At 44.2% G+C, this 280,698-nt stretch overlaps 2 protein-coding genes, 4 long non-coding RNA genes and 4 pseudogenes across 18 annotated transcripts; 6 read left to right on the top strand and 4 right to left on the bottom strand.

Annotated features, from left to right (window-relative positions):
- Window positions 1-25,120: 25,120 nt before the first annotated feature.
- On the top strand, window positions 25,121-41,390 carry LOC144283964 (uncharacterized). Of its 2 annotated transcripts, none has more exons than XR_013352442.1 (4): window positions 25,121-25,178; window positions 26,767-26,860; window positions 30,548-30,727; window positions 40,918-41,390. It is a non-coding gene; the product is annotated as an uncharacterized LOC144283964 (long non-coding RNA). The 2 variants fall into 2 exon arrangements; XR_013352441.1 differs by lacking the exons at window positions 30,548-30,727; window positions 40,918-41,390 and adding exons at window positions 29,456-29,562; window positions 29,803-30,214.
- Window positions 41,391-58,256: 16,866 nt separating this feature from the next.
- LOC144284326 (uncharacterized) lies at window positions 58,257-73,532 on the bottom strand. Its single transcript, XR_013352675.1, has 4 exons — window positions 73,395-73,532; window positions 73,068-73,275; window positions 60,529-60,615; window positions 58,257-59,901 (listed from the first exon to the last, which is right to left on the bottom strand). It is a non-coding gene; the product is annotated as an uncharacterized LOC144284326 (long non-coding RNA).
- Window positions 73,533-88,212: 14,680 nt separating this feature from the next.
- On the bottom strand, window positions 88,213-89,169 carry LOC144283963 (small ubiquitin-related modifier 2 pseudogene; annotated as a pseudogene).
- A 10,816-nt stretch (window positions 89,170-99,985) lies between these two features.
- LOC144284325 (uncharacterized) lies at window positions 99,986-138,422 on the top strand. 5 transcript variants are annotated; one of them, XR_013352673.1, is made up of 6 exons: window positions 99,986-100,108; window positions 118,452-118,591; window positions 126,263-126,328; window positions 127,631-127,810; window positions 134,327-134,467; window positions 136,714-138,422. It is a non-coding gene; the product is annotated as an uncharacterized LOC144284325 (long non-coding RNA). The 5 variants fall into 5 exon arrangements; XR_013352671.1 differs by having other exon boundaries at window positions 118,452-118,595; XR_013352674.1 differs by lacking the exon at window positions 127,631-127,810.
- On the top strand, window positions 110,898-112,005 carry LOC144285097 (non-selective voltage-gated ion channel VDAC3-like; annotated as a pseudogene).
- An 18,440-nt stretch (window positions 138,423-156,862) lies between the features above and the next one.
- ACSL1 (acyl-CoA synthetase long chain family member 1) lies at window positions 156,863-227,303 on the top strand. 8 transcript variants are annotated; one of them, XM_077848705.1, is made up of 22 exons: window positions 156,863-157,022; window positions 179,343-179,569; window positions 194,568-194,682; window positions 198,959-199,023; window positions 201,563-201,664; window positions 204,374-204,473; window positions 205,133-205,311; window positions 208,783-208,815; window positions 208,966-209,017; window positions 209,651-209,724; window positions 212,364-212,441; window positions 212,515-212,592; window positions 215,330-215,464; window positions 216,854-216,988; window positions 218,025-218,120; window positions 218,775-218,847; window positions 220,574-220,662; window positions 221,831-221,947; window positions 223,477-223,620; window positions 225,039-225,140; window positions 225,246-225,317; window positions 225,631-227,303. In XM_077848705.1, exons 2-22 carry the CDS (start codon window positions 179,375-179,377, stop codon window positions 225,769-225,771), a joined length of 2,175 nt encoding a protein of 724 aa, XP_077704831.1. In that variant the 5' UTR covers window positions 156,863-157,022; window positions 179,343-179,374; the 3' UTR covers window positions 225,772-227,303. The 8 variants fall into 8 exon arrangements, with proteins under 8 accessions (XP_077704831.1, XP_077704833.1, XP_077704834.1 ...); XM_077848707.1 differs by lacking the exon at window positions 156,863-157,022 and adding an exon at window positions 174,267-174,441; XM_077848708.1 differs by lacking the exon at window positions 156,863-157,022 and adding an exon at window positions 177,384-177,408.
- On the top strand, window positions 212,599-215,323 carry LOC144284324 (eukaryotic translation initiation factor 4E type 2 pseudogene; annotated as a pseudogene).
- Window positions 227,304-241,794: 14,491 nt separating the features above from the next.
- CENPU (centromere protein U) lies at window positions 241,795-278,771 on the top strand. Its single transcript, XM_077848703.1, has 13 exons — window positions 241,795-241,895; window positions 245,570-245,618; window positions 248,457-248,574; window positions 252,252-252,357; window positions 259,141-259,201; window positions 259,718-259,954; window positions 266,565-266,631; window positions 267,694-267,802; window positions 273,459-273,537; window positions 273,765-273,812; window positions 274,857-274,918; window positions 276,691-276,847; window positions 278,554-278,771. The coding sequence occupies exons 1-13, from the start codon at window positions 241,855-241,857 to the stop codon at window positions 278,686-278,688; spliced, it is 1,269 nt and encodes a 422-aa protein (XP_077704829.1). The 5' UTR covers window positions 241,795-241,854; the 3' UTR covers window positions 278,689-278,771.
- Window positions 261,936-262,945, bottom strand: LOC144284320 (dynein regulatory complex protein 8 pseudogene; annotated as a pseudogene).
- Window positions 274,059-279,091, bottom strand: LOC144284321 (uncharacterized). The gene is made up of 2 exons (XR_013352669.1): window positions 276,059-279,091; window positions 274,059-275,448 (listed from the first exon to the last, which is right to left on the bottom strand). It is a non-coding gene; the product is annotated as an uncharacterized LOC144284321 (long non-coding RNA).
- Between the last annotated feature and the right edge of the window lie 1,607 nt (window positions 279,092-280,698).

Below are 280,698 nucleotides of genomic sequence, written 5' to 3'. Positions count from 1 at the left end.
GTGTGTGTTCACCTCTTCACCTCTGGTTCGCGGTCCCTACTCTACTTTGGCCACTCTGCCTTGGGTCCAGTTATCCCTGGGGAATATTCACCTGGGAGATTGTCCAAATGCCTTTCTAACCATAATCCAGTCTCTCCCAGAGCTTCTGGCTCTGTCATTACACATCCCACAAAGATTTCGTTAGCACCTGCTATGCCCTAGGGACCACGCAAGGCACTGAGATGCGGTCGTGGGCCAGAGACACGGTCCCTTCTTGCTCAGAACCTGTTCCAACTGGAGAACAATAATCAAATAAGGACCTCATTGTTAACTGAGGCAAATGCCGGGAAGAAAAGCCCTGCTACCCATCCTGTTCTGATCACTGTTGCGGTCTCCTCTACATTCTTCAGGCGCCAGGAGGCCCTGCTCACCCCCACTTGTTTTCCACACTACATCATTGAGTCCTCTCTCCCCGCTCTCCCAGCTCCCTCTCCCCTTTCCTTTGGCAGACCCACAAGCACAGAGTCAACTCTGCTTTACCTCTTCCTTCCGTGAAACTGGGCTCCTGAGTTATGCTGATGTCACAAAGCAGCATGAATGGGTGTCCACCCCCCACTTTGAAAACATCCAGCCCTAAATGCACCCTCAGGGCTGCTTAGCAATGCTCACACACACGTCCTGGTCTCCTCAGTTATCATTCCAGACTCGCTCACCTTTGCCCCTGCATGATCTTACACCCTCTTCTCTGGAGATGTCTTGGTGTCTTCACAAAGAGAGTGGTTACTGCTAAGGAGAGCTCTCTGCCCCCCCACTCTCTCCCCACACACCCACCTGGGTTATATTCCTTCTTACCCCTTCCCCAACCCCCCCCCCCCCCCCGCAATAAAGAGCCCCTTCTCTCAGGGGCTCATTTCTCCTCCCCTGCCTCTCACCTGGCCCCTGTTTTCTGAATCCCATTAACTTCCTACCTCTAAGAACTTGCTCCATGGGGTCACCCCTTCTTTTCCCACATGATTCAGCTTTCTCCATTCCCTAGCTCCTTCCCCTTAACACATAAACCTATTCAAAATGTCCACGTCCTGAAACAAACAACAGTAAAAATTCTCTTACCTCTGATTTGCTTTCTAGCTCTCCTTTTTTCCAGTTTTTAGCCAAGCATCTAGCAAGAATGGGCTCCACTCATGGTCTCTTTTTCCTTTTCACTTGTAAACCCCGCCCACTGAAATCCAGCTTCCGTGTTCGCTGCCCCAGTAAAATTGTCTCATGCATCTTTGTGCTCAAATCCAATGGACATTTGACTTCTATTGGCATTTGGTGTAGGTGACACCATCCTTCTCAAAGCTTCTTCCTCACTTGGTTTTTATGACACTGCTTTCCTGGTCTTCCTGTTATTTCTGAACTCTTCTCAATCTGGATTTTTTTTTTTTTTAAATCTCTGCGAGTCCTTTATTTTTTTATTTATTTTTTTATTTTTTTAAAAGATTTTATTTATTCATGAGAGACCAAGAGGAAGAGACACAGGCAGAGGGAGAAGCAGGCCCCATGCAGGGAGCCTGATGTGGGACTCAATTCCGGGGCTCCAGAATCACACCCTGGGCAGAAGGTAGTGCTAAACCATGAGCCACCCAGGCTGCCCTCTATGAGTTCTTTAAATATCCAGTTCCAGTTCCCTGGATTCTGTCCCCTGCTATGTGCATTTTTTCTCTTACTCTTCCTACTCTATTTGAGTGATTTCACTCACAATCATGTTTTCAAATGTACCCACAGTTTCATTAAGCTAAAAATCTCTTTTTCTTTCTCTAGAGACTTTTCTCCTGACCCCCAGATGTGTATCTCCACCTAGATGTCCCTTAGATTAGTTACACACAGCATTTCAGGACTGGAGCCATCATCTTTCTCAACATGCGTGGATGCATTCCAGTATTCCTGTCCTCTGCTTCATGTGCCAGGGAATTGTAAACACATGCAGCTGTCCAAACAATTAAGAATATCATTGAAGAGCTTCCTTTCCCCACTTCCCAAGCACTGTTCATGATTTTTCTTAAATATATTCACCCCTGCCCTTTAACCACCCCTTGCCACCCCACCCCTGGCATCCCACTGCCAAAACTTTGTTTTAGATGCAATGGCCTTATTTTAAGCATTTCTGCTTCTATTGTCTCTCCCTCTAAAAAGGATCTAGAGAGATCTTTTTAGAAAAATTATTCTTGGGCAGCCCGGGTGGCTCAGTGGTTTAGCACCGCCTTCAGCCCAGGACGTGATCCTGGAGTCCTGGGATCGAGTCCCATGTCGGGCTCCCTGCATGGAGCCTGCTTCTCCCTCTGCCTGTGTCTCTGCCTCTCTCTCTCTAATGAATAAATAAATAAAATCTTAAAGAAAAGACAAATTCTTAAAAATTACTCTTGAAATAATTGACATAAAATGGGTCACTACTTTTAGGGGTACAACATAGTGATTTGGCAATTATATACATAACTCGGTGCTCACCATGGTAAGCGTAGTCACCATACAATGTTATTACAGTATTATTAACTATATTCCCTATGCTCACTTCTTGTCTCTGTGATTTTCTTTCTTTCTTCTTTCTTTCTTTCTTTCTTTCTTTCTTTCTTTCTTTCTTTCTTTCTTTCATTTATTTATTTTTTCTGTGATTTTATTTTATAACTGGAAGTTTGTACCTCTTAATCCCCTTCACCTATTTTACCCATCCTCCTACCTACTTCCCCTCTGGCAACCGCCAGTTTATTCTCTGATTTTGAGTCTGTTTATTTTTGGGGTGCCTATGGCTCAGTGGTTGAGCATCTACCTTTGTTTGGCTCAGGTCATGATCCCGGGGTCCTGGGATTGAGTCCTGCATCAGGCTCCCTATAGGGAGCCTATTTCTACCTCTCTCTGTGTGTCTCTCATAAATAAATAAATAAAATCTTAGAAAAACAAAAGTCAATTTATTTTTGTTTTTCAGATTCCGCCATGTTCCAAAACATGATACTTATCTCTCTCTCTGTCTTATTTCATTTAGCATAATACCCTCCGGGTTCATCCATGTTGTTGCAAATGGCAAGATTTCATTTTTTGTATGACTGATATTCCATTGTGTGTCTGCGCGAGTGTGCGCGCATATATATACCGCCAACAGTGTGTGAGGGCTCCTTTCTCTCTACATCCTCACAAATACTGGTTTCTTCTCTTTTTGATACTAGCCATTCTGAATAAAGTAAAGTGATAGCTCACGTGGTTTTGATTTGCATTTCTCTGATGATTAGTAATGTTGAGTATCTTTTCATGTATCCGTTGGCTCTCTCTATGTCTTCTTTGCAAAAATGCCTATTTGGGTTCTCTGCTCAGTTTTAAATTGGATTGTTATGTTTCTTTGGTGTTGGATTGTATGAGTTCTTTACATATTTTGAATATTAACCTCTTATCAGATCTGTTATTTGTAAATATCTTCTCCCATTCAGTGAGTTGCCTTTTAGTTTTGCAGATAGTTTTCTTTGCTATGCAAAAGCTTTTTATTTTGGTATAGTCCCAATAGTTTATTTTTGTTTTTGTTTCCCTTGCATAAGGAGACCTACCCATAAATCTGTTGCTAAGGCCAGTGTTCAAGAGATTATACTGCCTATGTTTTCTTTTAGTAATTTTTGGTTTCATGTCTCACGTTTAGGTTGCTAATCCATTTTGAGTTTATTTTTGTGTGTGGTGTGAGAAAGTGGTCATTCTTTTGCATGTAGCTGTTCAGTTTTTCCAGCACCATTCACTGAACAGACTGTGTTTTTCCCATTTTATGTTCTTGCCTCCTTTATCATAGATTAATTGACATATATGCATAGGTTTATTTCTGGGCTCCCTATCCTGATTCCTTGAGCTATATGTCTGTTTTTACCTCAGTACCATATTGTTTTGATTATACATTGTTGTTGTCTTGAAATTTGGGATTGTGATTCCTCCAGCTTTGTTCTACTCTCTCAAGAACATCATAGTGAATTGGCAATTCTACACATGACCATGATGAATGTAGTCACCACCTATCACCATACAGTTTTGGCTCTTTAGGGTCTTTTGTGGTTCCATACAAATTTTAGTATTATTTTTCCAGTTCTGTGAAAAATGCTATTGGTATCAGTATTTTTATGGGAACTGCATTGAATCTATAGATTGCTTTGGGTATTTTGGACATTTTTACAATATGAATTCTTCCAATCCATGAATTTCTTTCCTCCATGGTATATCTTTTTATTTGTATCATCTTCAGTTTCTTTCATCAATGTCTTATAATTTTCAGAGCATAGATCTTTCATATCCTCTTTAAACTTACTCCTAGGTATTTTTTAATTTTTGGTCCAATTGTAAGTGGGGTTATTTTCCTAGTTTCTCTTTATGCTACTTCATTATTAGTGTATAGAAATGCTACCAATTTCTAATTTTGTATCCTGCAACTCTACTGAGTTCATTAATCAGTTCTAATAGTTTTTTTATGGAGCCTTTAGGATTTTTGATATATAATATCATGTCCTCAGCAAATAGAGACAGTTCTACTTTTTCCTTACCAATTGGATGCCTTTTATTTCTATTTCTTGTCTAATTATTATGGCTAGGACATCAATACTGTGTTGAATAAAAGTGGTGATAGTGGACATCCTTGTCTTGTTCCTGATTTTAGAGGAAAAGCCTTTTCACCATTATGATGTTAACTGTGGGTTTTTCATATATGGCCTTTTTGTTATGTTGAGGTATGTTCCCTCTAAATCTACATTGTTGAGAGTTTACCATGAATTGATGTTGTATTTCATCAAATGCTTTTTCTGAATCTTTTGAGATGATCATATAATTTTTACTTGCTAATGTGATATATCATATTGACCAGTTTGCAAATATTGAACCATCCTTGTGTCCTTGGAATAAATCCCTCTTGATTCATGGTGAATGATCCTTTAAAAAAGTTTTTATTTTTTATTTTTGAGAGAGAGAGAGAGAACAAGTTGGGAGGAGGTGAGGGGCAAAGGGACAGGGAGAGAGAGAATCTTAAGCAGGCTCCATGTCCAGTGTGAAGCCTAACACAGAGCTTGATTCATGACCCTGAGATCATGGCCTGAGCCAAAATCAAGAGTTGGACACTTAGGGCAGCCTGGGTGGCTCACTGGTTTAGCACCGCCTTCAGCCCAGGGCGTGATCCTGGAGACCCAGGGTTGAGTCCCGCATCAGGCTCCTTGTGTGGAGCCTGCTTCTCCCTCTGCCTGTGTCTCTGCCTCTCTCTCTCTCTCTGTGTGTCTCATGAATAAATAAATCTTAAAAGAGTTGGACACTTAACTGACTGAGTCACCCAGGTGCCAAGTGAATGATTCTTTTAATGTATTGCTAGATTTGGTTTGTTAATAATTTGTTGAGGATTTTTGCATCTGTGTTCATCAGCAATGTTAACCTATAGTTTTCTGTTTTTGTGGTATCTTTGTCTGGTTTTGGTATGAGAGTAGTACTGCCCTTGGAGAATGAATTTGGAGGTTTTCCCAGAAAGATTTTTCTGTCCCATAAATCAGGTAATGTTTTTCTCACCAGAATTTACCAGTGGCTCCCAACTGGCTCCAGGACAAAGCCTAAAATCCCTCCCATGGTGTCCAAGGCCTTCACAGAGGCCCTGCCCTGCTGAGCTGCTCTCAATCTCATAGTCTATGTTCCAGCAACACTGACCTGATTGCCATCTACTGAGAACACCCCTCCCTTCTCTTTCCCTTTAGCAGATGCTTTTTATTCCATAAAAACTGCTCAGACATGCCTTCTGAGAGGCACCAAGGAGATACGTAGCATACTTCTCCCACTTCCTTTCATCATACCTCCAATATAGTAATTATAGTATCACCACTTGTAAGTCTGATAAGCTCCAGATACTACACCTGCTTCTATTCATATCCTGAGTTTCTAACACAGTTCTTGGTATCTTGCTAGTGCTCAGTAGATATTTGCTTGGATTATCTTGACCTCAAACTCCTTGGTAGCTGTTCCTTCTTTTTCTGTTACAAATATAGGGACCCAAAATGGCTGTTTCACATCATTGATCTAGTTTTCTCCCTCGTCCTTCCTTTGCCACTTAGATTTCTTTCCTCCAATCTTTCTTTTGAGAGAAAACTCTCTTCTCTCATGGCATAATGGCATATCTTGAATTTTTCTTCATTCTGTATCCTCTTGAGACCTAGCTTGTCCTGTGAAAATAGATTCTGAAACACTCTGGCCAGGCCCCAGCTTTTGTGGTGGATCAGAAGACTAACCTGCCACTAGGATTGTGCACAATTTCTGGCCTGGCTTTGTCCTTCTTACTGGCTTCTTCTCAGCTGATAGGCCTTTTGTTTGCCAGTGTTAACTCTTGTGGTATTTGCTTTTCTAGTCTTTGTTTCAACTTCTTTCTTCGGACAATTAACTACCAGGAAGAAAAGGAGGAGGGACATTTTCCACTAAGAACTAAATTATAAAATCATGGTGTCCTTCCTGTCAGTGGTATGGCACCTGCAGGGAGAGAAATTAGATGTTCCATGGGCCCACCCTGGCTTTCACCCTCATGTCCTGAACTTTTCTCCAGAAGTCAGTGCTCTTATACATACCCTCCTGCCCTAGTTGTACTTTTTTTTAAATTAGCGACTCCTGGGTGGCTCAGTGGTTGAGCATCTGCCTTTGGCTCAGGACTTAATCCTGGAGTTCTGGGAACGAGTCTCACATTGGGCTCCCTGCGGGGAGCCTGCTTCTCCCTCTGCCTGTGTCTTTGCCTTCTTTCTGTGTTTCTCATGAGCAAGTAAATAAAAATCTTTTAAAAAATAAATAATAAATTTAGTTAATTAATTAATTCATTAATTTTAGAGAAAGAGAGCATGTGAGTGGGGGGAGTAGCAGAGCAAAAGGAAGGGGGAGAGAATCCCAATCAGATGCCACGCTGAGCTCAGAGCCTGATGCAAACCTCAGTCTCACCACCCTGAGATCACAACCTAAGCAGTAACCAAAATCAGATGCTTGACTTACTCTGTCACCCAGGTGCCCCAGACTCTTACTTTTTAACCTTCAACAGTTGGTGAGAAATTTTCTGATCTTCAAATTGGGACTTTAGATTTTTTTTGGTGAATTTATTTGCTCAATAAGCCTTAAGAAACATGACCATTATGTTGCATTTAAGTGATCATTATGCCAATTTTACTAAAAAAGACTAAAATGACACCAAATTGGAATTGTTCTGATAAAGGGCGTGAGAGAGATTTCTTGCAACAATGGTCATTGGCCATCAGTGTTTAGGAAGTGAGGGCAAAGGTGGTGTTAGAGGTTGAATTGTGTCCTCCAAAAAGATTTGTTGAAGTCCTAACCCTTCATTCCTAATGTTAATTGGAAATAGGGTCATTGCAGATGTGATTAGTTAAGATGGAGCCCTTAACCCAATATGACTGTTGTCTTATAAGATGATGGGAACATCTAGGGGGCTCAGTCAGTTAAGTGGCCAACTCTTGATTTTGGTTCAGGTCATGATCTCAGGGTTCTAAGATTGAGTCCTTTGTCCGGCTCCCGGCTCAGTGGGGAGTCTGCTTGCAGATTCTTTCTCCCTCTCCTTCTGCCCTTCCCCCTGCTCATGTGCTCTCTTTCTCTCTCTCTCTCTGAAATAAATATATACATACATATACATACGTATTTATAAAGAAGATGACATAAGGATACAGAGAGGACATCATCTAACACAGAGATTAGAGTTATGCAGCCTCGAGCCAAGGAAGGCCAAGGACTGCCAGCAGGATTAGAAGCCAAGAGAAAGGCGTGGGATAGATTAGAGCCCAGCCCTGCTGGCTGGCAGCTTGACCTTGGACTTCTAGCCTCTAGAACCGTGAAAGAATACATTTCTATTGTCTTACCCAGGTTATGGTAATTCATTACACCAGTCCTAGGAAGCTAATAAAGGCAGGTAGTATTCGAGGCTACATGCGTCTTCTAATAAGAGTGACACATGGGTTCATTTTTGGCCTCATTGGCAGTAGTGTCATGTTCACATTTCTGCAGATTCAGCTACAGCCCCCATTCCTTTGAAGGAGGCATTTATAATAACTAGTGCAGGAGAACTCAAGGCTGCAAGAGGAACAAATTAATTGTTTGTAAATTATGGTCGGTTCATATAAAACATGACTGGTCTTTTGCCAAGTGCCCCACAGTGACCAGGTACCTTTCCTTTGTGAAAGGATGGAGTGGATGTTGGTGGATTTTAGGTAAATGCATTGAAAGCTGATTTGCCAAAATTTGATTTTGTGGAAATAAAACTTGCCTAATGATGAATTCATTGGATTTACCACATTTGCTGATTTAGTAAATTTGTCATTCGTACTGAATGACTTTAATAGCCAATAGTGTTCTGGAAAGATTTAGATAACTGGTTTTCAGTTTTGTCAGGTCTGTCCAGCAGTATTGAAGTAAGATTCAATTTCCAGAAAGCTAACAATCCTAGATCAGTATAGCCTCGTTATGAATAAATATACTTGGGATCTGATAAAGCATGTTTTATGACTAGGAACCCCAATTTCAGGGTTTTATACGGAAACTTTTCTGTTAGATTTTAGTTTGACTGACTTTATTCACACAGTTTTAGGACCGTTCTACAAATTTCTTAAATACTCTGTAAATTTCTTTGGTAATTTCTAGCCAGTAGGAGCCAAATTTTAGTATATGATATAGTTTTTCCTATTGTTTCCTGCTTTATTTTATATTCTACCCATATTTCAACTTTTAAAAAATTATTTTGCTATTTTATTTCTTCATTCATATTTTAGTACTCATGGTGTGAATATATCCATTTTTAGACCTTCATCAAACAGACCTTCTTTTGTAGTAATATCTTTGGGCATCACCACTCTGAAAGGTGTTCCCCATTCACAGTGAAGCTTTCTGCGGAAACCACGACCAAATCTGTATATATCCCTATTGCTCCCTGATAGAAACCAGAAGGTAGCATTTTAAAAAATTTAAGCATTTGTAAAGATACAATAAATCTAATGGTTTATAAAGTCAAGAAAAAGTTGTGTTTTTGCTGGTTTCACCAGTTTTTCAGTCTCTTTGATAGTGTTGGTGATAATTAAGAACTTTTGTTGTAATTTAAGAAGTAGATGTTTTACACCAGCTACTTTGTAGCCTGCTCACTGGATGCCAATTTCTTGCATGTTTCACATTTTAGATTCTGAGCATCTTTTTCTTTGGCATAAAATAGAAGCCAGCTATTCATTTGATGACATACTTTAACAAATCCTTGAATCTGGTGATATCAAAAGGTGATAGATTAAACTGAAAATATGTTCTTGCAAGAGAGAAAACCTACCTTGTCATTTATAAAATCCTAGACCCTTGAGAAAGCGTCAATGTTTGTAATTTGAAATATATAGGGGCTTCTCCTTACCCAGAGCATATCCTGTACCCAGAAATCCCTGGAATATATTGAGCTTTGAGTGGGCCATGGGTAGGGAGAAACTAAAACTCAACTAGAAACCAAAACCAAATTCAGATGTAGTGGGGGAGGGCGTGGGACTTTTTGAAGGCAATGTAATCCTGTCCTATAAATCTGATGAAGGGTGGTAGGAAGTGCTAGCTGTTAACTTGCCAGCTCCCCTTGCAGGAGGGTATATAGGCTGAGTTCTGGTCAAAGGACTGTGGTCACTTGAGAGGTCCCACCTGTAGGCCTGGCCCCATGAAACTTCCCCTGCCACTCTTTCCATGGCCCCCTTTGACTGGTGCAGTGGAGACAAGGCCCAGCTCAACCTTAGAGCCACGTGTGGAGGATGCGGGGTCACTCAATGGAAGGAAGCTCGGTCCCGGAGGGTGCCCCTTGGAGAGCTGCCTGTGGAGCAAGGATACATGCTTCAGATTTGCCCAGAGCAGGAAGTAAGGTTCAGCTGTGTTAAATCAACAAAATTTGGCTATTGTCTGTTACAATAGCTAGCCTTTTTTATCGTAATATAAAGATTATAGAAACTATCAATTTTGAAACTTGGTCATTCAGGAAATGACCTTTTATGCAACTGCTTTGCTCATCATCAAGAATACAGTAATAGCCACCTTTATTGCATATCTTTTCCAGGAGCTGTTGGGACATTGACACATACTCACCTGTCTCATGGTCACCACAGCCCTGTGAGGTAGGTAGTGTTTTGTTTTTTTTTCACCATTTTTTCACAGAAGTGGAAACTGAGGCAGAGATGTTTAAGTATTTATGGTCACACAGCTAGTAAATGGTGGAGCTGGAATTCAAACCCAGGCAGCCTGGCTCTGTAATGTTCTCTGTTCATTGCCCTCGAGGGACTAAAAATGTCACATGAGACTCCAGCAGATCTGTTTGACAGGAAGATCACTCTAGTGCTTCAGAAACCAGGTCTCAGGCTCTTGAGTTAAAGACGTCCTTAAGTAAACGTTATCCAAATCCCTGTCCTCCATGAACAAAATAACAGCTGAGTCAGAGACGCTTCCTTTAGCTGCCTTGATCTGTAAGAAGTTCGTTCTGGGGGATCCCTGGGTGGCTCAGCGGTTTAGCGCCTGCCTTTGGCCCAGGGCATGATCCGAGAGACCGGGGATCGAGTCCCACGTGGGGCCCCCTGCATGGAGCCTGCTTCTCCCTCCGCCTGTGTCTCTGCCTCTCTCTCTCTCTCTGTCTCTCATGAATAAATAAATAAAATCTTAAAAAAAAAAATGAAGTTCATTCCGACCCACGTGGTGTTTTGATGGTTGCAGCTGAAACAGACTTCCTAGGCCTCAGATGTGATTTGGGGGCTGCTCCATGATGAAGCACCAGTGCCTGCTCTGCAGGAGTGATAATGACATCAAAAAGTATTCCAGAGCATGTGGGAGCAAATACACCCTGGAAATGTTGAAATGCTTTGTAAGCAAGTGTATCCCGTTCCAGGCAGACCTAACTTGCTAAACTTGCATTTTGCCCGACGGCTAAACTGTGATCCTGCCAAGAAAAACCACCACTGAAGGCCGCACAGGGAAGGCGTGGTGTCACAGATCCATCACTATCTCCTTCTTGCAAGAGGGACAAATTACCAACTCCATGGGAGGCCACGGATGTTCTTATCTCCGCACAGGGAAACTCCTCGCCTTCCACCTTCCACATGAAGCTGTGTCAGGGGGCAATGCTCGGAGGAGAACTCTGGGTGGCTGCCAGCAGCGTGGGGTGACTGAACTGCGCACCTGACTTGTCACACCCCCGGAGGGCAGCCACCAGCGCTCATCTGGGCGGTGCCACCTTCCCACAGGGAGCCAGGACGCTCTCATCCAGCTGGATGGGTTCATTTTCTCTTGCCGCTCTAGTAAGCCACACAAACGTAGTTTCTTAAAACAACACAGCTTTGTTTTCTTGTAGTTCTAGGGACCAGAAGTCTAAAATCAGTTTTGCTGGCCTATGTGAGACGTGGACAGGTCTGCTTCCTTCCGGATGCTCCAGGGGAGGAATCCTTGCCTCTTCCAGCTTCTAGAGGCCGCTTGCACCCCTTGACTTTGGGGCTTCCTCCTCTATCTTTACCATTAGCACAGAGCCTTTCCCCCTCTGGAGCCGATTCCCTCTGTCTTCCTCTGGTCGGGACCCTTGTGATCGCATACCCGGCTAATCCAGGATGATCTCCGCAAATCAAAACCACAACGAGATCCCACCTCACACCAGTGAGAATGGGGACAAGTAACGAGACGGGAAACAACAAATGTTGGAGAGGAATGTGGAGAAAGGGGAACCCTCCTGCACTGTTGGTGGGAACGTGAACTGGTGCAGCCACTCTGGAAAACTGTGGAGGTTCCTCAAAGAGTTAAAAATAGACCTGCCCTACGACCCAGCAATTGCACTGTTGGGGATTTACCCCAAAGATACAGATGCAGTGAAATGCCGGGACACCTGCACCCCGATGTTTCTAGCACCAATGTCCACAATAGCCACACTGTGGAAGGAGCCTCCGTGTCCTTCGAAAGATGAATGGATAAAGAAGATGTGGTCTAGGTATACAATGGGATATTACTCAGCCATTAGAAATGACAAATACCCACTATTTGCTTCGACATGGAGGGTATTATGCTGAGTGAAATAAGTCAATCAGAGAAGGACAAACATTATATGGTCTCATTCATTTGAGGAATATAAAAAATAGTGATGGATTAAAAGGGGAAAGGAGAAAAAATGAGTGGGAAATATCAGAAAGGGAGACAGAACATGAGAGACTCCTAACTCTGGGAAACAAACTAGGGGTGGTAGAAGGGGAGGTGGTGGGGGGTGGGGGTGACTGGGTGATGGGCAGTTGGATAACCCTTAAACCCAGTGTTTTATGAATTATGTTGAGATCACAGAGCACCCCCCCCCCTTTTTTTTAAATACCAAAAAGCACACTTAGGGAAATACTCCATTGGTCTCTAATGAAATCATGAGTCATGCCCCTTTAAAATGCCCTTTGAAACAGGTACTTTGCTAATGAACTGGCCCCTGAGAACAATGGAATATGCCCCATGTTGCCTCACCTAACCTCCTGGAGGCTTTGCTCATTTTCATCTTCAATTTTAGTGGAGACATCAGGCTAGGGAGCTAGAACCCATGAGTCAGCCCTGGCAGTGAGGTGGAGGGTTGCAGGGTTCCCTGCCACCACCCCTTCATGTATTTATTTTAAAGACTTTGTTTATTTGAGAGAGAGAGAGTGTGCAAGTAAGTATGAGTGGAGGGGAGGGTCAGAGGGAGAAGCAGGCTCCCTTCGGAGCAAGGAGCCTGACGCTGATGCCTCAGAGCTCAATCCCAGGACCCCGGGATCATGACCTGAGCTGAAGGCAGATGCTTAGCAGACTAAGCTACCCAGATGCCTCTCACCTCCCCTTTAGATTTGCTTTACCTCCCTATTTCTTCAGTGTCTGCTAGGAGCTTAGCCCTGGAGATGGAGGCAACACAGGAGACTTTGAGAAATGTAATTTTTTGAAATTACTTGTCCTCAGAAGCCAGCAAAAGGGAAAGAAACAACCAGGCAGTAGTCTCACACTATGGGAGGGTCCGTGCTCCCCCATCTTGGTTAATCTTTTGGAACATCCTGTAAGGCAGATAGTCCCCTTGAGGAATGAGAAGCCCAAGACAGAGAGACACGGGGCTATGGGAAGAGCCCTGGGCTGGGAGTCCACAAAAGATCCAAGTTCAAGTCCTGGCTCTGTGACTTGGGACAATTCATGCAACCTTTCTACTTCCTCAGACAAAAAGCAGGCAACTGGAGACTATCCTGTTTGCTTGACCGATGAACCTCTTCCAGTTGGGAGTGGGCCCTGAGCAGGTCTGGGAGACAGGTTACACTTCGAAGGTGGGAGAAAGCAGAGACAAAAACCAGGAGGCAGGTGAAAGCTTGCACGACCTCAAAGTATTTACGAGACGAGCACTTACTATGTGCCAGACCCCGTCCTAGGCCCCGGGCCTCCAGAGAGAACACGACAGATCAAAGCCCTTGCCCTTGGACAGCCTGCACGCTAGAGGGGAGACAGCGACAGTATGGGTATTGGAGGTGGTGTGAGTTCTACCAAAAAGTCGAGCAAGTGAGGGAGCCAGGAGCGGGACTGCCCCCTGATTAGAGGGTGCTCAGGGAAGGCCTCCTGCAAAGATGACATTTGAGCAAACTTGAAGAAGGTGGGGAGTGAGTCAGGTGGATCCGGGGAGCAGCCTGTGCACGGGTGCTGAGGCAGGAAGGCCAAGGCCCGGCTCAGCGACCAGCAAGGGGGGCCAGCAGTGAGGTTGCAGAGGGGGGCGTCAGGGAGCAGGGCCGTAAAAAGACACGAGGCCGGGAAAGTTGACCTTTCTTCAGTGTGCCAAAACTCCGGGAGAAAATCCAATGGTGTTGTGATTCTTTGTGTTCAATAGCACCATTTGAAAAATCTTAAATGGAACGTTTTGTCATTTGGCCCAGATTCAGGAAGACAGGGCCTCCATCCTCGGTCAGGCTCTGTATGGGGGACATAAATAGCCTCCCCAGGGTTGTCTTTCCCCTTGCCTGGGCACCGGCTCTCTCTTCTCTCTCGAGGACATCTGAGGTCTGCTTGTGACTAATGTGTGCACAGAGCAATGACTTTTAACATTTGTCACAGTTTTGTGTTGTCTTCTCTGCCTTTTGTGAACACCGACATGGAAGGCCGTCTCCTACCACTGGATGGGGTGGGTCATGAATACCATGACTTTCTTTGCTCTCCGTGTGATGTTCTGATTCTGCAACAAGCTGGCTGTGTGACCTGGATCCCGCCCCTGAAATCAACCTTCATGTTGTTTTCTTTGTCTGGAAATGGATGGGCGAAGACTAGATAATCTGTAAAGTCCCTTTTCATCTGAAAAGCCCACGTTCTCCGCTCTCTGGCAAACAACATTCCTTCCCTGAGCTTATCTCCTCTCAGAGGTCAAACCAGCAATTACCCCTGTCCCCTTCTATGCTGTGTGTAAGGCATGAATAATTCATAAATGGGCTTGCAAAATGGGAATGGAGGACCCTTTGGCCAATTCCCCTGTGCCCCACATAACTAGTGCTCACATACCAGGAAGGTTACCAGGATAGATTCCAATTTTCTTCCACCCTTAGCCTCATAAGCCCCCAAGAGGTCTAAATGATAGCCCATTGTATCTTGTATATTTGTACAGTTTTACAGCTGGAAAGAATCTTCAAGATCCTGTAGTTCATCATCTTCGTTGGTTACCTCAGAGGTGACTTGCTTGATGGCGTGTGTTCAGTGGGGCAGAGCAGGGACCAGAATCTCATCCCGCACCTGCTGGCAGAGGCTCTCCCCCACCCACACTCTTGTTGCCTCTATTTTGCCCTAAATGCTAACCCTGCCCCTCCAATTCAGAGATGCTTGAAAATCCTTTTGGGGATGATGATAAGGAACTTTGAAAGTAAGAGCTTTGTTTTTAGATACAGACTCATGGACCCAATGCAATCGAAAGGGGGAGCGAGGCCAATTTCCCTAGAAATCCCAGATTAAAAAAATGTAGGGCAGCTCCCATGTACAGCATCCTACCTTAAATGATCCGATTTGCAAACCCCCGAAAATAAATGAAGACGAACAAGAGACTCCAAAGGACATTCCCAACCTCAGAGGGTGCAGAGCTTTCCTTTCGCGAGATGAGTAAGTTCTGGAGATCTAGTGTACAGCAAGGGGACGATAGGTAACAGTGCCGTTTTGTATACTTGAGATTTGCTAAGAGAGCAGATCCTGCATTAAGTCTTCTCACCACACACACACAGACACACACACACAAAGAAAAATTAGCTATATGGAGACAGTGGGTATATTAATCAGCTTGATTTCAGTGATCATCTCACAGTGTGTACATATCAAAATATCAGGTTGTAAACCTTAAACGTATACAGTGGTTGTATGTCCGTCCTACTTCCATAAAGCTGCTAAAAAAAAAAAAAGAAATTTCTCAACCTTTTGTTGTTGTATTTCACCCCTCTCACCACTAGGTGTCCCCCGGGGAGCCAACAGCCGCCAGCGTGGGGCTTCCTTGCACATCTTTGTGGAGTGACAGTGGGGGAAAGGCAGGAGTCAGCAACAAATCCCATGATTTCCTGCAAAAAAAGAGGGTGAGGGAGGGGCTTCTCAAGGGGCCTTGCGTCCTGGCAAAACCATCCGTTTAATTCAGGAAGAGTCCTCACCGAGCTCAAGAGCCTGGCTGTAATTAGAATGAACAGATTAAATGTGAAAGGAACACTGTCAAAACCTAATTTCCACCACGGGAAATGAGCGTGGCCCAGAATAGATCCGGAGCATGATTAAACTGCAGGAGGGGCCTCTGGAGAGAGGGCGGGTTGGCACATACCCAGCTAGGAGCTGCCCGGCGCCCACGTTCGGGTCCCTCGTTGGGCCAGATGGATGGAGGGTCCTTTGCGGATGATGGAGAGTAGCAGCAGGGCATGTATTTGGGAGGTGGGTCCCACCTAAACCATCCAAAGCCATTTTTGTCACTTAATACCGAGTGTCTAGGGAAGCTTCTGGCAGCCACAGCCCAGGGCACCCCCACTGTCAACCCCAACTTCATGATTGGTCAATTGGCTGGATCACTAGGGCCCTGGATAGACTCTGTGGGCACTTACAAGGCATCTGGTCACCAGGAGATGAAACCTCAGATGGAAAGAAACCAGGTTCAACCAATCAGAATGCCATTTCAAGTGAAAGCCACCCTCGGAGTGTTCTTGCCCAGCCAGCGTGCTTCTCCGTCTCCTCCCCACTCCTGCTCCCCTTAAACTGTGACAAGTTCCCCAAGGGCACTTAGCCTTGAGCCTAGTCCACACCACCCCTGTTGGATATAAAAGGATGCATTCTAGAACCCTTGCTTTGCCAGCACAATAGCTAAGAGTCCAGGCTTTGGGCCTTGGGCAGGGAATTTGGCTTCTCCGAGGCTCTGTATGCTGTAGGACCTGATTTCCTATCAAATGTGATGTAGTACTACTGTCTTCACAGAGTTGTAGGGAGGATCCAGTGAGATGATGGAGGAAGTGTCTGGCACAGAGTCTGACCCCTGGCACAAAAGCTTCATAAGTGGTATCTTATATTCAGGGGCTCCCTTCTCAGCCACTGTCTCAACCCAGTGGAAGTGGTCAAGTCTGCATGGACAGAACTGATTTATTAGGCCAGGCCACAGGTATGGTTTCCACTCTGTGCTAGATGGCATGCCCGGGCATGAGTTCCCTGCCCACCCTCCAGGGGCTCAGAGTCTGGCGGAGGTCATACATACCCACACACTTGAAAACAAAACATTATATAAGGGCTCTGAGAGGTGTGGCTGTTGGGGGGAGTTGGGAGAGCTTTATAGGAGGGCCTCATGGGATGAGTGAGTTTACCAGGTGGCTGTGGGGGGGGCAGGGGTATGTGCCAGGTGTGAAGCATGCACGTGACCAGGGCCTGAAGCACAGCTCATTAGGGCTGGCTCATTGAAGGGCATGAGGCCTGGTGGGGGAGGGGATGCCAAGTTAGCATGGAGGTCAGATGCTCAAGGATATTGTCTATTCCTCTGGAGAGCTTGAATTCCATCTTTTTTTTTTTAAAAAGATTTTATTTTCTTTATTTGACACAGAGAATGTGCGTGCACGCACAAGCAGAGGAGCAGCAGAGGCAGAGGGAGAAGCAGACTCCCCACTGAGTAAGGATCTCAGGCCCCTGGGATCTTGACCTGAGCCACCCAGGCATCCCTTGAGTCCCGTCTTTTGAAAACCTTTCAACAGATGGTCTCACGGAGGACTCTCAGGCAGAGCGGAGGGTGGAAAGGTGGAGTCTGGAGGCAGGGGGCCCAGCTGGTAGGTTGTTGCAGGAACCTGGGTGAGTAGGAGGAAGCCTGGAATAGTCAGGGGTAGCACCTGACTGGTGTTTCTGATCCAGGGGCCCATGGGGCTCTGAGGATTAGTGGCCTAGGGACGAAGGAGAACAAATAGGAGTGACTCTGAGCTTCCCAGCTCGAGGGATGGTACAGAGGCCTCTGATGGAGATCAGAGGCCCGCGGGCAGGTATAGAGCTGGAGATGCACGGGGACACCTCGGGGCGGGCGGAGCTCAGCCTGGCTCTGCAGGAAACTAGCCGAAGCTCTCGTGATGCGCTGAATCAGTTCAATCTCTCAGACCTTTGGAAAGATATGTGAGCTATTTCAAGTGTGAACTGCTCATCAGAGACACCTCTGTGCAAGGTGTGACAAAGTGCAATTGAACGATCGCAAGCTCAGTGTTGAGCCATTTGCTTCATGGGGCTGATGACATCCCATGCAACGCTCTCTAAAATTTCAACTAAAATCCAAACTTTTCAGCTCGTGGAACCAAATATTGGGCACCAAACATGCCCCTCTTATACGGAATGGAGACCAATGCGTGTGGTTTCTAGAGTCCGTCCGCAGGGAGTCTGCGCCATCGCCCGGGTCTTCTGCAGCCTGGGGTTGGCACACTTCGGGGGTCCCCACGGCTCCCCCGGGAAGTCACAGGCCTGACTCAGCAGAGGAAGGCCGAACAACACCCAGGAAAGGTTGACGTTAGCCATCATCTCTTGCCTTCCAGCTTGTGGCAGAGTCATAACCTTTTCTGAGAATCCTCCCAGGCTTTGGTTTTCCCAGATCACAGCCTGCGTGTGATGACCACCGTGGGTCCTCGGCTCGGTGGGTGCCCTCTGTTCTCGGGCCGGGTTTTAGGACCTGTTACGTGCCTAAATAGAAGATGCCGCATTTCACTGGCAAAAGAAATATGGTTTGCTTATTAAACATCTTCAGATGGCAACGGGACTCCGGAGAGTATGTAATTGAATATCATATATATTTAAACACATCTCAGCTCATCATTCTACCTCCGGAGCTCCGATACTAAATGCTGCGTTGCTAAGGGACAAGGTGGTAGTAGATGACAGACGCACAGCATACTTTCGTGGCTGCAATTTAGAAACCCATTTTAAGGGAGCACTAGATTTGCCAGACCGTGGTCCCCCCACCGCCCAGTATTCTCTCCACAGCAGGAGAGGCCCAGCTGGTGCCAGGGGAGGGGGCGTCCTGAGGACAGGGGCTGCTGCACGCTGGTTGGCGGGGCGGCGAATGTGTGCGGAAGCATCCCTCCAGCTGACTTTGCTGTGTGTCCCCTGGCCACTTGTGTTCCAAATACATACTTCAGACACGTTGCTTCCTCTAACAACTGTTTGCCATCTTCACCATATTAGCAATGAAATACATTAACCCTGTGCTCATTGGCATTTTTGGAGCCTGTGTTCATGTGGAACAAATGCCTCATCTCCTTTCCTGCCCTTCGGAGGACTTACGTGCCCTGGACACAGAGGAACAAGAGGCCTCCTGCCTCAATGCTTGCCGGCCCCCGGCTCAGGTGATGATCCAAAAGCCAAAACAGAGATGCCACAGTCCAGAGGGACAGGACGGGAGACTCGAGGCAGTGTGAGCGAGCGGTCTCTGCTCACACCCACCCCCGGGGAATGCCGTGTGTGTCCTTGTTTTCCGAGAAGACTCAGATCCCCTGTGGGGAAGCTGTGGTATTGACTTTGGATAGGCAAGAAGGGAACCTCTGCCAACCTCTCCTTAGGATGATGGTTGTGTCCCCAGGAGTTGGGGAACGGTGGCCCTGCTGTGTGCAGGCAGGCTGGGAGGTGGGCGCGCAGGTGCTTGCGGGGACTTTGAGCTGGACGTGAGTCAGGTCTACCTTTTAAACCAGACCATCGGGAGCATCTGCCGTTATTTCCCTTTGCTCAGTCCTAGCACTCAGCAAAGCCTGGCTTCAGTTGGGATGGAGAAGGTTGTATCTATAGCTGCTCTTTCTTCACATGCGTCCTCTCTGTGCACTCAGCCCTCCAACACACCTGGCGTAGGTGGTATTGAGGAGGAGTCCCAAGGGGTGAGGTCAGTTCTCACAGATAAGGGTTGAGGCTTGGAATAAAAGATTCAAGGGGAGAGAGGGTGGATGGGAGGGGTGTGCTGATGCCAGGTGGGTGGAATGTGGTGTCTGGAGCACTGGGGCCAACCTGTGAGGGGGCCAAGGACAGTATTGGTCCCCAGAGGGCTATGTGGGGCCAGATGAGTGCATGGGAGCAAGGACAGAGAACCAGGTGGGGAACTTGGGCAGGTACTGCTGCAGGAAGGGCAAAATAGGAGCTGTGTCCTGATACTGGAGTCCAGAGCCTGGCCTGCAGAGTCAGAGTGTGCCCCACAGTTGAGCTGAGTGGACACTGGTTGACAAATTACCAACCTTTCTGTTTCTCCTGTATTCAGGGACCAGATTCGTTCTAGAGCTGTGCTGTCCTGTATGCTAGACACTGGCCTCGGGTGGATATTTAATTTATTTTGGGGGGGCACCTGGGTGACTCAGTCAGTTAGGCATCTGCCTTCGGCTCAGGTCATGATCTTAGGGTCCTGGGATCGAGTCCATGTCAGGCTCCCTGCTCAGTGGAGAGTCTGCTTCTCCCTCTCCCCCTCCCACTGTATGGTGTCTTTCTCTCTCTCTCTCTCTCTCAAATAAATAAAATCTTTTTAAAAAATAAATTTAATTTGTAAGCAACTAGACTGAACATTTACAGAAAAGTTTGAAATTTGGTCCCTCACTTGCACTAAAGCCACATTTCAAGAACTCAGCGCAGCGTGGCTGGTGGAGGGGACCCTCAGATACAGCACAGTTCCCACAATCACAGGGAGTCCAACGTGACGATGCTGGGGTGGGTGCTGTGTTCTGGCTTCAGGGATGGAAGTTGGCGAGCCAAGATTCTCCTGACACTTTAGATGAAGAGCAGTGGAGTGGTTCTGTGGTTACCTGAGCTGTGTGTATGTGTGTGTGTGTGGGGGGGGGGGCATAAAAGGCAGCAACGGTACTGCTCCCCCGACTTCTGTGAAATACTTACATGTGCTGCCTCCTGGCTCCCATCGGGTGGCTTCGTGTGCCAGGCACTGTTTATCTCCAGGTTGGATGCAGACATGGTCCCTTCCCCCTTCTCCTACCCAGCTGAACCCTGTCTCCACCCCCCGATTCTCCTCTGTGTCTCCTATTTGTGAGCGATTCCTGCATCATACAGCTTTTGCTTCTTTCCTTTGTACTGTATGTCCTTAGGCTGATAGCCCTCCTTCTCCACTTTTCACCCCTGCGTGCCTCATTTATGTGCCTCCAGAGAGACGATCTGCTCATTGGCTCAGTGAGTTATAGAGGCATCAGGTTACCCTGACTTTCTCAAGAGACCACCTCAAAGATGATGGCCAGCTCACGGTTGGCTGCCCCTGTGGCAGGTGGACACCTTGGTCCAGCCAGCCTTGGCAGGCACCATGCACACTGCAGGTGAGAATCACCCCAGGAATGGCTGTGATTGTGGCAGGCCCCCCATGACCTAACAGATTGCTGTGCACTGTAATTTCCAAAATTGAGAAATTCTTTATGACGGGCACCCGTTACTTTTAAGATTGGAGGACCGAGGAGCAGAAAATAATAATTTTATTTTATTTTTAAAGATTTTATTTATTTATTCATGAGAGACACAGAGAGAGAGGGGGGCAGAGACACAGGCAGAGGGAGAAGCAGGCTCCCTGCAGGGAGCCCGATGTGGGACTCGATCCTGGACCCCGGGGTCAGGGCCTGAGCCAAAAGTAGATGCTCAACTGCTGAGCCACCCAGGCATCCCAGAAAACAATATAAGAAAGAAAAATAAGTGCCAAGAAACAAACACTGGTAACAAACACTGGTAGGTCCCAGATGATTCTATAAGCAGAAGTTAATTCATCCCCATTGGCTAACCACCAGGGAGCAGAGGACAAGTTCATAGAGAATGGGTCTGCTGGACTCGTTCTGTGGAAAGATAAGAGAGAGACTGACTGACGGACCGGCTGACCTGGAGCCCTGAGATTCTAGGAAGGGCCGAGCTAGGCAGGAAGGTTGTAGAAGGAACTTACTTCTTATGTTTTTTGGCACAAGACAGCCCTGAAGATTTGAACTTGGAAGGGAAAACAGGGCCACATGGTCCCGAAGAGAGGCCACAGCAACCAGATTTGCTATTTTTAAAAGCCATTTTCGGTGGAGACTTATAGCTCACACCACTCATACGCACAAAGAACCCTTTCACTTGAAAATGCCAACTGTTTGCCTAACTCTATTATTTTTCCCTCTTATCATTGTCTAAACGTGATTTTCCATGGCAGCAATCAATGAATGTGTGTGTCTTTATTCTTTCTATTCATAGACACTTTCCATGTGTTGACACAGTCCACATGTTTATTATTTTCCCGACTCTAAAGTCCTTCGAATGAATGTACATCAATACCCTAAAGGTTGGGCCTTTGGATGGTTTAAAATTTTTTGCTACTATGAGAGGTATAACTGGAAATAATTGAAAATTTGGGCTTGTTCTCTTTTTGTCAATAGTAACTGTTTATTCCTAAAAAATTTTTTTTTGTTTCTTATGAAAGCTAAAACGTGTTCATTGTAGAAGTTTTAGAAAGTATAAGCTACTTGGCATGTTTACGACCTACCTACAGGCTCACTTTTTATCTTTTCAGCTAATTGTCTGAGTCCTTGCTCACAGCAATTGGGTGACCTTTATCCTCAGTTGCCTATGACCTTGTTTTCTTCTTCGCTGTAGAATCATCGTAGAAAAATGGTTTGAATCTTAGAGCACCAGATTCCCAAACAAGTAACAGTGATGCCTACAATCGAAACTTCCAAGGCTACTATTTTTTGTTTTTGTTTTTGTTTCCAATTTAAGCTTATACTCTTAAACTTAGCCTTGCTTCCAAAAAAGTGTGCTAAGTCTGGAAGGGGAACTGCCTGAGCCACACCCCTGGTGTCAGCCATTCCCCATAGAACTATTGGATTCACTTGCTGAGCCCACATAACTAGTCCCGACTCCTTCCCAGGTGAATTGGAGCAGTCCTGATCCATCCAGAATGTTCTAATAATGTTAATCTTTAAAATAGAGCCTCAGTGAGCCCTATACAGATTTTCCTTCTCTCCCACCTGGTACCTTAGAGCTTTATACACCCTCAAACTCACCCTGAAGTTCTCAACTTCCCAGTTGTTCAGCTGGAGCTGGGTTAGGGACCCAGTTCCAATCCATGAGACATTAGAGAAAGTGTTCTGTGGAGATTTTTGGAAAACTCTTTCTTTCCTTATAAAGGGAGGCAGAAAATGCAATCCTTCTTTCTGTCTCCTTCTTCCTACCTAAATAAAGAGATGATGTCTGGACCTGCAGTAGCTATTATGTGATCATGAGGGGATGGGCATGAGAGAACAGCAAGAAATTTCCAGAGAGCCAATGACCCAACTAGTAATCACCTACACCCAAACTCCTGGCTAGCATTAAGTGACTTGAAGTTAGGTTTCCTGTTCATTGCTGCTGAACTCATTCCTAAAGGATATTTTTGTTATTAGAAGCAAAGTTCTTTTTTTTTTTTTTTCAGAAGCAAAGTTCTAAACAATAAACAACTAATGGCGAAATCTTTGCACACATTCTTAACTGCTTTTATAGGATAAGTTCACATAAGCAAAGTTGGGAGATGTTTTGGGCTGAGCTATGTACCCCCCGCCCCCCATTTAAATGTTGAAGTTTTAATCTCAGTACCTCAAATGTAAACGTGATTGGAGATAAATTCTTTCAAGAGGAAATGAAGTTAAAACAAGGTGTTTAGGGTGAACCCTTTACTAATATGACTGGTAATCTTTATTTTTTTTAAATTTTATTTATTTATTTGAGAGAGAGAGTACAAGCAGGGGGAGGAGCAGAGGCATTGGGAAAAGCAAACTCCCCACTGGGCAGGGTGCCTGATGCGGGGCTTGATCCCAGGACCCCAAGGTCATGACCTGAGCTGAAGGCAGACGCTTAACCGACTGAGCCACCCAGGTGCCCTGGTGTCCTTATAAGAGGAAGAAATTGGGACCAAGATATGTACACACAGAGGAAAGAACATGTGAAGATACAGAAAAAGACAACTATCTCCTAGCAAAGGAGACAGGCCTCAGAAGAAATGAATCCTGCTAACACCTTGATTTCAGACTTCAGCCTCCAGTGCTGTGAGAAATAAATTTCAGTGGTTTAAGCCTCCTGGTCTGCGGTGCTTTGTTATGGCAACTCTAGCTAACTAGTACAGGGAGCCAAAAATACTTTTCTCATCTGTAAAATAAGAATAGTTCTGTTTGTTTATAAAGTGGTTAAGAGGATGAGATGAAATGACACACATAAAACATTTGGATTGACGTCTGATATTCAGTAAACATGCAGTAACTGATGGCTGTTATTACCATGAAGCCCAGCAACAGAATTTTTGGGGCAAATATCTCCTGTAGACTCTGCAGAGAATTAGCCAAAGACCTTTCTGATCTCAGAGTGTCACTGAGCTTAAGGTATGTGTGATGATACTGTGGCAGAGGCAATGCTGTGTGATTTTTCTCCTCCTCCTGGACGCTCAGGAAGGGTGTATTTGCCCTTTACATCTCGGTGGTGTCACGCGACTCTAAGCAGAATTGAAATGTCACTTTCAGTCTGAGATTGTTCAGATAGGGGTGGCTTCTTTGCTTTCTCTATCCCTCCCCCTCAGGAGGAGAGGCGTCTGGTGTAGTGAAATCCAAGAAGGAAGGTGACTGACTCTGAGTCACTTTGTGGAGGCACACCATGCAGGAGAACTACCCCACCTACTAGGGCAAAAGACAAACCTTAATTGTATCAAGTCACTGAGATTTCAGGATTTATCCTTAAGGCAGTTACCTTTGCTTACTCTGACCAATATGACCAAATGTTATCTTCCATTAACACATGACAGCAGCAACGCTATTACTAGTCAACGAGGTATTCCGAGTGAGGGAATGGTGCAAACTGATGATTGGATTTCAGTCAGCTAGCTGGAAATTGCTGTGATTTGGGGCCAGTGGGAAGAACAGACCATCCAATTGTTTCTATTGTCACATGTAGAAAGCTTGATGTTTTAAATCCTCTCTTTGGGGCAAAGAACAAGTTTATGATTACATGAAGAAGATGGACAAGATGTTGAAGCAGTGGTTATCTTTCTGTATGAATCCATGGAAGGCCTGATATGTGATCTAGTTTTTGATGCTGGCGTTATTGTATTTATTTATATTTTTAGGTAGGCTCCATGCCTGGCATAGAGCACAATGTAGGACTTGAACTCATGACCCTGAGATCAAGACCTGTGCTGAGATCAAGAGTCAGATGCTTAACCAACTGAACCACCCAGGTGCCCCATGCTGATGTCATTTATGTCTGTGAATGGATGTTAGCAAACACAAAACAAAGGCACCCACCTGCTCCATACTGACCGAGGCAGGAGAGTGGGCTGGAGGCTGATCTTGGTGACATCTTACTTTGTGTGAGCTGCTATAACAAACCTCCATAGACTGTGGAGCTCATATACAATAGGAATTTGTTGTGCATGGTCCTGAAGGCTAGAAGTCTGAGACCAGGGTGCCAGCACAGTCAGGTTCTGGGGAGGGCCCTCTTCTGGGTTGCAAATGATGGGTCTCTCATTGTATCTTCACATAGCAGAGAAGGCAAGACAGTTTCCTGGTGTCCCTTTTATAAGGGTACTAATACCTTTCATAAGGGCCCCGCCTCATGACCCTATCACCTCCGAGAGGCCCTGCCTCCTGGGACCATCTCCTTGGGGGTTAGGTTAGAAGAACATAAACATTCTGTACATAACGGTTAACTCTGAACCAAGTGGTCTTGAGCAGGGAGCAGTTGATGAACCCAAGAACTAGGTCTGGCATATTTCCACCCATGATCTCCTTAGAGTTTCCCAGTGACACCTGTGGTCTTCCTAGGAAGTTTAAAAAAACAGGTTTTCTTTGGTGGTATATACACACCACACAAGACTGTCCAACCTTAAAAAGGAAAGACATTCTGACACGTGCCACACCATGAATGAATCTCAAAGACATGCCAAGGGAAAAAAGCTAGTCACAAAAGACAAATATTGTATGATTGCACTTACAAGAGGATGATTGCACTTACATGAGGTCCCTAGAGCAGTGAAATCATAGAAATAGAAAGCAGAATGGTGGTTGCCAGGGGCTGGGCGGGGGGGTGGGGGGGGCGGGCAGTGGTGGGGATAGGGATTTCATGGTTAATGGAACAGAGTTTCAGTTTGGGAAGATGACAAATTCTGGAGATGGATGGTGGTGATGGTCACACAACAGTGTGAATGGGCTTAATGCCACAGAACCGTGCACTTAAAAATGGTTAAAATGGTAAATTTCACGTTGTGTATATTTTACCACAATTTAAAAACCATTTGCGAAGCCTCTCTTAAGTGGACGAAAGTGATCTGGAGAGTGGGAGGAACACGATAAGTGCTGGAGTCATTTCCATTTTGGTTGGGGGCAGGTGGGTTCAGTGATTCAATGACATTGATTGACAAAACACAAATCCAGAAGGAGAGAAAGAGGGACCGAGTATGAGTTGGGCGGGGATTACTGTCAGGGCAGGGAGAGGCCGGCTGAGAGGGGCACTGCAGAGGAGGGCTTGGTCACTGGCAGGTGCAGGCACAGGGGAGGGGCAGGTGGCACTTGTCCAGGACGGCGGAGGGAACATTAGCCTCAGTGGCAGAAATCCAGACCTCCGCAGGGGAAGCTGGTTGGAAGAGAGATGCTGACGTGGAACGTGGGATGGAGCCCTGGCAGGGTCTGCTGCAGATTGGGGGGCACGGAAGGAGCCCCAAGCATATGAGCTTTCTATGTGACAAGCAGGGGAAAGGATAGAGCATTGAGAAGAGCCCCTTTTAGGTGGGGAGGTGAGGAAAGAGGCAGTGAGAGGACCCAGTGGCGGCTCACCTCTCCCTCAAACGGAACCACACTACCCCAAGGTTTAGCTGGTAGGGTGAACCCCACCACTAGTGGAGAAAGAGCAGGTGGGAGCGCTCAGTGGTCTTGGAAAACATTCACAGGGACAAGGAATGTTTTCCCAAGTCCCATAAGGTGACCCCAGGTGCCTTCAAAGGTTTCAAGCCCCGGAGGGTGGGTCTGGCTTTGTACTGTCCTGGGGCAGATGCAGGGGAACAGGACAGGTAGCTAAGGAGGGGATTCTTAGCAAGGTGATCCCCCCACCCCTGCAGCTTCTCTGCTTTGGATTCCGAATGAGCTTCTTGCCTTAGCACTTGAATAGAAAGTCAAGTCGCAGCCTGAGTCATGGCAGCCGTGAGGTACTCATGACCTGGAGGCCAAGGTTCTTGGCTCTAGAAATCATCTCCTTCAGCTTGCACATACCCTCCTGCTAGGACCTGGCTGGTGCCAGGACTTGTTTAGCACTGGCCTCCTCACTGCCCTGAGGTAACCTTTACCCTGTTTCCAGGACTTGCTCTGTCCCCTGGGGCAGGGCTGTTCCTTGCTTGCGGAACAAGGGAGTCACCTCCTCCAGCCCATGGTTCTAGAAGGAGCCAACCTGGGTAAGTCCCTGTGGTCTTTGCTTCTGGCAACCTCTGTCATTACAGAAGAGACAAAAGGCCCAACCCCAAAATTTCATCACCTTTCGCTGTAAACTAGGCCAGTTGTAGAATTATTTTAACAGTTTAACAATCCGGTAAAGGGGTTTCAGAAAAAGCTAGAAAGGGTTGTGGGTTGATTGTACCCACTGTGCAAGTTCCAAATGGTTACTGTCAACACCTTGATTTGGTTTTTGTATGAATTTCAAGCCATTAGACGTGAAGGCACGGAACAGCAGAAAGCTGGTTGTTGACAAGGAGGGAGTATTTATTTATTTTTTGACACTTGTCGTTAAGCAGAGACCAGTGCCCTGGCACTTCATTTTGCATATTCAACCAGTAAACTTTGATGTGAGAGCCTGCTCCGTGCCAAGCATATGGTGCAGGGTGTACAATAATAAACCTGATCCTGGATCTCTTAGTATTTTCCGCCCAGAGGAGTGATAGCTATTATTCAAATAATCACACAAATAATTATATGTAATTATATCCCACCGCAGATTGAGATAAGTACTCTGAATAAAAGGGACAGTTTTATGAAAAACAAAGCTAGTCTAGTGTACAAGTCAGGAAGAGTTTGGATCTTCTTATATGTTGAATTTGGAAACTGGGATACTTAGGCAAAAACAAGAAACTAAGTAACGGGGCTTTAAAAAAATAAGTAGGGATTCATATTTTAAGTATAGTGATATTTAAATATTAGCATAAATTAAGATGCCCGTCACTTCTCCATCCCCAGTAGGCCCTTACATGGTAAATGGAAATAAGCACGATAAGAAATGCACGAATGGAGACTTTGAAATAACCTGCTGTTCTCCAGGCACGAACTCATCTGCTTAGAGCCCTGCCAGTTGAAGTCACCCCCCAACTATCTCTGAAATGAAGTCAGGTGACACCCAGCTCTGGCAGTGCGGCAGGCCGGGAAGGCTCGCAAGACTTAGTGCAAATGCTGACTGCTATCTGGGTAAAAGGTTAGGGTAATGTCCTTTGTTTAAGGTTTTCTGAAAGAACGTAGGTAGCTAGCTGAAGTCTGCGTTAACTCTTCACCAATGGCGAAAGGCGGGTGTACAGTCTTCGCCATAACCCATTTATAAGACACAGTAGGGAGTAAAACCAGGATAGCAGTTAAATTCAACCAATGGGGGGCACCTGGGTGGCTCAGATGGTTAAGTATCTGCCTGGTTGAGCATCTGCCTTTGGTGCAGATCATGATCCCAGGGTCTGGGATCAAGCCCTGAGTGGGGCTCCCTGGTCAGGGGTGAGTCTGCTTCTCCCTCTCTCTCTCTCCCTCTACCTGTCCCCCTACCCTGCCCCTGCTGTCGCTCTCTCTCTCTCAAATAAATAAATGAAATCTTTAAAAAAATAAATTAAGACAAATGAATGGATAAAGAAGATGTGTTTTATATATATACAATGGAATAGTGCTCAGCCATCAGAAAGGACAAATACCCACCATTTGCTTCAACATGGATGGAACTGGAGGGTATACTACTGAGTGAAATTAAGGCCATCAGAGAAGGACAATCATCATATGGTCTCACTCATACGGGGAATATAAGAAATAGTAGAAGGGATTATAAGGGAAAGGAGGGGAACTGAGTGGGAAAAATTAGAGAGGGAGACAAACCATGAGAGACTCCCAACTCTGGGAAATGAACAAAGGGTTGCAGAAGGGGAGGTGGGTTGGGGGTTGGGGAGACTGGTTGACGGGCACTGAGGAGGACACTTGATGGGATGAGCATTGGGTGTTGTATGTCGGCAAATTGAACTTCAATAAAAACAGATGAGAAAAAAATTCAACCAATTCTATGAGAATATATTACTGCCTAAGTATTATGCACAGTTTTTAATGTTAAATCAAAATCTGACTCTCAACTGTTTAAATACTCTCCAGGTACTTCTAGTGGGTCCAATCTATAGACACAAAGAGGTTTAGTATACACCTAGGGAACTTGGAGTTTAATTAATCCAACAATTTCCAGATTTTTGGATTTCACAGACTGATAAAATTTCACAAAATGATACAGAAGACCAACATAGAATTGCCAACTTGTTATTCACTCAAATAAAGTAATTAAAGCACCTGTTACTATCACCCCCCACGACATTATATCTAAAGTGAATTATAGCAAAATATAACAGCATTTTAACAGAAATAAATTCTCTTTATGAAAAACTTGTTTCATTTGGGGGAGGGGGTTTGCTCATTTCTACGTGGACCTGTGAAAAACAAAAACTTCCTTCTTCCAGTCCAGTACCAGCTGTTGCACTAGGATTTCAGAACCACTGATTTAATTGACACCTCTAACCTATTTTACCAGTAGGGGAAATGGGATCCAAGAGACCCTAAGCATGGCCCGATCTCAGGCGCCAGCTCCCCGTTGGGGAAGCACCCTGTGCAGGGAGAGCCAAGTCCAGTGTGCGTGCTGTCTGCCCCGTGTCTGTCCTTCCACTGATGGTTACTATAGTCCTGGGAATGACACAAGGAAACTGAATGGATTGCATTACAAAGTTGACTTTTTTTCCTTCGCTCCTTTTCCTGGTGTCTATCTCTGCTAGGGCGTGCACCCCGGCCCACTCTACATGGGCCTTGGAAGGCAGCTGGCATATGTCCTCCTCGTAAGGGACAAAGATCCTGGTACCTTTGGAGTCTTCCAGCACAATAGGTAACAACTAAGGAATGACCGGGTGGGATGGTCATGATGTGCCCCAAGACCACTGACTCCAAACACCTTGACGCCCAGACCCCTGAGCTCAGGGAATGAGTGACTTAGGAAGGACACCTGACCCCTGTCCTTGTTCTACCCATTCCCGAATGCCTAAGGGGACTCGTCCAACAGACCACAATCGCCAGTAAAAACCCCAGGCCCCAAGCAAAGACGAGACTCGTGCTCCTTTCCTTTCAGAGTCTCCTGGACGCTCCATCCATCTCTATACATACATCTTCAGAAAACTCTGCTTTTGCCTCCTGCTGGCTCACATCTGATTCCCATCCTTCATCCTTCAAGCCAAGGACCCTCTTGCTGTTCCTGTGCAACCCTTCTGGGTCCTGGGACCCAGCCCGAGCCTGCCTCCAGGAGGAACCGTGAGGGAGGGATGGATGAAGGAGGAAGGTGGGGCTCCAGCCTGTCCTCGGGGTCCCGTGTGCCCTGGTCTGGACTCTTCCTCAAATCTGGCACTCCCTGAATTTCACATAACCGGTAGCTGGGTATGCGGATCAGCCCATTGGGAAACGTTTGGTGTCCTGCAAATTCTTTCCAGTGTCCACTCCTCTCCATGAAGATGGGGCTTCAGGAAGCATAAACTTACTGCTGATGTTTTTAGAGAATTAAAACTTACTTTGAAGCAACCTGGTATGCTTATTATTATTATTATTTTTTTTTTTTTTGCAATGTTAAGGTCGATTCTAAAATAGATAAAAATTCTCTAATCCATGGTGCTGGTATGATGCAAGTAGAAGACTTCATTTGGAAATTTTAGTTTTGAGCAACAGAAACCAACTCTGGTTTATGTAAAGAGAAAGAGGCTATAGTAGAAAGGATACTGGCCAGTTGACGGAACTGCCAGAAGGACTAAACAATTAGGCTTGGGAACTGTATGGCCAGGAACAGCTGCCAAAAGCATTGTCTACAACGTCTCATGTCCCGACAGGCACCAGAGGCTGCCTAGTGCCGGCTGGAGGTGTTTCTGGAGCTTGTACGGCTGCCGCCACCCAGCACCGAAATGGATCTTGCCTTGTCCCTGCACCCCCACGTTGGTAACGTCCAGTGGGTTGGGACCCCGATGGGCAGAGCCTGCATCCCTGCCTGAGCTGCAAGAGAGTCTGAGAAGGTGAGCCTCTGGCATTTTCTTCCATTGCAGGGTAAGGCAAGCTTTGTCTCAAAAGGTGAGGGCGTTCCTGAAATGTAGGCATTTAGATGTGGGGCAGCCAAAAAGAATAACAAAAAGAATAATTTCTGCTCAGATTAACTTCTCAGGAAGTTGGGGAAGCAGAAAACATGTTTAATAGCAGTAAACGAAAACGATTGATTTGGGTCCAGGTTTGATATTTTCTTCCTGCTTTAGAAAAATCCCATCCTAACAGATGCTCAGATGCTGTTCGTGACCGTCTTTTTCTTTTTTTTTTTTTAATTGGAGTTCAATTTGCCAACATATAACATATCACCCAGGGCTCATCTGGTCAATTGCCCCCCCCTCAGTGCCCATCACTTAGTCCCCCAACCCTCCGCCCACCTCCCCTTCCACTACCCCTTGGAAGTTGGTTTCCCAGAGTTAGGAGTCTCTCATGTTCTGTCTCCCTCACTGATATTTTCACTCATTTTCTCTCCTTTCCACTTTATTCCCTTTCACTATTTTTTATATTCCCCAAATAAATGAGACCATATGATGATTGTCCTTCTCTGATTGACTTACTTCACTCTGGTCCATCCACATCGAAGTGAATGGTGGGTATTTGTCGTTTCTAATGGCTGAGGAATACTCCATGGTGTATATAGACCACATCTTCTTTATCCATTCATCTCCCAATGGGCACCGAGGCTCCTTCCACAGCTTGGCTATTGTGGACATTGCTGCTATAAACATCAGGGTGCAGGTGTCCCGGCGTTTCATTGCATCTGTATCTTTGGGGAAATCCCCAGCAGTGCAATTGCTGGGTCGTAGGGCAGGTCTATTTTTAACTCTTTGAGGAAGCTCCACACAGTTTTCCAGAGTGGCTGCACCAGTTCACGTTCCCACCAACAGTGCAGGAGGGTTCCCCTTTCTCCACATCCTCTCCAACAGTTGTTTCCCGTCTTGTTCATTTTCCCCATTCCCACTGGTGTGAGGTGGTATCTCATTGTGATTTGGATTTGCATTTCCCTGATGGCCAGTGCTGTGGAGCATTTTCTCATGTGCCTGTTGGCCATGTCTATGTCTTCTTTGGTGAAATTTCTGTTCATGTCTTTTGCCCATTTCATGATTGGATTGTTTGTTTCTTTGCTATTGAGTTTAATAAGTTCTTTATAGATCTTGGAAACTAGCCCTTTATCTGATACGTCATTTGCAAATACCTCTCCCATTCTGTAGCTTGTCTTTTAGTTTTGTTGACTGTTTCTTTTGCTGTGCAGAAGCTTTTTATCTTGATTAAGTCCCAATAATTCATTTTTGCTTTTGTTTCCGCCGCCTTCATAGATATGTGTTGCAAGAAGTTGCTGTGGCCAAGTTCAAAAAGGGTGTTGCCTGTGTTCTCCTCTAGGATTTTGATGGAATCTTGTCTCCCATTTAGATGTTTCATCAATTTTGAGTTTATCGTTGTGAAATGACCATCTTAGGACAATCCATAGTGACTTCTTGGAATTCTTTTTTCTTCAGGGAGTGTGTTGAAGCCCAGAGCCCCACGGGGGCCTGCTGGGGGGTGGAGAGGTGGGGGGAGAGGCAGGGAAAATAGGGGGTTTGGGGGGCAGAAGGGAGAGGGGCAGGGGGGGAGAAGGGGGTCTGGCACTCCCAGGCCCTGCAGGCATGTGTGGAGGGGCTGCCCAGGGTTGGTGAACCATAGTGGGGGTTCCTCCTTCTGGGGTTTCCCTGCTGCCCGTCATGTGGTTCTGTTTCCTTCTCCTGCTCAAACCCCCTTTCCAGTCACTGTGTTCAAAGTGTGCACGAGTGGAGAAGTGTGATCTGGTCAACCGTGAGCATTTCCCAGGGCCGGAGCGGGGCCCTAGGCAGGAGAGACAGAACCCTAGTCTTTCCCAACATGGGATTTCAGCAGCCGTTGACACTGGACCAGGCTTCCAAACCTTTCCACTGAAATGCTCCCTAAGGCTGAGAGTGAGAGAGCAATCCCCAGGGACGGGGATGGGGATGGGAGGAGGTGTCGACCCAGGAAAGACTAAACAGTTCCTTGGACTCTAGTTTGACCTTTCACGTCCATGCCGATGGCAAGGTGCCCATGACCTACCTGCGCACAACCTGTTGCTCGCACAGCCCTTGCCACTGAGAAGTAGCCAGTACTTTCCGCATGGGTGAGGTGGAGGTTCTGAATGCCCCGGAGAGACCTCTTGTTTGGAACAGAGTGGTCAGGAAGGGGCTTGAGGTCAGAGAGGTGAGCTCAGAGAGGCCAGCTCTGCTCCATCCTGATCCCCTGAGGGCAGTTATGTGTACCCACGGAGTGCACCCCTGCAGAGTTAGTTATATAAAATATATATATATATATATATTTTTTTCTCCCCAATGTGGATCTAGCCTCAGCAGAAAAATGTGTTGCTCTGGTGTTTGCATGCCCTTTGGTGCAAATGTGCTCACAGGGGTGCAGCGAGCTGCAACAGGATCTGCCCGGACTGGCACAGTGTGACCCAGGCTCACCCTTCCTTGATCCTTCTCTTCTCTTCTCTTCTCTTCTCTCTCTTCTCTTCTCTTCTCTTCTCTTCTCTTCTCTTCTCTTCTCTTCTCTTTCCTTCTCTTCTCTTCTCTTCTCTTCTCTTCTCTTCTCTTCTCTTTTCTCTCTCTTCTCTTCTCTTCTCTTCTCTTCTCTTCTCTTCTCTTCTCTTTTTTTTTTTTTTTTTTTTTTTTTTAATTTATTTTTTATTGGTGTTCAATTTACTAACATACAGAATAACACCCAGTGCCCGTCACCCATTCACTCCCACCCCCCGCCCTCCTCCCCTTCTACCACCCCTAGTTAGTTTCCCAGAGTTAGCAGTCTTTACGTTCTGTCTCCCTTTCTGATATTGCCCACACATTTCTTCTCCCTTCTCTTATATTCCCTTTGACTATTATTTATATTCCCCAAATGAATGAGAACATATAATGTTTGTCCTTCTCCGACTGACTTACTTCACTCAGCATAATACCCTCCAGTTCCATCCACGTTGAAGCAAATGGTGGGTATTTGTCGTTTCTAATGGCTGAGTAATATTCCATTGTATACATAAACCACATCTTCTTTATCCATTCATCTTTCGTTGGACACCGAGGCTCCTTCCACAGTTTGGCTATCGTGGCCATTGCTGCTATAAACATCGGGGTGCAGGTGTCCCGGCGTTTCATTGCATTTGTATCTGTGGGGTAAATCCCCAACAGTGCAATTGCTGGGTCGTGGGGCAGGTCTATTTTTAACTGTTTGAGGAACCTCCACACAGTTTTCCAGAGTGGCTGCACCAGTTCACATTCCCACCAACAGTGTAAGAGGGTTCCCTTTTCTCCGCATCCTCTCCAACATTTGTTGTTTCCTGCCTTGTTAATTTTCCCCATTCTCACTGGTGTGAGGTGGTATCTCATTGTGGTTTTGATTTGTATTTCCCTGATGGCAAGTGATGCAGAACATTTTCTCATATGCATGTTGGCCATGTCTATGTCTTCCTCTGTGAGATTTCTGTTCATGTCTTTTGCCCATTTCATGATTGGATTGTTTGTTTCTTTGGTGTTGAGTTTAATAAGTTCTTTATAGATCTTGGAAACTAGCCCTTTATCTGATATGTCATTTGCAAATATCTTCTCCCATTCTGTAGGTTGTCTTTGAGTTTTGTTGACTGTATCCTTTGCTGTGCAGAAGCTTCTTATCTTGATGAAGTCCCAATAGTTCATTTTTGCTTTTGTTTCTTTTGCCTTTGTGGATGTATCTTGCAAGAAGTTACTATGGCCGAGTTCAAAAAGGGTGTTGCCTGTGTTCTTCTCTAGGATTTTGATGGAATCTTGTCTCACATTTAGATCTTTCATCCATTTTGAGTTTATCTTTGTGTATGGTGCAAGAGAGTGGTCTAGTTTCATTCTTCTGCATGTGGATGTCCAATTTTCCCAGCACCATTTATTGAAGAGACTGTCTTTCTTCCAATGGATAGTCTTTCCTCCTTTATCGAATATTAGTTGCCCATAAAGTTCAGGGTCCACTTCTGGATTCTCTATTCTGTTCCACTGATCTATGTGTCTGTTTTTGTGCCAGTACCACACTGTCTTGATGACCACAGCTTTGTAGTACAACCTGAAATCTGGCATTGTGATGCCCCCAGATATGGTTTTCTTTTTTAAAATTCCCCTGGCTATTCGGGGTCTTTTCTGATTCCACACAAATCTTAAAATAATTTGTTCTAACTCTCTGAAGAAAGTCCATGGTATTTTGATAGGGATTGCATTAAACGTGTATATTGCCCTGGGTAACATTGACATTTTCACAATATTAATTCTGCCAATCCATGAGCATGGAATATTTTTCCATCTCTTTGTGTCTTCCTCAATTTCTTTCAGAAGTGTTCTATAGTTTTGAGGGTATAGATCCTTTACATCTTTGGTTAGGTTTATTCCTAGGTATCTTATGCTTTTGGGTGCAATTGTAAATGGGATTGACTCCTTAATTTCTCTTTCTTCAGTCTCATTGTTAGTGTATAGAAATGCCACTGACTTCTGGGCATTGATTTTGTATCCTGCCACGCTACCGAATTGTTGTATGAGTTCTAGCAATCTTGGGGTGGAGACTTTTGGGTTTTCTATGTAGAGTATCATGTCATCGGCGAAGAGGGAGAGTTTGACTTCTTCTTTGCCAATTTGAATGCCTTTAATGTCTTTTTGTTGTCTGATTGCTGAGGCTAGGACTTCCAGTACTATGTTGAACAGCAGTGGTGAGAGTGGACATCCCTGTCTTGTTCCTGATCTTAGGGGAAAGGCTCCTAGTGCTTCCCCATTGAGAATGATATTTGCTGTGGGCTTTTCATAGATGGCTTTTAAGATGTCGAGGAATGTTCCCTCTATCCCTACACTCTGAAGAGTTTTGATCAGGAACGGATGCTGTATTTTGTCAAATGCTTTCTCTGCATCCAATGAGAGGATCATATGGTTCTTGGTTTTTCTCTTGCTGATATGATGAATCACATTGATTGTTTTACGGGTGTTGAACCAGCCTTGTGTCCCAGGGATAAATCCTACTTGGTCATGGTGAATAATTTTCTTAATGTACTGTTGGATCCTATTGGCCAGTATCTTGTTGAGAATTTTTGCATCCATGTTCATCAGGGATATTGGTCTGTAATTCTCCTTTTTGGTGGGATCTTTGTCTGGTTTTGGAATTAAGGTGATGCTGGCCTCATAGAATGAATTTGGAAGTACTCCATCTCTTTCTATCTTTCCAAACAGCTTTAGGAGAATAGGTATGATTTCTTCTTTAAACGTTTGATAAAATTCCCCTGGGAAGCCATCTGGCCCTGGACTCTTGTGTCTTGGGAGGTTTTTGATGACTGCTTCAATTTCCTCCCTGGTTATTGGCCTGTTCAGGTTTTCTATTTCTTCCTGTTCCAGTTTTGGTAGTTTGTGGCTTTCCAGGAATGCGTCCATTTCTTCTAGATTGCCTAATTTATTGGCGTATAGCTGTTCATAATATGTTTTTAAAATCGTTTGTATTTCCTTGGTGTTGGTAGTGATCTCTCCTTTCTCATTCATGATTTTATTAATTTGAGTCTTCTCTCTCTTCTTTTTAATAAGGCTGGCTAATGGTTTATCTATCTTATTAATTCTTTCAAAGAACCAACTCCTGGTTCTGTTGATCTGTTCCACAGTTCTTCTGATCTCGATTTCGTTGAGTTCTGCTCGAATCTTTATTAACTCCCTTCTTCTCTTGGGTGTAGGATCTATTTGCTGTTTTTTCTCTAGCTCCTTTATGTGTAAGGTTAGCTTTTGTATTTGAGTTCTTTCCAGTTTTTGAATGGATGCTTGTATTGCGATGTATTTCCCCCTTAGGACTGCTTTTGCTGCATCCCAAAGATTTTGAATGGTTGTATCTTCATTTTCATTAGTTTCCATGAATCTTTTTAATTCTTCCTTAATTTCCTGGTTGACCCTTTTATCTTTTAGCAGGATGGTCCTTAACCTCCACGTGTTTGAGGTCCTTCCAAACTTTTTGTTGTGATTTAGTTCTAATTTCAAGGCATTATGGTCCGAGAATATGCAGGGGACAATCCCAATCTTTTGGTATCGGTTCAGACCCGATTTGTGTCCCAATATGTGGTCTATTCTGGAGAAAGTTCCATGTGCACTTGAGAAGAATGTGTATTCAGTTGAGTTTGGATGTAAAGTTCTGTAGATATCTGTGAAATCCATCTGGTCCAGTGTATCATTTAAAGCTCTCGTTTCTTTGGAGATGTTGTGCTTAGAAGACCTATCGAGTATAGAAAGAGCTAGATTGAAGTCACCAAGTATAAGTGTATTATTATCTAAGTATTTCTTCACTTTGGTTAATAATTGATTTATATATTTGGCAGCTCCCACATTCGGAGCATATATATTGAGGATTGTTAAGTCCTCTTGTTGAATAGATCCTTTAAGTATGATATAGTGTCCCTCTTCATCTCTCACTACAGTCTTTGGGGTAAATTTTAGTTTATCTGATATAAGGATGGCTACCCCTGCTTTCTTTTGAGGACCATTCGAATGGTAAATGGTTCTCCAACCTTTTATTTTCAGGCTGTAGGTGTCCTTCTGTCTAAAATGAGTCTCTTGTAGACAGCAAATAGATGGGTCCTGCTTTTTTATCCAGTCTGAAACCCTGCGCCTTTTGATGGGGTCATTAAGCCCGTTCACATTCAGAGTTACTATTGAGAGATAGGAGTTTAGTGTCATCATGATATCTATTCAGTCTTTGTTTTTGTGGACTGTTCCACTGAACTTCTTCTTAAAGGGGAATTTTAAGAGTCCCCCTTAAAATTTCTTGCAGAGCTGGTTTGGAGGTCACATATTCTTTTAGTTGCTGCCTGTCTTGGAAGCTCTTTATCTCTCCTTCCATTTTGAATGAGAGCCTTGCTGGATAAAGTATTCTTGGTTGCATGTTCTTCTCCTTTAGGACCCTGAATATATCCTGCCAGCCCTTTCTGGCCTGCCAGGTCTCTGTGGAGAGGTCTGCTGTTACCCTAATACTCCTCCCCATAAAAGTCAGGGATTTCTTGTCTCTTGCTGCTTTAAGGATGTTCTCCTTATCTTTGGAATTTGCAAGCTTCACAATTAAATGTCGAGGTGTTGAACGGTTTTTATTGATTTTAGGGGGGGATCTCTCTATTTCCTGGGTCTGAATGCCTGTTTCCCTTCCCAGATTAGGAAAGTTTTCAGCTAGAATTTGTTCAAATACATATTCTGGCCCTCTGTCCCTTTCGGCACCCTCGGGAACCCCAATTAAACGTAGGTTTTTCTTCCTCAGGCTGTCGTTTATTTCCCTTAATCTATCCTCATGGTCTTTTAATTGTCTGTCTCTTTTTTCCTCAGTTTCCCTCTTTGCTATCAACTTGTCTTCTATGTCACTCACTCGTTCTTCCACCTCGTTAACCCTCGTCGTTAGGACTTCTAGTTTGGATTGCATCTCATTCAATTGATTTTTAATTTCTGCCTGATTAGCTCTAAATTCTGCAGTCATGAAGTCTCTTGAGTCCTTTATACTTTTTTCTAGAGCCACCAGTAGCTGTATAATAGTGCTTCTGAATTGGCTTTCTGACATTGAATTGTAATCCAGATTTTGTAACTCTGTGGGAGAGAGGACTGTTTCTGATTCTTTCTTTTGAGGTGAGGTTTTCCTTCTAGTCATTTTGCTCAGTGCAGAGTGGCCAAAAGCAAGTTGTATTGGGAAAAAGAGAAAAAGAGAGGAGAGAAAGAAGGAAAGAAAAGAGAAAGAGAAAAAAAAGGGAAGAGAAAAAAAAACGAAAGAAAAAAAAAGAAGAAAAAGAGAAAGAAAAAGAAAGGAGAAAAAAAAGGGGGGGTGGGGGAAGGAAACAAATCAAAAAGCAAAACAAAACAAACAAAAAAAAAGAACCACGGGGGAGTATCTTCTGATTCTGTGTTCTTTAAGTCCCTTGGCTTCTCCTGGAAGTTGTCCGTCTAGCTGGTGTTCTGGGGGAGGGGCCTGCTGTGCTGATTTTCAGGTGTTAGCAGTTGGGGGAGCTGCTGTGCCCCTGCCTGGTGCAGGGCTCGGTGGGGGTTGTTTACCCGTGAGGCCGCAGGAGGAACAGCCCCAGTGGCGGGGCAGCTCTGGAAACCTGGATTCAGCTCCGGCAGGAACTCCGTCTGCAGGGCCTGGAGGCTCCGGGGCGGGGCCGCTGATCTGCTCAGCTGGGGCAGGAGCGTCCTCGCTGTCCTGGGCCCTCCCGGCCTCTGCCTGTCCCGGGGGAGGCGGGATCCTGGGCTGTGTCCCGGCGCCCTGTGCTCCGGAGCCTGCGCTGGTGGATTCGCGCTCCCGGGCCGCGCAGCCCCCTCCGCGGAGCCGCCGTCCGAGCCCCCGCGAGCTGCTCCTGGAACCGCGCAGCCCCCTCCGCACGGAGCCTCTTCCTCTGCCCGAGCCCGGCCGAGCTGTTCCCGGGGCCGCGCAGCCCCCTCCGCGGAGCCGCCCCCGAGCCCCCCCCGAGCTGCTCCGGGTCCCGCCGGGTCCTGCCGTGCGCGCTGCAGCCCTTAGGGAGCTCGGTGCACTCTCCCGGCGCGCAGGTGTCTGTTAGTGTCCCCGGGAGCCCGAGGGCATCCCCGCCCTCCTGGGTCCTGCTCCACCTCCCCACGAGCCCCTTTCCCCCGGGAAGGTCGGTGCAGCTCCTGCTCCTCCGGGACGGGGCTCTCCTGTCCTGGGGACACTCGCCCCGGCCTCAGCCCGGCTCCTCGCGGGCCCCTCCCCCTTGGAGGCCTTTGTTTCTTTATTTCTTTTTCCCCGTCTTCCTACCTTGATAGAAGCGCGAGCTCTTCTCACTGTTGCATTCCAGCTGGTCTCTCTTTAAATCTCAGGCCGAATTCATAGATTTTCAGGATAATTGGAAGGTTTTCTAGGTAGTTTGGTGGAGACAGGTGATTTGGGGACCCTACTCTTCCGCCATCTTGCTCCTCCTCCCTCTTCTCTTCTCTTCTCTTCTCTTCTCTTCTCTTCTCTTCTTTTCTCTCCCCCCCCCCTTTTTTTTATTGTAAAACATGCCTAACATAAAATTCAACACAGTAACCTTTTAAGCCTGGCACTGAAATGCGTTCCCATTGTTGTGCATCGGTCAGCACCATCCATCTCCAAACATTTCTCAAGCTCTCCAACTGCAATTTTGTCCTCATTAAATCTTACCTCTTCACCTCCCCCCACCCCCCCACCCCCGCACCCCTCCACTCCCCACCCCCGTCACCTCTGCCTGGGGCAACCCCATTCTACTCCCTGTCTCTGTGAAGCTGACTACTCTGGGTACCTCACACGAGGGGAATTACCCAGGATTTGTCCTCCTGGGCTGATTACCGGCTGGCCCCTGAGTCCGAGTGGGCTGGACTTTGCAGAAGGCATCCTCAGTTGTCCTACTGGCTGGTACTGGCTGACGGTGACCAGCCCCTGTGGGTGGGAGTGGATGTTTTTCCTCTGAGAAAAATGGATATTTGTCTTCCTGAAGAGAGTTTAATCCCAGAGTAGGAAAGAGGGCGACAGGAATGAAGAGAAGTAAGAGTTTTCTCTCTGGGGTTCATGTGGCCTTAATGACAGGGTGCATGCAGAGCCACCTGGGGAGTCTCACTGCTGGGGTGTGGGTGCTCCCTGGAAGCCCACTGACAGCTGTGTGGGTGACCGCGAGGGTGGCTGAATCTGGCTATGGAGCCCTGCAGTGCACAATGTCACCCTCTGGGTAATGCTTCAGTTGTCCCCAATCTCCAGTGACACTCAATTGACAGGCAGCGCACCATCTTATTTGAGCTGTGGGGAATGAGAGAGGCCTGGCTGTCCCTCCCATGAGGCTGACTGCGGGTGGCATTGGTGGCCACCAGCCAGGGGCAGTGGGGCCCAGTGGAGCAGGTATCTCATGAGACTGTAGAGATCAAAGATCATCATGGCAGCACCTCAGGAAAAGAAAAAAAGGGCAGCAGAAGCAAAATGATGTGTTCTAGAAGATGGTGAGGCAGCGCTCTTGGGAATTCTTAGAAATTCCAGCAATCAGCCTGCTGTGAGCTCATAACATCCAAATTTTGGTGTGAGAGGAGAATTAGAATTTTCTCTTTAGACAGGCTTGTGAGATCAGAGACACCCAATGAAGCATGTTTGACTCAATATGATGACAAAATGTAACATTCATTTCCAGGAACTCAAGCTGGTGCCCAAGGAAGATGTGCCGTGTAAGCATCTCCATCACCCCCGGCCCTTGTGCTTGAGGAAATGCAGGGCCCTGGGCTAATTACAGAGTGACATTCAGATGGAATCTTGTGCCCAAAATATGAGAAAGCTTGATTGTACAGTGTGTCGTCTGTTCCATTTTTGTGTGGCTGAAGTCAGAACACACGTTCTAGGGGCCCTAGACTCCTGCAGGCCTGAGCGAGCCTGAGCATAAGTCAGCAGCTTGGAAGGAGATACGGGGATTTAAGCATGTAGTGAATATGCAAGCTATAGAGTGGACAATAAAACCATGGAAACTGGATTTTAGTATCTACAAAACCTGACGGGTTTGAAGGTCAAGTGTCCACAGAGAATTCGTAGCTCCAAGACACTTCATGGCACAGGGATGCGGAGAGATTGCTAATTGTGTGCTGCAAAATCATAAAGGTAATATTAATGAGAGCCTCTTCCCATGATTCCTTATTATCCAAACTATTATCCCAGCTATTAGCTCCCTTTTCTCCTTACCCTAGGCCTGCAGGAGAGGTTGGCATAAATTATTACCCGTCTTTTATGAGTGAAGAAATTAAAGCCCAGAGAGATGAGATGATCTGCCCAGACTCTAAAATTAGTCTGCGACTAAGGCAAGGTGAGAGCTCGTGCGCCTGCTTTTCCTCCAAGGTCATGCTTCTCACCTGGATAGCTGTTGGTACCAAACCTCTCTAGGTTTGTACAACTTTGCCAACCTCATAAACAACCTCAAAATCTTTGTAAAGCCTGCTGGTCTGCAAATGGGCCTGTTTCCATCTCACAAATCAACACATGTTTTGAATGGTGTCTCAGAACCACGTCTTCCGAGAAGCTTCTTTAACCACATGACCCCAGGCTGCACCCAGAATGGGTACCACACCACTGAGCACGTAATTATACTTTTTCTGGAATCATTGGCCACTTGCTTGCCAGTTATAGGGTGAGTCTGCTGAGGAATGGACACCCAGTTACACCCCACACTCCTTTGGAATTCCCTCGAAGGAGGTCAGGCTGGGATGGGTGATGCTATGTCTCAGGTCCCACGTCCAGAGATTCTGGTTTGGTGGTTCGGATGAGGCCAAGAGCCTGCTCTTTTAACAGACATCCTAAATGATCATAATGCGTGTGGGCTGGTGCCCACACCATAGAGAGTGTTGGTTCAGACCTTCATTCATTAATTCAGCAAGCATTTACTGAGCACCTACTATATGTTCAAGGAGCTGGAGAAGGAAGATCATTGCTCTCCCAGAGTTTACGCTCTAGAGGGGGAGGCCGCCATAAACATGAAAAGAAACAAATAAATAGCATACTACAGTAGTAGCAATAAGTACTATGCAGAAAATGAAATGCAGCAAGGAACAGAGAGGGTTTGGAACAAGCAATGGGGGCTGCTAGTGTAAATACGATCACTCTGGCCCAGGACTTGTATCCCATAGTATCCACATCACTCGATGGAGTGGGACTTTGGCTCAGCTCTTGTAGAGAGAAATGCCTGCTCTTGCCATGGCAACTGCCCTGCCTTTCAGTGATGTCACATCTAGTTTCTAAAGATGAAAGATAATATAAAAAATAGCTTAGGTAAGTAAGTTGTATAATGTTTAGACTTTGGGTGAGCAAAGAAATAAATGTTTTCAGTTGGGTGCATCTTAAATGTATGTAACTATGTAAGAAAAAAAAATATATGTAGTTAAAAAGATTGTAGGATATTTTTCTTCAGTTACCTGCCAGTTATTTCAAGGGAATCCCCTTCATTTGGGGGAAAAAAAAAAAAAGGATGAGGGCAGAAAGGATAGGGTCCCTTCATGGTACCAGGAAATATGTGTTAGTCAAGCTTTGAGCGAAGAAGAGCTAGGTGACGCCGAGCGGCGGCTGTCAGGTCTCTGGCAATCTGTGGGAATGGCCTGGGACCTGTTGGTGAACTCACACAAATGCTCTCTGCCCTCCTCCCTCCACACACACATGTCATTTGTGTGTCTGAGCATCTTTGTAAAGCCTTTTTCTAAGAATGCTTAAAGAGGGAGCTAGAGAGCATGCCCTAAACCTGTGCCCTGGGTCTGTCATTACCTCCTGGGCACTTTTGCACCAGCAGGACAGCTGACTGGTACTTTTCCTGAGGGTCATGGAGGGAAAAAAATCTAGCCTGGGCCAAACCAAGGAAGCTCCTGTTCCAGGAGCCTAGGATGTGCCAGGTGTTGGGGAGCACAGGTTCCCCACTTGGCAGAAACCCCACGCAGAAGGCGCTCTATCAAGGTGCCATTCCTGACCTCTCCAGCAGCTCATACTCTCCTCCCCAGGCAGGCACACACCGCCAATGGGGGTAGGCACGGCCTCTGACCTAGTGGATGAGTCAGCCAAACCCTGGGATTCCCTACTATGAAGGCCGCTCACTTATCAATATGAATCGTGTTCTACAGAGTCAACGTGCCATGAGAGAAGTGTCATTTTGATCACTAGCTGCCTGTGCAGTATGTTTGTCTCTCTTAATTGCTTCTAAAGGTGGGAGCAGGTGTCATCTGTTTAACTCCCCAAGCCCCAGCAGTGGGCCCTGGGTATATAGTAGTGACCCAGGTGGGCAACTCCATGTCTAGCTCAGTATATCTCAAGCTCAGCTGTGGAGGACCAGGCCTGTATCTTCACAAAGTTGTGCACCATCACCAGTGTCCAATTCCAAAACATTTTCTTTACCTAAGAATGAAACTCCACACCCATTAAATGGTCACTCCCCACTCCCCACTGGCCCCTGGCAGCCACTCATCTCCCATCTGTCTCTACACAGTTGGATGACTGGATGGATCTGGATGACTCATATAAGGGGGTCATATGATACTTGGCCTTTTGGGTCTGGTTTCTTTCACTCAGCATGTTTTTAAGGTCTATCCATGTGGTAGCATGAATCAACACTTCATTCCTCTTTATGGCAAATAATAGTCCATTGATATACTACATTTTGTTTATCCTTGGACATTTGGGTCGTTTTTAGTTATTATGAATGATGCTTCCAAGAACATTTGTGTACACGTTTTTATGTGGACATATGTCTTCAGTGTTCTTAGGTGTATACTAGGAAGGGAGGGGCTGGGTCATATGGTTACTCTGTGTTCAACTTCTTGATGAATCACCATCAGCTTTCCAAAGTAGTTGCACCATTTTACATTCCTTCCACCAATGTGTGAGGCTTTCGATTTCTCCAGCTCCTCTCCAACACTTGTTATTGTACATCTTTTAAAAAAAAAAGATTTATTTATTTATTTGAGAGAGAGAGTGCATACATGAGTTGGGGGAAGGGATAGAGGGAAAGGATGAGACTCTCAACTAGACTTCATGCTGAGTGCAGAGCCTGATGCAGGGCTCGATCCCAGGACCCAGATGTCACGACCTGAGGAAAAATTAAGAGATTAACCAACTGAGCCACCCAGGTGTCCTGTACATCTTTTTTATTACATCCATCCTAGTGGGTGGGCTTGGTTCTGCTCCTATACACAGTGTGGTAGACACTCCTGATGTAGCATTTTGGTCTTAACCTTAAGCTGCTTCTCCAAAAACATCTCCCCTCAGTGTTTTAAGACTAGCTCAAATCTTCTCCCTTCCAGACGGCTCTCCTCAGCCACTCCAGCCCTCCTGAATTTTTTCTTCATTTCTTCCTAAAGAACTTGAAAGGACACATACACCATGCATTTGTGTTAAGGATTTGATTATGTTGCTGCTATTCTCACTTTCTGGAATAAACCTCCACTTCCTGTGCTTGCCACTTCACTGGCCAAATACTGCTTCTCACATCCCCAGCTTCTCCCACACCTCAGACACTCGAATCCTCTCAGTCCAGGTGGGTAACCACATGACGAGGGGGCCCCCGCAGAGCCTGGCTGCGTCCCAGATCATTTGGACCAATTCTGTATTTCAAATGGAAAATTAACGAATTAACCCAATAAAATGCCTACTGTTGAGGAATGCACATGAAAGGTGAACAAAGATCCAGCAAACCACCTGAACCTGAAATTTCAATCCCAAATGATACTGAATTAGTAAACAAACAAAAAAAAAAATTAGCAATCAACACAGTGTGCTACTTTGCTAAGCACTTTATATTTGTCATGATATGTCCTCATGCTTCTCATTGAAGGGACAGATATAAGGGAGGCTGAAAATCTAGCCCACAGAGTCCTGAATTCTTTGCCACACTGGAGCTCTGGGAGTTTTGGTACATGTTCTGTGCTTAGATGGGCAGCTTGCCTCGTAGTCCTAAACATCCTGGCCATAAGCCTTCATCCCCTAAAGGGGTCCATGGTCCATGAACCTGCCCAATCTGATGCTCTGCCCAGGAACAGACTAATGTGTGGGTGGACCAGGCAGTTACTCACCATGTCCCAGTACAAGGGCCATTGGGGGTGTGGGGGTGCCTGCAAAATATTTCTCCACCAGCCTGTCACACATGCCTGCTTTTGCTATTAAGATTTTATTTCTTTGATTTAAGGTTGTAGAAGCACAAAGCACAACACTTTGGGGGCATCTTAGAGTTTTGGCCCCATAAAACTTCACTCCCTCTCCTTTTCTACCTCCTCTTTAAGGCAGGGATCTCCCCTCAAATGCTCTCTCCTCCTCATTCCATGGTCCATTTCCTTATATTTGGGTCTTCGAATAGAGAAAATAATTTTCTGTTGTGTAGTGCAATTTGATTTGGGAATCCCAATCTAATCCAGAAGTCCACCAAATGTGCGAAAACTGCTTCTAATAGCTGAGATCTTCCATCTCTGTTCTAACATCACAAGAGATGAAAAGAGCACGCGTTTCAGTGATCTCCACTAACTGCAGACACCCCTGGGGGGTGGGTAGCACGTGAAAATGCTGTCATTCAAGTACAAATGTGTTCATCAGGCCCTTTCTAGCAGATGCTCACCCAAGAGTATGAACTGGGGGTAAGAGACACAGTAGGCAAGTTAGTGGTTGGGGACACCCTAAAATCATGCACCGTTCAGTATGGTTGTGATACGATGATTGAGCCTGGGTCCTACCCTGTGGGGCCTGTGGAAAGCCATGGTGGAAGAAAGAGAAGTGTGGCAGAGGAGTGGAGGGGGAGTTAGAAGGCTCAGGATCCTGGGAGGAGATAAAGGAGTTGCTTAGAACCAGGGCCAGGTGCGAAGGGCTATTCTAACAGAGCTCCTCTGGAGATCTGTGGCCTCTTCCCTTTCCATGCACTGGCTCATCTTCATTTCTGTGGTAGGAAGCACAGATGAGTAGGAAGACACGAAGGAAATAATCAAGACCAGCAACACCCACAGTAGCAAAACAAGCTTTAACTTATAAATTGCCTTTCAATGGCTGGAGGAGTGCTTCCAGGGAGATGTAAATCATTGTAGAGCTGCTGACAGGCCACAGACAAACCATTTTTCAAATACATCTGGGGCTCATCTATCTGTTATTACCTTCTGAGTGATACTTGGGGTAATCCTGGTGGAGGTTGTGTATACGTGAAAAACTGATGCCAGTTGGGATGAAATTGAATTGAAGCAAGGGCTCTGCCAAGTTGGCGACTGAAACAGCCTCCCTTGCTCCCTCCTTCCTTCTTTGAGAAGATCAATAACATTTAAGAATCTCTACACAGATTGATCAGGGTAAAAAAGAGACACAAATCACCAATATCAGGATTGAGAATCCATCCTTACAGATTCTACAGATATTGAAAACAATGGTTCTCTACTGGGGGTTAGTCCCCCAACCCTGAGGATATTGGGTAATGTCCATCACAATTGCGGAGCTTGGGATCCAAGTGGGTAGAGACCCACTTGGCATCCAGTGGGTAGAGACCAGGGATGCTGCTAAACATCCCACGGTGCATAGAACATGCACTGACTTATCCACTCCAAAATATCAATATTTTCTTAGTGAGAAGCCCTACATTAAAAGGATAATGGAGTATTGTTTATAAATTCAACAACTAGTTGCAATGGACAAATTATTTGAAAGACACAAACCACAAAAGTTCACTCAATGAGAGATCAATAACCTGGATAGCCTGATATTTACTAAACAATTGCACTTGTAGTTGAAAATCTTCCCACAAAGAGGAGCACCTGGCTGGCTCAGTTGGTTAAGTGTCTGCCTTTGGCTCAGGTCATGATTGTAGGGTCCTGGGATGGAGCTCCCTGCTCAGTGGGGAGTGTCCTTCTTCCTCTCCCTCTGCCCTCCTCCCTACTTGTGCATGTTCTCCCTCTCTCAAATAAGTGAAATCTTTCCACAGAGGAAAGTCCAAGCCAAATGGCTTCACTGATTAATTTTATGACACATTTATGGAAGGAATTACTTCAATTCTATCTCAACTCTTCCAGAAAATTGGAAAGATGGAAAACTTCTCAACTCTTTCCTTGAGTCTAGCTAGCATTGCCTTGATAACAAGGTAAGCCAAAGATGATACATGAAAACCACAAGCCAGTCAAATCTAACAATATATATAAAAAACATAATACATTATGAGCAAGTGGAGTTTATCCCAGGAATTCAGTTTAATGTTTGAAAATTAATGAATTAGAAAAAAAAAGAAAATTAATGAATATAATTCATCATGTTAATAAGCTACAAAAGAAAAATCACATGATCATCTTAATAGATATAGAGAAAAGATTTGACAAAATCCATTATCCTGATAGAAACTCTCAGCAAACTAGAAAAAGAAGGGATCTTCCTTAACCTGATAAATGGAATCTATGAAAACCCTATAGCTAACATCATAATGTCAGAAGATTGAATGCTTTCCTTCTGAGACCACGAATAAGTCATGGAAGTCTGTTTTCACCACTTCTATTCTAATATCATTATACTTGAGCTTCCTAATTAGTGCAATAAGGCAAGAAAAAAAAAAGGAAAAGGAGGCAGATTGGAATGGAAGAAGTAAATATGCCTTTATTCTCAGACAGCATGGTCATCCATGTAGAAAACCTGATGGAATCCACAAAAAGCCACTGGAACTAACAGATGAGTTTTGCAGGATGTGGGATCAATATACAGAAGTCATCTGAATTTTTACATAGCAGCAATGAATAACTGGAAATTTAAATAAAAATATAGTAGTGATAGCATCAAAAATATGAAATACTTAGGAATAAATCTGAAGAGATGTGGGAGACCTGTATACTGAAAACTACAAAACAATGCTGAGTAGAATTAGAGAAGATTTAAATAAATAAAATGATATACTATGTTCCTGGGTCCAGAGACCCATTTAGGATGTCAGTTCTCCAAATTGATCTGTAGGTTCAACATAATTCTAATAAAATTATAGCAGACTTTTGGTACAAATTTAAAAAGGGGTTCTAAATTTCATAGAGAAATGAAAAGGACTAATGTAGCAAGAATAACTTTGAAAAAGAACAAGAGTTGAAGTACTAACACTACCTGATTTCAAGACTTATTATAAAGCTACATGGTCATATTGGCGTAGAGAGACGAAAGATCAGTGGAACAGAGTAGAAAGACAAGAAACAGACCCTCACAAAAACTGATGTTTTTTGACAGAGGTTCAAAGGCAATTCAGTGAAGAATTGATAATTTTTTTCAGTAAATCATGCTCAGACAATTGGATATCTTCATGTGAAAGAATAAATTTGGCCCCTTCCTTACCTCATACCATATACAAAAATTAACTCAAAAGGGATGATAGCTGTAAATTTAAAACCTAAGAACTATAAAACTTCTAGAAGTGAATATGAGATAAAACATTTGTGACTTTGGGCTACGTAAAGATTTTTGAGATATTATAGCAAAAGCACAATCCATAAAACTAGTTGATAAATTGAAATTCATCAAAATTTAAAACTTCTGGTCTTCCAAAGACACTGTTAAAAGAGTGAATAGGTCAGCTACACACTGGGAAAAATATTTGCCAATCATTTATCTAACAGAGGGATTATATCCCAAATACATATTTTTAAACCCTCAAAACTCAATAATAAAAGAAACAACCCAGTTTAAAAAAAATTGGCAAAGGAGCTAAAAAGATACTTGAAGATACATGGATGGCAGTCCCATGATGAAAAAATGCTCACTGTCAATAGTCACCAACAGGAATGCCAATTAAAGTTGCAATGAGATAGCACTGCACATGTCACAATGGCTAAAATTAAAAAGACTGATCACATGAGGTGTTGGCAAGGATGTGGAGCAGTGGGGACTCGCACGTGCTGCCAGTGGGAATATATAATATTACAGCCACTTTGTTAGATAGTCCAGCAGTTTCTTAAAAAGCTAGGCATAACCTACTATCTCATTCAGTCATTCTATCTCTAGGTATATACCCAAGAGAAATAAAAGCATATGTCCACCCAAAGTCTTATATGGACCAGGGCTTCAGTGTTCCCAGTAGCGTTATTTGGAATAGCCCCAAACTGGAAATCCAAATACCCATCAACATGTGAATGGATAAACTGAGGTACATCCGTACAGTGAAATAATACTCAGCTCTGAAAAGAAATGAGCTATTGATACTTGCAACAACACGGGTGAATCTCGGAATAATTATTCTGGGTGAAAGAAATCAGTCAGAAAAGTATATGTACTGTGTGGTTCCATTTATATAAAATTCTAGGAGGTGAAAACTAATGTACAGTGATAGAAAACAGATGAGCAGTTGCCTGGGGATGAGAGTGACTGGGGAGAGAAAGGACCACAAAGATGGAGGAGGAAACTCTTGAGGATGATGGATATGTTTATTATCTTGATTTTGGTGATGGTTTCATAGGAATATGCATATGTCCCAAAGTTATAAGGTTATACAGTTTAAATATGTATGGTTGATGGCATGATAATTCTATCTCAATGCTGTTTTTAAAAATGCTTGTCCTGACCCACATGACAATAATCTGTAGGGTCATGACTGTTGGGACGCTTTGTCCTACTGTGTGCAGGGCTGTGGTAGGGAGTGGCACTGTCACCCAGCTTCCCTCCATCTACCTGCTCCACTCCCTGGCTCCCCCAAAGCTGTCTTTCAGTCCTGCTAACCCCACACAAAAGCCTCTTCATTTCATTCTCCTCTTTACCTGGAGCTTCTCAACAGAATATTCTCTATCTCCTGCCAATGCTCTCAGATCTTTAACCTCTCACTGAATCAGTTTACAGTTACTGGTAATCTCCTCACCGTCAAACCCAAAGCCTTTCCTGCAGCCCCATTGCTATATGTGTATGTATATACTGTGGGTGAAATTCATACTGTCCATGAAATCGCAGATTGTGTCCTGTGTTCAGGTTTTTCCCAGGGACTGGTCTTGGGGCTGCATGATGCTTTCTGCCTCATGTCATTCTATGGTGTGGTTCATAAGAATATTGGCAGACTGTGCTGCTCTTTGTTCCACAGGAGGTTGATTATTGCTATAAATACAGATCTTAATTACCGTCAAATCTTGGCCTCTGAGGATTTAATGTTTGTGTTTCTCACTGTTTAAGAACAACACCAAAGGTTTATGAATGTAGTAATTAGCTGATAAATTTTTATTGGGGGCATAATGAGACCAATGTACAGGGAGTGAGTCATGTGACAGATGGATGAGCTCCCATATTCCAGCACCACTGTGTGTAGACTCCTCCTTGTACATTTCTTAAAGGTAATTGTGTTCTGTGCTAGTGTTTGCAACTTGGGGAATGTGGAAAGTTCTCAGGATGTGTTTCAAGAAAAGGTAACTATTATAGGGTATTTATTTCTATGGAAGGTTGACCTTTTTTTTTTTTAAGATTTTATTTATTTGTTTGACAGAGAGCACAAGCAGGGGGAGCAGCAGAGGGAGAGGGAGAAGCCGATTCCCTACAGGGCAGGGAGCCCAATGTGGGGCTCCAACCCAGGACCCTGGGTTCATGACCTGAGCCGAAGGCAGATGCCTAACCAACTGAGCCACCCAGGCACCCCAAGGTTGACCCTTTTGATAGAGTAGGTGACGTATCCAAGGAATGTCTTCTTTTTCTAATGTAAGGTCTCTCCAGCATCTGTGTTCTTTACTCTCTACTGAGTTGCTCTAGAGGGGGTGTTGATTTATACTCCTTTTACCTGAAAGAGCAAGAGCTCTTGGATAACTTCCTGCTTGAGCCCTTTAGAGCATCTCCTGGATGGTAGCCACTGACAGGAGGGTATATTTCTGATTAATTGACTAGTGACTAATAATTCTGACCCCACGGAGACTTTGCTCTCTGCAATGAGCTGTGGATTTCTTGTTAGAATGTTTAACCACTTCGTGTTGTGATGGTAATCAGATGAAAGGACATATGGAAAAGGACTCTAGATATTTCCGGTAGGAGCATAAATGCAAATGCAAGACTCTGCCGTGGTAGCCAGGATGCCTCTAGCCTAACCCCAAACCTCAGAAAGCAGGCCTTCCATTGTGAATTCAGGACTAAACAGAGTCGTCAGGATATCCAGTAGAACTTCTGTACTATGGAATGGATGGAATCTTTAGTGAAGAAGGAAGAAAAGGAACAAAGTTCTCCTCCTCCACTTCCAAGGTATTTTCCTCCTCTACCCTGATCCCGCTCTTCTCCTGGGTGCATGTATGTGGGCAGGGGATTAGGTGAATTGCTTTTGTAGCTGTCAGGCTTGAGAAACTGTGGCTGATGCTTTGACAGGTGACCAGGAGATCCTTCTTCATGGGAACTCACATGCTGTGATTGATCCCAAGCTGCACCTTGATGATCTAAGTGCTTGAAGGAAACAGGAGGTGCAAGCTATTTCATTTCCTCATTCTACTCTCAGGATTCCATGTTCGCAGGGGGTGTCCTTGTGGGCATTCCTTCTTTTCTTAACTCTTTCTCCCCTAAACTCCATCTTTCTCCTCCAGGTTGTCTTCTTTAGGCCTTCCTCAAACCAGCATGCATACCTCTCCCTCCCTGGAAAGTTCCACCCCTCTGCACAAATTAAAGGAGCATACTACCCACTATTACCTTGTGACTTGCACTCTCTGCCAGTACAGGCTTTGGCTAGATCTTAGTGAGAATTTTCCTCTGTACTGTTTCTGCTGAGTGAAAGCATATGGGTGCCCCAGTCCCATACGTGGGGAAAATAGAAAATTTGTCTCTAATTTGTCTTCTTTCCATCTACAATTGCTGAGGCTGATTTCCTTTTTAATTTACCTAGTAGAAAACACATTTTACCAACATATGTAATTTTCCTCCAAACATCAACACACTAGTCTTACATGAAACATTTCATGTTCTTCCTATGAATATAGCTTTGACTCTACTTCTTGCAGAAATAAAATTCCTGACGTTATGTTGCCAAAGGAGTGCTTGCCTCCTTCCTGGGATTAATTTCACTGCAAATGCTGAGCCATCCAGGTTGAGTGGGTGGTGAGGGAGGCCTCTGATAATTCCATGATACTTGTAAGACTTGGTATTCCTTATGTTTGCAAGATCCTTGGTTCTAGAATGTAACTGGGCCCAAAGAAGAGGGAACTAAGGAGTGGCAATTAAGGACTGGCTCTGGACTAAGTTTAAGGAAAGGTATCCTTGAACATCCTACATTGCCTACCTCAAGATATTTAGAGTGACACACAGATATGGTTTTTAGGGAGCAACCAGGAAGCGAAAGTGACAGATAGCATCAGGGAGAGTTAATTATAAGGAAGAGCCTCAACATTTGGGAACTGCCGAACAAATACCTTAAGGGTAATAAACTACATGCCAGGATGCCTTAAACATTTACTTTAATTGCTGGATTTACTCCCTCGGTGCTGAGAAAGTTTCACTAGTTCAAGATCAGAAGGTTTATCTTTACTGCTTTTAAAGTTTTTAATAGGATTCAGTTTATATTCCAATATCAACAGAACATTTTTTCCTACATCAGGGCTCTATATTCTTGTTGTTTCTGTGTTTTGCTTTTTTCAAGCAACTAACATTAGTTACATGGTGACTTCCATGGAAGGGTAGCAGGTTGAATGCACCTCTTGCATCCCTTTCTTCTGATAGCTCCCTGAAACCACAATAGAAGAGACTTTTCCTGGAAAGGGGAAAATGGGAAAGGAAAAAATCAAAGCAAATGTTTGGAATCTGGAAAGCAAATAAACAAGTGCTGATTTCCTATACCTAGCAGGTATAGGAAGCTGAATCCTGAATCAGCAGTGAAGAAAGTGGATTGACACAGAAATTCTCTAAAAAGGCTGTGACCCGGTAACACTGAGCACCTCTGGAAATGGGAGTCAAGGGAGAGGTCTAAAGAAGGAGGATTTGTTGAAAGCTTTTTAAGGAGCAATTTGATCCCCAGACCAACTTCTCCAATTTATGCAGTCAGACACTTGGCCTCCCCCACACTCAAATTAGAGGATTATTCTCTGCAGTCGAAAACAGAAGATCTCTGGGTTGGAAGAGAGTAGGCAGGAATGGAGGTGGGAGACAGACTAACTACAGTTTTATTGGCTTCTGATACCCAAGTCCTCCCCATCTCCTTGGCTCCCAGAATACTGGCAGCCAGGCCATTGTCTTTCAAGTAGGAGACTGGAAAGTCCTCTGGAGAATCTGATGAGCCCAAGAAGAAAATCTTACATATATTGTTTATGATTTCCCCAGTGAAACAGCTCAGCGAGGTGACCTTTGAGTGAGGTTCGCTCTTGAAAAGCCCCAGCCACAAACTTATTCTTATGAGCATGACCAAGATTCACACATGAGGAAACCCTAACGTTAGATCCAGACTAAGACAAATCGACATTAAAAATCGACATTAAAAAGGCAACATGAGAAAAACAGAGACAGTCAAAGAAAAGAAGCTCGAAAAGAAATAAAAATCTATTGGTAGTATCTTTGGTGAGACAAGAAGAAATATTTCAACCTTGAAACAGCGACAGAGTGGTAGATAAACAGAACTTTAAGAGAATGGAGTTTTAAGCATTCAGAAACAAAAGAGAAATTTTGAAAAACTTAATAAATTGGAGGATAAAATTGAACTCTCCCTGTTAATAGAGTGAATGACATAAAAGAGAAAAAAAGTAAAAAGTTAGAGGATGAATCCACAAGGTTTAGTATCTAAATAACAGGAGTTTTGGAAAGAGAGAAAAGAAAAAATGGAGTGCAAAAAAAGCCCACAAAGGTTCAAATTAAAATGTCATCAGTTTTCTCAACAGTAGTATGAGGGGCTGGAAGGTGAGAAAGCACTGTCTTCAACACTTGGGAGGAAAAACCACTCCTGCCTTAGAATCACAGAACAGCGATTACATGAGAATTGACTAAAGACATTTTAGAAAGGCAGTGTTTCAAAAATTGTATTTCCCTTGTGCCTTTACCAGGAATCTACCAAAGGGTATTGCTTCACCAAAACAAGGGAGAAAACCAAGCACCAAAACCAAGCACCAAAACAAGAGAGAAAAACCAAGAAACCAGTCTGTTTCCCAAGATCAGGAAACAGGAGATCCAAACAAGGGAAGTGAAAGGAATCCTTAGGAAAATAGTGAAAGGCAATCCCAGGATGACAGTTCCACCCCAGTTGTTGAGAACAAACAATCCAGACGGAATCGTGGCAGAGAATCTGGGAAGCATTTCTTGAAGATCAGATTGATAAAATATGGGATGCTCTAAATGTCTTCAGAGGATGTTTACATAATTGAATGAGAGTTTGTGTTTCAATTCGTGGTAAATGCTATGACTACTACTATACTAAATCTCCAGGGAAATTAAAAAAAAAAAAGTTGTTCAGGTTAGTCAAAGTCATTGTAGTTTACTACACTTAGTTCAGAGTAGCATTTACATGGTCATAATGATATGAATTATAGTTACTGAAAAGATCTAACAAAAAGTGATGACATAACTGTATTGGAAGGATAAGGGGATAGGAAGAGCGAGATGAAAGATAAGCAGGAGAAAAACAGAAGTTGATTCATATGCACACCACATGGACACATGGGAGACACCCAAAGACAAATGAGTAACTCCCACAGTGGCTTAAGAATTCCAACTTAAGGGGTGCCCAGGTGGCTCAGTCGGTTAAGTGTCTGCCTTCAGCTCAGGTCATGATCTCAGGGTCCTGGGATTGAGCCCCATATCAGGCTCCCTGCTCAGCGAGGAGTCTACTTCTCTCTCTCCCTCTGTCCCCCACCCCCCCAAATAAATAAATAAATAAAATCTTAAAAGAATTCCAACTTAAATGCCATTTTCATCGGGAAAGGGGAGGAGAACATAGACCTCTTAGGAAAGGGGAGAGGAAATTATTTTTAGGAAAGATGAATGGGCCCTTGGAAGAATAGATAGGAGGTGTGATAGTTCATGACAAAGTTTGTCAGAGTGTGGGGTTGACTTCTAGGCTCCTCTCCTGTGACAAAAGTCAGTTCTCGCTGGTTAATGACACTCCTGTGAGGGGATTCATGACAATTGAGTTTCTTTTGGAGGATCTGTCTTTAGGCAGATGAGGGGAGTTCAGAGAAAGCCTCTCTCTGTATTTGCCTACAGCTCAAAATCACCATTATACCAAAGCATCAGCCTTGGGGTGGCGTGTCCCAGGCTCCTATAGTCCCATCTGCAGTGACATATCCTGCTACCCTTCAAAAGCCACCTAACCATGTTATTTAGAGGTGGAGAGGTCAGTACAAAAAGTATCAGCTCAGAAGCTTAAAAGTGGTTCTTCTAGAGAAGAGGTAGTAGAGGAACTATTATCCTAACAAATGTTATAGAACTGTTTGGCTTTTTAAAATTCACGCTGTATTACTTTAATAAAAAGTAAGGTGAAAAATACAAACAAAAAGACGAAAAGAAAAGAAAAAGAAAAATGAAAATCAAAGGCCCACGGGATAGGCCTCTCTGAACTAGTCAAAAAAACCAAGTGATAAATATTTTATAGCGTGATTCCAGTCGACACTGTTCGAGGCACTTTGAACTCAGAGCTAGAAAGTTCCACCTTTAAGTGAGAAAGGAGTCTCAGCACTAGCTCTGTGCTAGACCCAGACGGAGAGGGAGCAGCACCCCCCACCCCGCAGAGGTGGGAGACGGCACATGCCTCCGGATCCCAGATTCCATCTTTATCGATGATTAAACACCAGCTGGCACCTGGAATTTCAGTTTTTTAATGTTTATATACAGGGATGCTGAGAGAGAAATTTTGAGAACTGCGAAAAGTTGATTGAACGATTAAGCAGACATGAAAAGATGAGCTGATTTTGAAACCCATATGTTTACAACTTCAGAGTTGAAACTTTCAGATGTGGAACCAAGCCCAAAATAACGTAAAGCAAATATTGAGTAAGAGAACATAACTTGAGAACTTCAAAGTGGTTTATCTGGCAGTTACCTACCCCCATGGATTTTAGTTTATGGTTGCATTAATTCTGGTCTTCTCCTATTGTTAGTATATATTCCCAGGTGTGAAAGCATTGAACAGAAGCTGAAGAGTTTAAAAAAAAAAATTAAAAAAAAAAAAAAGAAGCTGAAGAGTTAATAAGTAAACCTGTTAAAAGAGGCTCTCAGGGAAGGGGTGGGTGGAGTGGAGTGGAGGACAAACATATCACATTCCCAAACTCCAAACAAGTCCAAGAATTCACAGCTAGATATGGAGCATACACCTGAGCTGCTGTGAGAGCTGATTGAGAACATTTTCAAGAGAACAGGGAATGAATTGATTCCTGAGCTTTTTCTTTCTCTTTCTTTCTGTTTTTGCCAAAGCCCTATTTTGGTTTCATGTAGGCTTTCCCATAATCTGTTCAGACTTTAATTTCATGGTATAATTAATCTTTCCAGCTTTGGTAACCGCCCAGCTGCATTTTGAGCTGGCTGGTCAATAAACCAAATGCCGTCCAAGCTTCTCATTTGTCCTGCCATAATCTAAAACCCTGAAGAGATTAAGTGTAAAATTAATCCTGTACTCAGTCACATGATCTCGGGGGATGCTTTCCCCCTTTGAATAGTGTTGCAATCGGCATTTCAGTTATGAAAACCAAATGTGTAATTTGTGCAAACGTAATCACAATAGTTTTTGGAATGTAAGTGAGATTGGGGTCTGGGTGGCTCTGTTGGTGGAGCGTCTGACTCTTGACTTCAGCTCCAGTAGTGATCTCGACATTCTGATCTCGGAGTCGTGGGATCAAGCCCTGCATCAGGCTCTGCACTCAGAGCACTAAGTCTGCTTATCCCTCTTCATCTGCTCCTCCCTCCTTACTCTCTCTCTCTGTCTCTTTCTCTTCCCTCCCTCTCAGATAAATAAATAAAATATATTTTAAAAAAGACGTGAAATTTTCTAGTTGACAGGAAACCCATTTTCTAAGGTTTCTTTTTAAACGTACATATGGTAAAATTCACTCTTTTTTGATTGTACAGTGCCATGAGTTTTAACACACGCGCCCCCACAACACACAGGACATGGACCGGTTCTGACATCCCAAGCTCCCTCGTGAGGCCTCACCGTATAATCCCCAGAAACCACCAAGTCTATTCTCCATCCCTCAGTTTCATTTTTTCTGGAATGCCATGTAAATGAAATCCAGAATGCAACCTTTTGTGCCTATCTTCTTTCACTTAGCATGACGTATTTGAGACTCATCCATGTTATCATGTGGATCACATATGGGTGTGCATGCATGTGTGTGTATAAATACGTGTGTGAATAGACTTTGCATTTTGAAATAATGATAGTCCAAAAAAAAAAAAAAAGAAGAAAGAAAAGAAAGAATGATAGTCACAGGGATTTGCAAAGATAGTGGACCAAGTAGTTCTTTGTACTGGTTCCCAAACCAGTTTCCTCCAATAGTTACGGCTTACATAATGATAGCACAAGATCAGGAGCTGGAGACTGACACTGATGCCACGGTGGCCAATTTATCACATACACAGATTCCTGTAACCCCCACCACAGCCAGTATATAGAACTAGTTCACCCCCACGAAGATGTCCCTTGTGCTTCTTTATGGCCCCTACTCCTGCTCCCTTCCCCTATCCCTTGCCCGTGGCAACCACCAACCTGTTCTCTGTCACTATAATTTTGTCATTTTGAGAATGCTATCAAAATTGAATCATTAAGTATGTGACCCTCTGAGATTAATTGTTTTCACTTAGCATAATGCCCTTGAGAAGTTCCGTGTGCAGAAATTACGGAGACCATTACCTGCTGTTTTAAGTGATGGATACCCGCTGTCGTCAACTAGTTCCTATGCTGGATTTTAAAAAGTTGATCTAGTCCCCATTAATTACCTTAAATAAAAAAAGTCAGTTTTCTTCTCACTTCCCTGCAGAATGTATATTCCAGAAGCACAATGTGAACACAGCTGTGTTCCTTGCATTTCAAGAGCACTGAGAATACTCATTGTTTTAAGGAATTCCCAGAGGAATCCATTTATTTAAAAAAAGAAAGAAATGACAGGATTTAGTGGAAAGACCACTGGAATGGGAATTTGGAAGTCTTATTCTGGAAACAGCTCTAGCTCGTACTAACCGTGTGACCTTAAGCAAGCCTCTGGAACCTCATTCTCCATCTTTTCCTCTGCAAAAGGGGGGTTTGAACTTACTTGAGCCACATTTCCTGGCATGGATTCTGCAGAACACTACCTGTACCGGAGTAATACACATTGAAGAAGAGAAGCGTTCTTTGTTATAATTAACTTGGGAAATGTTGAGTTGAACAAAGCTCAAGAGGTTTCTCAGAAGGAGGACTTGCCCAAACCTTGAATTTGCTAACATATGTTTTTAATCCTCATGAACGGGCTATCATATGTAGTGTTTTCCAGATTCATTTGACCACGGAAATCTGTTTCTTTGAATAATACCTGGAATAGATGCAAATATATGTCCCCCTTTATTTTCCCTTAGAACTCACTTTGGGAAGTGCTGAACTGAAGCATTTTTAATGTCGCTTCCAAATCTAACTTTTTAATATTTTCCAGTCTTTTTGGTAAAACAAAACAAAACAAAAAAACCCAACAGACCTCAAACGCTCCCTAGCGACCTTGTTTGGAAAGTCTGCAGTGCACATGTCAGGCTTTGCGTAAAGTGTCTCCACAGTACTGTAAAGTGACATGATTGTAGCCAAAATAACAGCAGGCTTGTTCTTGTGTGTCTGAGGTCAGGCTGGTTCAAACCCGCATAGAGATCAACTAGGTGTCAGGAACTTGGCAGGGCAGGCGTTGCTGTGATAGATGGAGGCACAGGTGAGGAGCCAGCCTGGAGAAGGGCCCAGAAGCCGGCAGTATGAGTTTCCGGAGTGGGCCAGAGACATACAGCAAATCAGAGGGGTCAGCAGGTCAAAGGTGCTATCTGTTGGGCCATCAGGACTCTAGAAAACACATGGCCAGGTAAATGAAAGGTCATCGTCACATGTCAGACAAGGAATAAGGAACTAAAAACTTTGTAGAAACCCAAAGACATGAGATATCACCGAAGAATTCTTTCCACTGAGGTCATTTTTTCACCCAGCTATGAAGCCCACCTCCCTCTGGGACAGTAGAACAGGCTCCCATCTCTGCGGGTCAGGGTGTTGGGTGTGAGGTGCTGTGTGGGCTGAGGCCAGGCTCGGGGATGGTGGCTCTGCAAGACAAGCTGTTGATTGTCCACCCTGGTCAGGAAGAAATCCATCTTGCCTCTTTCCTGGCCCTTCCCATTTTGGAGCACCACTTGGACACTTCGCTCCCTCTTACAGTTTTGGGGTACCCTGTGAGCCAGAAGAGTTTAGAATGAAGAGATGAACTGAGTATCAATGAAAAGCTGGAGACAGTCTAATGCAGTGGAAAGAGTATAGATGAAGAGTCAAGAGGCCAAGTTGAGGCCTTTGACCTGAACCGTGGGCTTTGGTCTCCTCATTCTGTGAAAGTCGGAGGTCTCTTCTAGCTCAAAGGTACCAAGATTCTAGTCCCTTCTCCTGCGTGTGGGAGGGGCATAACCACATTCCTTTCAAGATGGGCAGATGAGAGGGGACCTCCTCTCCTCTCTAATCCAAGGTGGTTGTGGCCTTCTCTCAACTTTGTCCATGTCAAGGAATGGCAGGCACATTGCTGGCTTGTTCTGGAGGCTTGTTCTGAAAGAGACGGACAGCGTTATGTGGGAGAAACCTCGGGATGGAGCCAGACCCAGGAGGGCAGTCTGACCTCATCAGAAGCCAGGCAGCTACACGTCCTATGGGTCAGCCCAGGACACGGGAAACCGGGGAGCTGTCAGGAAGCACCAGACACAAACGGAAAGTCCTGCGTGGTGGGAGAAGCCGAGGCCACATGCGCTCACCCTCAGCTCACTCTCAGGGGACAGAGGAACTCTATAGTAATTGGAAGGAAGGGAGTGTTTTGAAATTCAAATGGACATAGTAGGTACAAATCACATTGATTAGAGGAATGGACAGTCCTCACAGTTTGGCTCAGAAGAAGGTAGCGCTTTTGGTAATGAGGTGAGTTCCAGAGGATGCCAGCTGCTTGCTTGCTGGTTGTTGGTTTGGAAATGAGCACTCCACAGGCTCCACCCTCTTCCTTCTCCTCTCCCAGAACGTGACTGGTTTCCCTGCCCGCTCACAGCCAGCAGAAGCCAGACCAACAGGTGGCCGCAGCCCCACACTGTAGAATTTACCAGATCCCATAGGCACAGGAGACTGGGATTCCCATGGGAAGGAAGGAAGGGGCTGGATATTGCTATTGTTTTTAATGGCAGTACTTACCAGGACACGATTCATCTTCTCCCATAGGAAAGGGGCTGCTGCATTCTTCCAGAGAAGGTTCTGGCACCTGGCCTGGATGAGATGTCCCTGTGGGGACACAGGAGCAGGGTCCTGCTGCAGGTAGAGGTACTTTCAGGAGAGACCAGAGTTCCTGAAAACATATTCCTATTGAGCACTACTATGGTGGTCTCCTCTGGGGGGGAGGGGGTAGTGACCTTCCCAGGAGGAGGGAGGCTTCCCCACAGAGGGCACAGGCTATGTCATCAGTCCTGCCTGTGGCATAGAAGGTGATGGGTTACATTCAAGTAGTCATGACCCTAGTTTTCCTGTCCAAATTCAATGTAACTTTATACATGAGTATTTTTCCTGAGGTCAAGGTAACTGGCATTTCAACACCTTCTTTAAAAATAGAGTATCTGTGTGTCCCTGAGAACATTCCTTTGTGGTGTCTTCTACTTCCTCCCTGGAAGGGCTCGGTGGCCTACTCTGTAAAGGTTATTAACTCCATTACTTAACACATGTTAAATCCAAGCTTTCAAAAGTTAATTTTGCTGTGTATCAGTCAATAGATTATTGTGAATTCTTACTATCTCACAGAGGAGACTTGAAAGGGGGTTAGATCAGAGCCTCCATGATTATTCTCTTCTTGACTTTCAGATAATACATCAAAGAAAGGTCATCCGTTGAGTTGTTTCCCCTACTCCTCTCCTTTCATCCAAGCTAAGGAAAAGAGACATCCACCTAGCAAAGGTGCCTCTGAAATGTTCTGCTGAAACTTCTCTTGTTCTCAACATTCCTGTTAGCAGATGCACAGCCTCCTGGTAAGTACTGCTATTAATAATAATAGTAACATCCACCTCGAGAAGCCCCATCTTGATTTGTACCCTGGCAAGGGGTAAACTCCAGGGCAACACATGGGGTACCTGGGACTAGAGATCTACCCTAGCCCTCTGCTTCTTTTTCCTCCTTGATTTTCCTTTTCCTTTAGTCATTCCTGGAAACATGGAGTCAGAAGGAAGTTCAGAGATTTCTACAACCCAGCTGTCTGGACTGGGGTAAGATTATAAACCAAAGTTCTAGCAGAACCCTCCTGGGCTTAACATTCTCCAAAAAATTAAGGATTCCATAGCCAACCAGAGAGACCTGAACTGAGAAATAAGTTGCTGTGGTTGTGATTCAAGGTTTGTCTTTCTTCTCTGGTATGCAGACACTTTTGAATGTTCCTCAAATCAGTTTCTATTCTGGCTTCTTCAGTGGCTGCCAGGTGGAATTTATCCCTAAATTAAGGTCCTTGCCTTGCACTGAAGTCTATATGGGCTTGTTTTCTTTTACAAAGTGATGGTTGGGTACCATCTGTTGGGGACCATTTGACTGGTGAATGCTTTGTAGCCTTCTCTTCATCACATTAGAGAATTTTATTTCCTTCTCCTTGAGGGAGGAGCCCATGGGGGATGTAACCAGAGGGAGAGTTTGGCCTGAGAACTGGAGAAGTGGAAATATTTTCCCCCCAGTAACTAGAGCAAAGATGGCAGAGTTCCACATTTCATGGGTTCAGGGTCACCAGGTACTCAAGAGGTTGATCTTATTCCAGCCAGTACCAGAGGCATAAATCTAGACTGCATGGCTCTCAGTTGGCTCCATTATACAGAGTCCTTCCAATTCCAAGAAATCCCTAGGGAGGCTGGGATTTGAGACAGGTCCAAGGCAAGTCCCAGCCCTAAGTCATCCTGTGTGCCATGACAACATTCTCAGGAAGCCCTCCAGCCAGGGCCTGCTTGCCCACTATAGACAAGGAAGCGGTCTCACAGTCCATCCCTCACTTCTTTCAAGCTTGGGTTTTTAGCATCCTGCAGAAGACCTGCTGAACATCCTCCCTCCCCCTGAGCTCACCCATGGTGCCAGTCAGTGTTCTGAGAAGCCCTGTCTACAAGATAGATGACAGCTGATTCTATTTTAAGGAACTGGAATGAGTCATTTGGTCACAGAATATTATATAAATGACCCTTCTGTGGTAACATGATAAAGAATAGGCAGTTAGGGGAAATTTTTCAACTCTTGAGAGATTAATTGATGTAGATGTAAAAAATAGAGCTAACTTCCTTCATCTTCTCAATGGTGATGTGTATGAGCAGACATGGCAATTTTTTGCTGCCTCCATGGACAGAATCCTGTGCGTGGGATAGAGTATCTCTAGACTAACTCTTCCTCCAGAGTAGGTTGTCGCATCTTTGCATGGTACCAAGGGACTGGCTCATCTGCCCAGATCTGAGTGTGTTTCATCCTTTGGGTTCAGTGGCTGGAGTTTTGCAGAGCAACAGGGACTAGCTGAGTTCTTTCTTTCTGAATTCTAGATCAAGGATCAACAAAATTTCCCCACAAAGAACAAGATAGTAACTATTTTAGGATTCGTGCACCAAACATTTTCTAAAGCAACTACTCAACTCCTCTGGTATCACGTGTATGGGAAAGCAGCCACAGACTGCATGCAAAAAATGTCTTTGGCCACGGTTAAAATGAAACTTTATTTGCAAAAACAAGTAGTGGGTTTGATCTGGGTCAACAGGGCATAGTTTACCCACCCCTATTCTGGAGTCAAAGAGATGAAATAGTTCACCTTCCTTCACTCTTTTCAGGGGATGCCTGGTAATTCTGTGGTCATTCATTCAACAGTTATTTATCACAGAATCTACTATTGTGCCAGGCTTTGTTATGTATTTGGGATACAACAGAGAACAAAGCATGCAGAGATCTTTAGAACTTACATTGTAGTAAGGAGGGGCATGTTCTAGGGACAGTAAGACCAGTGTGACTGGACAGAAGGGTGTGAAGAGCATATTGATGGGAGGGGACAAAGTCAGGGAGTTAATGGAAACTGAACACATAGGGTGATCAGGCTATCATTTAAGGACTTATAGGCTATCATTTAAGGACTTTAGCTTCTTCTTTGCATGAGATGGGGAGTCACTGGAGAATTGTGAACAAAGAAGTGACATGATCTACCCCAGGTTGAAAATAAATATAAATTGGATTTGAGTGGATTAAAGGGTAGATGCAGAGACCGTGTTAGGAGGATATAGCAGTAATCCAGGAGACAGATGGTGGTGGCATGAACTAGAGTAGCAACAAGAAAGATAGTGAGAAGTGTTTAGATTCTGGGTATATATTGAGGGTAGAATCGATATGAATTCCTAATAGGTGTGTAATGTGTGTGAGATAAAGAAATCAGGAATGTTTTGGGCCTAGCTGTTGGCATATGGAATTGCCACCAACTGAGACGAGGAATACTAAAGGTAGAAGCAGTGTTAAATATGTTAACTTTGGACATTTCTCTTAGATATCTGAGTGGATATATTCATACTTGGCATTTAGGAGAGAGGTCTGAACTTGAGATATAAATGTGTTTGTTGTCAGCATGGGATAAATACATGATATTTAAGACCACGGGATTATATGAGATCACCAAGGAAATTAGAGTATATAGAGGAAAAAGGAGAGCCAAGATTCTTGGATACTCTAGTATTAAGAAAATTGGAGAGAGAAGGAGGATCCTGCAAAGATATTAAAAAGGAGTGATGAGTGAGGTGGGGAAAAACAAAAAACAAAAAACAAAAAAACAAACAAAAAAAACCCCAAGAGAGTGCAGGTCCAGGGAGTTTTTCTACAAAGAGAAGCAGCTTAATGACTGATAGCTGTCGGGGGAAGTTGGGGTAAAAGAAGGCTTTTGTTCGTTTTTGTTATTGCTTATATGCAGAAAGTTACTGCATAAACATTTATATGTGGGAATGATCCAGGAGAACAAAAATTTGATAACTTGGCAGATACAGGGAAGAACTGCCAAAAAGACATCTTCCAATAGGTGAAAAATATGGGATCTGATACACAAAAGGAGGTTTTAGCTTTAGATAGTTACATAGAAGGCTTCAATTTCTGGTCATGAAGGAGGAATTGGTACTGGAATTTCCATAAAGAACTAGAACACTAGGAAGGAATATAATGTTTGAGAGAAGGGAAGTAAATGAGTGAACCCTGTAATTACCTAGACTGCCTGCTGGCACTTTCTGGTATGCAGGACAAAGGGAAGAACTCAGGCAGGGTAAGATAGTCATGCTCAGTTGAGGAGATAGAGTTCAGAGTTGGAAGAATTCAAGACATCTAGAGCAATTTGCAGGATGGAGTACCAGAGAGGAGGACACCATGAAGGTAAAGGGCTTTATAAATCTGCATAGGGATTATGGTGAATCTTTGGCTGAATACTGGACTGTGGATGCCCAGTGTGAACCTCTAATATATTGGACAAAGAATAACTATGAGGGAACAATGAATAGGAGAATTCTCAGAGTTCATACAGGGCTGGGAGATGTTTGAATCCTGACCAGTTAGAGTGGAAAGCCCTGGCTGAACACTCGGAGCATTCAACAGAGGCCTCAGAAGAGTCATACCTTAATAGTTAGGGTCAACTATCAAGCCTCAGTCACTAACTGGCCTAGATGAAAGTAACTCTAGCCTTATTCTAGCATTTCTTAAATGCGTGACATAAAAGAATTAAACAAGTAACTTAACTGTCAAAATAAACTCTAATACTATTTTTTAAAAGATGACAAAATCTATACATACACTCAACACAAACAAAATCCAATAAAAAATTACTAGGCATGTGAAGAAGTGGAATATTGTGTCCCATAACTATGAGAAAAATAAATTGATATAACCAGGAGTGAGAAATGACAGAAATGATGGAATTAGCAGACAAGAATATTAAATAGCTACTATAACAGACCAAGAATTAAAGAAAAATATGAAGATGGGGAGAGAAATAGAAGATATATTTTTAAAAAGAAATAACTATAGCTTCTAGAGGTAAAAAAAATACAATATTTTGAATGAAAAATTCACTGGATGGGCTTCATAGCAAATTAGGCTATGAAAAAGGAAAGATTAATGAACTGGAAGATATAGCAATAGAAACTATCCAAACAGGAGCAGAGATGATAGATAGATAGATAGATAGATAGATAGATAGATAGATACCAGAAAAAAAAGAAATGAACAGAGCCTCGATGACTGTGTGACAATATCAAGCAGTCTAACATATTTGTAACAGGAGTCCCAGAAAAAAGAGGTGTGCAAAAATATTTGAAGGAATAGTGACTCAAATATTTCTGAATTTAATAAAAACTATAAGCCCACAGACTTAAAGAGCTCTTTTAACCCCAAGAAGGATAAATAAAAAAGAAAATCAGGCCAAATCACATCATAATTAAATATTGAAAATATCTGATGAAGAGAAAAGTATAAAAATAGAGAAAAAGACATGTTGCACACAGAAGAACAGACATAAGAACTCAACAGATTTCTTATCAGGAACAACTTAAGTCAGACAGAGATCAGAGTTTGAAGAGGCCAAGGCATTTAGAACAATTTGCAAGATGGAGAACCAGAGAGGAGGACACTATGAAGGTAAAGGGCTTTATAAATCTGCATAGGGATTCTGGTGAATCTTTGTCAGAGGACAATGGAATGACATCTTTAAGATGCTGAAAGAAAAAAAAAAAAAAAAACTTGTTGATCTTGAATTCTATATCCAGAGAAAATATCATTCAAAGACAAGGCAAAAATAAAACACATACAGACAAGGAAACGCTAAGAGGATTTGTTAACAGAATGCTTATACTGCAATCAATATTAAAAGATGTCCTTTGGGACAGCCAGGTGGCTCAGCAGTTTACGCCTGCCTTCGGCCCAGGGACTGATCCTGGGGACCCGGGATGGAGTCCCACATCCGGCTCCCTTCATGGAGCCTGCTTCTCCCTCTGCCTGTGTCTCTGCCTCTTCCTTTCTTTCTTTCTTTCTTTCTTTCTTTCTTTCTTTCTTTCTTTCTTTCTTTCTTCTTTCTCTGTGTCTCTCATGAATAAATTTTTTAAAATCTTTAAAAAAAAAAAGATGTCTTTTGGGCTAAAGGGAAGGAGTAACAGGTGGAAATTTGGTGCTATAGAAAGGAAAAGGGTAAAAAAAAAAGAAAAAGAAAAAGAAAAAGAAAAAGAAAGAAAGGAGAAGAGTGCCAGAAATGATAAACATGTAAGAAGTTATTTGAAGACTTTCTTCTAGTTTTAAAATTTTTATTAAAAGACAATTGTTTATTTTTTTTAAATAAATTTTAAAACCCAGGTGCCCCTATATATTTTTTCATTACATATGCAATGGTATAATACTATTGTAAACTAGAACAAACACTAAAAGAACCCAAGTAAGTATAAGTAATTGCCAATAAAGAAGATAAAGTACTAAAAAATACACTAATCTGGAAGAAGGAAAACAAAGATCAGATAGAACAAATAGAAAACAAATATCAAGATTATAGATCCAAACTCAATCATACGGCTAATTACATTAAATGTAAATGGCCTGAGCACTCCAATAAAAAGACAGAGCTAAGAGCAAGGTCCAGCTATCTGCTATCTATAAGAAATGCATTTTATTTTTAAAAAAATTTTTAAGAAATGCATTTTAAATATACAGATACAAACAGGTTAAAAGTAAAAGGGTACAAAAGGATATAGTAAGAAAGTACTAATTAGAGAAGAGCTCAAGTGGCTATATAAATATCCTATAAAGTAATCTTCAGGAAAAGGAATATTGCCAAAGATAAGAGAAATATCTCTTAATGATAAGTAAAGCCAGTATATCAGGAAAACAATACTTAATCCTAAATGCGAAGTCATCTAATAACAGAGTTTCAAAATACATGTAACAAACCCTGATGGAACTGAAAAGATAAAGAAACAAATCCTCACTGATGGCCAGAAACTTCAACACTCCTCTCTTGATGACCTTAGGACCGATATCTCTGGGACAAAGAATATTGCCAAAAACAAGAGAAATATCTCCTAATGATAGATAAGCCATTTATCAAGAACACAATGCATAATCCTAAATGCCTAGACATCTAATAACAGAGTTTCAAAACACATGACCAAACACGATGTAACTGAAAAGATAAATAAACAAATCCTCGGTTACAGTCAGAGACTTCAAAACATCTTTCTTGATAACCTTATTACAATTAGACATAAAACCAGTGAGGACATAGATTTGAAAAATGCTATCAACAAATTTATCTTAGTTGACATTTGTAGACTAATATTCCCAGTAACAGCAGAAAATATATTACCTTCAAGTGTATATGGAATATTTGGAATATTTGCTAGGTAGACCATATTCTGGGCCATAAAACAAGTCTCAAAAAATTTAAAAGGATTGAAATTGTACAGAATGTATTCTCTGACCAAATCTCTGGATTTAAATTAGAAATTTGCAATGAAAAGATATATGGGGCATCCCTAAATATTTGGAAATCTAACAACTCCTTCCTAAATAACCTAAGGACCAAAAAAAAAAAAAAAAAAAAAAGATTCACAAGGAAAATTTTTTTTAATATTTTGAGCTGAGTGATAATAAAAGCATTAGGTATTTAAATTTGCAAGATGTAGATAAAGTAGCATTTAGAAGGAAATGTATAGTTTCGTGCTTATATTAGAAAAGAAGAAAGGTCTAAAAGCGATGTAAGCTTTTACCTTATGAAGCCAGATAAACCCACACTAAGTAGAAAGAAGCAATATTTCAAATTAGAGCAGAAATTAAAATAGAAAATGGACGAAGAGTTTGGGCGGAGGGGAGTCAATGAAGCCAGAACAGGGCACGTGGGTGCAGATGCTACAGGGGCAGCTCTGGGGCAGAAGTTACTTTCTGACCACCTCAATATTCTCAGTGAACTAGGAGGCAAGGCGGGGCAGCTGGGAGTGAGGATGGGATAGAGGTGCTGAGGAAGAGGAGGAGGGCAGGTGTGGCCTGAGCCTCTGAGACTGTGGGAGAGCAAGGGGTCCCCGGTTGTACACTAGCCTGGCAGTGTTAGGGCTCCTGGGAGCATCAGAACACGTCTACTACTTGGTCTCCTATTTAATTGTATTAACTGACATCCTTGTACAATATGGATAGTATAGGTGCTATTATCCCATTTTACAGATTGAGAAACTAAAATATCAAAAGGTTAAGCTGCTGACCTAAAGGTCCTGAAAGGTGTTATAGCGGTAAAGTGATGTCTAGAGTCCTTAAAATTACAGCCTCAGGTAACCACAATTAAAGTTATTTTATAGGAATAAGAAGATCAAAGCTCTGAAGAGTTAAGTAATTTGCCTAAGTACACATAACTGATTCTTCTGGGAGCCAACACTTGAACTCAGGTTAAATGACCGATTTGCCTCACCTTACCTCCCCTGTCAGGAAAAATGTACATGAGAACCTTGTATAATAAGTAAACTTAATTAAACAAAAAAATTTTTTTGAAGTAGGCTCCATCCCCAGCATGGAGCTCAATGTGGACCTTGAACTCACAACCCTGAGCTCGAGACCTGAGCTGAAATCAAGAGTAGGACACAACTAGGGCAGCCTGAGTGGCTCAGTGGTTTAGCGCCGCCTTCAGCCCAGGGTGTGATCCTGGAGACCCTGGATTGAGTCCCACGTCGGGCTCCCTGCATGGAGCCTGCTTCTCCCTCTGCCTGTGTCTCTGCCTCTCTCTCTCTCTCTCTCTCTCTCATGAATAAATAAAATCTTTAAAAAAAAAAAAAAGAGTAAGACACAACTGACTGAGCCACCTAGGCACCCCAATTAAAGTTTTATTTATTTATTTTAAAGATTTTATTTATTTGAGAGAGAGAGAGAGCGCGCACAAGTTGGGGGAGGGAACAGGACAAGAAAGATTCCCCGCTGAGCAGGGAACCCAACTCGGGGGCTCAATCCTGGGACCCTGGGATCATGACCCAAGCCGAAGGCAAATTCTTACCCAACTGAGCCACCCAGGTGCCCCATAAAATGTTTTTGATTTAATTTTTTATTCTCTAGTCATGGAACAGATACGATTCTTTTGACTTAAGGAAGTATTTGTAATTTTCAGGTGGATTTAAGTAGGCTAGATTTGTCTTGTTACATAGGGCTTTTTTTTTTTTTAAATAAAGAAACTAATTTGCTTGAGATCTTTTAGACTAAGTTATAGATTCAACTGACTCAAACAGACTAACCAGTCTGCTTTGCACAAATGCCTTGCCTCTGTTTGTGCCCTGTGTCCAATATCTAAAGTTATATGTAACCGGGTTTACTTATTCCAGGATAATTCTAAGCTAATTCATGGGTTGCTCATATAATAAATAAACCTCAGATACCATTCATTCATATGAATCAGTCTGTGTATTTAATTTTCTGATTCTCATATTTAGAGGACAGTAGGTTGTTCAAGATCTACAACAGTCAAAACTATTTATATTTATTTTTTCATTTATAGTTATTTTATAGGCTTATATGGTAAATATAATTTTTGTTTTTTACTTGAAACATTTGGTTAATACTGTCCTTAAAATGAATCATCTTAAAAGATTTTATTTTATTTTAAGTCCAGTATGGTTAACATAAGTATAAGGTATAACATAACATAAGTTAACATAAGTTATAGGTATAAAATATAGTGATTCAACACTTCCATACAACACCAGGTGCTCATCATAGCAGGTACATTGCTTAATTCCCATCCTGTATTTCACCCATCCCTTACCCTTAAAAGTTTTTAAAAATACCTGTAGGATGCATCAAATATTATAATAGGCTTTTTTTTATTTATTTATTTGAGGTAGAGGGCACAAGAGCAGGAGAGGGGCAGAGAGAGAAGGAGAAGCATACTTCCTACTAAGTGAAGAGCCCCACTTGGGGCTCGATCCCAGGACCCTGGGATCATGACCTGAACAGAAGGCAGATGCTTAACCAACTGAGCACCCAGAACCCCTATAAAAGACTTTTAAAGCAATCTTGTGCAGTCGGTGTTATGACCCCCATCTTTGTTTTATGACCCCCATCTTATTGATGGTGTGCCTTAAGGTTCAGATGAGAATGCCATGCCGTAAGGGAAGGCCAGTACTCTAATTCTTAGCCCAGTGCTCTTATCACAGAGATATACCTTTTTCTAGAAGAATCATGACAGGTCAAAACCTCAGGCTAACATGCTGACCAGATCACTATCTTAGAAGAGCATGCATCTGACTCTTCCACCCATTTCCACTTATTTTGGTGACCCCTATTTTATTTAGGACTGATACCCAGAACACTAGAAGGGCCACTCTATAACCTTTAAGAGAGAGAAAGAGATAGGGGTCCTAGTGGGTGTAGTTGAAGAGACACCCAAATTAAAAAGTTCTTTCAGAGGTGGGTCTTTGGGCAAGTCAGATACAAAATATGAGAGAGTTTGGGCTCTTGGAAAATACACGAGTATTGCAATCACTGTTGTAGGGGGAGGTGTGGGATTTACCATCCCTCTGTGCTCAGCCTATTGAGCTGGCCTCTGAGCAATCACTTAGTTTGTGAGGCAGAAATCACCTTGTTCAACCTGAGCACCACTAAATTACTACTCGAGGCTTATGTGAAAAGTCAGATCAGAAGCTACAGACACAAATTGTCTATGTATTCACGGGAAAGGCTGGGAACATTTCACAGAGGACTGCTGGTTGCCTTGGCAACCCAACATCCCTGCAGGACAAGGCTCCAGACAGGAGGCAAGGCCAGCACAGCCAAGGTCTGTAGATATCCTGCTTTCTGTGCTTAAGCCTTCGCTGACAACATTCATATTTAAACATGAAAGCCCAGGGACACCTGAGTGGCTCAGTGGTTGAGCCTCTGCCTTTGGCTTGGGGTGTGATTCTGGTTCGGAGGATTGAGTTCCACCCCACACTGGGCTGCCTGCAGGGAGCCTGCTTCTCCCTCTGCCTGTGTCTCTGCCTCTCTGTGTCTCTCAAGAATAAATAAAATCTAAAAAAAAAAAAGAAAAAAAAGAAAAAAAAGAAAGAAAGAAAGAAAGAAGGAAGGAAGGAAGGAAGGAAGGAAGGAAGGAAGGAAGGAAGGAAGGAAGGAAGGAAGAAGAAAGAAAGAAAGAAAACCCAAGGCCATGTTCAGTAAGCCCATGTAACAGTCCACATAAGACTAAAACTGATCTGGCGCGATTTGCCTGAGTAGAGCATGTATTCCTTCTTTCCCTGACACAGCTCCACCACTTGGGTGGATTTAGAAGAAAACACACGGAGTCATGGTTCCTGTCCAACTAACTTGCTACCTCCTTGAAAAATGATTTTAAAAATCGTGGGAGATGATGGTATTTTTAACAAACATGCCGGAATTTACCTATCCATATAATGGCTTTCCTTTGAGGATGTAGGGAATGGGGGGAGCTGTTGCCCTAAATATAAATAGTGCCTAATATGTTCCTTTTGGACCTTCATAGGGAATAGCTAGACATAAAAGAGAGTCAATCTGATTAGGGCTTTTTAGTCACACTTCAAGTTTGCTTTTAACTAAAAATTAAACTCTATATTGATATGTCTCTCCCTAACGCCCAGTGCATCCTTACCAGTCCACTAAAATGTTTGATAAATGTTCGGTTATCCATCTACCTCTACCCCTGGATTTCTCCCAAACTGAATCTACCTTTAAAGATTCACTACCACCAGGAAGTCACAGGGATATTCAATAGAGTCTAGATGGCTTTCCAAAAAGGCATCCTAGAAAGCCATAAGCAGGGATGGCAGGATTCAGATAGGTACATGATATCCCAATGGGACCCACTTTGAAGAAGATAGCATTGAGTCAGTGTCCACTTTGAAGGGGGCAATATTCACTGGGTGCCGTGGCTTTAAATCACAGCCACACATTCCTTGACACTCTCCCCATGTAAGCTGGGATTTGTGCCTCTTCCTTGAAAGGGGGCAGGCTTTACTTCTTTGACCAACAAAATACAGTGAAAGTGATATGGGACTGCCAAGGCTGGCTCATAAGAAGTCATGCTGTTTCGGCCTTGTTGACTGGTTTACTCATTTGTAGAGCCTTGAACCACCATGTAAGAAGTACGATCGTCCTGGTTCCACCATGCGGAAACCGGGAACCATGCCCAGGTTCCTCCATGGCGCAATACCCATGGATAGGTCGGGTATAGATGCACTTAATCAATCGTCTAAACTGAGCCAGCCTTTGAGGCAATCCAGCCCAGGCATCAGGCATATGAGTAGACATCTCCGGATGATTCCAGCGGCCAGCTGTGCAAGCTGCTCCCAGCGAGCTGAATCTCTCCAGCTGAGGGGCAAGTCATCATGGAACAGAGACAGGCAATCCCCATTCCCAGAGAATTTGCGAGCCTAACAAAACAGTGTGCTGCTAAATTTAGGGTAGTTTCTTATGAAACAATAGATAACTGGACCACTTGGTTTAACAAGTACTGGATGTCTAGCAAAGTAAGTCATATTTTAAAATTGTACTCCCCTGGGACGCCTGGGTGGCTCAGCGGTTGAGCGTCTGCCTTTGGCTCAGGGCGTGATCTTGGGTTCCAGGATCGAGTCCCACATCAGGCTGACTCTATGGAGCCTGCTTCTCTCTCTGCCTATATCTCTGCCTCTCTTTGTGTGTCTATCATGAATAAATAAATAAAATATATTTTTAAAAAATTGTACTCCCCTTACCTGCCACAAATGAACAAAGACTGTAGGAAGTGGTGTACTCATTTTACCATGACTCTGCCAAGGAAGGAACTCAAGTTTTCGGTTTTGTGGTATTTGCACCTCCTTTGTTGAGGCTGCCATGAGTGAGGGTTGGTCTTTCTGGGCCGTTGTTTCTTCATCTCTACCATGATCTCCAATGATGTCGCGATTCTAAGGTTTTGGGCATGAACTGGGTACAAAAAGTATTATTCCCACAGCAGCAACATTTACACCAAACAAAATAAATAAAATATTGCTATAAACATACAATGGGATGGTATTCAGCTCCAAAAGGAAGGAACTACTTACACAGGCAGCAAATTGGGTGGACCTTGAAAACAGTATCCTAAATGAAATGAGCCAGGCACCAAAGTACAAATATTTCGATTCCACTTAGAGCAAGTCCCTAAATCAGGTAAATTTGTGGAGACAGGAAGTAGAACAGAGGTTAACCGAGGGCTGGGGCTAGGAGGGCAGGGGAGGTCAATGTTTAATGGGTGCAGAGTTCCACTACGGACTGATGAAACTGTTCTGGACATAGATCATAGTGAAGGTTGAGCAACACTGTGAGTGTGCTTCTTTCACTGGATGGCACACTTAAAAATGGTTAAAATGCTAACTTATATGCTAGGCATTTTGTACCATGATTAAAATATATATTAATATATTAATATATTATTATATATTAATATATATTTTTTAAGTTGAATTCCCAAAAAGCTTTGACTCTGGAGCCCTAGCCTCTTAATACTCTGAGGAATGAGGATGTATTTTCTAGCTCACCATCACGGGGTCACGGAAAGTGCCTTCAGCCTTCTCAGGGGTCCCAAGAGAAAGCAGTCATCTCATCAGCAGAGATATTTCTGGATGCCCTTGAGGGATATCTGAAAGGAGCTTTCAGGATTTTGTGGTCTAACACCCTCCCTTTGCAAATAAGGAAAGAGGAAAAACAACTCAAAGAAGTGTCTTCTGGGGAAATAAAGAAATCCAGCTAGATACCTTAAAGCTCTAAATAAACTGAGTGTGGCATTTTCTCTTCTAGGATAATAATCTACTCTTCTCTATAAATCTCATCTTTAATTTGCTTGTCATTTTTGAGTTTGCTTCTAGGTCAAAGACGCTATAGAACCCAGAATAGATCTCCAGGAAGATTATTTTACTGAGGCTCTAAAACTTCCTGCACAACATAATCATTTTGGCAGTTATGACCAGTTTGTTAGAGTTGGCGTGAAAGATGGAATCTATTTGCCATGGCTGTTACAATGCGCTTTATTGTGATACGGTGCCAGAGGCACTGGACCTGAAGTCCAGTGACCTGAATTTAGATCTAGGCTCATGCCATGACCTAGGGCGGTCATTAAACTTCTCTGTTCTTCAATTTGCTTCCTCTATAGATAGCGCGATTGGAGGAGATAAACCCTAAAATGCCTCCCAGTTTCTGTGATTCTGTATTCTCTGATTCTGTGTTTATTTTTGTCTGTGCTTTGGAAGTAAGGAAGTGACCCAAATACTTGAAATTATCACTCATTGATCACTTCTATTATGTTTTCCATGCTTATGTAAAATTAGCCTTGGTGGGTGGATCGTGGTAGATGCTCTGTGGTCCTGTCCAGTTCTCCATTCCAGAGTGAAGGACTTACTCCTCCCACTGCTGGGTGTTTGCCTGCAGACTGCTGCCGTTGTCAGCCCTCTCAGGGAGTTGCTGTTGGCCCAAGAAAGCCACTTTGCCTGAGGCATACCGCCTTCCCAGAGGCAGCCCATATCCAGCAATGACCCACCTCAGGGCATAAAGACCTGGGCCCTCTACCCCAAACTCTGGATGACTCTGAAAGGTTCTATCAGCTTCAGAGCTCCCCATGGGTTGGCTGAGACTTTTGATGAGACTCAATTATAATCCAATTTCTCCCTCCTTCTAAAACATACAAACATGCTACTTTGTCTTCTCTCACCAGAGCTGATTGTGAGAGCAACCCCAGTAGAAGTCCTGCATGCTGACCCCCCCTCCCCATCTCATTCAGAGTCCATGTCCCAGGTAACAGCTCATCATTCTTTGAGCTCTCCCACTGACATGATGAGGTAGATATAATTATTAAGAAGCTTCTGGAAGTAAGTTTCCATAAGCACCCTATTAGAAAATGATAGAGCCAGGGCTTAAACCCAGCACCCCAGCTCTGGCCTTCCTGTTCTAAGCTACTATATCCCTCCACCCCTTGATTTCTCATTCATTTTTCAGAGTTCATTCAAGTCTTATTCAAGTGTACATTTAAAAATCATTGCTTAAGTGCATGTGTGTTTTCCAAGTATCTTCTATGTTTTCATGTTAGTCTACAGAGATGAATGTGAACTTTGAAGTAGATCCAAATAAAATGACTTTCAAAATTTAGGAAACTAAGATATAATCTGGCAATCCTAAATCCAGCCCTTCCCAAATTCTTATGAAGGTAGCAATGAAGAAAAGGAATCCTGTTTGTCATTCTGCTGGTTAAGAGGACTGAGAAAAGTAAATCCTCCAACGCTAGCCCTGTGGGATTATGCAAACAAAAGAGGTTGCTCTTTGAACACGCAGATGATCCTCTGTGGTTTCTACCTCTGTTGGGGCAATGGTCAAGTATGGACTGTGAGCATTCCCAGGCTAGTCCCAGGACCCCATGAACCCTCTCTCTCACCAAGCCTGCCACTTGCAGAGACCATCAGATGTAGAGACTTTCTGTCCTAGGGAGGGATGAACCAGGTTATTCCCAACAAGCAGGGACACCCATCAGAGGTGGATGTGTAGACTGTGTAGTGACAGTAGACAAGGGTTTTTAGGGAAATAACAGGCCTCACCCTGCCTCACTTGTCTTATCGGTCAAACGAGGGTAGTATTTGTTCTTTCAGCACATAAAGCAATTGTGAAAAACAAATGTGATAAGAGCAATAGCATTGCTTGGAGGTTACATGTAGTTTCCAAAACACAACATTACTGTCCTCTGGAAACAGAGTGGAAAATCAGGATTACTGTTTGTTAATTCTGAATTTAAAAAAAAAATCCATACCCTTTTCTTTCACAGATGATTCACATCTTACCTGTATCACTCTAAATGGCTTCACATTTTTCTTTCCTGTATGAGGTCTAGCTGTGGATATAGATGGGCTTGGTAGTTAAGCCTCAGATTGGAGGTCAGTGGAACACATTCAGCTTGCAAACAAAATGGAATTGGATTCTGGGAGCATTGCAGTTATTTATAAATTTTGAATTAGCTGACAATAAAAATGCAGATTTGCAGTTTTGTCCAAAAAAAGTAGAAGTTCTGGCTTCATTCTCATTGTGACATTAGGCTGGTGCAGAGCAACAGCCGCCCCCTTAGACGGGGCATAGAAACTCTCATTTGCCACAGTCCACACCACACCCTATCGCCACCCTCTCTCAGAGGCCAAGTATCCATTGCAGTTTAGCATCACACTGGCAAGTCTATTCTCCTCCCTGAAATCACCGGCCCTCCCAAAGTCTTTTTAATCTGTCATCGCTTATTCAATGCCAGATTAAAGTCCTGGTCAGTAGACTCAAAAGCATCCTTTCTTTGGCAATGGAAAGAAATAGATTAGTGGTAATTCCCGGTGTTCTTCACTGTTGGGGTTCATATGGGAATGGGGATTTATGAGCCTAAAGGATTGATAGGCTATTTGCAGGTTTTACAACTTGGCTTTGAGACATCCTCAAATATACTTGAGCTCACTGGTTTTTCTGTTGATAGTACTCTAGAGCATTCGTTAGAGCCTCCCACTGAATGTCTTTGAGTCCAATGCTGTCTTAGAATAGTCTCTGGGGTCTTGCTCTGTTTCTTCATTCCCGCTACTGCTGATAATCTCCTCATCCTATCCATGGAACATTACTCATTGGTCTTTTTGTCTCATCTGTCTTTTCTCTAGTTTATCTGCTTTACTGGAAACCAAGTTAACCTTCTAAAAAACCCAAATATAATCCGTTCTCTCCTCAACTTATATACCCCTGCTGGTTCCTGTTTTCTCAAGGATAAATTTTGAGCTCCTTATGAAAGATCCTTCCCCATCTAACCCTAAACCACTACTTTCTCCCCTTCCTCACCACCCATGGGGATCCTCCATGTTCTCCACATACTGCCTGTCCTGTCCCAGCGGGATAGTCTTTGTATCCTCTGCTCCCTCAGACTAAAATGTACTTGCCCACACACAAGCCTTGGGATTTCAAAGACCAGTACTTTTTTTTTTTTTAATATGGAAATGTGTGTGTTGCTTGTATTGAGCCAAATAGGAGAGACTACAATTCATAATAATAGCATCTATTAGCACCTTGATTTTGTAAGAGAAAGAAAAATGGCAGCACTCCCAAAGTAGAAAGGACATCATCTCAAACCAAAGTTCCTTTGAATTGAATAAATCTGGCTTTTTGAAAGATGTACTGCCTTGCCCTTACTTTTCTCATTTCCCCTCAGACCAGTGAAAAATGAATCACCAGCATTTGTCCTGGGCTTGCTTTTGAGACCCACTTCCCTACCCATCCTTCAAGATAAAATTTGAATGCTGCTTCTTGAGTAAGGTCTTTTCTGACACCCCATGTTAGAGATGGTTTGTAGCCCTTTGTTCCTGTCCTGTTCCAGTGTAATACACATGGACTTTCCATGGATGTTTCTGGGCATCCATGGTACCACAAATCATGAAAGCCCCTCAAAAGTCTTCTTAAATCTACTCTCTTCTCCCACCTTTCCATTCTCCATGGCAGTGGTGCTCAGTCTCTTTCTCTACAATTTCTCCTTCTGCCATTCTAGGTATACTCCTATGTCTCCAGTACCCAAGACCTTGCTGGAAGAGAGTTCACCAAACACTGAATCTGTCTCCAGCTCAAACGACAAGCAGCTCCTTAGCCCAGCTGCCACCTCCCCAACCACTTAAAGTTTTATGACCCCGAGAAGACTGGTAAACTGAGATACTAGGGTAGAAAGAAGTCATCCTTGCATGCTGTGCCTTATACACATGCATGTGTGTGTATGCACACACACATGCACACGCATATACACAATTTTAAAAAATGAAATTATGAGTGGATAAAAATGAAGTTTTATAGCCAGTATGGACACAGCCTATTAGATGCCACTGTTCTGTTCTCAGGGATACCCCTGGTGCGTCTCCCATTGGATACATTTCTTGTTCCTCTAAACACAGTCTTCATCTTCTCTACAGAATGGGGAAGAAAACCTATTTAAGACATTAGGGCAACTTTGCTGGGACACCAGTCTGGGAACCCAGTCATTATGAAAGATATGATGCTGAAATGTCTCTTTCAAGCTCAAATTGAAGGCAGGGGTTTTAGTGGTGGAATGGAATGGACCCTGATGTACTTGCCAAATGGGCTCAGTGTGGATGGGCTTCTATTCCCTGCATTCGTTGCTTATTCCTGTGACCCCTCTGGCCAGCCTCCTGGCCCTGGCTGTCAGTCTAGTTTCAGAAGCCAGAGAGGAGAGACTTCGTGTTGGCATTGGCCTGGAAATGTGAGAAATTAGCAGAATGACTGTCCCTTGGAATTCCTAGAAATTGTCTACCAGTTAGCCTACTATGGGCCGCATCTTGTGCCAATTATACCCACCACAGAAGCCACAGCTCAGCTAATGAGTAATGAAATTCTTGGAAGAATTCTCTTCACTCTTACCTGTTGCCAAGGATGAGCACTGTTGGTTCCCTGAGGACTCCTTAACAATTAACCTGTTGGAGGGACAAGGCATGCTTTGCGACACTATATGAATAAGACTAGAGGGGAGCAGAACATGTGTGGCATGTTTGAAGGCATCTGTCCACTTGATCGTTCCTTGTGTGTCTCACTACTTCTTGGGAATTCTTATAGGTTGTCTAGAGAAGGCAGTCTGTCTTTGAGGTGCTTGAGAGCAGAAGTACAGGTTTCCCCCTTTAAGAATACTCTTTCTCCCCTTGGGCTGTTTGTTCAAACCCACAGAGGAAGGGAAACATCACTTCATTTTCCCAAAGAAATGACATGATAACCCAATGATGAAAATGTAAAGGACAAATTGTGTCAGGCTGAGCCTATGAAGGCAGAGTTCAGGTGGCATTGATTTGGGGAATAGAGGGTCGAGGGTTGGGCAGCCCCGGTGGCTCAGCACTTTAGCGTGGCCTCCACCCCGGGGCCAGATCCTGGAGACCTGGGATCGAGTCCCACGTCGGGCTCCCTGCATGGAGCCTGCTTCTCCCTCTGCCTGTGTCTCTGCCTCTCTCTCTCTGTCTGTCATAAATAAATAAAATCTTAAAAAAAAAAAAAAAGAAATGGTCGAGGGTTGATGGAGACCTTCCTTCTTGTAGGTGAGTCTGTCATATGCTTTATTGCTGTTAGCATCTTCTGTTTTTGTTTGTTTGGATGGATAAAGGGCAGAGAGCAGAAGAATTAATTTTTATCAAAATCGTGTGGCTCAAAGTTTAGTTACTGCAAGAAGCAATATCCTTTGAACAGTTTATCTGAGGATAAGTGCAGTGATGGTAGACATGAGCCTCGTTTGAAGGGGTAGGCAGTGTCCCTGGGTAGATGAGGTTAGGAGGGGCCATGAGAAAGACTATTTTTAGTTAGAACCTTAGCATTCACTGTCTTCCATTGTAATTCTTCTTTTTTGGGGGGAGGGGGTTTAAAAATATTTTATTTATTTATTCATGAGAGACACACGGAGAGAGGCAGAGACACAGGCAGAGGGAGAAGCAGGCTCCATGCAGGGAGCCTGTTGTGGGACACGATCTCAGGACCCTGGGATCATGTCCTGAGCTAAAGACAGAGGCTCAACCACTGAACCAGCCAGGCATCCCCTTTATTAGATGTTTTTATAGGGAAATATATATAACATAAGGTGTACCATTTTACTCTTTAAATGTAGAATTTAGTTGCATTAAGTACATTAACAATGTTGTACCACCAACACCACTATCCACTTCCAGAACTGTTTCAGCATCCCAAGCAGAAACTCTGTATTCATTAAACAGTAACTCCCCATTCTCCCTTCCCCCACCCCCAGGAACCTCTATTCTATTGTCTGTCTTTATGAATTTGCCAATTTTAGGTACCCCATATAAATGAAATCATATAGTATTTGTCCTCTTGGGTCTGGATTCTTTCACTTAGCATAATGTCTTTCAGGTTCACCCCTGGTGTAGCATGTGTCAGAGCTTCCTCCCTTTTTAAGGCTCAGTAATATTCCCATTACTACCCATTCTGGGTAGACCGCATTCTGTTTGTCCATTTATCTGTTGTTGGACACCTGGGCTAAATTTCCACCTTTTGACTATTCTAAATAATGCTGCTGTGAACAGTGGTGGGCAAGTCATTGTAGTTCCTTTTTACAGTTTCCCACATCTTGTGTGCTACACTGGTGGAGGTAGAAAAGGTCATGTGGCACAGGGTGAAGAAGGCTTGTCCTAATACCTTTTCCCAGGCTCCGGCTGGAGGACACCACAGCTCAGACTCCCACACAGCAACATGGGCATAGGTGGAGGCCCATGATTGCAGACGAACATCCTTCAGGGACATTTGCAGGAGGGAACCTGTGGTCAGATGTCCAGCTACTTCTCTACATAAGAGAATGCTGTTCCCGAGGTGAGAAAGGGGTGTCTATCTCACATCTGTTTGATAACTGCATTTATAGTATATAGTCTGGAAAGATATGAACCAAAATGCTTACAGTGCTTATTTGGGAGGATGGAGTTATTGGTGATATTTACTTTCATATTAGATAAAAATGGAATTATTTCTATTTTTAAGGAAATGAATGCCATGTTGATTACTCAGATAAAAAATAACAAAGTAATCTATTTTAATGCTTGCATTCAGAATGCAGCTATTGTCAGCGATCCAGTTCAACACTACCTTCTTTTAGCTCTGTCTAGCAGGAACATTTTTGGCCTCAGAACTGTCACAAATTTTATTCAGGTTTTTCTATATCAATCTTAAAGACAGTGAATCCACACCGTTAATCTAATAGCCATTGTGCATGCAATGCTGTATAGGAAACCACAAGCAAAATAGCTATATATTTATACTCTTGAGTTAATAGAATTTAAAAAATGGATTAACTCCATGCAATATATAAAAAATATAAGATCCAAAAATCAGTTTCCATCAATTTTAATAAAAATGCTTCTATCACATGGTGTTTGGAAGATGGAAACTCTTACGTGCCTCATGGACATCATGTCCTTGGTGTGCAGTTTTAGGGAGACCCAGAATGCCCTTCTGCTCTTCCTAATCTCTTCAGGCCCTGGAAACCACTGCCTCACAATGGACAGGGGCACACAGTTGCCTCACATGTCTCCATGGCAGGAAGTTAGATAATCAAAGCAGGAAGGATGTCAGATGGTGGCAGAATCATTCATTTTCCAAATGCAAACACTTTTAAGGGTGTGAAGTGGGGCACTATTACCTTTTGCACAGGGATAACTGGCATAGACTGGGATCATTCAGGTAAATCAAAATATATGCTCTTCCTAGACAAGGCATGTGGGAGAAGGGAGCCTTCTGCTTCAACCAGACAGCGTATCCCTATCTAGAGGCGATGAGATACAACATTCTTTAAAACAGGTTCAAACACACAGCCACTGATTTGCAATATTTGAAAGCAGATCCATCCCTAGCAGTTCCCCTAAGGGGATTAGAGCAGGGCATCCAGGCACATGCTTTCTTTTAGGTATGCTGCAGAAACCTAGCAACTGACACATAAGAAACAGGACTCTCCCTTGTGCTATATCTGAAACTGGAAACAACTGAAATGCTCAATAATAGGAAGTGACTGGGAAAACCATGGTCCATTCATATCAGCTTTTACTGATAATGTCCTTAAAGATTTTGCAGTGGGATAGACAGAAATCTCATCATATAAGGTTGAATCCAAAAAGCTGGCTATAAACCAGGATATAAAATGTACACCCAATTACGTGAGATATGTATCACACACATATACACATACATGAAAAAGATGTATAAAAATGTGGTTTGCCTCTGGGCAGTGGAGGTGAGCAATGGTGTTTTTTTTTCTTCTTTTCTAAAGTTTTCATGAATTTTTAAGTTTAGAGTAAGCGCATAAACTGCAGAATCAGGAAAAAACATCTCCCATGTATGTATGAAAGCTGATATAGATACACACATTTAAGTACGTAGTACATACATCTGTTTTCTCATATGATCTGTCCAGCACTAACTCACCTGGCCAGAGAGAGTATCCAGGGTCACATTCTTACACTTGGCCTCGAGTGGTAGTTCATATCAGGATTGTGGGGTCCATGGAAGAGCCAAAAAGAACATTCCTATGTGTCTACTTTCTCAATTATCCCATCTCTGTACCTCCCCATCCCACAAAAAACTAAGATTTGTGTTGTTGCTGTTGTTTGTGTTAGAAGCAATTCCATTGGTAAGACTGGATCCTGCTACCTGGCCACAAAGGAGAGCCCTTCGAAGATCTCGGTCCTCTCTGGTTCTATGGGCTACAGAAATGGGGAGGAGGGTATCACCACACATTCTGTGTTGAGCTACTGATACCGTTGGATGAAAAGCCATCACATAGCAATGAGGCCAGCAAAGCTCCTGTGTCCTTCTCTTTGTATTCAATAGCAGTAATTGTCTTCTTTTTAAAAAAATTTTAATTCTAATATAGTCAACATACAGTGTTAGATTAGTTTCAGGTGTACAGTACAGTGGTTCAGCAATTCTGTACAGTACTCAGTGTTTGTTACAGTAAGTGCACTTGTAATCATCCCCTTCACCTATTCCACCCATCTGCCCACCTCCCTCCCCTCTGGTAGTAACAAATTTGTTCTCTATAGTTAAGGGTCTGAGTTTTTTTGTTTGTCTCATTTCTTAAACACTGTATATGGGTGAAATCGTAGGTATTTGTCTTTCTCTGATTTATGTCACTTAGCATTATACCTTCTAGCTCCATCCATGTTGCAAATGGCAAGATTTTGTTCTTTTTTATGGCTGGGTAATATTCCATCAAACACACACACCCAATATTTTCTTTATCCATTCGTTTATTGATAGACTCTTGGGCTGCTTCCATAATTTGGCTATTATAAGTAATGCTGCAATAAACATAGTGCTGCATATATCTTTTTGAATTAGTGTTTTCATATTCTTTGGGCAAATACCCAGTAGTGGAATTCCTGGATCATATGGTAATTCTATTTTTAGGTTTTTTAGGAACCTCCATACTGTTTTCCATAGTGACTGCACAAGTTTGCATTTCCACCAATAGTGTGAGAGAGTTCCTTTTTCTTTTTTTTTTTAAGATTTTATTTAGTTATTCATGAGAAACATGGGGGTGGGGGGCAGAGACACAGGCAGAGGGAGAAGCAGGCTCCATGCAGGGAGCCCGACGCGGGACTCGATCCCGGGACCCCAGGATCGCACCCTGGGCTGAAGGCAGGCACCAAACCGCTGAGCAATGCAGGGTTCCCCAAGTTCCTTTTTCTCTACAACCTCAACAACTCTTGTTTCTTGTGTTTTTGGTTTCAGCTGTTTTGACAGGTAGGAGGTGGTATCTCATTGTGGTTTTGATTTGCATTTCCCTGATGATGAGTGATGTTGAGCATCTTCTCATGTGTCTGTTGCCCACCTGCATGCCTTCTTTGGAGAAATGTCTGTTCATATCTTCTGCCCATTTTTAAAATTTTTGGGAGGGGGCAGAGGTGGTGCTAAGTCATATAAATTCTTCATATTTTGGATACTAACCCTTATTGGCTCTGTGAATTGTAAATATTTCCTCCTATTCAGTAAGTTGCCTTTTATTTTGTTGGTAGTTTATTTTGCTGTGCACAAGCTTTTAATTTTTGATGTGGTCCCAATAGTTTATTTTTGCTTTTGTTTCCCTTGCCTCAGGAGACATATCAAGAAAAAAGTTGCTATAGCCGATGTCAAAGAAGGTACTCCCTAAGCTCTCTTCTAGGATTTTTATGATTTCAGGTCTCATATTTAGGCTTTTAATCCATTTTGAGTTTATTTTTGTGTATGGTATAAGTGGTCCAGTTTCATTATTTTGCATGTAGTTGTCCAGTTTTCCCAACACCATTTGCTGAAGAGACTTTTCCCCCATTGCATATTCTTGCCTTTTTGTCATAGATTAATAGACCATATAATTGTGGCTTTATTTCTGGGGTTTCTATTCTCTTCTATTGACCTATGAGTCTATTTTTGATTACTGTTTTGATTACTACAGCTTTTTAGTGTTTCTTGAGATCTGGGAATGTGATACCTCCAGTTTTATTCTTTCTCAAGATTGCTTTGGCTATTTGGGGTCTTTTGGAGTTCCATGCAAATTTTAGTATTATTTGTCATAGTTCTGTGAAAAATGCTGTTGGTATTTTTTTTTAAGAGTTTTTTTTTTAAATTTATTTATGATAGTCACACAGAGAGAGAGAGAGAGGCAGAGACATAGGCAGAGGGAGAAGCAGGCTCCATGCACCGGGAGCCTGACATGGGATTCGATCCCAGGTCTCCAGGATCGCGCCCTGGGCCAAAGGCAGGCGCTAAACCGCTGCGCCACCCAGGGATCCCCTGTTGGTATTTTGATAGGGATTGTATTAAATGTGTAGATTGCTTTGGGTTGTATGGACATTATAATATTTGTTCTCCCAATCAATGAGCATAGAAAAATCTTTCATTTCTTTGTGCTGTTTTCAATTTCTTTCATCAATGTTTTATAGTTTTCAGAGTATAAATCTTCCACCTTTTGGGTTAAGTTTATTCCTTGACATTTTATTCTTTTTGGCGCAATTGTAAATGGTATTTTTTTAAACATTTATTTGTTTATTTTAGAAAGGGAGAGCATGAGCAGAGGGGAGGGACAGAGAGAGAGAATCTCAAGTAGGCTGAGAGCTCCTGCTGAGCATGGAGCCTGAATAGGACTCAGTCCCACAAACCTGAGATCATGACCTGAGCCAAAATCAAGAGTTGGATGCTTAATCAACTGAGCTACCCATGTGCCCCAGGGATTCTTTTCTTAATTTCACTTACTGCTGCTTCATTATTAGTGTCTTGGAATGCAGTAGATTTCTGTACATTGATTTTGTATCCTGTGACACTGCTGAATTCATTTATCGATTCTATTAAGGTTTGGTGGAGTGATTAGGGTTTTCTATATAAAGTATCATGTCATCTATAAATGTGAAAGTTTTACCTCTTCCTTGCCAATTTGGATGTCTTTTATTTCTTTTTCTTGTCTAATGGCAGTACATTTTACTTTCACATTTGTACTTCATTAGAAAAGGCTTTGAAGTGACATAATGGCATTTATATTTTTTTGGTTTTGGTTTCACATATTAAATTTATAAGTTTTGCCTTTTGAAAATTTATATATGAGTAAGATTTTTTAAAAAGAATAAGAAGAAGGAAGGAGATAAATCAGAGAAAAGGGAAAGTAAAAGTAGAAGATGAGAAGACCAAGGAAAAAGTTCATTGTCCTCACCCAGGACACCTGTGGTGAGGTCCTGCCCAGTTACTAAGGTTGGACGGGACACTTAGCCTGGAGTTCCCAATGCTTGAAGAGAATCCCAAGCAGGAGACTCACCTTATAAGTGATTCAGTAAGAGGACCATGAGGCAGTCTTCTTTATGATTCTAACCATTTTATTTTTATTTATTTATTTATTTTAAATATTTTATTTATTTATTTGAGAAGGGAGAGTGAGCAAGAGACAGAGCTAGTGTAGCTGGGGAAGAGGCAGAAGGAGAGAGAGAAGCAGGGCCCTCACTGAGCAAGGAACCCATGATGTGGGGCTCAATCCCAGGACCCTGAGATCATGACCTGAGCCAAAGATAGGTGCTTCACTGACTGAGCCACCCAAGTGCCCTGATCCTAACCCTTTTAAAGCACTTAAACCAATAGCTCATACTATGTGCTTGAATCAGTGCTGAAGGAAAGCTGCCCAGGTACCAGAAATTTATATTAAACACGTGGAGCTTTCATGTGTCCTAGCAGCTAACACACCTTAACAGACCCTAGAGGAGAACTGATTGCACAAATTGGGTTACCTTTCTGTATGTTTGAGTGCCTTCTCTTCAATTAGACTGCAAGTTTCTTTGGAATACTTTCCTTCCTTCCTTCCTTCCTTCCTTCCTTCCTTCCTTCCTTCCTTCCTTCCTTCCTTCTTTCTTTCTTCTTTCTTTCTTTCTTTCTTTCTTTCTTTCTTTCTTTCTTTCTTTCTTCCTTCCTTCCTTCCTTCCTTCCTTCCTTCCTTCCTTCCTTTCTTTCTTTCTTTCTTTTTTTTTATATATATTTTCTATCCCCAGAGAGCCTAGCATAGAACCATGTACCTAGTGAGCCTTTAATAAATGCTGTATGATTGATTTGATCTAATAGGATGACATGGAGAATTTTGGTTTGTTTTCAATAGCACCTAGTATACAATTATGTGATATTAGTCACTTTTAATAAAGGTCCTTGCCCTTAAGGAACTCAAGAGCCCACATATTCCTAGAGAGTGGGGATCTAAGGGAAAGAAATAAAATTGGTATGTCCAAAAATGCATTTAGGATTTCACTGAGAGATACGTATTTCTTTAATCCTGGAGGTTATTGAATGAATGGGAGCTTAGGCAGATCTGAAACAGGGCTGTGAGCTGGGAGGAAGCTGGGGGGTGGGGGGGGCGGTGGACTGTAGTGGCCCAGCCCAGCTCTGCCGCAAAGCATGTGCCTTCCGTGTCCTTGCCTTAAAATGACATCAGTAGTTCCCAACTGAAATTCTATGGATTAAGGCGCATTGACTACTATTTGATTACATATCTATCTGTCCCCCATGTACTTTTTATGTGCAACCAGATTTGGGAACTAGGACATTAGGTGGGTAGGTGACCTTTCCTTTCTTGACTGAAGAGGGTAAATTTAGAACTGGAAGGAGACATAGGATTGAATACTCTGATCTGTATGGGGGGAAAAAGCAAAAATGCATGACAACAACCACAAAACACCGTTAGCTAGTCCAAAGATGAAAGGGAAAAATAAACGTTGGCTGGCTAGAGGAAATATCTTCTTTGACAGGATATGAAAGAATTCATCGAGTGTTATTAAACAGGGAAGTCAAAGTTCCAATCGCAGGAACTTAATAAATATTTGTTGATTGACTGATTAATGAGCTAATTCAAGCAAAGAAGGAATTTTGTTACTGTTTTAAAGTAAGGATTTCTAATTGCCCATTCGGGATAAAAATATTTCTTGTGTTTCCCTAAGCAACCCAAACTATCTATTCCATTATTCGAACAAACACCTAAAAGGATTTAATGTATCCTTTGGCAACCAAAGATAAAACTCCACTTAAGCTTCTTTCAAGCAGATATTAGTGGTTATTTAGTTATTTTAGTTATTGAGAAATATTAGGTGATCCATGCCCTGTGTTTGACAAAGTAAGTTTGAATTCTGTCCCCACTCCCCACCCCAGGAATTTCAAGCAGAACTTCTCCTTTGAAGGTGGCTTCTTTCCCTACCCCTGGGTGTTTGTCCTGCTGCTAAGTGAAACCCAAAGGATTTGCAAAATAAAAAGGATCCCAGGTTCCCTCATAAGTGCAGCCATCAGAAGAACTATTGATTCTGAAATTGAGCAATTTCCAGTAGTACAAAGAATTGGTATATTATAGTCATTAGCCTATGTCTTTTATTCAACACATTCCAAATTATTTTCTATTCAAACATATTCGAAATGCATTTTTATTCAGTGTATTCAAAATGTTCGTTCTTCAAAAAGTATTCCCCAATTAGCCAGTAGTCCCCCTCTCACTCAGTTGTTCCCACCTTTATTCTCAGGGCTGAGAGGCCACTTGAATGTTATTAGCTCTAAGTTGTCCTCATTGGAACCATGCACTCACATTTCATGTATATCAGAATTATGTAAATTTTAAATACTATTATGTATAAGAGTAATAAAATCTTACTGAATAGGCAGTGTTTATTTATTTATTTTAAAGATTTTATTTATTTATTCATGAGAGATACAGAGAGAGAGGCAGAGACTCAGGCAGAGGGAGAAGCAGGCTCCACACAGGGAGCCCGATGTGGGACTCGATCCCAGGTCTCCAGGATCACTCCCTGAGCGGAAGGGGGCGCTAAACTGCTGAGCCACCCAGGCTGCCCTGGATAGGGAGCATTTATTTTTATTTTTATTTTTATTTTTTTCATTTTAAACAAGAAGTTTATTTAAACAACAAGACGCTTGACTTGAAGGGAAAACTATCTAGGATTCATTTCTTTTAGAGTAAGTTATCCCTACTTGAAGACAGATTGCCCTACATGTAACAGCTACATACAAAAAGGTATAAAATTGTCCTTGGTTTTACAATGATAAATGAAAAACATTAAAATTCTCCAATCGAACAAGGTATGCAAGGATTTTTATGTTGTTCTTTTTCTGTTAAACAGTGAGAGCAAAAGAACTTACCAGAATATAAAGATAAGAGCTGACTGAACATGCCACTAATGGAGAGACAGTGTGTTTTCACAGAAGCAGTATTTTCCCCCATCCCATCTCCATTTGATGTCGATCAAAACATACCACTGGCCATTTAGTTTTAAAAAATGCAATATGCTTGTGCACATACACAGTTACTTCATGTACAATAAAGGAATGGGGAAGGGGAAAATGAAAGAATAGAGAAAACTATACTGTAGTAGTCAGGATGTGGTGGAACTAAATTATGGCTTTCTATTTGAGGCTGTCTTCTTGGTCTGGAGGAACAGAGTTCTGGAGTAAAGTAGCAGGTTCCCTTTTTAGTAGACACCTCCTGTCTGCTGCTGGAACACATCAATTGTATCTTCATCCTCCATTTCCAACTGTGCAGATGTGTCTGTTTCATTGATCGGCTGCCCATCAAATCAGAATCTGATCTGCCTCATTGACAAACCCTGTCGTTCACAATAGGTTTTCATTAGTTTACTAAGTGGTGTATGCCTCTTAATCTTAAACTGCACCACAGAACCATCCTGCCCTGCCACCTTCAAATTAATATGATCGTTGTTCTCAGTCTTCACTCCTTCCTTGGGCTTTTGGTCGGCCATGGCGAGTGCCGGAGTCTCCTCAGCTGCTGCTTCACAAAAGAGGTACCAGGTCCGCCGAACAAGCACACCGGGAGCATTTAATATAGTGCAAATTCCTCCAAATTTATATGATTTCTCCAGAATGCCATAACAGAGCCAGAGCACCAATGTAGTGAAATTTAAGCCACTTTTAATCCCTTGTCTGGTGGCCACTTACATTAGCGGTAAACAGAAACCCCCACAGGGCTTGGTCACCATCATGGTGAACCATGGTGGGAATATGGGGCACAGACTTTTGTGAGTGATTTTGGTGACAATAATGCTGTTATTTTATCATGCATCTTTTCTGTGCTATGATCATACCATCTAAACTTTTATAAAGTAGGGGTGCTAAAAATGTGCCGTAAGTTACTATGAAATGAAGCCAGATGCAGTAGATAAAGAAGGCCTGGCAGTGGCCATGATTCTCAGTGCTGTTAATTTCGGGAAAGACAGCAAAAGGAATATTGTTAGGACTTTTTTGGGGGGGAAGGCGGGGTAAAGATTTTATCCATTTGAGAGAGAGAGAGAGAGAGGGAGAAGCAGACTTCCTGCTGAGTAGGGAGCCTGACTTAGGGCTTGATCCCAGGACTCCAATTTCTTGACCAGAACTGAAGGCAGTTGCCCAACCACTGAGTCACCCAGGAGCCCCTATTGCTAGGTCTTTTTTTTAAAAAAAAAAAGGCAGCATTAAAACAAAATTATGCCACTATTATTACGGATTTATACACTCTGACAACACATCTCCTGGCCCAATTGTGATTATAAGAAGGATATACTTGAATTAGTTTTACATGATGTAGTTCTTCAGGAACCCAGCTGTCTTGTGAATATAGTGTATACTCCCCCTAGATTGCAATCTCTTGAAGAGGAAGCAGAAACCATCTGTTATTTCTATATTCCACACTCCAACCACCTAATAACAATCACAATGGTCACATTGTTGTAGAAGGTGTTTACAAAACAGTTGTCTCAACTCACCCTCCTGATGACCTTGTGAGGTGAGTTTTCTTATTTTCCCCATTTTACAGACCCCCAGAGGTGTAGAAAGAGTCATTGATTTGCTCATGTCAGTCAGCAAGGAGTGGCATTAAGAAAACTTCCAGCTGGATCATGGAACCGGGAACCTATGACCATCCAAATGGACTTGCAACATTTGCCTCAACTCTGAAGTGCTAGGTCAGATTCCTCCTTCTGTGTATAGGCATGTTCTAGAGACAGGGAGGATGGAAACCTCTGTTAGTTCACAGGGTAAGGAAGGACCAGAGAAAGAGGCAAAACACCCCAGATTGGTAGGTGATTGTTTATATAAGCAAGAGAACTTATTTACAAGGACCATTTTGGGTGGCTACAGGAAGAATAGATCTCCATACTTGGCTACCGGATCTTAAAAGTTTATAGAGAGGCCTTAACTGGATTCAGTCAAAAATACCATCCTGATGGTCTCAACATCACATCAAGGCTCTATGTTCTTGGGGAAATTTCTAGCATGGGGAAGGCAAGCAGAACATGCCAGAGGAGGGGGTGAGGAGTTCACAAACTCTGATTGCCTGAGTTCAGTTTATAGGTCAACCAGTGGTCACATCCTCTCTGTGACCTCCTCCAACACTATCCTTATGTCCCTATGCCCCTCCTACATTATCTGTGACTCTGGCCCTTTATCTGTTTTCTTAGAAAATTATTTAGTTAAGAAAGCAGTTTCATTTGGGGCTGGTTAGTGATCAAGAAGTTTCCCTAGTGTGCCTTGAAGTCTTCAGTGCATGGAAATGTCTCTCAGGGGAGATGGTAAGGAGAGAGGGGTCACAAGCCACATCAGAGCAGAACTGTTGTAGCTAAGGGTTCCAGCGAGAATGGCAGAGAAAGTCAGGGGATAGCACTCTGTTTCTCATCCTAACCAACCATGAGATCTTGGACAGGCCCTTTCACCTCCCTGAGCCTTAATTTCCTCATTTACACATTACAGAATAAGAATAACATTTGTCTAAACTTCCTTACAAGATTGTTGTGAATGGTGGGAATATTTTCTTTCTAGTACATGCCACCTAAGGCAGGACAGACTCAAGGACTTGATGTGAACAGGCCGGCAAGAAGCCTCCCCCACTATGCCAACACCGCCCCCATCCACACACTCTCTGGTGGGCATGGGAAGGATTTGGTTATTAATTTTGAAAAAACAAACTCACCTTTTTGCATTTAGAGGACAAATAACAAAAATGATAACTGGTTAAAGAAACTGAAATACATACTTTATTAGTTTTTACAGGTAGGATGTCTCCTCCCAATACATAAAATCTATACAATTATCCAGGTATAAGGACTGAAATCAATTCAAAAGAATTTATTTCAGAAATGTCCAGAATAGGTAATTTAGATGCACTTATGAGAAATTGCCTCTCCTTGCCCTGAAATGTGCCTAGGGTAGAGTTTTGTTAAAACAAATTTGGATAGACTTGTCCTTGCCATCCAGAAAACAGTATGTGGCTGTGCAAGTAACAGAAGGGCATGTCAGTCAGGCCTGAAAAGGCTCAAAGCTCCTACAAGCACAAAGCCCTGGGGAAGGAAGTGGACAAAAGGCAATAGCACCTTTTGTCCTTTGCCCACGTCACTGCCAGACAGTACCTTGTCCCTTGGTGCCAATCCCCTCTTCCACAATGTCTGTAGCATGCTTGGAACTTTATGAGTTATATATTTGGGTAATGGTTATACGCAGTGGGATTTGCTCCAGGGAAGGAGAGCAGTAAGTTTTATCTTGTCATCAACTGATTTCAGGCTGCCTGCAGTGTCATGTTGAAAATGAGTCTCATGAAAGATCTGAGGGGGCAAAGAGTAATGAATACCCACTCCACATAGCTTCATCCCTTCTCTCGGGCCTCATGCTCCCTTGAGATTGTCTTTGCTGGCAGTCTCTGGCAACCAAGCTTCTCTGTTTTGTTCTAGACACACCAGAACTGCAAGCATATATAGAGCACTCTCAGAGAGAAAGAAGAGAGATTTGTTATAGGAATTGACCTATGTGGTTATGGAAACTGAAAAGTTGGTCTGAGAATTGGGGGCCATTTGTGTAAATCTTAGTCTGAGTCCAAAGGCCCAAGAACCAGGAGTACCAGTGTCTGACGGCAGAAGATGGATGTCCCAGCTCAATGAGAGAAAGAGTCTATTTGCCCTTCGTCCACCTTCTTTTTCTATTAGAGCCCTCAACAGATTAGATGATGCCCATTATTGAAGGCAATCTTCTTTACTCAGTCTACTTAGTCAAATGCTAATATCCTCTGGAGTTACACTTATAGAAACACCCAGAAGCCTGCCATCTGGGCATTCCTAAGCTCAGTCAAGTTGACATATAAAGTTAACCATCACTGGTGTGTGAGTCTGTGTATTGAAAACAATGGCCTTCCACTTTATTCATTGTATAAGTTAATTGTGTAAGTGTGGCAGTCACAAAATCCTCAAGTTCTAGACACCACTCCCCCCACTACACACATTTAGCACCTTTAGTATTCACCATTCTGAGTTTAAGAGAAGAGGCTCAGGGAGGTCACTTGACTTGTCTGGGGCCACCAAGCTAATTAGTAGAAGAACCAAGACTAGAACCATTTCTCTGCACCCCTCTTAGGATGTGGCTCACATGACCTGGTTACTTCTCAAGTGGGACAGACCACAAGGATCAGAACTGGGGACTAAGTATACTTAGCAGAATGGGACAGACACCTGGAGAACACACCGGGAGATCTTCGCTAAGAGCGGGTACGGCCTGCTAACAATGAGGTCTCTGAAGGTTGTGGCTACAGAAAGAGGTGGTATAACCAACAGCTATTGGAACCCAAGGACAAGCTCGGAGCGGGTGGTGTTCAGTGCCCTGGTGGTAGGGAGCAGGTCCCAGGCACTGGGCCATTTTCAGGAATAGATGTCTTGCCTCTGGGAGGGATAGTGGCAACTCAGGGAAACTCAGAAACTCAGTCCCACAGGGACTGAAGTGGTTGGCAAGTGACAACCATGGGCATTTAAGCTTAAGAAATAGGGCAGGAACCCAACGATCAGGTGAACGATGGGATTCATTTTGGGGAATAAAGGAAGAGCATACAAGGCAGGGGCCAGAAAAGAATGTCAGTGTTGGGCTAAACTCACTGGGTTGTGACAGGACCGGCCCCAGAGGCCAGATGGAGGTTGAGCCTGCAGATTTGGGGTGTTCAATGAGGATGGTACAGGGACAAAGGTGAGGGCTGCTGACCCAGCAGAATGTGGCCCTGACTTTGAGCCCAGTGCTCTTTTCTATTAAATATTTATCTGTTAGCAGTTCTGCAGAGCTGGAGACTTTTCACCCTTGTACCTAAAAACCACAAATGAAAGAAAGGGTAAAGAGATGAGCTTCAGATCTGCTCCTGCTAGTTTGGGGAAAGCAGTTGTCTTACCCAGATTTGGGCATTGCGTATTAGATAACTCAAGCAAAGGAAGGCCATAGGCCTCAAATAGATTCTTCCAGGGTCAAGCTTCAACTTCTGCACAGATCATAGGAAAATGGGCACTTAAAAAATGTAGCATGTCACCCTTTTTAAAGGTCAAGCAGGGCATAACATGTGGGGATTTAATCAGATGATTGTCATGTGTGCTCATTGCTCAAGAAGAGGGGAATTGAGACCCATATCTGAGGCAGGACAGAGGAGGGAGAAGAAAACTGGTCTTGGGGTCAGAAGATCCGGGTTCTGAGCAAGACTCTGTCCTTGCAGTTGCTCCAAGCAATGTCCTCGTCTATGACCTGGGGACTAAACCCCTGAGAGGGATAAGGATTAAATGGAATCATGCCTTTGCAAGTGCACTGAAGGAAGTTGCAGAGAATTGGCCCCCTATAATTTAAGTCCACAATCCCTTCCTTCTTTTTTCAGCTATTCAGATATTCTTGACGGAGTCGAGGAGAGAATACTCCACTTGGTTGAGTGTAGATTGAACCTTGTGGCTTATTTTCCACAATGTTCCAAGAACATTTCAGCCATGTCCAATCCCACTCACTCTCTTAAAGTGGTAGAGAAAGGCTAAAACTCCTCTCACTATGTATGTACCTAAAATTATTGGGATCAAGTCATATCAAACTAGGAGTGAGGGAAGTTGTCGAGATCCAAGAGAAGAGAATGAATGAAGTTCACATGGAATCCCCATAACTCCTTTGTGACTCCCCCATGTGGACTCTCTCTTATCCCTCATTCTCCTGCAGACACATCAACTGTCCGCCCTTGTGGGGCAGGTGGCTCAAGCTGTACTCAGTTCTGAGAGTTGTCAGGACATTGCCCTTTAGAATTGGCCAAAGCCCACAGGCCGGAAGGAATTGACTGTACTAGACCTGGCATGGTCCAGCCCAGGGATCAGAGAAGGTCCCAGTGGGCCCTTTTGGGGAAGATAACATTTATTTCCCGGGCAGTTCTATTTATCTGGCACTGTGCAATCTGTTTTACATATATGTCAATTCTCACAAAAACCTTGACGGAAGGGTTTGTTATTATAGAAGATGAGACTGGTAGAAGCTAAGTGGCTTGCTGAATGTTGCCAGCTAGGAGATAGCAGAGGAGAATTCAAGCTCAAGTCATCTTGAGAGCAAAGCTCATGCTGTTTATATGACACTACGAAATGCTAATGACCCTGGCTGGGAGAAGGGGGGGTGGGTGGCTATGTGCTAGAGCAGAAGAATGAAAGCCCATTAGATGAAAGCCAAGAGTCCAAAACTGATGACTCTGATCCCCCCCTTCCCTCTTCTCATTTTGCTCCTCCTCCTTGTCCCCTTACCAATCTGGGAGACCCCTAGGTAAGGGGAGCTTGGGCTGGGTCTGGAGGTGCCTCCAGAGAGTGAGGCTCTGTAGACCAAACAAATGAACCAGAGCTGTGAATACAATCCAACCAGGAGTCACTGAGTGTGCACCAAGGACCCAGGGCAGACAGCTTGGCTCTTCCTTAGGGAGCAAGATATTCACCCCGAATTGTGAAATGACAATCAGGACTGTGTATGACCAGAGGTCAGAAGGAGGGCTTCTGGCCACAAGGGCTCCATCTGTGGTTGAGATCAGAGGAGGCAAGGTGGTTGAAGGAAAGGGCTCCCAGGAGGTGTAGGGACCCCATCCAACTTAGTCCTGTGCCCTGTCTGGCTCAGAGTAAATGTTTGTTGAATGAAAACTGAGAGCTGAAGGGTGGTTTGAATTCAGATAGGAAGAAGTGAGTTGAGATGACACTCTGGGGAAGAAGAAAAATACCAAAGAACTCTTAGAAGCAGGAGTGTAAGTGGGAAGAGAGGAGGCAAACAGCATGGTTCATTTGGGGAAGGAGCCGGGACACCGTTGGTAGCTGTGCCATATTGATCTATCCCAGGCTGTGGGCACCAACGAAGTGTATTCTATCCCTATAGGCATGTCCTACAAGTCAGCACTCTGGCATCTCCACTTGGGTATAGATTTAATAAGCATCTAGCTGAACTTGTTTCAAGCTGAGCTCTTGATCTTCACCCAAATCCCACTTTTTCACCTTGTAGTTTACAGGAAATTCATCCTTCCCCCTAGTCTTGGAGGCATTCTTGACCATTCCATTTCTCTCACCAAATACACCCAACACAGTAGGAAAGAAGATTGGCCCTACTTCCACACTCGGTCTAGATTCTAGAACACAAGCACTTTTACCACTCATGTTCCACTGTTCAGTGGCATTCTCAGGTATCTCTGTAGACATCCATGGAAGGCAAGAGGGGAGAACATGGGATTCAATGGTGACCATAAAAATGCTTTCAAAAGAGCTATTCATTTTCAGAGCCCAATAAACAACTTTGTATGTTCCCCTTAGCCGGCTTTTCTTCAGCATTTATTTCTAGCCTGGGCTGATGTCACTGACAAAATGAATGGAGAGATGAGTCAGTGGTTGAGTAGGGTGATAGGCCCTCAGTGGTAGCTACAAAATTAAGCTAGCTGTAGCCTCATAAGTTCAATGTAAAAGCAGAAATGGAGAAAAAAATATCATGGAAAGGAAGAGACCCAGAGGAAGATAATTTTTGGTGTCTTAGAGAACAAACTTGTGCTGAGGGGCCCAACATAATACATAATTGACAGGCTTCCTGTCAACTCTGTTACTTTAATCCCAGCAGAATTACATGTCAGTTGTGTAAACTGCTATAAATAATTATTGGTTTTGCAAAAATTGTATCCAGACAAACTGCTGGAGTCCTGTGGGAGACCGGTCTCTGAGATAGCCAGATTTGGCAACAGGAATAACAGCCTCCAAAACCTGCACCACAGTCTGCAATCACTTAAGTGTTGCAAGAGTACAAATGCAGGCACCCCCGCCCCCTTTCCCTCCCAAAATGTGTGTGGTAGGGGAGCCACATGAGTCTAGACAAGACACATGTGAAAATGGCAATCTTATGAAGAAATCTATGCCACCTCCCACTCAACTCAAGAAATTAGAATATGACCCAATGAAAGAATTTATTTTTTTATTTTTTTTTTTGCCAATTCATTCAACATACCCTGTGAGAACATACTACTATTCAGGGGCTAGACCCTAGGGACACAAGGCAGACACTGTTCCTGCTTTATAAAACTTAGTTTCAGATAAAATACTTGGAAAGTATGGTAAGAACTGTGAAGGAAATGGAAAATAACAAGAGCATTGAACTGTGAGAGAAAGAGAAAGAGAGAGAGAGGGAGGGGTGAGAAAGGAAAGACCCTTTGAAAGGGGAAAAATGAGGCCTAACAAATGAGGAGGAGCTGGCCATCTGAAGAGTAAGAGCAAGGCCATTCCAAGCAGAGGGAAAAGCATGTGCAAAGGTCCTGAGAGGGAAAATGAAATGCCTGCTATTGAAGCAGAGGGAAATATGGAGATACAGATCTGCAAGTTAGGCAGAGCATTATGAATCCACAGACAGCAATTTGCCAAACACCATTATTTTATCTTTTCTAAACTTTATTTTTTTTTAATTTTTATTTGTTTATGATAGTCACTGAGAGAGAAAGAGAGAGAGGCAGAGACATAGGCAGAGGGAGAAGCAGGCTCCATGCACCGGGAGCCCGATGTGGGATTCGATCCCGGGTCTCCAGGATCGTGCCCTGGGCCAAAGGCAGGCTCCAAACCGCTGCGCCACCCAGGGATCCCCTTTTCTAAACTTTAAACAGTCTTACTAGTTTCTTTAGAGTCTCACAGCAAGCCAGTGCAAGAACTAGAACCTAGAACTCTGGACTATCCTATATTACCAAACCCTGTCGACAATGAAACAGAACAATCTGAGTTTGCTCAATTTTGTTCTTCCAAGATATTAGGAGTTCTGTGTGTCATACAACAAGCAACTTGCAGATTTGGAAGAGATAGAAGAGGTCATTTTATGTTATTGCCTTCATTCATTCATTCATTCTTTCACTTACTTATTCAGCTGGCCAAGTGATGTCCTCAGGGAAGCTCATGTGCCCACAGCTTTGCTATTTCACTGGCCACTTTGCCCTTTGTTATGCTGTCCTTACGTCCTGTGTGCTATCTGTAGCTTCCTCGGACCCAGAACTTCATGAAGAGGTCAGAATCTATCCTGCCTCAGTGCTTAGCCCAGCACATAAAAGGTGCCCAATTCATATCGATGGAAAGTTGAATGCATGCCTGAATGGATGGCTGAATAAACAAAGGCTGAATATCTTCCGCTCTTAGTTGGAAAATTCATTTGTGAGAATGTAGTTGCATTCATGCATGCCTCAGTCTTGTTTTCAAACACCACCAATAGGGAGTTGGTATATCATTAAATGTTTATCTGCCATAAAGATCTTAAAATCCAGTAGTTGATTTTACAGTGATTGTGGTATTCACAAATATTTTCTAAATTAGATTTCTCATTGTTTCCAATAGGTGATTTATATATATATATATATATGATTCCAAAGTCAAAGAAATATAACAAGCAGTACTTTGTGAGGTCTTACTTCTACCTGTCTCCAGGTACTCTGCTCCCCATGACCCATTCCCACCTACTCAGTAGATATGGTGGGGAGGGTGACCCTACAGACTGGTTTGTCTAGGACAGTCCCAAGCTGTACCTACTGTCTTGGTATAAATATTAATGGTGATCCCTTTCCCTCTCAAAAATATTCCATTTAGACAAAAAATAATATGGTTACCCTATCTATAATTAATTATTTTCACTACTTCCTTCAAACTCTTCTTTATATAGAATCAAGCAAATGCAAATATATATTCCTAATTCCCCCTCTTTATGTTCTTTTCAGCATCTTGCTTTTCTATGTTCTGTAACAGGACATAGAAGCAGTCCCCTCCCTCCCTCCCTCCCTCCCTCCCTCCCTCCCTCCCTTCCTTCTTCCCTCCCTCCCTCCCTCCCTCCCTCCCTTCTTCCCTCCCTCCCTCCCTTCTTCACTCCCTTCCTCCCTCTCTCCTTTCCTCTCTCTCTTATTTATTTATTTAGCAGCTGCATGGCCTCCATTGTGTGGATGACTATGACTTATTTAATCACTCTGCTACTGGTGGGCAATTGGGTTATTCCAGTTGTTTGCTATTATAATAAACGCAGCAAGGCTGTATCATTTAAGTGTGTGGAGTTGTATCTATAGGATTCCTGAGTCAAATGGCACATGCATCTATAATTTTGATAGATATGCTTAATTTCCCTCTACTGAGGTTGTGGCATTCTGCAATCCTAAAACAGGGTATGAAAGATCCTGTTTTCCTACAACCCTGCTCTTAAATAACTCACATATTATACAACTTGATCCAATATTAGTGACTGTGATCTAGAGGAGAATACTGTTGATTTATCTCTTCCGTAGAACTTGACCTGGCTCCCTAGAGCTGCCAAAGAAATGCTAGCATATTAATATTTTGTTCTAATAAATGATAAGTTTTAAAAACTCTTTTAACTCATATACCTTCAGAAATACTAAGAACTTTCAGTATTTTCCATTTTTTCTCAATAATTAACAGTTTTTCTACTAAGTCTCCTATTAAAGTGGTTGCTGGCCAGGGGTGTTTCTTTAGTCTGATACACAAAGATTTTTAAGAACTGTGGAAAGTTGTTCTGTCAATAAATATGTTAGGGGTAATTAGGTATGTAGTATTTAGTAAGTACTTAACTGTCATCACATTTTTTAGATCCTTTGAGCCATTAAGATAAATCGAGGTAACTGCCCACTTCCTACTGTTAGAGTGGCCTTTCTAGAATAAAGGGAATTATCCCAATTGAAAGCTAGAAATCAGACCAGGTTCTGTAACTCAAGAGTGAAGGATTTTTCAAACCGTAATTCTTGGGCCACCTAGTTTGAATCAACTGAAGCATATGTTAGAGGGTAGAGTCTCGAACTGACTTCGTATCTATGGTTTCTCTGTACCAGTCTTTTCACATGTCATTGTTCTGATCATTATCACTGTCATCCATAGTTACTGACCAAAAACCATGTATGGGATACCAGACCAACATTCTGTAGGAAACTCCCAGCTCCTCTCACTCTGAATTTTAGAGATTTCTTTTTTCCTTTCTTATGATTTTTTTACTGTCTCATGATTTTTAAAAAGTATTTTATTATGAAAGTTTTCAAACATAGGTGAAAGTAGAGAGAATAGTAATAACCTCCACATATCCATGATCAGCTTGAACAATGACCAACTCATAGCCAGCTTGGTTTCATCTATGTCCCCACCAAGGTCTCGCCATCCTTGGAAATCCCAGACATCCTCTATTTCATCTACAAATATATTTTAGCACGTATGAAGAATTCTTCCCACCCCCACAGAGGAGCAGCTGATAGAGGGACTTGAGAGGCACGTGGTATCCGCCGAGGGCGGGGGGGCAGCTAGATGTCCAGTGATTTCCTCTGGCTGGCTATTAACCTACAAGGAATTTGTACTTGGCACATCCTGAGGTCCCTCCTGGCTAGAAGACACAGATTTTGTCCTGTCTCCCGGGGAGCTGTCCCTCCTGAGTTGTTGGAGGGCCAGACATAAGGGTGTTCACTGAGGTGAGTGCTGGGCTGGGAGAAGACATCCTGATGGGACACTATTGAACACTGGTGGCTGAAGGGCATTTTTGTTACAAGTCAGGTGCTTCATTATAGCTTGAATGCTTTGCCAGAATTTCCTCACCCTTCAGTAGGTTTGTTTCTCAATGTCATCAGCATTTTGCTGGCATTCGCACAAGCAATTAATTCCAGAAAGCATTCACTCCTCTGCAATACTCCATACCTGCTTGAATTGGAAGTAGCTCTTTTTCTCCCCTTTTAAAAGAAAAGGTGACTATATGCAATATAACAATTTGTTTTTACAGAGAAAACCCAAGCACTTCACTGACTGTGTGGTAAAATGGCACTTTGTGATTTTGTAGCCACAATAGGCTATCATTTTGCAACTGACCCAAGCAAGCCTGGGTGCCTAGCAGTGGGAAAACCAAAGCTCCTACCACTTCACATCAGTAACAGAGATAGGGAGAATAAACCACCAACTAGAACTGCAGGCACTACAGAAGAAACTTTTTAATCATCTTAGAGTTATAAAGTTTCCTACTAAATTGTTAGGAGGGATGAATGAAGAGTAGGCTCTTGATTAATCTTTGGCCTAGAAAGCAAAGGGCTTCTTGCTGTTGGAATTGCTTTTCATGAAGTTGTGAAGTTAGCAATTTCATATTCTCATTTCTCTGGTTTCTGCAGGGTTTTTTTCCTCCCACCATTCCCCAACAGCAAAAGTCTTTCATCATTACGTGAACTCTGTTTAAAAGAGGTATGTTTCCTCAGCCTTAAGACATTATTCTGCTGTCTTGTGAAAGACCATGGGTTCAGAGCAAGAAGCAAAGGGTCAGGACACAGGCTTAGATTTCTCAGCCTACTTTGTGCCCCCCCCCTTTCTTTAACATTTTATTTAAATTCAATTTGCCAACATATAGTATAACATCCAGTGCTCATCCCATCATACTCTGTGTCTTGTTGTGTGACCACCCAGTTGTTTGGGTTCTAAGATACTTGTAGAAGCCTGTTGGATAAAATCTGCCACCATACAAGTCACCCTGGGCAAAGAAGCAGCACTAGGTTGCATTTTTCTTGTTGCATCTTTAACAGCTTAGTAAATTGGACTTGAATAAAACTGTGAAAGACACAAGCAAAGAAATGTAAATTTTAACCACAATAAGCTACCCTTTTTACCCAAATAATTGACAAAGATTTCAAAGAATGACAATGCCCTAAGTTAGTAATGGTGTAGGAAAAGAGGTCGTTGATAAAGGGAGTATATGTTGGTAGGATATTTCTGAAGAGCACTTTGGCAGCACACATCAAAAATCCTTTAAAAGCATATCCTATAATCTACCAGCCTCTCTTCTAAGAATTTATCTCAAGGAATAACCACACTGGAGTTCAAAACTGTTTACAACAGATGTATATGATAGGAAAAAATCCAGTGTCCAAGAATGCAGATTGGGTTCAATGAGTTGTTAAAATTTATAAAATGGAAATCTCTGAAGTCGTAATTTTTTATGTAGAGCTATATTTATTGACATGGAAATAGTTCACATTTTTTTTTCTTGTGCATATATTTCTTGTCTATTTCTCTCCTCTTCTTTGCAATAATGGGTGCTCCTATCAACTAGAGCTAATAGTTGGGTACTCTACTCCATTGTGATCTAAATAGACACTAGAATTCCAAGAGGATGTGAGTATTGTTACAGAACAAGGAAATCTGCTGGTTCCTTTAATGAAATCACACTCAGAGGTTATCATGGAGGTCAAATCTCTATTTGGGAAAAGGTAGCTGGACCATGTGATCATGGACGGCTTTTATCCTCAGGTACTCTTCTTCTGCTACTATCCTTGGAGGGGTCTCGGGAGGGAACATTTCCTTATCTGATATTTTTCACAAAAAGGTCTTGATGGAAAAATGAAATAATACAGCTGAAAACTAGAAATAAAATGACAAAATGCTAATTGAATATTAAAGTAGGTAAAAAAAAAAAAAAAGAATAGCTCTTTTTATTTTAAAATCTTTGGGGGTGCCTGGTTGCCAACTTTGGTTGGCAGAGTTGGTTAAGTTTCCAACTCGGGTCAGGCTCAGGTCATGATCTCAAGGCCATGGAGGAGTCTCTTAAGAGACTCAGGCTCCTGCCTGAGTCAGGCTCCCTGCCTGACCCTGCCTCAGGCTCCATGCTCAGTGAGGAGTCTGCTTAAGACTTTCTCTCCCTCTGCCCCCCCCAAATAAATAAATAAATCTAAATAAATAAATAAATAAATAGATAGATAGATAGATAGATAGATAAACTTTGAACCTAAAAGGTGTGTTTCTAGACACTACCTGCAAAGGGAGAAAAATGAAGAGGAAGCATGTGAGGTGGGAGGAGAAAATGCTTAACAAAAATGAGAAATTTGGTCTAAATTCTCCCCAAACAATGGGAAGTTTATTTATAAGTGTACAAATTTGTTCCTTAAACAGACATGTATCAATCACTTGTAAGGCAACAAGATGAGTAATGCAGGCTCCCCTCAAAGAGTTCCCAGTCAACCAGGACTGTCCTGGATTTGGTAGGGGGACTAGAATGCATCTCAGTTGTGTTCTAGGTGGGTAAGCCCCCTTCCACATAACCCTCAGTGGCCCCTCTTCAGTTAATTTGTTCACAAATATAAACAAATTTCACTCACTAGTTGTTTCAGTGTCACATGCATAAAACCTGTTACCTACATGTTGGGGTGTCCTGGGGCTCAGTCCTGGGACCCCTTCTCTTCTTTCTGTGCATTCTTTCCCTAGTAATCTCATATGGTGTCGTGGCTTCACATATTATCCATGTAGGATGACTTCCAAGTTCATCTCAGCAGCCCCTACTTTTCCCTTGAGTTCCACAGTCAAATTTACAACTGCCTATTTGACAACCCCTCTTGCACATCTCAGGCACTTCTCAGATCTCTCTGGAGGTAGTGGCCCAGGTTCTCTGCTCCGCCTGACTAGCCCGGGGTCACCGGGGTTAACCTCTGTTGATGCCACTGCTCCATACAAGAAGGGGAAGAATGTGAAGTCCACCTTCCTCAGCTGCTCATTTACCAAGTTGTGTATTGACTCAGTTACTTCTGCTCTTTGTTCCCTTGACCCTGAGCTTGTGGTTCTCCCGGAAGGTCTCCTGGACACTAGAGCTACCTTCCCATACATGTGTTTTGGGTTAGGGTTTCCTCCATTAATAGGATCCCATCTGCTTTTCATCATTCGTGAATTTTCTCAAAGTTTGAAGCTTTCTGATTGTGTTCATTTTTTTTTATCTCTCTTTTTAATTCATCCTTTTAATGATTTAAGGTATTTTTTTCTGGACGCTTTGGATGGGAGGCAGAAACAAACATACGCTCAGTTTTCTGTCTCAATTCAGTATCTGTTCTTTCTCATAGCTTCAGAGTTGTACTGAATATAAGTCAATTAATAATTCAGTTATTTTCTTAATTATCAATATGTGCTCTGGGACTATAATACTTTCCGGGGCTGGGATGTACAACACTACTTCACCCAATCACTGTGACCCCCAATCTATTATTGAAGAAGTAGAAAGCAATCAGAGGTCTCAGGGTTATTGTTTCTTTTAGCTATGAAGTGTCACTTCTCACTTCTTTCAATGTTTCCTTCTATTATAATTGGTAGTCTATGTTTTTATACAGTTGCTTTTCTTTTAGACAAAAAAAAAGAAAGAAGAAGAAAAAAAAAAGCATGCGTGTTACGGAAGTTTTTGCTTCTTAACTCTCCCTTAAGGGGAGACAATTATTTCTGTTTTTTGGAATTACATTCTGTAAGAAAAGTTTCTCAGATTATTTCTTTTAAAATATGTGATGTTTTACTATAATTCTACTTAAAAAAAAAAACAACCTTGGAACAATGGAACAAAATAAATTTGGTTTGTTTAAGCTGGACCCTGTATTTGAAGAGTGTACTACATAATGTAGTTCTCAAATTGTTGTCTTATCTTCAGGATATGGGAGGAAATAAAAACCCACAGCAAGGCTATGTAATATCCTGTCCTCTTAAAATATAGTATATTCTTCTACCTCTCTAGCTAGGCAAGAGGGTTGTGATGATTAATCTTATGTGTTAACTTGGCTGGCCCATAGTGTCCAGATATTTGATCAAACATTAATCTGGATGTTTTTATGAGGGTGTTTATGGATGAGATTTGGATCTGAATCTTTAGACTTTGAGTAAAGCAGATTGACCTCCATAAGGTGAGTAGGCCTTATCCAATCAGTTGAGGGTCTTAATAGAATTAAGACTCATCTCCCCAGAGTAGGTCTGCCAGCAGATAGTCTTTGGACTTGAATTGCAGCATCAGCTCTTCCTGAGTCTCAAGGCTGCAGCCTCATCCTGCAGATTTTGGACTTGCCAGCCTCCATAATTACATGCTCCCATTCCTTAAAGTAAATCTCTTTATAAATATAAACATAATATTAAGTAAAAATACATAAAACATAAATTTATGGAAATATGTATAAATATAATATTAAATATATATATTTTAATATATGTACCTAACTCTAAATTGACTTGGAGCCCTTGGATCTTTTCACACTGAGGGGTAGATGTTACAGAAATCAGAGTAAAAACTATACATATTCATGTATCTGCTTGGAGAATAGAGATTAAATTCCTTCTCAAGAGACCATTTTGTGGATCTACTTGCTCACTACTGCTTTTGTAGACACCCCTGGACTATGAATTCTATTCGTCTACTACAAACCATGACAGTAGCCTTGCTTCTAGTCCACTGGGAACTTCCTGAATATTGGATTCAGTTCAACTACCCGAAGCACTATGTCCAGCTATGTCTTCATTCCTTTGCTGCATTCCTAGAGTTTGCACTGGTGGTCTTCCAGTCTTCCTGGACTTTTTGGCTACTGGATTATACCTTCATGTCCAATTAAGCAAGATTCACTCATTTCCTCATTAACCAGACCCCTGGTCTCATCCAGTCCAGCTGTTCTTCTGTGCTTCCCACACAACGACCATAATGAGTGCCACAGATCTTACACTGAGTTTTTCCTAATTTTCACAGCAAGCTGACAAACTGGCAAATGTCTTGTTTTAATTTCCAATGTAATTCATATGTTTTAATATTATATTTTATAATGTAAAGTTAGCCTCAATAGGAAGGACACAATTTTACAAATAGGATTATTTTTAAAACATTCAATACTAAGTATATCATCATAAGCTAAAGTTAACCTTGGAGAGTATAATTGAGACTTGATCATTCAAATAAAATAAATAATAAAATAACTGAGTTTAACAGACAGAATTTAATATAAAGTATTATTAACTAGGTAATGGTAGTAGGTTTCTATTACTACTATGACAAATTACCTCACATTTAGTGGATTGGGATAACACAAATTTGTTACCCTACAGTTCCAGAGATCAGAAGTCCAAAATAATTTTCACTGGGCTAAAATCAAGGTGTCAGCAGAATTGTGTTCCTTTTGGAGGTTCCAGATTATCTATGCTTGTTTGCCTATTCCTGCTCCCAGAGGCCACCTACATTTCTTGTCTCAGGGGCCCGCCAATCTCTTCAACCTCTGCTTTCATCGTCACACCCACTTTTCTGACTCAGACCCTCTGCCTCCCTCTCGTAAGGACCCATGTGGATAATTCAGGATGATCTTCCCACCTCAAGATCCTTAACTGTTCAATTTCTTTTGCCATGTGAAGTAACATATTCACATGTTTTGGGGATTACATATGGATGTCTTTAGGAAGACTATTATTCTATCCATCAAAACAACGGACAAGGCAAAAATGAAACTAAGGTATCACATTTTATAGACTGAATTAGCAACTGCAGAAAGCAGCGACTCCCCTAGGGTTCCAACAAAGGGAAGATGTTGGAATGTTAAAATTTTAGAAGCTTAAAGAAAAGGCCCACAGAGCAGAAACCTATACCTCTGAGGGCAAGACAATAGCTGCTAGTGGTGGAATCTCTGAGGGGACAATGAGGCAGGTGCTCCCAAGGTTAGGAGGACTGCAAACTGCTCCCTCTGGAACAAAGTGCAGCTCCAGTGGGGAGGAAGCAGGGCCGACCAGAAGAGTAAGCTACAAAAAGGAATGGGTCCCTTTCCTTCCTCCTGCCTACTAGTCTTCCTCTAGCTCCTTACTGGCACTCCAAGAAGGAGCCAGCTGGCTCAAGAAAACTATAAGTAGAGTCCCAGCCTCAGCATTACAAAACTGAGCACAGGAGACAATTGTTTTACAGGTGGCACATGACTCAACGTGATGAAAAGCAAAAAATCTAAATCCACCAATTGTTTTGATTATGTATCTTTGAAGCAAGACTTTTATGCTCAATTCATTGTTTTTTTTAAATATGTTGTAGCTTCAGATCACTTTAAGACACGTGTATGGAAATTATATAGTGTTTCCAGATATACTCTAGATAATGCAATGATTACTACACTTTTTAGAAAAGATGTACTCTTGGGTTATTTTGTTTTAAAACACCCCATGTGATCTTCTAGTATATATTTAATTTGTAATTAAAGCAAATTAAATCAATTAATTCATTTGGGGCCCCTGGGTGGTTCAATGGGTTAAGCATCTGCCTTCAGCACAGGTCATGATCTCAGGGTCCTGGAATCCAGCCTGTTGGAGTGGGGGGGGTCCCTGCTCAGTGGGGGTCTGCTTTCCCCTCTGCCTCTGCCCCACTCCCCTGCTTATACTCTCTCTCTCTAAATAAATAAAACCTTTTAAAAATAGCTATTAATTCATTTGGGGATTTCATATCATTCTTTGGAACAACTAAAGACAACTTAGGAGAACTCAAAATAAAAGAATTTCTGGGGCAGTACAGTGGATGGTTGCATCAAACCTGTTCATAACAATAAGTAAAAAGAAACCCATTGAAGAAACATCCTGAGTCAGAAGTTCAGGTTAAGAAAAATATATCCTAATTTGCAATCTTTGCAAAAGTGCAAAGTGCAATCTTTGCATTTTCATTCATATTCTAACCTCATATTTTGCTGGATTGTGTGAAATCTTTCTGGACCTAGTTTTTAGTTTACAAACACCAGATTTGTGTTCTATGTTACTATAAATGTTCTCTAATAGACTCTCCATATTATCAAGCTGTTCTTCAATTACAAAAGCAAGACTAAAAGAGCTAAAGATTCTCATGTCTATCTAGCATTATATGCTCATGCTGAGTTCTAGGATGTACCAGGTTTGAGCACCTGCAGTTCTGTTCTCAGTGCCATCTTTCATTCTCAACTAAACTAATCGTGAAACTCTTAGGTCCTACCCTTGGTTGGCCAGGTTGGCTTTCAACCTCATTCAGTACACTTTCTTGTCCTAATAACCAAGAAATAACTTCAAGCTAAAATATTTGTTTAACTGCTTTTCATCCTCCTTCTTCCTCAATAATTGTTTCCTTTCCCCTCCAACATTTATTTATAAATGCATCGTTTGACTTGGTAAGGTGGCACTAAATTGCTCCAACTCTAGAGTTGTACTTCATTTCAAGTCATTGATTAGCCACTTCACTGGAATCCTTTTGTAAGCATATTTTTTTAAAAAAAGAAACCAATGCAAGGAAAACAAAAAAATAGACTTACAGATATCTGGACACAGACCTTAAAATAACTATACCTAATATATTTACAGAAATAAAAGACATAATTGAGAATTCTTGCAGAAAACAGGAAATTATTTTTAAAATGAAACTTCTAGAACAGAAAAATTTGATAATGAGCTTAACAGCTGGAGAGAGAATTAGGGAACTGAAAGGTCAGTAATAAATATCCAAAATAAAAGCACGAGAAACAAAAGAATAGTACTGCTATACATAGTAGTGAACTAGTGATATCTGTAAGAGAATGAATAAATAGCAAAACATGATGGTCTTAAAGAATTCAAACACAAAAGACTATAAAAACAAACCTATAATAACAAAAATCGGGTCAATAGTTGCCTGAGAACGAGGTAACTTTTTAGGGTGAAGTAAATATTCTATATTATGATGGTTACATGGGTGCATACATTTGTCAGAACTCATCAAACCATATGCTTAAAACAGGAACATTTTGTGGAGTGTCAACTCCGTCTTAATAAAGTTACTTAAATTGACAAAAATATGGAAAAAACAGCATCTAAGTTGGGTAAGAAGGCATATACAATTAAAATGCTACAAGGCCCTAGTATTGTCTAGGAAGAGATATAAGTATTTGTACTTGATGTAAATTTTTTCAAAAAGGGGGTATGTAGGGTAACTATTAAAAGAATAGTAAAATAATATATTAATACCGAAATAAGTGAGAAAATGAAATAACAGAAACAATCGATTTGAAAGGAAGAAAAGAAATATAGGATCGATGGGACAACTAGAAAGTGAATGGTAAGACGGTAGACCTGGATTAAGAAAACAACTATATACTGCTTACAAGAAACACATCACAAAAATAAGGACACAAATATTGAAAGTAAGGGAATAAAAAAGAGATGTACCATGTAAACATCAGACAAAGTGGACCTTAAGGAAAAAATAACTAGTAGAGACAGACTATTTTATAATAAATTGCTTAATTTACCAGAAATATATAGTGATCCTAAAACTCTATGAACATAATAAAGTAATCTCAAAATGTATCAGGCAAAAAAATCTCAAGCCTTACTCATTAAGGAGACAAAAGAATATAGATTTGAATTTCACAGGTAACAAATCTGGGGGCACGTAGGTGGCTCAGTAGTTGAGCTTCTGCCTTTGGCTCCAGATGTGATCCTGGGATCCAGGATCGAGTCCCACATTGGGCTCTCTGCATGGGCCTGCTTCTCTCTCTGCCTGTCTCTGCTTCTCTCTCTATGTGTCTCTCATGAATAAAGAAATAAAATCTTTAAAAAAAAAAAAAGAACAAATCTGACCTAATTGATATATAAAGAATATTTGACCTAATACTGTAGATTTCGTTCAAAATTACACTTGAAATATTTATAAAAATTACCACATGCTAGGTTTAAATCAAATCTCAACAAAAAACAAAGCATTGAAATCATACAGTTTGTTGTCAGGCAGTGGTGGAAACACATTAGAAATAAATTATAAGGGCAGCCGGGGTGGTTCAGTGGTTTAGCGCCTACCTTCAGCCCAGGGCATGCTCCTGGAGACCCGGGATCGAGTCCCACGTCGGGGTCCCTGAATGGAGCCTGCTTCTCCCTCTGCCTGTGTCTCTGCCTCTCTCCCTCTGTCTCTCATGAGTAAATAAATAAAATCTTAAAAAAAAATAAATTATAATATCATTTGAACAGATTTCCAGGTATGGAAATTAAGGATTATCCCTTCCAGGGCGCCTGGGTGGTTCAGTTAGTTAAGTGACCAACTCTTGATTTTATTTTAGGTCATGATATCAGGGTCAGGAGTTCAAGCTTTGCATTGGGCTCTGCACTGGACATGGAGCCCGCTTGAGACTCTCTCTTTCCCTCTCCCTCTGCCTCTAGCCCCCATGCTTGCTCACACTCTCTAACTAAAAGGAAAAATAAAGAAAGAATTATCCTTTAATAACTCATAAATCAATGAAAAAATAACAAAGGAAATTAGAAAATAGTTTACTGGAATAATAATGAAGATATTGCAAAGCGTGTTGGTACAGCTAAAGCCATACTTAGAGGAAAATTTATATCCTTATAACACAGGGCAGCCCCGGTGGCGCAGCGGTTTAGGGCCGCCTGCAGCCCAGGGCGTGATCCTGGAGACCCGGGATCGAGTCCTACATCAGGCTCTCTGTATGGTGCCTGTGTCTCTGCCTCTCTCTCTCTCTCTCTCTGTCTCTATGAATAAATAAAATTTAAAAATCTTAAAAAAATAAATAAAAATAAAATATCCTTATAACACATACACTAGAAAAGAAGAATAGATGAAAAGGCAGTGATCTGGGCAGCCCGGGTGGCTCAGCGGTTTAGCGCCGCCTTTGGCCCAGAGCATGATCCTGGGGTCCTGGGATCGAGTCCCACGTCGGGCTCCTGCATGGAGCCTGCTTCTCCCTCTGCCTGTGTCTCTGCCTCTCTCTCTCTCTCTTTCTGTCTCTCACGAATAAATAGAATCTTAAAAAAAAAAAAAAAAAAAGCCAAAAAGGAAAGGAAGTCTTTTCTGTAAAAAAAAAGAAAGAAAGAAGAAAGAAAGAAAGAAAGAAAGAAAGAAAGAAAGAAAGAAAGAAAAAGAAAAGGCAGTGATCTAAGCATCTATCTCAAAAAGTTGGAAAAATATCAAACTCAGAGTGGAAGAGAGGAAATCATAAAGACAAGGGGAGAAAGAACTAAGTGGAAATATAAAATAAATACAGACTAGAGAGGCTTAACAAAACTAGATGTTGGTTCTTTGGAAAGACGAATAAGAGTTCTTTCTTTGGAAAGAACTAGACGTTGGTTCTTTGGAAAGTCCAAATTCCCTAGTGAGATCAAGGGGAAAAAGGCAAAAATAATCCACATCAATAATGAAAGAGGAGACACTGTTATAGATCTTACAAATATTTAAAATATTGTAAGAAGATATTATAATCAATGTTGTGTGAATAACTAAAAAATTTTTACCAATGGACAATTTTCCAGAAAAGCAGTTTACCTCTAAATGGACACAAAAATCCTCTACAGTCCTATAACAATGAAGAAAATGGAATACATATTTTTAAACTTTCCATTTAAAACCCCAAATCCAAAAAAAAAAACAAAAAACAAAAAACAAAACAAAACAAAAAAACACCAACCCCAAACCTCAAGTCCAGATGACTTCACTGGTGAATTTTTACCAAATATTTGAGAAAGGAAAAAATGCCAGTTGTAGATAAACTTTTCCAGAGAATAGAAAAAGTGAGACACTTTCCATTTTGTCCTCTGAGGCTGGTGTTACCTTGATACCAAAACCTGACAAGAACATTATAAAAGGAGTAGAACAGGTCAGTATAACATGATGTTTTACATAAATCTAAAAAAAAAATTAAACCAACTATTAGCAAAACAAATCCAGCAGTGCCTGGTGAATACACTGGGCTATTCCAGGAAGGCAAGAATGGTTTAATATTTGGGTCGCCCTAGCAGCATGGAGACAGGCCCTCTGGCTGAAGATGTATGTAACACGCAGACTTACTGAGAGCTAGGAATGGCTGCCAAGGAGGTCTTCAACAGAGGATTTGGGTTTGGTATAGTCAGTATAGCACAAGAATTGGAGAACCAATTCTACTATATTAGTAGAATTCTCTACTTCTGGTTGTGCTTACACAGACAGGGAAAGCTTCAGACAACCTAGAGACCAAATATAAGATCTGTAACTGGGACTTATTTTCAACCTAAAATGAAAGAGATAGCCCTCTCAGGGCAGAAATTTCTTTGTAGAATAAGTTGCTTGAAGGCTTGAAGGTGACTCTTGATGCCCTGCTTGTGCTGACCACAGGAAAAAAGAGTGGGAAATTGAAGTCCCCTATAAATAAGATTGTCTCCGCCTTGACAGTAATGTTGATATAGATTTTTCTGGACCAACCATTTACACCTGGGCTGTGTTAGCCTTTGAAGGTTGGCTTGCCGGCTGGCTCCCCGATGAGTTTTGGCAGAGCCAAATCCAAACAGTCACAAAATAATTTTGCCCTGGGTTTCAAGGTGGCAGACCTCCAGCTGTACACTCAAGAAAATGATGAAACTGAGTTTGGAGGCTATATCGACCAGGCGGTTCAAGTGAGAAGATTGAAACACAAGATTTGCATAGCCTTGCAACCACCTGTTTTGACGCTGGTGCTAACTACACACTGGCTTGTAGAACTTCTTTATCTGCTAAAGCAATAATCCCAGCTTGATTGGACTGGGTTATCCTCAAACCCTTCCACCAGGAAGGGGACCCTATAAGTCCCCTTCAGCTCGGGTCATGATCCTGGGGTCCTGGGATTGAGCCCCACATCGGGCTCCCTGCTCATCGGGAAGTCTCCTTCTTCCCCATCCTCTGCCCCTTCCATGCTTGTGCTCCCTCTCCCTCTCTCTCTCAAATAAAGAAATAAAATCTTAAAAAAAATAAATCCATCATGCTTGGAACAAAAAAAGAGAGAATGGTTTAACATTTGAAAAAAGATGATATTTGTCACATCAACAGAATGAAGGAGTAAGCATCATATTACCATCTAGATAAATGCTGAAAAAGAACTTGCCAAAATTCAATATATATTCATGATTAGAACTTCTAGCAAATATAAATAAAACTGCTTGAATCTAATAAAATGCACCTATAAATAATCTTACACAAGCATGATTAAACGTGAAAAGCTTTCCCTCTGGAATGGAGAATGAGACAAAAATGTCCTAGCCAATTTAATAAACAAGATAAAGAAAAAGAGTATAAGAATATGAACACGAGGATAAAAACTGCTCCTATTAAAAAAAAAACTGCTCCTATTCACAATCTGGTGTTGTACATAGACTATCCAAAAGGATCTACAACAAATTATTAAATTTAATTAGTGACTTTAGTTAGCCAAGTTATTGGATACCAATATATAAAAATTAATTGTTTCCTTCCATCATAACAAGCGAAAAATTAAGTTTTTAAATTTTTTACTTATAATTGATTGTTTTCTTATTGAGGTATAATTAACATGTTAGTTTCAAGTGTGCAACATGATTTCATATTTGTATATACACTGCAAAAAGATCACTACAATAAATCTAGTTACCATCAGTCACCATACATGGTTACAACATTTTTTTTCTTGTGTTGAGAACTTTTAAGCTTTACTCTCTTAGCAACTTTCAGTTGTGCAATGTGTTATTAATTATAGTCACTATTCTGTACATTATATGTGACTTACTTATTGTATAACTGGAAGTGTGTACCTTTTGACCCCCTTCACCCATTTTGCCTACTCAACTCCCCTCTCTGCTGGCAACCACCATCTGCTCTCTGTATTTATGAGCTTGGTTTTTTTGTTTGCTTTATTTTGTTTTGTTTTGATTTGTTTGTCTTGGATTCCACATGTAAGTGAAATTATATGGTATTTGTCTTTATCTGACTTATTGCACTTAGCATAATGCCTTCATGTCTTGTTTACGCTGAGTAATATTCCATTCTGTATATATATATATATATATATATATATATATATATATATATACACGCCACATCTGTCTTCTTTATTCATCCATCAATAAGCACTTAAGTTATCTGCATCTCTTGGCTATTGTAAATAATGCTGCGATGAATGTGGGGACGCAGACATCTTTTAGAGTTAATGTTCCCCTGAGAAGTGAAATTTTTGGATCATATGGTAGATCTGTTCTTGATTTCTTCAGGAACCTTCATACTGTGTTCTGTAGTGGCTGCACCAACTGATGTTCCCACCACCGGTGCACGAGGGCTTCCCCTTTCCTCCACATGTTCACCAACACCTGTTATTTCATGTCTTTTTGGTGATAGCCATTCTAAAAAGTGTGAGGTGATATCTCAGTGTGGTTTTGATTGGCGTTTCCCCAATGGTTAGGGATGTTGAACACCTTTTCATGTATCTGTTGGCCATCTGGATATCTTCTTGGGAAGAATGTCTATTCAGTTCTTCTGCCCATTTTTAATCAGATTGTTGTTTTGCTATTGAGTTTTAAGAGTACTTTATATATTTGGGATAGTAACCCCTTATCAGATATGATTTGCAAATATCTTCTCCTTCAGTAAGTTGCCTTTGCATTTTGTTGATGATTTCCTTTGCCGTGCAGAGGCTTTTTAGTTTGATGTAGTCTCACTTGTTGATTTTTGCTTTTGGAAATTAAAAAAAATAATAATCACCAAGACAGATGTCAAAGAGCTTACTGCCTACATTTTCTTTAAGGAGTTTTATGGTTTCAGTCTTACGTTCAAGTCTTTCAACCATTTTGCAGTTATTTTTGTAGATAGTCTAAGATGGGAGTCCGGTTTCATTCTTTTGCATGTAGCTGTCCGGTTTTCCCAACACCATTTATTGAAGAAACTCTTTTTTTCCTGTTATATATTCTCTTCCTCTTTATCATAGATTAATTGACAGGCAGTCCTAAACAAGACACAAAGTATTACTGTAAGGGAAAATATTGACAATTATGGCTACATTAAGAATTTGTTACTCAAAAGACTCAACTTTATATAAATGATATCCTTCCCTGATTGGCTCTTTTTTTTTGTTCCCTCACTGAAAATTATGCTCGTGAGAGTCAGACTACTTTTTTAGATGCTTTAGGTCTTGTATATGGTCTGAAATTGGGACCAAGTTTCATTTATAGGAGATGGACAGAACTCTGCCCATTGGTTTAAACATCCAGCAAGTGGTTACCACTGGGGAGGACTGAGGGGAAAGTGATCAAACCAAGAGGGCTCTGCATGGCTGGTGATTTTCCATTTCCTGTCCTGGAGATGATTAAATGAGTATGATTACTTGGGGTAATTCATTGAACCATATGACGATTTGCTCACTTTTCTGTATTTGTATTATACTTCAATAAAAAATTAAAGGATATGTGTCTTCCTCTCCCTTGCAGATCTGGACTAGCAATAAATGCATTGGTTCCTTTTCTCCTGAATTGTCCTCAATTTGTTCCTTTTGCCAATTGCCATCTCACCATGACCTTTAAAATTTTTTATTGGCCACCTAATGCATGCCACCTACCTTGCTAGATTCAGTTACAAATATCGTCACATTGAATCTTCACGACAGTTCCGTGAATTGGAAGTCATTACAGCTGAGGCTTGGAGAGATTAAGTGATCTGTCGAAGTCAAGCAGCTAGCAAACAGCAAGCAGCAGAGCCAGGATTACAGTCTGGTGCGTTTGCTGCATTCTACTGTGCTTTTAAAACCCAAAGATCAAAAATAGAAAATTCTAACACTTAGCAATTCATTCGGGACCTCATTGATCTATATAAAAAAGCTATGAAAAAGGTACATTTAAGTGAAATGAAAAATAAATATTCTTTTCTGTGTACCTGGTATACATTGAGAGTACTTTTCAAGTTTGTGAAGCTTTTTAAAAGTGGCTGTAGGGGAAAAGGCATGGATTTATAGTCAGGGAGCTCAAATCCCAGATTGGCTACTTCTCACTTGTGTTTTCTTGAAAAGCTCCTTAAGCTATTTGAGGCTGGATTTTTCTAATTTTGCAAAAAAAAAAAAAAAAAGCAAATAATAAAATCTATTGGTGGTAAGCCAAAGGAATTGTGTAGAAATCATTTGATACCGTGGATAAACTGCAGCCAGCCTGCAAGCCTGAGAAACTGAGAGGATTAAGTTTGTAATGACCCAGGTTGCAGCAGAGAGCTGAGCTTAGTTGAGTCCTCAGTACATTATAAATGCCAGTAGAGTCTAACTTATCAGAGCCCCACATCATCATGCATGCAGTCCCCACTCCCCACCCTGCACCTGTTCCCTCACCCTTCACCCTGCGTGCCCCCACCCCCATTGCTAAGGACTCCTCCACTGCCAGTGCCATGAGAGCTACTGTGAGGGACATGGACATCTTAGAGACTGAGTGAGGTCTAGTAACCCACCAAATGGAGCTTTGGTCAACAAGATACCATTTTCGTCCATCAAATTAGCAAAGACATTTCATACGATAACATTTAGAGTCAAAAGGGTAAGATAGGGATCCCTGGGTGGCTCAGTGGTTTAGGGCCTGCCTTTAGCTCAGGGCATGATCCTGGAGTCCCAGGATCAAGTCCCACATCAAGCTCCCTGGGAGGAGCCTCCTTCTTCCTCTGCCTGTGTCTCTGCCTCTCTGTGTGTGTGGGTGTGTGTGTGTCTCTCATGAGCAAATAAATAAAATCTTAAAAAAAAAAAAAAAGCAGAATAATTCTATTTTTTTTTAAAAGGGTAAGATAAATTTCCTCTTGGACAACTGGAAGAGCCATGTGCCTTTCTGGAAAACCATTTGACAAGCAAACTGGAAAGAAAATATCGAGAGAAGTTTAGAGAACATGATTGTCACTGTAATTCCCCTTCCAGGAATCTATTGCTGGGAAACAGTAATATCAATCTACACTCAGACAGAACTTTGTGTCCAAGGATGTTGCAGCCTTACTTACCATGGCAAAAGTCCAAGGTAACCTAAATGTGCAAACATAGGAGAATGATTAGGTCATCTCTTGTACACTCAGGGAAATTGTCACTCAATCGCATAGAATGTGTCCCTTCAAAGTAAAATAATAAAATGGACAACTATGTATGATAATAAGCTATATGTATTATATAATTATAATATTTACAAATATATATAGTATATATAAGAAACATATAACACAATAGAGCATGCTCATGAGTGAGATATTATAAAGTGAAATAAAAAAAAGGAGTTGCGAAACTATAAATACTGGAAAAACCCAAATGTCCATCAATAGATGAATGGATAGGGGATCCCTGGGTGGCTCAGTGGTTTGGTGCCTGCCTTCAGCCCAGGGCGTGATCCTGGGGACCTGGGATCAAGTCCCACATCGGGCTCCCTGCATGGAGCCTGCTTCTCCCTCTGCCTGTGTCTCTGCCTCTCTCTCTCTCTCTGTGTCTCTCATGAATGAATAAATAAAATCTTTTTAAAAAATAGATGAATGGATAAAGAAAACGTGGAATACACATACAATGAAATAGGATTCAGCCTTAGCACTCTCCAGTGTGGACAAACATTGAAAATATTGTGCTAAATGAAATGAACTGGAAGCAAAAGGACAAATACCATTAAGATTCCATTTATATGAGGCATCTAGAATGTGTAAATGCAGAGAAACAGAAAACAAAAAAGAGGTTATCAGGGACAGGAGGAGCAAGGATTGGAGAGTTAGTGTTTAATGGGAACAGAGTTTCATTTTGTGATGACGAAAAAGTTCTGGAAATGGACAGTGTTGATGGTTGTACAAATTGCCAATGTCCTTCCTGCCACTGAAATGCATACTTGAAAATGCCTAAAATGATAAGTTTTATATGTGTATTTTACCACAATAAGAACTCACAGAAGAAAATTATATACACGGATTTACCAAAAAATGTATGCTTTGAAATATTGAGTAAAATCTAAGTAAATACTGAGCTATGATCTTAAATAGTTTTGTTGGTTTTTTTTTTTTTAAATGTTTATTTATTTATAAGAGACACACAGAGAGGCAGAGACATAGGCAGAGGGAGAAGCAGGCTCCATGCAGGAAGCCCAATGCGGGACTCGATCTCGGGACTCCAGGATCATACCCTGGGCTGAAGGCAGGCATTCAACCACTGAGCCACCCAGGTGCCTCTATATGTAATCTCTGTATATGGATTGATTCATTTTAAAAAACATGGATTGATTCATACAAAAAAAAAGTGTTGTATTGAATACTTACCATGTGCCACTTAGCTTTCTAGGATCTGGGAGATAGAGCTTGGCAACCAAGACAAATGACTCCTTACATTTAGTGCAAAGGATAACAGATACTGAGATTATAAGGAATTTTCTTTATTGGCTCTTTCTGTATTTTCTGAATCCTTTTCAATGAGTATGCTATTTTTCTAAAGATTTTATTTATTTATTTATTTATTTATTTGAGAGAGAGAGAGCATGAGCAGGGGGAGGGGCAGTGGGAGAGAGAGAAGCAGGCTCCCCATTGAGCAGGGAAACTCACTGGGGCTAGATCCCAGGACACTGGGATCATGACCTGAGGTGAAGGCAGAGGCTTAACCGACTGAGCCACCCAGGTGCCCCAAGTGTGCTATTTTTATATTTGGGAAAAAACATAAGTGGAAGAAAGGAAGCATTTATGATACTGGCTCAGGATGTGCTTTCTCCCTTAGTGTAAACTCATCCGCTGTCATCACGGAGAGGAGCAGGTCAGGTGATGATGGGTGAGGAGGCAGGGTGGGGTGCGGAACTTAAGGAATGAGACCTGTAGTTCCGGCTCAACCATCCTGCGCTTCTCCTTGTTAGGTGTTGGGCTTTCTGGCTTCCAGAAGCACCCAGACTGCAGTTACCCTGGCTAGTCCTGCTCACTCTCTTCCATCACAATAATAGCTTCCATCAGTGTCCAGAAGACTAAGAGCTCTGCTTTTCTGGTATCAGGATTTTTCTTCCTTTAAAAACAGTCCTGCAGTAACTTTCAAATAATGATTTTGCCCTTCTGTCTACTTCCAATAGGACATGACACATCTTCTAGAGACTCACAAAGCCGATCTGAAAATATCGGGCAGAGGTTAGTAGACTCACTGGCTCTGCACCTCTGCACGGAGAAATGGTTGCTAATTTTTGGCTCCTCTTTCAACAGAGCAAAACAGAGTAATTTCAGGGCTTTGCAATGTAAAGAGTCCCCAGGGGCCTCATTTCTACATGCACTCTCTGTCCCCAAAGCACTCACTCTAAGTTTTTGTTCCTTCTTGTCAGATCTTGGCCGGAATTAGGGGAAGGAGCCTGACCTGGATGAATGGAGTCTGAGTTTCTTCATCTTGGTGCACAAGCCCCCTCCACCCCTGCTCTGCGGAGACAGGAACCATGGGCTTCCCTCTGTGAGAGACAAGAGGCCTGTAGGTGGGACCCCCGTGTCTTGGCTGAAGCCCTCCTGTAATTCTTCTGTGACCTTGGGCCAAGAATCTATTTTAGGCAGTGATTTCCACACTCTGTCAGAAGCCTCTCATCATCAAACTAGACTTGAGAGGTGTGCGAGCAGCTGGTTTTAGCCTGTGAGTCTCCCGAAGCCGGAGAGCATGCTTACCTCCAGCTATTCGGTGAAGGTTTAGTTTTCCAGTATATGACGATGCATGAATAAAACCAGCTTTGATGGCTTCATTTTAATCCTATTCCCAAGGCACATTTTACTCTCTCTGTCCCCCCACCCCCCCAATAAACTGATATTTTTCTTCTTCATTTCTACTCTTTTTTTTTTTTTTTAAGATTTTATTTATTTATTCATGAGAGAGAGAGAGAGAGGCAGAGACACAGGCAGAGGGAGAAGCAGGCTCCATGCAGGGGGCCCGACCTGGGACTCCATCCCAGGTCTCCAGGATCACGCCCTGGGCCCAAGGCAGGCACTAACCGCTGAGCCACCCAGGTGCCCCTCCATGGGGACTCCCTCCCCCGCCCCCCAAATCTCCAGCTATCAGTTCTTTCCATGGAAAATACCTTCCCTACTCTCTCTTGCTACTTGTTCGTGATCTAGCAGCTTAATCTAGGAAAGAGAGACTATGATTTGGTGGTTGCAAAGCACAGGCTGCCTGAGTTCAAATTCTGATCCCACCACTTTTGGTAACTTCTGTGTGCACCTAAGTGACTTCATAGAAATTATGTGACAACGGGGGGATGGGGTGACTGGGTGACCGGCACTGAGGGGGGCACTTGACGGGATGAGCACTGGGTGTTATGCTATATGTTGACAAATCGAACTCCAATAAAAAAATATACAAAAAAAAAAAGAAAGAAACTATGTGATAGGGTTGTTAGGGGTGGCATTGCAAGTAAAGTATCCCACTTGGAACTTGGCAGTTGAAGGATTTAATACATGTTCATTGTTAGTGATGTTACCCAAAGGGGTACAGGTTGTAACATTATTTAGGTAGGCAGTTCTGTTTTCATGACCTTTGTCCAACCCAGACTTGATCTGAATGGGAGAAAATGGATAATTGGCCTGTAAGGGAAAATCTGGGAGAATGGGTTTTTGCCCCAGGGGAAAGGTGACTGGGAAAGGTAGCATCTCCACCCGCCCAGCAGCTACCAGCTGAGAGCACTTCCATGAGAGCCTCAGCCCCTCCAGCAGCTGGGCCACCTGCGCAGAGGGAACTTTGGACAACCCCCGACTTGCTGAGATTCAGTGTCCCTATTTATCAGCTTTGTTATTTCTCCCTTTAAAAGGAAGGAGCCAGGGGCACCCGGGTGGCTCAGTGGTAAGCGTCTCCCTTCGGCTCAGGGCATGATCACGGGGTCCTGGGTTTGAGTCTCACATCAGGTTCCCCCCAGGGAAGCCTGGCTCCTCCCTCTGCCTCTCTCTGGGTGTCTCTCATGAACAAATAAAATTTTTAAATCTTTAAAAAATAAAAAATAAAAATAAAAGGAAGAAACTACAACCTAGAGAGTACAGGAAATTTCCCCGGGGGCCAAGCAAACTAATAAGTGACGACACTGAGTTGCGATTCTGGGTCTTTAGAGGACCAATCTAGGACCTTTGGGAGACACAGAGCTGGCTGGGTCTGTTCTTCATTTCTGCTTATTTTTCCCTGCTCCCGGGGCCCTGGCTTCCTAATCCACTCCCAGCTTCCTAACCCTCTCATACCCCCAGCCCCAGAGCCCACGCTAAATGCCACAGACATAAAACATAAAGGTCTCCCCACTTCTCACAGACCTATGGGGGCTTGAGAATAAGCCACCAGCCCAGACCCAGTCCTGTGGTCTTGCCACAATATCTGGGCTTGGGTGAATCCTAAGGGACCTCACTGTCTGTGAGACCTGGCAGCTTCCAAAGCACTTCCCGATGTCCCCAGCCCCCTTTCTCCTTGCACTCATCTCTAGCTGGGCACTCCCGCCTTGGGCCTGATGTATTGCCCTCTCTAGTTGCTAGGCCATGGGGAGGCCAGCCTTAGTCTGAATTCCACTGCAGATGTTGGTGGCCTTGACACCCAGCCTGTCTCCATCTCTGGAGCTTGAACTGACCCATAGTGTCATTTCCTACCATAAACAGGCAGATTCCAGGGAGCAGTTCTTTGGCCTCTTCCTCTTCGGAAGTGTTCTTCCGAGCACTTGAAGGCTGCTTGCATCCCCCAGCTCCAGGCCTCACCCACCTGATTACAGACTCTTTCTTTACCCACTACTTCATAAACTAGGGTCCTCCTTCTTTCTTACTTCCCATCACCCATTTTGTCAAAAGGACCTCTGATATTTTGCATCCAAATAGCCTCAATTTGAACACAACTGTGGGTTTGCTCCTGTGTCCTATTGGAATGGGATTAGACTATCCACTCCATCTGTGGCATTGGGCAAATCATTTTCCTGATCTGAGGAAATTTCCTTCTAGTTAAAATGGGCATTGAATTTGATGACCTCTTTCTGCTGTAAAACTCGGAATTTAGAGCTGAAACTTCTTTTCTGTTATGTGAGGTCTCTGGGAGGAGAAAGCATGGATCATGGACTAACTCTTTAGGCAGATCCATCTGTCTTCCAGGAGGAGAGTCTGAAAATTTTCTCCATCATAAAGAGCTCTAGTCTATTTCCCACCCCAATCCCTCATGCTATTTCATCAGAATGACCTTTCGTATCTCTATAAGCTAGATCATATGGGTCAGGTGTTTTTACCTTCAGATCTACCTTTGACACTTCTGTAAAATACCCTGAGTCTTGTACATTAAGTTACTTGCATGAAAATCATGATAATTTCCATCAGTCTGAAAGTCGTTTAGAGACCTAAAACAAGAAAAATAACCTTTAAAATGAAATGTCACTCTGATGCCATTATGCAACATTAAATCACTGGATTTCAACTATTTCAGCACTATATACTTTTTGTCTCTTGATACATACTCAAATTGTTGGCCAACTGATTAATTTTCACGGTTCCCATCTCATTTCTGCTTCTTAGAGTTTAACATTTTTCTTTGTTCCTTGGTGGGGCAAAATTAGCTTCCACCGTATCACAATCAGAGCCTCATTAATTTAATAACACACGCATTTAACAAACTCTTGAAATCCCCATTTACTCAAATGCTTTTACGATAAAGCATATGAGACCCATATGCTTTTTGGGTTTTCACAACGCAGAACATCTGTTTGAAATGGAAAGTTAAATCATCCCACGTTTATAGGTATGTTGATTGGCAGAAAAATATGAATCATCGCCCGGATTATTTTTTTAACCCAATTTACTACTATATTTTTCTCTAAAGAGATTGACTCACTAAGACTATTTCATCCTCTGAGGAACACAGTGAACTTAATTTCCCAATCACTAGAGCGTCTGCATGAGGCCATATAACCAGCATTCACAAATGGAATATAGTGGAAGTGACATGGGTCCCGAGGGGCTAAGGAAGTGCTGCCCCACATCCCCCATCGGCTGACTGGATGACACTGGGATGATCTCAAAATCCTGTGTTGACAGTGGAGAGGCAGGAAAGATGCCATGTCCCTGAATTATTATGGAGAAAGCCACATGCTTACTCCCTGATTAAACGTGAGGTGAACCACTAGAGTTCTGGGACTGTCTGATATGGTTAGCAGACCTGGCTGACACATTTCTCTTCTCCTTCATGTTGAAGAGCTTATACACTGCAGAGTCTTTGGAGTAAACAGCCCAGCTACATACCACAAAGATGGTGCTTTACAAGTGACTTACGACACTCCTACTGCTTACTCTGCCTTCACTTTAAGTCATATAAGTTACATCTCCTCAGCAGAATTAGAAGGGGGCTCAAGGTCATGGACACCTTCTCTCCCTTCCACTTATCTCTGCTGCTCATCCACGGTGGCCAGTCCACCTGCTGAACTTGGGAAGCTTGTCAACATGGCTGCCTACTTAGCCAATTTCACAAAAACGGCAAAATGGTTCTCTGGTGTGACTCAGCCTCAGAAACCAAAACAAACCATCCATATCTAGCCCTTTCACTGCTTTCAGATCACTCAATAAACATAATCTGGTTTCTTTCAAAATAATATGGTTATCTAATTTCCTTCATTAGTAGCTAGTTAAGCAGAGCTTCTGGCTTCCCACGACCCAATTTGCTGGGTCCCTGAGCTCATTTAAGGCTTCTCCTCTTACTCTTGAGGTCAGTCACAATCTTACTTCTGTAATGTAACCTCTGGCTTGAAATATATTTCCTGTTTTTTTCTGTTATTTAAGAAAAATAAATGTCTTGGATCCCCCTTCACTATTTCTAGCCTACTGATCCTCAACACTCATCTCTGTCTCTTTCAGTACTATCCCTTGAAAATGTACCTCAAATAATTTCTTCAAAGTAAGAGCTCAATGATATAGAGATCTACTGTTTCTCTTTCCCAAGACCATAGTTGTTATCAGCTGTTTTTCTGAACCTCCTCTCCTGCTCCAGGCCTTATCTTACAGGAATAAATTAAACACAGACCATTGATTGCTAAATCAAATCAAACAAGATAATACCCAACTTGCTCTTTTGTCTCCAATGCATCTCCTAATGTTTAAATTTCTCCATTAATCAATTAACAAATCCTCTGGTACACTTTTCCAGAACCTTTGAGATGGGAATAAAAAGGTGAGAACAGAAGACATAACAAGCTTGTGTACAAGTCATGTGTGAGTCTCGCTCGTTTACATGAAACCATTGGAGAATAAGACAGTATACAACACTAGTCATCTTGTGTATGTAAAAAGTGTACACAGAATTGTAGAGGGGAGAGATCTGTGTTTGCTGGAGTAAAGCAGAGTTTCATAAAGGTGGGATTTGGCCTTTAAGGACTGTTAGGTTATACTAATAGGAAGAACTAGCATTTCATATGTGGGGAATACCATGAGCAAAGGCACAGAGGCAGGAATAACACTACCCATCACAGTGGGTTCTATTTATTATGCACCTGTTACGTGCCTTGCACCATGCCACACGCTGTACATTCATGATATCTAATCTTCACAGCAATCTGGGATTATGAGATGCATATTTTACAAATAAGAGAACTCAGATTTAGAGAAGCACGAAACATCAGGATCATGATTCAATGGCTGTGCTCCACCCACTACATAGGAAGGTAGGGGCAGTTAAGAAGAAGAGTACCACTCTGGAGAGCAGAACACAGTAAACTAGACAAGTTGGTGAGGCTCGATTATGGAGACAGTGGATATTGATGGATATTGGATATTGAACAAGGGTGCTGGACTTGACCCCATCAGTAACAGGAGACCTCCGTAGATATCTCAGCACATGCATTGCATGGAAGACTTTGGAATTAGACAACATTCAGATCTTGTTCAAGGCCATACTCCATGTTAGCTGAAGGACTCTGGGAGACAGCTGAACATGCTAAGGTTCAGTCTTCTCACTTGTAAAATGTGTTTGACAGTAGCACCCATTCATAGAGAACTTAAGTGAGGCAATGTGTTTAAAGCTTCTGCTAAAGTACTTGACATACAGTAGGCGTTTAACATGTAGTACTCCTGCTACTACCACTGCTGCCAAAACAGCATTTCTAGATGATAATTTAGAGAAAAATAGCTATCGGGCTGTACCCTGGTGACATGTGATGAGGGGGCATGGAATTCTGGGAGAAGGAGAGACAGGTGAGGATGAATTTCAAACATGGCAAAGATGAGTCCATGAGACATGGTGGCTGATGTAAGGGACAAAGGAAGAGATAAGCCCAAAGACACAAATTTGGAAGAATTGGAGAAGTGTGGTAACACAGCCAGAAATTAGGCAGCGAGGGAGGAACTTAGTTTTAGGAGCGGGATGATGAGTTAAGTTTGGATATTTTGAGTTTGAAATCTTGGTAATACATTGAGGACTATATACTAGAAACTTTAACAAAAAGGTTGACTCTGGAAACGTAGATTTGGGGATTGCTATAACAATTGTATTTATTTGTAAAACAAAAATGAACTAGAGCCCGATATAAAGAGAGAAGACCAGAGGCCTCGGACTGATACCTGGAGGTGCCTGCAGTTGGGGAACATGAAATGGGAGAGGAGCCATTGAAAGACCAAAGGAGCAGAGGGAGAGATAAGACAATCATGCAAAAGAAAAATGACAATAGTGCAGATCACAGAAGTCACAAAACACGGAGGGGATTTTCCAAAGGAGAGAGAGAGAGATCTACTGTGCCCAGAGCTGCTGAGGAGAGAAAAGACTGAGGGGACTGGACAGAAATTCTGCAGTTGGTGTGGTGACAGCTGGAACCAGGACTGGGAGGAAGCAGGTGGCAGTAAAAGCCAGGGGGCACTGCCCATTCATCCATTCCTTGGAGATGCTAAGTGTACAGGGAACCAGGCTGTGGCTAGAAGTTGTAGCATAAGAGACACAGGAGATTATTTTTTGTTGTTGTTTTTTGGGAGAGGCTGATACCTCTAATAATCCTCAGAGTGAGTTTCAGTTCCTCTCCACCCCTTCCCAGGGCACATCTCTTCATGGACATGCCCCCTTTTCCCATCGCTAGGCCCACAGTCTTAGTGGAACCTCCAGGAACAATCTTGCCTCCTTCAGTTCTCACGTACGGCTCATCAACCTGACCCATTTGACCCCAACCCCACCATTTCTGATAATATCCTGGATCCTAGGACCTTGAACAAACACATCAAAGATTGTTTCTCCTTCAAAGGTATCATCGGGATTGAAGATTATTTTACTTAATTTATTTTTTTTTTCTGGTTTGACACAGGTATCTAAAAAAGTGATAGCAATTATTATCACTGTGTGCTTTAGATCACTCCTCTCACACACACGCCAAGTTCCTTCACCTCTTACACTGTAATTCCATCATGAGCTGTACCCCCTAACTGTTATTTGGGGCATGGCCTGGGAAAAAAACTCCCTGCCCTAGCCCACTTTGTAAGTGATTCTTAGGTTCATATTTCCTCCACAAAGCCTCTCCATTTGAAGTCCTGCCCTGGTTAATCATGGGACTTCAGTGATTATTTTCCATCTTTTCCCTTCCTGAATATGACACCAGCTCAAGTGACAAACATTATGTGCCAGTGAATAATGTAGACACAGTTGCCACATTGTATAGGTAATGTTTACTCTTCCTTCTGTTGGTGGCTTCACCCAGTAAGCTAGCTTCTTTTGACATTATATCATACAGGCCAGAAACTGTGTCTAATTCAGGGTGTCTAACCTTCTGTACTCTAGTATCCTCACCCAATGTCATATAAAGAATGGTACTTGATAAGTGCTTCTTGTTGTTGGTTTATAATGATGGTGACCCCACTCCTATTCCCTGCAGGTGCCCTTTTATGGTGACGACCAGGTAGCCTTATTTCTCTTCCGCCTCCTGCAAACCCACTGCAGGTGTCACTTCTTACTTGTCAGCAGCTCTGAAATCCAGTCTTCCTTTCAGACTTTCAGGACAAACCCTCTTTCTTTAATACTTGTATCATAATATTCTCTCCTTTCCTTACATTTTTTTTCTGCCTTTGGGGAGGTACAGCATTTATGTTCTGATCTGAAACATTCTCCACGGGCAAGCCTCTGGTTATGTACATTTTAACTTTGCTTTTCCTCCCTGCTACCCATATATTTTCATTCTAATTCCAGATACTGCAAGGCACAGTCGTATCACAGTATAACCTTGCATCCTGGACTTAAGTACCGCAGTGCTGGGTGAGTCAGCCAATAAGCTCTAGGAGTATTCCTGGAAGTCATTCTACTTTGGGATTCCCAGTAACACTTTAACTATATGTTGAAGTTACCGAAAAACACGTCAATCTGTCCTACTCCACAAAAATAAATGTATCTATAATTTAATTTCTCCTTAACTACATCTCCAAAATGCCCATGTCCAGTCTAATGACACCTGATGGGAGGAACAATGTGACGGTGGGGAGTTTGAAGTGTACAGTATGATGGACTTAAACCAATTGCTGTTGATATATTTTACCTTTGACCATTTACAAAACCTGTGACTACGTGTACACAATTCTGGGCCCCTCCTAGGGTTTTGGGAGAGTGTGTCCGTGCTAGTGAGGGGCTCCGAACCTAAAGCTTCATTAAATTCATGGCAAATCCACCTTTCCGTGCCACCTCTCTGAGTTTCTTTTTTCATCTGCAAAAAAAGAATACTATTTGCTTTGCCTATTTGGGAGGTTGTTGTGGTATATATGATGAAACCACCTATGTTTTTTAAAAGCACTTTATATTACTATTTAATGCATTATTGGAGTTTCTTCTCACATATCTTTTCTGATATTGGCTATGACAATATCTCCCCTCTTGCACTCTCTTCTTACAAAGACCTTGACACTCACCATTGAGAGTTGCAGCCTCTGTTCTTACTCTTTGAATTTGGATGAGTTTCTGACCACAGCAGAACCAATACTATGACTCCCAAAGCCAGGTCATAAAAGGTGAAAAATCTTCCACCTGGCTCTCTTGGTATGTTTACTTTTACAATCCAACAGCTGTGAGGAAGCCCAAGCTATAGAGAAGCCCACATAAAGGAGAACGAATAGCCACCTTCAACTTTCTGGCCATGTGAGGAAGCTGTCTTGAAAGTGGGTCCTCCAGCCCCAGTTAAGCTGACATTGATGGAACAAGGACATCTTGTAGAATCCTGAGCAAGATATGCGATTGTTATTGTTTTAAGACTTTAGGTTTTGGAGTGGTAAGTCTTGCAGCACTAGATAATTGATATACCCTCTAGGTTTCCAATTAAACCCCTCTCCGCACACTGCAGACTGGGTTTTGTGATCACACCTTACAATTCTCTACACTGATGCCTTTTCTCATACCATTTCTTCCATTGGAATGTCCTCTTCCCATTGAAATCATATCTATCCTTGAAAGTCCTCTATGGCACTTCCTCTATGGAGCTCTCCCCTCATTGCCCCAGCTAGTTGTAATATCTTCCTCCTTTCAAATCTTGAAGAACTTTGTATTTACCATTTATATGGTATTTATTGCCAGGATGGATATTCAGAATATTTATCAAGTGGCATGGCCAACTACTGACCAATCAGAAGGGGGGCCTCCTGAATTATCGGTCCTGGGATTGCCCTCAGCCATGCAGCAAAGTTGGTTCCACATGATCTCAGCTCCTCTTCTGACCTGTATGCACCTTCAGGACAGGGCCCCTCATATATTTTTGTAAGTATCCCACCCCCATGCAAAACATAGAACCTTGCACCCGATGTGCTATGTACATTATTTTAAAATAATTTGCTAAGACTTAAAAAATAGATCTCTGACTAATAAAAGAGAAGGTATAGAGAAAATACCCAAAGGGAAAAGGAGCTTAAAAAGGGACTCCAGGATCCCAACTTGAGCCAAAGGCAGATAGATGCTCAACCCCTGAGCCACCCAGGTACCCCTTTAAAACTGTAAATAACTGAAAAACAAGATAAAGTTTCTCAAACCAGGATCATGAAGCCACAGGATTTTTTGATCTGAGGGCTTAGACATCATCTAATTGGTACTCATGCTTGTGTGCGCAAAGAATCGCTTGGGGAAAAATAGTGTATGTGTGGAGACAATACAGATTCTGCATTCTGTATCCAGGCATTCTGAAAAAGTAGGTCTGAATGGGACTGATGAAGCCTCCTTCTTCTTTCTTTTTCTTTTTTTTTTTTTTTTTCTCATTGTGGCTTTTTCTTTTAATTGAAGTATAATTAACAAAAAATATGATATTAGTTTCAGGTGTACAATATATTGATTCAGCAATTCTATACGTTACTCAATGGTAAGTGTAGTCACCATCTGTCACCATACAGCACATACAGCACGATATTATTGACTATTTTCCCTATCTTGTACTTGTCATCTCCGTGACTGTGACTTACTTATTTTTTAATGGGAAGTTTTTACTTAATCTCCTTCACCTATTTTTTTTTTTAAGATTTTATTTATTTTTTCATGGGAGACACAGAGAGAGAGAGAGAGAGACAGAGACACCGGCAGAGGGAGAAACAGGCTCCCTGCAAGGGGCCCAAAGCGGGACTGATCCTTGACCCATGGGATTATGCCCTGAGGCAAAGGCAGGCACTCAACCACTGTGCCACCCAGCCATCCCCTCCTTCACCTATTTTGCCCATTCCCCCACTACCCTCTCCTCTGGCAATCTCCAATTTGTTCTCTGTATTTAAGAGTCAGATTTGCATTTTTCTGATGATTAGTGGTATTGAACAACTTTTCATGTGCCTGTTGGTCATCTGTATGTCTTCTTTGGAAAAATGTCTGTTCAGATCCTCTGCCCAATTTTGATCGATTGTTGTTTTGCTGATGAATTGTATGAATTCTCCATATATTTTGGATATTAGCCCCATATCAGATATATTAATTCTTTTAAACAATTTTATTGGTTTTTTTTTTTGACAGAAAGAGAGAGAGAGAGAGAGAGCACAAGCAAGGGGAGCAGCAAGCAGAGGGAAAGGGAGAAACAGACCCCCTGCTGAGCAGGGAGCCTGATGGGGGACTCGTCAATCCCAGGACCCTGGGATCATAACCTGAGCCGAAGACAGGTGCTTAATCGACTGAGTACCCAGGCGCCCAGATATATGATTTGCAAATATTGTCTTTTTCTTTTATTTTTAATGATAATAGTAGTAACTTTTTAAATTTTTACTATTGTTAGCTAATGACTTTGAGCTGGTTGATTGCCATTTTATTTAATTTTGCTTCTGAATTGCAACTCTTATGAAATTTTCTTTGTTTTTTCTCCAAATTTTTATTTAAATTCTCGTTAGTTAACATGTAGTATAATACTGGTTTCAGGAGTAGAATTTAGTGATTCATCACTTACATACAATACCCAGTGTGATAAAGCCTCCTTCTTTTTAAAAAAAAAATTTTTTTAAGATTTTATTTATTTATTCATGAGAGACACAGAGAGAGAGGCAGAGACATAGGCAGAGGGAGAAGCAGGCTCTCTGCCAGATGCCTGATACAGGACTCGATCCTGGGACTCCAGGATCCCAACCTGAGCCAAAGGCAGATAGATGCTCAACCCCTGAGCCACCCAGGTACCCCTGAAGCCTCCTTCTTAATGAGCTCTCCAGGTGACTCTGATGCAGGGTGTCGGTGGACCTCACTTTCAGAAACCCTGGCTTACTTAGACCTCCTCCGTCAGGGTCTACTTTATTCTCTCTTGCTGTAGTCATGTGCCCTTTGAAGTGGCCATGGATGCAGGACTATACCATAAAGTGGAAGAGGTAGCATAGCCAGAAGGAAGGAGAAGTTGGGAAAGCCATAACTGTAGGGCTGCCTTTGAAGGAGAAATCACTGCCTTTAATCTTTGGGTGGTGGCAAAATGAAACAAAGCACTTCACTGAGATCAGCAGGAAGACAAATAGCCTGGTTGGGGAGTCTTCTGTCTGGGGGTGTCCTTGGGTGGAGTGACCTGTTTCTTCACAGTCGAGTAAATTGTTGCTGGGCTGAATCACTTGGTGTAGTTCAGCCTCCACCCTTGGCTACCCGGTTCCTACCAGTCCAACATCTCATTTCATTTACCCACAACCCCAGAGCTAGCATGAGAACCCTAGAGTCTAACATCAGATTATTTACTTCAACTCCCTACCCCCTCTTTTTTTTTTTTTTCCTGAATAAAATCTACATAGTTCTGAATCCTTCAACTATTTGGAAATAAATCCATGGAGTCTTTACACCTTGTTCTCCCAGCTTTCCATGCTCCATCTTTCAGAATCCTTCACAAAATGAGTGATCTGCCTAAAGTCTGAGTCTCTGGATGAGGTCTCAGAGCCATTGCTTATGCCTAATCTTATGCCCTATCGTGTCGAAGAGGTGGCTGCCCAGCCTTTCAAATCTCAATATTTGCCGAGAATATAAACTGAGGAACATCCTTAAACTAAAACAGCTTTTCATCAGCAGGAAAATGCTGCTGATCATTGGAGGCAGAAAAGAAAAGCAGGGAAGCAGTGAGCGGCTACCACTGACTTCGCATGAATGATCATCAAACGTGAATTATTTGGGAGCAGCAGAATAGCCCTCGTCTATAAAATGTTAGGGCTTCCTGAAAATACTCTTTATCCCCCCAACCCCTGTGCCTTTTTAATTCTTTTTAAAATAAATACCTGCCTAGAATATAATCTAGAAACTAGCATCTCCTAAGTGATGAGACCCCGTAGAATCCGAATCCTGCAGAGTACAAAGCCTTGTACAAATGTAACCACAAAGGTGGGCAAATCCCTATCATTGCCACAGACTTTCCTGGTGGCAAAACCCCAGGCTTTCTGTCATCAGTCTTTAATAATTGCACTTTGTTGATTTTGTTACAACACTCGCATTCGTATCAGCGCTGTACAAAGCGCCCCACATCATGTGCGCTTGTTTCACTCCCCACAAAAAAATCAGGAAACAGAGGCTGTAAGAGGTTCTGTGACTCATCTAAGGTCACAGAGCTAGCGCCGACCAGGGACTCGGCCCAGAACCTCGATGCTAATTCCGGGGCCCATTCCACCATGTCACCTGGACTTGCTCTGTGGCTGAGCCCAGCCGGCCCCGCACAGCTTGTTCAAGGGAGAACCTGGACGTGGGCCTCCAGGGGGCCCTGAGGGGGCCTCCAACTACTCAGGGGCATAACTGGCCCAGGGCACCTGCCACTGTGCTCTGCTCTGCAATCCAACCCTGCCTTGCTGAGATCACCCTTCCTAACGGCTGCACCCTACCAATGACCAAAGTAGCAGGGTGCTGGGAATGGGCCCCTTCCTGGGAGCCACGGGACTTGTCAGGCCAGTGGCTTGGTCTCAGGGTGCCCTTTGGCCTTGCTCAGCTTTCCTCACTGCATGGGAACCGAGGAAGCATCCACTCCACCTAGCTTCCCCTCCTTCACTCAAAGTCATACATGTAGTACAGTCTGCTGGCAATCCCACCCTACCCCAGCTCCCCAAGCAAATCCTTGGCTGCTGCTTCCGGAGGCCCCAGATTATCCCAGCCTATCCCATTCCTTTGTTGTTGATGCACATGCAAGTTGCATCCCCATGCTCAGGAACCCAGAGGAAAACCTGGTGTTTGCTCGCTGGTGAAGCAGCAGAAGAACTAAGAAGGCAAAAGATAGAAAGATGGGGCAAATTCCAACATGCATGCCAGTGCTGGCCCGAATCTGTCCTTAGACCCGGAGGAATCTTTGGGGAAAACGTTAGGCAGGCAGATAGACGCTGCCATGGATGTGTCTGCTTGGACAGTCTGCTCGAAGGAATCAGGAAGAAATGGTTGTTCCTGAGCAGAGATGCTCCCTAGGCAACCCTGTCTCGCTGTGGACACAGGTTATTCCTACTGGGCCTCCTGCACTCCTCTCAGGTTTCAAAGGCCTCTGTCCTTATGATCTGCTTTTCTTAAAAATTTGTATTCAAATTTGAGTTCGTTAACATCCAGTGTGATATTAGTTTCAGGTGGACAATGCCGTGATTCAACACTTGCACATGACACCCGGTGCTCCTCACACAGTGCTCCCCTCAATCCCCATCACCCCTTTCACCCATCCTCCCTCCACCTCCTCTCTGGTAACCAGCAATGTGTTCTCTAGAGTTGATAGTCTGTTTCTTGGCTCGCCTCTCCATTTTCCCTTTGCTCGTTTGTTTTGTTTCTTTAATTCAGTATGTGAGTGAAATCATATGGTATTTGCTTAAGACCTGTTTTTGTTGACCTTTGAACTGCAGGTGGCGGGGAAGAGGGGAAGTGTGTAACTATGAGACACAGTCATTAAAGAGAGAACCATCCACACTGATTCCTCCCAAAAGCCATCACAGAAGGCATTAGTCTTTGTATCTGTCGTTAGAAGGAACTAGTCTGAAAAACAGATCCCACCTTCAGGATCCCACATTCTGCTCCCCTGGGTCACGGAGCAAGCATAGCATGCCATCCGAGCTCATTCACTAGGTGCATACTGAGCCCTACCTTGGCCGGGTGCTGGGGTTCAGAGAGGAAATACTGTCTGATGGGGTCACTAGCACATGTCAGGGAAACAAGATAAGGAGGGGGAGGCTGTCTAGGGAGATGCTGGGATTTAGACAGCTTGATGTATTGAAAATCAACTTTTTTTTTTTTAATCCTGCTATTACATATATTTACCCTGGTGGCGATGCTCTCATTTTAAAAACACACAGCAATTATCCTCCAGTGGGTCGACAATTAATCCGGGTGTGGCCGGGGATGGCGGGATACTGGTCTGTGTAGTGTCGGCACCAGTACTGTCAGGCTGCAGTTGCTGGCCCTTCAGGGGGAAGGTACTGAGAGTTTTGCTCTGGGGTTGTGATCCTCAGAGTCTCCACCTCGTTATCTGACAGCAGCCAGGAGCTCCAAATGGTCCCCAGTGTCCTGAGATGACCCCAGGGCAGGTGGGGGGTATGTGGGGGGAGTTAGACATCAGGGAGCAAAGTGGCACAACACCCTCTAGATCTGGGCTGTATGAAGCTACTGAGTACTTGATGGGTGGGGTTCACCTGAATTGGGATGTGCCGCATGTATAAAATACTCAATGGATTTTGAAAACCAAATTTAAAAAAGAATGTAAAATATCTTATTAATCATTTTTTAGATCGATTATATGTTGAAATGACATTGTTTTGGACACACTGAGATAAATAACATATGATTAAAATTAACTTCATCAGGGCGCCTGGGTGGCTCAGTCGGTTAAGTGGCTGACTTTAGCTCAGGTCATGATCTCAGGGTTCTGGGATCGAGCCCCGTGTCAGGCTCCCCGCTCGGCAGGGAGGGAGTCTGCTTCTCCCTCTCTCTCTGCATCCTCCCTGCTGCTCATGCTCTGTCTCTGTTTCTCTCTCAAATAAATAAATTTTTAAAAAATTAACTTCATCTATTTCTTTTCACTTTTTTAATGTGGCTATTAGACCATTTAAACTTACATATGAGGGCAGCCCGGGTGGCTCAGCGGTTGAGTGCCTGCCTTTGGCCCAGGATGTGATCCTGGAGACCTGGGATCGAGTCCCACGTCGGGCTCCCTGCATGGAGCCTGCTTCTCCCTCTGCCTGTGTCTCTGAGCCTCTCTCTCTGTCTCTCATGAATAAATAAATAAAATCCTTAAAATAAATAAATAAACTTACATATGAATCTCAGATTATAGTCACGGTGCTGCTGTAGATGTCAGATCCAGTGAGGGCAGTGATCGTGTCTGTGCTCATCCAATAACTGTCACACTCATAGAATTTAACACAGCCTCAAGCACTGAAAAGAACCAAATAAATAATTTGTAAAATGAATGAAAATATGAATGAGCACATGGAGATCAGTTTCTCATTTCTCTGAAGCAAGAAGCATTTCTATTCCCTCACACCCCCTTTAATGTCTGAGAAAGAGGCAGGAGATTTGTAAAAATCCACCTCCCAAATATGAATCTCCGGCCCTGGACTCCCCTGAGCGTATATCTGATCACCTGCTCAGAAATTTCACTGAGGTGGGTACCAGACATCTCAAATTTAACATCTCCAGAGCCGAATCCTTGATATTCTTCACAAACCAGTCCTGCTCAAACCTTTCTTACCTCAATAAATGGCGCCCTGGTCTACCAGTCTTTCGGGATAAAAAAAACCCCTAGTCATTCTGGAATACTCTACATCCCCTGTTAATACCACTACCCAATCCCATCCAATCAAAAAATAAGATTTATTGGTTCTCCTGCAAAATATATTACAGATGTAATTACAGATTTCTCCACCATCACTGCTGCCACATTGCGACAAGCCACCTTCATCTGTCATTGGCGCTCAGAAATTCTGTGAACCATCGTTATCCTTCTGGCAAAGACAAAACAATGGATGCCTGGAAAACTTTATGGTAAGATGACTTTTATTGGCATTTAACAAATGGGTTTCAGTAGAGCACATAAGCTGCAGGATGGATGTAGGTGGGCACTCATCTAAATATACAGCAGCCTTTGGGCAGGTCTTAACTTTGTCCAGACAAAAATCTGCTCTCTAGAAAAAACTCTCCATGGAGGTGGGATCCAGAGATGGGCAGGCAGAGGCTTTACCCCCATCATTTATTGGCTGTATGACCCCAGCCTTTCCTGGGTGGTGGGTACCACAGCGGAGCAAGCATCACTCCTCCTCCTAGCACAGCTTCCTGCTGTCTTTTGGGGACCTCATCAACAGTGTTCCCCCCAGCTCAGAAGTAAGCGAAGCACATCCCTACCCCCCCCCCACTTGAAACACACAAAACATAAAATAATAGCTTTCATCTCTGAATCACAGATAAGATGAAGGAGATATCAAACATTTATGGAAATAAATCATGGGCCCTCCTCAAACACCCTCCTCCCCTACAAACACACCGCCATCCTTCTGGTGCCTGGCTTCATCTTTGGCTCTTTCTGGTGTGATTTTTGTCTCTTCCATGTGACACTGCACTTCCCAGGGGTAGCCCTCTAGTCACTCTCTCCCACTCAGTTCTGCTGTGCCAGGCCAATCTTCCAGAAGTACCATTTTCTTTAAGACATTTTCTTTAATTTTTTTTAATTTTTTTTAAAATTTTTATTTATTTATGATAGTCACAGAGAGAGAGAGAGAGAGAGGCAGAGACATAGGCAGAGGGAGAAGCAGGCTCCATGCACCGAGAGCCTGATGTGGGATTCGATCCCAGGTCTCCAGGATCGCGCCCTGGGCCAAAGGCAGGCGCCAAACCGCTGCGCCACCCAGGGATCCCCAAGACATTTTCTTAAATAAGAATCTGCAATGGCTCCTGTGGTTCATTCATTCATCTTTAAAAATTCATTCATCCAACCTACGTTTATACGGGGCTGTATTCTGGGGATGATGATGAGCAAAACAGGTCAGTGCTAAGTCCCTAAGTCTGGATGAGCCCCATACTCTTTCCTACAATTTTTTTAACATTTTACCATCTCTCAAACAGGCCTTTGCTGTCATTATTTCCCCAAACAGGAGTTCCACCTTCACTCATTTTCATTCTATGAATTTCACTCATCACGAAAGGACCAATTCAAAGCCTCCCTCCTCAATACTTGTCTGAATTAGTATCTTTTATTTCCTGTACTAATTTGGTTGCTATCCTTCACTGTCTTATTTTTTTTAATGCAGTTACTTTTTCATATCTGTGGGTCTTATTCCTATAGTTAAGCATAAATATAAACAGCTTGAGTGGGATTCTTCCAATGTCTAGTTGGTAGACTGTTTTGTAATATTTTTGATTAATTGCTTGATTTACACAGAAATTTACTATTTGAGAGATCTACTCCATTATCAGTGAAATTCACATATAGATTATAGTTGACCTTTGAACAACACAGGTTTGAACTGTGCAGGTCCAATAATATGTGAATTTTTTCAAAAAAAAGTTGGAAAATTTTTTGGAGAATTGCAACAATTTGAGAAAATTCGGATGAACCACGCAGCCTAGGGATATCGAAAAAAGTTAAGAAAAAGGTATGTCATGAATGAGTAAAATATATGTAGAGATTAGCCTGTTTTATCATTTGCTACCATAAAATATTCACAAATCTATTACAAAAAGTTAAAATTTATGAAAACTTACAGAGGCCAGACATACCACCATTTGCAGCCAGGAGAAATATAAACAAGCATAAAGATGCGGTTAGTAAAACTAACTGTAGTACATATTGCACTACACTAATAATTTTGTAGCCACCTCCTACAGCTCCTGGGGTGAGCTCAAGTGTACAGATAGCCTCTTAAAACACCCTGTCGGGATCCCTGGGTGGCGCAGCGGTTTGGCGCCTGCCTTTGGCCCAGGGCCCGATCCTGGAGACCCGGGATCGAATCCCACGTCGGGCTCCCAGTGCATGCAGCCTGCTTCTCCCTCTGCCTATGTCTCTGCCTCTCTCTCTCTCTGAGACTATCATAAATAAATAAAAATTAAAAAACAAAAAAACCAGCCTAACCTATCTTCCAAAATGGCTTTATCATAAAAAAATAAAAATAAAAATAAAAAAATAAAACACCCTGTCATGCTAATTATCTCCATGTGGGCAGCTCATCTCTCCAGTAAATTGAATGGCAGTAAAAAGTGATCACTAACAGTTCTTGCATATTTTTCATCATATTTAGTGCAATACTTGAACATCACGGAATCCATGTGAAGCACCACTAGCGATGCTGGAAGTGCTCCCAAGAAGCAGAGAAAAGTCTTGATATTATCAAAAAAAAGTTGAATTGCTTGATATGTACTGGAGATGGTGACCTATAAGATGTGGTTGCCTGTAGTTTCAAGTAAATGAATCCAGCATAAGAACCATTATTAAAAAAAAAAAAAGAAAGAAAGAAAAAGAAAAGAAAATCCGTGATGCCATTGCCACAGCTACACCGGCGGCATGAAAACCTTGCACTTCTTGCTAAACATCCTTTATTTCTTATTGGGAACGTGTGAGTGTGCAACCTAGGGTGGGGGAGGGGAGCAGTGTGGGGGAGGGACTGAAAGAAAGAGAGAATCTCCATGCTGAGGCTCAATCCCATGACCCTGAGATCATGACCCGAGACATTAACCCGACTGAGCCACCCAGGCACCCGGAAGAATAACAGCTTTTATGCAGGCACAGGATTGTTACACGAAAGGCATATATCAGCCTCCAACATGATTCAAGACAAAGCAGGATCCTGATATGACAACGTGAAGCAGAAGGAAGGCAAATGATCTAAAGCTGAAGAATTTAATGCCAGCAAAGGATGGTTTGATCTTAGAAAGAGGTTTGGTTTAAGTAATCTCAAGATAACAGGAGAAGTGGCTTCTGCTGACCAAGAGGCACCAGATAAGTTCCCAGACACATGAAGAAAATCATGGAGGAGAAAGATCTGCCCGAACGGGTTTTTAATGCAGATGAAGGCAGAAATGCCACAAAGGACATTTATCAGTGAGGAGGAAAAGCAAGTACTAGGATTCGGGACAGGAAGGGATAGGCTAACACTCCTGCTTTGTGCAAAGGTAGTTGGGTTTATGACTAGGACTGCCCTTTTCTGGGAAGCTGTGAACCCCTAGCCTTGAAGGGAAAAGATAAACACCAGCTGTCGGTCTTTTGATTATACAGCCAGAACCCTTTTTTTCTGGATTAGTTCCATCAATACTTCGTCCCTGAAGTCAGGAAGTACATTAGCAATAAATGACTGCCTTTTTAAGTTCCTTTGGAAAAAAAAAAAAGGTTTTAAGATAAAGTTCCTTTCATATTGGACAACACCCCTGGTCCCCCACAACCACATGAATTCAACACCAAAAGCATCAGAGTGGTCTCTTGCCCCGAAACACAACATCTTTAATTCATACTCTAGATCCGGGGTCATAAGGACTTTTAAGGCTCATTACACACATTACTCTATAGAAAGATTCTCAAAGCTGTAGAAGAGAACCCCGGTAGAGAGAAATCATGAAAGTCTGGAAGAATTACACCATTGAAGGGGCCATTGTTGTCATAGAAAAAGCCATCAAGCCCGAAGCAATAAATTCCTGCTGGAGAAAACTGCTCAGATGCTGTGCAAGACTTCACAGGATTTACGCCAGTGCCAGTCGAAGAAATAATGAAAGAGATTATGGATATGGTAGAAAAGGGTAGGGGATAAAGGGTTTCGAGATATGGGTGTTAGAAAAATTCAAGAGCTAATAGAATACCACGTCAGAGGAATTAAGAGATGGCCAGACTGAGATGAAGGCTCCCAAACCAATGCCAGCCAACGAGGAAGAAGATGCAGAAGGGGGCAGTGCCAGGAAAATGGACATTGGCCACTCTGGCAGAAACCAATCTGATTAACTCAAGAACTGATTTTTGTCTTTTTTTTTTTTTTTTTTTTGATTTTTGTCTTTTTTTAATGACATGGACCCTTCTGTGATACAGGCACGGACACCGTAACAGTGGAAGAAGGATTGGTCCCATTTAGAAATATCTCTAGACAAATGGAAAAGCAAAAAAGGCAGGCAGAGATTACGATATATTTCTATAAATGTATACCTAGTGTGCCTGCTCCTCCTGCCTCCCCTCTACCTCTACCTGCCCTGGGACAGTGAGACTAACTCCCTAAGTCTGGATGAGCTCCATCCTCCTCAGCCTACTCAACAGGAAGACGAGGAGAATCAAGGCCTTTATGATGACCCATTTTCCACTTAATGAATAATATATAATTGTCATGCCATTCCATTAAGGATTATCTGTCATGTATGTGTATGTGGCTTCTGTGAAGATCTAACATTAGTAGGGCAAGAACTGTAGAAGACGTTCTTGTATCATCGTCCTCACCACGGCCTACGTTTTCACCGTGCAGAGCACCGTGAGCAAGACTTGGCAACGGCTAGCTTATCCTTATATAGGCAGAAGGTGAGCAGTACTTAGTAAAAAATTAATAATGCGTTAGTTTTCTTACTGTTTTATGACTGCTTTCAAAGAATTACATCACCGTTAAGCTGTATGCCTCTCTTTCATAATTGCAGAAGTTACACATGGGGCAATCATGGGTAAGTGGTTTTAAACAATATAACGATGTTTTCAATACTGCGTTACTGTGTTATGAATATTACTATTATGCTGTGTGCCATAAAAATTTTATAGCAATTTCATTACTATATAGGCTAGGCTACTGTGAAGCAATCATAGGGGATATACAAGGCTACCATAAAGCAATCATATCGCTGCTTTTTCATTATTAATGTGTGAATCATTATACCTGTAAATAAATATGAATTTTTTACATCATATTTTCATTTTCTCATGTTTGGTGTTATTAATGTGTATTAACATCTACAGTGTTTGGGATCATATAAGACAATATTGAAGTAGGTACTGACAAATGATTCATTTTATTTATTTATTCATGAGAGACACAGAGAGAGAGAGAGGCAGAGACATATGCAGAGGGAGAAGCCGGCTCCCCACAGGGAGCCTGATGTGGGACTCCATCCCGGGATCTTGGGATCACGACTTGAACTGAAGTCAGACGCTCAACCACTGAGCTGCCCAGGTGCCCCTTCTTTATGATTTTATTAATAACATTTTCTTTTCTCTAGCTTGGTTTGTTGTAAGAATACAGTATATGATATATATAACATACAAAATATGTGTTAAGGCTTCTAGTCAACAGTAGGCTATTAGTTGAGTTTTCTGGGAGTCAGAAGTTACACACAGATTTTAACTGTGTTTGGAAGGGTTGGCACCCCTAGCCCCTGCATTATTCAAGGGTCAACTGTATTTATTTTTGTCGTCATACTGAATTATCCAATTGAATTTCTATTATTTGAACTTTATATAAAGTCTTTAATCGGGAGATATTTAATATCTATTCTCTACACTGAAAAATTGTTTACAAATTCTATTTGTAAACAGGAAATATGATTAGTCAGGATTTGCTATTTCTCTTATTATTATTATTATTCATTGTGTTTAATATGGCATTGAGCAAACAGGCAGTGCCTAATTAAAAAACAATCGATTGTAATGTTTCCTGTATTTCAATGGTTGATTTTCTTGTCAAACTTTGCCATTACATTCTGACTTAATTGAAAGCAAGATTGTGTTTTATTTACTCTGCATCAACAAGGCCCCGGACAGCCCTGCTACCTGTTTGAAAGAAAAAGAACCAAAAAATATGATGGATGGATGGATGGACAATTTGAAGAATGAGTGCAATTTCTTCCAACCTAGGTATAAAAGTTCCCTGAAGAAACTGGTATATGAGCTTACCTTAAAGTCTAAAAAAGCTTTAGATTTGGGAGTTGATAATAAGGGCAAACCCAAGTAAAGCAAGTATATTAAGCAGCAGCCTGATGGATCAGAAGAGTTTGAGTTGGCAAGATATGAAGTGCCAGAAGATATGGTTGATGACTAAAAATGTGTTTAGCATACTTGTGAATCCATTAGAAGCTTTTTAAGCTCCTTGAAGGCATGACCTGTTGATGAGTGTGTTTGCAGAGCTCAGCCCTGTGCCTGCCACAGTGAAATAATGGAATAAAAGACAAGTCAAGGAGGAAGGTTGGCCCATGACTATGTCTCTGAAGTCATCTACTGAAATCGCTTTCCTGGCTCACTCCATTCTACCGTATTGATTGCCCTGTCCTTTCCAACACATGACTCAGAGCCTTTGCCTTCATTCTTCCCTTTACCTGACACTTTCCTTACTCTGCTCTGCCTCATTGACCTTCCTTCTCTTCCTTAAACATAACCTCCCTGACACCTTTGCGGTTACCATTTATTTTTTATTTTTATTTTAGTTTCAGAGGTAGAATTTCATGATTCATCAGTTGGAAATTACACTCAGTGCTCATTATGAAACATGCCCTCCTTAATGCCCATTACCAAGTTACCCCATCTCCCTACCCACTTCCAGTGACCCTTAGTTTGGTTCCTAGGGTTTGGCGTCTCTTATGGTTTGCCTCCCTCTCAATTTTCATCTTATTTTATTTTTCCTTCCCTTCCCCTATGTTCATCTGTTTTATTTCATAAGTTCTACATATGAGTGAAATTATATGGTATTTGTCTTTCTTTGACTGACTTATTTTGCTTAGCATAGTACCCTCTAGTTCCATCCATGTTGTTGTAATGCAATTGCCATTTATTCCATCACTCTGCTGGGAAATTTCTTCCCACTTGTCATCATGGCACTTGATCCCTCTTTCATTTAAATATCTTCTCAAAATCTCTTTTGCTTCCTTGAGAAGCCTTCCTTGCCAATGTATATAAGGAGTGCCTCTCTCCTGTCACTGTCAATCTCCCAAACTTTCATTTTAATTCATTTTTTTTCAGATTTTATTTACTTATTTGAGAGAGAGAGTGTGTGTACATGTGTGGGGGAGAGAGACAGACACAGAGACACAGAGAAAGAGAATATGTTGGGGGAAGGAGCAGAGGGAGACGGACAAGCAGACTCCCCACTGAGCAGGGAGTCCGTCACAGGGCTCAATCACAGGACCCTGAGATCATGACTTGAACCAAAGGCAGATACTTAACCAACTGAGCCACGCAGGTACCCCCAACTTTTATTTTTCTATTGTTTTATTTTTCTTGATAGCACATATTGCCACCTTATATTATTTGACAGTTGTATCTTTATTGTTGACCTCTCACCCTGTTAGAATATGAGCTCTTATTCCTAAAAGTTCATATGCTGTTGGAGAATTTCCTTGTTCCCTATTTCCCTAAAACAGTGCTTCACATAGAAAATTCAATAAAATGTTGAATAAACAAATAAGTATTTTAAATACCTTACCCTGGAATTGAAGACTTTTTATACTTGTACTCCAATCTTTCTTTGGGTGACTAAGTCCTAGAACTTCAAAGGTAGAATGGACCATGTTAAGATGATCTTATCCCGGGACACCTGGGTGGCTCAGCAGTTGAGCATCTGCCTTCAGCTCAGGTTGTGATCCCAGATTTCCGGGCTCAAGTCCCACATCAGGCTCCCTGCAGGGAACCTGCTTCTCCCTCTGCCTGTGTCTCTGCCTCTCTCTGTGTGTCTCTCATGAATAAATAAATAAAACCATTAAAAAAAAGAAAAAGATTATCTTATCTATTCAGGGACACCTGGGTGGCTCAGTTGGTTAGGTGTCTCACTGACTCATGATTTCTGCTCAGATCATGATCTCAGGGTATGAGATCAAACACTGCCTCGAGCTCTATGCTCAGCAGGGAGTCTGCTTAAGATGCTCCCTCTCGCCCTCTAAAACAAATAAATCTTTAAAAAAAAAAAAAGATTGTTTTATCCATCCAAAGCACTTAAAAGATGAGAATAACAAGGCCTAACATGTAAAGCATAAATTGGAGGCAAAATCACACAGTTAATTGGTGAAAGAGCCAGAATTAGAAACTTGATCTCCCATGGCCTAGCAGGCTTAACCCCAGCCCACACCCATTCTGCCATCCACCCTCCATCAGGAATCAAAGTGAGCTTTCTAAAATGCAGCTGTGACCCACCTCTATTTGAAACTGTTCAGTGACTCTCCATCACCCAGTCCAATCAGCTGGGCTGGCCAAGAGCAGCTGCCATGTTGGCCCCATGTCCTTGTTCTACGCTCAGGGTCATTTCATCCATCTGTACCTCCCTATGTGCTCATTTGTACCTGGACTTGTTAGCATTGGTTTGATGATTCCTAGCCATTTATCCTTCAAAACTTTGTTTAAGGGGCTACTCCACCATGAGGCCTACCATTATTCCATCAATCCAAGTCCCTGAGAAATAATTAATTCCCCTCCTCTACATTAATTCTAATCCTAGTACTTGCCTCTATCATTGCAAAAGATTTTATTTACCCATTCATGAGAGACACAAAGAGAGGCAGAGATATAGGCAGAGGGAGAAGCAGGCACCTCATGGAGAGCCTGATGTGGGACTTGATCCCAGGATCCTGGGACCATGACCTGAGCCAAAGGCAGGCATCCAACCAGTGAGCCACCCACGCATCCCCATCACATACATTATAACCCACCTCACCCCCCGCACCCCCCCCCCCACACACACACAGGGTTACAGAATTTGGTGGACATTTGTCATTTTTTACTGTGCAATGCTCAATTCTCCTTCTATGGGGTGGGGGGGGAGGTGGGGGGAGGTAGGGTCACACTACCTTGTTGGCAACTACAGATGACAAAGCCTAGAGATCCTCTTTCTTTCTCTGCCCTGGCAGCCAGAGTGCAGGTATAGGGCCAGAGGCTGACAATCAGAGGCTCATCCTACAATTTGGAATCTTGAGCAAGTGTAACAATCACAAAGAGATTAGCTGGGATCTCCTTGTTGCACCAGCGACTGCGGCTGTGGTGGTGGCATTCTAACAAGGCTGTTCTTGCTAAAAGATGGCTATGCTTCTTCTTGCTTCTTGGCTTGGATACCAGGCTCAGATACTGAATGTCTTGTGAGTTCTTTCCAATATTCCAGATCTATACAAATCAGCCATAATTGGTTTCTATTGCTTACAGCCAAGAAGCCGACCGTTCAGCAGAGGGTAGGTGTGTTAATCCGCTCCCCACCCCCGCCCCCAAGCTCTTCCAGAAGCAGTGCAGTGAAGATTGTACTTCAGGAGCAGACTGCTAGGGTTTGAATCTTGACTTTTGCACTCACCAGCTATGTAGCTTCAGGCCAGTAGTTCAACCTCTTGAACCTGCAATTTCTATTAAATAGGAAGAAATATCATGGTAGTTTTAAATAAGAGTATATTTAAATCTTAGTGCATGTATACACACTTAGTGCGTGTATATGTAAACTCTTAGTGCAAAGTTCAATAAATATTTGCAGTTACTATCATGTATCCATGTATGGTGATTCAAGTAGTTCAATCTTTCTCAAAAAAAAAAAAAAAAAAAAAAAGTCTTTCTCCTAAACAACCTGCCTCCTCCTACCCTATTCTTTCTGAATTGTCTATTTCTTGTCATCTGAATATGTCTTGGGCACTTGGCTCCCTCATCTAAAGGGCTCAGCACCATCCCCATCTGTCTAAATCCTAACCATTCTTCAAGGTCCCTTCAGTGAGGGATCCGCCATGGCTACTCTTCCCAGTGAATGTCCTGCCTCTTTGTTCCCATAGTGCTCTTTCCCTACACTACTTATGATAGATTGGATTCTCGGCCCCTGCTATTCACAGCCCCTTCTTGTGGAAGGATTATACGTCACCCTCATAACTTGACGGCGCCAATAAAATGTGAGCAGAAGTGGCATGTGCCCCATCCAAGCAGAGGTTTGAAAGTGATGTGGCCCTCCCATTGCACTTTCTTCTTTGCCATGAGTGGCATCTCCTTTGAGAGAGGCTGTCCTTCCAACCTGGGTCCTGGAGAGATGAAAATCTGTGGAGTCCACAGATGATCTTTAGTTCAGCTGTCATGAGACTGAAAAATAAACGTTTGGGGCACTTGGGTGGCTCAGTGGTTGAGCGTCTGCCTTTGGCTCAGGTCGTGATCCTGGGGTCCTGGGATCTAGTCCCACAATTTGCTCCCTGCAGGGAGCCTGCTTCTCCCTCTGCTTGTGTCTCTGCCTCTCTCTCTGTGTCTCTCATGAACAAATAAATAAAAATCTTAAAAAAAAAAAAAAAGAAAAGAAAAGAAAAAGAAACTTTTGTTGTTATCGGCCACTGAAATTTTATTTTATTTTTTAAAGATTTTATTTATTTGACAGAGAGACAGCACAAGCAAGGGGAGCAGCAGGCAGAGGGGGAGGGAAAAGCAGGCTCCTCACTGGGCAACAGGCTGATATGGGGCTCCATCCCAGGACTCCGGGATCAAGACCTGAGCCAAAGGCAGATGCTTGACAGACTGAGCCACTCAGGTGCCCCAGCCACCGAAATTTTAGAGTTCATGTCCCTGTAGCAAAACTTAGCATAAGCTGACTAAGGCACCACTCATTCACATTTTTTTCTGTGCTATTTGGTATTATTATTTATCCTTAAAAATATATATCCTGTGTTCCTGGGGTATTTTCCAAAACCAATAGCCAATTTTCTGCTGACATCAACAATTCAATTCAGTTCATAACCTAGAGTCAGCACAGACTCCCAAAGGTTAAGGGCTCAGTCCCAAAGACTGCCCTCTTGCTTCAGATGTCAATTGCAAGTAGCGAGGCCCCACACTTATGTCCAATTTGGCTACAAATTGGGCATTCCCGTGATTCACTTCTCGGGTTCCATAATTGGCTAGCACAACTCATAGAACTCAGGGATGTTATAAAGGTTAAAAATAAACAGCCAGATGAAGAAGTTTATTGGGGCAAGGTTCAGGAAGGTCCTGAGTGTGGGAGCAGCTATCTCCGTGGAGTTGGGGTGTGCCACCCTCTGGGCACATGAATGTGTCCACTAACTCAGAAGCTCATCAGATTTCTTCTCAGAGGTGTTCTGGAACTGAATCTCCAGACCCCTGCTAACTTCCTGGAAGTCAATGAGTGAGGCTGGAAGGTGACCCTAGTCTGAGGCTACTCTAAATCACCTCATTAGCATAAACTCAAGCCAAAGGGACTCACGTTGAGTAACAAAAGACACTTAACACTCAGGAAATTCCAAGGGTTTTAGGGACTCCAGGCCAGGAATCAAGGACAAAGACCGAATACATTCCCTATTATTTAACAATTCCCAGTTTAACTTAAAAACCTTTGCAGATAGAAATCACGTCTTTTGTCTTATACCCACAACAGTTCAACAACAGCCCCAGATGGTGCCTACCAGTAAAAGTGAGTGCATGGTAAAGATGATTTTTCAATATACTTGAAAAGGAGGTAAATTAAAGCTGACCTATTAACCCAAAGTTTAGACTAGACCACTATGCTATTTTTTTTTCATTTAACATAAAAGTTATAGACACCAAATAGCATGGGGTATATACCTCAGTAGGAACAACACCCAGGAGAAAGAGATTTCAGAAAATTACAACCATTTAAGTTTTCAGCAACCTCTCCAGATTATTACCAAAAAAGCCAAGTGCTTGGCAAAGTGGGAGCTTTGTAAATTCTGGCAAATCGAGTGACCTGAAGAAGACCCCGTGAGAGTAGAGGCATCTAAATGTTTTAAACTGTGATTCCAAATGACCAGAAGCCCAAGGTATGTGCCTGCATTTTAAATGGAAGAAGAGCCTGTCAGCTATTAAAAAAAAAAAAAGTATATGGATTTTAACAGTGATACAAAACCAGTCCTCTGCAAAACACCTTTTAATAGCCTTTAGCTGTGCAGAATGAGTATTATAATAAATTTTATTCAGTCAATGAGAACATTGATATTTACCATATTGAACTAATTTCAAAATTCCATGTATTTAGGCCAAATACATGGGATCCCTGGATGGCTCAGTGGTTTAGCGCCTGCCTTTGGCCCAGGGTGTGATCCTGGAGTCCCGGGATCGAGTCCCATATCAGGCTCCCTGCATGGAGCCTGCTTCTCCCTCTGCCTGTGTCTCTGCGTGTGTGTGTGTGTGTGTGTGTGTGTGTCTCTCTCTCTCTCTCTCTCTCTCTCTCTCATGAATGAATAAATAAAATCTTTAACAAAAAAACAAAGACATCTCCTTCCGTTCTGACTACATAAGACTATTCCTGATGGAGACTCTTGGCTTCAAATTTAACAGAGTCAAGGAAAAGAATGTACTGTCACAGACATAGGTGGGCATCAAAGAAGGGTCAGACTTTGATCACATGGCCAAAATGCTGGAGGCCCCAGTACCGTGTCTTTTTAGTGAGTGAATTAGGTAAAATATTTTGTACTAAAATTTTTGAGAAAGAGTATATTCTAGGGATAGATAGGCTCTTGGTCATCATACTGTGAGCCGAGGTCCCATATATTATTCAACTCTGTGCATCTGTCATGAGTAGGTGTACACACACGCACCTGCACACTCCAACACCTGCCTCCTGGATAGCGTATCGTAACTGCCCGGTAATTGTTTTTAAATGAAGTCTGCAGATCTTCATTTAAAAACTTAGAATAAAACTGCCTACATGTGCCAAACTGATAACACCACGCACTTAAAAATGGTTACACTATACCTGGAGGCTTGGGATGGGGAACCTAGAACCAACGTCCTATTATGTGGCAGGCCGCTCATCACCTGTAGTTTCAGGTGTGGGAAATGAGGCTCAGAGAGAGAAGTCATACAAGTAGCGTTAAGACAAATTTCTAGACCCAAGATGGATCTGCTCCTGTCCAGGGTGTACTGTCAGTAAACCAAATTCAGATGACTTTAGTGTGCCTATAAATGCTCCACTTGACCAGAAATGCAGTGTATGGAGTGGGCCAATGCCCAAATGCCAAGCCCGCCTGGGCTCTATACATATTTCTTTATTCCTTCTCACTCCAATCTAGGGTAACCATGTAGCTCCAGCCAATCAGGTATTTTCTGTTTTTCTCTTCCCTGTCCTTCATCATTTATCTTATAAACACTTCCCGCCTTCCTCCCTGCTTTACAGTTCTTGAATGGGATGGGCTCCATGAAGTGTGTTAAATAATTTGTTCACATCGATGTCCTTTGGGAATGTAGATGAGGTCCAGAGCAGATGGCCAAGAAAGAATTCTTGACATGTCTTAGGTGCATAAAGGTGACTGGCTTTATTAAAGCCCGGGGACAGGACCCGTGGGCAGAAAGAGCTGCTGCGCTGGGGTTGTGAGGGGTGACTGATTATATACTCAGGAATTGGGGGAGGGAAGAAAAAAGGGAAGTGTCCAAAAGGACTTTGATATGCTAAAGGAGACTCTCAGGATCCTGGAGGCCTTGCTATTGTGGAGCTAGAGTTGTTTTTCCCTCCAGCAAAGCATTAACAGTAAGACAGTTGGGAGTTTCCCTGGGAAGGTTATATGTAGTCTTGCCTGTCTCTTGTACTGGTCAATGGGCTGCAGGCCGTAAGAAAATTTATTTTATTTACATAAATAAATGTACCTTTGTTTCCCACATCACTTTGGATCAGGGGGTGATGTTAGGATTCCAGAAAATTGAGTCTATGGGCCTATCTATAATCTAACTTTCAGAGACTCCACAAGAATGCTTTTTTCTGAAAATCACTAAGATGTTTGTAAACTGATGGAGACTCCTGTCTTGAAGGACTGAGATCTCTACTAACCATTTGTTTTGTCCTTTCCTTAGTTTTAGGGCAGCCAGGAGTGCCTGAGGAATGTCACACATGTCCCACCTGGGAGTGGCGAGGGGGTGTTTCCAGGTGTTCGCTTGTGCTTTGCCCTCAGCTTGCTTTCTGCTCCCTCATCAGCATCACTTAAATTGTCTTCTTTAACCATTTTATTTATTATAATTTTATTTATTCATCAGACACACACACACACACACACACACACACACACACACACACACACACAGAGGGGCAGAGACACAGGCAGAGGAGAAGCAGGCTCCATGCAGGGAGCCCAATGTGGGACTCGATCCCAGGACCCCAGGATCACGCCCTGACCCAAAGGCAGATGCTCAACCACTGAGCCACCCAGGCGTCCCTTCTTTAACCATTTTTAAATTACCAGTAACAGGGGCACCTGAGCGGCTTGGTTGGTTAAGCGTTGGCCTTTGGCTAAGGTCATGATCCCAGGGGCCTGGGATGGAGCCCCACATCTGCTCATCAGGAAGTCTGCTTCTCCCTGTTCCTCTGGCCCCTCCCCCCAATTTGTGCGTTCTCTCTCTCTTTCAAATAAGTAAATAAAATCTTTAAAAAATTTTTTTAAATTAAAAAGCAAAATACCAGTAAGAGGCAGAGTCCAGCCTGGAACTTAGATCTTTATATTTCCAAAGTGGATACTCTTTCTGTACTGCCAGAGGCTCTTAACCTAGGGACCCTCAGACCCCCATAGACAGCATGTGATAAAGACAGGATCCCTATCTTTCATCAGATTCTCAGGGTGACCCATGGCCTCCAGAAGGCTCAGGTGCAGGGCTTGGGACCACGTGCAGGGGCTGGGCTGGAGCAGTGAGGACGAAGGAGAGGCCAGAGCAGAACTGAGGAAGGCTGCATGTGGCTCCCCTCACCCAGTTTCAACACCTCTCTGAGCTGCTATACCAACCCCAGGGGGATTACCAGTGTCCTGTCCCCGGGAACCTGGGATGACCAATGATCTGGTCCAAGTCCCCTGCAGGCCCTGTGGTATTTTTAGACACATTCTCTTCATTGAAGAAAGTTCAGGGCAGCCCCAGTGGCTCAGCGGTTTAGCGGCCGCCTTTAGCCCAGGGTGTGATCCTGGAGAACCGGGATCAAGTCCCACCTAGGGCTCCCTGCATGGAGCCTGCTTCTCCCTCTGCCTGTGTCTCTGTTTCTGTCTCTCTCTGTGTGTCTCTAATAAATAAATAAAATCTTAAAAAAAAAAAAAAAGAAAAGAAAGTTCAAACACTGCTGGGTGTTGTGGGCCTGCCACAGAATAGTTGGGTGGGGGTCACAGGGGGTGGGGGTCAAAGAGGCCCCAGGATTGGGGCCGGGCCTCTACCAATCACTCTCTCAAGCACACGGTGAGGGAGCAGCATTGTGACCTGACAGGAAAAGGAAGCCAGTGAGTTCTGGTTCTAGGAATGGACTAGAAATAACTATCGATGAATTACATACCAAATCTAACTTTCCTCTGGACTTGTAGGCCACAAGCCTTCCCGAGTATAACTAGGATGGAGATTGAAACCCTGTTTTTATTCATTTCCAGGAATCTGTAGAGTGCTTACAGCTACCACCAGGCACCAGGCAGGGAAGGGGAGTGGTCTCTGTGTGATATAAAGGAGAATAAGACACATTCCATCCGTATGTGTGTTACACAAACAAGTCATCACAACCAAATGTGACAAGTCCTATGACAGAAACATTATAAAGAGCTGTGGGAGCACGTCCAGAGGAAAGAGCAATTATACGTAGGGGAATGAGAAGCAGTTCTACTGGAGGTGGTGGTGACACAGCAGTTCAATGGAATAAACGTGTACCAAGTGTCAGGCATTGTGTTGGCATGAGGGTAAGGGGTGTCTATGCACAGATTATCCACTGTTGGGCAGCTCAAAGCTGGGCCCATTGGCCTAGAAGCACAGAATTGACAACCTGTTAAAATAGGCAACACATCTCAAGTGCAGGCTAACACAGCTCTGGGGGCAACGCATTCTGTGTGTGTGTGTGTGGTGTGTCTGTGTCCTGGAGTAAGGGATGCCTGAGTTAGGTCTTGGGTAAGTAAGACTTTACAGGGTTGCAGATAGAAAGAAGTATAAGCTACAAAGGCTTCCCAAAGAGAAGCAAAAGTAATAGTATTTACATTCACGAAGGGCCAAGCAGTGTACTGAGTGTTTTACAGGCATTATCTCATAGAGGAACTCACCAGCCCCTGCCCTGCTTGCTTGCTTTCTTTCTTTCTTTCTTTCTTTCTTTCTTTCTTTCTTTCTTTTAAGAAATATTCATCCTTTCTTGGATCAAAGATGACACGTGATCCCCAAAAGGCCCACCATACCCCAAGCATCTCACTCTCTCTGTCCTTCTCTATCTATCCATCCACCTGCCTATCTATCTATCTATCATCATTTACCTATCTATCCCAGGGTCTATTTAGGTATCAGATATAGGATTTTATTCTTTTGAGAAAGTATGGTCTTCTTCTAATAAGCAGAAAACACACTTTCAAAAGTTTTGGCTTATGTATTCTTCTATTAAGTCAGCGGAGAGATTATTGAACAAAAAGAGAACACGATGTTTGGACAGCAGGGGTGTGATTAATATTTAAGTACCTTGGAAGGAGCTTTCTTCTTGATATATTTCATCTTGTCACCCTAAACTGTTTAAGGGACACTCCAGATTTTATTTTTTTATTTTATTTTTTAATTTTTATTTTATTTATTTATGATAAGCACACAGTGAGAGAGAGAGAGGCAGAGACATAGGCAGAGGGAGAAGCAGGCTCCATGCACCGGGAGCCCGATGTGGGATTCGATCCCGGGTCTCCAGGCTCGCGCCCTGGGCCAAAGACAGGCGCCAAACCGCTGCGCCACCCAGGGATCCCGACACTCCAGATTTTAAAGCAGAAAAGCACATTTTGTCAGAGCACTAGTGGCTTTGAATTGGGAACTTTAGTTCGATAAACTCTGTTGACTCACTAAAGTTTACAGAAGGCTGGAGGGCTCCTGTGATGGACTTGCCAGGAATGCTCAAAGGTAAAAATTCTTAAGGGAAACAATATATACCACCACTGTACATTGAACTGGACAGTCATACATGTTTTCATATTGACCAAGGAATTATTTCCTTGACTAAAACCCACAGACGCATGATTATTCCTGTGAAAACATCATTTCTTCTGTGAAAACAGAGGAAGCACAGGACTGTAATTTCTCAAGGAATAGGGAGAGGGAAAGGCATCAGGATGATATATTCTTTGGAATGAAGAATATTTGATTTACTTTGTCCACAGGATTGGAGGGCAGGATTCCTTCCTCTTTCAGCTCTAGTATTTTGAAACTTTTTTTTTTATAAAGATTTATTTATTTATTCATGAGAGACACACACACACACAGAGAGAGACAGAGAGACAGAGAGAGAGAGAGAGAGAGGCAGAGACACAGGCAGAGGGAGAAGCAGGCTCCATGCAGGGAGCCAATGCAGGACTCAATCCTGGATTCCAGGATCACACACTGAGCCGAAGGCAGCTGCTCAACCGCTGAGCCACCCAGGTGCCCCATATTTTCAAACTTTATCTGTATCCACTGTATTTCTTTCCCTCCAGTCCCAGGAAAAGGTCTTTTCCTCTGCTAGAAGCTAATAATGTTCCCGGCTTTCCAAAACGTTTGCCTGTCATCTCCTTCAGCATTGGGGTGTCCCTTCACCAAGAAAGTTACAAACTAAATATTCTTAGACAGTATGTTTGCTTTAGCTAATATGATTCTTCTTTACTTTTTTAAATTGAGATATGATTGACATATAACATATACTAGTTTCAGGTGTACAGCATAATGATTGGCTATATGTATATTGTGATTGAATCACCATAATAAATCTTCAACACCTATCACTACTACTATTATATTTTGTGTATTCTTAAATGCATATTTTTCCAGATTTTAATATCTCTGGCATCAAGATGTGTGGTGGATATTTTGCAATATGGTCATTGTAGTTGCCCTCTGAATCAATGTCCTTGGGTAATCCTTTCCCACGTGGATACTTGATTTGGTCATGTGGCTTGCTTTCACCAATGGAATAGTGACAAACATAAAGTTTGAAGAACAATTGTATGTTGGGGCTTGTCCCCTTTGCTGGGCTTGGAGCCCTGACACCACCATTTTGGCACACATGAAGTAGCTTACTGGGGTGGGCACGTGGAAGAGAACTAAGGGGGGGGACACCTGAGTGGCTCAGCAGTTGAGCTGCTGAGCTCAAGGCATGATCCTGGGATCCAGGATTGAGTCCCACATTGGGCTTCCTGTGGGGAGCCTGCTTCTCCCTCTGCTTTGTCTCTGCCTCTCTGTCTCTCATGAGTAAATAAATAAATCTTAAAAAAAAAAAAAAAGGAGAGAACAAAGGGACCCCAGCAAACAGCCTGCAGACCAAGTGAGTGAGGCCATTCCTGAACCATCCAGCTCATTGATCTACCAGCTGAGTGGCTGCAAGAGAGTGCTCAGGAGAGACCAGCAGAGGAGCTATCTGGTTGAACCCAGCCCAAGTGCCAAAGCCACAGTACCACGAGCTAAAAAATGGTTGTTTTTAAGCTACTAAGTTTTGTTTTTTTTTAAAGATTTTATTTATTGGAGAGAGAGCAAAAGGAGAGCATGTGTGGGGGTGGGGAGAGGCAGAGGGAGAGGGAGAAGCAGACTCCGCACTGAGTAGGGAGCCCAACCCCGGGATCATGACCTGAGCCGAAGGCAGATGTTAAGCAACAACTAGGTTTTAAGGTGATTTGCTATATAGAAAAAGTTAAGCAATATAGGGTGCATCTTCCAACTGTGATGTTGTAATTATAGTGGGGAGCATTTTTTCTCTCAGAGATACATAAAATAATGGTGCATCTTAAAATGGATTGTGACTTGGAATGGATGCCATATGGTATTATACTCACTTGGCATTTGAGAAAGCTGGGGATTAGAGAGTTTCTTGCCCAAGGTCTGGAACCAGTAAGTTGTGGAATGTGTAGCCAAGCAGTCTGACTCTAAGCCTTTGCTCTTAACCTGGAAATATTTCCATCCAGCTGGATAGGATGAACCTCCCGGAGCTCCCCAGTGGGAAGAGAGGTACACCCATGGAAGTTACTGCCTATAGAGCTATAGACTAACTTTTCCTCATAAAGTTAATGAAGTCAGAGGATCAAGTGCACTTAATAAAAGGGGTGTGGGAGAAGGGAAGGTGACGGCTTCATTAGGGCTACTGGAGACCATGTGATAATAACCAGTAGTTACAGAACAGTGCCAGTTTGGTGGAAATATCCTTTTTTTCCCTATTGCTGGCAGCCCAGAAAATCTGAGATTAATGGCATAAGGTGCCTGCTCTCTAGTTTCATGGGGGAGATGGATATATGCCTAGTGTTGATGTAGCCTCAAAAGAGACTGAGTAATGAGCACCTAGCCACTGATGCAACCCTTTCTTTAACCATCCACTTACCAAGGGCTGGAATTAAAAGCACATTGGCCACTATTAACTGATGTGGCTATACTTCAGATGACCATGCTCAAAAAGAGTAGATATAGAAGATTAACAATAGTTATAACTTGGCAGTTGGCAATCACAGGTGGGAGCTTGTGAGACAAGATCATTGTCAACCTGTCCCTCAGCTTGTCCCAACGAGGACCTTGACTCTCTTTAGCTTCTCTAGAAGATGGATCAGTCAGTTTTAAATGGCAATAGATTTGGACCCAGCCAGAATTAGCTGCCACATTTTAATCAAGCCAAAATGGGATTGAGAACAACTGGTCAGAGACTCAAACTTCCATTAGGAGATTTGCTCCACTGCAACATCAGTTGGCTTTTGTTTGGGTGGCTACAGAAATGTTTGGGGGGAAAAAGGAAGTGGAAAAGAGACTTACGACTGGGTTCCCAGGTCTCCCCGAGTTACAAAATGGAATCCCCAATCATGGGGTCTGGAACCTTCATTTAATGAGAAAGCTGAGGCCATGGGCTGACACCCTTCTAAGGTAGGTACCATGATTCCTGTCTTACAGAGGATGAGATGAGGCTTATGCCCAACTCCAAAGCCTATGTTTTTAACTACTGTGCAATACTGCCTACCTTCAAAGTCTTTATTTCATGGTCACAGGACAACCCTATAAATTGCAAAACTTTTTGAAATGACTAGGGACATAAGTTAAAAAAAAAAATGTTAGCACTGAAAGGGACCTGAGAAATTCTTCAGTCTAGCTCCCTGTTTCCAGAGAAGAAACCTGAATTTGCTTCCCTATTGTCACACAGCAGCTTTACCAGAGAGAGTAGGAATTGAGATGTAATCCCTGGTTGTGTGCCATTCCTACTCTACAGCTGTCAGCTACCTGCAATTAGGGCTAGAAACCAAGGAAGAGCACATTGATGGGGAGAAAAGTGTCTTGGAGGGGAAGGGATAGGAAGACAGTCAGTGACACCTGTCACATGTTGTGGGTTGAATTGTGTCCCCAGCCACCCAAATTTATTTGTTGAAAAATCTGAATTGCCACTACCTTAAAATGTAACCTTATTTAAAGATAGGGTCTTTACAGAGGGTAATCAAGTTAATGCCGTGACAGTGGATCCTAATCCAATATGACTGGTGTCCTCATAGAAGAAATGTGGACAGAGACAAAAAACGGAGGGAAAACCAGATGAGGAGACATGGGGAAAAGACAGCCTTCTCCAAGCCAAAGAGAGATGCCTGAAGCAGATTCTTCCCTCACTGCTCTCAGAAGGAAGCAACACTGCCCACACCATTATTTTGAAATTCTAGCCTCTAGAATTATGATGAGACAATAAATTTCTGTATCTAAGCTACCTGGGTTTTGTGATACTTTGGCAGCCCCAACAAACCACTCCAGCAGAGAACTTGGAAGTGTCCGAGGAGGGGTGATGGACTCGTTGGAGAAGCAAGAGAAAAAAGAAGAGGCTAAAATGACAAAATCACAGGTGAGGAGAAAGAGACCTGGCCAGAGAAGTCAAGGATTAGCCAAGTGGAAACCAACAGAAAGGGAAGTGGAGTTCATTTTTAATTTTAGATGGAGAATCTAGGTGTAGAAGGGGATTTGGGGGCACTCAGCTGCTACGGAGGCCACTGGAGTGTGGGCTGTCCTCACCGTCACTGTCCTATGGTGCCCAGCACTTTAGGAGGCAAGTCCTTAGGGTATTACTTGCTTGAGCCAACTTGATGTGCTTGTGGCCTCCAGTGAGCACAGGCTCACACAAACCGAAGTACAAGTACAAGTGGAGTCCAGTGGTTATGTGCATGCTCTGGAAGCAGAGCATCCAAGTGCAGTTTTGCCCTCTCTAGCCTTCAGCCTCGGTGCCTGTTTCCCCCTCATCTATAAAAGGAATAATGTCACCATCAACCGCATGGGGTTATGATGAAGAGTCAAGAAGATAATGTGTGTGAAGCGTTTCAGTAAACTGTACCTGTTGTTATGAGTGGTGTTTATCATAATTTTTTAGATTTTGTTTACTTAGAGAGCGAGAGCGCATGTGCCTGTGAGTTGGGCGAGGGGCAGATGGAGAGACTCTTAACTATGCAGATCACCGATGAGTGGGGAGCCTGAGCCTGGGCTGGGCCCCACACCCATCAGATCATGATTTGAGCAGAAACTAAGATTCCCATGCTTAAGGGACTGAGCCACGTAGGCACCCCTTGGAGGTATTTATTATAACAATATTTCTTCTCATGCTTCAAATTCAAAGAAGTACTAGGTAGCAGCCCTCCTTCCAATGCTGGGCACGAGCACCACTGTACCCGGAACCACCATTGTTATTAGAGGTTTAGGACACCGGCAGGCCTCAGGTGCTAAGAGGAAAAATAACATCGAGGATGGGATCTGAGAAAATTCATGCCAAATGGGCATCGCAGGGATGCAGAACCCCTCAAAACCACAGCGAGGGCTGAGTAGGCTCCACCGGCTCCGAGAACTTGGCAGGTGAACACTGCCCTTGAGTTAACGGTGAGTGTGCATTGTGCTCTAACTATACCCGGTTTGATTAGTCCAGGGTTGCTTCACGCCAGGGCATTGCAGAAGTCCAGACAAGAGCCTTCCCCTGCCAGGGCCTGTGGCGAAACCCCATGTGGGGACCGTGGTGAAATCGGGTTAAACGGGGCTCCGCAAGTGGGTGCCAAAAAATAAATAGGCAAAGGAAGCCCTCCCGCCAGCAGGGTCCCTCGCTGCAGAAGCCCCCAACCCCCGTCCGCCACGAAGTCAGCAGGGCAGGCCATGGGGGGGCGGGTGGAGGATGCGAAAGGGCGTCCTCCTGTCCCCGTAGCCACGGGACCCCAGGGCTAGCGAGGCTTCTAGGCTGAGGCTCTACAATCTACCCGTTGCCTTTCCATAGACTCGCTGTCAAGTCGAAGGCTGGCGAAGGGCTGAGCTGGCTCGCGGCCTCCCTGCACCCGCCGGCAGGCAGCGGGGCTCGCGCGTAGCCAGACGCTAGGCGGGCACGCGTCGGGGGCGGGGCCCGCGGATGGGCGGGGCGGGGCCTGCCGGTGGGCGGGGCCTGCGGACGGGCGGGGCGGGGCCTGCCGGTGGGCGGGGCCTGCGGACGGGCGGGGCGGGGCCTGTTGGTGAGCGGGGCCTGTGGACGGGGCGGGGCCTGCGGACGGGCGGGGCGGGGCCTGCCGGTGGGCGGGGCCTGCGGACGGGGCGGGGCGGGGCCTGCGGGGCGGGCGCGGCGGGCGCCCCGGCAGCAGCTCGGCTCGGCGGCGTTGGAGGCTGGGGCGCAGCCAGGGCGTAGCGGCTACGGCGGCGCCCTTAAATAGCATCCGGCGCGGGCGCTGGCCAGGCAGTGGGGCTGCGGTGACAGCCGGCGGCGTAGCGGCCCGGCCAGGCGAGGAGGTGAGTGCTCTAGCGGCGGGGAGCCGCGTCGGCTCCGGCTGCGGCTCCGGCTCCGGCTCCGGCTGCGGCTGCGGCGCGGCGGAGGTGCGGGGCTCGGGCTGCCCCGCCGGCCCAAGCCCGGGAGGCGGCGGCGGCGGCGGCGGCCGCGGCGGAGACGCGTGAGGCGCCCCTCGGCTCCCGGGCCCTTGCGCTGTTCCGGCCTCTGCGCCCGGCTCCCCGTGCGGCGGCGGCAGCCGAGGCCTCCGGGCCGCTTCCTGTGCTGCGCCGGGGATGCCCGGCCGCCGTTTCCCGCGGGGCTGGTGCCCGGAGGGGCCCGCGTGACGCGCGCCTGGGACCGGCCCCCGGCCTGTGTGGCGGCGGCGACCGGCCCGGCCCGGAAGCGGGCCCCCGGGCGCCAGCTGGAGGGCTGATCCCGCGGGGCTGCGGCGGGGGGCTCCGGGCCTCGGGCATCCCTCCCGGCCCCGCGGCAGGGCTGGCAGGGCTGGCCGGGCGCTCTCGGACCGCGCCCGGAGCCGGACCGTGCTGCCACCCCGGGGTGACGGTGCCCCTGCGCCGAGCGCCTGCTTGCAGGAGGCTCCGCCGCAGCATCCGAAGCCCGCTGCCAAATGCAGAAATTCTCGCGGTGCCTCCCGGGGAGTGCCCGGAGCCGCCGCTCGGAGCCGCGTTGGAGGCATTGATGTACCGAGCCTGGTTTTTTTTTTTTGAGATTAGGAAGCAAGAAATGACTCCTATCACCTGCAGCGTAGACGGAGAGTGGTGGCCAGTGACTCTAACGGACACGTGGACTAGAACCTAGAGACGGACGGTAAACCGTGTGCGTGTTAGAGTCTCAGACCCCTTCCCCACCCCACCTACCTTCAAGGTTACGGGGCTTAATTAAGGAAGACCCTTGTTAGCAGTGCTCCCTGCCTTTTAAAAGTGAAGACTTTTAAACGTCTTCTTGATGCAGGAGTATCCCAAAGTGCCTCGGACGGTCAATACCCTTCCTTTTATTATTTATTTATCTTTTTGGCCTTTGCTTAGCATGAGAAAAGAAAAAAACAAACAAACATGCAGTCTCCTTTTCTGACACAGATTTCATCTGCGATGAAATTTGCTTAACCCAAGCAAAAAGTCGGTTCAGAGATTTCTGATTGATTCTGCACTTTCAAGTAGAGACGGCAGGTTAGGATGCAGAGGCGTGGGGTCGAGGAGGTCGAGCTTTTAAAGGAAATCTTGCTTCCCATCATTGTGGAGCCAGCCTTTGGAGACGATCTTTCCTGTCCTCGCTCAAATGGGAGAACCCATTCCCGGTCTGAAACTTGACTCTGTATTTGTCAAACGACTGCATTAGGCCAAGGCCTTTCATAAGCTAGTAAGACTCTATGACTGGAAGACGAAAAATCCTTAAGAATAGCAAACCTCTACCTCCCTTCCTACTTAAAATAATGTGGACATACTATAGACCGTGTATCATAGACCTCTGTCTTCTGCATTTGCTGTAAACAGAGAAGACCTTTTTAAATCACCCTGCCCCTCAAAATTATAAGCATTTTGTATATGTGCTGCCGAAGCGAGCACAAAATTATAAGCATTTTGACCTGCTTCCTTCCTGTTTCTGTTATGCGTATGTTGGCAGTATTTTTATTATTATTATTATTGCAGGCAACCTGACTAAAAAGAGATCTCTGGGCTTTTTAATTTGGGGCCTTTAAGAGATAGCTACTTGTGACAAATGCAGATGAGGACAGGTTTCTGTTTGTATCCTAGAGGTTGGAGTTTTCCTGGCTACCTCTCTTTTGAATGAAGTTGGAAATAACTGAGAGTGTACTAGCACGTCACAGTGTCATGCTCTGTGGCCAGGCCTTACTACATCTTTCCTTCTTGATGTGGCTGTCTTGTGAAAAATGGATGTGTGCAGAAGAGGGGCGGGGGAAAGATCAGATGGTTTTGTCATCACAGCTGGGGATTTCTCTTCGCTCCCTTCAAGTTTCACTTTTCTGGAAAGAGCAAGACCAGGAATACTAGTAATTTCTAGATGTTGGTCCTCAGTAACCTGAGATGAATATACAATTTTTAAGGTCAGTTGCTGAGTTTATGGTGCCAGTTTGCCACCTGAAGCGTATGTCCGTTATCCTTTGGCACTTACTGTCCCTTATATCCAAATTCTGTTGAGTTAGGACCCATTAATAACGTTTTATGAACAGTATTGTTTGGATGATGCACTGGGTTAGCCGCTTGTATTAGACAGAGGAACTTCCTTTATGGCAGCTCCAAGCTGTTGGTATCCTATGGCCTAACTTGAAATCAGTAAAAATCAGTTTTTACTGAAGGTGGTCCCTCCAACTTAGGGAGACAGACACGTTAGGGTCACTTTTCTTTGACATTCCTGCCTGGAGAGTACATCTCACTGAACAGAGCTGATCTGAAGCTGCCAGTGGTTGAGTTTAAATTTTAATATTATCCTACTTCAAGGGGCTCTGGGAGCTTGCTTGCTTGCTTGCTTATTTATTTATTTATTTATTTGAGAGAGAGAGAGAGAGAATGAGAGTTAGCCCTAGCAGGAAGGAGGGGGAGAAGGAGAGAGAATCTGAAGCCGACTCTGCCCCGACTGCAGAGCCTGAGGCTGGGCCCCATCTCACAACCCTGAGATCATGACCTGACCTGAAACCCAGAGTCCCAGTGCTTGCTTAACTGACTGGGCCACCCAGGTGCTCCTGGAGAGCTTTTGAAGAAACATGAGTTTGTAAAGTTTATGAACGAGAACGGAGGCAATTTTACCAGTGGTTGTGGCTGTGACTCAGATTGTCACTTTATCTCCAGTTCCTTACCTAGAATATGAAATGACAACTCATAGGAATTTCTGGTTTGTGTAAGCCCAAGTGAGAACAAAATTTGAGAAAGTTGCCCAGACCACAGTGACAAGAGAAAACTATGGCATAGTCTCTGTTAGGTTCCTTTTTCTGCTTTTTTCCATCCTGACATTTATAAGTTCTTGAGCGAATTGTAACCTTTGTGGACTCAAGAGGGGACAATGAAATATGATGCGAGCCTTCCTAGAAATGGACAAAAACAGGTGGAGGTGAGCACTCTGTTGCCCTGTGCTGCCTGTCTAGAAGAATACCTTTGGCTGGAGGCAGATGTCTTATCTCCACAGTCTAGGATTTCAAAACTGGTGGCTCCGTGTAAGCACCTGGGCTAATTCTCTCTATGAATTAGTGCCAGTCTTCAAGTTTTAAATGAAAATGTGAAAGCTGTCTAATATCTAAATCAAAATCATTTGCTTCAGAAAACCTATATATATGTGTGTATATGTATATAAAATATAAAACATATACATAGTATGTAAATATGAAAGTATTTAAATTATAATAGGGATGCAGGCCGCCCAGGTGGCCCAGCAGTTTAGCGCCACCTTCAGCCCAGGGTGTGATCCTGGAAATCCAGGATCGAGTCCCACGTCAGGCTCCCTGCATGGAGCCTGCTTCTCCCTCTGCCTCTGCCTCTGCCTGTGTCTGTGCCTCTCTTTCTCTCTGTGTCTCTCATGAATAAATTTTAAAAAAAGCTAAAAAAAAATTAATAGGGATGCATGCTTTTATTGTAAGAATTATATTGAAAGAGGAATATTATATATTATATGCTTTTTGTAACAGGAATTTATGCTTATAGAAAATTTGAGAGCTATAAAAAAAGGCCTTCAAGAGAATAAAACACTTTTTTAAAAAAAGATTTTATTTATTTATTCATGAAAGACCCAGAGAGAGAGGCAGAGATGTTGGCAGAGGGAGAAGCAGGCTCCCCATGGGGAGCCCGATGTGGGACTCGATCCCAGAACCCTGGAATCATGACCTGCACCAAAGGCAGATGCTCAACCACTGAGCCACCCAAGTGCCCCAAGATTAAAACACTATTAACATTTTTCTGTTATTGCCAAAAAGTTTTTTTCTACATTGAGCGTATAGTTTCCATTGAAGATAAAAAGTTTGATAACTTAATTTTAATCGCCTAAGTTATATTGTGAACATTTCTCCATGTTGTTACCTACTCTCCAAAAGATGAATTTTGAGGATGACTGCATGATGTGGTGTATGGGATACATCCCAATTTATTTACCCTTCTCCTGTCGTTGGATATATATATTTTAAAGATGTATTTATTTGAGAGAAAGAGGGCACAAGCATATGTGAGTGGGGGAAGAGAGAATCCTCAAGCCAGACTCCCCTTGGAGCACAGAGCCCAATGTGGGCTCCATCCCAGGACCCCAAGATCGTGACCCGAGCCAATCTCAAGAGTCGGATGCTCAACTGACTGAGCCACCCAGGCACCCCTCTTGTTGGATATTTAAGAATAACTATTTCAGAAAGTTTGCCAACCCTCTTATATATTTAAATTCTCTTTTTAAAAAAACGATGGCATGTTCTGCTCTACAACTGTTGAAATTGACAGTGATTTGAAAATTACTTTTGTTCGGGAATGGTTTTCATGGGCTTTTGGGTGCACGTGTTCTAGTCAGAAGCTGCCGAAATAGGGGTTTCATGGTCTGGAGAGACAAATGGAAAAAAATAAGGCGTCAGAAGAGGAAATGGAGATTGCTTGTTGGTACCACGTCCTCTTTCTGGAAGGCCCTCTGATGAACGTGTATTGTCTGTCCACATGCCCAGTTTCAGCTGCGGAAGAGATTGGTTACTTTCCCCTCAGCTTCATCGTGAGAGAAATGTCCATATATCTGAGGCCCAAATACCTCGAATACCGCTTATTCTTTTAATAACTAGAGTAAAGAGAAAGTTGCTACAGAGCCTAGTTTCTCCCTCAAGGCTCAGCTGTCAACTACAAAGCAGAGCAGGGTCAGCTGACTAACCTGTGGCTGCAGCTCGGCCAGGGAGGCTCGGGCCGTGATAGGTGGTGATAACAGCCAACAGCGCCAGTGCTCCTGAGGCGTTAGCCCACTTAATCCCCTGGACAACCCTGGAAGGTAGGGCCTACTATAATTCCTGTTCTACAGTGCAGGGATTAGGTCACCCACACCAAGACTTGAACCTACACAGTTACACCTCAGGGTCAGAGCTCCTAATTAATTGGCTCTGCTTCCTCCCTAGAGCTGGAAGGGTTCTTAGTCCCAGGAGTGTCTGGAAAATTCCGGGTTACCTAGCTAGGAGCAAGCCTGAGGACAGAGCTGGTTCTTTTTCCGTGTCATTGCTCCTTGATACTTCCCTGTCTCATTTTTACACTCTGTCTTGCTACCACCAGAGCGCTGCAGATGACAACAGATTTTGATTCGGCTTGGTTCGGGGAGTGGCCAGATCACCTGCTACGCAGCTCTGGCCTTCTAGGGATCTAAAGAGTAAAAGGCTTTGCCTGCCCTGGAAGCTGTTCTCATAAGGCTTGGCCGACAGCCGAGGTGCAAGGTTACTGCATCAAGTGTGTAGAAGGCAGAGAGCACGTGGCTGGGAACAGGGACCCAGGCTTAGCAGGGATGGCCGAGCCTCACTCACTTCAGGAAGAGATCAGCCTCACCGTGGCACACGGATTTGCTTTCTGCTGTGTATCTGAGGGTACTTTTAATCAGAAGAGACTTTCTCAGCACGTTAGAGCCAAGGAAACAGAAGTGTGAATTTTCAGGGTTTGAAGGCACAGCGGGATGATCTAGTGGGTATGGGTGCCTTTTTTTTTCCAGTACAATTTTAGGCAGAACCGCAAGACATCAAATAAAAGCAGGACTGCCACAGTTGAAGGGGGCAGGGGCGGGAACCCCAGCGTACGCACGTACACTTGCTTCCTCTGGCTCCCTGTCTCAGGCACCTCCAAATGACCCTAGGCTCCCAGAACACTGAAATAGCCGAACTTGCTCTCTTGGCTAGACCCATTGTGTGGGAAATGAGTGACTTTGCCCAAGTTACACAACCTGTGTTCTCCTCTGGCCATCACACAGTGGATTTTTGTTCCTGGGCCCTGGGCCTGTTCAGGGAATGACCAGATCTTCATGTAGTCCTTGATTTGGGCCCTGCAAACTGCTTTTCCTAAAACTACTCTTACTCTCTGTATAGTATTGCACAATACATACCACTTCTTCCTTTTTCTCCTTGGCGTCACTGCCCAATCCATAGCCTGTCACCTCTGGTTTAGACAGCAGAGACCCTTCGTTAGAGAGAGAGAGAGAGAGAGAGAGAGAGAAAGGCTGATTCCTTTTCCTAATGCAGAACTCTGAGTGAATCCCTCCTCTGCCCAGAAGCCTTCCAGGGCTCCCTCCAGAAGGCCTCAAGTCTTTATTTAGCTTGGCTCTTAAAAGCTTTTAGTCTGGTTCCAACTTGCTGTTTCCCGTGCCTCTCCCAAACCACCGCATCATGGGACTTCTGGAAGGCAGACTGGAAGCACAGGGTTGCCTCAAGATCTCTGCATCCCAAGACTCTATCCGTGAGCTCTCTCTTCAGCCTGACTGGCTTCCCTGTGTCCTGGAAGGGCCTCATGGACCATGTGCATTAGGGTGACCTGTCTGTGATTCCTCATGCCACCCTTCTTCCTCATGGCCCTGCTCCTTAGAGACTCCAGATCACTCACTGGAACTCTAGGCTGACATTCAGCTAGCTGGGATGTGCTGGCAGCCACAACAATGGTTAAAATGCCCAAACACCCCCATATCGGTTAGGAATAGCTGCTACCCCAAGTGCCCCCACCCCTAATTCAGATTCTAGAGAGTTAATGCCTGCTCCGTCCAAGGATCTCCTGAGCATGTTCTGGGGCAGTGGCCTTCTTCTTTCCCAATTGGTTGATGCCTGGCTGTACTGGTTATTCAGTGTTTAAATAGCACCTTTCCCTCCCTCCTTCATTTGCCTTTCATGTGAGCATATCTTCGTCCCTCACATAGGCTCCTCAGCCACATTCTAGGCCTTTGGGCACTTAATAGATCTAGTCATTGTCATTTGTGTGTTCTCAGCAGCTTAACATGAGACCTTACTGCTAGTCAGCACTTAATATCGTCTGATGATTGCTTGAGAGCAGGAGACGTTCCGATGGTCAGGTGTCCTGTAGAAGGGGGTCATTGACAGGAATATACATTTCAGTGTTCCAGGTTTGTATATTATACTGGGCAAGCTTAGATCTTATAGCTAAGATCAAGGCATTGAAAATCACTAGACCAAAGCCTGAACTTTCATTGGGTTGACCTTAGTGTCTAGGAGTACATCTGAGGGATCTCTCTCAGGGTAAGTTCAGAGCCGTTTGAACAGCAGGTGGTTGTAGGCCTTGCAGGATGTGGGCGGGAGGCAGATCAGTGTCAAGTTCTAGATAATCTTACATAACTGTACTGGAGTCTTCATTTACCTGGTATTCCTACTTAAAAACCGTACCTTGTTTCTGTGCCACTAGGGCAATCAATGGTCCAGTAGCTGTGTGTTCCTTCTGTAGGGACAGTTACCCACACTGTGCCTCCGGCAAGCTTCTGAGGTACTCCAGAATGTGGAGCTGGCAGGAAACTAGACCGTTAAGCAGTCCAACCAACTACCTCACAGAAGACAGTACCAAGGTCCAGAAAGGTGTGGCTAAGAGCCCAGAGACAATCTGGGCTCCGAAGACAGAGCCAGCCTGTGTTTTCCTCTCCTGACAGGATTCGGAGATGAGCACCACTCATGCCAGCACCTCTCCAGGGTGTAGGTGGGCCGAGGATTCTTAGCCCTTGAGGCAGGGGCTGAAGCTTGGGGCTCCCCAGGAGAGACCCCTCAGATGAGGCCAGCCTTTTAGTCTGCCATGGACCTGAGGCCTTGATTCTTTTTCCTCCACACTGGCTGTCCCAGTCCATTTGGGCTCTCATGCTTGGCCAGGTGACGCCACTGGCATCGTCATGCCGTCTCCAGGACACTTCTTTCCCTCATGGGCAACGTTTAATATCTCTGTCTCCCTCTTAGATGGCAAGTGTGTGTGCAGGCTTTGGCGGGAACTGTACGCTGCCGCCTAGCTGTGGCAAGCTTTTCATGGTTCTCCAGTTAGCACTTTTATTTATTGCCTCCCATACTCAAAAACTGACAGGCAGGTGCCCAGAGAATTTGCAGGTTCTGCTCAGTTAGTGGTCTCCAAAATGGGATACACGTGCCCCACGGTGGGGGTAGACCATCTAGGTTTCAGAGTGTATATATTAGAACTTCTGTAGATATTTATTTATTTATTTATTTACTTACTTACTTATTTATTTATTTATAAAAGATTTTATTTATTCATTCAAGTGAGACACAAGGGTGGGGGCAGAGACATAGGCAGAGGGAGAAGCAAGTTCCCTGCAGGGAGTCTGATGTAGGACTCGATCCCAGGACCTGGGATCACGACCTGAGGCAGAGACAGACGCTCAACTGCTGAGCCACCCAGGCGTCCCTGTAGATATTTTATTTTTTAGCTTAGATTCATATATGTATATTTTATAATGTTTGGAAAATATTTGCAAGTGTCTAGAGTTTATAAGTGAGTGTACTTATATATTAGGGATGCATTTATTTATTATTTTGGATGCCCTATAAAAAGTTTAGAGAACCAGAAAATTAAACTGCTTCTCTACATCAGCATGGCAAGATATCTCTAAATGCCATTTAAAAAAAGGGAGAGAGAGAGAGAACTCAGTTTGTCAGTTAAGGGGGGAGGGGATCAACAGTTCTTTGTGAAACTTAAGTTGTGATTCATGTCAAATTGGCCTTGGACTTAAGGAGAATCATGTTAAATACAGAGTGTGTGTGTATGTGTGTGTGCGTGTATATATATATATTCATGAGAGATTTTATTTATTCATTTATTTAAGATTTTATTTATTCATGAGAGACACAGAGAGACAGAGACATAGGCAGAGGGAGAAGCAGGCTCCCCGCGGGGAGCCCAATGTGGGACTCGATCCCAAGACCCCGGGATCATGACCTGAGCCAAAGGCAGATGCTCAACCACTGAGCCACCCGGGCGTCCCAAATCCAGAGTCTCTTGACTTTGGATCCAAAGCTTGACAATGTAGACACTGCATTAGGATGAAACTTTTTATTTTTATTTTCTTTTAAAAAGATTTTAGTTATTTGAGAGAGAGAAAAAGAGCAGCTGGAGGGAGGGGCAGAGGGAAAGAGAGAAGTGGATTCCCCGCAGAGCAGGGAACCCAATATGGGGCTCCATCCCGGGACCCCGAGATCATGATCTGAGCCAAAGGCAGATAGATGCTTAATCAAGTGAGCCACACAGGTGCCTTAGGACAAAGATTTTATTAATTTTTTTCTGTTTTATTCACTCCTGTGTCCCCCGAGTCTGGAGCAATATGTGATACAGAGTGCATACACGGTAAATATTCTCAAATTGAACATTTAGATCTTTTCTAGTGTAACAGTTAAATATCATGCTGGGTATGGCACTTCGTGTCAATATTTAGGTTGGCTTTCTTTGTTGAAACCTTCAATCTGTTGGCAGGATGCAGCACATGTGTCAGTTTTACACTCAGCAAATCGGTTCCCAAAGCTGTAGGATCATAGCGCCGGATGGGGCTCAGAAGTGTCACCTGAATGATAAGATAGATGTGTGCAATTTGCTGTAAAATCATTTTTAAAACAAATAGGTGTGAAATAAAACAATATTAGCAAGATACTGATCGTGATTAAAGCTGAAGCTGGGATTTGGGGCACATATATGGCCTTCTCATACTATTCTATATACTTTTGAATCCATGTAGGAATTTTCACAATAAAATTTAAACACGACATAAGGGGAAAATAGACACCCCAAAACTAGTGTTGCTTGTTCAGGCAGTAGCCAGATGAGACGATCTCTTTCTGCCTTCCCTTCTTTTAAACACCACGTTGTCATTTTTCAGCAGTCCTCCGCAACTTGTTGGATTCATTTTGTTTTCAGAATCCCTGGGACCAGCCATCTCCTCCCCTGGTTACCCGAACTCTCGGAGGTATTCTAGCCCTTGGCCCGCGCTGGTGGCCAAGTGCTCCCCTTCCCTCCTCCTACGATTCAGATTCAGCCGTGTCGGGATCTCACGTGTCACTTCCTCCAACACACTGAAACTTAGAGATCACCACGGGGCCCCGCGCTCTTCCGAGGCTCTGTTTGGCCTTGAGGAAGCCCACAGTGGAAGAAGGTTTGGTGGGTCTCCCTTCATCCCTGCTTTTCAGGGGCCTGGCAGTTGGGCGCTGAAATCTGTAACCACTCAAGAGCCCCTGTCCGGGAGCCCCTGGCCTTCCTCCATCTGCGTGGACACGTGTCTGTGGGTCTGTCTCCCCCTACCCTGGGTGGCTGAGCCGAGCCCCTGGTTTCTCCATCCCTCCGAAACAGCAGTCTATTTTAAGAGGTGTAAGTAACTCTACCCGACCTGGTGTGCCTTCAGCCGTCTTATCCAGGTCACCGCTATTTGATCGTTGTGACCTCCGTGAGCAGCAAGGACTGGGCCTGGTTCTTTTCGGTCTCCTGCACCGGGCCGTGCCCCGGTGGGGACACGAGATACTCTGCAGGGGACAGGCCTCTGCTGCCAGCTGTGGCCTAGCCTGAGCAGGGCCCACGCATCCGCCACCCTGGGTCATGGCCCCGTGCTGTGTGACCAGCCAGCTGCCCCGGCCCTGCCGGCCAGCCCGGGCGGGCTCTCAGGCTGTTTGCTGACCCCTGCCTGTCTCTGCAGGCTGGCACCCTGCTCTCTGGAAGCCTGCCTCCACCCTCCCGCCCATATGAAGCCCTCTGCCACTTACTTCTTCATGTTCTGTCTGGATAGTGTGGTCACATCTTTTTTGCAGGGGTGTGTGTGTGTGTGTGTGTGTTTTAAAGATTTTGTTTATTCATGAGAGGCACAGAGAGAGAGAGGCAGAGACACAGGCAGAGGGAGAAGCAGGCTCCCCATGGGGATCCCGGTGTGGGACTCAATCCCAGGGCCCCAGGATCACGACCTGAGCCAAAGGCAGACGCTCAACCCCTGAGCCACCAGGCATCCCTCGCAGGTGTGTTTGTTTTCACCCATACCCCAAACTCACTGAAGGCAGAGGAAGTGCCACAAGTGCTGTGACCTCATGCTGCTGGTCTTCTGGCTCAAGGGATCAGGGAGAGTGGGGTTTCCCGCCACGATTTGGTTCATTAACCTGTTGGCAGGATGCAATGGATGTGTCAGTTTTACTCCCGGCAAATCAGTTCCCAAAGCTGTAGGATCGTAGTGTGGATGGGCTTTCTTTCTCAAGGGGACCCTTCTGTAGGAGTCAGTGGCTGTTCCAGAGTCCAGCAGAGGGCAGCCAATGAGGGCCCAGGTCTGTATTATCTGGGAGGGGCTTCTGTGCCATCTGTCTGGCTCCTAGAAGGAGAGTTGCCACCCTAAGCCGTTTTCTGGAGCAGGTGGGAAATATGTATATATATATATATATATATATATATATATATATATATGAGGAAATGAACTGACTTGACCCGATGATATCTTTTTCATCTTGAGCAATAAGCAAATAATAACAAAGTACACAGAATGAGAAAATCACAGAACAACTACCTACATGCCACGTAGAACAGACAGTTTTGTATGTGGCCGGTTTTCTTCCTGTGTCGTGCTGTCGTCTGGAGTTCCTGGGTGGAGGTGGAATCCTGTTACTTAGTCCCGAACGGCAGGGCCATGTGGCCATCCATTGCCTTCTCTAGCGTCTTCTTGGAGATGCTCCACGGTTTTGGTGACAGAAGGGGGCGTACATTTCCTCTGTTCCCATCCTTTCTTTATCCCCTCTGAGGCCCACACAGGCAGCAGCGGAGCTGGCACAAGATTTGGCAGCACAGCAGGGCCACAGCCAGTATCTAGAACAGTGAGATTTCTGCATCTGAGACCAGTATTTTCTTGGACAAAACATGAGGGACCCCGGGACTGTGGTACCTCCTGTGTGTGCAGTTTTTCGAACAGATGGGCCCTCCTTCCCATTCCAGGGCCCTGGGTGGAGAGGAGTTCCCGCCTTGCTGGGTCCAGCTATGGCTGTGCTACGAGAACGTTGGTCCTCTTTCCTACTGAGTTCTTTACCTCCCAGGAGGTAGAGCGTCCTGTCTCAGGACTTGCTTTGTGGTTCATCGCAGGCCAGGGAGGTGGAGAGTCCATTCTGGGTTCTTCCAGTGGCAGCAGGAATTACATTTCCATCTCTAGCTATTGTCCTAATAGGTTCTCCTTGTGTTGTTCAATTCACCCAGCCCATGGTGTCATGTTCTTAACATGGTCCTCTGGACATAATTATGGCTCTCCCTGTGCCAGATGTCACCTGAGGTAACGTGTCCTGGTGGATCCAGTTGACAAGTGGGAAGCTGAACCTACAGAAGCCTCTTCCATCTCGGTTCCTGCAGAAGAGTTGGGTCTCCAGCTCAAGTGAGACAAGCAACTGAGGCCTGGTCTGCCCAGCCTGTCCCTTCTCTAACTTGTACCAGGAAACATCCTGACCCTGCCTTGTTGTGGCTTCTGAGAACTCACTTAACAGTATTAAATCAGCGTTTGAAGACCAGTGGGAAAATCTTGCTTCTCTTAGGAACTTTTTTTTTTTTTTTCAAATGGAAACTTCTCCTAAGTCCATGCCACCTCACATCACCTGGATATCTTTGCTGGCCATGTCCAAACTGTAATTGTCATTTTCCCCAGTGGCTTTATATGACAGGTCTCCGTATCTATGTTGAAGAGAGAAGGGAGGAGAACTCTATGGCTTTTCCCTCCGGGGAATGCTGGGCAGGTCCTGCTTGTAGCATTCCTTACATCTCAGATGGCCACCCATTCGGTGCCATGGGTATTTCCAAGGGCTCTCCTCCCTGCAATCCCACCATTGCTTTCCAGCTCCTGGGATGTTTCTCTGGTTTGGAGGATTCTCTTTTTTGTCATAGAAGACTCACTTATAGGAGCTGGCGGCCAACCTGATGTCAGTCTCTAGGCTCTAGACCCCTTCTGGCATTTGCATTCTACTTAAGAAAGGTATTTGCTTGCTCTCTTTCCTTCCTTATGGGCAACCTTCATCTTTCTTTTTTTTTTTTTTTTAATATTATTTATTTATTTATTCATGAGAGACACAGAGAGAGGCAGAAACATAAGCAGAGGGAGAAGCAGGATCCCTGCAGGAAGCCCAATGCGGGACTCGACCCCAGGATCACGCCCTGAGCCTAAGGCAGACACTCAACCGTTGAGCCACCAAGTTGACCCAACCTTGATCTTTCAAAAAGTAATCCACTGTCTCCTGTCTCAATATATGTCTCAATGTCTGTGAAGGAGAAGGGAGGACCCTAGTCCTTAGGTGACCTTAAGGTGACATTATACATAAGTGAAACAGTCTGGAAATTGAAAAACATCCTGGGAAGATGTGTGGGAGAGTATTTTTATGTAGCTTTAAATCAGTGTCTTGCAACCTTTTTTTTTTTTTTTTTTTGGTCCCCCTCCACATCACCTAGGAGGTGGTGCTTACTCCCTTCTGGCACATCGGCTCACAGTGGCAGCCACAGCCACAATGTAGGGTATACACAGAGAACGCTAAAGTTTAGAAATGCTTTGAATGCCTCCTTTCTCTTTGGAGAGTCATTGTTCTATAAATACACCTTCCTAGGGCCTGTAAGCAGAGAACTGGTCAGAATCACAGAGGGTCATTCATAGCTCAGTGACTGTTAATGAAACACCTGTTCTGGGCAAAGCACTATGTCAAGCATCAGGGACATAATAAAGACAGATGGGAAGAGGCCCTGGCCTAGGAGAGGGAAGCATACACATAAGAGAAGCATACCCTCACTACAGGTGTAAAATTAGGAGGTGCTAAGGATCGCACAAGGGCTACTAATAACATACTCCTGGAATTCAGAGGAGGGCTCTCTGCTTCTGCCCATGGAGGTCATGTAAGACTTGATTAGAGAAGGTGGCCTGCTTGGGTAGGGCTGGACTTTTTACAACAGGGCCAGGGAAGGGGTTGTAGGTGAAGGAGACGGCAGGGAGGGGAACGCAGAGTGGGCATGGAGGGTAGATTCTCTCATGGGTTCCTGGGAAGGGCAGGAGCTCAGCAGAGGAACAGAGGTGGCGGGCCCGGGACACCTGCCCTCCCAGCCCTGTTGAGGCAAGGGGCAGAGCTGGCCCAGAGATACAGGGGGAGAGGATGGCCCCTTCTCCTCGCGGGGAGGAGGGCTTTCAGGACCCTGGAAAGCTATGTGTCCAAACCCCTCCCTCTCCCCATTCTTCTTCCTCCTCCCAGGATTCGGTCTCCCAGGCTCAAAATCCCAGCCCTCCGATTCCTCCTCTTTTTTCCATTTATATCCCCTTAGTTACCAAAATCTGTGTTTTTTTTAAGTGGTTAAAAACTTCTTATTGTAACAGGCATAACATAAACTTCACCCTTTGACCATCTTTAAGCATACAATTCATTGGCAGTAAGTACATTCTCAATATTGTGTAACCATCACCACTGTGGAGTTCTAGAAGTTTTCGTCATCCCAAACACAAACTCTGTCCCCATGAAGCAGTAACCTCCTCTTCCCCTCCCACCCTCCACTCCAGAAGTTTCTATTTCTGTCTCTACGAATTTGCCTAATTCTGAGTCCCTAGAACCCTATCACATTTTTGAGTTTCATCCATGTTATTGGTGCCTTTCTGAATTTTCTTCTTTTTTAAAGGCTGGATAATGTTTCACTGTCTACAGGTACCACATCTTGGATGTCCCTCCATCTGTGGATGAATGTTGGGGTTCAGACCCTGATGTTTCAAAGCCCCACGTATCATGGCTCTTGTCATCCCCCGAGTTGCCTCCCACCTTGGTCTAGACAACAATCGCTGCGTGTCTCCGCAGCAGCACCTGCCCCTCCGGGTCCAGAGGCTTCACCTTCACAGACCTGGCCTCGGGTCCCATTGTCGCATGGAGCCGGGGCAGGATGTGCAACTTTTCCTGGGCACAGTTTGCTGTGTTTGAATCAAAGCTGAGAACATCCCCGGACAGTGAGGACTATTGTGAGGATCGCATTTAGTCGTGTTTGTAATTGCTCAGTATGGGGGGTCCTAAAGAAATCGTAATTTCCAGCTGATTTCCTGCAAGGTCTTCCTCCCTTCTCCTACCCAGCTTAACCCTGTCGCTTGTTCCAGATTAACTTGCTGAAAATCCTAGCGCTGAGCTGGGGAGTTGCTTCCAGCCTTTGGGTTTGGTCCCCCTGCCCTGAAGCAGTGCGAATGTTCTGAGACCACCCATCCCTTGAGGACCAGCCCCACCTTGTGCATAGGAAGAGTAAATAATGTACATGCCCCAAGGGAGGGTGAGACTCAGTCATCAGGAGTCACCTGGGCTTTCATTCTGTGGGGTGTCCTCTCTGTCACCAGGGCTTTCATTCAGTGGGGCGTCCTGTGGGTCACTACGATTTGAACATCATCAGGTAGAGAAGGCACCTTTCCTGAAAGTACCTCTGCCAGTCCTGGTCTTGCGTCCTCATAAAGGCCAAGTAACAGATTTTGGGCTTTTCTAAGGCAAAGAAGTTTAACACCAGCTGGGTGTTATTTCTGGAGGTGTGACTTTACAAAGGCAAATATTGGATATTATCGTCAAAAGCTTTTAAAAGTCAGTTTAAAGGGCAGTAAAATATGAGGTTGAGTTATATGAATATGGAGCCATCAGACAAATTTTTTAAACTATCCTAACAAGGGGCGCCTGGGTGGCTCAGTGGTTGAGGGTCTGCCTTCAGCTCAGGTCATGATCCCCCGGTCTTGGGATTGTGTCCCTCATCAGGCTCCCTGCTCAGTGCGGAGCCTCCTTTCCCTCTGCCTGTGTCTCTATTTCTCTCTCTGTGTGTCTCATGAATAAATAAAGAAAATCTTTAAACTGTCCTAACATTATACAAATGTGTTCCTGTGACTTGGAAGGATTTGTTCAGTGGTGGCCACATATGTGACCTCACAAAATGCTTCAACTTGGAACAACTTAGATGGAAGAAATAAATGTGAAGGTATGCCACAAAAAAACACTTACCCTTAAAAAGGGGCTGTAGGGGTATGCCTAGGATACTGTTTGAAGAAGCACGTTCAAAGAATTTTAATAAAATATCAGTGAAATGCAAACAGGGAGAAAGCATACACTTCTCAAGTAATTTATTGTCATGTGACTTAAATATATATGTAGCTTACTGAATACAGAAACTATTAGATTTAGACATTGGACCATCTCATCTAGTCCCTACAAGTTTATCTGTTCAAGTTGGACACATTATATTTGGAATCTCTTGACTTGGGGGCATATATGGTAGTTGTAGCTTGATGGCCAATATGAACAGGTGAGGTATCCCCCTAATCTTACTGGTTAAAAATTAGTCTACCTTGATCCTTTAAAAGCTTTATGTCCTGGGTGCTTGGGTAGCTCAGTCGGTTAAGTGGCTGCCTTTGGCTCAGGTCATGATCCTGGGGGTCCCAGGATTGAGCCCTGCTCAGCAGGGAGCCTGCTTCTCCCTCTCCTCCCAGCTTGTGCTCTCTCTCGCTATCTCTGTCTCTCTCTCTCTCAAATAAATAAAAATAAAATTTTTAAAAAAATAAAAAACTTTCTGTCCTGCTCTTTGTAACTTTGGGGAGATAGGCAGGGGAGTGGTTTAGCATAGAATTTTCAACTTGACCTGAATATTTCAATAACTCTGCTTTCTGAAAGCAGAGCATCTCTGCTTCACTTCTCCTTTCAAATTCTTGGAAATTGAATTGGCAATCCAGTGAATCACTTTAATGAAAATTAAGTGGGTTTAGGGTTTCCTCTACTTAGTTGGGAAGAAACGCTCCAAGGTCGTGGGGTGGGGGTGGGGGGTAATTCCCCCACATGTGTGGGATCCCGAAGTTACCCTGATGGTCTTTCTCCTTCTCATGCTCACAATGAGAAGATGGGCCGAGGGCAGTGACCATGGTCAGGAGTTCCCATACAGAATAGGGTTTGGACACTATGTTTTCCTCTCTAACTGGTGGGCCCTGACAGCCCTGTGGAACTTCTCTGCACCCCAGCTTGAGGGAGAGCCCGGCTGCTCTTTAGGTTCAAGGGGGGATGGCTTAAGCAAATCTAGCTTTAGGTCATTTGCCAGCCAGGGTTAGGGAGCACGAATCCAGTGGTTTTGGAGTGGCACATTGAAAGAACAGCACACGGTCTGGCTGCCGCTCTCTTGTTCCTCTCCGAGGCTGAGCTCTCCCCAGCCAGCACAGGACAAAGGGGGAATTTCAGCCTTCTGTAAATAGCCTATTGTACGAGGGGAGGAGGTGGGGCAAGGAATGGCAGCCTCTTGCCAGCTTGGCTTGCTGCTTTTAAGGAAAGATGTCAGGATTTCTTCATTTGCTGCTGCCCGGGCAAGGGTGCTATTTATGTGGGTTTGCTTGAAGGCTGCATTCCTCATGAAGTATTCCATCACACTGCTATTATTCAGCTGAATGGGAGCTTGAGGAACTTTAGAAGGGAAGAAACATCCAGATCGCGCATTTTTTGGTTTGTAAATGATATGAAGAACATAAAATGCTGATGTAAGTACACATCTGCAGAATCACAGGAGCTGTGTGTGTGTATGTGTGTGCGCAAGTGTGTATGCCTGTGTCCTTAGAGAATGATGTCCTTGTGAGTTACCTTTGCTCCAAGCCACTTTGTCCTGGTGTAAACAAAATTCTGGGAGGTGACCCTTTGTGTCTGGGTGGCCTTGAACCCATATGTTCAGAATCTAGCATGATGGGGCAAATGCTAGCAGTTATGTAAGACGTGGAGCATTCACATGGAGTACAGATGCTAAGGTCTCACCATGCCACGGAATGTGAGTGCTGGAAGGACCTTTAGAAACCACCTGCTCTAATGATTCCTAAGCCGGGGTGGGGACTTGTGAGCCCCCTGTGCAAGGAGGTATGCCCGTGACTCCAGTGCAGAGGAGCAGCAGCTCTGCAGAGGCTAGGAATTGTTCGCTTAGAGGAAAAAGCATGACCTAAGAGTCAGTCAGGTCAGTGTCCCCGTCTTGGGACCCACCTCCTGGAAGGCTCTTAAATCTCCAGCCACAGCTTCCTTATGATCATCTTGTATTGCGATGTTCCCATGAGGTGAAAGCCTTCCCCAAACACTAAATCGGTGTGAGTTGTGCTGCTAGCTATACTTTGCAAAGTTTGGATAGGTAAGTACCAGGATTTCTGTTTCTGACAGTCATGCAAATCCAGTTTCTAGTACTTGGCCCTGTAATTTCTGCCCAGGTCTACTTAGAGGCACCCTACCCACTGGTTCTTTGCACTGGCCATATGCCATGCTTCCCTGACCATTGTTATGTTCTCATCATTCTGTGGTTTTAGACTTCAGCTTTATAGGAAATTAAAAAGACCTAAGAGAGCAAACTCATTTTTTTGTAGGTGTGGGCAGAGGAAGGATGTGCCAGAGAAGGTAGCTGCCAGTGGGCTTATGTGCTCTTGAGCGAGAAATACTGACTGCTTAAGCCTTTAAGCCGATTGAATCATATTCTTAGCAAACAGCAGCATTGTTATTTGTCCAGCCTCTAAACTTCCTGAGAGGACGATGTGGAAATTTGCTTTTGAAAAAATTTAAAAAATATTCCAACTAGAATACCACTGGAATAAGAATTAAAATCTGTCTGGGTTTTAATCATTGGTTGGCAAGTACCAGTCTTGATTCTTCTTCGAGACCTGTTGGGGGCCTGTTTCAAAGCGTGTTTATGTTCACCTGCAGCATCGAAAGGCTATTGATTGTGGCCAATTTTCTTTGAATGTAGTCTGCCTCCATCTCTACATACCCCAAATAACCTTTTCCTTAATAGCAGTTTCATAGAAGAGAGAAGATTTAGAATGCTTTCCATTCATGTTTGAGAGTTGTCCCTCATGTGGATCTAAAAGAAGGATTTGTGGGATCCCTGGGTGGCGCAGCGGTTTAGCGCCTGCCTTTGGCCCAGGGCGCGATCCTGGAGACCCGGGATCAAATCCCACGTCAGGCTCCCGGTGCATGGAGCCTGCTTCTCCCTCTGCCTGTGTCTCTGCCTCTCTCTCTCTGTGACTATCATAAATAAATAAAAATTTAAAAAAAAAAGTAAAAGAAGGATTTGTTTTAGTTCTTTATTGGATGGATTATCGTATTTCCTATGTACAACATTAACCAGTTGGTTCAGTGAAGTTGGTTTGCAGCTTGTCACCTGGCTGCCAGTGAGAGGCATGAATTAAACTGTTATACCTTGTCATTACCCACTAAAGATAAGAATTTAACTGGATTTAAACCCTTAGCATTACACATTAGCGTCTGATTAAATGTTCTTGCATGGGTGCTACTAAGTCAGTAATTTTTTGAAGTTTTTCTTTTCTCCAAGTTTTCTTAATTTTTTTAGTTTCTTAGTTTATTTCTTATCTTTGGAGATAGACTTTTTGTCTTTCTTAGTCTAATGCTATCTTTAGCTTGGCTATTGGTGATGCTTAAAATAAGGGGAAAAATCACCAGTTTATGACGGTATTTGTTCATGGGGGAGTTATTTAAAATTCTCACACAGGGATGGGATTCTGTTGAACAGACCTCGCAAATTCACGTGATCTAGGTTTACAGAAATGACCTCAGGGACTTTTGGGACAGAAGAGACAAGGGCAGAGGGGTGTGTGTGTGTGTGTGTGTGTGTGTGTGTGTTGGGAAGGTCTTCCTCAGATTTGGGGTGCAGTGGGTATGAAGATGGCCAGAAGGTGGGGTGATTTGAAGAGAAGGCAGGTTTACACATTGTACACATCAGGTTGCTGCTTGTTTGTAGGGTGTCAATACTGTTTATGAAACCTGACCCCTCGGTGCCAACAGGACTGGACTTGATTTGTCTGCTTATCCTTACAGTCTCTGTATATGCATGCCTTCCTCACAGAGGCCTTGCCTCGTCCCCGAGTCCCACTGCTCGTAACACTTGTCACTTCTTGCAGACATTGCTTGCTTAGTTTTGTGCCTTCCCTCCCGCCCCCCAGCTGGTTAGCCCATTGAGAACCTGGACCAGGTCATCAGCACTGTCCTCCCAGCGGCTGGCACAGGGCCTTGCCCACACTGCGTGCTCTCATATGTTCACTGACTAGAGTAGTTCAATTCCTATGCGGTCATCTAGAATAAATCTGCTGTGAGTATACTATGGACAATCTGTTTCTTTCTTGGTCTGTCTCATGTTGGTTCGACATAACCACCCAACATCTGATCATTTATTTCGCTGGTTTTTAAAAGTATGTCCATTGTCTCTTCTTATTGGGATGCCAAGCAGAAAGAAAACAGTGTCTGTTTTCAGATCTGGCCTGGCAGTGACACTGAAGCCTGTCCCTGCCCATGGGTGGAGCAGTGGGGTGACTCTGCTCCCAGCTGCTCATTGGCCCATCCTCCACCCTCTCTTCTCCTGGGAAGTCAAGTATGAATTTTGCCTGCTAGTTACCTTTAGCCCAGTGGGCAGCAGCACAGGAGTCGGCATGTGACTAATGCCCTGAGAGACCTTGGCAGGTCGGGTAAGCAGCTGAGCTCCTCCAGCCTCCGCCCCACCCCCACCCTCGCCACCTCTTCTGTTCGGCAGTGGTGTGTCACCTAGCAGTCAGCTCTTGGTGGCAGATGGCGAGTGGTTTTGTAAGTACTGGAGCTTTCACTCCAGAATTATGACCTGAAGAAATCTTGCTTGTCAGTTCCTTAATTGTTATGTAAAACCTGGAAATGTCCTGCATGTGTGCACGTGTGTGTGTGTGTGCGCATGTGTACACAGAGCTGTTGTAGCACAAGATTGCATGAGCTGAGCAAATACAGTGCAGTCTTGATGGCCAGTGAAAACAATGGATACTCTGCTACTCCATTAAAAAAAATTTTTAAATAGTGTATATTAAAATGTAAAGATTTCTATATTTGAAAAAAGCTTATTTTCAGCTTTGTGACTTAGATATTTAAAAGAACACAGGATAAGTAGCTCATAAGTACCTTCTGAATTACAGCTAAAATGTTAGCACTTGGTGGATTGGCAGGCAGTTTTTGAGAAAAGCATTTCAGAGCATGTTCTTCCCTTTACTGCCCAACATTCTTTATAGCACTTATTTATCAATCATCTTCTCATTAGAATCATTCTTATTTTATTATCTGTACTGCACACTTTTTTATGCTGATATATATAGAAATTGTCTATAACTTCCACATTGAGGCTTTTATATACAGTAGGTTGTTCATCACATTTTCTTCTGTGTGTTTTAGCTTCTCAGTTTTGTTTGTAAACTCTGTAGTCAGGCATTGTGGGTTTTTTTTTTTTTTTTTTTTTTTTTAAATTAGCTCTGTACCTTACTGTTCTGCACACAGGACTAATTACAAAGTCTTGGTAGATGAAATAATAAGGGTGCCCGGCATTTATTGAGCAGTTTCTAAGCTCTCGGTGTAAATCATTTAGTCATTATAAAAGTCCTACGAGATAGGTACTATTTTCAGCCTCCATTTACACTTAGGGAAATAAGGCACAGGAGGTGAAGTAATGTGTCCCAAATCCTACAGCTAATAAGCTGGGAAGATAAGATTTGGCTCTAGAATCTGGGATCTTAAATACCATTCTATGCCTTTTCTCAAATACTATGCTGCAACCTCTCTCTAGTTATTTGGTGGTTGGTTTAAAGTTTATGTGTACCCTTTTTTTTTTTTCTATTTTAGCCATACCATCTTGAGGAATGTAAAGGAAATGATTTGATCAGAATAGCAAACTACAGTCCCCCTGCACTTGTGTTGATGCTTTTGGTGCACAAAGAGCCTGGGGAAAGCAAGAGACACATTGAAATTTAGGTTGGTCTCTTTCACCCATTGGGAGCTAGTTCTGAGATGTGTCAGAAGTGGGAGTGGACAGCCGTTAGGTGGTGTGGGCTGATTTGTGCCTCCTTTCCTTTCTTCTCATTAGCCCTGATAGAGAGTTGAGTGTATCAGGGAAGAAGGTGGTAACTGATGTCACCTGAGCATGTTGTGGCAGGACTTCTTCGTGAGTAAAAATCTTTTTTTTTTTAATTTTTATTTATTTATGATAGTCACACAGAGAGAGAGAAAGAGAGAGGCAGAGACATAGGCAGAGGGAGAAGCAGGCTCCATGCACCGGGAGCCCGACGTGGGATTCGATCCCGGGTCTCCAGGATCGCGCCCTGGGCCAAAGGCAGGCGCTAAACCGCTGCGCCACCCAGGGATCCCAGTAAAAATCTTTTTAAATGTGGGGAGTGGAAACTTCATGCAAAATGACAGAAGTAAAATGAATGTCTAAAGTGTTTTTAGAGAAATGACATTTGACCGCCAAAGAAAGAGCTGGACCATTAAACTGTGGTTTTTAACGCTTTGATGGCTCAGCCAGGCATCGAGTTGGATGGTTAGCCTTTGGGAGTTCTGGAGACTAGGCTTGCCTTCCTGGAATGAATGTGACGTTTTTCTCTTTTGACAGAATTCAGCTTAGGGAACCACCAACACAGGACAATGCAAGCCCACGAGCTGTTCCGGTATTTTCGAATGCCAGAGCTGGCTGACTTCCGACAGTACGTTCGCACTCTGCCGACCAACACGCTCATGGGCTTTGGAGCTTTCGCAGCCATCACCACCTTCTGGTACGCCACGAGACCCAGAGCCTTGAAGCCACCATGCGACCTCTCCATGCAGTCTGTGGAGGTGGCGGTAAGTAGACGGGCTGGACTGCCTGCCACGTGCGTTTTCTTTGTGTTCCAGATTGCCAGCTGAATGCTATATTGATCCAGATCAGCCACCATCAAATATTTGCTTGCAAGGGCACTTTGTAAGCCAGAATGTGCTCAACAAACCGAAGTTTGTCAATAGGGTAATAAATGGAGGGTAGGGGTCAGAATAGAGAGCGGAGGGACCACGGAAGTCATGTTGGTTGGGTATCTCCCTATGGTCACACAGAGGCTTCTACCCTATGCTAGGCGCTCCAGGAAGCCGGAGGATTCTGTGGGCAGGAAAGGACAGGCACAGAGTTTCTGCTCCCTGGAGCAAGGCTTATGTTCCAGCAGAGAAGAGAGCTATCGAACAAATGTTCCAGAACGAAGGGTTTCATCTGTGTTGTATCTTATATCTGATACTTAGAACATATCCCCCAGCTTTGGGAAGGGACTCTTTGAGATTTCACCTGGAAAAGGCGAGGCTAGGAACTTGCCAGAATAACATGGCCACAGAATTTCAGGTAGAACATGAACAAAAGCAAGGGCATTCAGGAGGTTGAGCTGTTGAGGATTGTGGTTGGAACGTAACTTGGGCAAACTACAGGCCATGCTCTCATCGTCATGAAAATGAAACCAGAGTGTGTGTTCTTTAATTAGGGCTTCATAGGTGGGATGGCACAGGGAAAGCTAAGGACCCTTTCAGGAAGATTCTTTCCTAATGTTTCTGCTCTGCCTTCCTTCCCTTTTGAATCTCCAGTACAAAACGTAGGGCGTTGAAACGGTGAAGAAGCCACGTTCTCACTGGTGCTCTGACTCTTCGCCTCCTCTCTGCCTTGTAGTTTCTTTCTTTAGTCTACCCAAGTCAGAATTGATTTTCAGCATTATGACTTTCAACATATGTAAAGACTATTTCTTCTTCCCCATCCTGCCCTGCTTGCCAGGCTGATGGCCACAAGGAGGAGAGGTGCCCTTCCAGTCAAAGCCCTGGCCTGTTGAGTACCTTTTTGTTATTTATAGGGTTTTAGTTCTTTGCTTTCTTTTAGGCAGTTGCTTGAATTCATGAATTTTTTTTTGAATTCATAAATTTGAAACGCTTAAAACATATAGAAGGTATGTCAGTCTAATTCATGCCAAAATGTAAAAATAAAATGACTGAATTATTGCCAAGAAAAGTTGGCTTTGCACCTTATTTATGAGGTAAATGTGAGTTAATATTTCACCTAAGCTGGTCACAAACCAAGAAGGAGTGGAATTCAGTTTTTCTAATAGATTTGACATTCCTTTTCTTCTGGGGGAGGACCCAATGTCTCATAGTAGCATTGCCATCACCATGAAAAGAGTACTTGGCAAGTGCAGATGTAAGATATTTATAATTCAGCAGTAACTGTAAATGCCTAATTCGTATTGTATGAGAAATTGTGGAGGCACTCACAGTGTGCTTTTTAAGTTCCAGCTCAGCATAAAGTCATTGTGAGACTTATTAAAAATAAGCTTTCATGTCCTCTGTAGAACAGTTTACAATTACTGCTAAGCCAAAAGAAGATTAAAATCTGTAATTCCACTGCCTTGTAGAGAGGCTTCCTGATTTTTCTCTTTGCTTATAGAAATAGATTTAGCTCTGATTTTCAGAACTTGTAGGTCTTAGGAATGAGATAGAAAATTTGCTTTGCATTTCTAAAAAAGCCCTTAAAATAGTGAATTTAAGACTAGCTTTGAATTCCAATGCTCAGTAACTATAGATGCTTTTCTATAGCTAGCATGGTCATACAGACTTCTGTGGCAGAAAGAAGCACTTAATTCACTTCATTAAGTATTCATGAAGCGCCTGTATATCTGGCATGGTGGCAGGAATGGGTTGCCAGGATAAAATATTGTTGTTTTGTTCCTACTTTGACAACAAGTAAGCACCATTTGCCAGTCCACACCCTGATCTTACGCCTCCTGCCCCCATTTCACATTCATATTTTTACCCTCCTCTTCCCATAAACCTTACACGGTATTAAAATGACAGGAATCTGCCCTTTTTGGTTTTGCTGCATCTCATCTCTATCCACACCGCCTGATCCCAAGCTACACCTTCTTTAAGCAGCAGCACAGAGGTTCTTGAGAAGTTACAGCTTCTAACATTTCTTTTTAAAAGTCAGGGTGATAGGGGCACCTAGGTGGCTCAGTCGGTTTAGTGTCTGCCTTTGGCTTAGGTCATGATCTCAGGGTCTTGGAATCGAGTTCTGCATCAGGTTCCCTGCTCAGTGAGGAACCTGCTTCTTCCTCTCCCTCTGCCTGCTGCTCCCCTTGCTTGTATTCTCTCTCTCTCTCTCTCTCTCTCTCTCTCAAATGCATAAATGAGATCTATAGCTCGTGCTATAGCCCCATGTAGGAAAGGTGGTGAGGACATAGGCTGGTAACGGGACAGAAAAGCTGGAGTTTGGAACAGAATCCTACAAGCCTTTCTTAACTTTCAAGCTTGGTTTGACCTGCACTCTGTTTAGAGGGCTCTGCCCCTGCATCCATGGTTGCAGCTGACACCCGCCTGCAGCAGCGGGACCCAGAGGCTGCCTTTCCTATGTGTCAGGGAGGAACTTCCAGCTGCCACAGAATTTTTCTGCCCCTGCTCCACAACTCTGAGCTGTGGATAGAAGTGAGTTTTTCTGTATCCGTGTGGCCTTTAATCACTTTCGTAAGTGATGTGTGCATTTCCAGGTTTGTTTGCCTCTGCCTGTTGGCTGAGGTTAGATCCCTGTGTCCCCCTGAAGAAGACGGCCTTCACCACAGTGACCTAAGCCCTTCGCGACTGGTGAGGGCCCAGATCACCTTGCGGCCCAGGGACAGAGGAGAGCGTGATGGAGCCAGAAGGGCCCAAAGAGGCAGAGGCTGGACCTGGCTCCTCTGCTTAGACCAGGCAGCTTTGGGCAAGTGCCCTTGACTTTCTGACCTTGAGATTCCTGGAAAACAGGAGTGACAGTATCTTCCCTCCCTCTTGGGGATGTTGAGAGTACTGCATTGAGGGGACACCTGGGTGGCTCAGTGGTTGAGCCTCTACCTTCGGCTCAGGGCATGATCCTGGAGACCCGGGATCAAGTCCCGCATCAGGCTCCCCGCAGGGAGCATGCTTCTCCCTCTGCCTGTGTCTCTGCCTCTCTCTGTGTCTCTCATAAATAAATAAATAAAATCTTAAAAAAAAAAAGAAAAAAGAGGAGTGCATAGATATTTGCAGAGTATCCGCTTGGCCCATACTAAGTGTCCAGTAAATGTTAGTTTTCTTCTTCTGTTAAGGCCTGATGTTTTATACACAAGAAAACAGCTGAATCCAAAGAGGCAAAATTATATCGTATTGTTTTTTTTAAAGATTTTATTTATTTATGCATGAGAGACACAGAGAGGCAGAGACACAGGCAGAGGGAGAAGCAGGCTCCACGCAGGGAGCCCGACCTGGGACTCCATCCCAGGACTCCAGGATCATTCCCCAGGCCGAAGGTGGGCGCTAAAAAACTGAGCCACCCAGGGATCCCCATATTGTTAGTGGAATACCTAGAAGTCTGTTACACTGCTGTCATTAACAGGAGTTGAAAGTTACATATTATAACTGGGGCTCTTCAGGGGCCAGAGGAGGATGAATAAAGATAATAAGGAAAGTTTGGTTCTATCTAGATTAATCTGAAGAGTTGGTGGCTAGACCTTTGAACCCAGGAGCAGCTTCTTCTGCAAATGGGGATTACAGGCAGATGGATCTGAAGGTAGTGACGGAATTGAAGGAAGAAAAGGAACAGGTGGTAGAAGAGAGCCTGAGGTTCTGCACACAGGTTGGGTGTGGGGGCAGACACTGTCAAGGATGGGGTGGGAGTGAGGCCTGGGCCGGGAGCTGGGAGCCTGGAGCTGTCACAGCCTGGGCCACAGCAGCAAAAGTGGATTTCTGGTGAGCTTCTGCCTCCCCTCCTCCTCTACTCCTGTACCAGCTTAGACATAAATGGGGTCAGGGCAAAACTCGGTGTGATTGGGTCATAGGCCCACCTACCAGAGTTTAAGAGATTGAGCCAACAGACTCTTCCGAAGTGTAAATGAGAATCATTATAACTGCTGCAGGAGGTCGTAAAAGGAATATGGGAATCCTTCCAACTGGTGAGAGATGTCGTCTAGGCCTTGAGATGGCTTACTTGTCAAAAGATGGATTTTGGATAGCCGCTGTCAGATTATAACGTACTTAAATGATAACCCAAGTTACTTGCTTTGTTTTTAAATATTAGAGAAGGAGTAAATTGTAGGATGCAAAAACCTTTTTTTTTCTTTTTGAAAGATTTTATTTATTCATGTAAGAGAGCACCAGCAGGGGGAGGGGCAGAGGGAGAGGTAGAAGCAGGTTCTCCCCTGAGCAGGGAGCCCGATGTGGGGCTCGATCCCAGGACCCCGGGATCATGACCTGAGCTGAAGGCAGACGCTTAATCGACTCAGCCATCCGGGAGCCCCCAAAAACTTTTTTATACCAGTAAGTCCATAGCCTTTTTAAGACTTTATTTGAAGAATATCAGAACTTAGTTTCAAATTTACCTCTGGCAACTAATTAGTCTATGACATATTCACTGTTTAAACTTGTTAGTTATTACTCCTTGGCTCTAGTGTGGGTTCATATCTTTCAAGATGCAGAACCAGTTCTATGGGTCTCCCTTATCTTGCCTCCCTAAATTGGATGCGTTCCACGGCAAATGATCTAATGACATTGAGGCGAATGTTGGCTGGCTGGCCCTTTGGCGTGAAAGGTTGAGTTGACACATCCACATGGTGGGGTATATAAGGTTAGCAGCTGGCCTTAGCAGTTTAGTCCTGTACCCCAGAAGGTCTAATATGGAGGATGTGGCGTTCTGGATTTAATGTTCTGTGGCACGGAGCAGTTATCTGACAGGCATCCATTCAGAAGCACTTGAGCATCGGCCGAGTAATGTGTGCACAATCCCCGGGAAGGAGAGGCTGCTGCCCTCATGCAGCTTATGGGCAGGCGGGCAGTGCAGCCAAGGACTCCTTCTTTCCCTGGGAGAGGGCAAGGATTGTCCTTAAACTAAGAGCAATGTGAGCAACTTGTTCTCATGCCCTAAAGCAAGATCTCTGGTTCCTTCTCCCTTAAGAACTCTGAAAGGAGGGGCACATGGGTGGCTCAGTGGTTGAGTGTCTGCCTTCCGCTCAGGTCATGATCCCAGGATTCCTGGGATCGAGTCCTATAGCGGGCTCCCGGCTCAGCGGGGAGCCTGCTTCTCCCTCTGCCTGTCTCGGCCTGTTTCTCTGTGTCTGTCATGAATAAATAAATAAAATATTAAAAAAAAAAAAGAACTCGGAAAGGAGCAAACTGAATGTAACATACCCGGCCTGTGGAAGCAATGCTCAATAAATGGCCTGGTTTTAAGTTTCGACGAAGACTCACATTGGACTCACAGCCTGCCTGCCTCTGGGGTAATGACATTGGCAACACAGAGTGACGATGACAAAGAGAGGTTGACTCGGAGAAGCAGTGAGAAGGGTGGTTGCCCGCGGCTGCAGGTGGGGGAATAGGGCAAAAAGGGCACAAACGTTCAGCTGTCAGAGGAGCGAAGTCTGAGGATCCACCTAGAGCGTCGCAGCCGTGGTTGGGAGCCCTGCATCGTCCGGTTGAGATTTGTCAAGAGAGTAGGATTGAAGGGTTTTCACGGAGAAAGAAAAAAAAAAAATGCGACTCTGTGGGGCGATGAGCTACTCCATGGGGAGAACCTTCCCACGGTCCAGGCGCACGTGGGGTCACCTCGAGCGCTGCGGGGGCCTTGTCAATTGCATCCCAGTAAAGCGAGGAAAACCAGAAGGCGAAGCGAGGTGATGTGCTGGACAAGAGCAGCTGGGGCTGGCTCCGTGTGGGGGTGCTCATGTCCAGCTGGGCAATGGCACCCCCCCACCCCCAGCGCTGTGAGGCATGGGTGCAGGGAGCTGCCGGGGCAGAGCAGCAGGAGACATTGCCTGGGAAGGGCAGGTGCGCTCAGGTGGTGGAACCGCTGCCACCAGCCTGGCAGTCTGTGGCAGAGCACCTGTAAGAGGAGGTGTTAGACTCCCCAACTTGAACCCGGTGGGAGGTAGCAGGGGAGCATAAAGAGGAAGGGTATTAGCTGCTGTCTCGTTGTTTCTGCAGTCACTCGTAAATATAGACATAAATAAAAACAAGTTTTCATCCTTGGGAAGACTCGGAATGGTCCACCAGAAGTACGTGTGGGACTTCCAGGGAATCTTCTGGTTTGATCCGTCAGCTTCATACCTGTCAGTAATACTTTTGCAAATCCTTGTTTTGGAGCATTAACCTTCATTTACTTGCCATCTGTAATCACACGTTTCCAGTCAATATTGCCCACTGCTTGGGCTTCCCTGGTCTAACTGCAAATTAATTGTGCATGTGGTCAAAGATATATGCAAAGATTTGCCTTTCTTTTTCCCCAAAGATTTCATTTATTTATTCATGAGAGACACAGAGAGAGAGAGAGAGAGAGAGGCAGAGACACAGGCGGAGGGAGAAGCAGGCTCCATGCAGGGAACCCGACGTGGGACTCGATCCTGGGTCTCCAGGATCACATCCTGGGCTGAAGGTGGTATTAAACCGCTGGGCCACTGGGGCTGCCCAAGATTTGCCTTTTTAATCTTATCCCAAGCAACTTGGCTGCTGTGGTGCTTAGAGCGCTTTCAAACATGTGTTTCTGAAGCGTATGGCATCTGAGGGCATTCTCAGCAAGCGGTCCTGGCAGTTGGGGCAGTGGATGGAGAAAATGTATTTGGAAGGGTGTTCCTGTTTAGATGTATTATTCTGGGAGTGTGCGAACAGCGGCATTTTCATACCTTTGGGGTAACTTTAGCACCCCTGCTAAGACACAAGAGGCTTCTTAATAACATAGTATGAAAAAAAAAGGGGGGGGATCCCTGGGGAGCTCAGTGGTTTAGCACCTGCCTTTGGCCCAGGACATGATCCTGGAGACCCTGGATCAAGTCCCACATCAGGTTCCCTGCATGGAGCCTGCTTCTCCCTCTGCCTGTGTCTCTGTGTCTGTCTGTCTGTCTGTCTCTCTCTCTCTGTGTCTCTCATGAATAAATAAATTAAATCTTTTTTTTAAAAAAGGTATGAAAAACCTTGCTAATTACTTTCTCTTAACTAGACTCACATTGTAGGAAGCTTAACTGAGTTAAATGGCTAAAAAGTCTCACCTATTAATTGAAAGCGACCAGTGATTTGAATGAGGCAGTAGCAGTATCAGTTCTGGTCACGGGGCAGCGGTGGGTAGGTGAGTAGGCTGCAAAGTAAAGGGCAGGCATTACAGAGAACTGAAGGCAGAGTTTCTGATCTTTGTGCCAAGGCCAGCCCACAGGCTGCCTTTAGGAATTCAAAGAAAGACAGGTGATTGTTTTAGAAAAATTTATTTCTGGCTTCCATTTAACCACGCAGTAAAAGCTTAATAAGTTCACTAACTAGGAACAAGGTTAACACAGGTCTGAAAAAACAATTTGATTTTGTACAAAGGACGCTACCTCCTAGAGGCTTCATCAAGCAGAAGTGTGTGCTGGAGTATTTATTTAAGTTTAAAAATAGCCTCCCCACAAGCAAGGTCAACTCAGGCCAAATGAAAAATGACAAATATAAACTTTCTGAGCCTCTCGACAAAAATCCCTACTTACATTCATGTCTAGAAGGCCAGCCATGGGTGAGAATAGACACTGGTTCCCTTTAGAATAGTCAAAAGTGGAGCAGAATAACTCACATATTCTAAATGGCAGGCATGTAGAGATGCTATGGGCAGTTTTGTTTTGCTGGAACAATGTGTGTTTGTGGGATTTTGGATTTTGTGGCTCTAGACTTTCTTCCCTCTCACGGAGGTGGGAGGGTGCTATTTCCCCTTCTGTGGTTGGCCGATTTCCCCTGGTGATGACATTGAAATGTGCTCAGCAGCACAGAACTATAGTTTCTAAATACTGTGCCAGCCTCTCCCCCACCCCGATGTAAGCACATCCTCCCCTTGGGATGGCAGTGGGGAGGCTCAGGAAGTAGGAAACTTTAGAGTGAATGAAGGGTGCAATGGAAGCCCCTCTGAGGACTAGGGGAAAGTATTGGAGAACCGAAAAACTGAGCCTGCCACCGGTGACCTGGGTCTGGCTCCTTGAAGATGGAGATGAGTGATGTGTGGGTGAGTTTGAACCTGCTCGTGATCCGCAGAGAAACCTGTTACCATACCAGATATCCACGGAGCTGGGTGGATATGTCACCCCACAGCCTCCCCCTCGGGTTGTCATCTCACCTGCGGAGTGGCTGGCATGTAGCCCGTGCTCAGGAAATCCTCACTTAGCTTCCCTCATTCCTGCACTCTGGCGACGGAACCCAGCACTGATTGTGACGTGATGGTTCTTCCCTTTCTTTACTCCTGGGCACCTCAGGAAGTCAGCTAGTTCAGTGGTGAGCATGAACATTGATCCTGAGCGTTCCCCGTTATGCTGGGACGTTTACAGTTCAGCCTATCATGGGGAGTCTAAGTGAGTTCTAGATGTCCTGTTGTTACCGTTCAGGAAAGACGGTTGGGAAGGTCGCCAACTGGCTGGCCTTTAAAAGCCCCGGTTCGGTATAGCAAAGATCTAGTGTTGCTGGAGATGAGAATCGATGGCCAGAGAGTCTCTCTAAGAGGTCCCTGGATGGAAGAGCAGCTTTGTGCCCGGGAAGTAGACGGTGGTGTTTTGGGCAGAATAAGATGCGTGGAGAAATCTAAGTGCTGGGAAGAGTATTTCACATGGAAGATGTTGGCGACAGCCCAAAAATAAAAACTCCAACAAAACCCAACAACAAACCCTGTGCTCAGGGCTGTGGTTCTACGTGCTACTTTCCCCCTAGAGGTGGATTTAACATTAAAATCTAGTCACGTCTTCAATAGCCTCCTTACTAGTCATACAGTTCTCTCGTGGCCTGTAGACACCCATTTTCTAGATTGAGATGGACAAGACCAGTTTATAAAGCTTGGGTATTTCCATCCCCCAGAAGTCCTCAAGGATGTGATTCCCCTTTGCATTTAAATGTGAGAGTGCACAAAATGACTCTCACCTTTGGGAGTCCTTTCCCCCCCAAATACAGGTTTTCTCTGCTGTCTGAAAGTAGGTTTACAAAAGCCTAGATGACAAAGCAAGAGTGTTCCCCCACTTTCCAAAAGTTCAAGTTATGCCACTTCCCTTTTACAAAAGACTACATTGATATAGTAACAGTTTTTTTCATTAACGTAAAACTCCTCTTCAGATTTCTTCCAGTTAGTGAAAATAGGTACTAATGTGCATCTTTCATAAAGTCAAGTGTCATAAAGTGAACTTTCAGAGAGCAGGAGCCAGGGCCTGTATTTGTATTGGCAAGAGTTCTGTTCTTGGGAACCACCGATATGCACATGTACACCGTGGTCCTGCCTTTACTGGCCCCAAGTAGAACTTGAACTTTTATTTCCTAATTCAGTCCATGTGGGAAGTCCAACCTCAGGAGGACCGTTAGCTTACCCTACAACCCAGGAATTGCACTACTGGGTGTTTGCCCCAAAGATACAAAGGTTGTGATCCGAAGGGGCACCTGCACTCCAATGTTTATACAGTAATGTCCACAATAGCCAGATTACAGAGAGAGCCCTTACATATTTATACACACTGGAATATTATTCAGCATCAAAAAATGAAATCTTGTCATTTGCAATGACAAGGATAAAACTAGAGGGTATTATGCTAAGCAGAGTAAGTCAGAGAAAGACCATTATCATATGAGGAATTTAAGAAACAAAACAGAGGATCATAGAGGAAGGGAGGAAAAAATAAAACACGAAATCAGAGAGAGACACACCATAAGAGACTCTTAATCATAGGAAACAAACAGGGTCGTTGGAGGGGAGGTGGGGGTGAGGGGACAGGGTAACTGGATGATGTAGTGAGCACTGGGTGTTATATAAGACTGATTAACCTCTGGCTTCTACCTCTGAAACCAATAATACGTTATATGTTAATTAATTTAATTTAAATTTCTAAAAGAGGAATATTGGCTTATGTAGATGTTGCAAAACGTACTCATGACCACCGATTTGACCATAGTGTCACCATTTTCTATTTTTTTTTAAATTGGAAAAACTAAAACCACATTAAAGAAGTGTATAGCATAATCTTTCTTGACACTCAATCTTTTTTTTCTTAAGATTTTATTTATTCATGAGAGACAGAGAGAGAGAGAGAGAGAGAGAGGCAGAGACACAGACAGAGAGAGAAGCAGGCTTCCTGAGGGGAGCCCGATGCGGAAATCAATCCCAGGACCCTGGGATCATGCCCTGAGCCGAAGGCAGTCAGATGCTCAACCACTGAGCCACCCAGGTGGCCTGACACTCAGTCTTACAGAGTGATTTCCTGCACATTTCATTAGAATTGTCTGCTTAGCTCTCCCTATTTCTTGAGGACAATTGAAACCCTGGCCTCTACCCTCAATCTGTAGCTTATATCAGAAATCCAGAAGTATTATTTTTTTCATTTAAGTAGATGTTCCTAGAAATAGCGACATGTACTTGCATGACCCAGTAATGAAATGCCCTCCTTTTGAAGTGGCTTGGGTTTGTAGCACATACAGACATTTGAGCTCTGTTGGTATAGCTGTGCTTTCCAACACTCGGTACAGTCCCTCTGCTTTGTAGGTATAAATCATCCAGTGATAAAACACCCAGTGTTTACAAATAGCATTTTTGTTCAAGAAGAATGATAGTACATACGCACATCAAAAATGATGATTCTTCAGGGGAACGGGTGATCATTTCATAGGGCAACAAATTTCAAAGCACAGATCTTGCTTAGTGGCCCCCGCGCCCCTTTTATTCAGACTCCTCTCTTGAAATCACAGAGTGTGTAACAAATGAGTGACAATGTGACCTTTTACCCAGTTTCACCTATGCCTTAAATGGTGTGCCTTTTTGACATAGGACTCATTTACGGCTTCTTCCTCAAACCTTTGCTAAGTATTGTGATTGCCAATTAGAATCATCATAACTGTCTTGTCTTCAAGTTACTTGTCAAGATGATGGCTATTTGGGATGTCATTAACTTCTTTAACTTGGATTTGGCTGCTTTACTTCCATGTTTCTCAAAGTTCTGAGGATTATATACCACCAAAAAAAATGAACCTTCACCAAAGAATTACTTAGCCAAAAAGTTTCTCATAAAATTTTACTCTAGAGCAGCAATTCTCAAAATAGGAATTTGGGAGGTTAACCTACTATCTTGAAAAGGATTTGGTCTCCATATTTCCAAAGCCAAAGTGACTCTCTTCTCAAACCTGGCCCCCATGCCCAGTCTTCTATTTTTGATTAAATGGGACTGCTATTTTTAGACCTCCTTCTTTAAAGCACTTACTGGCCAGATCCCTTTCGTTAACCCTTACTACTTCTAGTGTCACCCTTCTTTCTCCCCATTCCCGCTTGCCACTGCTGTCACCCAGGCCCACATGACTAGATTTTTCTCTGGTCCCTTCCCCTTCATGCCATTCTTCATGCTGCTTCTTAGGCTTCTTGTAGATTTCTTTCTGAAGCAGTATTCCTCAGGACTTCCCTGCTGGGACCTTAAGGCCTCCAGGCTGGTGGTCTCACCTTAGCGTGCACCAGAATCCCCTGGAGGGCTAGCTAAAACTTCTGGGTCACACCCCCAGAGTCTCTGATTCAGTAGATCTGTTGAAGGGCTAGCTAATTTGCTTTCCTTAGAAAGGTCTGCAGTCCCCCAGACCATCCTTCAGAGACCCCGGCCCGAGGGTGAGCCTGTGCTCCGAATGCTCCGAAGATTCCAGGCTACTCTTGTCTGTTCATTCTGACTTCCTGCACCCTCTTTGCTCAGCCAGTGCTCCATGGAGCCCCTCTGGTGACATAAGGGTAAGACTTGGGCTTCTTCAGAAAAAGCTCGGTGTCTTATTCACCCGATTCCCACCTGCCCCTTTGACAGCTGTAGGAGTTCTCAGCGGAATGCTTGGGGAGGGCAGTATTGCTTTTGCAGAGAAATGGCTGAGTGACAGCACACATGAACGAGGGTCAGGATGAGAGATGTAGGAGGGCCCATCCTAAGGGACCTGTCTGGGCTACTAGACCGCCTATGCCTCCTGGTCATGCTTGATAGGCAGACCAGAGGGCAGGGCTGGGCCAGTGGCCAGGAGACGGTTGTTTGTGACAGTCTGCTCCTCTCTACCAGGCACACCTCTTTTCTTAGCTTTTTTTCTTCTTCCCATTTTCTGTCATTTAATCCCTTGCTCCTTTTTCTCCTACCTTAGCCATGATGCCCTGGCTCCTTTTGGTGGGTGGCTTCCTGCATTGAAAAAGGCTTCCAGTGCTTACTGTAAAGCCACAAAATTGCTTCTGAATTTTAACCGAGTATTTGTTGGAGAAAAGATACAGGCTAAGAAGGACTGGCTTTGTAGTTAGGGCATGTTGTAGGGTGTCTGAGTAGTGTTCTACATATTCATATTTTGTTAAAAGATTTTATTGTTTATTTGAGAGAGAGAGGGCATGCATGCACAAGCAGGGGAAGGGGCAGAGGAAGAAGCAGATTCCACTGAGCGGGGCTGGATTCCAGGACCCCAGGATCATGACCTGAGCCAAAGGCAGACGCTTAACCGACTGAGACCCTCAGGCGTCCCTACACATTCATATTTTATAGAACTAATTTTAATTGTTTAGCTAAAGATAACCCTGGATGTGGACACATGGTATCCCCATTTTGCAGACAGACTCAAAGATTAAGTAATAATATTGCATGAGTCTACAGAGCAGAGGTTTTCCCACCATTGTACATACAAAGAATACCTTCTTTGCTTTATAAAGTATATGTTGTAATTAATAATTACATTTGGAATTGTGGCTACAGGTATTAGAAAGTGTCTGCCAAGATAGAGAAGACCATGTAATGAATAGAACGTATCATTGGGTATTTGTTCTAGAAATCTATTAGTAGCTTTAGATCTAATGTCAAGCACATGTGAGTACATAAGAATTTCTATAGATGTAAAACATAGAAATATGTCTGGAAGGAACTCATCAAACGGTTACTAGGGGGACTCCTGAGTGGCTCAGCAGTTGGGCATCTGCCTTTGGCTCAGGGCGTGATTCCGGAGTTCTGGGATCGAGTCCCACATTGGGCTTCCTGCATGGAGCCTGCTTCTCCCTCTGCCTTTGTCTCTGTCTCTCTCTGTGTATCTCATGATTAAATAAAAAAATATATTAAAAAATGTTAATAGGGACTAGTCATTTTTTTTCTTAATATACTCCTGTACTGTTCCTTTCTTTTGGAAGTACATATATGATAAATTGGTTGGAAGGAGAGCTTGTAGGAGATAAGGATAAGAAGAATCCTAACTAAATCCTAAAAACAAAACAAAACAAATAACAAACAAGAAAAACAGAAGGAGAAAAAGGGTCCATCAACATCTATCTGGAGGTCGTTACCTGTAAAGGGATCTCCATGTTGGGTCTTGCCCTGGAGTGCATCCCGTTTCCCCATCAACTCTGCCTGCTTAGACCCCACTCTCTGAGATCTAGCCCTTTGCTCCTTCTTCATGAAGACTTTCCTGTCTGCTTCCTTCAGACCTCATACTAGAAACCATCTCTCCTCTTTGCGAATGGTCCTTTCTTAGGTCCTTACCAGAAGTTCTTATATCCTTGTCTGACTTCCCTGTTTCCTGACATTGCAAATGTGAAGGGATCCCTGGGTGGCGCAGCGGTTTAGCGCCTGCCTTTGGCCCAGGGCGCGATCCTGGAGACCCGGGATCGAATCCCACATCGGGCTCCCAGTGCATGGAGCCTGCTTCTCCCTCTGCCTGTGTCTCTGCCTCTCTCTCTCTTTCTCTCTCTCTCTGTGTGTGTGACTATCATAAGTAAAAAAAATAAAAAATAAAAAAAAAATGTGAAGACCCCTCTCTGAAATTAAAAAACAAACAAAAAACCCATGGGCTCTGACATCATAGTAGTTGAGCTTGTATTTATCAGTTTCTAAAGAACACTTGGCAAGTCCAGATACCTCGCCCCATGGTATTTCTGTGGACACAGAGTGCTGCACAGCTCACAGGCTGAAAGCTACTACCTCCAGTGATGGCTTCCGCTGCTAGTCAGGCGTTGCGGTGGATAGCAGGTGTGCTTTCTGCACCAACCAGTGAAGGCCCTGTAGAGAGGGTGCACAGTGAAACCCAGTCTGTGTACCTGTCAGTGAAGCAAATCAAAGCAGTATAGACATGTCCCTGCACCTCCATACATTTTGTTGCTGGGTGCTTGTTAACCGTCAGATGCTCTGTGAGAATCCAGAGTTCCTAACAGGCTATATACTGCTGTTGACACAGAGATAAAACAGTGGAAGTAATCTGCAAAGGAACATCGGCGTTATGGAAGTAAAACTGAATGGTGTGTTTCTACGAGAGCTTACACAAACTCAGTCCCTGTGACATTGATGGTAGGGGTGTTTTGTTTTTTTTTTTAAGATTTTATTCATTTATTCATGAGAGACACACAGAGAGAGAGAGAGAGAGGCAGAGACATAGAAGCAGGCTCCCTGCAGGGAGTCTGATTCGAGACGTGATCCCAGGACCCCGGGATCACAGTCTGAGCAGAAGGCAGACGTTCAAACTCTGAGCCACCCACGTGTCCCAATGGTAGAGGTTTGAGAATTGTCACAGCATGTGTGACAGGTTCCCAGTCCTTCTGCTCTCTTTGACCTTATCCGGCCAGACCAGTGCTCAGAGGTCTGCTCTGTTGTTCCCTTTTCCCAGGGGCCCTCTGACACCCATTAGGTCTTAGCCTTCCTTCTCTGAAGCCTGCACCTGACCCCAGATGAATGGGTCCGATTAGCAAATGCTGCACTTCTGTTCATTCAGCAAATACTGAGCAGCTACTCCACAGGGGCTCCCTGGAGCACATGGTGGGCATGCATGTTAGGGTTTTTATTTTTAACATTTTCTTCTAACGTGCTCATGTGTCTGTCTCTTTGCACAGGGTAGCGATGGTGCTCGGAGATCCCCGCTACTGGATAGCGATGAGCCCTTGGTATATTTTTACGACGATGTGAGAACCATATACGAAGGCTTCCAGCGGGGCATTCAGGTGTCAAGTAAGCATTTGCTGAATCTGTGTGACGAATGCTTAATGATTTTCATTCAGAACAAGTGGTCTTTCTTGAGGAAGTCCTTTGCTTTCATCTTCCATCTACTTCCACCTGTTCAAGTCCCCCTGTCTCCTCCTCAAACTTCTCCAGAATGAGCCCCAAAGCACAAGAACCCCTCTAGATATCCCCCTGACAGAGCAGTCAAATATATTTTCAGTAGGTTTTGTATTTTATGGATAGTTACATATACCTTAGCTCATTATTGGGCTCTGACATTTCCTGAGGTCAAAAGACATGTTTAATTGGGCCCAGTCCAACATTATCAAATGTACTCGACCATGAGACCCGTATTTTGAGAAATAAACACTGACCTCCCAAGGAAGCAATGTCCTGTGAGACACTTTGGAAACGTTGGCTCCCAAAGTAACCACACTTCCTCGCTAGTGTTGGCCTAAGAGAACCACCCCACCCCACCCCACCCCAGGCCTCCTGCCTGCCTTTCCGGCCTCTCTCCCTTCCAGGAAGTGTACCTTCTGGGTACTCTTCCTCGAGTTACACTGAACTTCTTGCAACACCAGGACCCTTCCCCTTTCCCATAACCCCACACCTTTGTGCACTTGTCCTTTTCCTGATTGTAAAGCTTCTTATTTCCTACCTTCAGCACAGGTGCTTACTATGCTATGTGAGACCTTCTAGGGCATCTGGGTTGCTCAGTCGTTAAGCATCTGCCTTCAGCTCAGGTCATGATCCTCAGGTCCTGGGACTGAGCCCCACTGAGTAGGGAGCCCACTTCTTTGAACCCTGCCCTTCCTCCCTGTTTGTGATCTCTCTCTCTCTCAAATATATAAATTAAATCTTTAAAAAAAAAAAAAAGAAAGAAAGAAAAAAAAGAAAACCTTCTTCTTCTGTTGCTTTCATCTCCTACCTCCAGGTGAGGCATTTCCCTGCTTTCCCCAGCACCCTGTACCTATTTCTGTAATAGCCCCTCCAGGAAGCAGAGGCATTTGCCTGATGTTCTGTCCCACTGGCCAGTGCTCCTTGAACAGGGCGGCCATCTCTTCTCTCGACACTGGCACATAGCCTGGCACACAGTAGGTGCTCCATCAACGTATCCTCAGTGAGGGAGAGAGCACTCTCTGCTCCCCACACCCCCCTCTTTTGTTTTAGCCTCTTTATTTTGGCTTGTTCCAGATCACTCTCTAGAAATGGTCTTTGGGATCCGTGATTCCTTATTTAAATCGTTTGGTGGCTGGCTCTACTGCTAGCTGGACTGCAGTTACCTGACAGTCAGGGACTATGTGCTGTTGCTGTTCTCTGTCTCCACAACGTGTTGCATTATGATAATGTGCTCAAGAGTGCTGTGTTTTTTACTTGATGCTAGTAGAATTGGGTTACTCTAGTATCTGCACAGGGCCCAGTAATCCTGTGGCAGATTCATCGAGCCCCACTCTAAGGGGAAAACAAACCTCACTTCTATATTATGAATTTTTTTTTTAAAGATTTTATCTATTTATTCATGACAGACACAGAGAAAGGCAGAGACACATCAGAGGGAGAAGCAGGCTCCATGCAGGGAGCCCAATGCAGGACTCGATCCCAGGACCTCAGGTCATGACCTGAGCCAAAGGCAGATGCTCAACCACTGAGCCACCCAGGCATCCCTATATTATGAACTTCTTCAAAGTTAGTGTCAGGGTCAGGGTTTGTCTGTGATAGTAAATATGCATACACAGAGCAGCTTAACAAAAGGCCACATCAAAATATTTATAGATTAAATATAGATTAAATCTATATGTATAGATTAAATATAAATTAAATATTTATATTTTTATAAATATAAAATATTTATAGATAATTTGATATACATTATATATCAAATAAGTATAGATATGTGTGTATGTGTGTGTGTGTATGTATATAGAATCTTTACCACTACCACCAAGTGATGTGTGTGGATGTGTATACATTTGTCTCATGGTTATCAGGGAATGAATTCATCCTGGTAGTATGGTGACTTACATGATACTTCTGACTCTCCTCTCACTTAAAGACAGTAACTTTTTTGTGTGTGTGTGCACTTTCTCTGCTTGGAATATGAAGTCTTACATGAATGTTTCAGAGAAGTTGAAGAAAACTTAAGTTCACTCTTAACCTATACTGATTGAAGGAAGGTCCTTTGTAGGCCACTTTGCCTTCTTTTTTTCTTTTTTCCAGAGGATCTTTTTATTTTAAGCTTTTTTTTTTCCTAGACTACCATAAGGTGAAGGCTTTATGGGAGAGCAAAAACCAAACTGTACACAGGAAGCTGCTTATAAGGAGGAGCCCTCTGGCTGTGAATCTGTAGATTCTCGTCCCTGGCTGTACTGCGGTATCACCTGGGGAGCTTTTAAAAAGTGCTGAGGCCCAGACCCCATTCCTGTCCTGTTATATCCAAAATTTTGTTTGTAGGGCCTGGGTATAGTATTTGTTTAAGTTCCCACCATCCTGGAGCTGGGGTCTGCAGACTTTTCTATAAAGGGCCAGAGAGTAAATATGGCAGGCTCCCAGGGCCATATGGTCTCTGTGAGGCCTTGCGGCTGCAGTCTTAGATAATATGTAAATGAACGAGCAAGGCTATGTTCCAATAAAACTGTATTTACAGAAACAGGTGGCAGACTTGATTTGGCCGCTGCTGCCTATACATCTCCAATCCCTGTTTTTACAGAATGAAATAACATTATTTCAGATAGCCAATGTGTGAAAACAGCTTCTGATGGAACTCATGACGTCCAGCCTGGTCTTTATCACAGTCCCTGTGAATGGCAGAGGGTCTGAGAATAAGGCCCTTTGTGTTCTTTCTGTTTTCATCAAGGCTGCAGTAGAGAGAGCCAAGAAGTCAGTGTGAGGCAGTGAATTTGTCCAGCCTGGGTCCTCCCTGTCCTCACCACCGACCCGCATACATGCCCCACTTCTCTTCTCCAGGGTGTGACTCGGTGTGATAGGCCCAGCCTCCTCAGAACTGCCAGTGGGGCCATGCTCTGCTTTCCCAAACCTGTCCTCCAGGCCCCCAAACCAAATCAGAACACCTCTGCTGACACTTAAACCTAGAATGGGGAAGCCACACATCTTACAGTCTAGAAACAAATGCTGATACCCTGTTAGAGGGGAGATGACAAAATGCCCTACTTTGTAGGGGAGGCCCCACTTAACACAGAGGGGCCTCTGGCAGGAGAACCTGTGTGTCTAGTAAAGAGGCATTCTTGTATGTGGTCAGCTATGATCATCGGAACATGGAGACTTTTTTTTTTCTTTTTTTCTTTGTTCTTTTTTTTTTTTTTTTTTAGGTGGACGTAGCTTTTCCTTCATCAACTATAAACTGAGCATAAAGTTAGCTTGGGGTTAATCTATAGAAAGAAACTTGCATGATTCCAAATATAAATGATTCAAGTGATACTTATTACTGTCCTAGCCCTCAGTATGAATACTTAATATGGGTTTTCTTTCATCCTGTTTATTCGGTACCCAGATTAGAATCAGGACACATCCTGATATTTCTTAACTTTGACTTTCACAGATACCCCCTTATTTTCTCTTTATTTTGCATCTTTTCTTCATTTTTGTTTCTCTGCAATTAAGACTTCACCCGTGTGAGTAAATTCTAAGTCATCAGAATTTGGGGATTTAAGAGTCCTATTTTTTCCTTTTTTTTTTTTTTTAAAGATTTTATTTATTTATTTATTCATGACAGACACAGAGAGAGAGGCAGAGATATAGCAGAGGGAGAAGCAGACTCCATGCAGGGGAACCTGATGCAGGACTCAATCCCAGGAACCCAGGATCACGACCTGAGCCGAAGGCAGATAGATGCTCAACCACTGAGCCACCCAGGCATCCCTGTATTTTCCTTTGTACATCCTGAGTTAGAATGCTTTACACTTTAGGAATCTTGTGGGAGTCTTCTGAAAAGGATTTCTTTATCATTCAGCTACTCCCCCTTTCCGAACCACTAGGGTACAGAAGAATTCAAATTGAGTGTCCTTAAAAATTGTATTTGCCTCATATTCTCTTATTTTTCTTATCCCATTTAAGAAACAAACAAAAAATCAGACTAGAACCCAAGGAGAACACATCTCCAATCTGAACTCTTTATTTCTAATCTGGGGCCCAATGTCTACCTGATATTTTGTAGGATGAAGTAGAACACAAATGAGAATATTTATGCACGTTAATCCCATTTTTTTGTTTTTCACTGTATTTTTCTTTCTTTCTTTTCTTTTCTTTTCTTTCTTTTTTTTTTTTTAAGATGATGGCCCTTGTTTAGGCTCTCGGAAGCCAGACCAGCCCTACGAATGGCTTTCCTACAAACAGGTGAGTTTCCTGGCTCTGTGGGTCCTCCTGCACGCTTTGGGGCTGAAATCTTGGAGTCCCTGACCGTGAGGGCTGTATGGTTGCTGCAAAGTCTGTGTGCTAGGCCGACTCAGAGCTCTGGGGTAAACGTGCAGCATCCAAAGGGAGAAGTTTTATGCAAAGATTTGGGAAAAACTGGTTAAGTAGCTTAATTGGTGGTCCAAATGCACTTTATTCTGGAATTATGTGGCTGCATGGGGGAATTGAGCATGATTCTCAGATAACATTCTAGAAATGTGCTTGAAGCAGGTGACTCTCCTCACAGAGCCCATGGCAGGGTAGAAATTCTCCTCTGCCTGGCAGGATACTAGACAAAGTTAGAGTAACTTTCTCATTTTATAGAGGAGGGAAACATCCCCCAAGGAAAAGGATGGGACTTGCCCAGGGTCCGAGCTGGTTCGTGGCAGAAACAGGACCAGAAGTGAGGTCCACATCTGGTCTGTAGCTCTTCTGTGCATCATATGAACCTGACCAACGTGGGACAGGTGTGATGTTGAACCCCAGGGCAGCCATGGCGAGCAGCACAGATGTTCAGGGGCGGCACCTGCTTTGCTGTATAACACAAAGGAAGCTGGGATCCAGTGTATTTATTCTTGTCCCTCCATAATCCCAACTGATCCACAGCTGCAGCTGCTTGATGACAGACATTGCTTTTCATGTTTGTTGTGATAACAGGGCATCTTCTCCCCATGGAAGTAAGAGCCCAAGGGCGTCTGGGAGCCCCGATGTGTCCGCTCTTGCCTTTTGTTTCTAGCACAGCTGTCCAGGAAATAGCTCCCTGCTCTAGGGCCAGGTCGTCCTGTGGTTTCATGAATACAAATGAAATTCCTCCATCCATGTTTGGTGTGAGAGGTGCTCTGGGCAGTTGGCGTGCTGGGGAGGATACGTGAGGGATTGTCCCGAGGAGCCCTGAGGAGCCCCAGAGCTCACTGGCCCTTCCCGAGACTGAAACACACTCCACGTTTCCTTACATTCCCGCATCTGAGGACGAATGAAATGCAAAGGCTTTGCTTGGGTAGCTCTTGGTAGAGAGCAGAGAGGCAAAACAGGCTCCTTTCCTGTGAGAAAAGTGATGAGCTGAGTACCCTCAGGGACCAGAGGGATTTCACCACTTTAATTTTGCTTTACCGGAGACCTCCCCCCGCCCCCCCAAAAAAAGAGTTGCTGAGGTTCCTCATTTTCACAAGTGGTAGATAAACAGTTTATGTGTGTTGGACACGTAATGTTGCACGATGGTCTCAAGGCCTCACAGAGTCCCCAAGTGCTGCCTGGAGTCCTTCTGTTATATGCTGGAAGGAAGGCAAAAGACAAGTCCATGGCAGATTGGATTTTTCAAAGCAGATTGAAAATCACTGCAGTTTTTGAAGGTGTTAATCTGTGTTTTGCACATTTCAGCCAAAGGCTGGTGAAGATTTCAAGCTAGAGTTGAAGGCAACTCTGGATTTGTACACTTGGTTAGGTCCTTTCCTCATCCTAGTGACTGACCTTTGTGGGGCTAGGAACCCCTTTGAGGATTTCTGGAGAAAGGAACGGAGCCTCTTTCTAGAGATAAAAATGCCTGTACCTTCTCCTAAGTAGCTCTGCAAACCATGGCAGCATTTCACGGGTTCCCGTCCCTGACCTGCGAGCAGAGGTTGTGAAACAGGCTGTGGGTGCAAAAACAATAAGCATATTCATGCCACCCGTGCCGTCACCTCACCTGGGTGAGCTCTCATTCCCATAGGCAGAGCGCGGTGGTACTATGTGCCAGGACCAACAGGGTTCTGGGCAGGAACAGGCGTGGCTCTATTCCCTACAGGCATGGGTGGGATTTCAAAGTGCTCTTGAGAATTCACTAACTGAAAATAAAGAAAATAATTCCAAATTTAAGATATAAAAATTTTTATTTATTTTGTAGTTAATTTAAGGTAGGAATGGGGAGAGACTGAGGGGCAGGTTTATAGTCCTCCCTAATTCATAGGAATCTACCTATTTTTACTTGCAATAATAGTGTTTATTTTACTTACTTATTAATTTTACTTAAAACTCTTACAAGTTTTTTGAAGGTGTCCCCCTGGACTATTTCTGTGTTTATAGCAAATGACAAGTTTTGGCTGCATTGCTACTCTTCATAAATACAAATATAATAATAATAATAATAACAACAATAATAATAATTCTACATCCTTGTATTACTTTTATAATTCATAAAACTAAAGTTTAAAATAGAAATGTGTAAGAAGCCCTGACATCCAATGATCTGTGACCTGCAGCTGTTGGAATCCTCCGATTCATCTACTTTGCAGAGGGAGCCCTATGATCAGTTCTCTTTAATAGTGAGTTCTGGTGAATTGAGCCTTGTGTTTTACAAAAATGTAGAACTAAAAGAATGCCTGTTTGCTCCTCTCTCCTCTGTGCGGTGCTGCTTGCTGGCCGAGGTATTAGACTCAGTTGTCACCCAGCGAGCTTTGTTCTTTGAGTTTGACCTGATTTTTCCTGCTTATTTTCCTCCCCATTTTAGGTGGCGGAGATAGCTGAGTGTGTGGGCTCAGCGCTAATCCAGAAGGGCTTCAAGACTGCCCCAGATCAGTTCATTGGCATCTTCGCTCAGAACAGACCTGAGGTATTGACCATTAGACACCATCTGTAGGCAGTTTGAGAGTTCTCAGACGTAAGAGCCAGTTGGGGTTCACACCTACCTTTGCTCAGGACACGATTTTGTGTTTTGATCTCTACTGAAAATATATCTCTGTATTATTCCTTAGAAAGTGACAGGAAAATCCACACCAGGGCCTCCTTGGCCTCTAATGTTAAGGGGGAGAAAAACCACTTTTTTGATTATTGGTTTTCTTTTTTCTTTTTTTTTAAACCAGGTCCCAAAACAAAAACTAACACGTTATTTGAACAGATAGCTAACAAAGAATCTTCTTACCTTAAGGCTTATTTATGTCTGTGATTAGAAAAATAGCCTCAATAAATTATGAAGAAACTTGGATACATTTTTGTCCATTGCAGACTCTCCTCTTTGCTTTCTGAAAGGTAGGAGCTTTCCCTCTGATCAGGTTACAAAGTTTAAAATACCATGGGCAGCAGGGAGAGTGCCTCACCGTGATGAGTCAGCCTTAATGTAGACGTGCTGTCCGGCTGGCTGTCAAGGCCCCTGCGTGCTGCTTCTGTAAACCCTTGCATGAAAGGTCAGTTTAAATGAAAAGCTCTTTTGGAGCTGTTGTATATGGTGCTAGTGAACAAATTAGCGGCATAATTTGGCTTGGAAAAATTCAAGCACTAAGCGTGAAGAAATTGAATTGATTCTTGCATCCAAAAGACGTGTTAGCACAATCCCTGGGCTACTGACTATTTTATAAATTAGATTTCCTGCAGTTTTCTATATTGGTAAGGGAAACACAGCAGTTTCCACAGCTGGACCACAACCAGGCTCATGAAATCTAGTGTTTCTTTCATTTCAAATAAAACTCATTCAAGTGAACACATCCCAGATTTTTGTGTTAGTGGAATTTTATCATGAATCTACCACAAGAACAGGTATTCCCTTACTTCACAGAGTAAGCTCCTTCCTATATTTATCAACTAGCTTAATAAATGTTTATTGAGCACCTGCTATATGCCGTGCACTGCGAGGCACCAAATCACAACAGTGACTTGGATCCTCCCTGAAAGGTACCATGTGAGGGAAGACCAGCCCATAAGCTGACGCTTTCCCTGTAGCGTGGTAAGGTGGACACAGGGAAAAAGGATTATGGGAGCTCAGTCAAGGAGGACTTCCTGGAAGTGGCCTCCCAGTGGAATGTTGAAGGATATGAGGGTGGGGCAGCCAAGGGAATGTCAGGAACAACCACCTGTTTGCATCAGGTGGCATGTCTCTTGGGGAATGAGGCATTTTACTATGGTAGAGCTTGGAGGGACAGGGAAGACAGGACCACATGTGCCACATGTACCCTGCTGATAGTCTTGGACCTGACCCCCGTGTTCGTAGACTAAAATTGGTGCCAGGAAAGAAAAAGGGAAAAAAGAGGTCCAGGCCACGTGAATGTGAGTGCATCATGCTCCCTTTCCACGGCAGCTAAGCCTTTATCTGGACCACATATTGGGAGTACGGCGGGGGACCCGAGAGCTGCACCTGGAGATAATGGTGCCGCCAAGGATTTTGAGTGAAAGGCTGATCTCGCCATGTTTGCCTCTCAGCAGATTAGTTGCCACATAGTTGATGAGTTTAGAGGCAAGGTGATCTGTTGCTATGCCACATCTTTCCTCCACCACTTTTCTGGAGAGATTTTGCCAACACATTTCTCTTGTTACACAAGTGTGTCCCTCCTTCCCCAGTTCCCAGATCCTACTCTTTTTTTTTTTTTAAAGGTTTTATTTATTAATTTATGTGACAGAGAGTGAGCACAAGCAGAGGGAGGGGCAGAGGGAGAAGGAGAAGCAAGCTCCCCGCAGAGCAGGAAGCCCGAAGTGGGGCTGGATCCCAAGACTCTGGGATCATGACCTGAGCCAAAGGCAGACCCTTAACCGACTGACCACCCAGGCACCCCAGGCTGATCTTCCACAGACCCCAGAGCCCCTGTTTGAGAAGCCCTCAGAGGCTGTGCATTCCCTGGGGAATGGAGCCGGGCACCCACATGGCCACGGGCTTCTCCTGCCCACCCGTGGCCTTCCCTGCCAGAGCATGTGTGCCGGCCAGAGTGCTCACCTCCTTTTGGTCATGGAGTCCCCACTGTTGGAGTCTCCTTGGCTTTCTCTCCACCTGTCCAAACCAGGCTACCCTGGCAGAGGGTGAGCTCAGTTACCTTCCCTGCAAAGGTGGTCCCAATGTGGGCTTTGTCATGCGTGTGTCCCAGTCGGTCACTCTCCTGTATCGTTAATTATCTTTTCACACATTTGCCTCAATTCTTCCAGCAAATTGCTTTTTCCTTCTAAGAAGGGGGCAGGTGTTTGCTTTTCATTATGAGTCCCTCGTGGTGCCTGGCACATAGTAGGAGACACACAGATGTTAATTTTGCTACATCTAGTGTTTCCACTTTGTTTTTGTTTTTGTCTTTTTAAAGATTTTATTTATTTATTCATGAGAGACACAGAGAGAGAGGCAGAGACACAGGCAAAGGGAGAAGCAGGCTCTACACAAGGAGCCCGATGTGGGACTCGATCCTGGGACCCTGGGATCATGCTCTGAGCCAAAGGCAGATGCTCAACTGCTAAGCCACCCAGGTGCCCCTAGTATTTCCACTTTGGATCTCTCTAGAGTGTGGTTCTCCTTAGAGTGGTTCTGTGATAACATCTTATTTTCTCTCCCCGGCCTTTACTGTTCATTTAGTGGGTGATCATCGAGCAGGGATGCTTTGCGTACTCTATGGTGGTCGTTCCCCTCTATGACACCCTTGGAACAGAAGCAATCACCTACATAATTAACAAAGGTATGTTTGTGGTCTCTGGGTGGACCTTGGCCTAGTTATCAGCTAGATTTGGTAACTTCACATTTAGTTATATTTGATTGATAGGGATTTTATGGTTTTTTTTTTAAGATTTGATTTGATTGATTGATTGATTGATTGATTGATTTTAGGGATGCTTGGGTGTCTCAGTGGTTGAGCATCTGCCTTTGGCTTAGGGCGTGATCCCTGAGTCATAAGATCAAGTCCCACATGGGGCTTCTTGCTGGAAGCCTGCTTCTCCCTCTGCCTGTGTCTCTGCCTCTCTCTGTGTGTCTATCATGAATAAATAAATAAAATCTTTAAAAATAAAAAAGTTTATTTGAGAGAGAGTGAGCAAGATAGAGAACGAGCACGTGCACACAGACAAGGGGTGGAGGCAGAGGGAGAGGGAGAAGCAGACTCCACACTGAGCAGGGAGCCCAACATGGGACTCCATCCCAGGACCCCAGTTTATGACCTGAGGTGAAGGCAGATGCTTAACTGACTGAGCCACCCAGGAGCCCCTGGGATTTTATGTTTAAATGCACATCTGTCTTTCTATTTAAAGATAATAGTCCTTAAAATAACCTGGTGTCAGGTATTACACAGTCAGGCTTTAAATATCTCAGAGCTCATTCTTCATTGTATCTCTTCCTTTCCAGCTGAACTCTCTCTGATTTTTGTTGACAAGCCAGATAAGGCCAACCTCTTATTAGACGGTGTAGAAAATAAGTTAATACCAGGCCTTAAAATCATAGTCCTCATGGACTCCTATGGCATCGATCTTTTGGAACGAGGCAAGAGGTGTGGCGTGGAAATCATAAGCATGAAGGCCATGGAGGTGAGTCACCCTGCTCATTTCTCTGATGGGTGTCCCTGAGGCTACTTTGGTTCAAATGTGGCATCCAGTGCTACCATGCAGTCCCAGCTCTGGTTGGTCCTCTCAGCAACCCATAAAAAATCAAAGAGCAGAAACTCCTGTCTCATTACTGGAAAGAAGAATTCTACATGCGTGCCCCACTGTGAATTCATCACATCTTACAGAAAATACCCTCATAAAACAAGTTGCAATGCTCACATATTTATCCTAGAGTAGTGACAAGCCACACCAAGAAATGCGAATTTCCGATTCAGGTGGAGATTTAAGTTTGTATGTCCTTTTTAGGCCTTCGTGCCACTTACTTAGTGATTTGTTTCTAAAATGGAGCCAGCTACAGAAATCTGCCTCATTATTTTTTTTCCCAAGTTGCTTTTATAGCATCCTGGAGAATTTCCAGCATAAGATGTTTGATTTGGTTTATTCTTATATTAAGTTTCTTAAGATTCACATTAATCAAAGCTTTAAAGGTAACTGTTCTAGGAGAATGAGTGGGGCCCATATTTAAATTGGTTGTTTGACATCATATCGTGTAAGAAGCTGATTCTCCCAGTTGGATTTGGATTAGAGAGTTTAATCCCAAGAAGCTGGTAAGAGGAGGATCTTGTCAGGTACATATTACAGGAATAGGCTAAATACAGTAAGTTGTTCTCCTTCCGGGAACATTATAAATACTTTTCTGGAACTGTTACAAATAGAGTTTCCATTTTTATTTATACTTCTCCTTCTACAAGGAATTGGGGGCTACAAGCTAGGACCTATGTAATACCTTTCTGGAGGGACTTAGGAGTCATTAGGGAAACTGATTCGTTCTGACAGAGCCTTTGCCTCACACGTGTACACACTCATACACAAACGCACACGTAGCAGAGAAGCGGACTCCGTAAGAACCCGTGTGCTATACTGTTCACTTGGGCTTTTTGCTAGCTTTTTATCTAGCGTTTCCTCACACTTGCTTTTTCACTTACAATTACCGTTCACAATAATGTCATCTTTTTCCCCACCTTTCTTCCTCCTCCCTAACCCCACCACACAGACACACATACGTGTGCACACACGTGCACACAGGAATTTTTTGGTGTTTTTTGACTGCTCATATAATGTCATTTTAAGATTTAAAAATTTAGGTAAGTGAAGATCATATAGTTTCTATTAAAGGCTTTATTTTATAAAAGACATTGTTTTACACTTACCTGTGTAATAGGATTCATACTTGGTCTTTAAAAATTTTGTAAGCAAAAGGTTAATATTTAAGAAGTGAATTTAAAATTGGCTTTATGGTTGATCATATGATCAAGTTTATATTTATACATATTTTTATAGGATGAAAAAGAGAAAGATTGGCGTTTGGAATTTTTACTTTTTTTTGAAATTTTATTATGAAATTTTCAGACATGCAAACAAGCTGGAAGAATTGTACAGTAGACTGCCATACACCTACCAAGCACCCTCCAGCTAGTGTTTTAATAATTTTGCTTCATCACTTGTGTATCACTCGTCCCTCCATTCATTCATGAATCTTTTTTTTTAATGCATTTACATTAAGTTGCATTTTTTGCCCCCCATAAATTCTTTAGCATGCTAATCATTAACTAGAATTCAGTTTTTCTTCTGGGTAAAGTTTTTGGTTTTTGGTTCTGGTATTTGGAGCCTGAAGATAGCAAATCCATTATTTATTTATGAATGCTGTACTCTTTTTCTATATGACATCATTAAACAGGTTTGAGGCTTGGCAAATAAGGGACTCATTTGGATAATGTTTGTTCCTGATAAAGGCCAAATCTCATGAAACTATTGTTGTTGTTTTTTTTAAAGAGAAAGAAAATGTGTACAAGCAGGGGGAGGGGTAGAGGGAAAGAGAATCTCAAGCAGGCCCCACAAGTGGCACAGAACCCAACGTGGGGCTCGATCCCATGACCCTGAGATCATGACCTGAGCCAAAATCAAGAGTCAGGTGTTTAACTGACTGAGCCACCCCAGTACCCCACTTCATTTTACTTAATATCAATTTTTTAAGGATTAGAGATCTTAAGAAGTTATGTGAGAATTTTTTGAGCAGGTGAATGGCAATTTGGGTCTGATAAAAATTCTTTTGAAAAAAAAAAAATGGATGGGCAGCCCCAGTGGCCCAGTGGCCCAGTGGTTTAGTGCCGCCTTCAACCCGGGGTGTGATCCTGGAGATCCAGGATCGAGTCCCACGTCGGGCTCCCTGCATGGAGCCTGCTTCTCCCTCTGCCTGTGTCTCTGCCTCTGTCTCTCTGTGTCTGTCATGAATAAATTTTTAAAAAATGAAATTACCAGTCCTTCAGCTCTTAGTTGAAATTTTTTTTTTTAGTTTATTTATTCATGAGAGACACAGAGAGAGAGAGAGAGAGAAAGAGAGAGATAGGCAGAGACACAGGCAGAGGGAGAAGCAGGCTCCATGCAGGGAGCCTGACGTGGGACTCGATCCTGGGTCCCCAGGATCAGGCCCTGGGCTGAAGGCGGCGCTAAACCGCTGAGCCACCTGGGCTGCCCCCCTCTTAGTTGACTTCTAATTGGACTTCACTGTTACTGTTTTGAATCAATGGTCTGTTATATATATAATTTAAAATGTAATTAAGATTAAAAACAGTTTAAATCTGTATACTGGCCAGAAACTCCCTGAATCCTGAGCACACTCATCAGATTTCCACTTAATTCTAGGCATGCTTGCTCCATATGCTCATTCAAGCCGTTCAGTTTTAATAGGAAAAGAATATAAATAGTTCATTAAAGAAATTAATAGTAATTAAAGTGGCCACTGAGATGCCTTTGTGCAGTGAGCTGAAGAGCATCAAAATGAACCCCTGATGGTGATGGGGAACTGGCCACTGGGAAATGCGCCCCTCAGAAATGAACCTGCTGCTCTTCATGTCCATTGGAGAGTGGTCTTCCATCTTTTGTCATAGGCTGTTTTATAATTGGAGGTTCCCAAATCTTTTTTTTTTTTTTAACCCACTTCATGTGGGATACAGATATTTGAGCCTCTGGCAGGTAAATTTTTTCTCTCCAGACTGAAGAAGACACTAGTTATCTCGAATTGGGTGACCACATAGCCACGCTGCGCTCAGATTTCGGGAGAATGCAGAATATCTGCCATTCTTTGGTTTGGTAAAAGATTCTGATTCCTGTCTTTTGAGTAAATCCTGTTTCAGAGGCCAGTCCTAATACCATTTATATGGTTCTGTGTATGAGAGAAGACAACTGGACAACAGCTTCTGAGAACAAGGCATAAATATTTCATTTCTGGTTCGTTAAACTTGCCAGTCTCTTTCATTGGAGGTGTCTCCTGGCTTTGAGGCAGCTCAAAGTGAATCCCACGGTAAAGTCAACTTGAAGCGACTGGATGTCACCTCACTCTCTACATTTAGAAAATGTTTCCATTCAAGATTTTTTTTTTTCTTTCTCCTTAAGGACCTGGGAAGAGCCAACAGACAGCGGCCCAAGGTAGGTTCACAGTGTCAGCGCCCCTGGTACAGCCCTTGCAATAGCTGTTTGTCTCCAAGACTAGTACAGATCTTGGGGGTTAGCTAATCTTACGGTCTTCTGACTTAGACCACCTTTGTTGTGTTGTTGGTTTTTTTTTATGTGCTGTAGCCCCCTGCACCTGAAGATCTCGCAGTAATTTGTTTCACCAGTGGAACCACGGGTAAGTTTTGACATGCATCTGCCTCTGAGTGGCCTCTGGAGGTCTGTACCCCCTGCTCCCTTACTTGGATGGCGACCTGGCAGGTGACTTAGTTGAACTACATACAAGTGGATCAAAAGAGGAAAGATGAGGGTTCAAGTGCTCTTTCCTTGTCACCATGTCAGGCTTCTCAGAATCTGAGCATGCCGTGTATGTCCTCAGACACTTATGGAAGGCGACAGTAGATTCCTCCCATTTCCTGGGACAAACTGACCTTGTTTTTCCAGAAATAAAAATCCCTGCGTTTTCTCCCCTTACTGCTATGCACACCCTCTAAAAGTCACCCGTGTTAAAAATAATTAATAAAATAAAATAAAATAAAATAAAATAAAATAAAATAAAATAAAATAAAATAAAAGTCACCCGTGTTAATAAAGGTCATTGAAAAAAAAAAGGTCATTGAAGATAAGAAGTTCCATAGAAAGGTTGCAGATTGTTCGGGAATTTAAGGACCTCCAACGTTTGGCTGTCCCGAGTATGCCTAAGGCTAGAGGCTCTGGAGACCCCAGTTATACAGGGTTCTGGGCTTCCTTAATTTCTGTCACTTTGGGATGAACTTTGTTTAACTTTGTTCTGCTCATGTGTGTTCCTCAGGCAACCCCAAAGGAGCAATGATCACTCATCGAAATATAGTGAGCGATTGTTCAGCTTTTGTGAAAGTTACAGAGGTAAACTTTTGGGATATTGTCGTCTTTCTTCATGTTCATTGGTTGGCATTAGGCCTCAAGAACGAGAGTGGTAAAGTAGCACCCCGTGCAAGGGCCATGCTGTATTTGGAGCACCATTTAAAATAGAGTTAAGATCTGAGCTTTAATACGGTCCTGCTCTCATATAGTTTTCCTTGTGGACCGAATCTCCAGCTCCAGCTTGTGCCCGCAAAACTGAAATGACAGACAGGAATTATTACAACTTTTATAGGATACAACTTAATTTGGATACTGCCCCGTAAATGTTTCTAGGAAAGGAGCAAGAAGAAATGACTCTCGTGTGCTTTTTATTTACCATTCCAGTGTGGGGAAGATACTTTTTTTTAGTAGACAGATGAAATGTTAAATGCTACATAGAAGGTTTCTGAATTATCCTTTTTTATTAAAGTCGATTGAACTTGCATTGTATGAGAAAGCCTTGAACTTTAGTTGGTTCCCTGTAATCTGAAAGTTTGCCCACCTAGTGTCCCAGTCCACCGGGCTGCCGTAACGGAATCACACAGGCTTGAGTGGCTTTAATGACAGGTATTTATTTTCTCATGGTGCGGGAGGCTGGAAGTCCATGATCAAAGTATCAGCAAACTCGGTTGCCGGTGAGGGCTTTCTTCCTGGCATGTAGGTAGCCGCCTCCTCACTGTGTCCTTGCCTGCCCTTTACTCTCTGTGCACCTGGAGAACGAGAAAGGGGTTTTGGGTGTTTCTTCAGCTGCTTCCAAGGACACCAGCCCTATTGGATCAGGTCCCCACCCTATGACTTCATTTCATGAGTTACTACCTGAGTTACCTCCCTAAGGGCTCCATCTCCAAATCCAGTTACATTGGGGTTTAGAGATTTAGCATGAATTTGGGGGAGCAGGGGAGATATAATTTGGTCCACAGCACCAACCAAGTTCAAGTATTTTGAACTTGAGTTTTAGGAAAGGTACTTCTTGAACAATATAATGCCTTTCCCCCAGATCCTTTGTATGTTATATAATTTGCCTTTGCAGTCTCTAGGAGAGTTCTTCTGTGGGCCCTGATTTTCCTAACGGGAGCCTGGGCATAATAACCACCATCTTTGGTGGTTACAGAAGGCCTGTCTCACTCTCGCCTATATCCATACTTTCCTAGCCCCAAATACCTTTTTTTGGAATATACTTTGTAAACAGAATTCAACATTTAGTACCTCATCTAAGCGGAATTTAAGTTTCCTAATTAATTAGCCTTCAAAGAAAACTTAAAATACACCAGTGGCTCGCTGAGGCAAATGATTACAGACTTTATTTAAAATGAATTATACTGTCAAGGGCATTCTCAACTTTGTAAAACTTCTAATCTTGCTAATGCACGTTTTGGGGATGCCAAATCAGAAAATTGAAATGTGCAGAAATTACGGAGCCTGGCTTCTCATCACATAATGTTTCCTTGCTGAGATGTACTAATCGGGATGCGAATCACACTTGAATAAGATTAATCTAAGATTATGGCATGTTCAGGCTATATCACGTGCCTGAGCAAACCCAGCTCAGGACTGATGCTTTCATCTGTCACCGCGTTATTATGAAGGACGGCCAGTTTCCACGCGGGGATGGGCACAGCCCGGAAACGGTTGCACAGGCACCTAATGGGGCCTTCATTCCCTTGTCGGTGTGGCAGCAGCTGCTGTAGGCAGCCCTGCTTGGCCAGAATTCTTTATGCTAATAATATGAACATTCCCTGCAAACCCTCACCAGTGCCTGGCCCTAAGGAAAGCCCATTCTTAGCCTTGAAATGGAAACCAGATGTCCAGCTCAGTGTAGAGGCAGACCTCCATCACAATCAGCATTTTATAGGAGGGGCTGCGAGATCAGAGCTCGCACTAAACAGATCGAGATGTTGTTTTCATGGGGTAAAGTAGGCCGTTCAGGTAAAGATGTCAAACTACAATACGCAAAGTACATTTATACCACAAATGAAAAAGACTTGGAAACCAGTTTCTCTTACCTTCTCTCTTACTTTTCCTTTACAACATAATATGCTGTTTTATGTTGGAATAGATCTATTTCCTTTTTTTTTTTTTTTTTTTTTTAAGATTTTATTTATTCATGAGAGACACAGGCTGAGGGAGAAGCAGGCTCCGTGCTGGAGCCGAATGTGGGACTTGATCCCAGACCCCAGGATCACACCCTGAGCCAAAGGCAGACTCTGAACTGCTAAGCCACCCAGGCCTCCCAAGAATAGATCTATTTCCACAACATAAAATGCTATGCTATGTTGGAATGGACCTTTAATTTCTTACTTAAGGTGAAATGGAACTTGCTGGGCAGCAGGGTACCATACCTTCGAAATACTAGATGATTAAAGCACATGATCCCTCAATATTCCAATTTGGACAAAAGTTGCCTGATTTTGACTAAAAGCCCCAAGCTGGTTTACTTTAACGTAAGGCATGACCTCCACTCTAATGGAACGATTAAAGTATTAAAGTATTGCTTTTCATTTCATCCTTTGGTGAGAAATGACCACAGGTGATAAGCAAAAGCTGTTTCTATGTAGTATTAAGGTATTATGTGCTCTCTGAAATAAAACGTGAAATTACTGGGAATCTAATGCTTTTCTGCTTGCTGATGTCTTTGCTTACAGAACATAATCAGTCCTTCCCCAGATGATACTTTGATATCTTTCTTGCCTCTCGCCCATATGTTTGAAAGAGTTGTAGAGGTAGGCCTTGTTTTGTGGGTTTTTTTGTGCTTGCTGGCTTGTTTGTGTTCTGCTAAGTCATTGTGTTTTACAGAAAGTACTTGCCTTGAATGCCAGTGACACACACATATCGTTTTTACCACTTGCACACATGTATGAGCAGCTCTTGCAGGTAAGTTTCTTGTGCAGACTGTCCTCCCTAGAGAGCATTCTTTGCTCAGCCCCATTGTAGAAATGGGGCCGGTCACTTAAAAAAGTATAAATGTTGGTGGGGGGAGTCTGCGTATTTGAACTTTAGTCACTCATTTTTAAGTTGGAAGCTCAGACTTTTGAAGGATGTGCTCATGAGCACAGTTGCAGAAAGACTAACTGGGAGGCAGTGGCGATGGCGGCGGTGAGAGGATGAACAAGTTCGACGCATTGAAAGATGATGACAGTGGGGACCATGATCAGAATGAAGAAAACAGCACACAGAAAGATGGTGAGAAGGGAAAAACGGAACGAGACAAAAGTCAGGGCAGCAGTAAGAGGAAGGCTGTTGTCCCTGGGCCAGCAGAGCATCCCCTGCAGTACAACTATACTTTCTGGTCTCCAGAAGAACCCCCGGCTGTCCCACCAGCTCACAGTGCTATGAACAGAATATCAAACAGATTGGCACCTTTGCCTCTGTGGAGCAGTTCTGGAGGTTTTATAGCCACATGGTACGTTCCGGGGACCTGACAGGCCACGGTGACTCCCATCTCTTCAAAGAAGGAATTAAGCCCATGTGGAAGGATGACGCAAATAAAAATGATGGCAAGTGGATTATTTGACTGCGGATTCTCCCATTGCTGGGAGAGTCTTATCCTGGCCATGTTGGGGGAACAGTTCATGGTTGGGGAGGAGATCTATGGGACTGTGGTCTCTGTCCGGTTTCAGGAGGACATTATTTCAACATGGAATAAGACTGCCAGTGACCAAGCAACCACAGCCCGCATCTGGGATATGCTTCGGCAAGTGCTTAACCCACCTCCCAACACCATTATGGAGTACAAAACCCACACCGACAGCATCGAAATGCCAGGCAGGCTGGGCCCCGAAAGGCTCCTTTTTCAAAACCTCTGGAAGCCGCGGTTGAATGTGCCATGACCCTCTCCCTCTCTGGATGGCACCATCATTGAAGCTGGCATCATCGGAGTCTCTTGTTCTGTTGGCGTGCTACCTGGAAGATCCTTCTCTCCTGGACAAGAGGAATTGGAAGAGCATTTTATGTTTTAAGAACAGGCTGATACGCAGCAGCTACAACAACAGCTGAGATCACTTAATAAATGGTGCTAAACTTAAAAAAAAAAAAAAAAGAAAGACTAACTGCGAAGGTAGAATTTTTACAGACACCATCCTACAAAGACTCATAAAGCTTCTGCTTCTGTAAAAAGCCTCTCTTTTCATTGTGCTTGTTCATGATGCACAGTTTGGCTTAAGACTCGCTTTTTTCACCAGTATTCTAAGCGCCCTTGAAAAAGCAGGATGATCTTTTTTTTTTTTCTTAAAGATTTTATTTATTTATTCATGAGAGACACAGAGGCCGAGACATAGGCAGAGGGAGAAGCAGGCTCCCCACTGAGCAGGATGCCCAACATGGGACTCAATCCCAGGAACCCAGGATCATGACCTGAGCCAAAGGCAGATGCTCAACCACTGCACCACCCAGGTGCCCCAAAGCCTGATGATCTTTAGCTGACCTTGACCTGGGCTCCTGGTATACAACCATGTGACAAGAATCATCTCTTTTCTTTCTCGGACAATTTTGGATCATATACTTCTAGGAAAAATCAGAGGGTTCATTCATTCAACAAATATTTGTTGAGCATCAGCTATGTGCCAGGCACTGTGCTAGGTGTCAGTGACCTAGACTAATCGAGTGGTGACTAATGGAGAGCAAGTGGCCCTTTGATTGGCTGCTGGCCTGTAGGATGCACTTACCCTAAAGGATCAACAGCCACGAGATCCTGTCTTCCATCTGTTCCCTCTGCTACTGCACACCTCAGGGGATCTTGTGAGTTTCCGAAGCAATCTCAAAATGAGTTGATAATGGACCATATATACCTAATTGCAGTTTTGGAAGTGTGCCTGGGAGGCAGGCCACCCTGAACAAAAGCCCCCTCCTCCCCAGCTTGAATTTTTAAACCATAAACCATGGTGTACCGTTTTAGTGGCTTCTGCTTTCAAGCCTTGAGATCATTTGTACTTCCGTGGCATCATCTTTTGAATCTCTCTTTCTTTTTAAAATTTAAAATAAGCAGACTGTTTGTCAAGTGCATATGGCTTCTGGGTGCAATTTGCATCGGACAGGAACAAATCTATGCAGTAGATTATAGCCGAATGTCAAGCCACTCTGGTGTTTGATGCCCCAGTGTCTCAATGGCAACGTAGTCAGTGGCTTCTCAGAAATTTTTTGTTAGATTCAGATTTTTTAAATCTTTAATTTTTAAATTAAAGACACTTCAATAAGTTTGGTAAGTAGCTGGGTTTGCAAGGAGCTAAGTTTTTGTTTTGAGAATAAATTAGGCCTAAAGTTTCCAGGAGAGTAAAATATTTGGGTTACATAACACCATGTCGATTCATTCACCAGCTATTTATCATAAAGCTAAAACAGCAGAAGCTCCATGATCACCACTAAAAACAACATAGTCTGGTTTCTTACCAGCTTCTTTATCTTCAGGATGATCAAGAGAAACACTACACTTTAATGTTGTGCAATGACCAGGGAATGCAAGAACATATTTTGAAAAGCTGCCTACATGTAGGAACTTCAAGATTTCTGGAAACTAGTCCGAAATGCTAAAACGGAAACTTTGTGTGTCTGTGTGTATGTTGTGCAGTCCCTGCTTTGATGATGACATGTGGGTTATTTTTGTTCACTGCCCTAGTGTGTAATGCTGTGTCATGGAGCTAAAATAGGATTTTTCCAAGGAGATATCAGGCTGCTTATGGATGACCTCAAAGCACTTCAACCCACAATCTTTCCTGTGGTCCCTAGACTGCTGAACCGGATGTTTGACCGAGTAAGTTCCAAGCACCAGATTGGGGGCAGAGCCCTGGACCTGGAGTCCGAGACTCCGGTTTGAATTGGGGCAGCCAGGTACCTTCTGTACTCCTGGTCTCGCAGAAGAGCGGTTTACCTCAGTGAGCCCTTGGTAAGGATCATGAGAGAAAACTTGTGAACGTACTTTGTAAACTGGAAGGCCCAATACAGGTGTGATATGGGAGGTCATATTATTTGTACATAAACTCTTTGCAGCCTCTGTTTTCTCATCTGCATGGTGGACTGTTACCTCCTCCCCCTGCTGCGTAGCTCATAAAGTCACTAATTGCATCACATGAGAACAGTATCTATAAAAAGGTCCTATAAATTATAATGTCCATGCACGCGTAACGTTACTTACTTAGCCACATGGAAGGAAGTGATTATGCTAAGCCAGGGGCAGAGAGAATGCCAGCCTCCTCCATGGAAGGGTCACTGTGGCATGGAGCACACACCCCGGGCAAGACCAGTGGATGGCATGAGCAGCCAGTCTTCAGGATAAATTTGGAGTGGGAAGTTTTCATGCCCTTTGTTGTAATACAGGGCTTCTGTTACTATGTGTGAGTACCTTCTCTCTCTCTCTCTCTCTCTCTCTCTCTTTTTAGTGGTCCTTTCAAAAAACTATTTAAAAACGACTTGACTGAGATAGAATTCACATTCCATATAATTTACCCATTTGAAGTGTGAAATCCAAAGATTTTTAGTATATTCACAGAGATCTGCAGTCCTCACCACAGCCCATTTTTATCACCTCAGAAAGAAACACTCTATCTGCCCTGTAGCTATCCTTTGCTCCCGTCCACTCCCAGGCAAAATGGATCTACTGTTTGAATCTATACATGCCCCAATCCGGACTCTCCTATGAATGGAATCACGTACCGTGTCCTTTGTGACTGGTTTCCTTCACAAGGTTCATCCATGTGGTAGCATGTGATAGTACTTCAGTACTTCATCCCTTTTAGTGGCCAAGTAACATTCCACTGTATGGATAAAACGCATTCATTTATCCTTTCATGCGTTGGTGGGCATTTGGGTTGTTGTCACTTTTTGGCTATTATGCGTAATGATGCTATGAGCGTTCATAGACAGGTGTCTGTGTGGACATGTGTTTTCATTTCTCTTGGGTACTTACCTAGGTGCGCAGTTGCTGAGTCACATGGTAATTCTGTGTTTAACTATTTGAGGGAACTACCAGTCTGTTTTCCAAAGCAAGTGCGCCATATTGCCCACCCTGCAGCTCCCATCATCGAGCTGTGGATGAGGGCTCCAGTTTCTCCACATCTTCACCAACACTTGTTAGTATCTGACTTTTTGATTTGAGCCATCCTAGTCATTTTGAAACCTTCTTTTTTTTTTCTTGACTCGTTAGATTTTTGGGCAGGCAAACACCACGCTGAAGCGATGGCTACTGGACTTTGCCTCCAAAAGGAAAGAAGCAGAGCTTCGCAGTGGCATCATTAGGAACAACAGCCTGTGGGATAAACTCATCTTCCACAAGATACAGGTGACAGATTCACAACTGTTGTTTGCAGCGTAAACTAATTTGGGCTTCAGAGTTTCTATGAGGGCTCTTTTTTAAAGTGAGGTGTGAAGGTGAGAGAGAATGGCACATTTTTATTAATTCTGGCACATTTCTAAAAGTTAAGGATAAAGCCCCTGTGTACATACCTCAGTATGCCACACAAATCTGAACAACACGGTGACACTGGAGGGCAGAAGAGGAGCCAGGTTATTAGAGCCTTTGTAATTTTTTTTTAAGTTGATTTATTTATTTGAGAGAGAACCTCAAGCAGACTCTGTGCTGAGCATAGAGCCCAATGCGAGGCTTGATCTCATGACCCTGAGATCATGATCTGAGCTGAAATCAAGAGTCAGATGCTTAACCGAGCCACCCAGGGACCCTGAGCCTTTCTAATTTATTTTCATTTAACTTTCCTTTTTGAAACAAGTATGTTACTCTTGATGTCATTTTTTAAGACACGAGTGATAATGTGGAATAATAATACTATGTCCAAAAAAAAATCTCCCCAAATTGTGCTTGCCCCCAAATCCACTACACTCTTGTTCTAATTCCTTAAAAATATGTCCAGGTAGAGGCGTTGGCTTGTTTTTCATACCCCGTTGAGAGAGAAGGGTATAGCTTCAGGCGGAAACCAGCTCCAGGGCAGCCCAGGTGGCTCAGTGGTTTGGTGCCAACTTCCACCCAGGCCGTGATCCTGGAGACCTGGGATCGAGTCCCACATCAGGCTCCCTGCATGGAGCCTGCTTCTCCCTCTGCCCGTGTCTCTGCCTCTCTCTCTCTCTCTCTCTCTCTGTGTCTCTCATGGATAAATAAATAAAATCTTTAAAAAAAGAGAAACAAACACACAAACAAACCAGCTCCAGCCAGGCCTTCCACTTTTGAACGTCTGTGAGTTCTCTGGGCAAGGGTGGCGCCTGCGGAGAAGGAGCTGGTGGACCAGGGCAGTGGGTTCCCAGCAGGGGAGGGGGTCTTTGGGCAGCCCTCGGACCCTCACGCACCCCTCTCCTTGCCTTGTTAGTCGAGCCTGGGAGGAAAAGTCAGGCTGATGATCACAGGAGCCGCGCCCGTGTCCGCCACCGTGCTGACGTTTCTGAGAGCAGCGCTCGGCTGTCAGGTGAGGTGGGCGTCGCCATGGCTGATTGTCTTGGGCCTTTTCAAGCCCAGGCATCTCCTTTCCGGAAGTGATCCTTAGGCGCATGGGCTTTATGTTGGCTTGGAAGGCCTTGTTATTCCCCAGTTGCCCAGGGACAGGAGTGTGTGTCCATCTCTTACCCTTGGCAGGAGAGGATGCGTCCGTGGCCACAATGGACCATGTAATCTCCTCTCCGGTAAAGATCCAAACGTGGAACTTGCCTTTAATCAGGCCCGAGGGCATGGGGCTGGGTGGCAGGTGACCAGCTGGCCTGCAGACCCCGCGGGGCACCCGCCTTAAAGGGGGCGGGGAGGCAGCAGAGACTGGGTGACAGGACGTGTGTGCGGCCCAGCAGTGAATGGGCAGAGCAAGGGGCCTCCTGGGTGGGCCGTGCACGCTGTGACCTGCCAGGTCGTGTCCCTGTCCCCAGTCGCCTGTCCGCAGGAGGGTAAATAGCAGACAGCCACAGGCAGCGGCTGGGGTCGGGTGCTGGGGTGACAACATTTGGCCATAGTGGCAGGAGTGTGGAACAGATTCACCACACAGAGCATTTAAAAAGAGGTGTCCCATGGCCAGCCGTTCCTCGGGAGCGAGTAGAACTTACCAATCAGTGTCCTTACTAATGTCTGTCTCCAGTTTTACGAAGGCTACGGACAGACGGAGTGCACTGCCGGCTGCTGCCTGACCGTGCCGGGAGACTGGACAGCAGGTAGGGACGCTCCTCCTGGCATCTCGGGACGCCACCAGCAGTTGCTGGAACTGGGTTCATCACTGGCTCCCTGGCCAGCATGAGCTCTGTGTCCCGGGTGACCAGGCCTCGGGGCGGGCAGCCTTGTAAATCGGGGATGCTCGTGGAGGAGCGCGTGCACTGGGGGGCCCCGACTGTCAAGCGGGTGACGGTCAGGATCCCCAGATTCTGACGCAGGCCGCTGAGGGGCCGATGCCCTTCTCACCAGGTTCAGAACGTTTGGCTCCACCGAGCTTTCTGGGAATTGGTCGGGGTCTCGTTATTTGCTGGCAGACGTGACTTGAGTTTACACTGGGCGCTGTGCTAGGGGTTGAGGCCACAGAGAGAAAGAACAAGTCATTGCTCCGCAAAGGCACGAAGAGGGGCAAATACAAAAATAATCCATTGAGCAGCCATCCTGGACAAGGTTCTATGTTCGGTGCCTAAGACGTGCCTCAAGTCCATTTCATCCCAGCAGCGTGTCCCTGTGACATAAGTCCTGTTACCTCTGAGAGGAAATGATTGTTGGTTAAAAAGCTTGTAAACCGTATATAAGAATTTGCACAGCATTAGTGCTTCGGAGCCAGGATTGCAACCCAGATCTGGCTGCAAAGTTTCTGCGCTTTCCTCTCTGGCACGCTGCTGGTACGTTCCACACTCCGAGAAGCGAACTCCACCCATTGATTTAGTATAGGACGAATATGAGCACTATCTAGAAACATGGATTCTCTTGCCCACACCCTCGTAACCCAGTTCTGCTGGGACTCAGACTAACAGTCCCAGAACCTTCTTCATGGTTTAATTTTTAACCCCTCGTTCCTTACCAGCCTCGAAAATTCAGAACAGTGATCACTTTATGCAAACATTACAAAAACGTAGGAGGAATTATTTGTGATGCTCTTAAAACCTATCTAACTTGTGTTCTTTTTTTGTTTGTTTGGGTTAAAAGACAACCCAATCCTGACAACTTTCAGCAGGACAGTTGAGTTAGCTGTGAAAGTAAGCACCATGCTATCTTAATAAACTTAAATCTAAACACATTCACCCAGGCCATCTTGGTCAGAGCGAGGTGACGTTGAGAGAATAATCCAGGTTTGGCAAAGCTGTGTATTTTCTCTTCTTTGAGCAAGTAGGGATGTTAAGTCTGTGTGAGGGAGAGGTTGCAAATGAGCAGGGGCTTCAGATCGTAGGAGCCTGGTAAAAGATTTAGAAAGCTTGCTTCCGGGTATTTTGTAGAAATCTTTACAATCAACAGCCAAATTTTGTTTTAAAGATTTTATTTATTTATTCATGAGAGACACACAGAGAGAGGCAGAGACAGAGGCAGAGGGAGAAGGAGGCTCCCTATGGGAAGCCCGATGAAGGACTTGATCCCAGGACCCCAGGATCACACCCTGAGCCAAAGACAGACTCTCAATCACCGAACCACCCAGGCATCCCCTCAAAAGCCACATTATTCATACTTTTGAAAAATAATTTGCTGCATCAAACTTGGGAAAGGTCCTTAAGAGAGTTTTGAATGTTTGTCTCTGTTCTAGGAATAAACTCTGTGTGTTCATATACTGGGGGAGACAGGCTATCCTCGCAGCAAACAGATGTTGATACCAACTGTTCTTATTAAGAGCAGACCTGCTGGACATACAACTAATGTGGCTGAAGGATATCAGTAGTCCTCCCAGGAATGATCATTCTTTCGTTTACCATGCAGGCCACGTCGGTTCCCCGATGCCTTGTAACCTTATAAAACTTGTTGATGTGGAAGAAATGAACTACCTGGCTGCCAAGGGCGAGGGCGAGGTGAGTGAACACAACCCCTGGGTCATTCACCTTTGGACACCCGGCCATGACCCGTGCGCGGCCACTTCCCAGCAGTGTGGCCGGGAAGCTTGACGCTATTGGTGATCCTGGGTCAGACAGGCTCCTTTTTGAAGGTGCCTTTATGTGGGAGGGAGACCACCAAGGTCTCTTCCGGACAGCACCGGGACTTGGGCTGGAGTGCGTGCAAAGGCTCCAGTGCCCAAGGCCTGGGGCACAGCTCCTGTCAGCTAATAGCCCAGGATACCTATTAGGGAGAGGCTAGGAGAGGGGGAGCCTGATTACTTCAGGGTGAGTTCATCCCCCTTGTAGCCTCGAGCCGGAACCTTGGGCAAGCATTAGCCCTGCATTAGCCCTACATTAGCCCTTGATTGCTGCTGAGGTCGTTAGGACAAGGAAACAGGGACCTTGGACGTACCTTCAAGATCCCAGTCAATGTGGGTCTGGTAGCTCCTTCTGGATCATGGGATTCAGGGCTTCTTGTAAAGGTTGAGATACACACACACACACACACACACACACACACACACACACACCAGTTTTCCCTGGAGAATTCTCCAAAAATGCTGTTAGCAGATCATCTCCCCTCACCCCCCACCCTGCAGTTGTAGAGAGATACGATTGACGTACACACTGTCTGTGTTCAAGGCTAAACAGCATAATGATTGGACATACGTACTTTATGAAATGATTATTCCCCACCATAAGTTTCGTTCATATTCCATCATCTCACATAAATACAAGAAAAACGGAAAAGAAAAAAACAAAGATTTTTTCCTCCGTGATGAGAACTCTGAGGATCTCATCTCTTTAACTTTTAAATATCATCACATGTCAGTGTGAGCTGCGGTCGCCAGGCTGCATATCTGGTCCCTGGTGCTGACCTGGCTCCTGGCTGGATGTTTGTCCCTTTTTTTATATATATTTTTTATTTATTTATTCATGAGAGACAGAGAGGGAGAGACATAGGCAGGGAGAGAAGCAGGCTCCCTGTGAGGGTCACAATGAGGGACTCGATCCTGGCCCAGGGATCACGACCTGAGCTGAAGGCAGACGCTCAACCGCTGAGCCACCCAGGCGTCCCCATTTGTCCCTTTCGATCTCCTTCCTCCACCTCCCCCCACCCCGCTCACGATCTTTCTCTCTTCAGGTGTGCGTGAAAGGGCCAAATGTATTTAAAGGCTACTTGAAGGACCCAGCAAAAACAGCAGAAGTTCTGGATAAAGATGGCTGGTTACACACAGGGGACATTGGAAAGTGGCTCCCAGTAAGTGCTCCTCCCCTCTCGCCCCCGTCCACAGGTGCTTTTCTTCTGCCGCAGGGAAAAAGATACCCTGTTTGCCGCACGTCTGCCACGTACTAACCTCGCTTTTCCTTTGCCCGCTGAGGGCGGGCACAGGGATGGCCCTTCCACATCCCGCAGGGAACAAGTTTACACTCTTTGCGTGCCGGGGTGGGGTTTTCAGCTGAACGGTAGCAAGTATGTTTGGCTTTGATGCATGGTATCAATTCCCGTTGCTGCTCCTCGTTCAAAATCCAGAGAGATCATATGGCTTTTTATACGTATCAGCACTGGGCCTCGGTGTTAAGGCCTCGGTTCAACAAGGGTTGGCGGACACTGTGGTAGATGGCCGGGAAGGTGTGGGGGCAGGAATTTGTAAATATACATGTTTCATAGGTTTGTCATCCCGTTAAAAATAGGATAAGCATCCCTTAGGCCAACTCCTTTGCATGTAGTCTCAGAATTGTCACAGTAGACAAATGCCAGAGTCTGTCGGAAGAGGGACAGGCATGCACAAGAAGCCCTACTCATGGGTTTGACCAATCTTGCTTGCCATGGTGACACCCACAGCTTTTTTGAAGTCGCTGTGTTGAATTGCAAGTACTAAAATGGCTAATGTAAGTTTTATTATTGTATGTTGTTCAATTCTTCTAGATTTAAAGTGTGTAATACTCCCGGAGATTTTTACTGATTTGACAATGCCTCCCTGCTCCCCACCCAATTAATTCAGACTTCAGAAACCCAAGTTATTTAGAAATACATTAAGTCCCTCTTTTCAAGTTCAGGAGGGCTGAAGTATCAGTTCTAATTCTGGCTCTGGCTCTAATGAACACATTTCATAATTTCCCTGGACCTCAGTCTGCTCCCTGTGGAAGTAGCACAGAACCAACATGCAGTGAGGGAACCATAGAAACTTGCCTACAGCAGACTTTTGCAAGCATAGAAACGACCCCGGGAGTGGGACGGCATGACAGTCAGCTGGGGGGTTTTGGCCACCAGAGGTGGACACGATGGTGTTTGGCTCATCTAGTGCAGAGGTAATCTTCCAGCAGTCCCTACGTGGGCAGCTGGCACCCTGGCCCAGGGGCTGGGAGCAAACCCCTCCCACCCCCTCCCGTGCCTTGAAATGATGACAAAGGAAGGTGGCAATCAGCCTCTCTGTAGGAGCTTTACTGAGCCCTTGCTCTGCGCAGAGTGCTCTGGAGGAGAGTCTGTGTCTGTGCCCTCAAGGAACGCGACCCCTACTCGGGGAGGCAGCTGTGCAGCACACAGCCATGGGCTCCGGAGCTCCTTTCTCTCTGCTTGGCTCGCTGGCCTTAGACGAGCCGCTTGGTCTCTCCAAGCCTTGGTTTCTGTCTCCGTATAAGGGGCTGATAACTGGCCCCTGTGCAGTATTCTCAGGACCAGAGGAAAGCCTGTGAAAAGGGCCCTGTACTGTGTGTGCCTGCCACAGGGCGGGGGGCAGGGTGGAGCAGCCCCGGGCCCACCCCCAGCACCTCCCCTCTGATACACAGAATGGCACCTTGAAGATCATCGACAGGAAAAAGCACATATTTAAACTGGCACAAGGAGAATACATAGCGCCTGAGAAGATTGAAAATATCTACGTGCGAAGTGAACCTGTGGCTCAGGTGTTCGTCCACGGAGAGAGCTTGCAGGTATGTGCCTTCTGCGCAGAGGGCCGTGACGGCCAGGTGCGGCGGGGCCTCGTACTCTGGAGGTCTGCGGTGCCACTCAGCTGGCCTTCTGGGTGCCGTGCCGAGTATTACTGCGGTTTCCTGCCTGGCACTGCTCATCCAGAAAGGTGTTTCTCTTTAAATCCCAATCCCATGTTTTTCTTTGACCTAGCTGGAGTGGTCTGGTGTACCAAGGGAAGTTGGATAAAGGCATTAGGGAGTGGGTGAGATACTGAAACTAGGAAAGGAAATAGTGATAATAGTGATATTATGTTTAAGAAAGCCCCGAAGTTTCATGTTTTTTTTTGTTTTGTTTTAATGATTATTTATTTATTTATTCTTGAGAAACACACAGAGAGGCAGAGACACAGGCAGAGGGAGAAGCAGGCTCCCTGTGAGGGACCCTGGGATCACAACCTGGGCCAAAGGCAGACGCTCAACCACTGAGCCACCCAGGCATCCCAGACTCAACGTTTTTATGCTGTGTTTCCGAAGTCATTCTTGAGCAGTGGGGAGTCTGAGCCCGTATAGACGTGAAGTTGAAAACCAAGGTCCTACTGTAGTGGAATGTCTTTGCCAAGACGTTGGGCAGATGGTGGCAAGGAAGAGAGGGGGATCTAGTTTCCTAAAAGCTAATCTCTTTAGGAATCTTGAGATTTTTAAACACTTCTGGAAGAATATTTTCTCATCTTATAAGAAATGCACCTATTTTTCTTTGGGAGTGCACCTGTTTTTCTTTGACCTGGAACTTTGATTTCTATTTAGTTTGTATTGTTACTAAATTGTAAAAAAAAATAAGACATTGGAGATTTTAAAAAATGAATCTGTGAAGCAGTTACTTGATACCTTGTCTGCTTATTCGACCCTGTTTGATTAAAATATATGTATATAAATATATATGAAAAAGTAAATAAACCTCAGGGTTCCATTAGATGTTGATTCCCAGTGGTCCTTTTAAAACACTTAGTTGCGGGGATACCTGGGTGGCTCAGCGGTTTCGCGCCTGCCTTTGGCCCAGGGCGCGATCCTGGAGTCCCGGGATCGAGTCCCGCGTCGGGCTCCCAGCATGGAGCCTGTTTCTCCCTCTGCCTGTGTCTCTGCCTCTCTCTCTCTCTCTCTCTCATAAATAAATAAAAATAAATCTTTAAAAAAAAACATAAATAAATAAATAAAACACTTAGTTGCAAAATTCCTGATGCCGCGCCGTCTGTTATTAGAGCAGAGAGCTCTGAACCTGGGCTCAGTGACTCCTGGGGGCTGGTAATCTGTCCTAAAGAGAAGGTCTGTAACTTCTAGCAGATTCTCCCCGGAGTCCATCGTGCAAAATGATTAAAAGAATCGCTATTTTAGAACATCTGTCTGGATCAAGCCACATAATAATTCACTTGTCTGTGTTAAAGGCATTTCTCATAGCAATTGTTGTACCAGATGTTGAGACGTTAGGTCCCTGGGCCCGAAAGAAAGGACTAGAAGGCTCCTTTGAGGAACTGTGCAGGAACAAGGTAAGGCTGGCGGCTGTGTGGTTCATCCCCGACCCCTCGCCCAGCATCCAGCCGCCTTCAGAGCCCTCCAACACAGCAGGCGTGTTGTCCCCTCCCCTTTCTTAGGACGTCAGAAAAGCCGTCCTGGAAGACATGGTGAGGCTGGGGAAGGATTCTGGCCTGAAACCCTTTGAACAGGTAGGATTTTCATCCCCTGGCATGCACCCCAACGAAACAGTCTCTGACCTGAGGTTTTCATGTGAATAGGCATGGGGACACGAGGAGTAAGCTGGGGGACGGTTGGCAGGGGAGGGATTTCTGGAACCGAGGGTGGGCCTTCTCTCCTGGAGGTGGGTGTCCAAGCCCGGAGCCTGTCGAGGAGCAGCCCCTGCCCTGTGCTGAGCGAGCCCACCGGCCTGAGTCCGAGGAGGGCCTGGCCACGGGGTCTCCATCCCCTTGGACCTACGTGCTTGTAGACTCAGCCTGAGTCCACACTCGTGTTTATTTGTAGGTCAAAGGCATTGCTCTCCACCCTGAATTATTTTCTATTGACAATGGCCTCCTGACCCCAACGATGAAGGCGAAGCGGCCCGAGCTTCGGAATTACTTCAGGTCACAGATAGATGAACTTTATTCCACCATCAAAGTTTAACGCGAGGAAAAAACCACACACCTCCAGTCTCCCGCTGATGGCCTTCACGTTGGTAATTTGGACTAGCGCGCACGTAGGAAAGGGAGTGTCCAGGTTTGACTTGTGCATTCGGGGTTCTTGTCATAGGAATATTAGAGGAAACGGAACACTGCCTTACAGTCACCCCGTGTTGCAGACCATGTTTATGGCGATACACAATTTCCAAAATGAGCCTTAAAATTGCAAAGGGGAAACTATAAATGTGCTAAGTTATTTGAGACTTCCTCAATTTAAGAAAAAAAAAAAAGGGGGCGGGTGAACACTTCTGTCTCCCTGTTTTTCTAACCAAGGGGTTAGGACTTTGCTATTTCTGAGATGTCTGCTACTCGCTGCAAATTCTGCAGTCGTCTGCTGCTCTGACAAGTACAGTGCACTGGAGGGAAGCTGTCCCTTAAAAACAAGAACTGTCCCAGCTGGAGAACGTCACAAGTGGACCAGAGATTCTTTCTTAATCCCTGCCTCCCACGCGCCCGGACGACCCTTCTAGAAGATGCCGGGTTCCGGAGCCCCCGTGTACTGCAGTCCCTGTGGTCCCCTCGGAGCACAAGGTTCCCGGTGCAGGAGAGAACAGATCGAGCTCAGAACAGCTCAGACACCAAGTCTCGGATGAATGGCTGCTCACCTGAGCCAATGGATTCTGGGGCCCATGGAGCAGAATGTTCTCAGACTCTTCTCCAGACCCGATCCTCCCCACCCCCATCCCAGCCCAGGGGTTAGAAAAAATCTGCCTTAGACTCTGCAGTGAAGACAAGCATTTCAAGAAGGAAATAATTACCTGGATCAACCATGCTTAACTGTGACGCCTCATTAACTGTCCACTTTATCTTCACCGAACCAGTCATTCTTCGTTTGTGATGGCCAATGGATTTTTAATGTGGTTTTCATATCAAAAGATTGTGTTGTGATTAACTGGCTTTTTCCACACACCCCCGTCCCCCAAATAAATTCTCAGGCAGGGAGTGTCTTTAAAAATAGTAAGGGAATAGATATACTCGGGTACTTATTGAAATGGACAGTAATAAACAAATGCTTTTATAATGCTACCTGGTTTTTATGAAATGTCTTTGACAAGCCAAAATTCTAGGGTGTAGCGATCTGGAAAACTCATTTCCTGGGATTAACTTCTCAAGGGATTTAAAACAAAAAAAGTTAATGTGGGAAATTAGCTGCATTTCACTTTACTGAAAGTCTTTGCCACGTGTGATCGAATTAAGTTGTCATTTATACATGGAAAGCACTTGGTTTTGGGGTTTGTGAGAGTACGTGTATTATACAAGCACAACAGGGTTTGCACTAAAGAATTGTCATCGTAGTAACACTATTTGGGAGCCTAACTTCATACGTGTATTCTTAATTGCACAAAAAGTCAATAATTTGTCACCTTGGGGTTTTGAATGTTTGCTTTAAGTGTTGGCTATTTCTATGTTTTATAAACCAAAACAGAATTTCCAAAAACAATGAAGGAAACCAAAATAAATATTTCTGCATTTCAAGTGAGTGAAAGCCTCTCTTTTTCTGTCGGGGTAACATTTGAGGCAGCCTTGGACGTGCCACAAGTGAAGAGCTGGAAGGGCCTTGGGGTGTGGGCGAGGGGGGTGGCGGGGCTCCGATCCGCCTTCCAGCATCTTCCCCGACACTTACAGAGGCCGACTAGGGGCCTCAGGCCATGTTCTCTGGCAACAGCCCGGCGGTGTCATGCAGAAGAAAATCATGGTGTGAATAATACGGATATTCTTGGAAATGCAAATTCTCTGCTGGGAAGCTATGTTTCCGGGGACATTGGCTATGGTTGGTGGTTCTGTGGTGCCTTTAATCCTGTATATTTTAGTAATTCCCTTACTAAGCACTGTTTTAGAAGCTGTCTTATTTATAGCAGCCAACTTTCTCTTTCCTTTTCCTCTTGTTTCCACACTACGCTATCATTGTGAAGATTTCCTCTTCTGTAGATGTTAATCAGCCCCTAGTTCCTTATATAGTCTGTAGGGTTGAAATCTGCCTCCCCCCTCCCTTCTTAAATCTCATGGTTGGTATGGAGATGTTTGGGTTTTTCCCTCCCAAGCTCAAGCCCTGTGCACATATCTCCGGGAAGGCCTCCTCATCCATTCCGCCCTCTGCTTGAGTTCCTCCATTCCTTTCTCTTCCTCTTCCCCTGAATGGAGGAAGCGTGAGTGTCTTCACACTGGGCATGACCTTTCTTACCCCTCCCTCAGTGGGTGATCATTAAATAAATCTCATGGGAACAAACACAGTTTTGAACAAAGCATCTCTTGCCTGTCTCTGAATTCCACTGCAGGTAAATCCTGAGGTAGTGTATCCGTCTTCGGGACTGCTTCTCTCACTCACCATACCGTCCTCAGGGCTCATCCGTGTTGTAGCACACGCCGGGGTGTCCTTCCTTTTTAAGGCTGAATAATAGTTCATCGTCTGCACACACCACGTTTCCTTTATCCGTTCATTTGTTGATGGACATTCGGGCTGTTTGTATCTTATAGCTCTTGAGAATTGTACTGCTGTGAACACGGGCGTACAAATATGCTTTAGTCCCTGCTTTCAATTCTCTTGGGTATGTACCTAGACGGAGAGTTGTTGGATCATGTGTATGGTAATTCTATGCTTAATTGGTTGAGGAATTGCCATATGGTTTTCCCCAGTGGCTGCACCACTTGATATTCTCACTAGCAATGCACAAGGGTTCCAATTTGTCCACATCCTGTCTATAAACCTCCTGTGTGGATTTCTGCTTTTGATAACACACATCCCAATGGGCATCTCAGGGTGGTTTTGCTTTGCATTTCTGTAATGATCAGTAAGGGTGAGCATCCTTGCCTATGCTTATTGGTCATTCGTGTATCTTCTTTGGAGAAGTGTCGCTTCAAGTCCTTTGCCTGTTTTTACAAATTGGGTTGTTTGTGTGTTTTATGGAGCTATAGGGGTTCTTTATATATTCTGGGTATTAATCCTTAAGCACAGCCTTTCAATTCTTAACTCTCGTGGTGCCCTGTCTGGGGTCGGTGCCTGTCAATGGTGGTAGATACTCAGTGGCTCTCTCCCACAGACCAGCCCACGCCTCCAAAGCCCAGTGGTCTGTGTGTCAGGCCCAGCTGGAGCAGAAGAGGGTGGTTGACTCAGAATGAGGCAGTCGTTTCTTCTGTCCAGACCCCCTATGTGTGTGTGAAGCTTCTCTCAGGAACAGCCAGAGAGCAGGACATGGGCCCTGAGTGAGGAAGCACGAGCAGGGTAGTGCCAAACCACAGCAGCGGCTCTGCCCTCAGAGCTCTTCCTGCCCCTGCAGGCCCCAGCTGCGACACACCCTCGTTCGAGATCTGAACTCCGAAACGTCATTTGTTTTTAAGTATATTTGGCATTTGGTAACTATTTTTGCCTCACGTCCACTTTTTTGGTTACTTGGAATAATAATAATAATAATGAAGAAGAAGAAGTAGAAGAAGAAGAGGAGGAGGAGGAGGAGGATGACAACGACGACAAGATGCATCAGATGTTGCCACATGCCAGGTACTATACTATTCTTAGCATTTTGCACAGATGACCTGTTTTATGTTACAGCCCCAATGCTACCTACTTGTCCCCATCCTACGACGAGGAAATTCGAAGCACACAAACGACGTGGTCAGTGTCACACATCCGGACAGAATTGAAGCGAGGCAGGCTGGCTCCAGGATGAGCTTCCAACCTCATGCTGCCGGTGTTTCTTCTTGTTTACCTTTGGCAGTGAACTTCCTGACAAAACGTGTCGTTGGATTATTTCTCCGCCCCGGCTGTTCTGCCTCTGAGCCTCAGGACACATGGTTTTGGTTCCTATCCCATGATTGTTCTTCATCAGAGCAGGAGCTAATACTACGTCCCAGAGTTTTGTTCTGGTTTTAGGGCTTATCAAAAATTGTATAGAGTTGCCGTCTGCGATGTGGGCAAGCCCAAGACCATCAGGGACTAGAAGTGTAGTAGAACCAGCCGCTCTTATTTTAGGAGGAAGATGTGCGTGAAGCTGTGTCACAGGCATGTGGTCGGTTTGTGAGATCCCTCCGATGTTCTGGAAACATCCCAGGTGGGGTACCGCGTTGCACGCCCCAGTGCACTCTGCTGTGTCCCTTCCTCAGGTCCCCGTTCAGCCCCCCCATAAAACCCAGTAGGCCCGGGCCGAGTCCACAGTGACCTGTTCCCATCAGCTAGGTGCCAGGTGCAGTTCTGTGCCGAGGCCCATAAACACCATCGTGTCTGGGATTTTCATGCATCTTTCTGGCAGGTGTTTCTCTCCATGGCAGCCTGAGCAGAAGGGAAGCCTGCCAGTCTGCCCCAGTTGCCAGGCAGTGGGGCGGTGGAGGGGGGGGGGCGACAAAGGGCAGCAGGTCCTGGGGGCACCTTGAGAGGTGCCCCCCCCCCGCTGCTGGGCTGAGCATCCCTCCAGTTGCTCCAGTTGCTCCACATGCGTCCCTCCTTCTCCGCTGAGCAGCCCCAGGTGAGCCCGGCCCGCAGGGGTGAGGCCCCCAGGGCAGCCCCTTTCCCCATGGGGTCCTGGCGGAGACCCCCAAATCAGCACATCCCTCACTCAGCACCAGACATGGGGAAATCAACCCCCTTGCCTATCATCCATCTCAGCACAAAAAGAAACCCTCATTTTTCCTGTTTGACCTTTAACTCCTCCGCACTGTTGACCTGCTTCAAACAGTACAGAGGGGTTTTTCACAAACGTGGGTTTTTTTTTTTTAAGATTTTATTTGTTTATTCATGAGACTCAGAGAGAGAGACAAGCAGGCTCCCTGCGGGAAGCCCAGAGCAGGACTGGATCCCAGGACCCGGGGATCACACCCTGAGCAGACGCTCAACCACAGAGCCGCCCAGGGACCTCACAAACAAGTTTTATTTATTTATTCATGAGACATAGAGAGAGAGAGAGAGAGAGAGGCAGAGACACAGGCAGAGGAGCCTGATGTGGAACTCAATCCTGAGACTCCAGGATCACGCCCTGGGCCGAAGGCGGGTGCTAAACCCCTGAGCCACCCAGGGATCCACAAACAAGTTTTAAATGCCACTCACTTTTGCTGAGATTTTTAATGGGGGGAGGGGAGCGGTTGTGCCGGTGGATTTTCCCTAGCAGACACTGTCCTTCCTAAATACTAAGGCTCCTGGGTTTCCCCGCCAGGACCTGGGCAGACTTCCTGCTTTGCATGTGGCTGGTTCAAATGGGAGGGTGAGTCATGGGAGTGACAGTTGGGGAAGGGAGGCGTGAGCGGGAAAGGGGGCTGCCACCTGGGCACCGGCAGTGTGGAGTGGGACAGGTGTGAAGCATGCGTGAAACCGGTTTGCTCGCATTCTGCATTGAGCGACGTGTGCAGACAGAGGGACTCTCCCCCAGGAGGCCTGCGCTTTCCCACACCCACTGATACTGCCCCCCTGCTGAGCTCCAGCCAGCTCCCCGCCCCACCCGGCCCCACCTGGCCAGCTCCCCAGCTCCCCAGGCCAACTCCCAGCTCCCCAGCTCCCCAGGCCAGCCCCTCAGCTCCCCAGCTCCCCAGGCCGGCTCCCTAGCTCCCCAGCTCCCCAGCTCCCCTGCTCAGCTCCCCAGCTCCTCAGGCCAGCTCCCCAGCTCCCCAGCTCAGCAGCAGGCCCTGCACCTGAGAGGAATTCCGCTCACCATGCCTATCCTTCTGATGCTTTCTCCCCTCCCCTATCAGCCTGTCTGCTCCCCATTCCTACTGCCCAGCTGGGGTGGCAGCCATCCCTCCCTGGGACAACTGCACCAGCCGTATCTCTGTACTCATCTCTACTGACTCATCTTCTTTTCCTCCACTTTGCAGCAGGCTTGAATTTTTCTAAATCACAAATCTTACCATGTGATTTCCCCAGTTGAATCATTCAGAAAGTTCCTGTTGCTCCCACATCCAAACTGCTTACTGTGTTTAGAGGGGACGGCTTCTCAGACTTTATTCTGCATCAGATCCCCTGGGGATCTTAAAAATGTAGATTTGAATTCAGTACATTTGAAATTGGGCCTGAACTTGTGCATTTGGAATAGGCTCCTCAGGGGATGACAATGCTGCTGGTCTGCGCACGACACTTTGAGGAGCAAGGAACCAGAGAACCCCTGCTTGTGTCCCTAGCCTCATCTTTGGCCACCTCCCCAACTCTGTTCCAGCCACACTGAACTTATTCTAGCTCCCAGAATGCATCACACTCTTGCTCACCACTGGGCCTTTGCACAGGCTCTCTCCCTAGAGCACCCTCTGGCCTGGCTGGCTCCTATTCCTTTATTCCAATTAGATTGTAGATGCCACTTCCTCTAGGAAGTCTTCTCCTATTCTCCAAACCCAGGGCATAAAGAGTCAAGCATGTTTGTGACCTGGCAGTGGTGTGAGGTGGAAAGGGAGGGTAGTTGGTAATGATTTTCTTTATGCTAAGTGACAAGGTTAAAGAGGTGAGTGAAATGGCCTGTGAGATACAGGGCAGTAGGGGGGGGGGGGCTGGGGGAGCTGTTTACTCCTACAGAAGGTTCCTACAGAAAGAAGGTTTTTGTGTCACATCGGGGAGTTGAGAGGGAAGACTGTGTGACCTGGGCTGTCTGACTGATGGCAGTTTGGCTCTTTTACTATTCCATTCCCAGCTGAGCAGAAAAAGATCACTGAGGTAAGAGCACCAGCTGCCCTGAACTCTATGACCAAAGTCACCAGCAGACTTGTGTGTGTTGGTTGTCAGGCCACCCAAAAGGAGTGTCAACCTGCACAAGGTCATTACAAGGATGAAAACTGTTTTTGGAAACTTTATTTTTTTAATCACAGCTTGAGAGCAAATCATAGAGACCAGTTTCTACCATAGAAACTTTATTTCTCTTATTTTCATATGAAAATCTCTTCCTGGGCAGCCAGGGTGGCTCAGCGGTTTAGCGCCGCCTTCAGCCCAGGGTGTGATCCTGGAGACCCAGGATCGAGTCCCACATCAGGCTTCCTGCATGGAGCCTGCTTCTCCCTCTGCCTGTTGTGTCTCTGCCTCTCTCTCTCTCTCTCTGTGTGTGTCTCTCACAAATGAATAAATAAAATCTTTAAAAAAAAGAAAGAAAAGAAAGAAAGAAAAGAAAGAAAAAGAAGAAAGAAAAAGAAAGAAAGAAGAAGAAAGAAAGAAAGAAAGAAAGAAAGAAAGAAAGAAAGAAAGAAAGAAAGAAAGAAAGAAAAAGAAGAAAGAAAATCTCTTCCTTTGGGATGTTCTTTCATTTCTCTTTCTCAGCTTCTGTGCTCATGTGTCCCTTTTACAAGTTTGAGTCATAACATTAATTCCTCTGGTTGGAGTCAGCTAGAGAAACCCTGGATTTTGCTAGAATGCTCCTGCCAGGGTTCCTGCACCAGACCCAGCCCTGCAGGGAGCCGGGGGAATGGAATCTGAAACATGTGACATTGCAGGTCGTGATGCAGTGGTCAGACCTATTAGCCATGTGATCTCAGCTTGGCTAGGAGCAGTGCCAGTTAGGTCTGGAAAAAGTAGGACGTTGGTTGCAGAGCAAATAAGTTTCGCAGTGGGGGATCAGAGCCAGGGAAATGTCAGGGAGCTTGTGACACACGGAGGGCTCTAACGTCACCGCAAGTTTGCCACAATGGAAAAATCTTTCTGCCCTCCAACTTCAAAATACACCGAATAAAACTTCCTTGCTGAATTGTATTTCCTCTTTATTTTATTTTATTTTTTTCTGAAAGGGAACATCCAGACACTGGAGGTTTCATCCTTCCCCACCCCAGCCTTGCCCTCCCGGGATGTTTTCAGTTTTTCAGTGTCATGGTTACAGATGTGGAGCAGTTGGTCTGTTGAAAACAGATAACAACTTGAGTTTCTTCCCAAAGAGACCTGCCACGTTTAGTGGGTAATGCCTGTAATGAGCAGGTTCTGCAGGGGAGTTACAAAAAAAAAAAAAAAAAAAAAAAAAAAAAAACGAAAGGAAAATTTGAGAAAGAACTTATTTGCTGGATTTTCTTTCCACAATAGGAAATCACATCCTTCGCCTTCAGGGAGACTTAGAGGGATGAGTCTGACCAACGATAGCAGAGGATACTGCACGTGGCAAGGAAAACTGGGTTGAGCAACAGGTAGTGAAGATGTGTAGTCTTGGGGTGCCTGGGTGGCTCAGGTGCTTGTGTCTGCCTTCGGCTCGGGTCATGACCTCAGGGTCCTGGGATCCTTGGATTGAGCCCCACAAAGCCCCACACTGGGGGGCTCCTGGCTCAGTGGGGAGTCTGCTTCTCCCTCTGCCCCCCATGCATGCTCTCTCCACTCTCTTTTTCTCTCTCTGACATGAATAAAATATTTAAATAAAAATATTAAAAGATTTTATTGATTTATTTGAAAGAGAGAGTGCACACGCAAGAGAGTGCAAGCGGGAGAAGGGGCAGAGGCAGAGGGAGAAGCAGGCTCCCCAGTGAGCAGGGATCCTGACACAGGGCTCAATCCCAGGACCCTGAGATGATGACCTGAGCTGAAGGCAGATGCTTAACTGACTGAGCCCCCCAGGTGCCCCTAGTCTTACTAATCTTGGATAGACTGTTTTTTTTTTTTAATAAAAAAAATTTTTTTTAAGATTTTATTTATTTATTCATGAGAGACACAGAGAGAGGCAGAGACACAGGCAGAGGGAGAAGCAGGCTCCATGCAGGGAGACCCCAATGCGGGACTCAATCCCGGGACCCCAGGATCACACCCTGGGCCAAAGGCAGATGCTCAACCACTGAGCCACCCAGGCGTCCCCCCAAAATTTTTTTAATTTAAATTCAATTTAGTTAACATATACTGTATTATTATTTCAGGAGTAGAATTTAGTGATTCATCGGTTGCATATAACAACACCCAGTGCTCATCCCATCATGTGCCCTCCTTGTTGCCCATCACCCCGTGATCCCATTCCCCCCCTTACCCCATCCCATCCAGCAACCCTGTTTGTTCCCTAGAATTAAGAGTCTCTTATGGTTTGCCTCCCTCTCTCTTTGCATCTTATTTTATTTTTCCTTCCCTTCCCTTATGTTCATCTGTCTTGTTTCTTACGAAGTCTGAAAATACGAGCTCTGGTCTCCAATTACTTTTGAAACCTCCCGGCCCAGTCTTCGTCTGCCCTCTGGTGGCCGTGGTTCTGAACAGGAAATTCAACAGAAGGGCTCACATGAAAAAAAGCAGAAGCCTAATAAGAAATGATGTTTGTTTGTTTGTTTCTTTAATGCCAGAAATGGAATATCCATTTGTGATTTATTTTGTAAGAACACAGATTTTTTCCAAGAGTTTTAGGAATTGCCCCAACATTGCTTTGTTGTTGTTTTTTTTTTAATGTAAATTCGTTAACCTATAGTGTATTATTAGGGTCCATGTAGAATTTAGTGCTTCATCAGTTGCAAATAACACCCAGTGCTCATCACATCACATGCGCTCCTTAATGCCCGTCACCCAGTTACCCCATCCCCCACCCCTGTCCCCTCCACCGACCCTGTTTGTTCCCTAGAGTTCAACGTCTCTTACGATTTGCCTCCCTCTGTTTTTTTCTTGTTTTATATTTCCTTCCCTTCCCCTATGTTCATCTGTTATGTTTCTTAAACTCCGTGTATGAATGAAATCATGTGGTATTTGTCTTTCTCTGACTTATTTCGCTTAGCATCATATTCTCTAGTTCCATCCACATCATTGCAAATGGCAAGATTTCATCTTTTTGATGGCTGAGTAATATTCCATTGTATATACACCACATCTGCTTTATCCATTCCTCTGTCGATGGACATCTGGGCTCCTTCCATAGTCTGGCTATTGTGGACATTGCTGCTATGAACATTGGGGTGCAGGTGCCCCTTTGAATCAGTATGTTTGTATCTTTGGGGTAAATACCTAGTAGTGGAATTGCCGGGTCATAGAGTAGCTCTATTTTCAACTTGTTGAAGAACCTCCACACTGTTTTCCAGGGCGGCTGCACCAGCTTGCATTCCCACCAACAGAGTAAGAGGGTTCCCCTTTCTCTGTATTCTCATCAACATCTGTCATTTCCTGACTTGTTCACTTTAGCCATTTGACAGGTGATAAGCCTATATATATATATATATTTACATTTATAGACTCCATATCCTTTATCTGTTATCTTCATGATAAACCTATAAGATAAATAATAGTATGTTCACTTAAATTCTTATTTAAAAATCTAATAATTCTAAAACATGAAACTAATAATACACTAACCAAATCCACAGGAAAGATACATTTCCACACGGGCGTGTCCATGCCCAACCCTCTGTTCATCCCAGGGTCCAAGATGTCTTGTACTTCTTTATTTTCTGCATCTGGATATTAAAAGCAATAGTGTGTCTGTGTATGTGTGTGTTTCACTTTCCAAACATAAAAGTATGTTGTATAACCCAGGGCCTCCACCCACCCACCCATGCAGGTGTCCTCCAGCTTTTCCCCTATCACCTTTTCTTTTCCAGTTGCTCACATGGCCCCACGTACCTCCAGGAGGCGGCACCCTGCTCCCTCCACTCCCGTGTGTGCGGCTTCCTCCCAACACCCTTGCTTCACCTCATCCTGGCCACTGCCCCTAATTCTTCACCACCTCCCTAGGCACACTGAGACAAGGTTGTTGGCTTTCACAAACATTCACAAGAGGGTCACAGGGATGGAAAGAGCACACACAACACAGGCACCATCTGAAAATAGAAAATATGGGCCATGGCTTCCTCAAAAAGTCCTCTGCCATTGTCTTCACAGAGAGTTGACTGACCCACGTCCCCTCTGCAGCTGCCAGCCGCCAGCCCCCACGATTCTCTGACCATCCTATCATGAGCCCTGGTGTGTGCCTCCTCCCACCCACACTGGGCCCTACACCTGGCTCTATACATTTGGGCGCTCATGAAGTGGGGTCTTTGCCCCAGTGGTACAAATAACCACAGAAGCTTTGAAATTGCCATTCGACCCTAAAAGTCTTAGTCAAGGCTTCCACCCAACCTCTGAACAGAGCAATTGGGCATCTTTTCCTTGTTACAGTATTACGTGCTTTATCACGCTACACATGCCCCGGAGATCCTGGAATCTGCCTCCTTTGCTCTCCCCTCCCCTTCACCCGATTTGAAAAGCACTGCTCTGAGCTGACGGGGTCACTGAGAAGGCAGCATGAGGTGAGGGAGTGGAACAAATGTAAGTTTGGTGGTAGAAGACCTAGGCTGGAATCCTGCCTTCCCTATGACTAGCTCTACCGGCCAGGGCACATTTCTCTAGGGACTTCAGTGTCCACAGCATCCATTTCCCACTTTCTCAATTTTCAAGCCCCATCCACCATCCCTGTTCTAGTGGGGATCCATGTGCTTCCAGAAAGCTAGTGAATATATTCCAATTCTTGCCACAGGAATTGGTTCAGAGGTCATGTGAATGTTCACGCTATGTATCAAAGCTGTAGCACCCAGATGTTTGGCCAAACACCAGTCTAAATGTTGCTGTGAAGGTGTTTTTGTTTTTGTTTTTTTGATGTGATTAATATTTAAATTAGTAGACTTTGAGTAGAGCAGATTATTCTCTAATGTGTGGGTGGGCCTCACCCAATCAATTGAAAGCCTTCAGAGCAAAGACTAAGATTTTGCCCATGATGAAAAAATTCTGCCTCAAGAGCGCAGCCTAAAAGTTCTGCCAGAGTTTCCAGCCTGCTGCCCTGCAGAATTCAGACTCAAGGCTACAATATCAACTCTTATCTGAATTTCCAGACTGCTGGCCTGCCCCTCTCATTTCAGACTTGGCAGCCTACACGATTGATTGCATGAGGTAATTCCTTAAAATAAATCTCTCTCTCCTGTTGATGTGTATAAATATTCCATCCAGAGTGCTGAATTTCTCCCTGTCTTAGCAGTTGGGTATTTTCTTTTTTTTTAAATACATATGCATGAGGGCAGCCCAGGTGGCTCACGGTTTAGCGCCGCCTTCAGCTCAGGGCATGATCCTGGAGACCTGTGATCGAGTCCCACGTGGGGCTCCCTGCATGGAGCCTGCTTCTCTCTCTCTGTCTCTCTCTCTCATGAATAAATAAAAAAAAAAATCTTAAATACATATACATGAAAGAGATTTATTTTATGTTTATAAATATCCATACATACACATATATGGGAGATTGTGTGTGTGTGGTGTGTGTGTGTATACCTCCTGTTGATTCTGTTTTCTGTTTCCCTGGAGACCCCTAGCTAGCTCAGGTCGGTATGCCACCAAAGCTGGCCCGAGTAGAGTAGAGCTTAGGCCTTTTTCTGGGATGCTGGACATAGCTACTCCCTTTCTTTGAATGGTCGAGTTCAGATGTGAGACTTGGAGCAGCTGCCAGGTCCAGCTCTGGGCCGAATCCTAAGATCTAGTGCGGGCACCACCACTTACCACCTGTGGGGCGTCTCCTTCATTTCCTCATATCTGAAGTGGGATGATAGCATTTACCACATAGGGTTATTTTTTTTAAGATCTTATTTATTTATTTGAGAGAGAGAGAGAAAATGAGAGAGAGAGAGCACAAGAGGAGGAGAGGCAGAGGGAGTGAGAGAAGCAGACTCCCCACTGAGCAGGGACCCCGATGTGGGGCTCGATCCCAGGACCCAGGGATCATGACCTGGGGCAAAGGCAGACGCTTCACTGACTGAGCCACCCAGGCTCCCAGCCACATAGGGTTATTGAGAGGTTTAAATGGTTTAATAAATACTAAACACTTAGAACAATTCCTGGATCATAGTAAATGCCCAAAGGTCCAAGCAATGATGATAGTGATGGTGATGATGATGGTGCCCAGTCTGAGGAAAAAACTGATGTACAAGGAGGGCAAGAAAATGGATTCAGAGTCCTCATGGCTTCTCAAACCAGGTCAAACTGAGTTTGACAGCCATCCTACCTCTGGACTTTTCAGTGACACAAGCTCACAAATTCCTCTTATTTTTCAAACCTGTTTGGGTTGAGTTTTTATTTCATCCAGAGGACTGGACATCCTCCTGTCATGATTGTTGGGCAGTTTCTTTTTTCAGACCCCCAAACACAGGACCTATGACCCTTTCCCCAGAAAATGGAGCTTCCTGTCCACTCTCGTAAGGGTGACAGTTTCTGTGGCTTCAGGAAGCCTCTTTGTGCCCCTCATCAGGATCCACCTGCTGCGGAGCCAGGGTAGTCATCGGAGGCGACCATATGAAGAAAGACTCAGTCTCACTGCATTTTAATCTGGGGGGCAGGGGACCTGAGACTCAGACTCAAACCAGACTTGGACCCCGAGGCTTTGTCTCCCCTGGTTTTTATTGAGAGAGCTAGCAGACTGGTTATAGGAATGATTACCTTTGGGGAGCAGAGAAAAGCATGTTTATTTCAAAAGGTAAAAGAATAGGGTATTGACCCCAGGAGGGGGGCTCGGAGGAGCCGTGTCTGGAGAACAATGGGGTCAAGGGTCAGTGTGGGACTCAGGACCTCCCGCGTCCCCCGTGTGCCCAGGCCCACGAGATTCGAGATTTGGTTCTCAGGCTCTGCAGCAGGTTCCCCGCAAGTACCCTCAATTCCTCAAAGGCAATTTTCTCTCCAATGGCAATTACCCAAATAATTCCGGGGTGTGGTGATTTCACGGAGGAGGAACCAGACAGGACCTACAAACAATGCAAAGATGATGGACTTAAGGAAAAATACAAATGGAACACATGATAGGATAGCATTTCAACTCACTAGTTAGGTACAAGTCTTGAAAGCTCTAAGTGTTGACAAGTATATGCAGCCAAGGGGACTTTTAAATACTGCTGATGGGGGATATAAATTGTATCAATTGTACAAAGAAGGTGTAAAAATTGACATTATTGGGACACCTGGGTGGCTCAGTGGTTGAGGGTCTGCTTTTGGCAAAGGGTGTGATCCTGGGGCCCTGGGATCAAGTCCCACATCAGGCTCCTCACAGGGAGCCTGCTTCTCCCTCTGCCTATGTCTCTGCCTCTCTGTGTCTCTCATGAATAAAATCTTTTAAAAAATTGACATTATCAGATAGAGCTGAAAATGTCTTTATTCTATAAAGCGATAATATTACTACTGAGTCTACCCTTAGAGAAACTTAGGCATATGTCATGGGAGGCACTAGAATGTTGAGCACTGGTTGTGAGTAACAGGGAAAAAACACTGAAAACAACTGATGTAGCCATACACAGGGGAACGTAGAAATAAAATGTGATATATTCACTGAAAGCATTCATTCCAAAGACAGTGAAAAAGAATGAACTACAGCTACATGCATTGATGTAGATAAATCTAAAAATCACAGCTTTGATTAAGAGCACTTGCAGAATACATACCAGATATCATTTATGTAAAGTTTAGAACCATACAGTAATTAGTACATTATTTAGGAAATTATCAAAGTAGATCGATTTTCTGGGAAAAGGGCTGTAAGTCTTGTGGGTTCGACACAAGTCAAAAAAGTGGTTTATTGCTGGGGGAATGATAATGATTTATTTTCTAATCCAGTGGTGAGTACATGGGTGTTCCTTTTTTTTTTTTTTTTTTTTTTAAAGAGAGAGTTGGAGGGAGAGGCAGAGGGAGAGAGAGAGAGAATCTTAAGCACAGGACACCTTGGTGGCTCAGTGGTTGGGAGTGTGCCTTTGGCCCAGGTTGTGATCCCAGGATGGAGTCCCACATGGGGCTCCCTGCATGGAGCCTGCTTCCCCCTCTGCCTGTATCTCTGCCTCTCTCTCTGTCTCTCGTGAGAGAGACAATAAATAAATAAAATCTTAAAAAAAAATCTTCAGCAGACTCCATGTCCAGTGCGGAGCTGTTCCAAGGCTCAATCTCCAGACCCTGCAATCATGAGCTGAGCCTGAAATCACCAGGCAGAGGCTTCACAGACCCAGCCACCCAGGCACCCCATGGGGGTTTCCTTTTATTCTTGCATTATATGTATTATATTCCTTTGTATGCATGAAATAGGTCATAACTTTTTATTGTGTTAAAATACACACAACATGAAATTTGGCATTTTGACCACCGTCAACTCCACTTTAGCAGCACTACTTAAGTATGTTCACGTGAGGCAGCCGCCCACCACGACCCATCTGCAGAACCCTTGCATCATCCCCAACTGTGCTTTTGCCATCACATCCATCCAAGAAATCAGTGCCAATCTCAACGTCATGCATGAAGTTTTTGCTCTGCTTTTTTTCTAAGGGTTGTATCGTTTTCAAGTTTGGGTCTTTGATCCATTTTTAGTTCATTTTTGTTTATGGTGTGGTAAGGGCTCAACATTTATTCTCTTAAAGATTTATTTATTTTTAAAGATTTATTTATTTATTCATGACAAACACAGAGAGAGGCAGAAGCATGATCAGCGCAGGGAGCAGGATGCAGATGCCGGGACCACGGGCCTGAGCCAAAGGCAGATGCTCAGCCACTGAGCCACGCAGGCGTCCCATGGGCCCAACATTCCTTTGCAGAATAATACATTTTTAAACCCAAAGAAAAGAATACAATATTAGCTCCGGAAGGGGCCCTCCGCATCTACAACGAGGAAACTGGATCAGAGGTGAAAGCACGCCCCGCCCAGACCAAGCCAGGCTAGTGCAGGGCCGCGGCGGAGCCACACCGCGCCCTGCGGCCAACGCCTCGCTCCACTGCGCGGGAGCCTTAGCGCCTGCGCGGTACGATCGTCCCCGAAGGCGGCCCCGCCCCTCTTCTCAGCTGCGGCCCCGCCCCCTCCCCGCCCCATGGGCGGGGCCACGCGCCTCCGGAGCCTCGGAAACCAGCGCGGCCCGCAAGGGTGGGAGGAAAAGCCCGGCAAATGCAGACGGCTCAGGGACCAAACATCAGCGGCTGTTTGTGAGGTGCGGACTCCAGCTTCCCTGTATTCCAGGCCGGGTTTTCCCTCGCGCTCCGGGGCGGGGAGGAGCCCCGCGCCCGCTCTAGCTCCCAGGTCCGGGGAGGGGCGTGGAGCGCGGGGGTGGGGGGCGGGCCCTCGGCGAGCGTGCGCGGCCCTGATTGGCTGCTCGGAGCGGCGCGGGGTTTGGCGGGGAGTTTGAGTGGCCGGTTGCGCGCGGGAAGCGGTGGCCGCGGATGGCGTCGTCGTGGCGGGTGCGGACCCCCGAGCGGGGCAGGTAAGCCCCGCGGCCCCCGTGGGGGACGCGCACGGGGACAGGCTCTATCTCCGTCCTGTCCTGCAGGGTCGGTGCCGCTCGGGGCTGTTCGCGCTGCGCAGCGAGGCTCCCTGGCCCGGCCACCGTGCAGCTCGCCCGCGGCCTCGGTCCGTAAAATGGAAATAATCCGAGCGCGTAGGGTTGCGGCGGGGCGCGGAGGAGTGAGGGCCCAAAACTGCCTGGAGCGGGGGAAAGAAGGTTAGCTAAGGTGAGCTTTACGTGCGTGGGCGTGGCCTAAAGCCGGCTCAAAATATTTTGTAACAAAATACCCAGCGGGAGCTCCTTTGGTACCTGCTGCTTGCCAGACGGTACATTTTAGCAAAGTTGCACTCGGGCTGCTAGTCAGTGGTCTTATTTTCAAAACCCTGCTGTTTGGGTAACGTGGACCTTAAAGCGGAACCAAACCTCCAGCTGGGGGACCTGGCCGCCGCTTGTTATTTTTTAAAAGGGGCGCTCCAGGATGGGCCAAGCAGTTGGGTTTTCTGTTAATCACAAAGGGCATGCATTGAGTGCTCGCTTCGGCAGCGCATATACTAAAATATTTAAATATAGGCTGCCAGACTGCTCCCTCAAACTTCATTTTTTTTAAAAATAATTTATTTATTTATGATAGTCACACAGAGAGAGAGAGAGGCAGAGACACAGGCAGAGGGAGAAGCAGGCTCCATGCACCGGGAGCCCGACGTGGGACTCGATCCGGGGTCCCCAGGATCGCGCCCTGGGCCAAAGGCAGGCGCCAAACCGCTGCGCCACCCAGGGACCCCCCAAATTTCATTTTTAATGGGTTCATTGACACCTGTCGGCTGGCTGTGTCTAGAGCGTAGCCTAACGCCCTGTGGGCTCCTGGCTGAAAGGGGGCTTGGCTTGCTGTGGTTGGTGCACAAGGTCACGCAGACATGCAGGAGTTCCTCCTGGGCCCTGGGAAGACTGGAGAAGGGGGCATTTGTAAGTGAGCCAACTGGGGAAGGTGAGGCAGGCAGAGCGCAGGGGAGAGGCTGGAGCAGGGCAGAGCAGCCAGGTAGAATAAACTGAGACTAGGCTCCTGTGGCTGGTGGGGAAGAAGGGAAGATCTCCCAAGGAGGGGAGGAGAATCGGGAAGGAATGCGGGAGCCCGGAACATCACCTGCCTCGAGTTAAGCTTATTCTGGTAGGCCAGGTAGTGTTTGTTTCTCTCCCCCTACTGCCGCTCTCCTGTTTCTCTCCCCCTCTCAACATCTATATGCGGGTGCATATACAGATCACATTCCTGCCTTGGAGACTCCTGAAATCTGTTCATCCACCCCCCGCCACCCCCCCCCCCAAAAAAAAACCACACTGGTGCACTTACACCAAAAATCTTACACATGGTATCACAGAGGTTTCCAAAGATGGAAACCTCACCTTGCTCCTCTTCAATATAAGGTAAGGAGGAAACCTGACCTTTTCTTAAGCACAGAGGAGGCAGGAGGCAGTGGAGAGGAGGATAAGAAGTTTTGCAATCTGGTTTCTAGTCCTGTTACTTGGCTGTGTGACCATCGATCGGTCACTTTTTGGAACTTTTTGGAACCCTAGAATCATAAAATGTCATAAAATGAATACCTGTTCTGACTTCTTTGGAGCTGAGAATCCAATAAAGCGAAGTTTTGTTTTTAAGATTTTACTTATTTACGAGAGAGAGAGGCGCAGAGGGAGAAGCAGTCTCCATGCAGGGAGCCTGACGTGGGACTTGATCCCGGGACTCTAGGATCATATCCTGGGCCAAGGGCAGGCACTAAACCACTGAGCCACCCAGGGATCCCTAAAGCTGTGGTTCTTAAGGTGTGGTTCGCTTGCAGTTGTTACAATGCAAAGTCTCAGGCAGCCCAGGTTTAGCGCTACCTTCAGCCCAGGGCCTGATCCTAGAGACCTGGGATCGAGTCCCACGTCGGACTTCCTGCATGGAGCCTGCTTCTCCCTCTGCCTGTGTCTCTGCCTCTTTCTCTCTCTCTGTCTCTCATGAATAAATAAATAAAATCTTTGGGGAAAAAAAGAATGCAAAGTCTTGGACCCTCTCCCTGGTTTACTGAATCAGAAACTCTGGGGGGCTGGGGCCACGCACTGTTTGAAGCCCTCCAGGTGATTCCGATGCCTGAAATTTCAGAACCACTGCTCTAAGGAGTTCAGCTTTTTTTTTTTTTTTTAAGATTTATTTATTTATTCATAAGAGACATACAGAGGCAGACACACAGGCAGAGGGAGAAGCAGGCTCCCTGCAGGGACTCAGTCCCGGGACCTCGAGATCACACCCTGAGCCAAAGGCAGAAGCTCAACCACTGAGCCACCAAGGCGTCCCAGGAATTCAGCGTTTTTGTTTGTGATTCACAGTAATGACATTTTACATCACTGTTCATAAGTTTATACTACACATGTATAGTACAATGACCAGTGCAATCTTCTATTCTTTTGTATTTCCTTTTTGAAAACGCAGGAAAAAAAATTTTTTAAGGATATTATGGGGCAATGGATGAAATTTGGATGCGGACTGTAGATTATATAATCCCATCAGTGTTAATTTTCTTAATTTGGAAATTGTACCGTGACTATGCAATATAATGTTCTGTTTCTTAGAGTCACACTGAATTATTTAGGGGTAAAGGTGCACTTCGTCTCTAGTTTACACGTACACATAGAAAGCATAGGAGACAAAATGTAAATAATTGGTGAATCTGGGCAAAGGAATGCAGGATGTTCTTACGCTTGTACTTTCTCTGTAGGTTTCAAATTCTATCAAATAAAAACGTTACTCAAATATGATGCAGACATACTAAGCTGATTTTGCCATTCACAAGTGGGTGCTTGTGTGACGTGTAAAGTCAGGGCAGGGGGAGGAGCAGAGGCAGAGGGAGAAGCAGACTCCCTGCAGAGCAGGAAGCCCAATGCGGGGGGGCTCGTTCCTGGGATCCTGGGCTCATGACCTGAGCCAAAGGGCCAAAGGCAGACGCTTAACCGACTGAGCCACCCAGGTGCCCCTTAGTCACTGTTTTCACATCTTGTTTACTTTAAGCTCGAAGATACATGACTTTATCGTTTTATCCTAATGCCCAGTGGAGGGGCATGAGGGGGTGGAAAGAGGGAAGCTCTGGATTTGAACTGATGCGCATTTTAATGCAGGTTTCTCCTCCTTGGCCCTATGCTACTTTGGCCAAATATACGTCTGCAACACGGGACTCACGCCTACCTGGTAGGACTGTTAGAGCTAAGTGAGAAAACGTACTTGCGAGAGCCAGGTGCCGACGGAACAGGTGCAGGTGCTTCATAAATGCCAGCGTGCCTCCCTTTCGCTCAGTTCTGCAGCAACTGTCAGTCATTGCTGTTGACTTGTCCACAGGGGCAAGGACACCAGCAGGATTAAGAGTATCTGCGTCCCTGAAGGAGAGAGATGTGTGATTTTGTACACTGCTGATGTGATCTAACCTGTAAAAACTATCCTGTGAGACACAGGTGCTGTTTTCTAAAAGGACTTTGCCAGAAGCTGACTTTCACTGGGTGTGTGCTATTCATGCAACGATCGAGGAATATGATTTGGGGAAAAAATGCTTAGAAAGGGTTGCCAAGTTATGGTGTTTCCCCAGTTATTTTAAATATTTCCCCTTGTGTGTGTTTTTGTTCTTTAATAGTGTGAGATCTTCAGAGAACACTGTAAGAAGAACACATGCCACAAAAGATGTAAGTTATCTTTGTATTTTAATGTGATTATCTCATAATCGATGATACAAAATATAACATACCTTTCCTGGGAAGCTTCGAATCTTGTAGATTTCGCTTGGGAAACTCAGTGTTTTATTGTGATGAAAAGCATATTCCTTTTCCTTCCACCTTTGACCACTGTTAACATTTTAAATCTTTTTTTTTCTGGGCCTAGGTTTTTTTTTTTTTTTCCTCTTTTCATTTGGATAGTTGATGTCTTTTTTTTTTTTTTTTTTTTTTTTTAGTCGATGTCTTATAAAAGTGTACAACTCTGTTTTGCTCTTTTCACTTAACCACTTCTCCATTTGTTTTTAATAGTTTTATGAGTTCGTGCTATTCATTTAGTCCATATTATAGTTTCTCTTTAGGGTCTTAAACGGATTTTTTTGTGTTTTTCTTTTTTTTTTTTTTAAGAATTTTATTTATTTATCCATGAGAGAGAAAGAAAGAGGCAGAGACACAGGCAGAGGGAGAAACAGGCTCCATGCAGGGAGCCTGATGTGGGACTCGATCCGGGGTCCCCAGGATCACATCCTGGGCTGAAGGCAGCGCTCAATCGCTGAGCCACCTGGGCTGCCCTAAATAAATGTATGCTAAGGGACGCCTGGGTGGCTCAGCGGTTGAGCATCTGCCTTCGGCTCAGGGCGTGATCCTGGGGTCCTGGGATCGAGTCCCACGTTGGGCTCCTCACAGGGAGCCTGCTTCTCCCTCTGCCTGCGTCTCTGCCTTTCTCTCTCTCTGTCTCTCGTGAATAAATAAATAAAATCTAAAAAAAAAAAAATATGTTAAGGGCAGGTACATTTCTTCAGCCGTCTGTGTAGCTCATTTCAAATTATTTTCCAGTAGCTTGTCCACTTGGCAGTGGAAACCCACGTTAATGATGTCTGAGAGTGGCCACTTTCAGGGTGCAGGGGGTCGGGGGTTTTGTCTGCCCCCGCCCTGCCCTCCTGCCTTACGTACTCTCTCTGCACCTGCTGCCCTAACCCCTGCCCCTGCCTTCAGAGGGTGGCTCTCGTCCTGTGGGAGGCCTGGGACCCCCCCTGCAGGGTTGGGTTCGGCTCTGGGCTCCCACCCCAGCCGTAGCTTGCTTGTTCTGTGGGTGGGTGTCTCTCAGCAGTCTGCCCTGGGTGGCTAAAATCCTGCGTACCTGGCATGGGTTTCTCTAGTTCTTCGGCCCTGCTCCCAGCCTGCTCTGGCCGAAGTCCCGAGTTCCCGGGGTGGACTGCTTAGCTTTCCCGATCTCTCGGAGGCCCGTTTGCCTCAGGGAGGATGGAGGGTCGGTCAGCTACTCTTCTCTGGCATTCCACTCAGGTTTATTCCGCCTCCTTTATGTCTTCCAGAATTTCCTTGTATTTTCTTACCTGTCAATGGCACCCTTCCACATTTTCCAGAGTTATGATGGACATTTTTCTCATTTTGTGGAGGTTTTGCTCTATTCATGGGTATTTGAGGTAGCAAACTTCATGGGGCTTGTTATTGTATTAAATCATAAACCCTTGTCTCTCCTTTGGTTGAGAGAGTTTTTACCTCTGTGTATCCTTATGAACTTCCAGGTAGATGGACATATTTCTGGGGAGAGGGCCCAGAGCGTTCCGAGATCAGGAGTCAGCAAACTATGGTCCATGGACCAAATCTAACCTGCCCCGTGTTTGTACAACCCTGTGAGCGAAGAATGATCTTCACAATTTTATTTTTATTTTCTTTTTAAAGATTTTATTTATTCATGAGAGACAGAGGCAGAGACACAGGCCGAGGGAGAAGCAGGCTCCGTGCAGGGAGCCCGATGCGGGACTCGGTCCCAGGACCCCAGGATCATGCCCTGGGCCGAAGGCAGAGCCTCAACTGCTGAGCCACCCAGGTGTCCCGATTTTCACATTTTTAAATGGTTGAAGTAAAATAAGAATATCTCATGATCAGGGAAAAGGATTCAAATTTCCGTACTCATAAAGTTTTATTGCAATACAGCTGTGTTTATTCTTTCTGCCTTGTCACCATCTGCTGTCAGACCGTTGAGTAGTTGGAACAGACGAAAAGCCTAGGACATTTACTCTCTGGCCCCTTAGCATAAAGGTTGCCAGTTCCTCCCTTCATTTGTCAAAGGGGGTCTGTGTCCCTCTGACCGTCCCCCCAGAAGTTGTTAAGGATCACTTCTTTAGGCAGCAGTGACACGGGAGTGCTCGGCTCTTGTCTCACAGAGTCGAAGACTGAATCTCGCCGACAGCAGAGCCAAGTAATTGAGGTTTATTAAGCAGAGTTACAGAGAACGAGCTCAAAAGTGAGAGGGGTCCCTCAAAAATGAGAGGGGTCCCGCCAGGGTTGGGATTTAGGGCTTTAATGGTTGTTTTTTATAGGAAACTGCCCAGGGAACTTGGTAAATGTCTTGTAGGTGTAGGTGGATTTGTGAATATCATGTCTATATTTAAAACAAACCTGGTGGACTTGTAACAAACAAGATGTTTTTTGGTAAATATGAGCACAAAGTGTTCCTTGTCCCGGGTTAATATTTTCTCAACATTTCTCTGTATCTGGGGCTTCTGTGATTACTTAGTAGCCATTCAGGAGGGATACTCCCTAACCTTTGGGAGCTAGGGAGCCAGGTGTTTTTTTTTTTTTTCTTTCTGATTTTATGGTCTTATCTCTGTTTTCTTAAGATGGGTAGGAGCCTGACTCTGGGGCCTTTCCCTTATCTTTCCCTGCCTAGCCCCATCCGCCCCTCTCTTGTTCCTACATCAGGATTATCCTTGCTAACTAAATCAGCTTCGTAATGTTCTTTTTTGCTATAGCCAATTCAATGACTTTGACTTTATTTGCCTTTAGAAAACTGGCCCAAAACAGAAACCCACTGATGTGTTTGATTTTCCGGATAATTCTGGTGTCTTCAGCATCAACAGGCTGGGTGAAAACGAGAAGGATGACGAACCTTATGACGTCTTTGGTTAGTATTTTAAATCCTCATCCTAAAAGCTTTTGGCCCGTTACTAATAAAAATACGGGAATATCTCCACATATAAAAATCTGTTGTCTGCATGTGACTGTAGTGTTCCGGGTAGTACTTGGTAATTTGGCTTAATTTTTCCCACTTATAGTTACATTGGAACTAAGAACTCTTATTAACACGTATCAAGGTAGAACTCTTCTAGTAGCTTTTGTCCACAAGCCAGTCCTGTTGGACACCTGTTCTGGTGCTCTGTTAACAAGAAGGATATGAACTCTATTTCTCACTGCATACCACCAATAGAGTCCTTCAGTAAGGGGCTTTAATTTAGGGAGAAGAAGAGGGGCATTTTTCCCTTTTTTTTAATACACTGAGGCAGAGGTTGCTTCAGGAGAGCGCAGGGAGAGCTTCACTTGGGTTCCTTGGAGTGTAAGGAAAACAGGGCTGCGACCCGGTTGAACAGGTGTATGTGAGTTGTCCAAATGGGACCACTTCTGTCCGTGTCACTGGCCACTCCAGAGACCAAAAATGAACAGAAGGTGCCAGGTGCCCCCACATTTAGATCAGCAGTGATCAGATATTTTTGTTGGAATAAGTTTTAAGGGCAATTTTGAACACCTGTACCCTCTCACACATTTTTAATTAAGGGTCTAATATTTTCTAATCCAATCTTCTGTTAATAAAAATATTTTATAAGATGAAAAGTAATCATTACCAGAATACATCTTTTGTTATGGCTTGATTAAATGTTTTAATTACTTAAGGGAAATTTAAATGTAAAAGATTGAATTCAAAAGAAACCATGTAACTTTTTACTTTTATATCTTATTATTATTTTTTTTTTAGAGAGGGAGAAGTGGGGGAGAGGGAGAGAGAATCTTCAGCAGGCTCCACACCCAGCATGGGGCTTGATCTTACAACCCTGAGATCATGACCTGAGCTGAAATCATGAGTCAGATGCCTAACCGACTGAGCCACCTGGGCACCCCCACATAATTTTCTCAATTGGGATGTAGTTCAATTATCAAAAATTTCCCTATATTCAAGTATACAATTCAATAGTACTGTCATGTGGTCACAGAATTGTACAGCCATCACCATTGCGTATTCCAGAAACTTCTAGTCACCTCAGCAAGGAATTCTGTATCCATTAACAATCACTCCCTACCCCTCCTCCCCTCCAGCCTCTGGCAACCATACACCTACTTCCTGACTCTGGGTGTGCCTGTTGTATAAATGGAGTCATACACTCTTCATTTGTGACTCACTTCTTTCATTCAGCATAGTGTTTTCAAGGTCTGTCTGTATTGTAGTGAGTGTCAGTACGTCATTCCTAAAAATGTTCTATTTATTTATTTAAAAGATTTTATTTATTTACTCATGAGAGACACAGGCAGAGGGAGAAGCAAGCTCCCTGAGGGGAGCCTGATGTGGCACTCGATCCCAAGACTCTGGGATCGCACCCTGAGCCACCCAGGCACCCCTCCTGAAAATGTTTTAGCTCAATAATCTGTTGTTGAATATACCTCATTTTGTTCTCCATTCATCAGTTGATGTCTACTTGGGTTGTTTCCACTTTGGGGCCAGTGTGAGTGAACCACCCCCCACCCAGCAATGCATGAGGTTCCTGATTCCTCGCAGCTTGGTCAGCTCTTGTAATCACCTGACTTTTTGATTCTGGCCATGAGTGTGAAGTGGATTCGCAATTGTGTTTGTGTGATAACATATACATAATCATAAAATTAACCATTTTGACCATTTTTAAAAGTATAGTTCTGTGGTATCAGTACATTCACGCTATCATGCAGCTGCCCTCACCACCCACATCCACAACCTTCCCATTTCCCCCCAACTGAGAGTCTTTGCCCGTTAGACAATAGCTCTTTGTTCTTCACACTCCACAGCTCGACTTTTTCTAGAACCTTAACTACTCTAGTGAGATACTTATATGAGAGGATCCCTCCAGTATTTTTCTAGTCGTGTCTTTTTTTTATCACTTAGCAGTATGTCTCTAAAGTCTATCCTTGTTGTAGCAAGTGTCTGAATTTACTTTTGAAAAGTGAATAATATTCCATCCTCTGTGTATATCTGTTTATGTGTCAATGGACACTGCTTCTACCTTTTGATGATGGTGAGTAATGCTGCCGTAAACACGGACACACCAACATCTGAGTCCCTGCTTTCACTTCTTCGGGGTCCATATACAGAAGTAGAGTTGTTGGGTCATATGTGCACTTTTTTGAGGCCTTGCCATGCCATTTCCCACAGAGGCTGCAACATTTGTGTGACGTTTCCATTAGCAATACACATGGGTTCCAGTTTTCCCACATCCTCACTTCGTTTTCCTGTTTTTGTTGTTGTTGTTTTTTTTTTTTTTTTTTTGATGATAGCCAGCCCAATGAATGTGAAATGGTACTTCATTGTGGTTTTGAATTGTATTTCCCCAGTGGCTAATGATGTCGAACATCCTTTTGTGTGCTTATGGGCCATTTATGTATCTTTTAGGAGCTATCTATTCAGATCATGTATCTATTTTTAAATTGGATTATATATCTTATTAAAATTGGGTTCTCGGGATGCCTGGGTAGCTCAGCGGTTGAGTGTCTGCTTTTGGCTCAGGGTATGTGATCCCAGGTCCAAGGACCAAGTCTCACTTTGGGTGCCCTGAGAGGAGCCTGCTGCTCTCTGTCTCTCATGAATGAATAGATCAAATCTTAAATAAAATTGGGTTCTCTCTTTATATGAGAGTCTGGTTTGGATGACTGGTTACACATGGAGGTTCAGGATTGGTTTCTTTCTCTTTTATTCTTTGTTGTTTGCAGTAGTAAATAAATTCCTTTGCCTAGTTGAGGGCACCGCAGAGCCATTAGCTTAAAAATCAGGCATTGATAGGTTCATTGCTTAAGCAGCTGTTATTTGCACACATGTGTTTTAAATCTACACGCCATGCTAAAATTTGAGCCTGAACAAATGGGAGCTTGGCCCCAGGAACAGCAGTTTCCTGGCTGCCCCCTCCCTCCCCTAAGCTCTCCCAGCATGCGGGCAGCTGGCCCTGGCCCTGGGGTGCTGAGGTCCCTTTTGACCTGAGCAGGTACAAGAGTGTTCTTTATCCTGAGTCCTGTCTGTGTCTTTCCCAGCAGTGGTCTCTTAAGTAGAGCCGTGATGCTCCATCAGGTGGGGACAGAGAATGTCAGCCTCCCTATTTAGATTTCTTTTAGCTCATTAAAAAAATTTCCATATAGTACATAAGTACAGTAATACAGGTCATAACTGTTAAATGTTCACGTATTTACTAGTGAAACGGTATAAATTTCTCATTGCGAGCTCAAAAACATTTGGGAGGTAAGTAGCCTCTGTAATCGTTAGAAATTAAAACCGAGGGGATCCCTGGGTGGGCTTGGCGGTTTAGTGTCTGCCTTTGGCCCAGGGCGCGATCCTGGAGTCTCAGGATCGAATCCCACGTCGGGCTCCCTTCGTGGAGCCTGCTTCTCCCTCATCCTATGTCTCTGCCTCTCTCTCTCTCTTTCTGTGTCTATCATGAGTAAATAAAACATTAAACAAAAAAGAAAGTAATTAAAACTGAGATTGCCATTGAAAAGGAACAAATGTAAATACTGCCCAAGCTGCCAGCTTTTAAAGTTGTACTTAAAAAAAAAAAAAAAAAAAATCTTTCGTAGATCCTCCTTTACACAGCACTGCTATCTACGCTGATGAAGAAGAATTCTCCAGACACTGCGGGTCATCCAGCCCTTTGAATCCTCAAGGAAAAGAAGCAAAGAAAAGGTATGGTTATATTTTAAGCTGTCACTTATTGGTGGCCAGTTGGATTTCTGAGAAGCTTTTTAAATATAAGCTTATAAAACTAAAGCTTTTTAAAGATCTTTGGAGCCAACTTAGGTTTTTTTCCTCCAGAGAACTGTACAGAAAAACTTGTTTTCAAAAATTAACATTATGTATAATAACTATTTATAGGTATGAGTTTCTAGGGAAAAAACAGTCCTGAGGATGTAATTACAGCAGGATGACTGTAGTTTGTACTGTGTTGTGTGTTGAAAGTTGCTAAGAGAGTAGATCTTAACAGTTCTCGTCACAAGAAAAACAAATTTTGTAGCTCCGTCTGGTGATGTTAAAGATTTCTTGTGGAGATCATTTGGAGTATATACAGGTAGCAGAGCATTATGTTGTACACTTGAGACTAACATGTCAATTATATCTCAATTATAAAAGTCCAATTTAGTCTAAAAAGCCCTGTAGTAATTTTAATTGACAACTGATTATTCTCGGAAACATGCCTGTGAAGGTGGTTTAGCTTTGAGTTAGGGAAGGAGGGAGAAGCTTTTGTTTTTTAAGTTTTTATGTTAATTGCAGTCACCGGGTTCGGGTTCTCTTCACAAGTGCACTACGTAATCCCACCACCTACTTCGTCCTGGCACTGCCCTCCTCTCTGGTGACCGTCAGTTTGTTCTGTGTATTTGGGAGTGTTTCTTGGTTTGCCTCTTGCTCTTTTTTTTTTTCTTTGCTCCTTTGTTTTGTTTCTTAAATTCCAAATATGAACAGAATCCTATGGTATTTGTCTTTCTCTAACTGACTTCACTTAGCATAATACTCTCTAGCTCCATCCATGTCATTGCAAATGGCAAGTTTCCATTCCTTTCGATGGCTAACATTCTGTTGTGTTTGTGTGTGTGTGTGTGTATATATATTTATATATATACACATATATTTATTTATGTACACACATGAAATGTTTACATGTATACACTTAAATATATATGCACTTGAAATGTCTATTCGAGTCTTCTCCCCATTTTTTAATTGGATCATTTGGCTTTTGGGTGTTGAGTTTTATAAGTTCTTTTTTTTTTAATTTAAGAAATAAATGTTTTTTAAAGGTTTTATTTGTTAACACGAGCAAGGGGAGAGGGAGAGGGAAAAGCCAGCTCCCCGCTGAGCAGGGAGTTTGATGTGGGGCTTGATCCCAGGACCCTGGGATCATGACCCAAGCCGAAGGCAGACAATTAACCAACTGAACCACCCAGGCACCCCTCATAAGTTCTTTATATGTTTTAGATATTAACCCTTTATCATATATATCATTTGCAAATATCTTCTCCCATTCCAAAGGTTGACTTTTAATTTTGTTGATTTGTTTCCTTTGCTGTGCAGAAGCTTTTCATCTTGATAAAGTCCCAATAGTTTATTTTTGCTTTTGTTTCCCTTGCCACAGGAGATGTACCTAGTAAGAAGTTGCTATGGCCACTGTTAAAGAAGTTACTCCCTGTGTTGTTCTTTAGAATTTTGATGGCTTCAGGTCTCACATTTAGGTCTTTCATCCATTTTGAATTCATTTTGGTGTATGGTGTTAGAAAATGGTCCAGTTTCATTCTTTTGCATGTTAGCTGTCCGGTTTTTCCAACACCATTTGTTGAGGAGACTAACCTTTTCCCATTGGATATTCTTTCCTGGTTTGTCAAAAATTAATTGATCATATAATTATAGGTTTATTTCTGGGTTTTCTGTTCTGTTCTGTGGAGCTGTGTGTTCGTTTTTGTGCCAGTACCATACTGTTTAGATGACTGCAGCTTTGTTCTAGAACTTGAAGCCCGGAATTGTGATGTTTCTAGCTTTGCTTTCCTTTTTCGAGATTGCTTTGACTATTCAAGGTCTTTGGGGTTCGTACAAATTTTAAGATTGCTTTTTCTAGTTCTGTGAAAACTGCTCTTGGTATTTTAATTGGGGCTGCATTAAATATGTAGATTGCTCTGGGTAGTGTAGACATTTTAACAATATGTGTTCTTCCAATCAATGAGCTTGGAATGCTTTTCCATTCATCTTCAATTTCTTTCATCAGTGTTTTATAGTTTTTAGAGCACAGGTCTTCCACTTCTTTGGTTAGGTTTATTCCTCGGTATCTTATTATTTTTGGTGCAACTGTAAACGGAATTGATTCCTTAATTTCTCTTTCTGCTGCTTCATTCTTGGTATATAGAAATGCAACAGATTGCTGTACCTTGACTTTGTATCCTGTGGCTTTATTGAATTTATCAGTTCTAGCAGTTTTTTGGTGGAGTCTTTAAGGTTTTCTAAATATAGTATCATGTCATCTGCAAATGGTGAAAGCTTTACTTCTTCCTTACCAATTTGGATTTCTTTGTTTCTTCTTGTCTGATTGCTGTGGCTCGGACTTCCAGTACTGTGTTAAATGAAAGCTGTGAGAATGGACATCCTTTTCTTGTTTCTGATTTTAGGGCAGAAGCTCTCAGTGTTTCCCCATTAAGGACCATGTTAGCTGTGAGTTTTTCATATATGGCCTTTGTTATGTTGAGCTATATTCCCTCTAAACCCAGTTTGTTGAGGGTTTTTATCATGACTGGATGTTTTTTTTTTTTTTTTTTAGTTTTTTTTTTCAACTTTCACTTATTTATGATAGAGAGAGAGAGAGGCAGAGACACAGGCAGAGGGATAAGCAGGCTCCATGCACCGGGATGCCCGATGTGGGATTCGATCCTGGGTCTCCAGGATCGCGCCCTGGGCCAAAGGCAGGCGCCAAACCGCTGCGCCACCCAGGGATCCCTGACTGGATGTTGTACTTTGTCAAATGCTTTTTCTGCATCTATTGAAATGATCACGTGGTTCTTTTCCTTTCTCTTATTGACATGAGGTATCACCTTGATTGATTTGCAGATACTGAATCACCCTTGGAACCCAGGCATGCATCCCACTTGATTGTGGTGAATGATTTTTTTTTTTTTAATGTGCTATTGGATTCAGTTTGCAGTACTTTGTTGAGGATTTTCATCAGTAATATCGGCCTGTAGTTTTCTTTTTTTGTAGTGTCTTTATCTGGCTCTGGTATTATATTAGGGTCGTGCTGGCCTCAAAGAATGAATTTGAAAGTTTTCCTTCCATTTCTGTTTTTTTGGAATAGTTTAAAAAGAACACGATTCTATGAATTTGCCTATTTTAGATACTTCATTTGCCTAGAACACCACTTGGCACCTGGTAGGTGTTCAATGAATGTTTCAATTCATTCTTGCAGTGTAAGTGTAGTGCCATGGTTAAGGTGACTGGCCCACAACCTAGTGTGTGTTGTGCTGGTTCATATCCTTGCTATGCCACTTCTAAAGTATTTGACCTTGGGCAAGACCTTTCACTTCCAAATTCCTTCATCTGGAAAGTGAAATAATAATATAGTCTGTATTATATGATTCTTTTAAGATAAATTGATCTTAAGTTCTTAAAACTAAAACTGGTTTGGCACACAGTAACCTTTCAAATGGTAGCTTTCTAGTATTTGTATTTTTCAGCATTTGTTGAGCACCAACTACATACCAGGCACTGTGTTAGGCTTTGGATGGATGTACAATAATAACTGAGAATGGACATAATCCTTTTCCTCCTGAAGCTTATGGAGCTGTAGATATTAATGAAGAATCCTTGATGAACCTCGTGGGAAAGGGTGTGACACTGTGATGGGAATTAGGTTGGTGGAATGAAGTGAGGAACGAACATTCTGTGCAGATGAATGGCAGGCAGAGGGGAACTGCGATGGGAGGGACAGAGGGAGTCTGTGGGACTGGAAGGAGTCTGTGGGATGACTCAGTAAATAGACTGAAGAGGGGAGCACACTGCAAGGTGGTTATCCTTTGTCATGATTGGTAGAGACTGCTAGCTGCCTGCCCCAGGGTGTTCCCCTTCTTAGTGATAGGGTGTTCAGTTTTAGCTGAGCCCGTGGCTGTCTCAGAATGAAGAAAGCACCTCCTGGTTTCTCCTGCAGCTAAAGTGTCTTTACATCATGGCCAAAGAAGCATCTGCAGCTTCTCTAAGTGTCTTCATCGGGAAGATTCTTTGCTCCTTCCTTCTTCCTTATGGTGGGAATGGGGTGTGACAGTGGAAGCTTGAGCAGCCAGTGTGGACCATGAGGCGGTGTCCTGAGAAAGTGGAGCAGTAAAATGGATGCAATCTGGGTCCCTGGTCGTGGTGGGATTGTGCAGATTTCCATGAATTATCTCTCAAGTTTTATCAAGAGGGAAATAAAGTGTCTTGTTTAAACCATTTGGGAGGTGTGTCTTCTGCTATCTGTAGCCACACCTAACCCCATCTTTTATACCTGGTAAGGAGTTTTGTCATTAAGCTCCACAGTTAGAGAATTTTAAGCAAGAGTGGTGTGGCCTGGTCTGCATTTAAAAACTATCCCTCTGACTGCTGTGTGGAAAATGGATTTGAGAGAGGCAGGGGTGGGCTGGAGAAGACCAGTTTGGAGGCTGTTTCAGTAGCCTAGGGCCGGGAGGACGAGGGTGATTGTGACTGAGAGGGAAAAGCAAAGGAGTTTAAGAAATAGGACGTTAATCAGTGGGCGTAGTGATGGGGGTTGGCTCCAGGAGGCTGGGGAGGAGCTGCGGTCTGTATGCGAGGGTCAGTGATCCTGCCTCGGACCAAGCTGGGGTTGCTAGAAGACTGAGTAACCCTGGTCATCGTGAGGCGATGGCAAGCATGGTGCAGAGATGTCAGAGTCCAGGGTCATGTACTTGGGTCAGGAGCCCCAAGGGAGAGGCCTGAGCTGGAGTGCAGGCTGAAGTTTGGCTCTCGGTGGTAGGGCGCCGGGGGCACTGGGAGAGCTCGCGGGGAGGCTGCAGCCTGGGAACAGCAAGGCCCGGACAGGGGCAGGGGCACCGCTTGCAGACCCACCTGTGCGGGAGGAGGTAGGAGCTTGCAAAGGAGAGGAGAAAGGGAGCTCGGGGTGCAGGGAGGAAGCTAGGCCCGTGTGCAGCAGAGGGAGTGCGTGTGCCTGTGCGCTGGGGGGTGGGCAGGAGGGTCCGATGCTAGTGAGGGAAGGGCGGGGTGTGCATCGTATTTAACCACGTGGACGTTCTTGGCCATCTTGGGTTTGAGGGCGTGAGAAGCCCAAATAAGAGACATTATTTGGGTAAGCTCGGGTCTGTATGTGGGTGTAGAGGCTGCACTGGGGAGAGACGATCCCAGGACTCAGGGAGGCTCCAGCATCTAGGCCCCAGCTCCTCCCCAGGGACCTCTGGGTCTTTGCTCTTCGCCTCTCAGCCTCTTGACATGCCCGGTCCTGCAGCTCTCCTCGCCCCCCGCCCCCGGTACTGCTCTCCTGGCCTTACCCAGATGGCACTGCCCCCCCCCCGAGGCTGGTGGTCTTGCCCAGCCTTTCTTTGGGGCCCGTATCCTGCAGACTGGCCTTAGGCCCCCAGATGCCCAGGGGCAGCCTGGATTCGGCAAAACCAAGCTGCATCCTTTTCTGTCTCACCCGGTGTCAGCAAGCTCCTGTGGTGTCCTTAGCTTAGGGGTCCTGCTGTCACCTGGGAGGCGTTCCTGGTCTGTTCTCAGTCCAGTCTGATTTGTCGGCCTTTGGTGACCCAGAGAGTCCACGTTTTTCTCTCCATACCCCTGCCATGGCCCAGGCCCTGCTCCTCCCACCAGGATTGCTGCAGCAGCACCCACCTGCTGGCCCTTGTCTCCCGGATGGCTCTCTCCCACTGGCCCATGCACCCCCCCGCCCCCCAGGCCGATCTTCCCAAACTGCTGGTCTGCTCTCTGTACTATGCCTGCCACCTTCCACCGGCTCCCCGTGATCTGGGTGCGTGGTGGAGAAAGCCTGTGCCAGTCCCCATAAGTACACTGAGGCAGAATTAGAATGGAAGAGGCTTATTAGTAGATATTTCCATGAAAGTTGAAGGTGCAAGAGTCGGGACAGGGCAGAGATGGCCTCAGAGTGTGGTGGGGCCGACCCACGGGCAGCTGCGCAGCAGAGTGCGCTGGGTCCTGGAGCCCTGGGTGGGCAGCAATGGCCAGGCCCTGTCCACTCTTCAGCCTTCCTACTAGACACTGAACCTAAAGGAAGGTGCCTCATTCTTTTTTTTTTAAGATTTTATTGATTGATTGATGAGAGAGACAGAGAGAGAGAGGCAGAGACACAGGCAGAGGGAGAAGCAGGCTCCATGCAGGGAGCCTGATGCAGGACTCGATCCCGGGACTTCAGGATCACGCTCTGGGCTGAAGGCAGCCGCTAAACCGCTGAGCCACCCAGGAATCCCCGGTGACTCATTTTTTAAAGTAATTTTATTCACTGTACTTTGCATTTTGAAGTTGCTGTTAGGTGAGTGTTGAATTGAATGAAAAAATGAGCTCTCATTGGAAGGTTTTTTTGTTTTTTCCTTTTCGAAGGAAAAAGAAAGTCTTCCCTTTTATATCTCCTAATGATGGGCCTAGTGTCTGGAGATGAGCGTTTAGTTGAAATGATGGCCTGTGTGTACCTGTGTACCTGGGCCTGGTAACTCGGGGAGGGCGCAGTTCCGGGCGTGACCACAAGGGGGTGCAGGAATGGGACGCCTGCTTGCCCCCCCAAGAATAACCTGGTGCCGCCTGGGCCCAGGAAGGTGGGACATGACCCCTAAACCTGGGAAGGAGGCAGGCCCGCCCTGGACCAGTGAGAAATCTCCTCATTAAATCGAGCTTGTCTTAATAGTGGATGAGCAACTTCTACGAGACCCGTGAAAGCAATGAAATAAGAGCAAGACCCTGATGGTTTGTTCTTTGGTCCAGGTCCCACACTTACGAAGTGGAAGAAGGTGAAAACGTGTCTATAGAAGTGAGTGCAAAAAAGGTATGTAGGAGTGTTCTCTCTCCTATCGTGCAACATATTTCTTTTCCTATTTCAAATGGATGCAAGTAGAGAAAATGTGCTGTAACCATATTTTACATTGAGAAAGAATATGACATTTTAGAAGATAGTTTTATCATATAAAGGGAAATATATATTCATATCTTAAGTCCTTAAATCTCTCTGTCGAGAGATTTTTATAGTGTTCGTGTCGTCTGTTTAGACCGATTTTATAGCGTTCGTGTCATCTGTTTAGACCATGATCGACAAAGGCAGAGCGGGCTGAGGGGAGCGTTTATCTGGAACTCTTTTTGTTGTTGTTGTTGTGTTTAACATCTGGAGCTCTTGGGTCTGCGTTACCCCGCACCCCGCTCATCTCGTTGCCCCCTTCCTATTACGTTCAAGCTGGAAGGTGGGAAACAAGAAATTCACACTCTGCTAGGCTCTCCACTATCACAGTAGAGGTGGTAACAAGCACTTGCATTTTCCGACCCAATCATGCTGCTAACCTTGCCACAGCCAAGAAGAAAAGCCAAGCCCATTAGCGATGAATCTGAAAGCACCGAAGAAGCTGTCATAAGAAGGAAAGTTAAACCAGCAGAGAAAATAAGGACCCGACAACAGGAACCTGTTCCAGATGCACCGTGTAGGCCTTCAGAGCTTCCAGAGGAACCAGCCGAGTCGGTCACTCCTGAAAACATAGGACCCCTGAGCGCCAAGTCCATTGTTGAAAAAGGGACAGATCCGAGTCAGTTGGTAAGAGAGGGTCTGCTGTCCCCTGGGAGGAAATCACCTGCGATTCCATCACCTGGAAAGAGCCACCCTGTCCTTGGCCTAGGCTCCTCAGCGCCTCACCTGCACTTTGCTCACCCCCAGTGGGGCCAGGCCGGGTGCTCATGTTCTAGGCCACCATCTGAATGGGAGCTTGCCACTCACTCATGAGTGTGCGTAGTGTAGTTCATCTCTTGCTCGTGAGCGGTTGCAATTCAGAAAACTTTTAAGTGCTTAAGTTAAGTGCTTAAGTGAAAACTTTTAACTTTTCATGAATTTCTTTCTAGCTAAATCTTAGTATAAACTCTTGATCATTAGGGAAAAGAATAGCTAAGATAAGATTGTTCTGGGTCATAAGTGCTCTGCTTTAAATTCTTGGCATTTATGATCTTTTGGTCAAGCTCTTAATATGTCATTTTATTCATTTAGTTTAATGCTTTGAATAGTTCGTTCTCATGTTCGAAGAAAACTTTAAGTTTAATGTGTTCCTGCTACATCATGTTCCACTTTCCATCTTCCTCACGCAGTGAATACACACACAGGTGACTTTCTAACTAGGCTCTTACGTGTTCTCCCAGAGTTTCCTTCTGCCCATGTCAACAAATGTGGACTCTTCTTTCTACTCAGAAGCAGGTTATCCACATTTTACCTTTTCTTTGTCTTGGTGGACAGCCCACGTGAACTTGAATTTGCAGCTCTTGAGGTCTCCTGGGAATGTCCTCTCAGGTCCAGTTGACTGACAACATGTTCAGATACTATGTCTCCCTTTGGTCTTTTTATGCTGGGGGAATAGTCTACTTGATCACAAAGCAAGAGTGTTTAGATTTTTGGGTTTTTTAAAATTTTATTTATATTAGAGCACGAGCAGCAGGAGGGAAGGGTAGAGAGAGAGGAGCAGGAGAAGCTGCCAGCCACCCCGCTGAGCAGGGAGCCTGACGTGGGCTTCGATCGCAGGACCCGGGGATCATGACCTGAGCCGGAGGCAGGTCCTTAACCAACTGTGCCACCTCAGTGCCCCGGGTGGTTTTTAATATCCCAACTTTGTGAATTCTCTTTAGTTTGAGTTTTGCATCATGAATTTTATAGCTTTGTTCTTTTTTTTTTTTTTTTCTTAATTTTAGACTTAAGAGTTGCAAAAATAGTTGAGGAAGTTCCCACATGTTCTTTATCCACCTTCATCTAATTCCTACTTTTTACATTACCAAAGCACAGTGATTAAAACCAGGAAATTAGGGGCGCCTGGGTGGCTCAGTCGGTTAAGTGTCTGCCTTGAGCTCAGGTCCTGACCCTCCGGGGCCGGGGCTCGAGCCCCTTGTTGGGCTCCTTTCGCAGTGGGGAGTCTGCTGCTCCCTCTGCCCCTTGTCCTGCTCGTTCTCTCTCTATCTCTCTCTTAAATGAAATCTTAAACTATTAAAAAAAAAACCCAGGAAATTAACTTTGGTAGAATACTATTACCTAAAGTACAAAAGCTGTGTTTTTAATTGCATATTTATTTAAAGTTACATGATCTTGATGAATGGCTTCTATTGCTATGAAATGTTCCCTTGTAATTTCTTATAATACTTTGTCTTGAAATACCTGGCGTCAGATGTTAATATAACCACAGCAGCTTCCTTACGCTTCCTTGCCATGGCACATCTCTTTTCATCCTTTTTCTTACGACCTGTTTCTGTAGATTTTTTCCCCCCAGCTTTGAGATACAACAGATATGTAACATTGTTGTAAGTTTTAGGCATTGATTTGATACAGTTCCATATTGCAAAATAATTATCACAGGAGCATTAATTAATATCCCTATCACTTCACATAATTACCACTTCTCTTTTGCAGTGAGAACATTAAAGATCACTCTCTTGGCAGCTTTCAAGTATGTAATACGGTGCTGTTAACTCTAATCGCTCTGCTGGACGTTCCATTCCCGGAGGTTACTCATCATAACTGAATCTTTGGACCAACACCTCTGCATTTCCCTGCCCCCTTAGCCCCTGGAAACCACCATTTACTGTCTGAGTTCAGCCTTTTTAGATTCCACGTGTAAGTGGGATCGTACTTTGTCTTTTTCTGTCTGGCTTACTTGACATAATGCCTTCAAGTCTCATCCATGTTGCTCATGTGTTGTTTTCTGATTTTGTTAAATTGTCTTTCTATGACAAACTCCTTTCACATCGAGTTTCCTTAAAACAGCTATTTTGAATTCTTTTTTTTTTTAATGCTAAAATGTTTTAAAGAATCGGCTTTAAAATAACTAGTCGCTTGTCATTCTATAAGGCTAGACGTACAAAATAAATTTATGTTCATCTTTAAAAAACAAAGTATCTTGAAATAGTTGTCACCAGGTATTAATTAGCATATGTAGGAATTATAAGATGTAAAACTAACGAAGCCAGGCTATCTCTACAGTCATCCTTCCAATGAGAAATTAAGTCTTCAGGGCACCTAGCCATCGTCTACCAGCATCATGGTTACGTAGTCCTTGTAACGAATGGAATTCGATTCTGGGTCAATTGCATCGGACAACATTTCTTCCATTTCTTCCTGAGAAAAAGGCTCACCTTCTTCAGTCATATACTTGACGAATTCTTCCTTAGTTAGAAATCCACGTTTGGATGGATCTAACACCTCTGCAGTCAGGTCATGCAGCTCTCCTTTGCTAGCGACCTGATAATTGTTCCGATCTCTCTCACATCCACTGCATTATTCGCCTCAGGGTCAAACACTTTAAAAGCGTCTTTGATTTTTTTGTGAAATTCTGTTACAACTAACTCTGTGCCTTCCCTTTCTTTATCGTCTGCCATCTTGTTGCGGAGCCTATTTTGAATTCTTTATCGGGTAAATTGCAGGTCTCCGTGGCTTTGGGTTTGATTATTATTGTGGTGACCTTTGGGGTGTCAAGTTTTCCTTGATTTCTTTTTTTTCATGTTCCTTGAAGTTTTGTGATCCTGTCTTCAACACTCGAAGTAGCTGTCACCTTCTCTAGTCTTCACAAACCGCCTTTGAGACTTCTCGGATCTCTCAGCTCCTGTAGACACTTTTATCTGCGGATGGATGCCAAATTGTTCTTGCTGAGGAGGGTACACAAAGGATGTGTTTTTCATCCATGATGCTCTTGCTTTTTGTCTTTAAAGTCTGTCTCTTGTAGGGTAGCTTATAGTTATCCTCGGTCTCTGCATTGTAATTGGAATGTTTCGTTCACTGACTTTTGAGGTAATTATTGATGTGATTAGGGTTAAGGCTGCCATATTGCTCTTTGTTTTTTGTTCATCTCTTTTGCCCCTCTCTTGCCTCTCCACAAGCCCATTGACTTTTGATGTAATTTTAAGTATAATTAGCTTGAAGTCAGGGCATTGCTCAGTCGTTAAGTGTCTGCCTTTGGCTCAGGTTGTGATCCTGGGGTCCTAGGATGGAGTCCAGCATTGGGCTCCCTGCTCAGTGGGGGGTTTGCTTCTCCCTCTTCCTCTGTGTCTCCCCCCGCTTGTACTCTCTCTTACTCTGACAAATGATAAATAAAATCTTTAAAAAAAATTAGGTTCAAGTCTACAGTCCTCTATATTGTTTTCCACCTGCCCTTCGTACTTTCCCCTTCTGTTGCTAATTTTGGATTAACTGAATATATTTTGGTGTTCTGTTTTCTTTTCTTTACTGGCTTCTTAGCTATGCCTCTTAGTTTTTTAAGGGTGGTTGCTCCTGGGTTAAAAATATGCACCTCAGTTGGCAAAGTCTACTCAGTCAGTATGTTACCATCTCATACATGCTACTTCCTGATAGTTAACTGCTTCCCACTGCATAAATCTAATTACTTAACCATATATTCTGTTTATCTGTCCATCACCCTCTGTGCTACTTTTGTCACATGTTTTACTTCTACATACATTGTAAACCTAACCGTACAAGGTTGTCATTTTTCCTTGAATTTATGAGAAAAGGGGCACCTGGGTGCCTCAGTTGGTTAAGCATCTGCCTTCAGCTCAGGTCATGATTCCAGGGTCCTGGGATCGAGCCCCACATCGGACTTCTTGCTCAGTGGGGAGGCTGGCTGCTGCTTCTCCTCCCTGCTCATGCTCTCACTTGCGATCTCTCTCTCCCTCTCAAATAAATAAAATCTTTGAAAAAATTTTTAAGAAAAATATAGTTCTTGTTACCCACTCTTTTTTTTTTTTTTTTTTTTAAGATTTTGTTTATTTATTCATGACAGTCCCACAGAGAGAGGCAGGGACACAGGCAGAGGGAGAATCAGGCTCCCTGCAGGGAGCCCAGTGCAGTACTGGATCCCAGAGCCCCAGGATCACGACCTGAGCTGAAGGCAGACGCTCAACCACTGAGCCACCCAGGCACCCTACCCACTCAATTTTTTAAAAATGTATTCTCTTTAAGTAGGCTCCACGCCCAACATGGGGCCTGAGATCAAGAGTCTCATGCTTTGCCAAGTGAGCCAGCCAGGTGCCCCCCCTTTTAATTTGATTTTTCTTTTCCCGTTGTCTTTTCTCCTTCCTAAAGATCTGAATTTCCTGCTGATACCTTTTTTCTTCAGCCCAAAGACTATCCTGTAGTATCTTTTAATGCAGGTCTGCTGGCAACAAATTCTCTCAAATTTTCTTTATCTAAAAGTGTGTTTATTCACCCCTATTTTTAAAAGATGTATTCACTGGGTGTAGAATATTGGGTTGACGTATTTTTCCTCTCAGCTCTTTAATTATGTCTTTCTGTTGTTTTCTGTTCTCTGTTGTTTTTCCGAGAAGGCTGTGAGACTTACTGTTCTCATGTATATTTACTCTGTCCCTTTTCTCTGGCTATTGTCAAGATTTTTGGCTTATCTTTGTTTTTTGGCATTTTAAACATGGTATACTTAAGTATGTTTTTATCTTGCTTTAGGGTTTACTGAGCTTCTTGGATCTGTAATTTGGACAATTCCAGTTGTTTTTTTCTTAAATTTAATTTTTCTATGCCATTCTGACTCTTTGAGAATTCTTATGTATATTTTTGATCTTTGGTATTGTCACACAGGCTCTTGTGACTCTGATCTTTATTTTTTCCCCATTTTCTCTCTGATCTGCAGATTGGATAAATTTTTATTGCTTTGTTTTCAATTTCACTGACCAATCTGCCATTTAAAATCTGCAGTGAATGGAGGCGCCTGGGCGGCTCCGTTGGTTAGGTGTCTGACTCTTAATTTCAGCTTAGGCTATGATCTCAGGGTAGTGATAGTGAGATCAAGACCCTTTTGGGCTCTTTGCTGGGTAGAGTCTGCTTGAGGTCCTCTGCCCCCCCCACCCCCTCCAATTGTGTTCTCTGTTTCTAGTACCCTTCACATTCTTTTTTTTTTTTTTTTTTTTTAAGATTTTATTTATTTATTCATGAGAGGCCCAGAGAGAGAGGCAGAGACATAGGCAGAGGGAGAAGCAGGCTCCCTGCAGGAGCCCGATGTGGGACTCGATCCCAGGACCCTGGGATTACGACCTGAGCCGAAGGCAGACGCTCAACTGCTGAGCCACCCAGGTGCCCCTACCCTTTACATTCTTTTTTTTAAAGATTGTATTTATTTATTCATGAGAGACACACAGAGAGAGAGAGAGAGAGAAAGGCAGAGGGAGAAGCAGGCTCCATGCAGGGAGCCCGATGCGGGAATCCATCCCGGGACTCCAGGACCACGCCCCGGGCCGAAGGCAAACGCTAAACTGCCGAGCCACCCAGGGATCCCCTACCCTTTACATTCTTAATCTCATGCTACTAGCCACTTTCTAGGAAGTTGATGTAGGCTCATTCTGCATGAATGCAGGATCCAGGAACTTCCTACACTCCTAATGCTCTTTTTTTTAAGATTTTATTTATTTATTAGAGGGGTGGGAGGAGAGCATGAACTGGGGCAAGGGGGATGGGGAGAGGGCAGGCTCCCCACTGAGCGCAGAGCCTCAAGCTGGGCTTGGACCCAGGACCCTGCGATCATGACCAGAGTCAAAGGCAGATGCTTCACTGACTGAGCCACCCAGGCGCCCCTGATGCTCTTTTCTAAGCAGTCCTGTTCCAAGTGCTTCTGTTGCTGTCATCTGGTTTCCACTGCCCTAGCAGGAGTAGGAGTACCCGGCTGTGCTGGGACTTAGCTGGCCATGCTTCTGGCAAAGGCGTCCCCCGGCGTGGGGGCGGCAGGGGATCAGGCGTTCCTAGGGGTTCCCCTTCTCGGTTCCCCTGCATGCCTGGTGTCTTAGACCTAAATAAGGGTGTCTCCCCACCCCATTTTGGTGGTTGGTTGTGGCAGGGGAGCTTGTTCAGAAGCTGTTCCTTCTTCATAGCCTGGAGCAGAGATTAAACTGATTCCACACATTATTACCTTAACTAATTAGGATTCAACTTCCTCCAAGGCAATCATTATTAAAAGCCAACTATAAGTTCATTTACTTTTTTATTTTGGGGCAGCTTAGTTTTTTCAATGTCTCTTTATATTACTTTAAGTGGTATACATAATAACTTTTAGAACTAAATGAAAGTAATAGCTAGAATTGAGAGTGTTTGATAATACTGTTGTCAAATACTTGTTTTAAGAGAAGGAAGACTTAAACATCTTTGCTGCCTTTTTTCTTTTTTTTTTTTTTTTTTTTTGTAGAAAACTCAGAAAAAGGAGATATTTTGTGGCAAAAGGAAGAAATCAAGAAGTAAAGCCGTAGACTCAGGTACAGAATAATGTTTTATACTTTGCTGAGCACTCAAGGATTTCATTTTAAAAACGTTTTGTTGTTGTTAAAGTAGTAAATGGTAAGTATATAAAAGTGGTATTTTAAAAAGCTAAAAAAAATGTGACTTCGTAGTAACTGATTTTTTCCAACATCTGTCGTGAAAATTTTCAACCTGCAACAAAGGTGAAAGATTCTTACAATATATATTTATGCTCCTAGATTTTATCACCTCAATTTTTAATTACACAGTATACTTTTCATACACCACAGTTTGTACCCTTTCGTATAAAGGTTGTTTTTTTTTTTTTTTTTTCCCATTCGGCATAACTTTTTTGAGATTCACCCACATTGTTCTGCATTTTTATTGATACAAATAAAAGCTTATTGAAAAATGGGAGGAAAATGAACCATTTTCTCTCTTTGCTTCATTTCTTTTAAAAGATAAGTCCTATATGTTTAGAAAATTTGGAAAGTGTAGAAAGGAAGATAAAATCACCTACAGTCCTGTCACCCAAAAAGAGCCACCCTGCTTTTTGGTATATACCCTTCAATCCTTTTACCGAAACTTCTCATCCAAAGTGGGATCATATCCATATCATTAAGTATCCTACAACCCCGTCTTATTGCATGTTTCATGTTTCATCCACATTACTGAGGCTGAATCAGCACACTGAGGGATCTTTGTGTTCTAGAAGTGGCCTACTACATAGATTAAAATAAAGAAAATACAATTAACAAGGAGCTCTGTTACCAGTAGTGTTGGGTAGCAGCAGACTGTTAAGTAAAGGTGCGGTGGGTAGTTCTGAGTCAGCAGCACTTCAGGCTCTTGCAGTAGAAATGGGAGAACCGAGGAGGCAGCAGTTAGTGACAGTATAGACGGGGATTTGTGAGACTGCATTGGCATGGGGAGAAGTGAGTCCTGTCCCCTCCCGTGTACCTCTTCAACCGTAGGTATTTTTGGCAATCTGGTGGGACGGTTGTTGTTGTCGACTTTCAGAACCCTGGGTCTAGAGCCCAGATATAATCAGTATATTAAATTGACTTATTTTAATATTCTAGATATTTCCGACTGTGTACATATTTGGTGTCTGAAAGGAAAGAAAGCCAGTGACATCACAGAATTAGATGTTGTTTTGTCTGCATTTGAGAAAACCATCCTAGAGTATGAGTAAGTCTCTTGATGTGATATATGCACCCAATGAATTTTCCTTGAAGCACCACTTTTGCTCATCCCAAGGCTTTTGATGTATTTTCATCATCTAGTTACATATTTTTATATTTCTATTATAATTGTTTTCTTTAATCCTGTGAATTATATAATAGTATGTTTTGGAATGTCCAAATATGTGACTTTTTAATTTATTTTTTTGTAATAAGCTTATATCTTAAATATGTCATGATCAAATTTGATGGACTAGTGGTATTTTTTGTAATTTTGGGGCTTTCTTTATGGCCTAGCACGTAATCTATGGAGAACCTAACTATTGGATCTATGTGGAATCAGTATTATTTTTCCTGATTCTTTTTACCAATTAATGCTATATATATTTAGAAACTATTCTATTAGGACATCATGTTTAAAATTGCTCTGTCTTGTAGAATGAACATTTTATCCTGTGGTACCCTATCCATTCCTAAAAATGCTTTTTTTGTCTTAAAATCTATTTGATCTGATTCTAGTTTTATGCCACTAGATTTCTTTTGCTAGCATTTGCTAGAATTTATATCTTTTTCCTTCCTTTTATTTCCAGCCTTTGTCTAACCTTAAAAATTTTTTTATAAGAAATAGTAAAGGTTAGGGGCACCGGGGTGGCTCACTTGGTTAAGCATCTGCCCTTGACTCAGGTCATGATTACAGGGTCCTGCTCAGTGAGAAGTTGCTTCTCCCACTGCCTTTGCCCCTCCCCCTGATTGTGCATGCATGCATGCTCTCTCCCCAAATAAATAAATAGAATATTAAAAAAAAGAAAGAATAAAGTTTAAATCCAATGTGTCCATCTTTGTTGACTTAGTCCATTTACATTTATTATAATTATTAATATATGTGGAAGAATGTGTTGATATATTTTTACTACTTTAGATTTTTTTTGTTGTTCTACTTTGATGTTTTTAATTAGAACTTTTTTAAAAAATAGAATTTGTAACTCTCCACTAATAAGATTAGAACTTTGGCACGCTCCCTTAATTCTTGGTCACCTCTCCCTTTCCCCTACCCTAGAGATTTTTACTTCTGGGGTAAGATAGTATTTTTTCTCTTCTCTCTTAAGATAGCAACAACCCTTATTAAGGTATTTATCTGATCACCTTTATTTCACATATTTCTTACACCAGCCTCTGGTAGTATCTCTTATCTAAGTGCTTCATTCCAACTCTTTTGAGTGCAGGTCTTTATGCTGTAAAATTCTAAATCCTTTGGATTATTATGGTCATGACACTGAATTTGAATGACATTTTAGCTGGATATAGTATTCTAGGTTCTAAATAACTTCCTTAAATACTTCTGAGTCACTATTCCTTTGCCTTTTGCATCTAGTGTTGACTTGGAAAATTTGGTGTCTTTTGAAGTCTTGTTTACATGTGATCTGCTCTTTCTAAGCTTTTAGAATATTTTGTCTGTGATATGCTTTGGTTTCACTGTATTGGGTCTGACCTTTCCAGTCTAAGGTGGTTCTTTTTTAATTCCAAAGTTAAAAAAATGTTTGTTCTTGCTAATATTATATCCATGTTTTCTGTTTTTTCTATACGTCCTCAGTCTAGAAACTAGAAGTTTGCTAATTTATTTCTCTGCTATCTCCATTATGTCATTTATCCCATCTACTGTAGAGTTCAGTATGTAGCCATATAACTTTTTCTCTAACGTTTCTATTTGGTTCTCTTTTATGTCTTTTGTTTTATGTTACTACTGTCCTCTTCAGAATATTTATTAGGCTAATTTCAAAATACTGGTTCATCTATTATGAAATACCTGCTTCTCTTAGAATTTCTGATCTAACAGTTTTTGATGCAGTTGTATTCCTCCAGTGTGTTGTTACTCCAGCCTATGAGCTTATTTACCCCTGGGTCTGTCAGCTGCTTGGTCAGACAGACAGTGGGTATGAGGGAAGACCCAAACCTTGATTCCTGTTCATTCCCAGAAGTGCCAGTAATGAGGGTGGATAAGGCCTAGGGTAGGAAGCCTCAGTCACTTATCCTGCAAAGTAACCTGTCAGGTCAGGATTTAACCTTTGTCCTCCAGCGATAAGTAGCATTCAGAGCTGCTGCACTCCTAGATTATCATTCTCCAGCCCTGAGGGTTTAGCAGGGAAGGAGGAGGAGACCAAGGCAGTCTCCACTTTGTCTCCAGGCCCCACAAACACAGCCCAGGTTTTACTCTTAAAGACACAGGGACAGAGGTCTGATTGGCTGCAGCTGTTAGGGAGGCACAGCTTGTGAGGAGCATGCTGGGGAAGCAGCAGAGGCCAACCTTGACATCTCCTTTCCTGTCCTTCCTGTCCTGGGCCACAGCCACCTCCCCTCTCACCAGTTCACCCATTTTAAATACGTCTTTCTCTCACCTTGGGAATTTTCACAGCTTTCCCCACAGGGGGTGGGGGCAGATTTCCCTCTTTGGTTCTTCTGGAGTTGATCTTGGGGAAAGAAGCCAGCCTGTCATACTAACTTATTATCTTTGTGGCAATTGTCTATTTTATTCTTCTGTACAGTGTCCCCCCCCCCCTTTTTTTTTTCTGGTACTGCATGTTCCAAAATCAATTTGCTGTTAAAATTGGCACAGGTCTTTCACCTACCCAAGACGGTCTCCACTGTGTTATCCTTTTCCCATTCATAAATCTCTTCAAAAGGAAGAAAAGACTTAGAGATTTCTGAGATTTTAGTGAAATGGCAATATCTTGCCTCTTAGCATAGTGATCATCTATGTATTTCCCTTTACCAGAGACCTTTATAATTTCATATGCCTTTGTGTTGTCCTTTTGTTTCAACATGAAGGACTCCCTTTAGTAATTCTTGTAAGCAGGTCTAGTGATGATGAACCCAGCCTTTGTTTATCTGGGAAAGTATTTCTCAGGTTTTTTTTTTTTTTTTTTAAGATTTTATTTATTCATGAGAGACCCACAGAGAACGGCAGAGACCCAGGCAGAGGGAGAAGCAGGCACCACGCAGGGAGCCTCCCTGCCTGACGTGGGACTCTACCCCGGGTCTCCAGGATCACACCCTGGGCTGCAGGCAGCGCTAGACTGCTGCACCACCAGGGCTGCCCATATTTCTCAGTTTTTGAAGGATAAGTCTGCCAAGTACAGTGTTCTTGGTTGGCGCTTGTGTCTTTCAGTGCTTTGTGTATGTCCTTCCACCCTCCTGTCCTGTAATGTCTCTGCTGAGAAATGCACTGACCATGTTATGGGAGTTCCCTTGTACGTGACAACTTTTCTCTTGCTATTTTCAAGATTCTGGTTTTGCCTTTGAATTTTGAAGTTAAGATGATTTTTGAGTTGTTAGCAAATTCATAGGCCTCCATTTCTTTATTTAGGACCTGTTTCTGGGGGTTTAAACTTTTTTTTTTTTTTTTAAAGATTTTATTTATTTATTCATGATAGTCACACAGAGAGAGACAGAGAGGCAGAGACACAGGTAGAGGGAGAAGCAGGCTCCATGCAGGGAGCCTGACGTGGGATTTGATCCTCGGTCTCCAGGATCGCGCCCCGGGCCAAAGGCAGGCGCCAAACCGCTGCGCCACCCAGGGATCCCTGTTTCTGGGGGTTTATTTCCCTCTTGACTGGGTTATGTTTTCTTGTTTCTTCTAGTGCCTTATTTTTTGCTGTGTTTTGTACAGTTTAAAAGCAGCCATCTCCTTTGCCAGTCTGGATGGTCCTTTAATCCTTTTCTGAGGATGTCTGTTCTCTGGGCTTGTGCATGTGGTTGCCCAACTAGGGAGGTTTGGGCTTTCTTTTGTTGGGATTTATAATCTCTCGAGACTAGAGCTCCCTCTGGTGTCTCTCTGCGGCACTGTAAGCTCCGGTGCGGCAACAAGCTGCTCAGCTCATTTTTGATCTCTGTCATCAGAGGCATCCAGGCTATTTCAGTTCCCACCATTCCTCTACTTCGAGTGACAGAGAAACCATTCCAAACTTTGGATAACATTCTCCTTTTCTCTTTCCCTCCCAGGGGAGAAGGCATGACCTGGGCCATTTGTCCTGAGCTCCTGTGTGTAGCGTTTCCGGTTCTCTGTTGTTAGAGCAAACCACTGAACTCTCTTCTCCGTGGCAGCCAGGCATCCAAAGTCTGTTTTTTTTTTTTTTTTTTTTTAAGGTTTTATTTATTTATTCGAGAGAGAGAGAGAGAGAAAGAGAGAGGCAGAGACACAGGCAGAGGGAGAAGCAGGCTCCATGCAGGAGCCCGACGTGGGACTCAATCCCTGGTCTCCAGGATCATGCCCTGGGCTGAAGGCAGCGCTAAACCGCTGAGCCACCCGGGCTGCCCCGAGTGTGCTGGTTCTGTTAGCATTCCAGATCAGGCAAGATGGAAAGGACTCCCTCAGGCAGCCCCCTTAAAAGCCAGAATGTTGAAGACACGTTCTGTTGTCTTTCCCAAGGGAGAAACCATGCCCTGAGTTTCTCGAAAGAACCAAGCTGGCGTGGGAGATGGGCTGTTGAAGTTGCTGTGAAACTGCTTTTCTTCCCTGTTTCAGTAGGACAGTTCTTCACCTCGAACTTGCCTGCAACTTCTTAATTGGTTTTTGGAATTCTCATAAGGCTCTGTGGGCTGTATATAGTTAAGTTGGTTTCTCTGTGGAGGGAATCTGGTCTGGGGCTGCCTATTCTGCTGTCCTGCTGGTGTCACTAGAAATACCTTTTAATACTCTTTTTTTGATGAGAACTTAGACATCTGTATTAGAAAGTACAGGCCGCCTCTTCTCAGTGTTCTGCTGAGCTCGGTCCCCTTCTGCCGAGGGACTTGTTCCTGCATGTGGAGTTCCCCCAAGAAAGAAACCATTTTCTAATTACCCGTCGCTTATACAAAATGTTTATTACTTTCAACTAAAAGGGCCCTTTCTAGTATCCTGTGGCGCCGAGGCAGAGTAGGGGGTTAGCTGCTGTCGCAGGAGGTGGCGCCGTTGCTGCACACTGTGGGTCTGCATGTGGCCGTGAGAGCCACACGGGGAGACCTGGGCTCCCTTTTCCTGATAACAAGTTGGTTAGGGTCAGCTGTGGAAGGGCTTGAAGAATTGACTTTTGGCTGCTTCGGTCCAGCTGGCCTCTCCCTGCTTGTTGGTTAATCCAGATGTTCCTCACTTACCCCTCCAGCTGGTGGCAGGCAGGGAGAGGCCAAAGCCTGCTGCTCACTGGACCGGGTGGCAGGACAGGGGGACAGGGACCGGCTGTAACGCTTTCCACACCGCTTGCCTTCACCTGTGGACGTCGCCAGTGTCGAGAAGTGAAGCTGATCACCTACCTGAAGGTTTAGGGGAAAATGTTTCCTGTTCTTTCTCTTCTGTTGAGAATGTTTTTTTAAAAATATTTTACTTATTTGAGAGAGCACGCGAGAGTGAGTGCACAAGCGGGGGGAGGAGGACAGAGGGAGAAGCAGGCTCCACGATCAACGTGGGGCTCGACCCCAGGACCACGGATGACGACCTCAGTCCAACACAGCCGCTTAACCCACTGAGCTACCCAGGCATCCCTAAGCCCGAGAACTATCTTTAGCCGTGCCATCCTAGACACTCAAGATGGTGCATGCCACGTCATGGCTTGCTCATGTGCTAAGCAAATGAAACACACTTTTCAGCCTCCTTTATAGGGTACCTTTTAAGCTTTGTTTTCTCCCTGCTACAGGCAAAATGTAGAATCTAAAACTTGTAAGGAAGCCATCAAAGAGTTTCATTCTGATGTGAAAGAAGAACTCCTCAAAATGGTAGGTCCATTGACATACATTTCTTGGTCTAGATTTGTTTTGCTAATCCTGAGACAGCTTAGGGTTATTTCTGAAAAAATTGCATTTGCTGGTGACGTGGTAAAGAACTCGTGAGAACTGAGTACTCATGTTTCACAGGCTGTTTTTAAACTAAATATGATGTATTGTCAGTAAATAAATATTCATGTGTATTTTCCAAACTTAAAATGCTTTTTTCTTTTGTGCAGCTTAAAGAATTCCAGATGTCAAAAACACTGAAAAGGAATAACATGAAGGTAAATCACTGGTGTGATTAAGAAGCGTAGTCACATACAACACTGACACCTGCAGAGCTAAGTAACGTCCTGCCTCTGGGCTTTAGGACCCTCGCTTTGTAGAAGAGTTGTTTTTTTTCAGTCAGGCTTTTATTTGGTGGGTCTTGTGGTTGTGCACTATGAATGCATGCTGAGGGGTGGGGATCCCACCCAGCCTAAAATGGCTGTCAAGCCCCAAATAACCACTTCCATGGTATTAACTAATAGTTGTTAAGTAACATATATTTATGGCTTTTATGACTGTCAAAGAGTAAAACCTTCTAGAATAAGAACTGTCCCATGTCAAGGGACGGCATGGGAAGACTACGGCGTTAGGGGTGGGGTGAAGGACATTTCTTGTCCTGGTTCCGCTACTTCGATCTTGTACCATCTTCTTGGAAACGCTTCACATATCCCTAGGATATGTGAGGAGAAACAAGCCAGTGAACACCCATCAGTTTATGGGCGACCCAGGTGACCTCCGAGCTGTAAACTTGCATGAATCCAGGCGTGAAGGAGCAGTTCCCCCTCGACATTTATAATAGCAGTGGATTTGCGATGCACACATTGTCGTTTCAGTGATTACAGGCTTTTTCCTTCAGTTTTATTCCTTACTGGTCACCTCTGCGTTACTTACCAGCAAGTGGGAACAGTCTGAATGTCCAGCCGTGGGATGTCTGGTCGTCCCTAAAAGATGATAAATACGGGCTGGCTCAGGGCACTGTCCTCCTCGTGTTTTCCCGGCACACCTACAGAAGCGGCCAAGGCCGTCCTGGGCAGCTCACGGGGGGTGAAGCCCTGGCCCCGCTGCCTGCGTTCCCACCGGTCCCGTCCCCGGCTCCCCCCAGCAGCACCCATCGCCCCCCAGCCCCGTGCGCTGTGATGCCGGGTCTCTGCCCCTCCGAGCCCAGTTCTGGGGGCTGCGGGGAGTCTGTCTCCCACCGCATCTCTAACACCTGGTTCCGGGGAGCAAGCATCGCGCACAGATTTAAGGAGAGATTTTAACAAATCCTCGTGTCACTTTAGGTTATTTCCGATATTGAGAAGAAGAGGCAGCATCTGCTTGAACTCCAGAATGAACTGCTTCGGTAAGGTGACGCCAGAACCGCCCAGAACTTGCTGGGAAGGATTTAGCCACGGCCCGGCCACTGGCCCCTGGGGTCTGTCATGGGCCTGCATCCCGGCGTCCCTGAGCCTGGCAGCCGGGGAAGGCGCGCTGCGAGCCGGAGCTGTCGGCCGAGGAGCCCTGAGCGCTGACCTCCCGTCACCTGCTGGTGGCCACGTGCAGAGGCTCTGGGCCAGGCCGCCTTGGGGCCGTGCTAGCGGCGGAGCAGCCTCCAGCACGCCTGCCAACAGGGAGCCTCACGTACCGGCCGGGTGCTGGAGAACCAAGTGCGTAAACACGCCAAGTTCGGCGAGCGCCCTGTAGCGCTCACAGGGTTGTTGCTGTCAGTGTGGTGCTGGCGCAGGCCCTCGCCACATGCGGGGCTTGGAGAGCGGCCGGGGTGTCCCCCCGGGCTGTCCCCGTGGTCACCTCCCGAGGCCGGCACCTGCCGTGTGAGCTGAGGGCTGCGGGAACGCAGTGGAGAAATAAGGCTCGGCCGTCTGCTTCCAGGAGCTGCAAAAAAACGGGGCAAGAAAGTGGTCTCGTCAGAGAAGACAGCCTGCAGTTACAGGGCCGAGTTTTAAAGGAGAGAGGGCAGAGGAGGGTAGGACGGGGTGAGGTGGGGGGTCCAGCCCGTGGGCTTCCAGTCCAGTCTGTGGGTTACGATGTCTGTATGATAAGAACCAGACCTTTTTAAAGACCAGCCTCTCCGTTCCTTTTCTAGATAAAATTCTCAAAGTTGAAAAGTATATCTTGAAAAGGCCTAGAAAAAACATGTGGGGCATTGGGATTTTAACTTTCACGTGGGAAACCTCAGGCCTGGGGGAGGGAACTCACCCCCAGTCCCGCCCCTAGGAAGCAGGGAGTCAGGATCTCGTGTCTGCAGACGGGCTGCGAAATCTGCACCCCTGACCACAACCCTCATCAGCTTTTCCACAATGCTGCGTTTGTTCAACAGACACAACTGTTAAAGGACTTTTCTAAAATTATACTGCAGGATACTTGCTTTTGATCTTAAAAAAAAATTGGCAGCCTCTACCCTTCCCCGTCCATAAAATTCAAGATATTCTTTTTTATTTTATAGGTAAGAAACTTAAGACACTGAGACAGAAAGTAGTCTTACCCGTGCATTTTCCACCCAGGCGCTCTGGAAGTTTTTCCTCCGGTTTTACTAGATGTTGGGAACTGGGCAAAGGCCAGGCCCTGCTGTGCTTCCACTGCTACCCTGCGGGGCCCACGTCCCCGCCCAAGGGTGGGAGGAGCTGGCCACGTTGCTGTCATGCAGGAGATGCTGGAGATCCCTGGAGTCCCTCTAAATGGCCAACTGGGTTGTAGGATGTGCGAGGCATCTTTCTTCTCAGGGTTTCATTTCTAATTACTCTGTATCATATTTCAGAGTTTTGTCTATATTTAGTTTTTTTTTTTTCTTTTTTTTTTTTTTAATAGAGACAGAGAGAGGCAGAGACACAGGCAGAGGGAGTAGCAGGTTCCATGCAGGGAGCCACGTGGAACTCGATCCGGGGTCTCCAGGATCACACCCCAGGCCGAAGGTGGCGCTAAACTGCTGAGCCACCGGGGCTGCCCTAGTTTTGTCTATATTTTAAATTGAAATCTAGACCCCATCACACATTCATAATTTCATAACTGAAGGCCTCTTCAAAGCCCTAGCCCCTTCCCTTGCACACTCGGCCTCTTCCCCCAAGGCTGTTACACTTTCCTGGAGGCCTTCATTTAGGGGAAACTGTTGTGTTGCAGGTTAGAACCACAGATGAAGCAACTCCAGATAAAGCATGATGAACTCACGGAGAGAAAATCTTCCCTTAGGGATGCCGCAGGCTTCTTATCTAACCTGAAACAGCTTCATCAAGATTATTCGGCTATTCGAGAGAAAGAACCTCACGTAAAGGAAACGGTAACTGCAATTTTTAAAATTCACTGTGATTGAGAAGGTTCAGGGCATTTGCACGGTGGAGTACTTCCGCGGGAGCTCTGGGGAGAGATGTGGGTGCAGATTCCAGTCTGCCCACACAGCAGCGCTGCGAATCCATCGGCTCAAGCTACTTAAGGCTAGAGGAATAGAGGATGGTCTGGACACGCTGACTTTATGAACATATTTGCGCGTTAAGAGAAACGACTGGGCAAGAGAGGGGTGTCCTCTGTATGCCGCGCTCACACCACTTTGCTTCGTACACTCATCACTGGAAGGCCACACGGCTTTTCTTTTGTTCCACCCTTGCTCATGGTAGCTTTTCTTTTACCTGAAAAAAAACATTCTCCCCTTTACCTGGTAGGTGTAATTTTAGAAGTTGGGACACACAGAAGGGACACAGTAGGGAAAGGTCGGGTTATTTTAATAGAACTTGTGGCTTCTGGATTTTTGCTGCAGATGATGCTATTGTTAGGCTAACCAGCTCAGATCAATAGAAATTTAAATTATAGGAAAAAAAACGAATATAACTTAATATGAAATGTAAATACATGTATCTTATCATATTTATATTCTTCCCTATGTTCAATTTTAAGTTTTTTCCACTAGCTTAAAAGCCTTAAGTTTGTCTGTGTATTAGATCTGAAAATAGAAATTAGATCTTCTCAATGAATGCTTTCTGTGACTAGTTTGCTAACTAGTCTAAAGCTTACTTGGGGTTGGGGACTAGAGATGTTCGTGGCCCTGCTGGAGTTTGGACGGGATTCGACTTTGTGGGGTACACTACTCTAATGTGTTCTTTGCGTGCCCGCAGGCCTTCTATGCTCTCTGGTAGTGTCTTCCTTTCCGGCAGTTGGTATTTGTGTGCATGTCGTCTCTCCTAAACCAGAGATCTTCCACCAAGTGTCAGTGCTCCCCCCTGTCGCCTGCTGTCGCCTGCCTGAGAGTAAGTGGCCCGGCCAGCTGGGCTGCATCAGGCTCTCAGTGTCTCTGACTGGAGTCCAGAGTAGTAACAGGTTATAGTCTAGAAAGAACCAATTATGTGGTGGTAGGAATCTGCTGAAAGCTGCTCTTGTCAATAGTAAGGAAAACACCTTGAAAACATGAAATTACACCCTTATCCTCAGTGTGAGCACACTTGCAGGGGGAGCACAGTCCCTTGTCCTCAGCTATGGTTACAGCATGCAGCTCAGCCTCACGATTTGATTTCTATTTTATGTTGGGTTAGATCCTAATTTTGCCTTTAACCTTCCCCATCGGTTTTTCTGGGTGACGACTTTTTTCCTCTTGAACTTCTGTGGCCTGGTGTTGCCCTTCCCATAGTTCTTCCAGTAAAAGTGCAGCTGCCTTAGAGTTTTCTGGGTTTAAAATAGGCTTGAGGTCAGCGGACTTGCCCAAACTCTGTCTCAATCTGTATGAGGAATGATTTTGTTTTAAATAGTTTAGATGCCGCCGTTCTTGGAACCAACTGGTCTTCTGAGAGGAGACCAGCCTACACTTTCTAGAACAGTTCCCTTATAACCTTGTTACTTCTGCCCTAAGAAAAAGGATTAACCCAATTTTTTTAATGATCCTAATTGAAAAAAAAAAAAAAGTTAATGCAAAGCTCTACTTAACACTGAGCTGTGTAACAAATAAGATTATAGAAGTTTTTTAAACTTGATAATCTAAATATGATTTTCCTTCAACAGTATGATTCATCCAGCCTTCCAGCTCTGTTAGTGACAGCGAGAGCCCTTTTGGGAGCTGAAAACCACCTGCAAAATATCAACCATCGATTAGAGAAGCTCCTTGACCAGAAAGGAGACCCAACTACTAAGCTGTGACTGTATAAAGACTAGTCCCCTGCTATTGCCTGTTGCCTTCAGATACTGTACTTTTGTAAATAAAAATTGAGAAGTTAGCTTAACTTGTCACTTGTTCAAGCTGGGTTGTCACCAAAATTGATTATTACTTTGTTCATAGTCAATTGATTTGAAGGGACCACATTAGGTGGCAAGTTGGTATAAGTAGCTTTAGGGGCTATAACTATCTTCTCTGGTTATAACTATCTTCTCTGGTTAGTATCTTGAGTAGTAAGTTCTACAGTGTTGACACCTAATCAGACGCTGACACGTAAGAGTTCTAACCTGAACAAGTAGAACGACCCTGAGCTCCCTAAATCTGCATACACCTACACACAGAGCAGTTCCTCCTGAAGAACCCCTGAGGGCTGACATTCTGCACAAATGATAGAGAGACACCCTCCCCCCCCCCCCCCCGGAGAAAGGTTAAGAGATGGACATAGGGTGGCGATGGGAACCCCACCCCTGAAGTGCCAGCCCACAGCAGGGAGGAACAGCACTGAGGGGCCTGCATGCGGACTCACCAGCCCTGGGGCACAATGGAGGGGGACCCCAAAACCAGAACATCAATTTAAAGGACAGTGAAGGAAGCCCGTTTACTATCCTTCCAATATCTGCCAAGCTATAGGAGAACTGCTGGAACTCTGGGGCTGACGGGCTGATAAGCACCACTGTTTACTTTCCCCCTCTTCCTGGATAGCCTGACTGGAGCAGGGTCCAGGCCCTCTAACCCCTCTTCCAGGGCTGTCCCATTGAGCCCTAAGCCTCCAGACCCTGGCAACTGCAGGGCTGTGTGCAAAGAGAGGACCTCCCAACTAACTGCCAGGCCTGCACCTGCCCCAGCTGTCCCACCAGCACTGCCTCAGCACAATGTGTGTCAGGGCAACTCCAGCATGGTGGGCCGGGACCCCCCAACCTGTGTACATGCCAACTCCAGCCATCTCACTGGGGAGGTACTAGTGTTGAGTATACCAGGACACTGGCCTGTGCCTGCTGGCCCACACCCACTCCAGCCAGACTACCAGATTAAACCTGGCCCAGGCTAGCCCCAGCTGTCCCCCCCCAAGGACCAGAAGTTATATATGTTGGTGTGTGTGTGTGTGTGTATATATATATATAAAACTTGTGATAACCAAAACCTTAAAATAGACAAAGTAAAAGGAACCCAAACGCCAAAGAAAACCATCAAACCACAAGAGAAATACAGAGAACCGAAACAGCCAGGAAATGATTAACAAAATGGCAGTAAGTACATCCTACTGATACGCTCCAATCATAAGACCGTGTAGCTAAACAAATTTTAAAAACAACCTATCTGCTGCCTAAATGAAACACTTTGGGCCTAAACACAATGAAAGTAAAGGAATGGAGAAAGATATTCCCTGCAAATGGAATGGGAAAAAAAGCTGGCGGAGCAATACTTAGACAAAACAGACTTTGAGACAAAGACTGTAACAAAAGGCAGAGAAGGGCGTCACATGATGATCAAGAGTCAATACAATGAGAGGATATGACATTTGTAAACATAGCACTATGTTGAGTACATATCAACAACAATACACTTGCAATATGGGACTTTAATACCCCCACTAAATCAGTGTCGTGCAGACAGAAAATAAGGAAACACTGCCCTTAAACGACACCTTAAACCAGATGAACATAACATACACAGAACATTTCATCCCAGAACCAGAGAATACACATTCATTTCAAGTGCAGGTGGAGTATTCTCTAAGAAAGGTCACATCTCAAATTCAGGCAAAATAAAATCTAATATATTAAGCATCTTCTCTGATTACAAAAGTATAAAACTAGAAATCAATTACAAGAAGAAAACTGGAAAAAATACAAATGTGGGGAATAAGCAACATGATACTGACCAACCAATGGATCAATGAAGAAATCAAAGAGGAAACAAAAATACCATGGGATGATGAAAATAGAACAACCTTCCAGGGGCAGCCCGGGTGGCCCAGCGGTTTAGTGCCGCCT

The sequence above is a fragment of the Canis aureus genome, chromosome 15 (assembly GCF_053574225.1).
Source record: "Canis aureus isolate CA01 chromosome 15, VMU_Caureus_v.1.0, whole genome shotgun sequence".
Classification (NCBI taxonomy): domain Eukaryota; kingdom Metazoa; phylum Chordata; class Mammalia; order Carnivora; family Canidae; genus Canis; species Canis aureus.
This window is presented reverse-complemented; position numbering and strand designations above follow the sequence as displayed.

What these genes read in the sequence shown, in the direction of transcription:
- ACSL1 (XM_077848705.1), top strand. Translation starts at nt 179,375, where the DNA reads ATGCAAGCCCACGAGCTGTTCCGGTATTTTCGAATGCCAGAGCTGGCT. An exon ending in TGAACCGGATGTTTGACCGA is followed by an intron (nt 215,465 to 216,853) that starts GTAAGTTCCAAG and finishes TTGACTCGTTAG; the next exon opens with ATTTTTGGGCAGGCAAACAC. An exon ending in TCATCTTCCACAAGATACAG is followed by an intron (nt 216,989 to 218,024) that starts GTGACAGATTCA and finishes TTGCCTTGTTAG; the next exon opens with TCGAGCCTGGGAGGAAAAGT.
- CENPU (XM_077848703.1), top strand. Translation starts at nt 241,855, where the DNA reads ATGGCGTCGTCGTGGCGGGTGCGGACCCCCGAGCGGGGCAG. An exon ending in CGAACCTTATGACGTCTTTG is followed by an intron (nt 248,575 to 252,251) that starts GTTAGTATTTTA and finishes AATCTTTCGTAG; the next exon opens with ATCCTCCTTTACACAGCACT. An exon ending in AAGTAAAGCCGTAGACTCAG is followed by an intron (nt 266,632 to 267,693) that starts GTACAGAATAAT and finishes TTAATATTCTAG; the next exon opens with ATATTTCCGACTGTGTACAT.